General features: G+C 57.4%; 7 protein-coding genes across 13 annotated transcripts; 4 read left to right on the top strand and 3 right to left on the bottom strand.

Moving 5' to 3' along the window:
- Positions 1-2,461: 2,461 nt before the first annotated feature.
- On the bottom strand, positions 2,462-4,074 carry LOC131671196 (alpha-tocopherol transfer protein-like). The gene is made up of 7 exons (XM_058947448.1): positions 3,925-4,074; positions 3,683-3,848; positions 3,514-3,618; positions 3,052-3,196; positions 2,873-2,983; positions 2,692-2,797; positions 2,462-2,618 (listed from the first exon to the last, which is right to left on the bottom strand). Exons 1-7 carry the CDS (start codon positions 4,055-4,057, stop codon positions 2,467-2,469), a joined length of 918 nt encoding a protein of 305 aa, XP_058803431.1. The 5' UTR covers positions 4,058-4,074; the 3' UTR covers positions 2,462-2,466.
- Positions 4,075-7,360: 3,286 nt separating this feature from the next.
- Positions 7,361-100,103, top strand: LOC131671161 (TWiK family of potassium channels protein 9-like). Of its 6 annotated transcripts, none has more exons than XM_058947390.1 (8): positions 7,361-7,715; positions 38,070-38,123; positions 55,306-55,402; positions 77,065-78,519; positions 78,603-78,879; positions 99,078-99,289; positions 99,359-99,656; positions 99,734-100,103. In XM_058947390.1, the coding sequence occupies exons 4-8, from the start codon at positions 78,052-78,054 to the stop codon at positions 100,096-100,098; spliced, it is 1,620 nt and encodes a 539-aa protein (XP_058803373.1). In that variant the 5' UTR covers positions 7,361-7,715; positions 38,070-38,123; positions 55,306-55,402; positions 77,065-78,051; the 3' UTR covers positions 100,099-100,103. The 6 variants fall into 6 exon arrangements, with proteins under 6 accessions (XP_058803373.1, XP_058803370.1, XP_058803372.1 ...); XM_058947387.1 differs by having other exon boundaries at positions 55,306-55,423; XM_058947392.1 differs by having other exon boundaries at positions 7,366-7,715; positions 55,306-55,423; positions 99,078-99,283.
- On the top strand, positions 38,136-39,165 carry LOC131671162 (serine/threonine-protein phosphatase PGAM5, mitochondrial-like). Its single transcript, XM_058947393.1, has one exon. The coding sequence runs from the start codon at positions 38,214-38,216 to the stop codon at positions 39,033-39,035; it is 822 nt and encodes a 273-aa protein (XP_058803376.1). The 5' UTR covers positions 38,136-38,213; the 3' UTR covers positions 39,036-39,165.
- On the top strand, positions 100,099-102,186 carry LOC131671199 (uncharacterized; the record flags this gene model as incomplete). Its single annotated transcript, XM_058947450.1, has 1 exon — positions 100,099-102,186. A coding segment is annotated over one exon (261 nt), but the record flags the coding sequence as incomplete, so codon positions are not given.
- A 6,047-nt stretch (positions 102,187-108,233) lies between these two features.
- On the top strand, positions 108,234-112,266 carry LOC131671174 (ubiquitin-conjugating enzyme E2 G1). The gene is made up of 6 exons (XM_058947417.1): positions 108,234-108,591; positions 110,121-110,223; positions 110,300-110,397; positions 110,478-110,656; positions 110,737-110,853; positions 111,180-112,266. The coding sequence occupies exons 1-5, from the start codon at positions 108,546-108,548 to the stop codon at positions 110,815-110,817; spliced, it is 507 nt and encodes a 168-aa protein (XP_058803400.1). The 5' UTR covers positions 108,234-108,545; the 3' UTR covers positions 110,818-110,853; positions 111,180-112,266.
- Positions 112,267-116,364: 4,098 nt separating this feature from the next.
- Positions 116,365-194,350, bottom strand: LOC131671153 (homeobox protein cut). The gene is given in 10 exon segments (XM_058947365.1): positions 116,365-118,376; positions 118,526-118,799; positions 118,873-119,605; positions 119,804-120,191; positions 123,573-124,185; positions 124,187-124,731; positions 126,822-127,140; positions 155,455-155,652; positions 188,786-189,773; positions 194,001-194,350. Coding segments are annotated over 9 exon segments (5,040 nt in total). The 5' UTR covers positions 188,894-189,773; positions 194,001-194,350; the 3' UTR covers positions 116,365-116,514.
- Positions 194,351-203,300: 8,950 nt separating this feature from the next.
- Positions 203,301-204,918, bottom strand: LOC131671197 (uncharacterized). 2 transcript variants are annotated; one of them, XR_009302519.1, is made up of 6 exons: positions 204,802-204,918; positions 204,626-204,722; positions 204,461-204,543; positions 204,261-204,381; positions 204,017-204,203; positions 203,301-203,634 (listed from the first exon to the last, which is right to left on the bottom strand). XR_009302519.1 is itself a non-coding variant. In XM_058947449.1 (5 exons), exons 1-5 carry the CDS (start codon positions 204,844-204,846, stop codon positions 204,121-204,123), a joined length of 429 nt encoding a protein of 142 aa, XP_058803432.1. In that variant the 5' UTR covers positions 204,847-204,918; the 3' UTR covers positions 203,658-204,120. The 2 variants fall into 2 exon arrangements, 1 of the variants encoding a protein (XP_058803432.1); XM_058947449.1 differs by lacking the exon at positions 203,301-203,634 and having other exon boundaries at positions 203,658-204,203.
- Between the last annotated feature and the right edge of the window lie 34,246 nt (positions 204,919-239,164).

Genomic DNA, 239,164 nt, shown 5'->3' with positions numbered 1-239,164 from the left:
CGTCGAGCCGCCGGGGAGTCGTTAATGTATACGGCGGCGTTAATCCGCGAAGCTTTTCCGCGGCGGTGCGGAGCAGTCAGGCCTGTCGATCGGTCGGTGCGCTTGCGAAAAGCAGCGGGAATAATTCCTTTTGCGCGCGAGGCGCCACTGGCTGGTGAGCTCTCGAGCGTTTACTCGGCCATTACACGCGGCCAATTTGCATATTGCAGCGCTCGGCGAGGGCCGTTTGTTCGGTTATCGGCGTGTAACTTGCTCGGCCGCTCCTCCTTTTACTCTTGATATTAGACGCGAAACTTGCCCATAATCCCGCGGCCCCGCAACCTGCGAGAGAGCCAGCGGATCTCTCGCTCTCTCGGTCGCTTGTTTTCGTTCGAGAACAGAGAGAGAGAGAGAGAGAGCGAGAGAGACTATAGATATACGGCGTCGTACATACATTATCCGATTAGTCTTGCGCGCCGAGCTCCCTTTATGTATGCCAAGGTGGCGGGGCTGAACGTGGGGGCCAGCCGAGCATCCGAATAAATTGCACGGCCAAAGGCTTTTCAGGCACAAAGCGGCTGGAGCGCCCCATCCAACAATTAATCTCGTAATGAGCGTGTTCTTCGCGCTCGTTTACACTGCCATTCAATTTGGCTGCCGAGGCTTGTTTCCTCCCCCGCCGCTCTTTGCGCCCTCGCGCGCGCGCGCCCCCGCGGCTTTTTATCTCGAGTAGGGGCCCCCCGCGCCGCCGCGTCGACGACGATCCCCGAGCGCCGCACGCACTCGCGTCGAGGCGTGCTCGCGCCCGCTTCTCGCGACTTGGCAGCTGCTGACTCGAGAGGCTGTCACGTCCCCGCGCGATCGCTCGTTGTCGACGTCGACGACGTCGCCGCCGCCGCAAGTATTCAGCCCGCGCTGCTCGAGTAGTCGTCAAGAGCGCGGGGCTGCCAGCCTCGGCTGCGGCGTGCGCCAAGCGTAATCGAGTGGCTCGTGCTCGATTTTTAATAGGCCGCGCGCGACTCGACGTCTCGCTGCGCGGTGGGGCCGAGAGCGGCCGAGAGGGGGCGGCAACCTTCGTTGCCGCCGGCGCCGGCGCTGCATCCGCAGGCCGGGACGAACGTAGACACTTATCAGCGAGAACGAGCTGCGCTCGGCAGATCGAATGGCCCATATCCGAGGAAATTAGAGGATTGAGGCGCGGAGGCGCGGCCCTCGTAACGAGCGCGCATGAATGCAGGCGGCTCCCGGGCCGCAATTAATTTCGATAAGGCTGCGTGCAGCTGAGTGGCAAAAAAGAGGATCGCGCGAGCTGCCTCCGCGACCCGCGCGCATCAATTACGAGGCCGGTCTGCCCGACTTGGCGAGGCGGATCGATGACCGAGGCGAGCGTCCCCGTGCAGTCGACCGGCGCGAGCCGAGAAGCCGCGACGAGCTGCCGGCGCGACTGACAAAAACGAGCGCGCGGCGCGGAAAGTTGGGTCGCGGCCGACGGAGGCCAAGAGCCGGCGATCGGCAGCGGCCCGAGTTACGCGCCAACTTGAGCGATAAATATGGGAAGCGAGTGCACGTATAACGGACGCGAGCAGCGTGTGCCTTGGAGGGGGCGGAAAAACAAGAAGAGAGTGAAAAAACGACGACGCGGCAACAAGCGGAGGACGCGCGCGGTAACGAATGGCGATTGGACTTGTTGCGAGCAGCACAGTGGCGCGCGCGAATAAATAACTCGGGCCGTGGAGCCGCGCACTGGCAGCCGGGCGTGCGCGCGCCCGCGCGCGCGACACAATCGTAAAGCTGAATTATGTTTTATCACCGAGCGCCGCAGACACGGCCTGCCGCGTCTCCGTCGCCCCCGCGGCTGCGTGTCGAGCGGCGCCAATTGACCGTCGGCGCCTTTTTGCGCCCGCGCGCGGGCCCCGCGGGAGAAGCCCGCGGAGCTGACGCGCCGTCCAGGCATTAACGCGGGCGCGGAAGGGGCGATCCATTAGCCGCGCGCCGGCAGCCGGGCCAATCAGCGAGTTGAAAAGTGCTCTTTATCCATGGGCTCGCCGGCAGGACGAAAGTTATAACGAAGCCCTTTGTCGGTTATGGGCTTTGGCGGGAGCGCGCGGCCAAGTTGCGATTGTCGGCGGCGTCGTCGCGCGAGCAAATTGAATTATTGTCGCGGCGCGCTCGTTTCTCGGCCAATTTGCATGCAAAGTCGTGGCTCGCGGCGCAAGGAGTCGCCCGCGCCGACTTGCCCGCCGGATTAAAACTTTGGATTGCCGCGCGGACTCGCCGCGGCCGACGGAGGTGCGCGCGCCGCCGCGCCTCGCATTTCCATTTAGACGGACTCGCCGCGCCGCGGCTGATCAAGGAAAGGCGCACCACCAGCTCGTCTCTCAGAAACAGCACTTTATTTGAACAGCGCTCGAGCCGCACATAAGACATCCGCAGAGCCTGGACGCCCGACGCTCCCGCTGCCGCTGGAGGTGTGCGGCGCGGCCCGGCTCAGTCGACCTCGAGCTTGCGGAACGAGCCGGCGAACCCGAAGAGGTCGTCGGCGTTGACGGTCGGCCCGGGGCGCAGCTCCTCGTCGACCAGCAGCCGCTCCTGCTCGAGGAACCAGTCCCTCCACTCGGCCAGCTTCTCCTGCCACCGGCCTGCAAGCGCAGCAGAGAGGCGCAGCGTTAGGTGGGGCGGCGCGCGAGGCACTGGACTCGCGAGCCAACTGACCGTCGAGCTCGTCCATCGAGGGCTGCTCGCCGCCGTAGTCGGCCGGTAGCACGGCCCTGGGCACCGACTCGTACAAGGATTGCAGACCCGAGGAGTGCACGTGTACCTGCGCGCGTCACAACGGACAATGAGTGCTGCGGAAAGGGCGGAAAGGTCCGAGCGCGGACGATAGGCGAATTACCCTGGCGGCCAGCTTGGGCTTGATGGCCGACTTGACGAGCGCGACGATGCGGTCGATGAAGCCGGGTGCGTTGACGAAGTGGATGCCCTTGATGCGCGCGCCGTAGGCCTTCTGCAACAGCAACAACGGCGCAGGCGGTGAGAGACGGCGAGCACGGCCGCGAGAGCGCGCCGACCTACCGTGGCGGCGACCTCGCACTTCTTCAGGACGGCCGGAGTGAGCTTGGCGAGGTGGCCGAGGCGCATGGCCTGCAGGTCGTAAATGTAAATGTCGCCGAGGCTGCGGCACTCGGAGATGCGGACGTCGCCCACCATGAAGCTGTACCTGTGCCCGCGAAAAGCGATTTAGTCCCCGGCGCTGCCCAAATTGACCACTAGCCGTAAAGCTTTATCGCCGTCTCCCCGTGCCGTCGCGACTATCCGATCGACGCTCGCTGCGCGCCGGCTTTCTCCCGATCTCGCTCTCGATATCGCCCCGGCGCTCGAGGTAATTAACGCTTTCTTCGTTGCCCGAACGATGCCCATCGCCGTTAGCTCGGCGCTATCGCTGCTCCGCTCCGCTCTTATTGACGACTGCCGACTGCCGCTGCCGAGGGGCCGGAAAACCCCGGACGGAGGACGACGCGTCCGCGCGGGGCTTACTTGAAAAAGTCCCAGGGCTGGAACTTGGAGGCGTCCTCGTTGATGGAGCGCAGGATCGAGACCCTGTAGCGTTCCGGCGTGAGCTTCGGCAGACACACCCACTGGCTGCGAATCAGAGCGGCATTAGTGCGGCGCGGGCGAAGGCGGGAGCCGAGCGGCGCGTACGTACAGGGTGTCGGGGAGGCGCGCCAGCGCCTGGCCCAGGGGATCGCGCTCGGCGAACAGCTCGGGCACGAGGCGCCTCACCGTGTAGTACGCGTCGAGCTTCTGCTTGGCCAGCTCCAGACTGTGCTTCGTGCTGATGACGAAGTACTCCAATCTGCGCTCCGGCATGTCTGCGGCAGCGAGCGGCGCGGCCTTAGCCTCGGTGAACGGCCGACGCGGCGGCGCCAGAAGGACGCGCTGGCTTACCTTGCGGCAGGTGCGGCTGCTGCCGTAGCCAGTCCCGCAGCTTGGCGCACTGCTCGGCCAGCAGCTCGACGCTCCCGGCCGTGTGCGCGCACAGCTCCTCGGTGCTGCACGACTCCAACAGCTGAGCGTCCATGGTGCTCTCGCTCTCGATCTGCCGCCTCTCCACGGCTGCGTGACTGCGGGTCAGCGGCGCGAGCGGCGCGAGCGGACTGAGCGCCAGCTCCTCGGCGATCTCGGCCCGCGGCGCCAATCACCGCCACTCCGTCGCGCTCGGCACTGCTCACGCCGACGTCACGCGCCGCGCCGGACTCGGTACTGGGGACGTGCTCGCCATGCCGAGTAGACGATCTATCGGCCTGCTCGACTTTGTCAATCTTGCGCATTGTAATTGTTGCCCGCGCTCCGCCGTTCGCGTCTCCGTTTTTGCGCCGGCATGCCGCGGAGACATCGGGACTTTATCGGGATGTCGAGCACGCGCCAGCAGCCCCGGCTCGTTGCCTCATTTGCATATCAAGGCTTTTGACCGCGCTCCTCCCAGCCAACCTCGAGGAATCACGCTCCGAAGTGCTCGCGTGAGCGCTTTTACAAGTTGGCCGCTCGCTCGCGCTTCTTGTCGTCGTCGTCGTCGTCGTCGTCGTCGTCGTCGTCGTCGTTTTAGCTCCGCGGAGCCGGGCCTAGGCATTCCGATAGCTCGCGTCGTGCTCTCTGCGACTGCTTATGATCCGGGGCGCGCTTCCTCAAACAGACCGAGAAGCGCGACGGCGAAGCGGAGCGTAAAAATGCCGCGAGCGGCAGGTTCGCGAAGCATTTGCCCGACGCGCTTCGACGGCTCGCCGACGCTTCTCTCCGTTCGCGCGTTGGCCGCTGTCGCATTGTCTTGCGCCGCTCACGCAGCGACCTTGCCGCTCTCTACCTCGGCGAGAATTTATCGTCCGCTCGCAGCGAACAGCCAGATTTTACGCGGCTCCCGCGGAAGGTCGTCTCGTCCATTCGTCGAGTCGCCTCGTCCCGGGGACGGCAGCACTTTTCGTCGGCCCTCGCAAACGAACAAACGTCAGCGGCGAGAAGTCGAGGGGCGCGGCACTGCCAGTCGTTCGGCGCGGAAAAATCCATTACGGCGAGCGGAACGCCGAGCGGGAGGTGAAAGTATGGACGTCTGCCGCTGGTCGCGAGAAACGACGAAGAATTATGCAAACGCGAGGAGGCACGCGGGCGAGCGCGGGCCGAGGCGCGTCCAGCCAGAATGAGGGGGTGGCTGGCCGCGCGGCGCCGACCTGCTTATTCGGAAGTCGGCGATCTTCGCAGCGGGACTGCGAGCGCGAGGCCGGACTTTCGCTCGGCGTGCGCGCGGAGCGTGCCGCGCGAGACCGCCGGCGCGGAGCCGAGCGTGAAAGCGTATCGAGGCCCCGCGCGCGGATGCGCCGCTCCGTTTTCTCTCCGCGCTGAGTTTTGCGGGCTTTTTGCCGCGGCTGCGCAAACAAACGGCAGGCGCTTTCACCGGCCGATCCGCTCGCAAAGCAAATCGAGAAAGTTATTATCGCCGGCGCGCTCGACTTTTCAATTAAAGCGTTCGACTGTCGAGCGATAATGCGCGGGCCTGGCCGAGAGCGAACGGCTGAGCCAGCAGCCTCGCAGCGAAGCGCTGTTTAATTCGCTTAATTAACAGATTTGGTTTTAGTAGATAAAAGGTCCGAGGGCGGGCCGCGAACAGAAGGTCTTGCGAAAGTCTTGCATACCTTTGCAAGTTTTTTGCTCCCTCGCTCCTCCGCTTTCTCGCGGCAGACTGCAGCTGATGGAATTTCAAAGCTTCGGTTAGCGGAGCTAGCCGCCCGTTTCTTACTTTCAAGGGGCAAAAATTCTTTTGGAATTTGCTTGCTCCGCCTTGCGCCTTGTTATCCCCCGTTGCTTTTTTTCTCGGCCTCTTCGTCAGCTATCCGATGCCGCGCGTGAATGCCTCTGTAAATTTATTATTGGAATTTTAAGGGTTTTCGCCAAAGTTTTCCGCGCTCGGCTCCGCCGCCATCCGAAGATTCGCGGCATGTCGACTGCGAAAAATCGCGAGCTTCGTCGTGCCCTCGTCGGCTCGCAGCGCTGCCTCGTCGCCGGGGCGTACATTGTCGAGACGAAAGCCAACGAGGGTGTGTCATTGCTCGAACGAGACGGCAGATCGTCGAGCACACTTTGCTCGGATTACCAAAGAGAATACAGCCCTGTCCCTTGTCGTGCGCCGCCGCTCTCCTCCTCTTCTCCTCTCCGCCTCGTCGCTGCGCGGCGGACGTCCTGCGGCTTTTTCCGAGCCCTCGGACTGCGCACTTGCCCAAATCGTCCGACACATTATCGCTCTGCTCTCCGCTTTTCCGTCGCCAGAAAAACTCGGCTCGCTCTCCGATTTCTCAAGTCATTTTCGCTCTGTTCGGAGAGCAGGGACACAACGCTCCGCGGGCTCCACTGGCAGGGCTGACAAAGAGGAGCGCAGGCAGCCCGACACCAAGCAGTCGGACGACGACTTCCGGGCGACCACGCACCGGCGTTCGGAGCAGTGGCGGCTAGGGCAGCAGCGAAACGCGCGGTAAATCGATCCTCGGTGAGGCAACGGTCGCGGCACAGCGGCCGGGCCGCGGATCGCGATTTTTGAACGCGCACGAGCAGCGGAGTAACGAGATGAGGGCTCGTGAAATTTCATAGCTAATCAGCGCGTGCGCGGCAGTACACGCATGCGGCAGGGCCGCGGAATTAGTTTGGTTTTCGGCCGGTCGGCGCGGCCATAATCCCATCTAGCCTCTCTCGGCTCGCGCGCTCCAGCGCTCCAGCGCTCAGCGCGCTTAATTTCCCTAACGGGCTTCGGAGACTGCCGAGAGAGAGAGAGAGGGAGCCCCATCGATCAATTATTGGCCGTTTCAGATTTCCTTGGGAAACGTTGATTTAAGCCAGGCGTCGCGGAATCATTGGCCGCGCCCGTAACGCTCAGTGCGCGCTCGTAAATATGGCATTGGCCACCCGATTCTCTACGAGAGCTGCAGCACTCTTCGGTAGAAGCCACTCTCTCTCTCTCTCTCCCTCTCTCTCGCGCGCGCGTGTTCTCGTTTGGCACGCTTCCACGCCTCATTTGGCCAAACTTACTGCGACACCCATTACCAAGTACATCGCGCCCGCGCCGCTCTTATTTACGCGTATAACGAGCTGCAGCCGCCAGCCCAGTTTCTCGCGGCTATCGTCCTCGACGAAGCCTCGGGCCGTTGACGTTGCACGCGTACGTGGCGCGCTTCGCCGCGCGCCGCCGAGCAACGCGGATATGTTTCGTTCGATCGAGCCGAATCGCAGATGTCGGACACACAAAGAAAAGGAGCTTCGGCGAGCTTGACGACGTCTATTTGCGAGAGCTTATTATTCGGCCGGAGTGTGCGCGCGCATCCTCGGCCGGCCTCGGCGAGCGTCGGGCGCGCTCGGCCGCGCGGGGGTGGTGGTGGCGGCGCCGAGCGCAGCCCTTTCGCTCCATTCGTGCTACGGCGCCCCGAGCGAGCGAGCGACCGAGTCGGCGAGCGCGCGCTGACTTCCGGAGCAGAGTCGCGAGACGGCCTCATCGACGAGTGCGATTCGTCGACGATTGCGCTACTTGCGCTGGCTGTCGTGCAGCTCGATAGCGAGCAGTCGCGGTGCAGTGCGCGCGGGGCAATGTGACAGGTGCCGAGTGAGCTAGCCGACCGCCACCGTCTACAAGCCGGAGCGTGTCAGCGCGCCGGAGAGTCGCTGCGCTGCTGCTGCTGCTACTGCTGCTGCTGTCGCCGCCGCCGGTGAGTCGGATCGTTTGTGCTTGCTCGGCCCAGTCATGTGGCAAGATTGCGGATGTGCCGTCGGATCCGGCTGCTGGCGTCGGCCGTCGGGTTCCGAGGACGCCGATGGCATTGCCGTTGACGTATGAGCGGCGCCGCTCGCGTAGCGCCTGCTCGCGAGCCCGCGGGCGGACGCCAGCCGCGAGATGGATGGCAATTCGGAGCGGCGCAACAGAGCGATTCCCTGCCGTCCACCTCCGCTGCAGCGAGTCCACGCTCTCTCGCTAAAGTTCCGCTTCGGCTGGCTGGCACGCGTTGCTCGACGAAAAATTGGCCGAGCGATCAGCCGTCGACGTTCGGCGGCCGAGCAGACGAAATTGCGTGGCGATCGGCCGGCACAAGCGCGAATAATCATCGTCGTGCTTTGTACTCGTCTGACCGTGGGCACGGCGAGCTATGCGCGGCCACGACCGAGACACGAGAATGAAAACTTAATTAAGTTTGTTCGCGACAGCAATGATCAGCGTTAATTGCTCGCATATGGTTGCGAATTATTTGGACCGGAGGCGGCATCACAGAAGCGCCGGCGGCTAATGCAGCGGCATTATTCAAATTCGCGAGAGACCATCGTTCGATGAGATTGCAATTACGCTCGCTGGAATTACTGAAATCACCGTCATTATGTATATACTCTCCGGGAGCAGCCGCAGCGGCGGCGGCGGCGGCGGCGGCGGCGGCGACGGCAGGGCGCGGAAGCGCTCGCAAAAATGTCTTCCCACGCAAAAATGCGGCCCCTTAATTATCAGCGCGCCAGCAGCCGGCGAAAAAGCGCTTCATTGTACGCGTAACTGGAAAATTGCCGGCCGACGAAAACGGACAAAAGAATTTTCGCGCTCCAAATGCGTTGTTATTAATTAAAGTGGCTCTCCCAAGAATAAAGAACGAGCGCTTTTATGAGCGAGGAGGGAGGCGGGAAGGGAGGTGCTGGGCTCTTTGTTATTCGGCACAAGACGCTGAATAAACATGAGGCGAGGAGAGATTGCATCGGGGATTTGGCCAGAACTGGCAGCTCGAACGGCGTGTCGTTGGCCTACGAGCAATCGAGCGCGCGCTATCAGCGAGGCAGAGCCAGAAGAGCTGCCGGCAGGGAAGAGCGCGGCTCATCTGACTGGAAGGCCGAGGCGTGCGAAATGCCGGGATCGCGCGGCCGGGGCTGGGAGTGGACGACAAACATCGGGCGTTGCTGCAGCGCGCCGCCACCGTCTCCGACGGCAAAGCTGCTCTCGGCCTCCTTCTCTCGCTGCAGTCCCGTCGGCTCGGCTCTTCTCCGCGGACACTGCGTCTCGAGTCCGCGGCTCGCAGCGAGTCAGCGTCCATCGTCGTCCGAATTGCTCGGCCCGCGGCCCTCGCGTCCAATGTTTATCCGCAGTCCTGAGCTTTTTCATTAGAAGCGCCCTGTCGCGCTTTCGTCGCGGCTGCAATGTTTCATTCGGTGCGCTGACCGTCGACGGGCTCGCGGCCCCCGTATTTTTTCATCCCACCGCCTGGTGAAAATTGACATTTTTAATCAGGGAATGCAGCGAGACGGCGAGAGGGATGTCGGCTTATTTGCGCGCCTCCTCGCAGGGTAAATAAAGCGGGCGCGCAGCCGCGAGTATTTTCAATATTATGAGAGAGGCGCTCTGCTTCGCCGCGGCTTCGACGAACGCTGCCGATGATATTTTCATTAATAATTTGAAAGTCTTTTCCCCGGGGACGAGGATTTCTCGATTTTCATCCGACAGCCGCTCGGCACGTAGGCGTGCCATCGGGGAAAACAAGGCTTTGCCGGCGCATAATGCGAAATGGGACGAGGCATTAGCTTGCCCCCCGCCTCCCACTCCCGTCGTCGTCGTCGTCGTCTCTCTCTCTCTCTCTCTCTCTCTCTCTCTCTCTCTCTCTCTCTCTCTCTCTCTCTCTCTCTCTCTCTCTCTTTGTACGCGTGTGTGCATCTCCGTGAAAGGATTTTAATATCAAATTCCAGGCGTTCCCGACTCGCTCTCTCGCTCTGTCTTTTCTTTCTCGCGAGGCGACAAGCAAAGCTTGCGAGCGCAGCCAGGCAGCTTTCGCACATATTACGCCGAGTCGCGATCTCCAGGTTTCCCATTCTTCGACGTCACACGCTCGATTAGTCCTCGATATAACCCAAATCCTCGACCACGTACACCGAGGACACTGCTCGTAGATCGACGGCGAACTGTCGTTTGGCGCACACCCGGCTATCTCTTACGCAAGCCGACCGCCGAGTATTTATCGGTCGCTTACTGGAATCGACCGCAACACGTGCTGCACATTTCCGTTGCGCGCGCGCGCCGAACGAGGAACAAAGATTATCTTCGGGAAGGTCGGGAAGCCTGGTGCTGCTCGTTTGGAAGGGAACGGCCGAGGCAGCGCTTGCTCAGCAGGATGCTGCCGAAGCCGCGATCCTCCTCGCCACAGACTGCACTAGTGATGCAGGCACTCGCCCCATCCGTAGCCTGCTTATCTTACGGGACAAGGACGAGAACTCGCGGTCGGGTATCGATGGACAGGATGATCCGCGATCCCACAAAGAGCCAAGAGGCGAGTTTGACTGTTTGCGCAGCTGGAAAAAGCGAGAGGTTGGGGACAGCTCTGGAATCCGAGCTAATTATTCAACGCGCGGCCTTTGAGCGAGACGTTAAATAGCGCAGAGACGAGGTCATAATCCCAGCTATAACAATTCTTGCGAGCTCGTTAACAGGTGGTTAGAGCTGCGTATTTCCCCGGGGCGCCGTCGTCTTCGTCGTCACCGCCTTCCTTTGAGGATCGGAAGCTAGGCACGCCACGGTTACGCGTTTACTCGGGCAGCGTTATTTGCAGAGCGAAACTCCTCGCGTGCCGGCCAATTATATCATCGAGTGATCGTCGGCGCGCACGTTTGCTGCTCTGTCAGCCCGCCGAGCTGCGCCCTTTGCATTCTCATGTTTTCGCTGGAGCCGCGGCGTTGTTGAGCACGAACAGCAGAAAAACAACGAGGGCACTAGTGCGAAGTCGCGTACGAGCGGCCGTTGTATATTCGTGTTATCGTCGTTCTTTTTGGCGCTCGTTAGCCGGCGACAGGCGCTGCTTTTTTTGTCGAGCGCCGCGGTCGAGCGCCGATGCTTTGCGGGCCGCGGCCAAACAACGAGGTCTCGTGGTCACACGCAAAGTAGGTTTCTGTGTTGGGGCTCGCGGGTATTAGGGCTCGACGGATGCAGCTGCGAGGTGCGAGCTTACGACCCCCGCCGATAAAAATCGCGGACCGGCGGGAGGGGCGGGGGCGCTCGAGGAGGCCGCAGGCACGCCTGAAAGCCGCGAGGCGCGTTTTGACTTTGATCGCGCCAGGCAATTCCGAATCCAGGCCAAATTCACTTATCCGCGGTGGCTTTGTCGCCGCCGCCCGGCGTCGAGCCACGTCGCCGAGTGCGTCTCGATCGCGCGCTTTTACGCCGGACGAAGCTTTTATCCTTGGAGCGATACACTTTGCTCCCGTTCGGCGGCTTTCAAAAGAAATGGTCCCTCGCTCCGTGCCTAGCGACGGCGGATTTCTGCCGATGAACTTACTATTAGGAGTGGCTCGGCGATATAACGCGATAAAAGTCTCTCCGCGCACCAGAGGCGCCGCTACTCGGAGTGCAGGGATGAAAGGCCGCGCCGAGGCCTAACTTGGGTGTTATTTATTTGTTTATTTATCCGCGGCGCGGCTCGACCGGCGCTGGAACTCCCCATCCGCTTACAGCTCGGCCGTCTGCCGAGGCACCGCCTAGGACGTCGCACGTTTTTCGGGTTCGAGCTCGCCGCGCGTCTCACTTGACTGGGAGAAGTTGATTCGCGCCCCGCGGAATATAGTTTCGCTCGACTGCGGCCTCGGACTTTCCTTCGCGGGTCGCCGCCTCGTACCATTGTCGCTGCGTCTCGGGCTTCGGCGACCGACGTCTCGCAAATCTCGCCACTCCGTCAGCCTCGGCTTGGCGAGATTGGGCTTTGACTTTAGCGGACGTCCGGCAAAATTGGCCCGTCCTTGCTCTCGTCTTGGTCTGTTGCCACATGCCACACGCAGCGGAGACGGCGGCGGCGGCGGCGGCGGCAGCGATGCCGACTAGGGGCGTCCCAGAGAGCTTGAATCTACACGTCTGAGCAAATTCCAGATTACTGTACGGCTCGGATAACATTTACATATGGCATACATTTGCCGCCGTGGCATTCTGCCCCATATAGCGCTAGCCGCGTAACTTGCCACTTGAGTCTCTACCGACTCGACCCTCCTCCTCGCACGCCATTCTCGATTCTTGTTTATCGCGTTTGCCAAGCAAACGCAGCTGTCTCGTCCTGGAGGAGTGAGTTGCTCACTGACAGCTGGTTGTCGCGCAAATGGCCTGCAAAATTTGCCCCTGAAGCGCGAGAGAAAGAGCGCGCCGCCCGACTGCTGTATTTGCATTTGAAATTGGAATGAACCCTTGGATAAAAGACCACTCGTCGGCGAAAACGCATTTCCCTTCCCCGACGCTCTCGCTTTTTCCTCGCCTACTGCTCTCTTTACTCGCAGCTCTGACCTGAATTTAGATTTTATGTACATATTCAGCTGCATACCTACTGCCCGATCGTTATTTGCATAACAACGAATTTCCGCTCGAATTAATGATCCGCCCCCCTCCTCGCCTCTCTCACTCTCTCTCTCTCTCTCTCTCTCTCTCTCTCTCTCTCTCTCTCTCTCTCTCTCTCTCTCTCTCTCTCTCTCTCTCTCTCTCTCTCTCTCTCTCTCTCTCTCTTTCGCTCGCTCCTTCACTCGGTGACGCTTCTTTTTGGCCCGATTCCGCGCGCGTTTTCCCATTGAATATCAATGAATTACGAATAAAGTCGACGCGCCCATTCACGTATCTGTCGCTGGCCGCGCGGAACAGTTGTACTTTGAACAAACGGCCCGCAGCGGAGCAGGTTGCCGCGCAGTAGCGCAAAGTTGCCTCGGTGGTGCATTGACTTTTCGTAAAAAACCGGCGAGGCTCTGAAAAATTCATAAAAAGTTGCTGGAGCAGCCGGCATTAAAGTCACGAGGCCGGCGGAAATGTGCCGAAATAACAGAAATATCGAATGGCCGGCCGAGCGGAGGGGCACGGAATATCATAAAAGTCTGGCGCGAGCCGCGCGGCGGAGCGCGAGCGAGGAAAAAAAGCGGGAACCGCGCGCGGCGCCGAGTGTATAAAGAGTTTTCGGCGGGGGCGTGCACATTTTAAAACTTGGAAATCCGGGCTCTAATGGCGCCGCCAAGTTCCGCCGTCGAGTCGAAAGTTGGGCGCAGGTGGGCGTGCGCGCGTGCATTGGCCGCTCGCTCCGATTTTTTTCTCTTCGCGGCGCGCGCGACTTTGCGGACTCCATAATCCCTCGGCCAAGGTCCGCGGACGAAGAAATGAAGACGGATCAGGGCTCTCCGGCGATTTGCTCTTCTTAACGTGCTTCATCTCGCATGGGCGGCAGATAAAGTTTTTTAATTAAATCCGAGCTTCCGATTTCAATTTATCTTTGCGCGCGCGCGCGCTGGCTCAGCGAGGCTGCTGCTTGGCCGGGGAGCGCCGGCAGTGCCGAGAGCACTTGGCCGCGAAAGCCGATTCATTATCATCCGCCAGCCAAGGGCTTGATCCCCTTCTTCGCGCGCCTCCTCGTTCGCCTGCTGCTAATTAATATCTCGCCGCGAGAGCCCGGCTGCGCTGGTCAGTGGCCACGGCGCAAGTCGGCCGTTTAATTGGCTCCCTTGGGCCGCGTGGATTTTTCAATTTGCGAGCATTAGCCGGGGCTACTCGAACCAGCCGCGAGCACTCGATTGGCATTAGCATGCCGAAATTGAGGCGAACCGAGCGCAGTCGCGCTGCCGAGGCGTCAGCTGCACAAAGAAGAGCCTCTTGGTCCGCGGGCCGCGCGGCGTTTTACCGAGCGGCGACATTACCGGTCGCAGCCAAAGTAAATCCAATTACGCAGGCGGCCGAGACTGCCATTTCCTTGGCGCCCTCGCGCGTCGAACCGCCACCACAATCGCGCGGCCGTCATCGCTCACAAGCAGGCGCCGCTAATGCTGCCCCCCCCCCCCCCCCTGGCGGCAATTAATCCTCGCGGCCGCGCTGTCTGCTAGCTCGTCCGCGAGGGGCTCTGTTCGCACTTTTTCCGGCGCTAATGAAAAGCTAGGCTAACGAGCGGCCCTCAGCTACAGGCTGCCGCGTTAGCTGCCGACACTCCACGTCGCGGAGCTCGCTTTCTATTCCCAATTTGAAGCCTTTCCGCGGCTTCCGTCCGGAAAATACACTTTGTTGTGCTACTTTTTCAAACGCACGGCCATTGTGCCGCTCTTGGTTTTTATCGCGAGCGGCTCTCGACCAGCCCGCCCGCGCGCAATTTTGTCAAAGAGCCGGAGAGCCGCAGCTGGGGAAAAAGTTTGTCGAATAGCATCGGCCGCGACGCCCGCGCCAAGTTGTCGAGCGCCGGAACTTTGAGGGACCGGCCGACTCTGCTGGCGCTCGGCTGGTGCGACAATGATTTTTCTCGTTAGCAGCGGCCAAATGGGCTTAGCTGCAGCTCCGCCAGCGAGGATGAGCGGCGAAAGGTTGACGCCCAGCAGCACCTTGGCTTGATTAAGCGAGACGCGAAGGCGAGGCATCTGTCAGGGGAGGCTTTATTCGGATGCCGGAAAAACAGCGGCGAGGCGTCGGTGGAGGAGCAGCCGTTGTCTTCTCCGGCGCTGATCCTCGCGACGCGAGCACCTTATTCCGACTGGCGCTGGATTTCCAGCGGACGACGAGTCAGTCGACAAAAGATAAATACACCTGGGAAAATAGGAGGCTCGTTCGTTCGCTCGCGCTCCAGTTGGTTAAAAGGCTAAGTGAGTTTTACGAGTACAATAAGGAAGTCGGCCGTGTTCTCCCTTCCTCTCTCTCTCTCTCTCTCTCTGTCTCTCTCTCTCTCTCTCTCTGCGCCTTTCTAATTATCCCGAGTGGCTCTACACAGCAGCCACCGAGCACACGCTTTATCGTAAGTTAAATGGATTAGGCGGCTGCTTTTTGTCCGAGCGCACCAGCGTCTCGTGTGTCGTGTATTTGAAATCCGCGCCTGCAAATTGATTGGCTGCGCGAACGGTAAAAAGCTGCGGCCGAAGATTAGGGACGCGAACTGGGACGGCAGAACAGAGGGCTGTTAACGGTAAGCCGATGAGAATTATTAAGAGCTGCAAGTCAATCAAGGCCTGCGTGAATAGTTGAGCGAGGCATAGCGCGGCTGGAGGGCTTGGCTCGGGCTAATGGAAGTGCGCCGGCTCGGCGTTTGCTTAACCCACATAGGCACAGAGACGAATAGCCAGAAGGACTCGGGCGGTGCACCGAGCGCGCCACTGGTCGCGACGGAAGGCGCTGCCCCGATAAGATCCAGCAGCCACCTGGCCCCGCGCCTACCCGTCGTCGGATCTCCGTGCTCGTCCAAGCCGCCGCGACTTGGCCTCTCCTTCCGCGGCGTATCGCGGGCACTGCACACTCCGATTTATATGGCGGGCACGATCTCGAGCACGAATATACCTATGAAGCGCAGTGACTCATTTGGATAACGAGGCAGGCAGCAAGGGCGGCAGCCCCGAGTGTTATTGGAAATCCAGCAGCGGCAAAAGCAATTGTAATGGAAAGTAAACAGCAGCCCATCAAGAAAGTGCAAGCGCCGCCGCCGCCGCCGCCGGGGCAGTGAAAAAACCTGCAGGCATTCATGTGCGCCCCACTGCCTGCCCCGCTCGCGCGCCGAAGTGGGTCGCGCGGCGCGAAAAAAGAAAAGCTCCTGACGTGTGCTCCACTCGATGTCACGCAAGTTTTCGCGGCTAATTGCGACGCCGTTGAATACGCGGCCGCGAGAGCGACTCTCTTGTTCGGCCCTGTCGCGAGCCAGTGCGCTCGCGCGTTCGGGCAAGACGTCGTCGCGCAAACAGTCGGACCATCGATTATCCCCGATAAGCCGTGTCGTCGGGACCCCGATACACTGTCGTCGTTCGATCGACGCGCTCCCATCCGGCATCCACACCGAACGACGTGTCCAGACACTTGCCTGTCGCACACGCGGCGCCGTAATTTTTTTGTTCGCCCGGCGCTCCCCGACAATCGGCCGCGTTGGCTCGTCGCGTTTTGCAAAGCTGACATTCGCGAGGGCGCAATTTTTAAAGGCCTCGGCCCGGAAAGCTTTACGGCCTCGTAAAGCAACCTCGCGTCCGGCTATCCGGCGCTTTTTGCCCTGACTCGGGTGGCATCGCGGAGCGGCCTTCCGTTCATTGCGCACACACGCCGCCGCTGAAATACATTATATAAAGCGCGAGTTTATTGTTTATCGCGCGAGCGTCGACGCCTGCGAGCAGTGGGCGAAAGCGCTGGCACGTGAGCGCGCGACCGGACAGGCCGCTAGCTGAATTTTTCAATAAAAATAAGATGATAAAACGCATCGTTTTTCTGGCGGCTCGACGCGCGATTCGTGCGATTCATCTGGGCCGCTGTAATCGCTCCATGCAAATTCGGCCGGACAAACAGCGGCCCGTGCAAATGTTTAAAGTGCGCTTACCGCTCTCTTTCTCCTCATCGGCGTCCGGCATCCAAGCGTCAACGAGGCAGCCGCGTGGGCCAATAATTTCACATTGGCCGTGTCGCGAAAATGCCGTTGTCGCGGGCGCGGCTGGCCACCGCGCGCTAGGCCAGGTGGGCTTTCAGCGCCCACGCAAAAATACGTGGCGCTGCAGCTCATAACCCAATTCGCAGGGGGGCTCCGACTGCACCACAGCTGACTGGCCTCGCGGCGACCAAACAGTGCGTAGCCTTGGACGCTCGCTGCCTATCGAAGGCCCGTGACGGCCGTGGCTTTTTATTAGCCCCGTTCAGTGCCCCTCGTCATTGTTGCGGCCAGCTCGAAACGCTCGAGGCCCTCGACGTGACGTCAATTGAAAATATTTAATCCGCCGCCGCCACCGCCGCCGCCGCCGCAGCTCTACGGGGCTTTTTACGCCGAGCCGCACGGCGCTTTGATCACGAGCACCATTACCCAGGCCAAATTACAAAGCAGCGAGTCTGCAAGTGCGCTCGCGGGTCGTAATGCGGATCTGGCGCGATGCTCCGCGGCTCTCTTCGAATTCCCGCGGATTGTCGAACCGACAAAGGCCACTGTGCAATCATGGCTGCCAGGCCGCTTCCGCGGCCAATTACAGTTTCACGCGCGACGCACCACCCACGCCCGCGGCAGCCCAGCAAAGTTGCCGACCGAGCCGGCAGCTCGCAGGCCGCGCGTGGAGCGACAATCGCCGTGTGCCGCGAGCGACGTGGCCCGCCGTACTTTCGTCGTCGGGCCGGGCGAAATCGAGGATGCAAATGACGCGGACGAGCGCGAGGACGCCGGCCGCGGCGCAGTGGAGCGCGAACAGCGTCGATGGGAGGGCAGCGAGCGACGAGTAGGTGTAGCGCAGGAGCGTGACGCTGGCGGGCACGGCGCGGCGCGCGCTCGGGTAATTGAGATAATTGACGAGAGAGGGTCATTGAAGTCGTCACTGCCGCGTGTTATCGCGCTCTCGTGACAGCGGCGAGGGCCATCATCGATCCACGAAATGGCACCCGCGCAAATAAAGCTAATCGCATAGCTCGAAAGATTATCGCGGCGGCCTCCGATATTAGTCCTCGCCCGGTGCCCCCTGCTCTCGATCCGCACTAATTGCAAGCTCCCAATATTTCCGGCGCCACGCGCAGCGATTGCAGCGATATCCGTGCGCGGCTATTGTGGCGTCTGCTCGTTCAACCCCCGATCTCGCAGCTGCCGTGCCCCGATGACGTCTCATTCGATACCAGCAAACTTCCGATGCTCAAGGACTTTCATTACGGCGCCCAGCAGCGACGTCAGACTGCTCGTTTGCAAGAACAATGTCTTCTCTATACCTCTACCTCTACTTTTCTACCTCTACTTTTATACCTCTACATTTTTCTACCTCTACTTTTGCTACCTCCAACATTTTTCTACCTCTGCATTTTTATAACTCTAAAATTTTCAAACTCTACAATTTTATACCTCTAGTTTTTCTACCTGTACATATTGCTACCACTACATTTTTCTGCCTCTACTTTTTCTACCTCAACATTTTTCTACCTCTACTTTTTCTACCTCTACATTTTGCTACCTCTACATTTTTCTACCTCTGCATTTTTATAACTCTACAATTTTCAAACTCTACAATTTTATACCTCTAGTTTTTTAACCTGTACATTTTTCTACCTCTACTTTTTCTACCTCTACAATTTTCGAACTTTACACTTTTCTACCGCTACAATTTTCTACCTCTACATTTTTCTATTTCTATAATTTTCAAACTCTACAATTTTATACCTCTAGTTTTTCAACCTGTAAATATTGCTACCTCCAACATTTTTCTACCTCTACAATTTTATACCTCTAGTTTTTCTACCTGTACATATTGCTACCTCTACATTTTTCAAACTCTACAATTTTATACCTCTACAATTTTCAAAATCTACAATTTTATACCTCTACATTTTTCTACCTCTACATTTTTGTACCTGTACATTTTTCTACCGCTACAATTTTCTACCTCTACATTTTTCTATTTCTAGAATTTTCAAACTCTACAATTTTATACCTCTAGTTTTTCTACCTGTAAATATTGCTACCTCCAACATTTTTCTATCTCTACAATTTTCAAACTCTACAATTTTATACCTCTAGTTTTTCTACTTGTACATATTGCTACCACTACATTTTTCTGCCTCTACTTTTTCTACCTCAACATTTTTCTACCTCTACATTTTTACAACTCTACAATTTTCAAACTCTACAATTTTATACCTCTACTTTTTCCTATCTCTACAATTTTCTACCTCTACATTTATCTTCAGGTATAAAACAAGTAGAGGTAGAAAATTTTAGAGGTAGAAAGATGTAGAGGTCGAAAAAGTAGAGGGAGAAAAATGTAGAGTACCTTTCTACCTCTACCCCTCTCGCTCTGCCAGTGCGAGTCAAGTCGAGATCCCGCGCTCGCGCACGCGGTAATGAGGCCGTCGGGGTTGCGCGCACGGAGAAAAGCTGCGCGCAGAGAGGCGTTGGATTTAATTTGGTCCCGGACCCTGCAGCAGTCGCGGCGCGCTCTTTCAATCGGCTGCCGGCGGCCCCCCACGGCTTTGTCGTCCAGCAAAAGCTCTCTTCGTCAGATAAATTGCTGGACCTCTCTCCATCCTGCCTGGCGCGTCCTCGCCTTTATTTATCTCTCATCTGACGCGCTGCTGCCGCTCGATTGGCAAGCGATTGTCCCCGCTCCCGCCTGCGAATGCTCTTTGCCCCGGTTCCGCCGCCGACAGCCCGATCAATTAACCTCCAGCCCCGCGCGACTCCCGTCAACGATCCATCGATTCGTGACTTACGCCCGAGCGGCACTTGTAGGATTCCACTCGCGAGCCGAGCTCGCAGCAGCCAACTTTTCGCTATCGCCCCTCTGCTCGGCTATGCCGCCTTCATCTCAGCCGAGCGGTCAGAACGAGACTCGAGGGAGTGCGAGCGCCTGCTAGCTACGTGCGATATCGCGTGCGCGCGCGAGCACTACGCGGAGGGTTCGGAAGAGCCGAGAGGGTGGCGCCCCCGCCCCCGCCACTCTTATCGACAAACTTCGGCGGAGCGCTGCCTAAAAATTTGTCGTCGAGCGTGACGAGTCCGGCAAACGAGGAAACTTTTGACGCGAGCCTCTCCGGTGCTTTTCACTTTGCGCGAAATGGCGCTTATTGCAGCGCCGATGACTCGCATTGAGGGACAGAGAATAGAGAATCCGCGGCGGATCGATTTCGGAATTCCCCGAGGCCTCGCGCCCGCGGCGTGCTTTCCTTGCCTTCCGCGCTCGCGGCTCCGTGGGGCTCCGGCACAATTGGCTAGGGTCGAGTTAACGTGTGCCCCGCCGGCCGATAATTCTGGCGCGGCCGCCAAGTCGGATGGCCGCTGGCTGTTTGCTCGGGTCGCGCGATCGCTTGCTCGCACTTGCGAATGCGCTCGGGACCTGCACCGGTACCGGCGAAAGCCCTGACTCGACCGCGAACCCAGCGAACGACGAAACAAATGCGGTCCCCGATGAAGACTCGGAGGGGGTTCTGTTGTTCCTCGGATATTCGCGAGCTACAATGCAGCTCGCGCGCGGTTACATCCTGGCATACGTTCAAGCTGAATGGACGTTTAGAGGTGGCAGCTCGCTCGCGAGAGCTTGCGTACAAGGAAAGAGGCTTCCGCGCGTGACGGCGCCAGAGCTGGCAGCGGCCCAAACGACCAAAGCCCCGAGACAAAAGATCCACTTGGTGTCGGAATCCGCTCGCGGCCGCGACTCCGTTGGCTGACTCGAGGAAAACATTCGGCCACTTAATCCTTCCTTCCTGCTTCCCGCCACGCTGTTCTGCGCGGCTTCGCCGGGCTCGCGTAGCGTCGCCGACGCCTTACAGCCGTGGCTCGCGCACCGGCTCTCCCGACGGTCGAGCGACACGGAGAAAAAGCGCGAGCAGCGAGGGCAATCGGCAAAGTCACGCAATCGGAACGGAGGGTCGGGGGTCCTTTTGTTGGCTCGGGGGCGGCGCGCGGCGGCACTCAGCGAGCGCCACGCGAGTTATCTGCAACTTTGCACTCTAACTGGCAACAATTCGTAGGCAAACAATCATGGCGGCGCTGGCGAAACTTTGGCCGGATTCGCCGAGGGCCTCGCTTAATGGCGTCCGCACGCAGCGCGCCGCCGCCGCCAGCAGCAGCGCTTCTTTCAGCCGGGCAATCAGCAGCGGTGCGCGTCGCCATACGGACCGCGACGGCGTTAAACTCGCGGGCCGAGTTTCGTCGTCGAGCGGACGGCAGCTCGACTATCGGCGACACGGCCGCTGGACTTTCGTGGGCGGACACAGCAGCTCCGGCAATAACCAACTGCCAGGCTGCTTTATCTCACGGCTCTCTGGGCGTCCAATAACGTGCCGTCGATGGGCAGCGCCAGTCTTGGTGCGTGCAGGCGCAGAGAGGCATCGCAGCGCCGCTCGGCCGCTGCAGTCCTGCGATTTGACGCATTCGAGCGACTTTACGGGGCAGCGCTGGCTGCTTTGATCAGTCGGGCGCCGCGCGATCGATAGAGCTGCGCGCAATGATTGTGGCGCGTGCGATTTGCGCGAACGAGATCGCGCGGCTCGGAATAATAGTGGCGGCCTCTCGGCCACGACGGACGGTCGAGAAATAGCGACGCGGCGTCCACGTTCGCTCGACCGCGGCGCCGACCGCGAGGCGCAACAGCCCGGGGCACGGCGCTGAAATTGCAGGCTCGGGGTCGTTGTTTGCGCCGAGCTTTCCAGCGACGACGGCTGCAGCTCCATCAATGCTGGCTTTATCAGAGGCGATATTTCCGCGTAATACTCGGCGCGAGCGCTGCGGCCGAGGCGGCGGCGAGTAATGGGACTATTACGCGCCATGAATTATGAATTTTTCGCTGATTTGCGCGGAAAGGTGCGGCGGAACCCGGCATCCATCTCGGGCTTTCCTCTACTTGCAGGGCCGCAGCGCGCAGATAAGTCCGGCAGACTCGGAGATTCAACGATTCGCGTGATCGATCGGCCGCGGAACAACGAGCGACTTTGCCCGCGGCGAGCGCTGTCGAGGAGCCGCCGCCGCCGCAGTGCCCGCGCGCCCGCTCCTCGTCCCGATCGATCGCGCGCTAATTTGCTGGCCTGCGCAAACACCGCGATCGGGCGTGCGGGGCGCGAGGGCTCGGCACCGCGCACGCACGCCACTCGAATGAGTAATGAGCTCGCGAAAAATATCGGGCGTCCGCCGGCCGCGGCGGGACTGACGAAAGAGCGACGCGCGCGAGGCTCGGGTGGTCGGGCGGCGAGGGGGCGAGCGTGACGAATGGCGCGAGATCGGCAGCGCGGGCACGCGTCATCGGCGATGGAATGCCGCTGGCTCGAGAGGTCGGGCGCTCGAACGCCGATGTGCACGAGCGATCGCCGGCCGGCCGGCCTCCCTCGAAAGGGCACGGCCCAGATCGATGGGCTATGTGGCGCCGACGGCCGCCGGGATGCCCTCGTCGGATGACGCGCTCGCAGAGGCCGTCGCCGGCAGCGTCGTCTCAATTACGCGGGCTGCTCCTGGCGGAACGCGGCACTCGTTGCTGTCGGCGCGGACGCTCGCGATCGGCCGCGCGCGCGCGCGCGCTCGCTGCGTCGCCCTCGGCGGCCGTTTTCTTCTTCTTTTTTTTAATGAGCGCGCGCCGCACGCGCCCGGGCGAAAAGTGCTCGCAATTAAAGCGAGAGCACAGTGCAATTAAGCCGACGTCCGCCTTGTTCTCTCATTTTTTTCGCCGCGTCTCGAGCCAGATAATTGGAAAGCTCGGCCGGCCGAGGATATTTGGCTTTGTTGCACCTTGCCGCGGTGTAGTTCGAGCAGGATTCGATTGTGACGAGTCGGCGTGGCGCGCGCGACTCGCTCGTCCGTCCACTGGGAAATTAATTGACCTTCTTTCCACTTGCGCCCGTCTTAGCTTTTTCCGGCGGCTCGCGAGGAGGTGGATGGGGAGTCTGCCCTCGCGTGCCCGGAAAAACTACTCCGATGGTCTTGCCGACTACGTGCTCGTCCGTCTCTCTGGCGCTGCGCGAGTCAGTTGTTTGTCTCCTTACTTTGCTCGGCCCCGGCCGGATCTCTCCTCGGTGAACAACTCTCTCTCTTTCTCTCTCTCTCTTTGCGCGAGTGCACGCACAGCTAATTATTCCGTTGCTACGTCGGATCGCTCACGCAACGGCAATTAAGCCGCTGCGCGCGGCACTCGACTCTTTTGCTAACCGCGTGGCTGGCAGGCGGCAGTAAAGTTTCGGCGAGTCGCCGCGGCGAAATCCGGGCTGGCGTTTGCCTCGTGCATAATGCATGCGGCTAGGGATCGCGTGTCGTCGGCCGTAATATCGCGGCTCGCGTAATTGGTCGCCGTGACTTAGACGAACGACCGAGAAGTGCGCGCACATATGCTTAGGCTCTCGCGCACATCCGTCTTCCGGCGGACGAGGCTTTGCGGGCGATTGGCGCCACCACTCGTCGGCGTACGAAACGCCTCTGTCACGACCTTGCCGCTGCTCCTCTCTCAGCTCGGCGTCCCGGCGCCAGCCTTTCGCCCGACAAACGTCGCGTCTTTTATCTTTGCTGCGTTCGCAGGTAATTACGACGATTCGCGCGCCCGCGTTCTCTCGGGCCGGCTGTCGGTCGCGCGACGCAGCGGCATCGTTCGATGGACGCCGACTTATCGAGAAACTCGTCGGAGCCGTTCGCAGTGCGGAATATTGCATAATTAAAAACCGCAGCCACTCTGGCTGCAGTCGTGTTTTTCACCGTGATTAGGTGCGCGCCCGGGTCGCGAGCTTTTATTATTAAAATCAAATGGCCGCGCGAACTTAATAAAGCGCGATGGCATTTGAGCGGCGCCCAGGAGCGGAGCGGACAAGCGCGAAGGAACGAAAGAACGAAGGAAAGAGGGCGCGAGCGTTCGCTGGAAAATTGAACAAACGATATCCGGCGAAAGTGCGCAGCCGAAAATTGACGTGGCGAGGGAGAGAGACGGCGGCAAAGGGCCCTCGGGCTCGGCTCGCTCTCTCTCCCGCCCCCCTCGTTCCGCCTCGAGAGTACACACGACGCCTTATCGCGATCTCGCCACTTGAAGTAGATACACAAGATAGGGGCAGCGCGGTGGGCAGAGAGGAGCCGAGTCGGATAACGCTCTCTTCGTTTGTGTGGAGATGGCCGTATCGCGGAGCGCCCGTCGCAGCCGCGAGGGCACTTATTCAGCAGCTGCGTCGTGAAAGCGCGCCCGGATTGATCCGCGGGCCCCGCCTTCACCGGCACCGTCTGGCGACCTCCGCTTCGATCAGCTGCTACGTGCACTGTCGCGCCAATTTCATTTATTGCTGCTTCCGAGAGCAATAACTTCTCATTAGGAGGACCGCATCGGAATGGGCATCGCCGAGCGGGCGCGCGACCCTGGCGACCGCGCGCGCGTCGCGCGTGTCGCGCGTGTCGCGCGACGACCTCTCGTCGGTCGCAGCCTGGCGTGGGCGGAACAGCGCGGCAATTTATAAAAGTTGCCGAGCGAGCTGCCTGATGCCGCGAGGCGTTTAGTGGGCCGCTCGAATTTACGGAGCCTGCAGAGAATACAGCCATGGCTAATGTCACATTATCCGCAGCCTCCATTACTCCCGCCGTAAAAATGGATTATATCTGCGTATATCCCGATATATTTGCCTCGTCGAATCCATTATTCTGGAAATATCTCTCTCGGATCGTCCGCGCGCACGGAGACGAAGCGAAGGAAGGGCGCGAGATACGAACTCGAAGGGAGCTCGCGGGGCCCGTTGCCTCGGTTAATGGGCACTTATTTCGTAATTATTGGAGCTTTGCTCGCTCAGCCAGCTAAATTGGCACTCGCGATATTCGGACTTTCATCCAGCGCAGGAAAGGAGAGAGAGAGAGAGAGAGAGAGAGAGCGAGAGAGAGACCCGTTCGAGGATTCCGTCCTTTGAGCGTCGAGAAGCTTGTTTCGTCGGATTCCTCGAGTGTCGTCGAGAGAAGGAGGGGCGAGCGTATGAAGTCGCGATACCGTCAAGCAAGAGTGAGCCGGCATCGAGGCGCTAACGAGCGAGTAGGCCGCGCGAGTCTTTGATCAGGGATTCCTCGATGCTCGCTCGCTCGTCGATTCGGCAAGCGAGTTTGCGAAAGAAGGCGCGCCCGAGCGGCGAAGGGGAATAGCTAATTACGAAATGAGTTTGGAAGCAAGTACGCCGCCAGCAGAAGCGTCTGTTAATGTTAATGGAGCTCCCGGAATTCGCGACAATTATTCCGTTGGCCGCGCCCCACTCCCCGGGCTGCCCTGCGTGCAACGCCGAATTCCTGCCGCGCCGCCGCCGTCGCGGGTATAGCTATACGCGCGCCGGCTGTCTTTCCGAGAAGCCAGGCACTTGTCGCGAGTATTCTGCTTGCCGGCTATTCTTTTGCCGGCGTGCCGTCGTCGCTCGCGACGCTCGTGGCGCGAGCATTGGATTTTGCCTAATTAGCATTCTTCTCCGTTGTTCGCGTTGTCCTGGCGAGGAACTCGGCCGTAGCGGCGCGTGCTTCGCGCCTATATCGCGCCCGGTCGCGCTTTACGGCGGCGCAACGCCCGCCGCGAGCTTTGGCGCGGCGATGATAAAAATTTTATTAGATTTGTTATACGGCACGGCCCCCGAGTTGGATGTTCGTAGCGCAGCTTCGCCCGCGGAAATCCCCCTCGCGAGAATAAAAGTTGTACACGGAGCGGCCCGACAGCGGCGAAAATCAATAGTGGCGTGTCGGGTAATCGTCGTTTTTACCCGGGCTGCGCAAAGCGGAACAACCACGAGCTCCCTGGAATATTTGGGCGACGGGCGCGCCAACGCAGCGGCCGTATTCTTCTCGGGGCGCGGACTAATCAGCTGCGCAGATCCTCCCCGGGACGAGCTCGCCACCGTTCGCCCATTATCGTCTAAGCGATCGACGCTAACGAAAACTCGATACGAACTGGCGAGCCCGGCGCGCCGACAGTTCGCTGGGTCGGCCGTGCTCGCGTCTGCGTTATTACGGAGCGGCGCTAACGCGCCCGTTGCACTTTTGTTGCGATGACCTCGAGCGCGCCGAACAAGCAACTGTTTCGCTCGCGATTGATTTACGTTTTCCATTTGGCCGTCCATAAACGAGCCGAGCCGCCGCGAGGCAGCGTATACGCGCGCGCCGCCAGCTTTTGTTCGGGCGCCACCCCCAGCCCGCCGCGTCTCTTCAAATCCGCTCGTCGATAAAATGTTTTTGCTGGAGCGTTAATTCGGCCCGAATCTAGCGGAAGTAATTTGCATTAGGCGCCAAACGTTTTTCCGCGCATTGATTTTCACTTCTATTGCCGCTCGAATAATCGCGCCGGGGCGGACGCTCTCGAACAATCCATCGCCAGGTACCGCTCGAGCCATCTCTCTTGCTTTTTTTACTGGATTTCGACGCTCCCGCTCGTTCGCTCTCTCTCTGTCGGACATTTTTCGCACCGCTGAAAAAATCGCGTTCATTTCCGAGTCCCACGTACACTCGTACGCTCGCTCGCCCAGGCGTGTTATCTCAATGAAATTGGCGCTCTCGCAGCCGAAAGCCCCTGCTCTGACAGTATTATTGTGGATTTACGTGCGAATCGAAAATTGTGTAATTCTATATGAGGCCGCGCGCGCTCGCTACTAAATACGAGCGTCAAGCATATTACTCATGAATAAATCGGAACGGTTACATGGGTCTCGTTGGAAGCTCCGCAGCGCACCAGTGAACCGAGGAGTAGGATCACTGCGGCTCATAAATGAATGCAGCGCTCGATCAAGTGGGTGCAAACACGAGCGTCACGACAACGGGCATTAACGGGCGGCCGCGAGCGAATTCGATGCGAACGCCGGAACTCTGCGGAGCGGAGATGGAGCGGGGGGGGGGGGGGCGGCGGCGAGAACAATGCCTCGACCCGATGATCCTTCGCAGGAGGGATTCGGGCCTCGCGTCTGGTTGCGAGTTCAGCGACAATGCGCCCGCATGCCTGGTCGTCGTCGTCGTTGTCGTCGTCGTCGTCGTCGTCGTCGCAGCCACGGGCTTCCGTCTTTTGTCCGCGGGCCGCAGAGACGAGCCGCGCGACACGAAGGACTGCGCCCAGCCGCCGACTGCATCGAGTGCATTGGAAATCGCGACTATATTTTTATCCGAGCCAGCCCTCGCGCCCTCGCCATTGTTTGCGCGACGGCGCGGCCTTTGTCTCGAGACTGCTAGCTTCAATCTCATTGTACGCGCGCCCCTTATTTTGCAACGATATTTCATCAAGTTTTTCCCGACTGCAGCCACCGCGAGTAGCTTAGCTGCTGCTACTGTAGGCATTGTTCCGCCGGGTCTTTGTTGATTTTTCAAATGCGAGTGCGCCGCCGCCTCCCCCGGGAAATGCTTTCTACTTGGCCCTCCCCAAATGGGCCGCGAATTCTACGCAATTCATAGCGAATCTCGTTGACTCGGTAAGCGACAACAAGGCGCTGCAGCGGGGGCGAGCGGAGAGGGGCAAAGGGTTATTTCTCTTTACGGTTTTTCAGTTATGCGAGCCGCTCGTCCGGAATACGGAACTCGAGTTTTGGGGCGAACGCCGCGCACAGAGGGACCGCACGCGCACAACTATTTCGTAATAATACCTGAAAACGGGCGGCCGACAAAGGGAGCAAGGTGACTCGTGAAATAGACCAGAGCCCCGTATAGGTAGAGCCGATGCAATTAACGAAGCAGCTCGCGTGGAACGACCGTGGGCCAGAAAATTGCAGGTTCCCGAGGAGCTTGCAAGCTCGCGCCTGTGCAGGTCCGACGTGACGGGAGAGCGAGACGCCGCCGAGGTAACGCGGCCTCGGGCAAAACACCGACGGCACTGAGGTGAGCGCACCGCGCGCTCTTTGGCGCCGTCATCAGCTATGCAAATGCACTCTTTCCCGCTCGAGTGAAAATCCGTGCGCGGAAATAAGCAGGCCTGCGCGGCAGGAAAGAGCGCGGGGTCGTACGAGCCGCGAAACAGCAGCGATAATTAGCGTAACCGCCTGGCGTAAGCGGAGCCGGTCCGCAGAGTCGCGGCAGCGGAGCGTGGGCCGGTCGTCGAGGCTCCTGCGGCGCCGACGGGAGAAGTAGGGTCAGGGCGGAGCCGCAGCCTCTGCCCCGGCTGCCTGGCCGACGCCGCTCGCGCGCAAACCCGGCCGTTAATTACACAAACGAGCCCGGGCGCCACTGGAGCGTGGCCCACAAAGCGAGCCCCCGCCACTCGGCGGCGCGCTCGTAAAGAGCTCGCTTAATTGAAGAATGCAATAAAGAACTGCCGGCGGAATCCACTCCGGGCGGGCCGCCTCTTCTCCTCGCGCTGCTCGCAACAACTTGGCGAGACGGAGGCTCGCGCCCCGTTTTTGCGAGCCGGCGCGCCAACTAACGACTCGCCAAGTGTGACCGATGGGCCGAGTCGCGCGCGGCTTTCGGGAGCGACGAGCGCCGATCGATCAGCCGGCGCGGCAGCAAGCTGCTCGCAATTACCATCGCGCTCGCTCGCGCGATTAATAGCCAAAGCAATTTGTAGCTGGCTGCGAACAGGACCCGGCGCGCTTTCGCGGAGCGCTCGACTTCGATCGCCGGCTGAAAAGTCCGCTGGGGGCGGCTGATCGGCCTCGCCGAGAAGCGCCGAGTCCTCGGAGTCGGGCGCGCCGCGAGCGTCCGCGCGGAAAACACCGCCGCGTAACGCGCTTAGCGTGATTGCGACGCGTAATTTAGCCGGCGCGCGCGACGCCCTATTTGCTCGAATTTTCTCCGTCAGCGGCTACGAGCGGGATGAAAAGTGGGCTCGCGCGTTGGCCCGCATTAGCCGGAGTGCAGTCGCGGCAAAACAAACGACGACGATAAAGCCAGCTGGCTTTCCGAGCGAGCGGCTCGCGGCATAAGTCGATCCGACCGCTCGCAGTGACGCGAGTCGGCGTGCGCGGCGCCGGCTGCGCGGGCTTCTGCCCCATTGACTGCTCGCCGGGCTCGTTGCGCTTTCACCTCGGCGCGCAACTTGAGAATCGGCCGGTGCATCGACCCGCGAGCCGAAGACGACGCCGACGACCTCGCCAAAGAGCTTTGGCGGCCGGCCGGCTCGCATGCGAGCGGCCTGGTCAGGCGAGAACTACCTGCAGCAAGTGCCGCGTAACTTCGTTTGGGGACTTGCTGCCTCGCGAAGAGCGTGCTCTCTAATCGAGTTTCCGCGTTCGCTGCGTCCACACAGAGATGCATCAATGGCCCGTTCGTTTGGAGCTCCGCTCGCGTTTGCCGCGCCTCGATTAATAAGCGGCCTCTCCGCCGAGCGGCCACGCTCGCCCCAGACGCTCGCTCGATTGTCCCCCCGAATCCTCGCGCTTTCCGGTCTGCCGCTGGAGCGGACTGCGACTCGAGGCCTCCTCCCCGCCGACAATGTAACTACTTTTTAGGCGCGCGAGACGCCAGATTGAAAATTGTCGAGCCAACTTTTTAGCGAGCTTTTTCCGCGCTTCGGCTCTACTCGTCCCTTCACGGGGAGTTGTAAATCGCTTTTTTCGTTCATCGCTCGAATTCTATTCTTTGAATGCGCGCCCCGACAGCCAGCCAGCCTCGCCCCACTCGAAAAAGTACCGCGCGACAAAACTGCTCGCTCGCTCTGGCTGGTGGCAAAATAAAAAGAGAAAAAAGGACAAAAGCCGCGTGCGTACAAGTGCGAGAGCATCGAGTTTGAAAGAGTCACGGCTGCGCTGAAAAATGATGCACCACTACGGCTCGATGTACACCGAGACGTACTCTCCGCGTAGATTAATTATTTCGCGGCAATCTCTCTCGCTCTCCCTGCTTCTTATCGCCGAAGCACTAGCCCTTCGGCTGTCGCCTGACACTGCGGCTGAATGATCGTCACTTAAAAAACCAGACTTTGTTGTTGTATTACGCTCGCTGCGTTCGCGAAAAACCTCCCTAATTCGTCGAGCTTTTTGCCGTCGGTAATGACCTGTCATTCTCGCGAGGTCATAATACTCCTTACACGTGGATCGCCGCTTTTTCGACGACGAGATTGGATTCGCCGAGAGCCAAAGAGGGGAGAGGGATACTCGCTGAGATATTGCTGCATAGTCATTAGCGCCAGAGTCCGCGAGGAAATGAAAATTAAAAATATGGTCGCCTTATTGGTATGAAATGGGCTCTTAAAGCGTGCTTAGCGGAGGGATTCGTCGCTAGGGGGGGGGGGGGGGCGTGTCGGGCCAAGTTACTGTTATTATAACGAGCGGCATGCGCGTGCGAGGCGCGCTCGCGCGAAAAAGGGAGAAGAAGCGATCGCTGTTATCAGGCGGCATGGCTCGTGCGTCAAGGGGTTACCCTCGAGCATTTTTGCGCCGCGGCGTCGACTCGTCGGATTGAGTGAGCCGATCGAAAAATCGATCGTAAGGTGCCGATGAATATTCGATGAGGTAGTGCGGAGCAAAACGACAGCGCAACTCCGGGGCACCCGTGGGCATACGTGGGCGCGGCGGTGGACAGTGTGTCGGCTAATTGGCTCGACGTCTCGCGAGCCGCTGTATACACGCGCAAACAGGCCGGCGCGGCGCCCTAATTCTATGCTCCGACATGGCCGGGCGCAGGATCTGGCGGTGAGCGAGCGGGCGACGGATTGCGTCGGCCCCTCGCCACAAAGGGGCTGCACAGTCAGCTCGTTCGGGCCACGACCGCCACGGATACTTATTCGAGTTATTAACAAGTATATCGGGCGACCCTCTGCCGATCCTTTGAGTCGGCGTCTCTGCGCTCCGAAGTTATTAGCGCTGGCTTCGCAGTCGAGTCCTTTGCGACGACTTTGCGGCATTGTCAAAGCTGCTACGGGCGAGCGAGTGCGTACTCGGTGGCGGAGAAAAACGAGGTGGCGGAGGAGTGCCGCGATCGCCTAGTCGCGCGAAGGACGCGCGCTCGTTCGTCATCGGGCTGAAATTCAATTGGCGACGCTCGCTCCGAGCTCCTCGGCCGCGCTCCCCGCGCAGCTTTTCGCAACCGGCAATTTATGGCGCGTCAAGCAGTTGACGCGAGAGCGAGGCGACGCCGCGCCACCGAGCGGCTAATCGATCCAGCGACCGAGCGAGGAAGCCGAACGCGGCACTCGCGGGGAGCACGAGACGCGCGGCCGCGGCGACCGATCGAAATTCAAGGGCTTCGCTGGCGGCACGCGTTGCCGAGGACGTGCGAGCGGAGGCCGAGTCGTGGGCCGAAAGAGGAGGGCAGGCGTCGCCATCGGAGGCTCGACATCGCGTGCAATTAGATATGGAGATGTAGGCAGCGAGCTGCCGAGGCGGCGGCGACGACGACACGAGTTCGAGTGATTTGCACGCGAACGATCCCGCATGCGCGAGCGGCCAAGACGCGAGTAATCACGCCGTGATGGCTGTGAGTAATTGAGCGGAGCACTTGCTCGGCTGTCGGCGGCCCTCTCGCCGAAGCCTCTCGATAAATCCAATTTTTTTCCCCGGCCCCTTTTTTTCGTTTTGCCAGCCGGCCGCGCCACTCGTTCGAGGCGGATCACCGGCTGGGCGCTACGAGGCATCAATCGACTCGACGCTCGACGACGAGCCGCTCGTTTATATTTGGCGATGCTTTGCTCTTCGCCCGGCGTAATTATATGTTATTGGTCCGCAGCCGAGCATCGACCAAAAACAGCGCGAGCGTATGGGCATGCGTACGGGACAAATAAGCCGAGCGAGAGCGCTGGAACAAAAGAACGTGGCGCAGCGAGTGCTTTGAAAAAGGGGCCAAACGCAAGTACGACTATTTAAATAGCTGCTGCTGCAGCCGCCGCCGCCGTTGTCGAGCAAATAACTCTCGCGAACAATAGCCTTCATAACTTCCGCCAATTTGTTGACTCGAGGCGGCCCAAAGCGTTTTCCAATTTCGCCCTGGTATCAAATTATCATGGCGCGCGCTTGATACCTAATCCCTAATCATTTTCCGATATGCACTCCCGTTCGCTACTTCGCTCGCACACGCCTTCGCACTCAAAGGAACTCGACGCGCTAGGCCGGGCCTGCTCTTGATTGCCTGTCGATTGATCCGCCGCGCAGTTAATTGCAAGCCGGCGCGGCCGCGACCGTCCTCGCCCGTCGCGAGCGGCCGGGCCGACCAGGGCGCGCCGAGTAGGTGCCGTAAAGAAGCGCAGCAGCAGCGACGGCAGCCGAGCTGTCGGTCGAATTATCGATGAAAAATGCCGGCCGCGCGAGTGCGAGCCAGCTGCGCGGAATGCGGTGCGAGGACGCAGCTGGCAGCCAGGGAAGCGCGAGATGCGAGCCCGAGGAAGAAGCGCAGCCAGCCACTGCGCGCCGGCCTCGGCTATCTCGGCCAAGTTAAGGTATTATCCCTCGTCGTAATTCCGCGAGCTTATAGCTCGGCGGCTGCTGCTGCGCACGTGGCACTGGCGGCCCTTTCATAAACTGCCTGGGCTTTTTGCGCGCCTCCACTCGCTGCCGCGCGCCGCCGACGAGCTGTTATCTGCCGAGATTACATGCCTCCCTCCCCCGGCTCGCCGCGCCGCGAATATTTTCCTTTGGCCAACTCCGCGACCAGCCCCCCCCCCCCCCCGCCGTTCGGACCGATCTCGCTTCTCCCCGCGGTCCACCGAATTTGCTTTCGATTGTCTGCTTCTCCCCGTCGGCCGTATTTGCGAACGACAAACATTTGCGAGCCGTTGATAAGTAGCGAGTCGGCTTGTTGGCGTGTTGGCTGTTGGAGCACGCCAATGAAAGTACGATATCCACTTGCGGAAATTGCTTCTTCTCTTGCCAACCAGTCAAAGGACAACTTTCAGTTAGACTTCATACGCGCCAACTTGCTCCTCAAAAGTTCGCTGCGAACTTGCTCATTTTGCGAAGGGAGTGCGTAGCGCGATGGCCGTGGCCCTCGACAGCCATCGAGAAATCGATAATATTTCGAGAGGCTGCAGAGAGCCGGGCGACAAGTCGCAAGGAGAGCGTCGAAAGAAAGGGTGAAAGAGGGCGTGAAAAACAGCGTGCTGGAAAGTCGGTTATTCGCCATTGCCCGGGCAGTTTCTAAGTGACCGCGATAGACCAACTTTTTTCGTGCTCTACTTTAACGGTCTCTCTTTCTCTCTCTCTCTCTCTCTCTCTCTCTCTCTCTCTCTCTCTCTCTCTCCCTGTCTATCCATCCTGGCAGCACTCTCAGTTCGTGGCTGTTTTCTTTTTTGGCCCCGCAAACAGAGAGAGGGGGTGGGCGGTCGGATGCCTCCACCCAGCTCGTCTTTCGCGCGAGGCTTTTTGCAAGCAGCAAATAAAGTAGCGAGCAGCAAGTGAGAGCAGCTCCCTTCTGGCCTTCCGGCGCGAAAAACATCGCAATTTCGTCGCTGGGAGGAGGCAACACGCCATACGTCTTGCTCTCGGCCTCGCCTCGTTATTTCTCTCGCGCTCTCCCGAGCTCATGGTTTATTCGTCACGGCGACGGCTGCGGCGACGAGCGCGCGGATGCCTCCTCGCGTCGAGATGCATCCGCAGACAGGCGAGCCGACGAAGACGAAGGACCGGGAGCCAGCTGAAATATGATCGGCGCGGCTCGTCGACAGCCGCGCGGCCGCGCGCCCAGACAGCTATACGTGTAGGCTCGGCGCGAGTGCTCCGATGCCCGACAGACACGCTTTTCCACTCTGCCAAACTTGCTCGCTGGCGCTGAGCTTTTACCCTGGGCCGGCCCCGCAAGACTTGGCGCAACTCCTGCCTGAGCGGATTTGCCCCCGGAACTAACTCGCGCGCGTTAATGCACTTTTACGGATTTTCTGGCCGAACTTGCCTCTACCTGCGCCCCGCCCGCCGCAGCACTTCGAGCTAAAGATTTTTCCGAGCCCCGCGTACGTGGCCGCCGATTGCGCGCAATCGACCGACCGATGCCCTCCTCCGCCCCATTCCCCCCGCGCCGTTCCTGCCGGCCAAAGTCCGCTCGGCTGTCGAAAAAAGCCCCGCGTCACCGCCGCGCGACCCCTCGGATCAGCTTTCCCCACCCCGAACACCAAAGCAAACGGCTCTCGGCCACTTGGTAACTCCCTTTTCCTCAAACGTGTATTTTCTCGTTCTGCCTTTCTTTGTCCTCTTAGCTCGCTGAATTTCCTCGTCTGCGCGCGCGTCGTCGGGGCTTGCCTGATCGCCCCACTCGTGAAATGCAGCAAGGTGCCGGGGTACCCAATACGCGGTTGACTGTTCGCGCGCGGAAAAATCAAAGACAAACATCGGCTGGGCGGACAGCTCCGACGAGAAAGTGCAATTAGATGAAAACAAAGCGAGATACATCGGCCGACTTGCTATTAGTATCCATTAGCGGGTATATCCCGCCGCCTCGCTTTTCCCACTTCTATATCTGGCTGCTCGAGCAAATCCTGTGCGCCGGCAAATCGACCACGTATATACTTTCTCGACGAGTCTCCGACGCAAACAGTCGGCTATCCGCTGAAATAATAGAGCCAACTTTCGCGAACGCGCACCTGAGGCGCAACATTCTCATTTGCAAGCCAAACAAAATCCCAAATGCTCGGCGCTCGTTCGTCGCCGCAGCCAACTTTGCTGTATCCGCTCGATAATCAGCAATTGCCACGGGGACCTGGATCTGCTCGCGTGCCTTATTATTCATCAGCCGTTGTCGTATAGTTGCGCAAACAAGATAGCCGCATGGCTGATGTAAATAAGACCCGTTGAGCAGGCAAATGTTGCAGCTAAAATGTTTACGATGCCGACAAAACAGCGCTCGGGCGCGTCGCGTCGCACGGGCGATTTCCCTCCAAGATAAATCTTGTTCTGTTTCTTGTAGCTGTCGTGTTCCTCGGGCGCAGCGGTGTATCTTTAGAAACGGGAAATATTGCCGAGGCAGCAGCGTCGACTACGCCAGCAAACTTCCGCGTATACATTTCAAATATCAACACATATCCCCTAATAATATTCTATAGAGAATCATAGTTTGCAGAAACGCGATTGCAAAACTCCGCTCTTGCAGTATTCCGTCGGCTTGCTTTGCCTACTTTTCAGCAAAACTAATTTTATGCACTTTTCATGAATTTCCATAAAGTCACATTTTTACCTCATTCGAAAACGAATAGAAACTTGTCCATGAAAATTCACTTGCATTTTTCAGAAAACATTTTCCATTCGACATACTCTTAAATTTGAATCGACGCGATGTAGAGTTGTAGATGGCGCTTACGGTCATTTAGAACGCACAAACACTGTATAGCGTCGACGTATGTTCTATATATCTTATGTCCGCTCGGGCTCCGAGATGTTAAGTGCCTCCTGAAACGTGCGCTATACGTGCCGTGCAGGTTAGGTTTATCTACAGTTTTATTCCTCCTTTCGTCTGAAAATTGTTTTCAAGCGATAAAATATACTGGTTCCAAAAGAACGTTGCAACAACATATCGTATTCATTACTTAGAGATTATTTCGATGAAGAATCACTAACCAAACCATCTAGTCATTATCTAGCCACAGTGATTTGTTGATAATAGTTAAACGTTTATAAGTGAAGGAAAAATATTTACATTAGTCGATACAGGTAATTTCAATTGTACTTATAACATTTCTGGAAATTAAAATTTAGTTTGTTTTTCTATTCGATCACTAAAATCCACTGTTTGTCGATCCAAACGTTTTGAATTTTCCGTTATATGCGAACTCACCGTATAGAGGGAATAATGTATTGTATGGTGTAGGTTAGTTTTTATAATCATAATAAGAACGTGCGTCTACTTTGATTTATATACTTATCTGTAAATACATAGTCATGTGTCGCGTATTGAATAAGATACAGGTTACGGTGGATGTTATTGTTTTCGTTGTAACTTTTAATTTTTTTTAAGAAAATCTAATATTTTCTTTTTAAAAGGAATTTAATGAGAGTGGAATTTCAAATTTTTGGGTAGAAAAATGTATTTCACCTTTTTTAAAACTTGCTTTGAAATAAAATTTTTCTAACGAAGTTTACTTCGTATTTCGTACTTATTTACCAAAAATAGATACACATTATACCGGTTGCAATATGTAAAAACTGCAGAGGTAAACTCGTTACCTGTAGACAAACTTGAAGTACATTAAGAATAATAAAATGCATTTAAAACTAAAAAATCTTGTTTATGTTATTTATTCGCGAATAAAAAATAACGAACGGCGACTTATTCAAAAAGAGTATAGATGACTGGCGGAATAGTACTATAGGATTATATTGAAAATTGGCAGGAGGCATAAAAGTTGGGTAAAGAACTGGTATTATGCTGTTACGTAAAATTAGCTCGACTAAAGTAAGCAACGATTATTCGAAGATTCTTTTGAAATATAAAAATAGCCGAGTTTTTTTTCGTATAAATAGTGAGTTATGAAAAGGAGCGGAGCGGAGCTGGCGCGAGGTTGAGCGTGTAGCTGCTGAATGGGAGAGCAGAGAAAAGCTGCAGCGCGCAAAAGGGATGCAGGCGGCGGAGAAGTGGGTCAATAGCCTCGAGTCGTCCTCGTTAAGAGAAGCGATTGCGCGAGAGAAATTGTTGACTGTAATCCGGCGAATTTTTCAGCGTTGAATAATTCGACGATACAGTGGGACTTAACAAGTGCGCCTTGCTCGCCCTCCCAGTGTTTTTGCTTTGTCTTGCTGCTTCTTTTTATTTGGATTTGTGAAACGTCGAGCGGCAAGCGGCGCGAAAAAACGGAAAGAGTGGAAACACGGAATCAGGGCGGATCGATGCGCAAACGTAACGTTCATTAGCGTCCAATTATTGTCTGCACTCGAAGCAGCAGCAGAACTGGCGCAGTAGCAAAAAGGGCCACGCATCCTTTTGAGTGGTCGCGGTTGTCGTCGTGGGCGCGCGAGGCGAGCACTAGCCCCGAAGTAAGTGGCCGCCAGTCGGAGATTCGACGCGGACGATCAATGCGACTACGACCTGGGTCCACGGGGGCGAGACGGCGGCAGATCGCGCCGACCGCGGGAGGACAACGAGCGGCCGGCGGTCGGATGAGCAAGCTAAGGAAAACAGGGCTCGGCTAGCGTCTGCAATTAGAGCCGTAGAGAGCAAGTTTTATTTACCTAGCTGGCGGGCAGCTCGTGCATCGATCGCCTCTAACGAAGTCGCGCCGCCGACGCCGGCGTGGCTGTACAGGCCGCGCCAAAGTGCAATCGGTCCTGCGTGGACTTTGGACTTTGGCGGGTTCGCTCGGGCTGGCTCCACTTTCAATCTCGGGCCATTCGCAAGTTGCTCGCGTGCTTCGCGCTCGACTGATCCGCACGGACCTGAGCGCGCCTCCTCCAATCATGCTAAATGCCGCTCGCACCCGGACATTTTCGCGCAGCCCCAAGATGTTGACCTTCGAGTGCTCCGAAGTTGACCAAGTTGACGCTCGGAGCTGCCGTTTCTGGTCAAACTCCCTCCTCGCTTTTCTCTTGCCTCTCCTCGGCTCTCGGCCCTTGGCCCTCGGCCCTCGCTCCTCGCCTCTCCTTCCCGCTGCTGTGAGCCAAGGCAAACAGCGCCGAAACTGATACTGCCGGCGGCGCTGCTCGAGTCAATCGCCGCTCGTGCACAATGAAACAGCGATTAGTGCGCGAGTCGCGAGTCGTGAGTCGCGCGAGACTGATGAGCTTGCCGATGCGATTGCGATCGGCGATCGAGTGAGTTGCGGCAAGAGCGAAAGCGAACAGGGACGACGAGGTTATTCGCGGAGAGCGGGACGGCGAGGGAGTTGGCAAGACAAGCGAATAACGGAGCTCGCGCGCTGCGGAAACAGCTCGCAATCGACTCGACCCAGTTGGTCGGGTATCGCGCGCACAGCTAGCGCTAAGGTGTCAAGTTAGGAGCTGGCTGCGGCCAAGGCGAGCAAACGCAGGGCTTATAATTCAGCGGGGCGAGCCGAGGCAATTGCTGGCGCTCGTCCGGGCAAGCGAGCCGGCAAAGCGGAGCAAAGAGGGCTTTGCGGCTGGAAAAAGCCCCTGTAATGCGTATCAAGCCAGTGGCGCGCTGCACTCCATGCCGCCCAGCTTGCTCGCGGCGGCTGCCTCGGATTAGCGCCGACTCTGCGACTCTGCGACTCTGCGCGCCTACTTTTCGAGCGTCTGCGTCGTCTAATCTCCCCGGTAGACGGCGCCTCGGCTGCCGCCTCATTGACTCTCGAACGCGCAATTAACGTCAGACCGGCGCTTTTTACGCGCGCGCGTCGCCGTTAAAAGCTCTTCCCTAAACTCCCGACAATATTGCGCCCGATGTGCTCGCGATTGCGCTCGCTAATTAATGAGTCGAGCTGCATAATGCAGGCGAGCGGCGCTGCGTTGATTATGCAGCCGGAGCTTCATTTTAGATTTAATCTTCGGCGCGCATTGAAGCGCGCAACTTTGGCGCGATTGCAGCTCGTCAAAAATATAGCTCGCTCGATGATCTTGTGCATAATTAGTCGTGCACCGTCGAGGCTGGCAAGTGTTGCGTGGCCTCGCTAATCTTGCTCTCGGGCGCCGCCACTCGAGCGTCATTGTTCGAGGTTTCGCCGTTTTCTGGGCGCTTTATGGTAATGCAATCAAGCTCCGTTGCTCGGAGCCCCCTGCCCCGCGTCTCCATTACTCGCTGCAATTGCACGTAATTAATCCGCGCTCGCGTTGCGGCGCCAAGACCGAGCAAGAAACGCAATTGACTTCTTGTCCCCGTTGTCCGCTGTGTCGCTCGCTGCGCCTGACTCTCCTCTCTCTCTCTTTCTGTTCGCAGGAGCTGCTGACTGGCCGCGCGGCCATGGACGCGGCCCGCAGGACGCACTGAAAGGTCTGTGTAAGCGACGCGCGCATTACCCACCACAGGCCCCCTTTTCCACCTCGTTCCTCGTCGTCGCTCCTCTCCGCTCGTTCGGTCGACATGCCTCCCTTCGCCAAATACCGCAGTCTGATGGCCGCTGGCGGAGGATTCCTGGGCGGGTTCGGCATCGGTAGCCTAGTGCCGGACAACTTGCGAGTACTGGTGGGCGCCGGCGAGCGGCAGTCGGAGAGCGCGCCCAGCTGGCAGTGGGAGCGCAACTGGGACAAGCTCGAGCCGGCGGCGCAGGCCCCGTCGGCCGAGAGCGGCGCCGCCAAGGGCGACCGGAAGAAAGCGCGGGCGGTCAACCACGTAATACTGGTGAGGCACGGCCAGTACAACACCCGCGGCAAGAGCGACGCGGACAAGTCGCTGACGGACCTGGGCCGGCTGCAGGCCGAGGTCACGGGCATGCGGCTGGCCGAGCTCGACCTGCCCTACACGAGCATCGTCAAGTCGACGATGACCAGAGCCCAGCAGACCTCGGCGCTGATCGAGGCGCAGCTGCCGGGCGTGCCGGTGTCCAGCGACCCGTTGCTGGTGGAGGGCTTCCCTGTGGCGCCCGACCCGCCGCTCGGCCACGTGAACAAGCCCGACCGAGTGGCCCACCAGGACGGGCCGCGCATCGAGGCGGCCTTCCGCAAGTACGTGCACCGCGCCGAGCCGCACGAGCACGAGGACCGCTACTCGGTGCTCGTCTGCCACGCCAACGTCATCCGCTACTTCGTCTGCCGGGCGCTGCAGTTCCCGCCGCAGGCTTGGCTGCGGCTGTCGCTCAACCACGCCAGCATCACCTGGATATCCGTGACGCCCAGCGGCCGCGTGATCTTGCGCTGCTACGGCGAGACCGGCCACATGCTGCCCCAGTGGATATCGTCCAAATGAGGCCTCGTCCCTCGTCCGCGGCCGCCTTCCGCCGGCGCCCGCCGCCGCCCGCCGCCCGCCGCCGCCACCACCCTCGGTTGCGCCGGCCGCTTCCACTCGCTGTAATGTTCTCAGCAATAAATGCCACTGATCAAGCGCAGCTTGCACGCCTCCTCAGCCTTTATTCTCCAGTGTCCGGCCGGGGCTCTCTCTCTCAGCGGGCCGCGCCTCGAGTGTTTCGACTTGACCGGCCTCGAGTGCACTGCAAGTATTAGCGCTGATAGCGCCGATAAGAATCTCCTCGAGATGCGCTCGGCGCTTGACCCTGAGTGCGCGCGACCCCCTTGACACAGAGCCGAGCCCTTTGCGTCGAGTCCACACTTTTTTTCGGCGACTCGGCTCTGGGTCGAGTGGCATCTTGGCGCGCACTCCCGAATCGCCGTTAATTGTGCTCTCGATCCGCGCGTATCGCCTCGGTCGCCGATCCCCGATTCGTGGGGCCACGCCACGGCCGAACAAAGCCTCGGCAACGTTCAGCGGCGGCGCTAAACACTTGCAAACGAGCGCGAGAGGCGAGGCGAACTAGCGGTGAGATAGCGCGCGCAGAGTGGGCGAATGGGGTTGCCAGTGCGGAGAACGAAATCGAGGGAACAACGGGAGAAAAGAGGCGATAGCGAGCGCGCGCGGGAGACAGAGCTATTGTCGCGATATATGGGTCAGTCGCGCTTTCTCTTTGCCGGCACTTCCGTCGCTACATCGCTCGCTCTCTCGTAGCGCCAACTTATTCAATATTAAATGCAAGCAGCAGCAACAGCAGCAGCAGCAACAGCAGCAGCAGCAGCAGCAGCAGCAGCAGCAGCAGCAGCAGCAGCAGCAGCCCTGATAGCGGCCGTTCAACTTTACTCTCGGGCGGCTTTGTGCATGCGTGTCAAGCGGGAATTTCACGAGCAGCCGAGTCGCGGCACAGCGAGTTTCTCTGCACTGTCAGCCGCGACTCTCGCTGCCCGCGTCGTTTCAATGGCCTGCGCCGCTCGCAGAGCACGCCTATTGAAATTTTAATGGGCTGCCGAGATGGATGCCGGTGGGCCGATCGCGAAGGAGCCGCGAGCTCTGCTCTCGCTTCGTGGCCCGCTTCTCGCGAGAACGTCCGTTGCGCTTACCGTGCGTTAATTTACGTACGTTGGTCCGCGAGCGCACGGATGCTTGGGCGATCGATTGGCAACGAGTCCATGGCAACTCCACGTTCTCGCTAATCAACGGCCCATCATTTGCTCGCAGGCGTGTTTTCTCTCGTTGATATCGCGCGCGCTCCGGGCGCGAGAGACGTTCGATGCACGCTTGTGGGTGGCGCGCGGCGAGCTGCAGACAATGTCATCGATGTCTGTCTCCGGCGTGCGCCGCGCTCGCGTTCCGTTCGTTATTGGACGTTTCGCGGCCGAGCGCCGTTCACCGTAAGCGCGGAAGAGCGTCGAGACGTGACTCGAGCCTCGAAATGCCACTAGACTTTCAATGGCTGCCAGACGCGAAGCGATCCCCGACGCGCCGAGTGGCTGGTCCTTTTGGCACAATTATCCTCTCCGCGGCGCCCTCTTGTCTCGTCGCACGTGCTCGCGCGCACCTGCCAAACATCCGCGGCCCCCGACGGCGCTGCGCCGATCGAGCTTACATCTGCCTTCTCGTTACCTCGATCGCTGTCTCCGCGCGTCCGACTAAAACTAATCGACCGGAGGCTGCGACTTCTTGCGTGGCTGCGGCCTCGGACCCTACGCCTCTCGACTCTCGTCTGGCATATCGCAGCGCTTTTCGCGCGCGGCCTCGGCAGATCGATCGCGCCCGTCCCCCTCCCGACGCCGCCGCCGGCTGCCTGCTATCGCGTCTCCTCGGGAAATGAGGATCGAAGGAGGAAATGAAGCAGCAGAGGGCCGTCGCGAGACTACGCAGTCAAGCAGCAATTCCGCCGCTAAGTCAACGATAACTGCATTCCTTTTCTGCCTCGCTTTGCGCCTCGCTCGTTGCTGGCAAAGTGCTCTCCGCTCTTTCCGCGCGACCCGCTTGGCCTCTGCCAAGTCGAGTCTGTTTCAAAAGAATATCCTCGGCTTTGATTTGGCGGGGCGCGCGAGGGCAAATTGACTTTTAATTTGTGGTTTGTCGCGCAAAGTGCTCCCCCCTGTCGCGCGATCTCTCTCTCTCTCTCTCTCTCTCTCTCTCTCTCTCTCTCTCTCTGCCTCTCCGCGCGCGAGATCAAAGCGATAATGCCTTAATTCCAGCGATGAAAGCCACGAGCTCTTACGTTGGAGCCTTCCATCGACTGTGCCACTCGATAACCCTCTGCTACTGGCTGCAGGCGATAACTTTATTGTCCAAGACTGGCCGCTGGGCTACGCTATAGTCGATCCAGACCTGACTCCCCTCGATGAAATGAAAAAGACAAGCGCAGTCGGCGCGAGGGAACGAACCAGCTCTTGGTAAAGCGCCGGCGTGTTTGGGGAGGGGGAGCGGTGCAATCAGTGATTTTGACGTGGCTTTGTGCACGCTACGAGGCATCGCATCCTCCGCGAGCTCCGAGCACTTCCGAATGCGGCTCTTTGAGCGGCGCGCAAAAAGCGCTCGGCGTCTCCGGGTGGCGGGGGTGGCGGCGGGCGGCGCTTTACGCCACGCTTGTCCCGGAATTACAGTGCTCGGAGTAGCTCGGCTAATCCAATTGAGTCGGCCGGGCCACTTTTCAAAGCATACCTGCCAAGCAAACAGCCAGCCAGACACGCCCTGGCGGCGAGTCGCCGCTTTACGGGCAAGCGCGCGACCCCATATCAAATAATCATAATGATAATAATAATAATAATAATAATGCGAGGTCGAAGGAGCGGCCAAAGTGTTATTCCTCTTGAGCGTGTCCAGCTGGGCAAACGCGATTTCCGTGGCGCGAAAAGAAAAGCTGTATAACCGCAAAGTTGCAGTCATGAGGCTGAGCGAGTGGCAGCGGTACGGGGAGTAAGGGAGCCCGCTCGGCACGTAGCAAATATATAAGTCGAAAGTGGCTCCTATTAATACGAGACCCAGTCATTCTTCACAAAGTTTGCGCGGTTCACCGTAATATCTGGAAACGCGCCGTGTCGGCCGTAAAATAAATCGTTCTGCTATTGTCGGCTCCGAATCCACGGCGGCCAAACGAGAAAGAGAGGAAATCAGCCGAACGCAAGCTCGCCTCGGCCGCTTTATCCGCTCCGGACCTTTTCACTGTCATTTTGCAGCTGAAGAATGCCCAACTTGCTGAATGCTTTATCGAGCGAACTTTCGTGCGTGTTAACCGCGAGCCCGCATCCAAGTTGTCGTTGCGCGCGCGCGCGACCGTCCCCGCTCATTGTTTTTTGGTCCGTGCAATATTCCGGTCGCCAGGTCTGACGCGAGGCGCGCGATCGGCGCCCGATTGCCTCTAATAAAGCGTCCAACGGAAGCCTTGGCGGCGACGCATCAATCGGCCGCGTGGCAGTCCAATCGGAGCGATTCTTTTGAAAGCCATGCCCGCGAGCGTGGAGCCCCGAGCCCCTCCGAGCGCCAGCGGTACGCGAGGGAGCAGATAGCGAACGAGCGCAGCGGATGTTCAAATGAACCGGCGATTTTTCTCGTAGATATCCGCCGATGCGAGGCGGAAGCTCGCGCGGTCTGGCATCGCTATACATAATACAGAAAAGCGCCGAGATTGTTGTTGTTGGATCCTTGCTCCTCTCTATCGCTCCGTCTATAGGTTTTTCCACGCTGAAATATCGATTCGCGCTCGCCGCGAGTAATGGAATTCCGGAGTCAAATTTATGAGCGTTGCACCACTAGCCAGCCTGCCGATATCTCGTTCTTTTTGTCCTGGCTCTCCCGCCCAGCCGGTACATGCCCTCTTGCCTACCAGTCGACTCGTGCGCAGAGCGAAAAAAGGAAGCAGAAAACACTTAACGACTTTGCCTAATGAATGTACTCTGCGGGAAATGACGAGCAACGCACGCGCCGACGCGACCGCTCTTAGCGCCGGCAAACTCATTTTCGACGAATTTCCATTTTAAATATTGAATTAGAGCGCGAGTTTTTCCAGGCGGGCCAAAGTGCCGCTGAAAAGCCCGATGAAAACGAGATTCGGCCGGGCGACCACGTCTCCGGCGCGCAGCCAGCTGATCCAAGGGGGAGCATTGCGCTCGACGGCCCGACAGTCGCCTCGCCACGGCGCGAAAGAGGCCGATGGCAGGCGCGTGGGCAAAAAGAAGAAACAATCTGTCGGGCGGTCGACCATCGGTCATCGGCGCACCGAACGACAGCTGCGCGCAAAAAAGCCGCGCCGCAGCTGCATTCTGGTCGCGGCATCAGCCGAGGCTCTCGTTCGCACGCACGTACGACTATAATTCAGTCTCGGGGCTCGCGGTGACACCTCAAATATTTGTCGCCGCCGAGCGCTCGTTTCGCCGTATCGGCAGCGAGCGTGGCCGCCATGGACTCGCGACAGCAGCGAGCTGCAGTCGTCTTTCGCGTTCGTCCCCCGCAAAATCAATTTGTCATTGAAATTGCGCGTCTATTCCGTCAGTGCCTGCGCCAGCGTCACCGCCACCGCCGTCGCTCGTTCGCTCAATTAATTCCCAAAGTGCGCCCGCGACGTCGGCTTTGTTTTGTCTTTTTGCGCCGTCGCGACTGTTTCCACGACTCCAAGCCACATGCCGGGGGCGTCGCGATCGCAAGTCGCGCCCGCCGAGCAAGCTGCCAAGCGCACAATGAATCCGGCCCCGAGTGAATTTGCAAAAGCAACGTGGAACGCGGCACTCGAATGAAAGTCTAATTGAAAAGCGAACGATTAAATGCGCAGCGTACGGGAGCGGAGCTCGGGTGGCAACGCGACCGGGGAAGGGGCGTCGCGTGGGCCTCCTCGCGGCCCAGTTGCGTGCGCCCGGGCAAATCGCGAGCGGACACGCGTTACGGGCGAGCGATCATCCTTTGCCGCCCATTTGAATTAATCGCGCCCGATCAATCGAGCACTCGAGCTCACTTGGTTACCTGCGCCTCGACCGCCTTTCCTCGCGAGCGCATTCGAGCTGCAGATTACTAGTCGTTTGCAGCGCGACCGCGCGCTCGTCGGCCGCCGCCCCGCGATCCTCCGTCGGTCAGCTGCCAGCGCGGAGGGCGAGCGTTGCCGTCGTTAATCTTTCGGCGGCTCGGCCCGGGAATCCATTAACTGGCGCTCGCCTTATAACACGCAGCCAAGCCATACGTGCGTATCCGATGGGCCGCGCTCTGCTCCCCCGCCGCGGCCCTTGTCAAGCTGGAGCGAGGCGCCGGCGTGCGTCCAGCGCGACGCATCTTCTTTTCAATCGACTCGCCTTTTCCCCGCTCGCTCGTTAATGAGCTGCCACGATAGCATATTTCCTTCGTTAGCTTTTTAATTGCGCACAGCTCCCCGCTCACCGTCGGCTATTCAGCGGGCCGACTTCCTTTCACTCGCGCTCAACCAACTCGAGCCGCGACCGCGCGTCACGCCGACTTTTGTCACAGCCGAGAGATAAATTTACGCGTCTGGGCGAACTCGCGGGGTCATTCGTCACGCTGCCGAGTAGCGTATGGCAGCTTCGTCAGCAACAGTCACGATCGAGTCTTTGGCCGTGGAGCGCTGGGCCGCGCTTGGTCCATGCAACGCGATGGCCTTCCTTTATTTACGAATAAATTTCTTTGCTCGCGCAAATATACGAGCACGCTGGGTCCAGCAGCTCGTCGAGCGCTACTGGGAGTAATAAAGTTCGAAGCGAGCCGTGGAAGCGCCCACCTCCTCTGCCCGAGCTCTCCTTTGCTGCTCCCGCGCTCTCTCTTTCTCTCTCTCTCTCTCCCTCGTTTTCTTTCCCTCTGCCCTGTCTGCCGCGCTCTCCTTTTTTCATCCGCCCAGGCATCGCGCTTGTCTTTTCCCGGCACGTCGCCCGTTTTGTTTGCTTTTTCCGACGGCAGCCTTGCCGACCTCCTTTCCTCCCGCCCGATGTACTTTTCATATTCCTTTGCATCTCTACCATTACTCTCGTCGATTTGGTCGTCTGTTTTTTTTTTTTTTTTTTTTTTTTTTCACTTCAATTAATTAGCTCGGCGCGTACGCTTACGATGGCAGCTGAGGTCCAGCTTGCGCAAGCAACTTTTTACGCCGACACGTTCGGCGCCTTCGGCACACTCGTCTACGACTACGTCGACCAACAGCCAATTTGATCGCCAATGAAACGATCGGGAGGAAAAATGACGAGTCAGTCGTGTCGCTCGGAGAGCTGCTGCGGTCTACGTCGTTTCGGCAATTTTAACGAGCCGACGGAAATTGTTAAACCGTATCCGACATTACAAACTTTCCAGGCTCAGTCTCTCGTATCTCGCGGGCCACTGACGCTACACTGCCACCGTCGCCGTCGCCGCCGCCGCCGCCGCCATCGTCGTCGTCGTCGGCGGGTTAAACGAGTTAGACTTTGCACAGGCTACGCTAACTTTAAGCAGTAAATGAATTGAGTAGACCAGAGAGAGAGAGAGAGAGAGCGAGAGAGTCGCGAGAGTGGGAGGAGGAGAGCCAGCAGAGATGAGCGCCTCTCCTCTCGTCTCGTTCTGCCTCTCCAAATCATTTTAACGCGTTCCAGAATAACTACATTTTCTCTAATTTCTGAGACTCGTTAAGTTTTTAGGCTACGGCGCCAGGCCGAATGAAATAACGGAATAGTCCAGCAAAAAAACCTCTCTCGCTCATTACGAGCTCGTGCACACAAAGAGAGCGAGAGAGAGCGAGAGAGAGCGAGAGAGAGAGAGAGAGAGAGAGAGAGAGAGAGAGAGAGAGGAGAGAGATAGAGATAGAGATAGAGATAACATTTTCCGTCGAAACTGCTTTATGCATAGCTCGCTTTACAGTGCCAGCACTCGAGTGCTGCGAAGCTTTCGAACGGGCGTTTTGCATGACACTTAACCTCGCTCCTTCCGTCTAAAACTTTCTCGGTGTTTCTAGAAAAAAAGGGGGAGGGGGGAGGGGGAAAGAGCCGTTTCAACTTGGTTGCAGTCGAGAGTTGAAAAGCCGAAAAACGATTACCTAGAATTGTATGCAGAGTTGAATGTCGAAACTGCAAGGATACAAAGCTTTCAATTAAAATGAGGAATGGAAAATCTGAAATGGTATTTCCTTTGAACCTTTGGTGGGCGAATCAGCAGCATGCGTCGGACGTTTGTAAGGGTGCCGCTTATGAAATGCAGCATTCGTAATATTGGATTCGCAAGTGCTCTCTCGGCCTGCTTCTCGCGCTCTCTATTTGCCTGGAGCGTCGAGCACTCGGCCTGGACATTTTTGCACAATAGCCGGGTGGGGGAGGGGATCTGGCTCGAGAGCAGCTGCCAGCAGCGGAACAGCGCGATAAGCAGGGAATGGAACGCGATTAACGTTGAGAATTTGGGCCAAGCCGGCCTCGCCGCCGCCACCGCCGCCTCGACGACTGGCTCTCAAGCCGGGGCCAGCAGCGGCTATCTTTTTGAGTCGATTAGCCTTCCCGCTGGCAACTCTCCGCGCGATCTTTTCGAAGCGTTCGCCGCTTCGGCTCGGCGCGAGGCCGCTTGCTGCCGGTTAATCGACGGCAACGGCCTTGGGCAGGCGGCGCTTATCGCGCGCCACGCGAGTCACCAACAAGTTTGCAAGAGCTTGGCGCTGCCGGAGTTTAGAGCGCTTTTACGGTCACTTCATCAATATTGAACTTGGGCCAGCGTTCGCGCGTTTGCGAGTGCTGCATTCGCACTTCAACTTGAGCGAATCGGTCTGTCGGGCTCTCCAAGTGATACGAATCGCGTTCGGTCAGCCGTCAAGGGCCGTGCGAGAACGACTGGCGAGGCCGCGCTCTCCCGATCATTCGCGAGGAAGATGGAGCGAGACTGCGGAGGCGAGCTTCATTTGTCGGCCGTGGCGCGCTCCGAGGCACGAGTCCTATTTGTAGCCGTCTCGTACGTGTGCCGCCGCCACGCTGCTGGTCATTACAATACGTCGGGCGCATTCGCTCGCAGCCGAATAAATCGAGTCCGCCCGCCTGCTCGTATTTTAACCGGCGCCGGTATTAATGTCGCGCGTTCCGCAACGACTCGATCAGTAAAAATCGGCCTTACGGAACGACACGCCAAGCCGGCAAGCGCCGGCTCCACCCACACAATGCTGCCGGCGAAATCGATGTCGCGCGCGCCCGCTCGCCTGCACATTTCTGCCGCTGGTCCTTTTTTTGCCGCAGTTTACGCGCCAGTGGCGCGCTCCTCGCCGCCCGTTGAAAATAGGCCCCGTAAATTCGGTCATCTCGCGCGCCCCGCCTCCCGCCGCGGCCACCCGCAGCAAATCAAATAAGCAGAGCTGCGCTCGATTGCGCAGTTCGTGAACGTTGAACGAGATCGGTCGCGGGCCAGCCGCGCTCTTTCAAGAGGTCAAGCGCCGCGCCGGAGTTTCGCTGTGCCGCCGCTGCTCAAGGAGAACAGCGAAGCGGACGCGCATTAGCTGCGTGCAACTGCAAAAATCGCAACCTCGCCGTCCGATCCGAGCGCACGGCTCGGACAACTGGGCTCGAATAGTTATCCGACTAATTTCAGCGCTGTCGCGGCTGCACGCTTGGCTGGCGCGCTCGCCGCGTCCCCGGCCGTTATTACGCATTTCGCGCTGCTGCATCGGCAATTGTACGCTTCGAGTGAGCCAGCGCCGCGAAACTTCGCAGCGGGCACAAAGGAGGCAAAAAATTGCCGGGTAACGCACTGGCCGACCAGCTCCACGAACGAAAGTATAGTGCGAGTAAACTCGCACCAACCTCGGCTAATTTTCTTGTGACGCGCGACGTCTTTCTTGCTCACCCACTCGTACGTCCGTTCAAATGATCTCGTTACTGGCGTTGCTACCCTCGGTTCGCGGCGTCGCCCAGTGAATTATTCTCAAAGATTCAAAGTGACTTTTGGCCCACGACAGTGGCTGGCTTTGAAAACTGAAAATGAAAGAAAAAAAAAAAGAAGATATTGGTTAAAAGCCGCGCCCGAGCGAGCAAGAGAAAAAAGTGGAGAGAGTGTAAAAGGAAGCGAGGCACGGAAGGGCACACAGGGCAAAGGAGCTCAAACGATTCAAATCGGGCTCATCTGCAGCTTTTCCCCTCGCGGCTACTGCAGAGAGGATGAAAATAAAACTCGATTCCTCTTCGTCCCTCCCACTCCCCCCCTCGGCCCTCGCCCCGCGCTCTTTCTCGCTCTCTCCCTCTATGGGATTCGGACTGGGAAAAAATCAAACACGAGAGGTGCGGCGTTGGCGGATTTTAGCGACTGATCGTACACGTGCGCGCGCGTTCGTGTCCGCGTATGCGGCTGGCCGCGTGACCGTCCGAGCCTCGAGGGAAATGTGCCAAACGAAGAGCTGCCGAGCGCAAGTGAAACGTGCGCCAAACGATTCGGACGACCAGCTAGGCGGCCGGACGGATAGAAAGAGCCGAGGGCGCTCGCGACATTCCAGACTGATTCGCCGAATCAAAGGCCTGTGTCGCGCCGCGGCCGAGTACCCGTGTGCGCCGCTGACGGCGGCGCGGCTGCCACTCGCCATGGACTATACGTGCATCTCCGCGATACTCAGTCGAATCGACGGGTGCTCTGTCCGCGCAGTCAACTGGCTCTGAGCCGCGGATATACAGATCGCGGGCCCTTCGTGGGTAGGTTCATACGACTGGTCGATTACGGGCATTTGCCGGCCCAGTCCGTGCCAAAGAATAGCCCGCGGGCCATTCAAGAGCCAGGTTAATTAGATCTGCCAGTGAGCGCGAGGCCGCGCGAATCACCAGAGCAGCTGCGGGCCACTCGCCGGCGATAACGCGGAGCGAGCATCTCGGAGGTTCCGCGGCGAGAAGCCGCGACCACGTGTGCGCCGAACCAGCTCTATTTAGCGGTGCTACTCTGGCAGTAATTGCGCCGAGGTGCGCTCGGATTTTCGGGCGCCATTATCCTCGCCGCGTAGCCCGCTCACTTCCGCTATAATGCTGATTGCACTTCGACTCGGCCGTCCTGCGCAATTGCTGCAGCTCCCTTCTCGGCCTTGGCCCGCGCAATGCATTGTGCGGTGTCCTCGCTCTCCTGACTCGCTCTGCACTTTGGCCGTCGCGTTCTATCAATCGGTCGCTCGATCCTCGGACGCATGTGCCAGCTTCGCTATCGGAGAAACGAGAAAGCGGAGCAGCCGTAGTTGCGCGTCGCTCCTTCGCTTTGAGGCCAATCCTGCTGTAGGCAAGCGCAAATCGTGCACCTGGAGATAAGTTTCGCGGGCCAAGCGGCTGGCGGCTGAAAGGCGATTCGCGGAAGGTCCGCGGAGGTCGACACGTGGGCTACCGATTCCCTTTGGCCATGGCGTCGCCGTGACGTACGTCGGCGATGAATAATGAATAGACGTATCGAGGGATCAGCAGCGCGCTTGATCCGCATTGCCGCTCGTATTATTATACGCTCTCCTGCTCGCCTTTTGTTCCCCATATCGTTGCTGTATTCTTCTCCCCCGAGGAGCGACAGCAAGCGAGTCTCCATTGTTTGCGCGTGGCTAAGGCGGGTAGTAGCCTACGCTCTCCTACCGCTCCTTTCCTCGGCGCGTCATCAGTCGTAGGCCAGTCTCTCTCTCTCTCTCTCTCTCTCTCTCTCTCTCTCTCTCTCTCTCTCTCTCTCTCTCTCTCTCTCTCTCTCTCTCTGGCCGGCTTTGCGTTCGGTTGATATTGCGAGGAGACCGGCTGTTTTGCTGGCGTGACATTGTCATTTGCCGGCGCCAGTGTCCGTGACAGTAGTCAGCCAGCCGGCTCTGGCCTGTCGCAAATCCCATCAAAAGCCAGACATCAAGTTGCCTTAACGCGCCTAAGCTGCTGTCGTCCACTGTTCCGCGCGAGAGGCGCGTGCTGGCGGACGCAGCAGCCGAACTGCGAGCGCTGAACTTTGCCGGGCAACTTGTCCCCGGCGCTGCGCAGGCAACTGCCGGCATCCGTAAGAATTTCAGGGCTGCTCGCCGGCCCAGCCGTGTCTCGATTCGTCAGCGCGGATTGCTCGAAAGGCCGTCTACGTCGCCGCTGATCATCGGCATTATGCGCTCGCCTGCTCGACCTACATGCACGCGCTCGCGCACCGATGGAACAGCGCGAGCGCGGACAATGACAAGCATTGTTTTCTTGGTGGAAAAGCTTCTGGTCGGCCGTTCGGAGGCCAATTGGAACGAGTGGCCATTAGTCCGAATAATTCCGAGAGGACGCATCTGGCGCGAGCGGCTTTAATCAAGAAAAGAACAAATGAATTATCGGCCGGCGACGGGAACCGAACGACTGAGGAGCAAAGTGGTCGCCCTGAAAACTCGAGAGTGACTTTGACCGGCAGCACTTGGCCCGGAGCAATGGCCCATCCGAGGCAGCTGTAATTAGTCGATCGAAGCACCTTTCAGCGAGGCTAATTACGGAGGCTGATTGCAATAATGCCGGGCTTCAAAAAGACGGCTCGGGAAAGAGAGAAGCCAATTACGAGCGAGCGGCACGACTGCTGCACGCGGGCCTTTTCTCTGGGCGACAGCTGCATTAGACCGCGCCGCCGGAAAAAAACGAAGCGCAGCGCCGGCGCGAGGGATCGACACTGCCGAGCGCCGCGCGAAAGAAAAAGCAGCTTTGCCGAGATGATTAACGCTGGTTGCGGCGAGTTTAATGAGAAAGTTCCTCGGTCAATAGTTTGACTGGCGAGCGCAGGCCGTGGAGCTGCGGCGTTTCCGTCTGCGCCGGCTACGCGAGGCAAAGTCCATGGTAATATCGCGGCACGCCGACGCAACGAAGCCGCCGCGCCGGTAATCGCTCCGCGGGCTTATCGCGCCCGCGCAACCCCTCCGCGGCTCGATCAACGATATTTTGCCGCTGCAAGCGGTCAGCCACGGCAATGCGCTCGTCGTCGGCGAGCTTCCGGCTTGGATCGGGCAAACGAATGACGGTCGCACCGCGCGCCGACGTTTAATGCATTGATTAGCGTCGCGCGAGCGGCGTGGCGAGTTATGACACTGACGAGGCCGACGGAAAATTCGATGGCAGCGACGCAAATGAATGCCCGAAACTCGTCGCTCGATTGTCCTCTACGAGCGCTAATGCTCGTAATCATCGCGAGTCGGCGATTGCCGCGCGCCTCTCCGGAATATTAGCCGACGTATCGCCGGCGGCGCGCGCGTCCGACCAAAAGCGGCTATGACTACTGATTCGGTGGCGCTGCTGCTAATCATTTAATTTGTACGAGTAATCAGCGCAAGTGTATACCCGGCCGAAAGCAGCCAGCGTCGAGTGATCAGAGCTGTAGACAGTGCAGTTGGTCGAGCAAGGTCGGAGGGCTGGCCGATCGCCGTCCCTTTGTGGAGTACGCGAGGTGAACCTGAGGCAAATCGAGAGCTGTGTCGTCGCTGGGCTAGTGCGCTCGCGGGGGAAGAACGTCGGGCACCGGCGTCGCGCTGCTTGTAACGGCGCGCCGCGCGTCGGTCCGGTTTCCGATCGGTCGCCAGCCGAATGGCCTCTTATCAGGCGGCAATCAGGGTAAGAACTGTAATCTCGCTGGAGCTAGTTAAAAGAGGAGCTCTCGACGGCTCTATCCAGAGTCCGGCTCGGGCGCGGAACTTGATAAATGATGAAATTCATTATCGATCCGGGGGCGCGCGCAAATTGCCTGCACGGGGCCGGGAAAGGCTGCCGCGGCGCTGCGAACCAGGCAGCGAGGTCAAGCTGATCCTCCTTTCACCGAAGCTTGCTCAGCCAGTCTCTTGCTCGAGCAAATGAGTGAAAAGGGATCTGTCGCGCGAGCAAGAAATTAATCGAGAGCTTTGACAAACGGTGCGTGCGAACGGCTCTGGAAGCCGACTGCTGAGTCGGATTAGCCCTCGATCTTATTAGAGAACGGGAGATAGAGGCGCGCGACTTTGTCTTGCAGGTCAGGCGCGAAACTGGAGCCCCGAGCTCGCGACCGTTAATTAAGAAGCCGCATGATTTAATAACGAGGCAATTAGCCGCGAGAGTGCGCGCGCCTCGGGGCCTCTTTACAGCTTGCCGGCCGCCAATCTCGGCGCGGATCGCGGCCCGGTAGCACCGGCTCGGCGCCTAATCAAATAAATACTGCAGCCAGCCGTCTAGCACATTTTTCAGCGACTCGCACCTCGGATTTCATCGGGCCCCGGGGTGCCTGCGACGACGCGCGTCGATCCGATTGCACGTATCCAATTGATGAAAGCACGTCTCTGTAATTGAAATTGGAATGGCAATGGGAAGAGGACACCGGCGCGATATGTTTGTCTTTCAGTGTCGAGTCTCTGTAGCGCTTTTTATTCGCTACTCGGATTATCGATCGAACAATTGCAGGCCATCGGAGCGTCGGCCAAGACAAAGCAGCCCAAGTTTCGCTCATTTGCCTGCGCAGTAAGTGCGCCGCGGTTGCGCGTCGAGATCATATTTGCAAAGTTGGATAGTTAGCGCGGTCCTCGTCTAGCGCGAGTCGCGAGCCGCGAGAGCAAGACAAACTTGAGCCTGTACGTACTGTCACAATGGCGCCGGATCGGATGGCAATCTCGGGGCATCGCCTGCGCGCGAGCGCGCGAAAGACGCCCGCTCTTCCGAGCGCGTCGGCGTACCTACGCCGACGGACCCTGCGGTCAACTCGGCGGCGTGCTAATATTGGTGGAGCAAACTGTTTGCCCTCCGCGCGCGCGCCCGCGCGCAGCTGCTCGTCTCCAATCCACTCGACCCGAGTCGACTCGGCTCCTGCGCCCCGCAGGATTTCCGCTCGGCAACTTGCTTGCTGAGTGAAATTCGCAGGCAGCCCGCTGACAAGGAGCCAGGCCTCGCTTCGCGCTGGTGGCACTCCGCGGTCGGCGCGCTCGTGGCTCCGCTCAGCTTCCTCCGCGACATCCACTCGTCGTCCTCCGAGATTGCGTTCGGCTACTGCTACGCCGGCTGCCCGGGCGTTCACTCGACGACAGCTTCTACTCCATGCCACTCTCTTTCTCTCTTCTTGTTTCGCGACGGCTTTCGCCGTAAGGAGAGCCGCAGGCGAACGATCTGCGAAGCATCGCAACCTGGCTGCCGAGGGAAAACGCGACGACGGTCCACATCTGCACATTCGCCAGCTTTTCGCTCGTCCATCCGTTTGGAAGAGCCGAATGAATGTGATAAAGAACGAGAAGGGCGCCCTGCCTCTTCGCCCCCGCAGATCCGCAAACGTGGCGCGGGGCAGGGGCCGCGTCCCGCAGAGATATATGTGTGGAGCTGGTCCGGTTAATTGGCGCGGCAGCGCCGCTGGCGATGCGTTTCTCTGCGGCAAGCTGCAACGCGGCGCTCGCGCGCCGAGCCGCGGCGGTCGGCTATCCGGATGATCGAGGCGGCGGCGGCGGCGGCGGCGGCGGTGGCTAGCTCCGTGCCCTCAGCTTGGACTGATGGACGAGAAGGTAGAGCTCCGCGAAGAAACCACTCTGGCTGGGCCTTTAATGCTCCGCTTGCAGTCCGCGGACTCGAGCCCCGGATAAAGCCCGTGCCGCTCGTTGCAGCCTTCCCATTTCATTACTCCGAAGCCGCGCGGATAACCTCCCTTTATTGTTATTCGCGCTAACCGCCAGCTGGCTACGTTACTCCTCTGCGCTCGGAGCTGGGCTTTGTTGAACGACGTGTTATTACGTTTGCTTTGCGCGCGGCCTTTTATTTCATCGATGTCGTGTTGCACCTACGAACAACATTCACGGTTTGGATGCTCTCTCGTGGAAAGTAACCGCATTGACCGAGCGTTGGCTTACCGTGATGTGTTTCCGTCTCTGTCGACGTACGAAACTGCCCCCGTTCGATATCAGTATTCACCCGATGCCCTTCGGCAATGGATAAATACTGAAAAGTTGAACTGAAATTTAAACGCGCGTGCTCTAGATTGCATATTGCGGTCGCGCATACACATGGGTAGCGCGCGGCCAGGTAAGATTGCCGAGCCAAGCGCGGCGGCCTCGAGCAATCGGAATTTTCCAATTTAATCCAATGCGCTGCATGCCAATCGCTCGCTAGCGGAAAAGTGCCGGGCAGCCCCCGGGATATCCAGCGCCGCTGTTTCGCCGGCTGCGCATACAGCTCCTCCGACTCGTCCGTGGAATAAGCTCTTACGCGAACCGGGCTCTGGCGCGGCACTCTCTGCGCGACCGCGCGCGTCCACGGACAAAGGCCCGAAAAAAAGCAGACAAAAGCAGCGGCGATATCGCACGAATGCGCCCACTCCGTGCTCGTCGTTGCGCAACGAATTGCTCAGCTTGTGTCGAGCCGTGAGCCGCGAGCCGCGGCGCCTGCATCTAGCGCGAGCGCGTTGGCCGCGCGCTCCTCGGCTCCTACTCGCTTATTCTCGTGGCTGGCGCGGCTAATCGCGGCCTCGCGCGCATAAAGCCAGAGGCCGATGGAATTCCGGGAGACGATGAAAAATGACTTTTACTCTTTGCGGCAGGTTCGAGGGCGGCAGCCGGGGAGTAAGGGGGGCGAGTGGCCTCAATTTCTCATCCGTTTGCCAAGCGCAAAGCCAAGCGAGCACACGCTCCGCAGCGCCAAAGAGCCGGGTCCAAGTGGTAATATCGGGCGCGCGAGCAAACCGACGCGAGTGAAAAGCGCCCGAGATGGCAGATCGAGCCGTCACGCGTCGCGCGCCTTCTCCGGGCGGACGAGGCAGCGGCGCGAGCTCGCGCGGGAAAAGCGCAGAGGGCAGAGATTTATTAGCCGAATCCCCGGGACACGAGAGACGGCGCCGAGCGCGCGCTTCATTTTCAAGGCGCCCGAGTGCACTGCTCGCCTCCTCCGCTGCTTACCTCGCTCGCGATGTGCTCGAAAAAGCTAGCGCACCGCCGCCGCTCGAGTGTAAATACTCGTCGGGCTTGTTTATCAGCCCCTCGACGTGCAGTGATTAAGCTGGGCGCAGCGGCTCCGGGCGCGCGAGTGCTGCGCCGAAAAATCGCACTCGGCCGGCGCTGAGCTTGCAAGAGCAGGCGGCGGCCAAAGACCATAAAGATATGCTTTGGCCGGGGTGCGAAGCTGCGCCGGAAAAATCGATGTAACGGCACGGCGTCGAAAGCCGTGCCGCGTGTGTGCGTGCAGTCGTGAGCTCTCTTCGGTGGGATTGTCGGCATCGCGCGGAGCGCGCGCGTATCGAGTATAGGCGCGCGGCCCGTGCAGCCCGAGCGGCTGACGCCGCCAAAGATGTTTTACGAGGCGACGAACGGTTGCCGAGGATCAACTAACGAGGCTTCGCGTGTGCTGTGTGCTTTCAGATGGCGTAGACGAGTGTGGCCGAGCAAGTCTGGTTAGCCGTCTGCCCGGAGGGGCCTGCGTGCGAAGCGCGCCGGAAGCTGCGGAGACAGCCTGTCGGTGAGCGGTGATGTGGAGGGGGTAAGCAGAATAAAAGCCAAGCAAACGGGACAAGACGGGGCGCGCCACTGCAAGTCTGGAAATTGCGAGGAGAAGTTTGATAAAAAATAAACAGCTCGAGGAGAGCTGGCTCGGCGGAAAAGCGGCCGTAAAGAATGGAGTTGGGGCCCGGGCTCGCTGCAGCTCGTAAAAGCTCGCCTCGTAAATGCCTGACGTGATTCGGTGCGCGAGCGAGCTTTTCAATTTTTCCGAAGCTCGCGCCGCCGAGCAAGTGCAACTGCAATTGCGTGCAATCCGTACCCTTTCAGCGGCGCTGGCAGCAATTACTCGGAAGCTCGCGAGAGACGTGCGAAGGGTACGAAGAGATTAGGGCGCGAGCGAGTCGAGCCGCCGCCGGTAGCCAGCTAACACGTCCGCTAGCACCCACCTCGGCAAAGCGGCACTCGGTGCAGCCGCCTGCCCCTCCGTTGACCCGACTGTTTTTACTGCCAGTCGGCGCTCTCGGCCGAATGTCCTTGTCGAGTCGCGGCGCCATTGTCGACGCTCGACGCGACCCGGAGCGTCGTCGCTGCTCGCGCGTCACGGCCGGCCGACGAAGGCGCGCGGCGGCAGCAGGTCACCGCGGCGCGCAGGGGAGTGCGCGAAATGGAACGACAACAGTCAGGCGGCAAGCGACGCGCGCCGCAATCGTCCGCTTCTAGGCGGGCGATCGCGCGCAGCCGGCCGCCGCCTCGGCGCTGTCGATTCGATTCCAAATCGAAAGTCAACAGGCTCACTCGAGCGCGCTCGCGTCCGCACCGCTGCGATTCGGATGCGCCCCGTCGCGCATGAATATGATAATGCGCCAACCTTTTCGTCAGCGCCGCCGGCTCGCGCAATAAGTTTAGCCCGCTGGCGCCGCAACGGTCAACTTTCCTCTCGCCAGCTCCCTTTGCGCTCGCCTCGCGCGCCGTGAATGCCGATCAGGCGGCTTGGCGGGAGTGCGTCGCTCGCAGTCGCGGGCCTCTCGGCGACAAACTCGCAGCCGCCGGCGAAACAAAATCGATACTCGCAGCCTCTCTGTGGCAGCTTGTCTCGCGGCGGCAGCCCCTCGTCCCCTGAGCCTCCGCGCTCGCCATCCGCTCCGACGACTGCTCGGCGAAGCCGTTCGTCGCCCACCGACCGACCGCACCGGAGTCGACGACTTCGCGGATATCCGTGCGAGCGGGCTGGATCGCGACGAGTCGCTTATCGTCGGTAAACGGGATGCTCCTCGGGCGGCGCTTCGCGCGGAATGCACAAGCGAGGCTTTTTATTTGGCGAGGGTGTAAGCTGACGGGAATAAATGGCCGGATCGCCACTGCTCAAAACGGCCACATGCGAGGTAGGCGGCACTCGTCATCCGATGCCTGTCACCTACGATCTGCCACGCCCTCGCCAGGTGTGCACTCGATATCACACAATTGAGCCAGCCGCGCGACGATAGCACGGCATTGAATGGAGCGCCGTTAATGAAGCTCGAGTGGCGCTGCGGGTTGCGAGCTACTTGCGAGCTTACCTACCGATCAAGACGGATGAAGTGTAGCTAGTGGCTGGAAGCTGCTGCAGGCAGAGAGAGAGAGAGAGAGAGAGAGAACGGGAGCAAGGCGTCGCGCGCCGCCGGAAGCCACGATGACAAATGGACTGTCGTGCGCGGCCAGAAATAGAACGTTCCTTCCGGCTCGATGTCCTCCCCCTTCAGCTCGGCTTCTTCCTCTCCCCGCGGGGCTGCGCTGCCAAATGATGGACTCTTATTGCTCCTCGCCGCCTAACCCTTTTTCCATTGGCATTCGACGACGCAGCAACCGGCCAAACAACGACGAGATCTATTGCACGCGAACTACGGCCTGCTTTGCATTCCGAGCTCGTCAAGCGCAACCGCCAAGGAAGAAATGCCAGTCGATTCGCCGTTTCAATTGAAATCTCATAACGAATGTCGGGAACTTGAGCTTATTGATGGGTACCCTGGCAATAAACGCGCACTCGATTATTCGGCGGCACAAGCACGTTTAGCTGTTGCGGTTTAAAAATGATCCTCGTTTTCTGCCCCCCCCCCCCCCGCCCACCTCATCACTCTGATGTAGATCCTTTGTTTGGAATCACATTGCCTTTTCGCCCTCTCTTTCGCTCTCTATCTCACTCTCCAGAGAGCCAGAGAGCTACGGCCAAAAAATCGTCGTGGCGGTCGCGGCCACAATAGCGCGCCCTTTATCGCCTTCTACGAGCTCACGTAGCTGCTACGCTCTCGTCTATAGACTGGGTCGTTTTTCACGTTCGCCGCCCAAGAAGCTCTCGAGCCGAGGGCCACAACTCGACTGGCGGGCCGGGGCCGAGCGAAGAAGCCGATAATAAGCCTCGCTCGACAATGATCCCGCGCTTGCGACTGCGCTCGCAGCGCTTTCGGACGAAGCAAATTAATTTGGCATTCGGCGCACGGCGCGCGTGTTTCCGCACATTAGCTCGAGAATCGAGAGGAGCGCTGATATGCCAGCTCGACGAGAAAATTGGCATCTCTCTCGGAATACTTTGGCGGAAGCTCCCGCGGCTCTCAAATCCGAGCGGAGCGCGCGCGCACTAACAATTTTCTGTTAGCCGGGGCTGCAACGCGCTCCCTGCAGCCGAAATCATTTTCGTTTATATATGCCGCGCGCCGCCATCTCCGCTGCTTGCCCTGCGCTGCACGTTGCCGCGCTCGCGGAATGAAATTCCTCGAGCAAGCGAGAGCCCGGCGCAGCTCGCGAAACCTCGAATTCATATGAAATTTATCCGGCGCGGCGTCTGCTCGTTCGGCCCTCGCCGCACCTTACGCACGTCGTCGATGATCGATGACGGACCGAGTTCGTTCCCGATGCCGTCGACGTATCAGGCTGGCGCGCGAGTAGGCGACGCATCAACGGCGGGCATCAGTCCAATGACATTACGAGAAAAGTTTTCGAAGCTCGCACAGATGGCCCGCAATCCAGCGGCATCTTAATACGGCTTGGATTGGACACGCGGACCGGCGCGAAACTTTCACTTATCCGCCGACATGCCGCGGCTTAGGGTACGAGGCTCGGCCAGTTATATAAAGTGCCAACTGGTCCTAATTCATCGGTGAAATCGCCAGGCGAGAACTATAAGCTGGAGCCTTATTTATCGGGCAAAGTTGGCGAGCTTGGAGAGCAGGCCGAGCGGCACGGAGAGGCTCGGAGCAGCTAATGGAGACAAACGGGGGCGCCGCCTAATGGAAAAACAAATAGGGAGCTCTCTTTTCGAGAATTCTTGGGCCGGGCATCGGAAATTATTGGCGCGCGCGTCCGCGGACAGTGGCAGGGCGCGCGAGCACCCGCGGGAACAGTCGGATCGTCGCGCGCGCGGAATCTTGAAGAGGGCAGCCGCAGGATTATAAAGCGGCTTTAAGGGGTCAAGTGGAGCGCGCCCGGCTGAAATACGAAAATAGAGAGTGCGCGCGAGCAGAGGAGTAACGAGCGCTCTCCGGAGGAAAATTTCCGACGCGGAGAGAGAGCGCGACTCTTGACGCCACCGCCGCCGCCGCCGCGATTACGCGCTCCCAACTCGTCCCGAACTTCATTGCCCTGGGCTCTCCGTCCGCGAGTAAAAAGATTCATTGCTCGCTCAAACAATTACGCGCTCCTCGGCTAGGTTTTTCTTTGTCCGCGGGATTAACTTTCGCTCGGCGCCGCCGCGCTTGGCCCGCGGCCCGCCTTCTAATTGCTTCGAACTCGCTTTTTGCCGATGCCACCCTCGTCGCCGATTGCGCTCTCGACGCCCGCAGCCGGATGAGGCCGCCCAAAGTGCCGAGTTGCAGATGTATCGTTAGCGCCTGTGCCCGCTTCTTGCCCGTTTCTTGTCCGCTTTGCCGTGGCTTTACCGTAGGACGGCGCGCCCGCGATCGCCTCGAACACGGCGCCGATTATTAATGTGCTTCTCGTGACTGGCGCCCCCGCGGCACGACGGAGGCCGTGCCGAGCTCGGTTTTGCCCAGCTCTCTCTCTCTCTCTCTCTCTCTCTCTCGATGAAAGATCGATCAGCTCGATTTTATTGCCCGACAACGGGAGGCCGCGACGTCAGCTGGTTACGCGGCCTACGTCTGGCGATGCCGATGGGCTGCAGCTCGACCATTTATCAAGCGATCTGGTCGCAGCCTCGTATTCCGCTGGGAAGGTCAGCACGGAGAGCTTGGCGATGACGCCTAGCCTTGACCACTCGCAGACCGGCGGCGCTGTAATTTTCCGCGTCTCGCCACGGGGTAAGCGTAGCCGTAGCCCGCCAGCGGCACCGCGAATCGATCTTCAGTTCGAGCGGCAGCCTGGAGCGTCGCGCCGCGACCTCGGATAATTAAGGAACTTTCGCCGGGACAATCAGAGCGTCGGTCTCTCTGCGGCGCGGGCGGTCTGGATTTCGCGATGCTCGGGCCGCTGAGGAATGTCAATAGCAGCGCCAACTTTGCCATTCGCAACGAGCGCCCAACCAAAATGCGAGCGTCTCGACGCGCGCGCCTCTCCATCGCTCTCTGTTTACCAAGTTGGCCGCCTCCTCCCCGCCTCCACCGGCTCTCCGCGAGCTCGTTCATTTTTACTCCGCGCCCTCTTACTTTTGCCCGGCAATTCCGGCCGTTAATAACGAACATTAAGCCAAGTCGGGCCAACTTCATTGAATAATTATCAGCCGCGATAAGTTTTGCGGGCGCGCCACTTTCTCGGTTTTCTGGCTTGTTCTCGGCACTGCCTCGGAGCTGCCTCGGCGGAACTCGGAGGATCGTCGCACGAGCACGTACAGAGCGGCGCCCAGGTGAGGGTTCGCGTTGCACGGCGCACGTACGGATAGGAGATAGGGGAAGTGGCGATCGATCGCCTATCCATCCGGGCTCTCTTCCGCCGAGCGAGGAACTTGATGCGCCATCGAGCTACGGCAGTCCGAGTTATTGCCCGGCTTTTTATTGCGCGTCTCGCTCGCTGCGCTGCCGCGCGTTCGCCGCTCTCCTCGGCTGCCTCGGTCGCTGCAGCTGGCGGACCCCTCGAGCTTTTATATTCCGCCGCGCTCTGCCCCTCTCGCAGCTTGCACTTCGTTCTTTATCCGCGCCATAACGCTTATCCCTTTCCGGCGGCACTGCTGGCGCGCCGAATTCTCCACTCTCCGTTCCGAGAAGAGGAGGAGGCGCGCGGCTCCGAGCGCGGCTCCGAGCGCGTCTCTTCGGCATTCGACGGCGGCCAGGCAGGGCGCATTGTCGGGCGCATTAGTCACAGGTCAGCGGGGACGTGTCGAGTGAGAGGCCTCTCGCGCTCACCACTTACCTGGCCGCACCTCTGATCTCCTTCGCCAGTCGGCGCACAAAGGGACGTAGCGCGCCCGCCGCTTTGTCCGCTCGAAAATAGCCGGGCCGCCCGGCTCGGCCGTTTCAGCCGCAAAATCGCCGAAAGAAGCGGCCGCGCCGCGAGCGTTTCGCGCCCCAAACTAGGCCTCTCGCTTCAACTGGCCCGCGTCATTGTTGCCGTGCCTCGGAGCGTCTTTCGAACGGTCCGAACGAGCCTCGTCGACCGATCGATCTTCATCGCAGGTATGCTCGTTCGCTGCCAGAGCCGCTGCCACGCAACGTCGGTGCGCTCGGCGTCCTCTCGCTCGAGCGTTTTGTCGCGGGGTCAATATCGAACGCGCCGTCTGTGCGTCGTTGTTCGTGCATCGGGCAGTTGCAACTGCGTGGCAGCGCGAATAAATATTTCTACAACGAATGATCTAATTAGAGCGGCATTTATGCGCATATCAATTCATAGCACGTGATTATCTTTGCGATGGGCGGGGGGGGGGGGGGGGGTGGGCTGCAGCGATCGATGTTATTTCAGAGCGCGACGCAGCTTACAGGCCAGCGAGATGCCATTAGCGATGGCCAGTCGAAGCTTTTGCAGCTGCGGCGCGCGGGCCGCGTTTTAGTTCGATTAACGTTATATTCGTCGGACGCGAGCTTTCAGCGGCCGTGGCATTCGCAGATAGCGCTCGTCGTGCGCGCATAATGGACTGGCGCTCCGGCGTGGCGAATTCGCGAATCGCGGCGCCCGCCACGGCCGAGATCCAGTCGCGGCTGGACGTGTTCGCGTTGGGGCGAGCAGCGGCGAAGTTGGCGCGAGCGAGAGACGCCCCCGGCGAATATGAATTTCGCGTATCGCGCGGCTTGGCCCGTTGAATGAAACGCATTTGCTGTCACGTCGAGCGGGACACATCGATAAAATAGACGCGTCGCTCCGGTATTCACGGGACGGAGAGTAGCAGCCGGTGAAGAAGTGCCTTTTCATTGAGAATCGATTACTCGGCACTCGCAGCCCGTGCGCGCCTCGCGCCGACCGAGTGGCGTGCACGCGTATACGTCCTCTTTCGAAAAAAGGTATAAACGGACCACTCGATATCGCTAGCTGTCGTCCCCTTTCCGATTCTCCCTTTCTCTCCCGAGCTCGAGGCTGTAATGCGCCCTGGTCGCCTAGTCTCGCCTCGCCTCGCCTCGTCTCGGATAATAAATAACCGCTTCTCGACTCGCTTCTCCAGCGCAACCTCCCGCGTCGCGCATTTTTTCCCGTCGAGCCACCGCTCGCCGCATCTCTTTTGTGCTCCGTGTTTGTCTTGGCCCGGCCGAGCCAAAGCCAACTTTCCGTGTTAGCCCGTTTATGAAAAGAGTTTGAAAAGTATTTACCAAAGCGACTGGAGCGCACGGCTTTGAGTGTCAACTTGGATTCGCAGAGCTATCGGCTCGAGCAATATGGAGCGTCGCCTTTTTTCGAGTCGCGCCCTCGGCAGCGCCTGCAACAGCCTGCGTGTTTGTTGATTCGACAACTGCGCCGGGAGGGTCAGAGGTCAACAAGCGCAGCCGAACGAGCGACAGCGATCTCCAATAAGTTGCTCGCAGCTGCTGGCCGCGAATGAAAGAGCCACGGAGGCGATGCGGCTCAGCTGCGGAATAAATTAGAGCCGGTCGCGTCGGCGAGGCGACCGGACGTGCCGGGCCCAGCTCAAAAGATTACTCGGCACGTTAATACCGGCAGCTTTGTGTGTTTCGCGAGCCACATACGCCGCGTTATTATAAAAATAATCCGCCTGCCGATGTCGCTGCATGCGTAGCCCCGCCGCTTACGATTTGCAAGTCAAATTCGCGCCAGCTGAGGGCTGCTTCGTCAAAGTGTCCGTCCCTCGCCGCCCGCGCGGCAAATGTGCGACTTCGCTTTCCCTCCAATTGCAGTCGCGAGCGTCCGAGGACAGGTTCGCCAACGGCTCGCGTGCTCTTTGCCGAGGAAATCGGATTGCGCTCGGACGCACATCGAGTCTCGCCGGGGCACTCGCTGAGATTTACGCGGACAGCGGAGAGCGATTTATGCCGAACGATTTGTCCGGGCGAGAGCCGGCAACGCTCAAAGCGGAGGGCGAGACTGTTGGCCCTCCCGTTGGCTCCCGAGCTCCGAGCGACGCAAGAACCCCGGCTCGCGCGATCACGAACGACCGTCGAGCCTTCCAAGTGCGACCGATCGACCGGGCTGCTGAAGTATGGCGGGCGCTCGGCACGCGGCGCGCGGACGGCATTTCCCGAATGCTAACGAGCAGCTAGCAACGGTCGGCTCGCTTCGCGTTGCAGGTCACCGCAGCGCCGTTTCTCCGGCTTCGGCGTCTTTGCGCGCCGGCAGCGCGACGCCCGACGCTCCGCTGCACGCCGCACGGCAACGACGCGGCTGGCCCGCTCGTCCGCTCCTGGCGCGATAAGTCGAGTGCCCGTTGCCGCGGCCGCAGGCCCTGTAGCGAGGCGCGCTCGCTGCCCTGGCCTGCGCACCGCGCCCGCCCGTAATTACGCGCAGCGCGACGCGGCCCCGGCATGATTTACCAGCGACCTCTGCTCCCTGGTGGCCATCGGGAACTTAATTAACTATCGCAGCCGGTAATCCCGCGGCCTGCGCCCGCTCGGTCCGCTCGCCAGCGAGCTGGCGTTCGTTGACCGCGCGCTCGCTGTTCGACTGGCAGGCAGTGGTGCTACTCGACGTTCGGTCGGACCGGCGCACTCGCGAGGCGACGACCTCGGGCGGCCCGAGTAGATCGAGAGTCGCGGCAGGAATCGCGATGAGCGGCGCTGGCCCGGCCGCCGCTCAAGTCCATTATCGCGCGGAGCGCAAGGCAAATGCGCCGAGTGGCTGAGCCTCTCGCCTCGAGCAGCCGAGAGGGCGAGCTCCATCTGGATTATCTTCTCTGATTTAATTTATTACCGGGATATTACCGGCTGATATAGTCGCTCGTCTGAGTTATGGCTGCTTAGGCCGGGCGCACAAAGCCGAGAGCTGCGGCAGAAGTGGCGGCGGCGCACCCCATCTGCAAACTCCTGACTAAGTGCAACATGTGAGGCACACGGCCGCGCCAACTTGATCAGTCGATAATTATATGCCGGGAGCGGCTTGCGGGCGCGCCGCTGCCGTCTGTCGCGACGCGAGGCCGCGACCGAGCTGCGAGCGTCGAGGCTGGCTGCTCTGATAAACGCCGACGGGTCTGGCGTTCAGCGCCGGATCCCCCGGGAGCCGGCAATTCTTAACCCTAAGAAAGGTAAAAAGAAGTTAGCCGGTGAATAAATTTGGGAGCCAGCTGTACTGATCTTCGCTCGCTCCTTCGAGGAGTAATCCCAGCCGGTATCTCCGGCTGCAGCTCTCGCGCCGCGCATACGTCTTCCCGGCCGAACAAAGTAGGCCGCCGTTTCGAGCAGCGCGACGCTGCCTGACCTCTCCGCTCGTCCGTCCGTCCGTCCTTCCCTCCTTACTTCCTTCCTTCCTTCCTTCCTTCCTTCCTTCCTTCCTTTCTTCCTTCCTGCCCGCTACCTGGCTGCCTGCATGCCTGCCGGCCACCCTGCCACCCCCCGTTGTCCAATAAAAACTTCCTTCCGCGCGGCGCACGCGAGTAAGAGATATTCGAACGTGCTGCCGGTCCAGAGCGGCGCGTACCAGCGAGAAACTTTTCTCTTTCTCGCTCTGCACTCCTTTCTTCTTAGTACTAGCTCAAACAGCCAGCGTAATTTTTACTTGAAGCCGAATCAGGCTTTATTCTGCCCTATCGTTTTGATGCTGCGCCGGCTGCAACTACTGCTCCCGACTGCTAAAACGCCAGCACTATTAATTTACACTGAAGCTCTTTCGCTGCCTTCGAAAGTTGAACCAACGGGAACTTTACACTCAACGCAATTCATCGCTCGACAGTTGTGTTCGTTTCATTCGAGGAAAGATAATCCCGCCTTGGTTCTCTCCTTTGGATTGCAGGTCCCAAGTTTCGTTGCATTTTCTCACGTACTTATCTGTTATTCCACAGAGCGCCGCGCTATATGTCATCTCCGGGATTCTCGCCCTCAGCAGCAGCGCGCTTTCGAGCGCGCCTTCGATATCTCTGCTAAATTACAATTGATAACGAAACTTGGTCCGCGCCAGTCGCCCGGAGAATATAATTACGGGAGTTCTCGCCCGGCGCCGAACAAACAGGCGACGCTGTGCAGCCTTCCTTTCCAACGCAGACGGACTCGTGGCAAAAACCGTGTACTCCCGTTTTCTATGCAGTCGCGACTCGACGTCGCTGCTGCCGAGAGGCTTGTTACGTAGGCGCGCTGGCCGGCGGAGGCTGCTTTGATTCGGCTAGACGAGGCACTGCAGTCGCGATAACGATGTCCACTGCGGTGCAGGCAGCTCGTTATCGGGGATCCGCGCTGCGACTGGAGTCGCCTCAAGGACGCGGACGCGTCAGCGTCTGTCCTCCTCGACGGAACCCGCCAAATCTATTAAATTATTTACTGAACTTTAACGTTGGCGTGCTCCGCTCGATCTTACCGTAACGGGGCAGCCCCTCGCTCCTCTCTCTCTCTCTCTCTCTCTCTCTCTCTCTCTCTCTCTCTCTCTCTCTCTCTCTCTCTCTCTCTCTCTCTCTCTCCTCGCTAAGCCGAAGACTCGGCTGGCCGTTCGATGGCGCTCAGCGTTGTATTCTATTGGCCGCCGACGACAGAGCCAAGCTGCCATTGTCGCGCTCTTTGTCGCTCTTTTCTGCTCGGTGAGGCGCAGCCGCGGGTCCTGACGTTTCTCCTCCCTTTTTTTTCCCCTTTCGCCGACAACTCGGCACTCTTGATTCATTAGAGCAACAAGCTACCCCGCATCTCCCTCTCTCTCGCTCCGTTGGCCCGAGCTTTTACCCACCGATGGCCGATTAGATATGCCCCGAACGAAAATTTTCGTCCCGGCGACAAGTCGCAAAGTGGACTCGGCAAGTTGCTCCGAATGCGCCGATCTATTATCGACGACGATCGCATTTGGAGGGTCAGCCGTGATTCCTTTTTCCTTCTCGGTAAGCTCGACGAATATTTTGCTACTTGGAGTCGCGCGAGACCCTACCTCTGCGATCCGATCGAGCATGCTCGCGCGAAGCGGGCTTGAAATAGCGCGATCGTAAATTTTTGAGTGCGATTTCGCAATGGAACTGTAGGCGGTCGCCATTTGCCAGGAGTCGAGTTCAGTTTGCGATGCAGCGCCGGGGTAATCAAAAATAAGTGCGGCGCTGCAGCTGCGCTGTCGAAAGCTCGGCAAGCCGGCAGGAAAGCACTCGGAGAATGGTTGTTTACGAGGAAGGGCGCTGCTCTGGCTGCAGGTGGCAAGGATTTTTCGCGAATTTCTAATTTTGCCGAGGCGTAAAGATGCGGAAATACGAGTGAGCCAAGTTATGCGCTGGGCGAAATGAGCTCTGAAAATTCGCTAGTCATGGTGGTAGTAGCAGTAGTGTGTGCACGGGGTGGGTCCCGGGGACGGGCGCGCAGTAGGCAACGAAGAGTCGGGCGGGCGCGGACAGAGGGGCATGGAGGCATGTAAGACACGCCGGTAATATAAGGTCGCACTGGCCCGGTAACAAGCACGCCTCGCCTCGCGCAGCCGTTACTTCTAATATCACCGTCAGCCAGTCGTCGCTCGCGCGGGGCTTAGCGGACCGATGCATCCCGAGCGAGATCGAGCGTCGCCCGACGGCGGCGCCGTGAGAAGCGAGGACAAACGGCGCGCGACAAAGCCGTTCGCGCCAACGAGGCTGGCTCACAAGGGATAACGAGATCCGGCGGAATCGCGGAATAAAAACCAGCAGTCTTCCACCCGGTCGTCCCGGGCTTTCTACTCTCTCGCGGGCAGTCGCTCGCCACCGGTGCCTTGCAATTTCGCGCCCGCCGGTGAGAGACAACGGCTCGGTCGAGCCTTGTTGGCCGGGCTTCCGCGAAAAAACCTGCGGCGTCCATGCTCTAATCAAGTACTTTTATCCGCTCGTCAGCAGCTGTCGAGCGAACCAAGGCAGCCGCGTTGTCGCGGCTTCCAACTTTTTCGTGTTGCGCCGCCGGGCCGCGTGGGCTGGCATCGAGTTTCGCCGAAAAAGTGTCGCGCGACCGGCGCTAAATTAACGAAAAACGGAAACAAGCCCTCGTAAATTGACGAAGCCCGCTGAGAGGGGGGAGTGACTGTCGGGCCGACGTCATACGCCCGAGGCCGTGGGTCTCTCAACAGGCGGGAGCCAGCCTGACAGTGAGATATGCTCGTCGATTGCACGAGTCCTAATATATACCGGGATGTCCACTCGATTCCGCTGCAGCTCGAATTGAGTCGAGTCGAGAGCAAGCAGACATTTCCCGGTAGAGCTGCTGCCGCGAAGCCGGACGACTGGCGATAAGAAAGGCCGGACAACGACTCGCGGACAATGGCGCCCCGGGCCGAGCAGAGGGGCGAGAAGGGCCGCTCGTCCGGCGGACAGCCGGCGTTTTCGGCGCGATGTTCGCCAGCGTCGGAGCGGCCGAGGCGAGGCGTCGACCGTTCCCGAACAAAGCCGGCCGCGACTCGAGGCTCCGGGGCCGGGCAGCCGCGCGAAACGACCGGACCGGCGATCGATGCCCCCCCCCCCCCCCCCCCCCCCGACCGGGTCGTCTCTCGAGCTCGATTAATCGCTAGCTCCCACGCTCGGGAAATTAAACGGCTGCCTTTGGCGCGCGACCTAAGCCGATTACTGGCCGACTTATGCGTGCGCGCGGCTCTCACTTGCACTGGTAACGTGGCGGGTCCGCCCCGATAGCCTCCAAGCGCCACGCTGCTGCCAAGGAGTCGCAGACGCGTGAAATGAAAGAAAAGCCGTGGCAAAAGAGGCAGCGCATTCCGCCACCAGGCCACTACGATGACCCCGGCTCTATTGAAATATCCAAGTAGGCAATTGCATTAGGCGAACGGCGTCGCGAGCCGCGTCCGTTCCAGCCCGTGCAAACTTTTTTTGCAGCCCGCCCGAACGGCCATTATCTAGTTCGCTGGCTGCTCGTGGGCTTCTTTTGTCCGCGTTTGCTCACGTCGAGTCGCCGCGGTGACCACGGCGGCTTCCCTTCTTCCCGGCGAGTTTCATCGCCAGATTCTTCGCGTTGGGAGGCTCGTCGCAAATTGAGATTCGCGCGCGCGCCTCGTGAATCCGCCGTCAACGGTCGCGCTCGGGAGCTCGCAGCTCGCAATTCGCGAGACCGCCGAACGCGCTCTCTGGCTGCCGATACGACGGAAGGCCGCCTCGCTTGGCTGCGCCCGCTGCCAACTGCGTGGCCGGTTCGCGGGCTCGCGAGCCGAGTTGGCGCCTCGAATAAATTCAAGACGCCTTCGACTGGCCAAGACAAATAGAGAAGTAGCTGTCGGCGCTGTTGCCGAGCGTACTTGCGCAACTTTGCGCGATAAATAATACAAGGAGCCGCCCGCGCTCGCTCTCTCCGAGCGCGGCCCTCCTGCCGTGGCACACCTCTTCCCGCTTGATTAATCGCGCTGATTCCGCATTGCCAATGAGCCGCAACTTTCTATTATTCACCGCGAGGCCAGCGCCGCTATTTTTCAACGGGGCCCAACTGCTCGTCTCGCGTGCACTTGCCCAGCCAGTGTTATTATTCCCCTTGCAGCGAGTGCCACTGCCAGGCCTAATGATTCGCTGATTGAGCAAACGGAGGGAAAAACAAAATGGAAGAAAAGAGCGAGCGAGGAGGAAAGTGGCGGATGGAACAAAGAGATAAGAAATCTAGTCGATTAGGGAGCCGCGAGCAGGCTGAAGTGCTTTTATTCTGATAATTAATTGAGCCAGTTGGCCGGGCGAGGCCGTGCGCAGTGTGTTTTATCCCGAGTAAAACAGCGTCGGACGAGGCAAGAGCGCCGGCGTCCGCTCCCGCGCAGGCCCGCTCGTTTATAAAAGTCCAAGCCGAATGCCGATAAATAAAGCGATTCATCAGTCCGAATGGCCAGTTCGCGCGAGTTCGCGCGGGCAGTAATTGAGCGCTGCACTTAATTAGCAGTCGGGAGCTCGCCGCGGCGGGGCGCGCCCGACACTCGCCCCGCGAGCCGCCTGCTCGCCGCTGTCCGGCGACTCGCGAGCGCCAACGTTTCACGGGATCTCGCGTCTCGGAGGCGGGTCGAATGCTCGCCGATCGCGGACACAGGCCCGGCGACGCGCGGGCGGCGCGGTTATCCGACTTGTGGCCCTGCCCCACGGCTCGTGTGATTTTGATGCGCGTCGCACAGCCGGGAAGCCCGAAGAGTGTGCAGCTGCAATTATTTATTCAAATTCGAATCGACGTGCATTTTCAGCGGAAGGGATTATGACAGATTTCGAGTGTTTGACGTATACGCACGTAAACATTGACTACAGGAACTGCCGGTCCAATCCAATCGCTTCCGATCGAATATTTAGTTTAATCCATCGCGTCAATTGAACGCCACCCGCGCGCGGACCATTTGAGCCTCTTCAGCGGAATAAGCCAGTGTCGGGTTCATTGCGCGCCAACGCGTCCGACGGAGAGCAAAAATGGTGGCGCGCGGGCCGCGAATCGGCAGGTCCGGAAAAACAGGGGGCGCGCTTAATTTTAATGCTCGCAATATTCATAGGACGTTTGGCGCCGGCGAGGTCGCGAAAATTGCGCGACTTTTTCCCAGCGGTCGGCGCGGCCAAATTTAACGGGCTTCGAGAATTATCGGAAATGTTTGGCGCGCCGGCAATATCAGCCGGCGGACGCTGATAAAGCCAGGCCAGGGCCGTTGCACTCTCGGATATTAAACAAGCCCCTGTACCCCCCTCGCGCCCGGCTCAGCTGCTCCGACTGCCAGCTCGGACTTTTCAACTCCGAAGACTGTATCCACAGCTATCGGCGCTCGCGAGCGCGCCGCCGTTGATCGATTTCGACTTATCCGACGCGCCCTTTCGCCGGGTACACTTGTAATTTACGAGGCTTGTCAGCCGGAAAAATCATAAGGCTCGATTGACTGGCGCGGCTTTTTTCCAGCGGAGCTGCAAAGTGCCAAGGAAAGCTGATCGCGACGATATCTGCAATGGAATAGGGCCGAGCTATATAGCTATACGCTCGCTCGATCCGCTCGACAGACAGAGAGAAACCGAGCGAGGCAATCTTATTTATTTCTGCAGCCGGTCGAAACTCTCGGCGTCGGCTCTTTTTAAGTCGCGGTTACGAGAATTTTTTTATTAAGCTCTTCCAAACGACTGTCATCGGGTATGAATGTGTCTTCAAATCCTTGGCGCGATATCATCGGCTGCGAGGCAGCGCGTCGCCCCTCGGCATTCGAATCTCGCTTCTATTAGGCAGCTCGCGAATCATCGAACGTGGATCGCGAGCCGCGAGTCTGCGATTCCTGCGACTTTCGATTTGGCCGGAAGCTCGACTGGCTCAATCGCGCCGGCGGCGAGCCTCGAAAAGGCGATGGTTATCGGCGACGGACCGCAGCGACCTTGACTGCGGATGGCCGGCGTGGGCGCGAATCGTCGCAATTCCGTTGGGCGCTAGAACAGCCGAGGCCACTTCTGCTGGCTCCGCTGGCTCCGGCCGATCGATTCATCGGAGCAGCTGTGCCGCGAGCGATCGGTTCCGGGCTCCGACGCCGCAACGGCGCGCCTGCGGAGGTTGCGGTCCTCGCGACGCTCCACGGCCGCACGGCTAACGAGCTGCCGCGTGCGCCGGCTGTTCGGCCAAGATACGCGCACCTAACGAGCTTCTCATCGACGACTCGGCTTCGGCAAAGTCGAGACCGCCGTGCGTAACTTTGCCGCAGGCAGCTGGATCGCGACCGCGCGACCGAGTATCGACGGCGACAGCCGTCCGTCCGCCGGGTCGTGGCAGACGAGGCGAGGCGGGACTGACGCTTTAAACAGCTGCCGGGGAGCTCGCGGATCTCGCACAATCCGCGTCGGCACTCGCTTCGGGCTTAGCCTTGCTCTACCTCGACAAATGACGGACAAGCCGCAGCGACGGCACTCGAGGCTGCCCCTCCGCACGCCCGTGCGCGCTTGCACCCTGCCTGCTCTCTCTCTCTCTCTCTCTCTCTCTCTACGCAAATTTGCAATCAGAAAGCAATTAATCAGCGCCAGATCGTCGCGTTCCATTTGTCATGAGACCTCCTCGCTTAACTTGATCAGTCGGCAACGGGAGTACGATGCGAGGGCTGCGCGCGAATCGCTTTCAGCGAGAGCAGCTCGATGAAAGTTGTCTACGGCGAGCCGTGAGTGGCTCACGTGGCGCCGTGGCGCGGGCACAGCTACGCGTAACTTCGTTGGGTTGCCGAAAGCGTGCGGCGTTCGATGAAAATGCGCTGCGCGCGCGCGGCCCCGGCGAAAATAAGAGAAACTTGCAGCAAGCCGGCTTATACTTATCTCGCGAGCAGCCAATGATAGCGGAGTCGAGCGGGAGCCGGCGACGGACCAGAAACGCGATATCGCGCGACAAAGCTGGCACGAGTCGCCGGTACGCCAGCTCGAATGAAAGATTTAACAGCGCGCCTTTCAGCGCCAAAGCAGCCTTGCCGCTCCCGCCGACAGCGGCAGTTTGCATCTCGCGACCCGACTGGCAAAGTCGAACGAAACTTTCGCCCCAGCTCGCAGCTTCAAACTTTGGATAGGTCGACCCGCGGCCGGAGCTGCAGGTAGCGAGCGAACGGAAAAATGCCGCCTGCTGCTGGTGGCGAGTCTGCAGCCTCGCCTGTCGCTCGGTGGGTGTGCGTGTCGAGCGCTCGCAAGATAGCGAGGGAGGCAGAGAGAGAGAGAGAGAGAGAGAGAGAGAGAGAGAGAGAGAGCGAAGCTCAAGATCCGAGTGACACAGCCGTGCTGCCTGACGCTATCTTCGGCCATCTCCGCTGCTTCGACATCGTTATATCTGTTTCGCCATCTTCATTTTCAGCGCGCGAGTCGGCCAGCCTGCGCCCTCCCCTCCGGCGAACTTGTCCGTGCGACATTCCGCCGCTCGCGGCGAAAGTTGGTGGATTTGTAGCATTTATCCGCGGCTCGGTCGAGCACCTCTGAATTAAAACGTTCTCGCGACAGGCGAATGAATTCCGAGAAACGAGTGCTCTCCGCCGCCTCGCCGGAAACTCTAGAAATTGTTCAACGATCATTTTGCAAGTCCGCGCGCCCAGCTATCTTCATAATTGCGAGTCGGGCGCGAGGTGGACTACCCCCTCCTCGCCGCGTCGGCCGTTCGATGAAGACTTCCGTTGGCCTCGCCCGAGAAGGAGTCGAGACCGAGCAGGCACACAGATGTAAAGACGAGTGGTCGCGCGGATCGAGCACTAATGGTAATCTGCTCGTTGCGCACCATACCCGAGCATCAGTCAAGGTGCTGCGGAGTTTGTTCGGCCAAATTAGTGTAGCAATCAGTGTAAGCTACAGTGCCGCCAATAGGCGTGGGGCTGCGTCGGCAACGAGGGCGACGGCCCGCGGGCCGCCGACAAAGAGGCAGACCTGCGCGTTACGCCCGCCCGTAATTGGCGCGTCTGCAGCGAGCAAAAGCAATCGCGTTCGCGGCCGCTCAATTATTGCTTCGATCGCCGCGCGGCGCTCGCGCGCGCACAAATGAAGCGGCGCTCGCGCGGCCGCTGGCTCGATATTATTAACGATCGCTGATTGATAACCCGATTATTGAAATGCGGGAGACGCAGGCCGCGCACAGCAATCGGCCAACAATAGCTGGCTCAGTCGCTTTCCAGTGGCGCAGCAGCAGCGCTGCACGGCGCGAGCCGACGCGGCACTACGCCAGAGGCGCTGGCGCGGAAAGCCCCGAGCCCCGAACCCCGGGCCGAAAAAGCGGGCAGAGAGAGGGAGAGAGAGAGATCTCCGATTGCGCGACGCCGCTTCGATCAGCTCGTCCCGACCAGTCCGCGTTGCTGAAAATTTGATTAGGCCACATAATGCTCCTCGTAGCCGTGTCTGACAAGTCTCGGGGCTATCGAATCCGGCGGAATCTAGCGCTTTGCCGGCTCGCTTCCGACCCCGGGGGTCTCCGGCGTAGTCGAGAGAGCGAGAGCTGATCCCCAGCGATATGTCAGCCGGCACTGCCGCGCTTGCTCCTTTTTCCCTCTTTTCGTCGGTTATATCGATCAGGCAGCGTGAAATGCGATTACACCCCGAGTCTCTCGGCGCCTCGTTACCGCGCTGCGCCGTTCGAGCGAGGGCGCGCGCGAAATGTCGACGGCCAAAGGCAAATGCGACGCCCGAGTTCGGAGGACGAGAACCGAGCACTGACGGACGCGTCGGAAGGTTGACCGGGCCGTCGGCGAATGTGGATCGGGCTTTGCGAAAGCCAATAGGTGCCCGTGGCACGAGGAAAAACAACGAGCGCACAGTCGATAGACAAACACGGCTCGGGTATATAATGGCAAGTGCAGAGAGCGGGCGACGAGAGTAAACATGGAAACAGGAGGTATCCGAGGCAGGCTACACCGGTTATCGAGCGATACACCGCGGCAGTTTGAGTTTCAAAATACCTGAAGCGTGTAACGCCGGAGAATTTCATAGCGGCGGCTCGAATTCAAGTCGTGTAGCAAAAAGGGCGGCCAGCCGCACGGCTCTCCATTTCACTTGGAGCCCGCGCTCGCTACACGGAATATACTTCGGCTGCAGCGCCGGCAGCCGTCATTGTGTTTGTGCTGCGCGGGGCTCGAGAGAGCGAGAGTAGGGCGCGCGAGCGGGCACGTAGCGAGTCGAGAGTTGGGCACAGCGCGCGCTACATACGTGACGTATCGCCGAAGCCCCCAGCGCTGCGGCTCGTGGCTTCGCGGCGCGCCAAATGGAAAATGCATTCTCGCCGTTCGGCCCCGAGATCCCCGTCGGCGGCAGCGCGCGACGCGCGAGCCGTCGGTGCGTTTTTGCGCGCCGGGTGCATTCTCGGCGGCCTTCGGCGGGCAGCTCGCTCGCGTTGGGCCCGCACCAAGCCGAGATTAATTAGCCAGGGGTCGCGGTGCCTCGGCGTAGTCCCACGGGCGGGTAAGATGAATCGGCGCGGGCTTCTCATTAGGCGGGCAGCCGGGCGGGCAGGCAGGCGGGCAGGCAGGCAGGCAGGCAGGCACGCGCGCGATGAATAATACCCGGTGATTTTCAATCGCGCGAGAGTAGGCCGAGAGAGCGAGAGAGCGAGAGAGCGAGAGAGCGAGAGAGATAGGGCTAGGCGTCGGCTGCAGCCGCTGCGCGCAGAATCGATATGCGAGTCGGCGACGCCCGGGGCGCGCACAGAAGCCGACACGCTCGTGTCGACAGAGACGAAGCGCCGCAACTTTGACGGGATGATGAAATTTTTGACGGCCGGCTCTCGAGCTCGCCCAAGCCCCGAAGCCCCGAAGTACCGAAAGCTTCGAATCTGGTGGCTGCACGCTCCGTCTTCCGCACATGCATCCATTATTCCGGCCTGCAGCCGCTCGGCGCTCGTTAATCTGGCCAACTGCCGGCGCCGCCGCCGCTGGCTGCCCCAATAACAGCCCTGTCGCGGATTCGTCGAGCACTGATCACCGAGCAGCTAAGAGTTACGATTACGAGTTGCGCCGGACGCGACGAGGCGACGATCGATGCCGCAAGGCTGACCAGCTTGCAGCGGTTAAGGTACGCGCTAAATATTTGCAGCTCCGGAGCGAGCGCTAGGCTTCGCGGCGCATTACGCATTCACGGCAACTCGCTCTTCTTCCTTCATCTTCTGCCGAGGGCACTTGAAGCTCAAAGTGTCGCACTTGCGGATCCGGCAGCCGCGCGCACACGCCGACTGCATCCCCAACGATCATTGGGATTTCGCGAGATATATTCTTTTGACTTGCTTCTCTCTATCTCGCGTATGCGCTCACCACGGGACATTTTGCGAGCAATCGCGCAATGTCAACAGCAGCGCGCACCCCGGCCACACTCTACAAGTTCCGGACTTTTCCAGCTCATTTCGCGCCCCGCTTTTTCCGTCTCTGCATCTTTGCTGCTTGGTCGACGACGGCTGGCGGTTTAGAGGCTATCCCGCGGCTCTCGCGACGCGCCGCCGACTCCCGAGAGGCGAAGAGCGAGAAAGAGAGTGGGCCGCTAGGTCGCAGCTCGAGTAAATATCTTGCAGCCAGACGTTCAGCCGAATTGAATAAATATTTTTCCGCAAATACGAACGACAATGGGCCGCGAATTCAAAAGTTGCTGACGACGCCGCCGACGACGACTGCGCGAGCACGAGGATAACGTAGGCAGCCCGACAATTGAATATTCGCTCTCGCGCAGCGCGCAGCACACGGCAGCTACAGCTAGCCTTCAATTTCGGCTCCGACGACAGTTATCGAAGAGAAGTGCGCTCCGGTTATCTTCTACCTGCCCTCTCTCTCCTCTCTCCTCTCTCCTCTCTCCTCTCTCCTCTCTCCTCTCTCCTCTCTCCTCTCTCCTCTCTCCTCTTGCCTTCTCTCGCGCTCGATTCTTGCTGAGCCTCGGTTATAAATGCTAATACACCAGATCAGTTGGCGTATAACTGTTGGGCGAAAAGCTATAATACTTTCTCGAGGGGCGCAACGGCGCGCTGCCTGCAAGATGCCGACTTGGCCCTCTCAACTTCCGCTCTCTGGCTGGCTCTCTGCTTCCCGCGAGAAATTCGTTGCGAGCAAAACTACTTCGCAGACTTTGCAGCTGACAACGCCAATTTCTCAAAAGAAAACGAAACGCTATTTCCACCTCCCTCTCAGCCCGAATCTCGCGGCCAAAAGATTATTCGCCGCATCGGGTGTGCCTTTTTCTCCGGGATCGCGCACATTCGAAGCAGGCGCTTGGCCCATGGATAGACCGAACGGCGCATTGTTGGTCGGCGAGTTTCCGCGCGCGCGCGAGAGAGATAAGCGGCGCCGGATTGAGCTGCAGCGGCCAAACAACCGCTCGAGCGAAACAGGCAGGTTGGCAGGCAGGCAGCAGGCAGGCAGGCGTGGCGTGGCGTGGCGTGCAAGTTCATTCACGTCCGATGTCGTCGGCATACCTATACGTCTGGGATCTGTCCCCTCTTCGCGATGGCAAACTTATCTGGCGGCGCCAGCGGCTGCCGCGAGGCCGCAAGCAGTTTAACCGATAGTTTGCCGTTCGATTGGCTGACTCCCGCACCGCAAACTGTCCGTCTGTTTCGCCGCCGCTGACTCGCGAGACGCGCGCGCACGCGTGCAACCGCACTTCGCGTGGCCCATTCGTACGGCCAGCCAGGCCCGCGCATTCACGCATACGTATCGACTCCTCGCCCTGCAGCTCGAGACTGACGGCGGATCTCGCACCGATAAATTGCCGGGGCTCCGTCGAATCTGGAGAAGCGCGCTCGGGCTATCAATTCGCAATGTCACTGGATGTACGAGCTCGCGGCCGCTCGAGCGTGACTTGCTCCGGCGCGATAGCTGCGGCCTCTTCTCGCGAAGCCGCACCGCGGGGCGCGTTCGCTCGGCTGGCTGCCCCGGAGGGGTCCGGCCGGCGCTCGGCTGGGCCCGCTCGCGAGCGCGCGACTGCGACTCTTCCGGCCCTGCTTATCGCGCCAGACCGAGCGGAGGAGACCGCCTTTGCTGGCTGCGCCCTCCCCAGAGACGCCAGGCGTACGCGCTCGGCTGCAGGGATCTCCGCCGGGTTTCCGGCTTCTCCCGGTTTCCGGTGCGCGCGCGGCCGTGATTTAAATATCACTCCTGGGAGATGCGCACCAAAGGCAAAGGCGAAGTCAAAGGCGGGGGCGGGGGCGGGGGCGCGGGCGACAGCCGATCCTGCGCCAGTCGGTCCGGTCGCCGCGATCCGTCTCCGGGCTGATCGTCGTTCCGCGGGTTCGCCGTAGCGTGCATACATTTATGGATGCGGCCGCGAGTCGCATCTCCGGCCGCACGGCGCATCGATCCGTCTCCGTGCCGGGCTCGCGCGCTCATCTCGATCGCACCGCTCGTCGCGGCCCAGCAGCACGCCCGAGTAGTCGTCCGAGCCGCGCAGCGCGGCTGCCACTTAATTTTTCAGTCGGCGAGCAGCGATGCATAATGGATTCGGAGTAGGGCCGCCCGAGGCATCCTCGCGATTTTCCGCGCAATTTGCCGAAACTCTCGGCGCTCGGGATGATTCAAGGTTACGCGCGCGCGCGCCAAGCCAAGCCAGTCTTTCTGCTTAGCTCTCGCCAAGATTAAGGAGTCTTAGGACTTTGCTACGGTTGCTTAGGGAGCTTTATGGCCGCTCCAGCTCGGCGCTCGCGATTCGACTCGACTCGCATTATCACGCCTCGGCGCGGCGCGGCTGCAATGGCTGCTCCAAGCCACCCGGCGACTGCAGCCACTGCAGTGGCAGCTGCTTCGGCTGCCCCACTTACTCTTCGCTCTTGCTCCGCGTTACAGATAGACCAGGAGCGGAGTCGGCGACAGGCGGCTGGAGGCCTGGCCGGGAGCGCGGCATCGCACTAGTCATGGCATCGACGCCGCGGGACGCGTCTCTCGGGCGCCGTCGGCTTGGCCAAGACGCATCCAACAACGAGCCGCCACGACGAGCAGCCCAAGGCGTCGCGGAGGAGTATTCGTAAGCGCTTCGCCGAGAGCTGCCACGGGAAGTCGCGGCGGGCGCTGCAACTGGGCGCCTCTTCGATCTCCAGCCGGCGGCGCCGTCGCTCCTTCGGAAGTTCGCCGGGCACAGACGTCGAGGGCGTCGGTTCGAGGCCGAGCGCCGAGAAGGCGCGACCGGCGCGGCGCGGCCGCGAGCCCCATGAGCGACCCGGCGCGTGCCGGCGACGGCTCGCGCTGACGGGGTTGCGGCCGTCCACGCGGCCGGGCAGCGCCATGCACGCGAGGCCAGCGGCGCGCCCACGGCGGCAGCAGCAGCGGCGCCAGCCGAGCGAGCCCAAGGATGTCTCGGAGCAGCTAGAGCAGCGAGCAGCGTGAGCGCGAGTAGCCAAGGGAAACCTTGGGCGGGGCAAAGCAGCGAGACTGGAGCAGCCGGGCAGCGAGGTCAGCCCCTTGACCTTGGCGCCGGCGGGCCACGCGGGCACCATTAGCAGGCAGACCGAGAAGCGGGTCACCTTCCTCGAGCAGCCGGTCGTCCAGGCGTGCCAGCAGCAACAGCAGCAGCAGCAGCAGCAGCAGCAGCAGCAGCAAAAGCCGCAGCTGGAGGCCCCGCTAGCCGCGGTCTGCGACGTCTGCTACGCGAGCTTCTGCGCGGTCGAGCCGCACGAGCAGCGGCCACTGTGCGCCCGACACCAGCAGCCGCCGGCGCACTACCGCCAGGCCGCGGAGGACCAGGAGGAGGAGGAGGAGGAGGAGGAGGGCGACGACGAGGAGGCACTGCCGCCGCCGCCGCCCATTCTCCACGACGAGGACTGCGAGGTCGCCAGGATGGAGAAGGACGCGCTCGGGGCGCCGCGGCCGGCCGCTTGCTACCGCGCCTACGAGGGCCTCAAGTCCGCCAACAACGGCAACACCTCGTCGCTCAAGCGGCCGCCCGCGCACTCGATCGCGGCCGCCGGCATGGCGGGCATGGAGCACGGCGGAAGCGGTGGCACCGGTCCCGGTCAGCCCGACGGCCACCTCAAGTCCGACGGCAAAGGCTCGTCGCAGGCACGCTGTCTCTGCTTCGGCGGCGTGCCCGACAAGTCCAGTCGGCATTCCTTTCTCAAGGGCTTCCTCATCAACTTGGCCATCTGCGCGGTCCTCGTCCTTTACACCCTGCTGGGCAGCTTTATCTTCCTCTACATCGAGGGCTCGGCCGCCGAGCCGCCGCTGCAGCAGCGTAGCCTGGCCACCACCATACCCGCCGGCCCGGCCTACTCCAGCGCCAGGCGCAACGCCAGTTGGATCAACCAGGTGATTCGTCGATCGCGCGCTCCCCTCGCCTACGCGGTTCTCTCTCGCTCTCTCTAACGCCACCAACTGCGATATCCTTGCAGATCAACGAGGCGCGTGTGCGCACGGTCGAGAGCCTGTGGCTGACCACGGAGAGGCTCAACATATTGTACCGCGATAACTGGACGAGGCTGGCCACCGAGGAGATCATCCGTTTCCAGGAACAGGTGGTGCGCACCCTCACCGATAACCTCGGCGCGGCGGCGCACAGCTCCGTCACGCACAGCCTCAACGACGACGTCACCGGTCGCAAGATCGTCAATTACGAGTGGAACTTTGCGAGGGCCTTCCTCTACTCGCTCACCGTGCTCACCACCATAGGTCAGTGTCTTGGGCTCCTCCGCTCCGATCAACAGGCCGACTGCTCGCGATAACACGCTCATTTGCAGCGCCCGAGGATTCCGCGAAGAAATACGATCGAGTGCCGAACGAAACTCGCTATTTGTACGTATTTAGTGGTTCCGGCTATGGCGGACGTTACGGGCACATTGGCTAGCCAGCGCGCACTCGGATAATTACTCCAAGCAAATACTGTACAATCCAACTCCGAGCGTATACCCCCCGCCCCCCTTCCCGCCGACTTTGGCTCGCGCTAACACCGATGTTTCAGCCACAGCTTTCCTATTTACCTAAATGGCATTCCGCTACTTTGGCGGTACCTCTTTCTCTTGCGCTTGTCCATTCGGCCCGTGGTAAGCGACCGCGCTGCGGCCCGCGGCGCCGTCGTTCCAATTTTCCGTCGGTCCGCCTTGCTCACTGGATTCGGGGTGACGAGCTGATCGGGTAATGGTCGCTTGCAATGACGAGACTCGAACAGTTGGCCGGAGATTGAGCCAATAAAGTCAAAAGCTGATGCCACTTGTGCGCGAGCGATTAGCCTCCGGGTCAAGAATCTCGACTCGAGCGAGGCGCTTCGCGACATGCCAGTCAGAGGTGCGGTTAGCGCACGAAACTCGAGGCCAAAGGCTGACTGCGCTCAAGTGGAGATTCAGCATCCATCGGACGTCAAACGGGAAATGAGTTTCTGGCGCGAAGGCAAACATTCGCAGCCGAGTGAACTTGCCTGAAGTTCCTTTCGTCTCTCGAGCCGTGATCCCTCATCCGTGGCTCTGCGGCTCAACCTCCTCTCATCTTTCTCCTTGACTCGCTTCTTTTCGCCCGCGACGAAAGACGCCGCAGCCGCCGCCGACGGCGACACCCGAGAAACGTCGCCGCCTTCGCCCTGCCTCGTTCGCTTAGTAATTACGATTTAATTGCTTAATTAGCAAGTGCCGCTGGGCCGGGACTCGGGCAACGAGTCTGCCGGCGAGAAGTCAAAGACTCGTGCTCGTAGGCTAGCCTCGTTGGCTGTCCGCGAGGTTGGCTCTCGCAGCCGTCGCGCAGCCGTCGCGCAGACCTTTGCGAATCGCTTCTTTCCGCGATAGTCCCTGAAATTACACGCGTACGCGCGACGCGCGACCACCACTTATTCCGCCGAGCGACATTATTTCAAAGCGGACTAAATTGAATTTTTCGAGCGACAGTTATTTCATGATTATGTCTCTCGAGAGGCGAGATTTGCTGCTACTACTACCGGCGCGCGCCTTCATCTCTGGATTTGCAAGACACTTTAGGAGTGCGCATTATGGAGGGCGGAGCTCGATCCAACCACTCGCGGGAGTATCTGAGTGGGATCCGATATTGCATTCTGTTTTTCTTCTCCGCATCGACGTATAATTGGATTCCGTATTATTGCACGCACAAGATCTTTCACGTTCAAAGTAGATATGCTGATAAGTTGCCGTGGAAAAAGATTGGTTTTCTCCGGGCTAATGCGAACTCGTGGCAGAGCAGTAATTTGAAAAATAAAATAAGAAAAAAAAATGCACTCCTAGAGAAGCAGAAGGAACGCGAAGAGAAGATGGCCAGAGGAAAGTGGCGAGGAGATAAATTTGATGCTAGCCATGCATGGCGAAGCAACCTTGTTGAAGGACGAAAATAACACCGCAGCGCTTTATTGCCAAGTCAACTTTCTAGATGAGTTTGCTCTTTTATCGCTTCGTCGCGGAGATCTTGCAACATAATCGGCCGAGCTTTCGCGAGCTTCACCAGTGGAAATCGAGATTTTCAACAATTAATTAGCCGGCAGCCGAAGCAAAACTTTCTTTATCGGTTTATTCGAGCACAAAAGTTATTGTGCGTACTCGGGGACAGAAGTGGGCAAGTTAGAGGAGCGGCGGGCGCGTTCACAAGTTGGGAGCCGCGCGCGAGACCGAGCGAGCGACGCTCGAGGCGCGGCTTTTACGTACGCGCTGCTTAGCTCAAAGTTTTTCACCGCGGAGACGCCGGTAAAGGGCGTCGATAAATAGCAGCAGCAGCGCCGACGGCGGCGGCAGCGCGTTGGCAGCCTCGTCGTTGAGTGCTATCTCGGCGACGAATAAATTTCGATGATTCCGCTTGGCTACTTTGCCAAGCAACCGTGGGCTATTTATTTAGCGCTTTTACAGGGATTGCGCGGCCCAGCGCCGCCACACTGGCTAATTAAAACGAGGCTGCATCAATTAGCTACGAGGATTTCTTATCGGGCGAGCAGCCACTTTTCACTGGCGCTCGCCCTCCTTCTCGCCTCGCTTCTTACGCGAAAGCCGATTTGTTTGCTTGTCGCACGCGGTGCTGGTCATTTTCCACTTGGGCTGGCAGTCGTCCGGCCGAGGAGATTTCTAGCGCTATTTTATCGTCGTCTCGCGAGAATACGCAGGCATTGAAATTAAATCGATGCGGCGCGCTGCAATCGTGGCCTAAAAGCCCCGGCGTTTCGCGAGCGTGCGCCGATCTTGCAAATCTAATAGAGTCCGAATCGCGCGCTCGCAGATGCGATTAAAACTCGGCCGTTGGGGCGAAAAACGGGAAAAAAGCGGGGACAAGCTTCGGCCTCGGCTACTGCACTGCCGACTGGTTCGCGGTGGCGTCCGTAAAATTCGAATGCAAAGCAACGCGGACAAAGGGGGCCAGACAGAGGAATGAAAGAGAGAAGAGACGCGATGCCGGGAACAAGCGTAGGTTCAGCGCGACTGCGAATAGTTGGCGAATGACCGTTGCTGCTACATTTCCCGGATGGGCTGTAAATGAATAAAAGCCGGGCGCATAAGCCGGCAGCGACAAACGTACTTAGGCTCGCACGATTGTTGTAAAAATAGGATTCGAGCGCTGCAACGAAGACACCTATTGTCGCTAGATTATTATATTGCGCGAGTCGCAGGCCGCTCTTGTCCTGCCGTTGTTTATTTTCCAACTAAACTATTAAAGCTATTTGCTTGATATGAATAAAGCAAACTTTGCTTTTCTGAAGTCGCCTCGGAACGAAAAAAAAATTATTCACAATGCTGAAAAAGCTCTCGTTAAAGTTGTGAAAGTTCTTCGTAAAGCCGGAATAAAAAGTTATTTATTCAAAAGTATGTCGAGTCTTGCTTTAATATTTTCTGGTGTATTTCAATTCCCAGCTGGATTTCCATACTCTGGCTGTTCTCAAACAAGGCTTACAATGGCAAATCCTCGATGACCTTCATGGCGTATAAAATAAAAATAAATGAATGCATAAAAGGGACGCTGTTATTTTTGCTGTGTGCTCTTGATTCGTGCTGAAAGGGACGACAAGAAGGGACGCGGCAATGATGAGGAAGCTAGCAGCTTGATTGAAAAAGCTCGAGAAATCACGAATTTGAAGAAAGCAAAGAAGAGGGCGAGCGAGTGGAAGGGAAAGAGAGGCAGGGTAAGAAAGTAAATGGGGGCAAAGACGAGCAAGACTAAGGTACGCAAACAGCCTGCGGCTCGTCGATGTAGCTGCTTTGACACCAGTTGTCTTTTGCAAACAGCTATCGCTCGTTCCTTTCGCTCTGGCTCGCTGTGAACGTGAATTTTCGCCTCGGACTTGAATCGGATGTTTTACTTCGCCCTCGTGCGATCCCACTTGCGCCGGTTCAACTTGATAAATTTGGACTTTTCACAACTTGCTCTCGCTCTCTCTCTCTCTCTCTCTCTCTCTCTCTCTCTCTCTCTCTCTCTCTCCCTCTCTCTCTCTCTCTCTCTCTCTCTCTCTCTTGTTCAGGAGCAGTTTCTTATCAGGTGCGTCACAATTAGAAATTAGCCGTTGACGTAGTCATCTCTATTTCTTTTCGAGTAAATATCAAAGTCGAAAGAGAGAGAGAGAGAGAGAGCGAGGGAAGAAAGCATCTTGGTTTCTTGGCTGGAATCTCAATAATGCATCTTGGGGGCAATCGTTCGAAAATGCGCCTTGCGTATTCGATTCGCTGGATAAAGTCGAGACGGGATGAAGAAAAAAACATGGAAGAAAAACAAGGCGAGGTGTCGCGGCCGGCTGATGCATTTTTCCAAGAGGGCCGCGCGAATATTTGGCCAATTGCCGAGAGCTCCACGCTGCCGCCCCCGTCTCTGGACGCACACCAAGAAAGTGAAATAACTCGCAGCCGGCGGACTCTGTCGTTTTTGCCGTCCGCAAATATTGCTACTGCAGCTTCTTCGTAAAGAACGCGCGGGCTGTTAGATTTTTTCCTCTCGCGCCGGAAGACTCGCATTTCGCGCAAATTTTCCTCCTCGGCCCTTTATCGCCCGCTCTTTTCCTCTCCGCTTCGAGTTGCTCGCTCTCGCACAGTTTTTTCTAGACTAGCGCCTGGCATTACGCGCGTTTACGGGGCAAAGAGCCTCCGCCTCTCGGCTACGTTTCTTCGCGAATTACCCGGATGGTCCTCAGTGTGTCCTCGCGGATATTACAAGCGGATCGAAAGGTTTGCGCTTTTGGCGGCTCTTCTCCTCCGCCGCTCGAATTGCTATTCATTTGGCGGTTGACATAACAATGTTGCGATCCCACCGGCATCGCAGCGGAGGGCTATGTGTGCGCATCGTCGAATGACACATTAGCAGTTCGTCGATGTTGTCCTTGGTGGGTAGAGCAACCAGCTGGCTTCCGATTGATAAACAGTCGAGTGCTCGCGGCGCTGTAGCGTGCTCTCGCGCTCGTCCTAATGGACTGCCGAGCGCCGAGCTTGGCTTTGCTCGCGCCGCTCGTGCTGTTGCGTAGCCACGGCGAAGCACGCTTTTGCAGGCTTTCGCAGCGGCTCCGCAACGATCGCAGCGCCCTATTAGTTTCGTATCGAGCTTCAATCCTCTTGACAGGCGCAATTTGCTCGACTCGGGCTACGGAGTAGGTCTGGACGACCGCAATAACAATTCCAGTCGGCTGCTTTGCATTTATCATCGTCAGCTCGCTCTCTCGCTCCCCGTCCTCCCTTTGTCGTTTGTCGAGTCGCTTGTCGCTTGTACCGCGAGCAAAATAAATGCAGCCTTGGCGTTTAAAGTTGCGGTAAGTTGGTACTCGCGGCTCGTCCGTCCTCTTCAATCATTGGCAAAAGAGACGAAAGGGGCGGGGGCGCCGAGAGCCGATCGAGCTGCGCTTGCATCCACAATGCCGCGGAGCAAGGCTGATCACTCCGACGAGCTTCGATCGCTCGAGTGGAGCGGCGATCCGGGCGAGGCGCGCGCGAAATAACGAAGGCGGCGAGCGCTGCGAGGCGACAAGACAAAGTGAGAAAAATAAAAGCGAGCAGGTGCCAAAAGCAAACACTGCGTCTTCGCCTGCCCCCGGCGGCCCCGTGCTCTCCTTCTTTCGCACGCGCTTGAATATAAATTCCGAGAAAATGCCAATGCTAGTGTCTAAAGTCGCAGGTCTTTCAGTAATACGGATGCCTCGTGCGCGAGCGCTCATTGAAAAAGTTTTCTCATTCCTCAAATAAAACAACTGATCGAAATAACTTTGCTCCCTATTGAGCTTTTATAAAACGGAAATGTTATTAAACTTCCAAGACCTCACTTTCATCTATTCTCTCTTTTTCTCTCCTCTTCCGTTTTTCTTCTATTTCACTTTATTATTTTCACGGCTGATAGCTCTGCTTTTTTTCTTGCTCTCTCTCTCTCTCTCACACGCACTCTCTCTCACTCTGTCTCTCTCTCTCTCTCTTTTATGACAACGTATCCATAAAACTTTTATGGGTTTCGAAAATATCGTTCTCGTGTTCGCCACGTGCTCGATAAAATATGAACCACGCGTAGCAGAGCTCATTCCTTGGCGTTAGTTGCATTTTCCGAAAGCAGAAGCAGCTGTTCGTTGAGCAATTGCCGAGTGCAGCCGGCTCTCCTTCGTCAATCGTAGCCCCGCGCGCACGTTTACATTCGACTGATTTTACAGTCTATATTGTGGCCGCTAAGGTGTGTGGCGTTTGGAATAGTGGTCGTTAAGTGTTGTTCCGCTCGCGCTATACTATCGAATCACTCGCGTTTCCTTTTTCGCTTATAGCTTTGATAAGCCGTTCAATAAAGCTTTTATGGCGAGAGGAAAAAAAAGTATCGGGTGTCGACGACGCGGTAAGTCGGCCAGCATCGGAAACAACGATCTGCGCTCTTCAGAGAGCACTGATCCCAAGAGGAGCGACAGTTCGGAGGGCGAGCGAGGCGGCATCGAAAGGTGGCAGTAGCGCGAGGCAGGTTGTCGCGCCGCGCAGCACATTAAAGTAGCACGCGTGTCGAGGCTGCGAGAGCAGGCGAGCCGCGGCTACGACTTGCATGAAAATTCCCGCATCCCCCGAGATTTCGGCCTAGGAGACTCTTTTCTATCGCGCTTGTAGGTTGCGGGGCCCCGCCGCGCGTCAAGCCTTCCGTTCCAGAAGATGGATCTTTCATCGTCGAGCAATAGCACCAGCCAACCTTTGCCCCTCTGCACTCTGGCTTCGCGCATGTAACTGCACATGCGAGATATCATATCAAGATCGATCGCTGTACTCCGGGCGCTGTGCGCGCTTATCCGTTACGCAGTGCCCTCCCTCTGCCCCTCCGCCGTCTTTCTTGGCGCTCGCGCTGTCTCTTAGTTGTGCCTTGGTCCTCTTGATCGCGAATGCGGAACAAAAAGCTCGATGATGGACTATCCACAAAAGCTGCAGCCGAGTAAATGCAATTTGTTTGCGTCGCTCCGGCGGAGCTGGCTAACGAAGAAGCGGGCGCGACCACGTAATTTTAATGTTAAACCACTCGCGCGCCGGCTCGAAGATGCAGCCGTGGCCTCGGGCGTAATTAAAAATGTTTAATAATAATGACGAGTCGGCTCGGAGTCGGCAAAGTTTTTCCATTATTGTTTGAATGCAGTTTGAAAGTTGCGGCGATAGTGCGCTCGCCACCAGGGAAGGCGGTCGCTTTGTCGCTTTGTTCTGGCAGCGCGTCGACGGACATTTTCGCCGGTGCGTGGAGCCGATGGCCAAGCCCGCCGATACGCGCACATGGCCAACTTTTCTTTCGGTACGCCGCCAATTTCATTCATACTTTCAACTTGTCGCTTGAATAAGTTAGGGCTGTCTAATGGCTTGGAGAAGAGAGCGCGAGCGAGGCCGGAGACTCCAAGTGGCGCCATGCCCCGGAATGATTTGAGAAGAGGTTTCGTTGAAATTGCTCTGCTCGCTTCTACGGCGCTCCACCTGAAATAACGGCAGAGTTAATTAAAGTTGCAGATGCAAATGCCGGAGATGGCAAAAAGAGATGGAGAGGGAGAAAAAGAAAAGGGCCGCGGAAGTCGATGGGGGGCAAATGGAAGCCGAGTGGCTGGCGAGCGGGCGAGAGGTGTGGGAGCGGCCGGCCGTAGACTGGTGACCGAAAATATCGTCGAAATATGCTAAGAGCCGCGCTAGTCTCGGCGGCGATCTTAGCATAACAATGTCCTTGGCGTTTCGCGCAAAGGTCCTTGAATATGCAGCACCTCGCCGAGACGAACGGCTGCGAGAGCCGCGCCGCGGCCGCTCGATTTCGCCGTTCCGGCGACTCTCTCTCTCTCTCTCTCTCTCTCTCTCTCTCTCTCTCTCTCTCTCTCTCTCTCTCTCTCTCTCTCTCTATTTGTCGTAATGAGCGCCACGCACGCGGACGTACATTCCGCGCCCCGAAAGCGAGCTTGCAAATCTGCTGTCGCGGCACGTCCGAGAGATATCGTCGCCGCTGGCGCTGGCAAGTGGGGGGGAATCGATGCCGCGTTGTCGCAGACCGAACGACAGCGACAGCCACAATGAAGCGTCGCTGGCGTTAATTGGGACAGAGTACACAGAGAGCGCGCGCAGTCGGCGCTGCAGCGCGATAAAGCCATCATCAAGTTTACTCAATTTTCGCCGGGCGCCGCGGCGAGCGAGGACGACAACGTGCGGCGGCGCCGCATTATAAATTCGCGCGGCGCGCCGCTCGCTCGCGCTCAAAAGTCACGCGTGGCGCGGTCGCGGCGAATCAGGCGGCAAAGTTGTATTTCGCCCGTTCCCCGAAATAATTTAGTCGCGGGCGCGCCTACGCATACGAACGGGCGGCGCGGCGCTGCGCGGGACATCGGAATGGGCGAAAAGTTGGCTATCGCTGGCAGACGCGCCGACGCGCACTCGCAGCTTTTCTGGCCGGGCGTCAATTGGCGCGCTCCCCTCGGTTTTGCATTCGACGACCGCAAAGGTGCATGCCCTGCAGCGTGCTGACCCCGCTAACTCGCTCGCCAATCTCGCTCGAAGCGCTGTTCGTCATTCGCCTCGCCTCGGATCCTAAATCGTCGACCGATCGGCTTAGCCGAGGCAGCCAGCCTCGGGCCTCTGCAGCGGCTGCCGGGTGATCGGTGTGGTCGCCGCGCGCTGAATCCGGATGTCGCGCGGCCCGAGTGCGCTGTGCAAAGTCGTCGCCCGAGACTCATAAACACGCGTGCGCGATAAAGAATTGCGCGCATAACGGCCTCAACCAGGTCGCCTCGCCGACACCGGTTTTGCCACGGCAACAATCGACTCGACTGGGATATTTCAAGTTTCGAATGGCCCTCGTAAATTGCGCCTTCTTATACGACTGCGATCATTAACTGTCTGCAATCCGGCCGGTAAATCAAAGTATCCGGGCAGCGCCAAGGCGTCAAAAGTACGCGCGTAAATAGCCTGTCTGCAGTGCACTTTCTCAAAGCTCCCTTTTCGCGGGATTTGCGGATTTGCCGATATGTGCCCCCGCGCGAGTTGCGGCTGCCGCAGTAGAGTAAAAAATTGAACATGCGCGCACGTTCCTCCGTGGACTCGGCTTCGCCGGAAATAAAACCGAGTTGCGCTACTTACTCACGAGTCCGCGCGAGCATGAAAGAGCCGAGATGCGATTCCGCTGCGCGATCTCTCCGCTCCCCTGCGCCCCGCGGCTGCGGAGATAAAGCGAAACGAATTCCCATAGCCATGCGCGAGCTACAATGTAGAGACACGTAACGTGCGCCTGCGTTCGGATAAAAAGGGGAGAAAAAGAGGAGACGCAGAGATAGGAGCGGCGCTCGATAATTCTGGGCACGTCGCGCATCGAGGACCACGCGCAAGTGTTCAATGGCGATCTGGCTCGAGTCTTTCTGTAATTACCTGTCCAGGGCGAAATCAATGTCGCCGCTGCGAGTCGCGCCATATACGCGGCAGCCCTCTGAAAACTCGATTCCGTTGAGCCGAGGCAAGGCGCGCAGTTGCCGCTTCCGTGAGCGCGTATATCAAGCCAAGGCGAAATTCTGGCGACACCGACAGCGGAAGAGCGGCTTCTCTGGCTCTGCAATCCGGCGATAAATGCGAGACATGACTCGCACTTAATGAAGCTGCCTTGTTTTAATAAAATACATGTCAAGCGTTAATTAATTTCAAGTGGCGGCCCGCCGAGTCACTTGTTACATCTAGACGGCGTTATTCCAGTGCCGCGAGAGCTTTAATTACTGCCGAGGCATCGCCTGCCTCCTTCGGCTTGCTCGACGCTCGCCTAGCTGCCTGCCGACTATCTCCAAGTAAGCGCTCCTCCAATCAGCCAAGGCAGGGAGGCAAGATTATCGGCGGATCAGCGTCGCGAGCGCCGCGTCCTCGTCCAGCTGGCAAGTCCTTCGGAGCCGGCTCGCGCGAGCTCTCGCCGTCGCCGATTTGGACGGGCCCGGCCGATCGACCGAAAACAAGACGGCGGGCCATCGATCGGCTTCAGCGAGTCCGAGACTTGCACCACCGGCCGCTCGTACCAGTTGATTACACTCTGCAGCAATAAGCTAGCGATCCGGCCCAGCGGCTTTAATTAGCGTCCAATTAATTGACGAGTGCGCATCGGCGTGCCGCTTCTGCGGCCGGAGTATCGGCGCACGGCGTTTCTTTGACAATCAACGCTGTGTCTTTGTGGCGCTCGGGATCGCAGCTGCGGTGGCGCGTCTGGCAGAGATGAAAGCGAAGCTTCCATATCGCTGGCAAGTCCTTGCGTACTCTTTCGCCGCTGCCGGCGTCTAGTCGGAGTCGGGGAGGGCTCGCGCCGTTATTAAACGCCGAGAAGGCACGGCGGCGAAATAATCCCGTCGGCTGCGCCGGAGCGCCGGGGCGACGGGCGAGCCTCAAAGAGAGCCGCCGAAATTCGCCGAGCGCGCCCGCCCGCGTCGCACCAAATCGCCGCTGCACTCGGCAATATTCGTCCGACGGCTTCTGCTTTTCCACAGTCCGATCGTCGAGGGAGTGGGTCAGTGAGCCACTACCGCTACTCAACTATCACTAGCAGGCTCGACAGTCGATAGCGAGACGACAGCACGCGACGACCGCGAAAGGTCGACCGTCGAGTGATGCAACTCGTGGCGAGGCTCATCGATCGCGGCAGCGGCGGTGGCGGCGGCGGCGGCGAAAAACCGATCGCCGCGTCGTCTTGCGAGCCTTTATCGGGCGCGCTGCAGGCCTGCTGCGGCCAGCTCGCTCTCGTGCGCTCGCGGGGCGCGCTGCATGTCGAGTAATCGGCTTATCCCATTGCTCTCCACTCTTCATCTCGTCTCGCGCGCCGCCGCAATCCTCCGTAGGCTTGGTGAAATATGTTGGCGCGCGCGAACAAGCCGTAAAAGGGCGGAAACGCCGAGCACGAGGATAAGCCAGGACTGCGCCGGAGGATGCGATATGAATTCTCACTGGAGAGCGCGCGTGCCGCGGAGAATTTACTGGCGGATTAGGCGCTCCATTTTTCTGCCACTCGCTTAATAGTTTCTTGCGGCGCTGTTTTGCCGACGGCAGCCTGGCTTTGTATATTTTAGCGACAGCACTCGGCTAATGGATTGGACTCCGCGTGCGCGCCGCCGCGGCGGTTTCAGTAGTGCGGCGCGAGCGCAGTCGGGCGCAGCCGGCAGTTGCCGTGGAGGACACGGACGTCGAGCGGGCGGCGGCGACTCGTTCGGCGTCGTGATTTGCGAATAATTTCCCGTAGGTGGTGGCTCGCCTATATACAGCCGGGCTCTATTTATGCGACGAGCAAGACTGGCTTGGCGGCTACAATGAAGTTAGCTCGGGGGAAATGAAGAATGCAGCGAAATGACGGGGAAGGCTTCCTTGGGCTCTGGCAGTTATATGTAACCGGAAGCAATTTAATACCTCAGCCGTGGCTTGGTGTTGGCGGGGCAGGAGCGCGGGGATGGCGGGACGGCCGGGATAAATGCGTTATCCCGCTGCCGGAGTTGTTTCCTCGCTTCGAACGAGCTTCCCGTCGCGCCGACGATTTTCCTAACAACGTTCGCCTAATCTGATTTGCAAACGGCCTGCTGCCTGCCAACGATCGATAGCCGCTTTTAACCTTCCTAAAACCGTTAAACTCCCGTGCTATTGCTGCCCTTTTTCGCAATCTCTCTCTCTCTCTCTCTCTCTCTCTCTGGCAATTCTTTGCCAAGAATATCAGTCGATTTGTCGAACGAGCGCGAGGCGAAGGCGCCTGATTGCCAGGCGGCCGGCACCGCGCGCGGCTCCCGGATCGCGCCGCCCGAATCAGCGTGAAAACGAGGCCGACTCGGCGCGACGATGCCTACGCGCTGTCCGGAACTCGATTATTGCTCGGCATTGTCCGCAAATCCGTAGCCGGAACGCTCTCACGGCCGTACGTGACTGCGGCTCCAGCCTCCTATCCTTGAGGCTTCGATAACCGAATCTCCAGCTGCCACCGTTCGCGCCTATACTCTCGTTTCGTCGCGCTACTCTCTTCTCGCCTCTCTTTCGCATTCCGCCTCGCGCGCGTCGTCAGGCATTCCGATGCGTCCTCGCGTCGAGCCCAAGCGCGGCGTCCCAATTTCACCCGATTCCGTGAATCTCGAGGCGCGTTCGCTTCGCTAGATGGGCATCGTCGCCGCGGAGTAGCGGACCGCAAGAACGACTCGACTTTTGAAAAGTTGGCCGGCTTTGCTTCCGCCAGGCTTCGGCCGACCTAATTATCCGACAGAATGAAAATTGACGTCCGATCACCAAGGCGATCCAACGTCGGGTCGGCACAAATTTGCCGCAGAGGACCTTCCGTCATTCATCACGAACCTTCTTCGAAATTTCGCTCGCAAGAAGGTCCTCGATTCCGCCAGTCATCTGCTTCCTCGTCGACTTTATTACCGAATTGTCGAGCGACACGACAAGCGACGGAGTGACGGGTCAGTTTCCGTTGGCGTCCCTCGATGAGTAATGATCGATCGAATTGAACGCAAAGAAAGGAACGGCGCGGAAAAACTGCAGTCGAGCAAAGCCTAGAGACGTGAAAGCGCCAATCAAAACATTGCGACGCAGCGCGAACGGATCGGCAAACATTGATTGAGTCGAGAGCTTATTCGTAATTTGCATGTATTTACGCTCGCTCGAATAAAACTCTATCAAATCTGATATTGACAGCGGGTAAATAGAGGGATTAAGTAGGAAAAATCAGCAAGGGCTGGAGAGCATGAGGCTCGACGCGAGCGACGATCGGGCAAGCAAACGGAAAAGCTGATGAGCAGCGTGGCATCGGGCGAAAGGCGAAAAACGCGTCAAAGCGAAAAGTTGAAAGTCGGCAGCCGAGTAGTTGGTATTTAATTCAGTAGGGATGCATATATAGACGCGCGCAGTCGGAGAGCAAGCAGAGGAGGAGCGGGCGGCTGATTGGTGGGGCCAGAGCGCAAATTGATCATTAACCTGTGAAGCAAACATTCGGCGGCTGGATGGCGGGGAGCGCGATGGCGCACGTGTGCAAGTGCAATCGACCCCGCGGCCCCCCGCGATGGCCAAATGAAAACGCTGCAGCGACGGAGGGGCCGAGTCGCGCAAACACTTGGCTTCATCTCCGGGCCGCGTGGCCCGAGGCGTCCGCGGACGCGCGGCCTGCTGGTATTTGAGCAGGACGACAAACGCCAGCGAGAAGCGGGCGCCGTTGACGAGACACCGGCCCTCTCTCTTTATTGACTCGCGCGATTCGCACACGCGCTCGCCGGCCCGAAATGAGGCTCCGCGACGTATTGGCTGCGCCTCTGCTGCGGCTCACGCCTGCAAATTACACGCGTCTACGCGCGCCCGGGCACACAGCGACGCCGCGACGCTGCCGGCTGCTTTTTCCGCCTCGGCGGAGCCCGCCAAGTTTATTTGATGGCCGGTATGCGACCGACGCGCCAGGTCCATCGGCGCACTTCCGTTTGCGTTCGCTCCATTTTTCGCATTCGCGGCGTTCCTTCCCAAACGTCGATCGGCATGCACATTATGATTTTGTCGTTTCAGCTGATCTGCCCGATGTTGCCGTACTGGCATTCCGGATAGGCATTCTTCGCAGCATAGCAGGCGACGTCGCTGGAATCTCAAAACATTTCATTTCCATCCAGAGAGATTCGAGGCGGCCTGATTTTCCGCGCGGCGGCAGAGGGTTGGTGGCGAGGGCGGGGGGGGGGGGGCGACGAGGCGCTCGTCGGCGAGAGGACGAGAGGCGTCTCCCTTCTCCGCGGGATCTTATCGAGCACTCGGCGAGCTTTTTTTCTCGCCGGCGCGCCACTTGCTTGCAGTGGCTCTCTGCCGCTCGGCTTTATCTCGCGAGCAGACTGTATACGAGCCGAGTGGTGCCGAGGCGAGGAGAGACGCGGAGAGAGGCCGCTTACCGACTCTCGCCTTTGTTACGGACCTCGCGAAACAATGAGATCCGCGTGGCGGCATCGTCGCACCGTGCGACCAAGCAAACTCGCCGATGGCTTGGCCGAATGCTCTAATTAGGTCGTCGTATTTACTCTCCCTATCTCTCGGCGGTGCACTGCCTCCCTTTCTCGGCTCTGCCACCTCGCCGCCCCGAACGATTAATCGAGCCTGCAGTCTCTTTCTTGGCCGAAGTTTTTTCTCACGACTGCCGCTTATCGCGTTAATGCTCGCTTAATTAGACTTTAAAATCGTCTCGGGCCTGCGCGAAATGCCAATGAATGCGCTGCCAGTTCATTGTTCGCTTGGCGCCGCTGATTTATTCCGGCGATTATCTGGACCTGCGAATCTTCGCGCCGAGCAGCACTCGCCAGCTCCGGCGTTAAACCTCTCTCCTTATCTCGCTCATTGTACTTGGCCAAGTTTTACTATTTCCGCTAATTAAGCTTTCGCCCGCTTGTGCGGACACAATCGAGCGGCGTGTACAGGCGCCAACGACTGCGTTGGACGCACGAGCTGCGCCGATGGCGACCCGGCCACTTGGGGAAAATCAGGAGGAGCCGCGGGGCCGTGCTGGAATGCGGCCGGACGTCGTCGGGCGCACCGCTGGTGAAAAAACTGGCTCTCCGCGGCATCGACGGCGGCCGGCCGAATCGCGGGACGCCTCGCCAAGGCCGAAACCCGACCAGGATCGCTCGACGGCGGCGGTGACGGCGGCATTCTCCGGCGTTCGGCCGCTCGCATTCCGAGTTGCTCGCGACGCGTCGCCACCGTGCCGCCATTTCGTTGCCCGGAATGGCTTGTAATGGCGAGAGACGGCGAGCTAAAAACAGCTAGCCGAGCGAGTGGCTGCGATGAAATTGGACGCGGCCGGGCAGTATGGTGTATATTGCCAGCCATATCGCCAATACATATCCAATGGTAAATTTATCGTGGCGTCGTCGTCGCCGTCGTCGTCCTCGTGCGCGCAGTCGAGGGCAATGAGGTAACGGCGTTAGGCGAGTGTGCGCGGCAGCGTATATGCGCGCCCGGATCGCAAATTGAATGGTGTTCTTAATTAAATTGAAATCCCTACTGCGCGTGACCTAGAACGGGAAGCAGCGCGCTCGCCACCTCACCCTCGACGGTGTACAGCGCTCGCTCGCCTGCTCGCTTGCTCCGACGAATTGCACGACGCCCAGATGAATTTCAATCGAGCAAGACGACAAATCGGGAGGGCGCGCGGCGCGCCCACGGAAAAACCGAGCGCCGGGGCCGCGGCGCCGGGAAATTAAAGCGCCGCCGCTGGGGATAACAAGCGGCCTAATGGTCGAGGTTTTATGCCCTCGGCAGAGGTATCAGCGCGAGCTTGCAGCTCGCTTGTTGCTCGAACACCGTAACGCGATAAAACTTTACGCTCTTTCGAACTACCCGCTCGACTCTTTGTTTCCGCGAGTGAGCCCCTCCTGGCAGTCCCTCCGCTCGAAGCTCGACTTGCCGTCCCTCCTTCCCCCTTCGCTCGGCAGCGCCGCGCACGGCGATAAGGCGCCCGACGGCCGCCTCCCACTCCGGCGCTCCGGCCTTAACAAGTGGCAATAAGTTAGCGTTCGTTTGGCCTCTGCTCATTTCAGCGCTGGCCAGATAAGCCGCGCCTTCGCCTGGGACTCGCGCGCATCGATCACGCCGGCCGCGGCCGCCCGGGCAGCGCTTTATCTGGCGGGCTGCACTGCCAGCGCGCCGGTGCAGGATCAGGCCAAGTGAAACGAAATGGGCTCGGCTTTACACGCCGATCTTATTTTACGATGTCGATGCCCGGATATGGCCTTCGCCTCTTTACGCGGCGAAACTCGCGCCGCTGCCGCCTTTCGCGTCGTAAAATTGCGCGGCACCGAGCCCCGTGCGCGCCCGGGGCACTTTTGAGAGCGACGCCCCGTCTACGCGCGCGCCGCGAGCTATCATTTCCTGCTCAGCGATTCAATCTCCTTGCGCCGGGCGGCCTTCGTCTCCGGCCGCGTCCTCGTCCTCGCGGTTCGCCCGCGACTAACGAGCGCTCGATCGAACGCCTTGCTGGCCGAGTCGCACGCGCGCGCGATCGAAAGCGCCCGCAGCTCCGGTCGCCGTCCATTCGACTCCATTACCGGCGTAGCAGCTGCACGGCCTCGCGGACTCGCGCCAACTTGTTCCGGCTAATGAATTCCGCGCGCGGCTTTCGTTGCGACGCGGCCAGACTCCACGGTCGAACGTTACAACGAACCAGGCGCACGCGACAGACCGCGGCACCGACAACGAGGGCCGGCCGCGAGCAGGCTCTTCGAACGCGCGAGCTTGCCCGCCTGACGCGCCACGCCTCGACCTTGCCAACGACGGAGAGGCGATGTCGGCGGTGACTGGGCGCGCGCGCTCCGTGAAAAATGGACAGCCCTCGAATTGGCCGGCATTCCACGGACGGCGAGCCCTCTCGGACTCGCCCTCGCGTTCCGCGTGCATGCTTCGGCGGACGTCGCATCTCGCGCCGACGGCCGCTCGCGACGGGTAATCGCGCTCGGGAGTCGGCTATCAACGGTGCTTCGGCCTGACGAACGAGTCCCCGTTTGTCGGAGCGCGGCCGGGGCTTCTTATCTCGCGGGTGCACGCAGATAGAGCTTGCCCGGAGCCTGTGAATTTATCCGCGCGGCCTCGCTCTTTATGAATCCTCGGATAGGCTGGCTGCTTAATCGGGCGTCGCTATTAAACTCGCGCCGCGCGCGCCAGAGCGGCTCGCTTGTTCGCCGATGACGCGGAAAACAAACGAGCTCGTTAACTAATCTTTGGCGCGCTCCTCAAGATCAACTTATATATAGCGCCGCCTTACTCCGGAGACCATTTGGCGCTCTCGCAGCGGCTCCCGGCTGCGAGCCAGTTACGGCCGAGCTCTGATAAACGACCCCGTAAACAGCCTCGCAACTCTTTGTTCCGATCATTACTTCGCTTAATTGCGTCTGCGCTTCCAGCCGAGCCGCTGCGCCGCACGCTCGCGACGCTGACGTCGCGTCAACGTTGGCCGCGCGGCCGCGGTGATCAGTGTCGCGCGCCGGACTGGGCGGCCGAACGACCGGACGCGCAGCCCGGAGAAGCGTCGTCGGGCGCGTCGCTCGGCTCTTCCGCTCGTTTGGCTTCTCCGCGGGCGGGGGACGCGCGGCCGGATAAAAGGCCGAGCTTATCCCTTGTTGGGCGTATCACTGCCGCTCGATGGACTCGGTGCACGGGTTGCTCAGCTGCACGGACCCCAAGGAACAACCGGCGCCGAGTCGCTGCTGGCCGCGCGCGACATATCGCTCGCGAAATTGCATTAACCGGGTGGCCGTCGCTGGCTCCGTTTTTCCCTCGCGCGAGCGCGCGGGGCTCGCGGCCGATTCGGGCGCGCACGAGCGAGCATCGTCGCAGTCTGTGCACGGTCCAATACGCGATGGGCAATCGATGGATCATCTACAGATATACGTGGATCGCCCCCCCCCCCCCTCTTGCTCCTCCTGCCGTTCGCTCCTCGCTCGTGCGTGCGTGCGGAGCGTCGCTCGACTGCGCGCTCACTCGCCCGTCAGCTCGACTACGATTGGCCTGTGCGATCTTTTCTGCCCGACGCGAGCAGCCGTACTCGCGTTCCGACATTTCAGATTGCACCGAGATAGGCCGAGCACCCCGGCGCACCATTTTCGCTCGGCGTACAGCCGGAGCTTTGCCTCGAATTAGCCAAGTCGAGCAACGTATCGCGCGATAAGACATCGATATCTCTTCGGCTCTCGCGCTGATGACTTCCGCCAGATAAACGAGCTAGATCCGGGGCCGGGACGAGCGAGCGGCGAGAGAACTGCTGGGAATTAAGAAAAAGCGCGCTCGTTTTTTAGCATCGCGCTCGGGGCCTTCGAACCGCCGTTCCGGCAACGAGCAGCTCGCGCGAATTGAATTTAGCGGTGGAGCAACGGGCGCGCGCTCTCGCGTCAATTCTGGCCGGCAGCCGAGCTCTCGGTCGGCCGTCTCGGGCGCAACCCCGAGGAAGCGAGGGGAGCAGCAAGAGATCGGCGCGACCGCCGCCCGGCCAATGCAGTGCCTCGGCCTCGTTTCGCTCGCCGATCCGCTGGCAGGGTCTCGTCGGGAGCGGCTGCAGCCAAGACCGGGCGCCGGCCAAGTTTGCCGGGCCGCGCGGTTCAGCGGCTCGAGAGGAGAGCGCCCGCGGACGCGGAACGGCGGACGGCCGAGCGAGACCGCGGCGCCCCTGGGGCGCCCCCGATCGCCGCCTGTTTGCGTGCGCTCTCGTTACGCGCCGGTTAGCTGGTTGTCGAAAAGATTACGCTGAGTCGGCGAGTCCATTAGCGCGGCCCGCGCAATCTCGCTGCGAGTCTTTATTATTCCGGGCAGAATGTTGGAGAGGGAAAGGGAGAGAGGGAGAGAGAAAAAAAGTAACGCGAACGAAAATCCGGAAAAGTTAATTAGGAAAATGAACGCCTGTAATTGCTCGCTCTTTAGCCGTTGTACCTCGTTAAGCTCGGCTGGCGCGCGTTGCGCTCTGTTAGCTTGTCCCATAAACTTATAATCAACTCCTTGCTGGCGCCCGCTCAACTGCTCTCCGGCTTCTTCTCAGTGCGCGAGTGTGCCAGGCCGACGAGTGAAGCGTCCGCAGTGGAGCGCTCGGGCCGAGCGTCTCGTCCGCATTGTCCGTGGCGTGGGCCTCGCTCCGGACTGCGACTGCCGTGACGCCAGCGACGCGAGCCTTCGACGCTTGGCCGAAGAGCCGAGCAATGCTCGCTGTCGTCTGCTGACACGGCCGTTTGCCCGCGAAGCGAGAAGTCGGCGGCAGGGGACGCCCGGAGATGCAAGGCGAGGCACGTACGGGACACGGCATCACGCGCGGCTCGGAAAAATGGTGGTCGCAGGTTCGAAGAAAGCGAAACAAGTGGAATCGAATGAGGACTGTCAGTCGACTCTTTGCCAGAGAGCTACCGGGACAGGCTTTGAGCGAACGCGCCACGCCGGCTTTCGACCGCGTCGGTTCTGCATAAACAAACAAAGAGCTAGGTGCCGCGCCAGCGCGTACGTGCTTTTGTAGATCGAGTGCTAGGCGCTTTCTCGAGTAGTGGCGTTTGATGGCACTCGAGAGTGAGAGAGAGAGAGAGAGAGAGAGAGAGTACGTGCATCGCCACACGCTACGCGGTAGCATCAAGTCGAGTTTGCCGAGTTGACTATGAAGCTGCCGAGACAATATGGTGGCTGTCTCGGATCTTAATATCGGCTTAATTATACCACGCACGCCTAGCGGGCGCCAGAGCTGCTCGAGCTCTCTGCGTCTCCTCACCTCGATCCGGCCGAGCGCGAGTGCGCGACTTGGGTGTGCGCGTGCATCGATAGGCGCCCAGGCGCGGTTGGCTGAGGCGCGGCGCGCTCGCGGAAAAAGCATTTGTCGGCGCACTGGCGAGCGCAATATCCGCGAGCAAATAAGGCGGCCCAGGCTGCCGCATTATGCGCACCGTGATTTATAGCCGCGCTCCAGCCGCTGCACTCGAAAGAGACGCACGCGGCTCATCTTCGAGATGTTATTGCGAGATTCCGCGCTCCGAGCCTGCCTCCATGCAAATTATTTGAGGGCTTAATTAAATGCTGCAGCCGACGAGCGGCGACGGCGGCGGCGTCGTCCTCCTCCTCCGCCTCGTCGCCGTCGAGCGAGCACCGAATATACACATCGCGGCGCTCGCGCGCCCGCACTAATCGTCCTCGGCTCTCTCGTCTTTCTTCCCTCGCGCGCAAATGAAAATCCCGCCCAGCCGGCAGACTCGAGGACGCCCGAGCGCCGGCGAAGGCGGCTGCGTCGAATGGACGGCGATCGAGCGACTTTCGCCCACTCGTCCCGTTGCTTTGCGAGCGAACGTTCGTTAATCCGCCGTCCGGCGGCATTTCCGTCAATTCTTCATTCACGGTACTCGTGTCCTTCGACGTCGAGAACCGTTGTGGTTCGTCCGTCGTTGGCTCCATCCACGTAGGTACCTGTTGATGGCGCGGTGCTCAGGTCCCCGGACTGGCTCCACTAGGTTCAGCTACGCGTCGGTTGACGGTGCCGGTTTCCGCGCGCCAGCGGTGAAAAACGGCAAGCTGCCCGGCCGCGGCGTCGCGTCGTTTGGCCCGAGCAGTATTTTCTGGCTCGCTGGGCCGACCGGCAGCGCGAGCGCGCGGATTGCGGTTTCGACGAGATAAATAATCCAGGACGCGCGAACCATTCGTTGCCCGCGTTCTCGGCGTGCCGGCTTTTTTCGTCTGGCCGCTCGCCGCGCTTGTCTTCCCCTCTTACCTGCCATTCGTTTTTTCCGCGACGCCGGCCGTCGCGCGGCGCTTTTCGCGACGGCGCCCCCTCTCCCTCCAGCCCGCGGCCGCGCTCGACTCGGCGGGCAAGCGACCGGGTGTCCGCGCGCGTGCCCGCCGCTCGACGAGCCAGCGACGCGTTCGTCAATGCGAACGCCGGAGGCGCGCCCTCGCAACGGAGCCGCAGTGCCGCCGTGAGTTATCGCCGCCACCCGGAGGCAAGCACCAACGGGGCGCCGCTTCTGGTTGCAGGTTACGGGAGCATAGCGCCGCGCTCGGCGCTGGGCAAGCTGGTGACGATGGGCTACGCCTTCGTGGGCATCCCGCTGACGCTGGTCTACCTGTCGAGCGCGGGCGGGCTGCTGTCGAGGTGCGCCCGCGGCGTGTTCACGCGGGCGCTCTGCTGCTGCCTCTGCTCCAATTGCGGCTACTGCTGCTACGACGAGCGCCGGATGCAGGTGAGCGTACGTGTTGCACTCCGCCGGCGCCGCGCCGAGCACGCCTCGCCCTGACCGGCCTTGGCTGCGGAGCAGGAGAAGGAGCGCCGGATGCGCAAGCGGCGCCAGCAGGAGGAGCTGGCCCAGCAGCAGCAGCAGCAGCAGCAGCAGATGCAGCTGCAGGAGCCGTTCTACGTGCGGGCCAACGCCTCCGCCTACCCGGGCGCGCTCGAGGCCAAGTGCAGCCCCAAGGACGAGGTGTCGAGTCTGGGCTCGGGCGACCGGACGAGCGTCACCATCTTGGCGCCGATCAGCATCTGCTTGGGCGCGATGCTCTGCTACATCGTGGCCGGCGCCTTCGCGCTGCACAAGCTCGAGGGCTGGGACTTGACAGGTGAGCTCGCGCCGGCTCCCGCCGGCTCCCGCCGACCGCCGCCCACCGCCGCTCACCGCCGCTTTCGCCGTCCGCAGACGCGAGCTACTTCTGCTTCATGAGCCTGAGCACCATCGGCTTTGGCGACATCGTGCCGGGCTCCTACCCGGGCCTCGGCGCCCACGAGGCGCGCGACGCCACCGTCTGGTTCTGCTCGTGCTACATCATGTCGGGCATGGCGCTCACCGCCATGTGCTTCAACATCCTGCACGACGAGATCGTGCACCGGCTGGCCCACCAGGCGGACGGCCAGCGCGCGGCCCAGCAGGCGGCCGAGCTCGGCCTCGGCCGCGGCCCGCAGCAGCGCCACCACCACCAACACGGCCAGCTGCTCAAGCCGAGCGCGAGCCTCGACGAGCTGGCGGCGCCCGCCTGCCGCGAGCCCTTCGCCGTGGCCTCGTGACGCTTCCCCGGCAGCGCGCTCTGCCAGCGCAGCCTCGCCGAGGACGGCCTCTGCGGCGTCGCGGGCGAGCCGCCCGTCGGCCTCTTCGCCCACGACAACGAGATCAACATCCTCAAGGACTCGTACAACCAGGTGGACGTGACGCGCGACTGCAAGCCCATCCTCAAGCTCGAGGACCACCTGCGCCCGGTGCACCCGCCCAACGTCTACACCCTGCCCGAGCTCGACGAGGACGTCGACGAGGACAACGCCGATCTGTAGGCGGCGCGCCCCCTGGGAAACGCGAGGAGCCGGCCGCCTCGTCTGTCCAAGCTACCGACGCACTCGGTCCTGCTCCTCGAAAACTTTACCTGCCAATTTTACCAGCGACATCCCAATCAAAGTCCGACACCTTGGGACTCGCTTTTCTCGCTGCACGCGAACCTACTTACTATCCCATTCTCTTTCTCCACTTCTCCGAGCTCGCCGAGCCCTCGTTTGCTCAGCCGGCCACCCCTTGCCCCACAACGCCACCACGCAAAAATAAACGGTACGGCGTCGAGGCTGCACAGCCTGCCGAGCCTGCCGAGTCCGCTCCCAGCGCCAACCTCCCTTGTTCCTTTGCATTTGTCCATAATCAATGTTTTTGCCGTATTTTATCATACATTTACGCGCATAAGCAAGCAAATCAACGCGTACCTTTACGTTAAATGTTATACGTTCGTGATATTACATCATAAATTATCACAAGAAATTCTCTGAATCATCCTCATTCGATCATGCTTAGTCAGATATACGAAACATAAGTAAACAATTTTACAAACTTTCGAAAGAATCATAATGTACATAAAAACTGTCTCATTCTTATCAGCTTATCGATGGTATTCAATACTGTGTTTCAAAATAAAACGATTGCCGTAAATCTCTTAAATAACTACAAATTCATGTAAATAATCAAGAAAAGGGAAACGGCCATTCGCTGTCCATTACTTTGGATTCATCAATTGCAGCGATACTGTAATAAACATAGAGAATGTTTCTTGTTTTTAGTCTTTTTCATTTGTCAACTTCTTTTACCAGTAAGAAAATCCAAATTCATATGAATAGCGCAACAGTTTAAAAACACTTTTTAACTTCTCTTGGTAAGCCTATCGTCTAAATTTACCACGTAAGATTAACGAAGCAGCTAATAAAAAGAGTTGTATAAAACGTTAAAGATAATACAGATTTTACTTAAATTTATAAAACTTCTTGTTACAGCAGGTTTGGATTTTTTGTAATCTTTTATACTGTTTGTATAAAACGCGATATCCGTGTAACAGATTTAAAACAGTTTCCAAAATAGGAAAATTATTACGTTGGTGAATAAAATATTATATAATTATAATATAAAAACAAAAGAAAAAAAAGAAAATATTTGTCGTTCAAAAGTGAATAATTTCGAGATTTTACATTATTTTTCTAGGGGTGCATTTAAAATAAAGCCCGCACTAAATATGGAAGCAAACGTTACTGATCATTTGAAAAGTGAACTCGACACTCGTCGTGACGAAAAAGGACAAAATCAAATCTCAACGTTTTGTGTAAGGATCGAAGTCGAAGAGAGAATCTGGTAGATAAGTATTAAAAACGTAAAATGTTATGCAAACTAAATGTAACAGATGGATAAACGAGAGTGATAAAGGAACATTCTACTGTCGAGAAGCCTTCGGTCGCACGCTTGAAGACGATAATCGATATTTTATACACACGTGTCACACTCTGATGCGCGCATCGGTGTGTGTGTGTATATGTGTGCGTGTGTGTGTGTGTGTGTGTTTGTATATGCGCTTGGAGCCATGACGAGTGGTCTGAACAATATATCCACGCAACAATGTCGGGTGAACATCAGCCTGCGACTCGTTTCACGCATGACGTTTATTTCTCGACGTCGCATGTATGTCCTATATATGCAAAGATTCTAATGTACGTGGAGTAAAACTGAAGAGGCAACTCTTTTCGTATTGTACATACACTTTATTCAAAAATCGACGTCCCGATGTAAAATACAATATTGTATACACGTCTGTATAATCCTTTGTCGAGCAATGTATATCTTAAAGTATTAATAAAAAGCATTGGTAAAATTAAATCGTTAACGTCTAAACTTCCGTCATCACATAGTTATATATTTATATTAAGTTGCCAAATTTTATTTTGCTTCGTTTCAAAATCAAAGCTTCGTGTACTTCTTTATATATTATTAGCTTGTTGCCGTTACGGACTTGTTTATAATTTAACCAATAGCTTAATTATATGTAAATAATGCAATCTTCGATTTAAAAGACGTCAAAGCATTTGTAAATTTGTTATTTAATATGTTGTAGTCAAGAATTTGTTTCACGTCTATTTCCTATTATGATAATCGATCTTAATTGTACGATCTTTTTCATTCTGAATTTTCGTTTGAATTGTCTTATATTCATATGGTTTTCAATGTAAAGAAGCTAAAAAAAATCAAACATAAGAGTTTTATTTTACACATGCTTTCCGTGTACTGAAAAAAGTATAAATGTATGCATAAACTGACAGGCTGTGGAGATGAAATTTTGCCGAAGTCGAGAAAAACGCAAAGATCTACAGCGAATCGGAGGTCTGACAGAGTGACAGGTGTGAATCAAATGTGCGCATGTAGCTGGAGGACGATGCCACGCGACTTGTTTTGTGTTGAAAATAAAGTAACGACACCCTCGTCGCTTGCATAACATAATCCTCAAAATTTACGGCCTGGATTATTATACGCGCCAAACGATCGCCAGGATTAATCGGCTCAGAGGCGTTATGCGTCCGCGCGGCGCTCAATTCTCGCTGCTGCCGTGCCGGCCGTCGTCGGCTAATCGTTAATCTTTAGACACAAACTTTTCCATCAGGCTGCAGCCCCGCAGTTATGACCATACTAAATGCCAACTTGCAGCTCGACCGCCGATGAAAACTCTAACGCAATAACAATTGTTAACGCCAATTGTTAAAAAGTATCAATAATATTACTATTATTATTATTATTATTATTATTATTATCATTATTATTATTATTATTGTTGTTGTTGTTGTTGTTGTTTTTGATATTATTATTATTAGTACGCCACGAAACCATACTGTAATCTCTAACCTCATAGAATTTGCAATAAAACAGAGTATTTGCTAATCGTAACTATGTAGTATATAGAAATGAAAAGCCCGAAGGGATAAATAAATTGAGCCTCGACAAATGAATTTAAAGAGAAATGAATGTTTCACCTAGACTATGTAGATTACAAAGATCAAATCGTCAATGAGTAAACAAAATAAGAATGGAATTAGTAGCAAGTGATTAACAGCTAAATTCAATTTCGGATGTGAATATATGAGCGATTCTACAAAAGATGTTTTTATACGACAAAGTTTTTTTAAATATTTTTTCTCAATTTTACGACTTTAATGTTATACCTCGTTTTAAAAACTTTAAAATATTTGGATCTATCAGATGTTATTTTGTAAGCTTTTTTGTTGCCTACACTGGTGTTAATGTGACACGAAAAAAGATATTTTTATTTTTTATTTATTTATTTTTGAAAATAATATAAAACGAAAAATATTACGTCAATAATTTCAAATCTAAAATTCATCGATCAAACTACGCTAAAACCCACCTATATTGTCTTTGTATTCTGATTGTCATTTTGACCCTCGCTCTGAAAACACTTAATTTCACTCAAACGTGCCAGCTTCGCAATTTCATTAGTTTCTAATTTTCGTGCATTATTATAGTTTTCAAGACTTCGTAACGGTCAACATTTAGATTACAAAATAAAGCTAAATATAGTTCCAACGTATTTGAATTCACAGAATTATAATATTTTGAAATCAAATTGACGCTGTCATTTTTTGTTTCTAAATAAATTCTTGAAAACTAATGAAAATCATGTACGTTGTTTTGATCGATTTTAAAACTTTTACGAGCAAACAAAGGATGTTACAAAAATTTGCAGAAGTAGGCTCGAGTATTCTTACGATCTAATAGAATAGAAATATGGTAAAATTGACGTCAGCAAAAAGTTTTATTAAATTTTTCTGTTGAATCAAGATAAATCTCCTTCAAATCATCTAGTAATACGCAATTCGATTTATGTTAGTATTGTTCATAGCCTCTCAATATAAAGATGGGTTTACACACAGTTTACATACACTACTTTTATTATCTTTTATATTATGTTATATTATATTATAATAAAAACTAATCGATTCTATTATTTTATTAATAATGAGCAATATAGCACCACAATTTCTACAGAATTAAATTAGGTACTAAGGATTATTATATAACAATATATAACAGTGACAAAAGAAGTAATAATAATACTAATAATAATAACAGTAATACTATCAATAATAACAATAAGTTATAGACGTTTGAAAGTTTAATAATTTTTCGTTTTCAAAGATGAAAACTTCTGGATACTTAGTAATGTTAATAAAAAACAAGAATCTACTCATAAATTGAATTCTTATACCTTTTTTTATTTGATCCAGTTAGAACCAGAATTAAGTGCCTTTACTGTTCTAGATTCATTTTTTCTTATAAAATTTATCTATTTCAAAAGTAGATAAGTATATTCTTTAAGAGAACTAGTAGTCAATATGCACGTTGAACGCTTGTTAAATTATACAAATTATATAAATAATTTTAAAATCTCGCGCCAAAACATTACATCATATCAGCAAACCAATCACATGCCATAACCTCTTCGCCCAACTAACCAATCACGATTAATAGAGGTTTCGTCATTCTCCTTTTTAGTAAGAAAAAAAAGAGGAAGAGAATCAGAGCGGAGAGAAGCTTAACCCAAATAACATTGTGATGGCACATTACCGTCAGAATGCAAGCACGGCGTGACTTTCATGACGGCACATTGACGGCCAAGTACATACATCCGCATCGGGGCAGCATTATGCGAGCACACCGTGGAAGTCACGGCGGGCGTCTATAATACCAGCATTGTACCAGCGTAGATGAATAATATAATTTTTCGCGGCATGCACGAATTGTGCCGACATTATGCTTACCTGTCCTGCTGCACGCCGAGCATCAATTATGCAAACATTATATGATGGCATTTTGGGAAAATTTGTGCGTTGAATTTTTGAGATTAGGTGTAATATTGCGATTATTATTTTGATTATGTAATTAAGAATACAATTTTTTATGTATACATAAATTCTTTTATTAAAATTAAAAATATACATTTAATTAAAATTTATCTAAATTATTGTTATAAATTAATGAGCTATGTGTAATTAATACAAACAATTATATCTGTAATGTATTTATATATTATACCTGCATCCATATATATGTACGCCGCAACAATTCCGTGATAGATTTTACATTTCCACTGCTTCTTCCATAGGTAAATATAAGGTTATAATTTGATTCCTAAAAAACAATTATTATTAATTATTATAAATTATTAATTATTATTAAATAAAAAACAATTATTATTAATCGTTTTCAGTGAATAACATTAATTTTTATTAAATGAATTATAAATTAATACCTGTCAGAGATACGGATACTAAGCAGAACTGACACCAGTAGATATAGTTGTTGATTCAACAGGAATATTTTAATTTTTCCAGTGGATCTGTAAAGTAAAAATAATACAGCCAGCAAAATTCTTTACACGCAACAAAATAGTATATGTGCTAATAAAATATAATGAAAAAAGATTTTTTTTAATTTAAAATTATTATAAAATTACAATGGCTAAAAATGAATCCAACAAACAAACTGATAGTATAGTATCATAATATAACAAATAAATATTCATAAAATATATGAACATATTGTTTATACAATTTTGGTTTCTAATAAATTTTATACTAAATATCTAATTTCATTTTTATTGTGAAAGGCCCCGACCTCGCCTTTGCACGTGAGGCTCAGCCACTTTTATAGACCCTCCAAATTTTTCAGCATTTTAATATGCGCCAAAACTGATGCTGAGAAGGTCAGTTTATCAAAATTATACAAATACGAAAATTACCAAAGCAGTCTAGAACTGGAACTTCGTTGTGCTATTAGTAGGCGAGCAGGCCGAAAGTACCAAGAAGAATTATCTATATAAATCAACAATTTATATAGATGATTATAAAAAACTTATATCAAAAATAGTGTCACACCCAAAGGTACACAGTGGCTTGCAGCATATTGTTGATTCAATACAAGGCAGTATCTAAGCGTTAAGTGAAAGAAGATACCACCATAGCTTATTGCTATAACTATTAAACTAAGATAACTTCATCAGCATTGTAAGTCGCTTTTTTGTCATGAATTATGGTTTGTTTTTGAGACTTACATCAACATCTGCTGATTTGTTGTCATAGTCAAAACTAAAATTGCTACTGTTATTTACAATATTGTCATTGTAAATAACAGTATTTAATGCGCTAGTATTGAATGCACCAGTGTGCAAAACCATATTTACTTTCTTATCGTGATTATAGAATTTCAACAGATGCTACAGAATACTTTGGACCAGTTGCACATACCATTGATGATTTATTATTGCAACGAGCAGCAAAACTATATATAAATAGTAAACATGGTTTTACAAACTTGTGCCTTAAATATTAACACATTCAATACTGACATTGCAAATAACAGTAGTAATATTGGTTGTGATTATAAAAATGAATTACCAGATTTTGTTACTATTATGAAAACGAAACTACAATCCATGATAAAAAAGTAACTTACAATAATATTACTTATGAGATCGTGTTGCTTATAGAGTAATACCATAATATATGATTGCTATAATAATTAAGCTATGATAATTTTATCAACATTGTAAATCACTTTATTCTCGTGGATTGTGTTTTGTTTTTGATACAAACACTAACATCTCGTAATTCGTTGTTTGTAATCACAAATAAAATTTCTACTTTTATTTACAATAACAGTATTGAATGTACTAGTCTTCGCAATGCACAAGTTTACAAAACCATATGTACTTTTTCACCATGATTGTAGCAAAACTATATCAAACTTTGATTAGCCTGAGTATGCACTTAATTATGAAAAATCTAAACTATAGAAAAACAATTTCATTTTTTACCTTATTTTACTTACTTATTTTATAAACTATTTTGTACTATTTAATTATTCGATACAAATACTAATATTTCATATATCACAGTTGTCACAACTTAAATAATTATTTTATCCTCTGGTAGAATTTTTAAGAAAATTGTTAATAATTTTTATATTTACTCACTTTTATTTCCACTGCGACTCCACTACACAAGGAACACTCTCACAATAATTTAACGGTTTAATAGCAGTCACAATTAGTATTTTTAATTACTTTAAAAGCAATCACAATTACTGGTAAAAAACGTTAAACGTTTTAAGAGAACGATTTTCAAACAAATCGTTATTAATCGATGACGATTGAACGTATATGTATGGATATTCAAATTTGTATTTTGTATACAATAAAAGAAATTATTACATAGAAATAAAGACAGAGATATATATTTAATATATTTTTATTGTCAAATAAATTATTTATTTTATTAAAAATACATAAATATGGAAAAATAATCAACCCACGTCGTAATGCCTATTCGAATTTTATTTTTTTGCGTGACCGCAAAATGACAGCATTCTAACGGCACGGCGTGCGGCGCTTTTCGTGCTGCTACTGTACCTGCATTATGATGGCACGCCGTGACGAGCACACGCGTGCCAGACCGTGCCGGCACGCTGTATTATCTGGGATTCAACCCTGAGGGTATGCCGGTATGACAATAATTATAGAGAATCATTTTACCGACATATCCATGTTACAAGTTTTCATAGGAATTCAGCAGATGTCGCGGATAATAATCAAAAAGCAAAAATATGAAAAAACCATATAATCAAATTATTACTATCCAATTTAAATCCTTTCAAAATAATTGTTTTAAATCAGCTTGTTCAGTAAAATATATTAACATATTTACATTTTCTTTTAAATGTCTGCGAACGTATAAGTATGACAAGCCTGGCGCCTGCAAAACTGTTGTTGGCATCACTGGCGTTTGCTCCCATCTCATGATAAATAACTATTTTCACTGCTTTACTGTTTGTAATAATAGATACATGTAGCGTGACGATTAAAAGTCAAAGTTATCTATTTATTTTTACTCTATTAAATTGAATAAATTAAAGATCAAATCGTGAGAGAGGAATACGTTAAAAAGAAAAGTCAGAAGGATAAAGTGTAATATAAAAAAAAGAGATAGTCGCGGGTTTGCTCAGTGCTGCCGACGGAAGAACATATGTTTTAAAAGCAGGTGGCGCAAGCGCAGTGAACGCTTCCGCGCGACGTTACCTAGCCATCTTTCCAGTCAAGCCAAAAGTGATTGTTTTTCAACTATAGTCTTATTTAAAGGAACTTTTATTAATGTCAGAACCACAGTCCGCACTTCTACTCAGAAAACAATTAGCAGGTATAGTCAGTGATTTGATCAAAGTGTCTTGTGCGTGTATTTCGTTGATTTCCATAGGCCAAAAATTGCGATAATCTCCGAGCATATAGCCAAGCGCTTTTCATGCCGAGTCAACACGCGCAAGGTAGCTTTGTGTAATTGTGCCTTCAACGCTTTCGATCTCGGGCGTTCTTTTTTTATCATTACAGGTCACTTCGGGCACTTATGTGTTCTGGTTAACGTTCTTACCAAACGAGCTCGTGCTCCGATTACCCCTTGAAAATCAATACGAGTCGCCACGACGGAGCATTCATCGGCCATAAATTTCCGACGATTTTGCTTTTGTAACCTCTAACTTTCATAATTTTCAACGCATTCTTTTCTCTTATGGGCCTTTGTAAACTTTGCTCTGCATTTACGAAAAAATGTCCGGACAGCGCTTTCACGCTCGTGCTGGTGCCTTGTATGTTTAGCTCGCTCGCTGTCTTTCTCCACCACTCTCCTCATTCTCGCTGCTTACAAATAAAGTTATTTCTTTTTTTATACATGGTTCCCAATCTGCTCATCTCGGCGGATGATTCAACGAGTGAATATTATTCGAGTCATAGCCAACGAACAATTCAAACATGTCTCCCCAGAAAAATCGAAAATATTAGTTAGCTTCGTCTCTTTTATGCAATGCATAGCCATAAATGCGTATTTATTTATAGTTAAATTCGGCGCGAATCTATCGTTTTTGAAGTTACATGTGCATTGCTTTCTCCGTTGTTTGTGATTATTTTGTTATTATCCCGCTGCTTTATATTGTTGCTTCTCTATTAACGCACGAAGGTCAACCTCTTGCGTCCAACCTCCGTCTTGCATGTTCTCCTGTTAGTCAGGGACGAGAGTTCATCGACTTTCGGCCCTGACTCGGCTTGACTCTACAATTTTTGTCTCATGGAACAAGACAAAAGTGAGGAGATAGCGAAACAGAGTCGTCGCTGAGAGCCGGCTTGCGCCCGGGATTCGCACGAGACGTGCACACTGCACACTAGGAGCACAACGCCGACATGAACATAACCTCTAAATTAAACGTTAACGGGAAAAAAAGAGTCGACGAACGAGTGAGCGAATCGTTTAACCAGGGGCGGTAGAGACTGTCGTTCATCTTTAAAAAATTTATGACATTTTTTTTCATTACGCGTTACGCTCATCTTTCTTCGTAAAATGTTCTGCACATCTTTACTGAATTTCTTACATCTTAACTGAATTTCTCTAATGAAATCTGTAGCAATACAGTTCATCATTCAATCGGTTCCAAAGTATGTACACATACGCACATATGCACGCATGCATGCACGCTCGCACGTATGCACACGTACAAACAGAGGCACATTTACACAACAATTTTAGTTCATATTTATTTGGCAGACACTGAACAGATTATATTCTTGTTATATTTTTAGTCAATATCATTCATGATTATATTTAATCTAGTATTACTGATGGTTAATGTTACGTTATATGTCAACTCATCAAAAATTAATCCACATATTTCTATCTTTCAGAATTAAATAAAAACCCAGTTGAAGGGTTTTCCGCTGGTCTCATTGACGACAATGATATTTATAGATGGGAGGTGCTTATTATTGGACCTCCGGATACATTGTAGTAAGTGATTTTAATGCTATTGAAGTTATTACCAATCAAATAGTTTGCCATTATTTAGAATAATACATTTTTTCAGTGAGGGTGGCTTTTTCAAAGCACATCTGCAATTTCCCAAGGAATATCCACTAAGGCCACCAAGAATGAAATTCATAACAGAAATTTGGCATCCAAACAGTCAGTATATAATAAGTTATATAAGAGTTATATCTATAACAAATAGATATTTATTACTGTTTTTATTTTGTGTATTTCAGTTGAAAAAAATGGTGATGTTTGTATATCTATTTTACACGAGCCTGGTGATGACAAGTGGGGTTACGAGAAAGCTTCAGAAAGATGGCTGCCAGTTCACACTGTTGAGACGATTCTTATCAGTGTAATTAGTATGCTTGCAGATCCCAATGATGAAAGTCCAGCAAATGTCGATGCTGCCGTAAGTTATTGTATTGTTATGGCTAGAATTACATCTCAATCATATTTCAAAAGCTTTAAGCCATTTGATTTTAATTACAGAAAGAATGGAGGGAAAGTTATACAGAATTCAAAAGAAAAGTGGCAAGATGTGTTAGAAAAAGCCAAGAAGAGTGTATGTAGGGTATGAAAAAATATTTACGTGGTTATTTAATTCTGGTAAGTAGAATTGTCAATCCACAATAGAAATATTTGTTATTAACATGCTCTCAAATAATAATTAAGTAATTTCAATCGCAATCATCTATGTTATATACATTCTTTTACATGAACATGAATTATTTTTTTATATATTCGTTTTATATGAAATGAATTTCGTAAATTTATTTATTAAAGTAAATTCAATAAACGGTCGTGAGTAAATTCTTTGCATATATTTTTTTTAATAACAAAAAATAATGAGCATGTTGAAAGTTTATCAAATAATTACGTTAATAAATAATACGAATGAATATCAAATGATTTTCAAAATTTGCTATTTATAGGAGAGCCATAAGCACTGTGAAAACTGACCGAAGTTATGCATAAAGCTAACGAAAAACGGTGCCACAAAACATGGATAACAGCCTGAAACTCATCCTATTGATATGAAAAGTTGTAAGCTCATACCCGATTCTGTGAAATCTTTGGGCTGATACTAAAGCAATGATATCCCCTTAACTGGAAAACAGAAATATGGAAGGTCATATGCAACTCACTTTAAATTGCTACACCAGTTAAGAAAAGTAATTTACAACTATTCATAATATAAAAAATCGTCTGTATGAATGCTACCTTAATATTAACAGTTATCGTAAGCTTAACGTCATAAAATTTACCTACTACCTTGCTATTTTCCACGAAATTTTATCAACATTTTTTCTAACATTCAACACCCTTGTCGCGCAATTAAAAAAAAATTGATTGTTTACCTTCATTACTATATGATTCTGTAGCGTTGTTTCATATTTTCTTACTTTCGTATAATATAAATAAATTTTTGTAAAGTCGAATGAAGTGAAAATAACGATCGTTGAATGTAATGCCAATGATGAAAATATACATATGAATTACTACTTTACAATGTAATATTCATAAATATCACACTGATTCCGATCATATATTCATGTCACTATTTCACGAGTGTAAACATGATTCTCTATGAGAAGTCAACGCTCAATTACTTAACAATTTTACATGAGTGAAAGAGAAACGCAAGCAAATATTTTTTGTTTTTGTTGCGGAAACCTACTAAATAAATTTAGTTTTCTGCAGAAAAATATAAAAGTACGATATTTAGCGTTATCTACTTTTATACTTTTCTGAAGAATTTATCATAAAAAACTATTATCATGCTACGTTTGTTTGTACTATAATTCTTTCAATATTAAATTTTATCCACAAGTTGCCAAACAAATACTTTTACAAGCATCAGAATCAACGCAAATTCATTTTATTTTCGAACGAGCAACATTAGAATTCAAATTTGAACAATTTTATCGTAAATGTAACTTGGAATTTTTGTAATTTATTCAAATTTGTGTATTTTTTGCATTGTATTATTTTTTAATCTAATAGAAATATTTTACAGTACTTGGTCTACCTAATTATTTCCATAACAATATATTAAGTAAATTTATAAACCTTGCTTTGTATTTTTCAAGTACATATTTTTAAAAGCATTCTTAAACGTCATATTTTATGTGTATATTGCCATTTACTTATCTGAACTAATTCTCATTAAAAAAAAAATGTTTTTAAACTGTAATTAATAATCAAAATATATAACAGTTTTACCTGTAGATAATATTAATGTAGTTACCAACTGATGTTACTGTATCAACAGAATTGGAGTAACCGTCTGTCGTATCTGTACTGTACGGTGTCCGAGCATTGATTTGTGACCCACGTATTGTAATTCAAAATCTAGATTATTTTCGACGATTGAGTATCAATATTATCAAATGAATTTTTTGGGCAAGTTGCGAGGGCACAACATGCCAAAATAAGCCCTTGACCTGTTCTCGTTTGGTATCGTCGAAGCTCAGTTGTCAAAGACAATTCAAATGTTGAATGACCGCGAATTAATTATAAAACTATTAGGGCAGAGTATTTGCTAATGCAATCATCAAATTCATTTCATTATCGACTAGTGTATGTAGAACAGGCATATACATACCCTGAATAATGTTTCGTGTCCGATACAAATTTGAAATTTATCGTTTTTTATTAGTTTTTTCTACTAGTTGAAATAATTTTGATAAATTTTATAGTATTAATCATAAAAACGAAAAACGTCATAATTGCTTTAGAAATACTTTATTTTTCAAATTAAAGATCTAACGAACTCTTGAAATTATAGTTAACAGGTCATAGGGTTTTGGAATAAAAAAGTTTCATAATTTTGTAATACACTTTTTTTTTAATTTAGAAACTTTCAATGAGACAATGATATGAATAATATAATCTTATATTTGTGAGTATGTATATGTATATACAATGAATGGATCTGATACGTGACTTTCTAAGTCTTAACTACAGATAAAAGTGAAAATGTAATTAAATCTCTCTTCACGATTAATTTTAATTTGCAGAGAAGAAAAGAAATTTCAGTTTTGAAAATTGAAAGTTTTCATTTGTTTAATAAAGCTGGAGACAATAAATTTCTCAGATGTTTTAATATTTTGTTTTACCTTATTTATTTTTCTTTTAATCTTCATATAATAATCATAAACGTACAATTTTAAACAATAGTGCGGTAGTGATTTATGCAATGTACAGGATATTTTTAAGCTATATCATACAGTTTTTCAAATGAAAAAACAAATCCTTGAACTATGTGTTACTGCGGGTAAATCGCTTTCGTATTTCGTTTGGTAAGTCTTAATTGAAAAGACAACGACGAGTTCATAAGCAAAGCAACTTTGATACTTTGGCAATGCCTTTCCGTCACATATCTGCATCTGTACGTTTAGTTTGCTTTTTCGCTGATAGCTTGATCGTCGATCTTGGAAAGAGAGAAATGAATTACACAAAGGCCGGAAAATAAGGGATTTTGATAAATCATATCTTTTCAAATATTCTATCTACATTTTTTATACTGTAAAATATTTGTTAATTTTACGATATGATTATTTCATGCCGCTCTCGTCAACTGCAGCGAATCGCTGACGAGCGTTACATTATTTTTTTTTGTATTATGATACGAATGTTTGACTATTGCGCATCGCAAATTTCGCAGCATTTACTCTCAACAAATCATTCATTTTCTTTTATATTACAAATCATTATCATGAAAAATCTTCATTGTTCTCCAGTAGTTTTCTCTTCGTTTGTCGCCTCAAACGTTTGAAGCTATTGGCTATTAGTATTCGACTACTGCGATATCTACAAAGAACGTAGTTATACTGATTGAATGAGTGTGAAATGATAGGCCATCGTCCGCTTCTAATCAAACACTTCCGGAGCTAATTATCAGTCAAGGCTCTCTATCGACAGCTATGCCAGTCTGCGTTTTCGACGGAATTCTTTTGAAATGTGAATCGAAAGTAAACTCGGAGATCGAGAAAGTAGCTATAGTGAGTTTCGATTTGTAATTGGTCCAAATCTGACTTGTACGAAAAGAAGAATATTGAATAAGCATCGCTCCGTTGCGCCTACATGAACTTTTTGACTGCGGACTAGAAATATTGATTGGAGATAAAAGTTCGTTGAATCAGATAGTTGCTAATTCGATCGATAGTGTCTCGAAGTTAACGATTTAGTCGCATGCCTATCAGCCACGCCACACATATTTTCGCGAGCCCATTCATTCGATCCCGGTATCGTACGGCCAGACATCGGACATCATTCACCGCAATACGTAAGAGGATTCAATTTTGAATTGTTTTGACAAAGAGGTTCCACGAAATACCTGTCAGGTTGCTTGTTATTAATCGTGCGCACATATACGATATTACGGATTTAACTGCAATAAGAAAGAGAGAGAGAGAGAGAGAGAGAGAGAAAGAGAGAGAGAGAGAGTAATATTTATACAAGTTCAGTTATTGTGTATTTGTGTCTGTATTCTCATAATCAGCTATATGTACAAAGTTATTTACAATATAGACGTTTTCGCAGGGAAAACAGCTTGCGCGTTTCGAGATATCTTGATCATCATCGCTCCACTATACACTGCCAGCAAATCGGCTAGATGCGCCCTCGTAAACTTGAAAACGTGATACAGCTGACGATCATTACACGGATGCTTGTTTTTGCTTCTCGTAGCGCGTAAGCTCTATCACATCGGCTTCAGAAGCCGTTTCGTTTATATTTTGTGTGCTTAGCTTATTCATCTTACGATAATGATAATTAATAATAATTTATAATGCGTCATATAATTATAATATGCTCGAATGACAATGAATAATGAAAATTCAAAAATTTTCTTTTCCACTTGCTACAATATCATTTTACTCTATACAACATTTCGATTGCTCGGGCTTGCAGTATATTTGCATGTTCTCCGTATCGACTACGCTTGCATTCGCACATCCTCCTCATTGGGCAATACAAAAGAAAGAAACGAAAAATATTTATATTTATATAATAAAAATTAAAACGGAACGCTGCGTCGACGTTCGACTTGCTTGTTTCGGCTAGGCCTTTTTGCTAATCACAACTAAAATTTATTTAATAAAATATTAATCATTACTATACACAATTTTCATTCGTTTTACCATCAAATAGTAATCGTGGCAAAGATAATCATCAAAACGTAATAATAATAGTAATAGTAATAATAATAATAATGTTGATAATAATAATAATAATAGTAATAATAATGATAATAATATAATAATAGTAATAATAATGATAATAATATAATGACAGTAATAATAATGATAGCGATAATGATAATGATAGTAATAATTAACATTGGTAACAGTAACTATGCGATCGACGTGATTGGCCACGTTTGTCGTATCTCTCTCGCAAAATACAAACAGGAGGCAGGCAAAAAGGAAAAAGATTAGACATGAAAGTGTAGTTGCGAATAAAAGAAGGTCTGCTTGCTTCCTTTGAGCATCTTCCAACAACTGAAAAGAAATCGACGACTGTTTCATATATATTTATTCATATTTACGCAACTCGAGATTGAAATATATGCAACAACGTCAACAGCTTAACGGCTAAAATGGAGCTTTCGCCGGAATGGGGGAATCGGGAGCGATGATTTAAACGATATAACATTAATCACAATTATGCAATTTGTCGGGTTCGCTGGACAGGCGGACGCCTGCACGATTTTTAACTCATTCTCTCTCGTCATTCATTAAAAAATCAATCTAACAATTGGTTACGTAGAGATTGCACAGTATGCGGAGAGAGTCGCGCCGGCGGCCGGCGGTCGGCGGCCGGCTCACACCATTGCTAAACGGGGCCCGCGCCCAGGCCGCGCGGCCACTCTCCCACTTTCGATAGCTTAAGACTAAACGACGGCGGTCGCCCTGCGACAAGTCGGCGCAGACACCCGTCGAGTCGATCGGCCCAGCGCCGCTGCCGCCGCCGCCGCCGCAGCCGCCGCCGCCGCCGCCGCCGCCGCCGCGCGCGCGGATTCGTTGCTCGTTCGGCGAGGCCCGGGCCCGCTGCACGCGCTCGCCGAGGGGCCCGGCGCCCGATTTTGATTGTGCTCGGTGGTGTCCCGCCCCGGCCGGCCGCAATCTCCGCGCTCTCCTAATGCCCTAAGCGTAGGCAGGACTCGGCTCGCGGCGCCGAATCCTATTGCTGGCTTCGTCTCCCCCCGCTGGCGTCGACGAGTAGAAAACAACGTAACAAAGCGGACGCGCGGCCCGGCGCCGCCTAGTAGTCCCAGGCCTCGTCGGGCTCGTGCTTCACGGGGTCCTTGGGGCTGTCGCCGGGGGCCGGCGCCGCGGGCGAGGCCGCGCCCGGCGCCGCGGCCGCGCCCGGGGGGCTGAGCCGCGCGGCCGACTTGGCCGAGCCCGCGGGCGAGGGGCTCTCGCGCTCGCGGCCCGACGAGGCGTCGCTCTGCGCGTCCTCCTCGAAGCGGTCCTGCACGGGGATCGGCTCGACGCGCACCGTCTCCTCGGGCGCCTCGCGCTTCACGCCGTAGTCCTCGGTCTGCATCACGCACACGCCGTTGATGATGACCTCGTCGGCGGCGGCGCCGGCGGCCGCCGCGGCCGCGGGCTCCTGCCACTCGGGGTTCACCCACTGCGGCGCGGCGGGCTTGCGCCGGCTGGAGCGCGCCTGCGCCGCCTGGGCGCTCGGCAGCGCGGGCGCCTCCGCGGCGCAGGGGTGCTCGCGCTTGAGGCTCGCCACCGAGCCGTCCGAGTCGTCGCTGCCGAGGTGGCTCAGCGCGTCGTCGGCGTCGGCCTCGGCCTCGGCGTCGGCCTCGCCCTCGGCCTCGCCCTCGGCCTCGCCGTCCGCGTCGTCGTCCTCGAACTCGGGGTTGGGCTCGCGCTTCAGCGAGCCCATCGAGAGGTCGAGGCCGGAGCACTGCTCCTTGAGGGCGCTGCCCACGAGGGCCGCCAGGTTGGGCGCGAAGTAGGGCGGGTAGCCGAGGGGCACGCCGCCCAGGCCGAGGCGCTCCTTCTGGATGTCGAGCAGTCTTTGGTTGAGCAGCAGCCGGAACTGCACGGGGTCGAAGGGCTGGCCGGGCTCGCGCGGCGACTGCGCCTCGGGCTGCCCGTGGGGCGGCTGCTGCTTCAGTCTCATGCGGTGGTTGTGGAACCAGTTGGTGATGGTGCGCGACGACAGCCCGAGCTCGCTCGCCAGGAACTCGATGGTGGCCACGTTGGGGTAGGGGTCCAGGGCGAAGGCCAGCCGCAGCGCCTCCTTCTGCTCCTCGCTGAAGAGCACGCGCTGCTTCTTGGCGGAGGTGGGCCCGGGCCCGGGCGAGGCCGCGTGGTAGAACTCGGCCGTGTCGTTGCTCGAGGTGTCGCTGCTGTTGTCGTGGCCGGGGCCGCTGCTGCGCCGCTTCTTGTTGGCCTCGCGGCGCTCGTTCTTCAGCGCCTGCAGCTTGTCCACGTTGTGCGTGTCCGAGAGCCACAGCTGCATGCGGATGAACGGCTCGCGGCCCTTGATGCTCAGCATGTGCCAGGGCTTGGGCTTGCTCAGCAGCTCGCTCACCGAGCCCTGCGACAGCCCCAGCACCGCCTCGCCGAAGATCTTCTGGCCGATGTTGTTGGCCAGCAGCGCCTCCTTGATCTTCGTCGTGATGGTCTGCGTGTCGAGGTCCTGCGTGAGCGCGGCCATCTCGTAGACGCTCGGCGAGATGTGCGGGTGGAGGACGCGCAGGGCCGACGGGGCCATCTGATGGTGCGGCGAGTGGACGCTCAGCTGTTGCTGCTGCTGCTGCTGCTGCTGCTGCTGCTGCTGCTGTTGTTGCTGCTGCTGCTGCTGCTGTTGCTGCTGCTGCTGCTTCTTCTGGAGCTCCTGTATGCTGAGCTGCTGGCCGTGCGACAGCAGATTGCCCGGCGGCGTGAGCATCATCGCCGTCTGCTGCGCGTGAGACGGATGCTGCGGGCTCTGCTGCGGCGGGCCCAGTTGCAGGGTGCCGTCCTGCTGGTGTTGCGCCGCCGCCGCCGCGGCCGCGGCCGCCTGCGCGGCTGCCTGCGCGGCCGCCTGCGCCTTCGCCGCGTTCTGAAGCTGCTCCTGAACGAGCTTCGTCGGCGGCATCGGCTTCATCGGCGTCCCGCACGCTGCAATCCCGAAGAAGCGCGTTGAACGCTCGCCGATCTCGCCGGGGAGACGGGGCACCAGTCGTGGCTCGGAAGCTCGCGCGCGGCGCCCGCGCGGAGCTGGCGAGCCACGGCTTCGGTAAATAAAGTAACAAAACATCTATATTGACCTGAGTTAAACTTACGAGGCAGGCCGCCATAGCCGCCGGTCCTCATTAGCTTTTCCGGGGCAATTTTGTACTGACTGGCGACCAGCTTGTGCACCGCGTTGTCGTCCTCGAGGAACATCTTCATGCGGATGAACGGCTCGCGGCCCTTCTGCGTGAGCATGTGCCAGGGCTTCGGCCTGGCCAGCAAGTCGGACACCGAGCCCTGCGACAGGCCCAGCACCGACTCGCCGAAGAGGCGCTGCGAGATGGAGTACTGCGAGAGCTGCTCCTTGACCTGCGACACGCCAGCAGGGCCGATGCATTGCTTGGGCCTAGCGGGAAGGCGAGTGGTCTCGACGGCGACATACAATAGCGCTTACCCTCTTGACGATGTCCTCGGTGTTGAGGTTGTTGTAGATGTCGAACTGCTGCTGCGTGATGGGCGGCAGCACGGCCTTGAGCGGGCGCTGGCTGCCCGAGTGGTGGGTGGGCGCGGGCGGCTGGCTGATCAGGCTGTTGGTGATGGAGGCCATGCGCTGCAGCGGACTGGCCGCCGCGGCCCCGGCGAACTCCTCGCTGGGCGTCATCGCCGGCGGCAGGATGGAGTTGCCGAGGGGCGAGCTGGCGCTGGAGCCGCCGGGCGTCGACTGGCTGCCCGGCTGCGCCGGCTCCAGCTTGGGCTTCACCAGCGAGAAGGCGCTGCCCGCGTGGCGCATCGCCTCCTCCATCTTCTCCTTGTCCTCCTCCGACACGCCGTTGATCATCTTGCTGCGCAGGATGTTGCCGAGGCTAAGGTCCTGCGCGGCGGCGGCGGCGGCGGCCGCGGCCGCGGCGGCGGCGGCTGCGGCGGCCGCGGACCCGGCCCCGCCCGCGGCCCCGCCCGCCGCCGCGGCCCCGCCGTTGGTCACCAGGTGGTGCTGCTGGATGGCGTGCTGCTGCAGCGCCAGCAGGCCCGAGATCTGCGGCGGGTAGGGCAGGCCCTGGCCCACGTTCAGCTTCTGCAGCTCGCGGTGGTAGGCGTCCAGGGCCAGCCGGATCTCGTCCTGCGTGCGCTCGATGCCCTGCAGGTTCTGCCCGCTGAAAAAGTGCGGGAACATCGCGCTACGATCAATCCAGATTTCGAGCTGTCCTCGTCCACTGTGGTTGCCTCTGCCGGCCGCGGCGCCGGCCCCGCCGCGAATAGCGCGCGCGCCCGCGGAAAATCGTTATCGGCGCCGAGTCATCCGATGATTAATTCACGCGGCTGAATAATTGACCGATGACGCCGAGCGACGGAGTCGGGCTGGGCGGAGGGCTCACCTGGCGGCAAAGTCGCGGGGCCCGCGCAGCTCGTCGTTCCGCCGGCCCATGATCTTGGCCAGCTCCTCCTGGTAGATCTTGGCCACCTTCTCCTGGGGAATGTCGTCGTTCTCGTATTTCTTCAGGCGGCGGTTCTGGCTGTCCTTGCCGCCGAAGGGGCTCGGGCAGTTCAGCCGACTGGGGCTCTTGCTGTCGGCGTCGTTCGAGCCCTCGAGGCCCTCGAGCTGCTGCCTGGCGCAGTCGCCGAGCATGTGGGCCTCGTTCGACTCTTGGTTGGCGCCGGGGTTGGCGCTGCTGTTGCTGCTGCTGTTCATGGCCCCGGGCGCGCTACTTTCCTGCGGACCCCGCGCGAACGCAGGCATTCCCGGCTCCTTGCCTGAAACATACTCTACGGGTGAGGCACAACTTGTGGTGCGTTCTCAAATTGACTGTTTCGTTTTCTTAATGCTACGCTAGCCTCGCCACTTGGACGGGCCCGCGCACCGCGAATGCAGGAGTGTCCCCCTTTCCGGCGGTCGCGCCCGAGCCTCGCGGCTAACGGACCGATCGGCCGTCGATCGGCGGACCGCGGTCAGGCGCGCGCGGCCGAAATCGAACCGAAAGCGGCCGGCTGATTTGGCGGATACGCGGACGTCCGATATCGGACCAGAACCGCCGCCAGAAGCGCGAGCGCTCGGCCGCGTCCGCTCGGAGCGTGGCCCGCGCGATGGCATTGTCGCGACGCTTGAAACGCTGCCAGCTCGTCGGGGCGATGCACGTCGGCGCGTCCGCGCCGCACAATTGCGAATCGGACGGCATCGACGCCTTCCCCCGTCGCGTCGCTGTTAGCTGCGCGCGGCAACTTTCTCGTCTCGCGGCGCCTCGTGCATCGCGCCGTGTATCGTGCTATTTTCGCCGGCGACTGATCCCGAAATTGCTATTCATACGCCGGCTGATTTATTGATAAAGTGCTGCGCGCGGAATTTCACCGACGAGTTCTTATCAATGTTGATCGGGGTATAAGTTTAACGTCATTGGAATTGCGAGCGGCGCGTTTGAATTTTTCACACGTTGAATATTCGAGCAGCTCCACGAAACGTCTGGAGAAGAGCATTATTGAAACGCAATCGAAGTGGATGGTCGCCGTTCTCGCGCGTTTCTGGCGTTGCGACGGCGCGCCGCTCGGAGAAAGGTGCACTTGCGCCCGAGCCGCCGGGGATTTATTTGCCTTGCGCGACGGGCGGCGCGGCGCCGAGGATCACGCTCGGCTGATCGCGGCCGCTCCGATGATTCAGGGCCCCGATTTTCGTTTCCGCAGGATGACGAAACTTTTATTAATATATAGCGCAATTATTTGCGCGAGCTCGCGAGAGTCACGGTTCGCTGGGCGCTTTGCTCAACGAAAATCGCCGGGAATCGGGAATTTCAGCCCGCGAAAGCGCCGCGCGCACGCAGCGCACGGCGATCATTACGCGATGATTGCAACGCGTGCGCTCAACAATGATGAGTCGCGTAAAGAATGCGCGCCGCGGCCCGATAGATTTTTTCCCGTGAGAGCGGCGCTCGCGCAACTCGCGCGGCTCGCGCTTGCGCGGCCATTGTCAGCCGAACCGCTCGAGCGAGGCAGTCTCCTTTCGAAATTTCGAGCGCGAGAAATAAAATTTGAAACCTGTTGCGAGCCGGGTAACGAGCCGCTAGCGACAGGCGGAAAGAAAGAAAGAAAGAGGTAATCGGCGGTCCGATCGGCCGGCGAAACAATGGCGTCGGCTGCATTTTTTGGCGGCGACGCGCGGCGGCGTGCGAGAAAACCGCGGCGGAAAGCGCGTTTCGCGGCTCGCAATTACATTGTCGTAAAATGGTCGCCGCCGTCGTCGCGCTCGCGTAGTAGGCGGCTCGTTCCTTCGGCGTTACAAAACGCGCGCGCGCGCCATAATTCCGTGGGAATGCGATCGCGATTGTTGCCGATGTGCCGCAGCCAGATGCTTGCGCGCGAGCGCGAGATATATATCTGGCTGCTTGGCGCGGCTAATGAACGCCAGACCAAACTCGTTCGCGCTCCGCTAGCAGCCGGCAGCCAGCGGTAATTGACGCGCGGACGCGCGCTCACCTCTCTTGTCGCGGAGCGCGCGCAACGAAGGCGATCGGCCGCCGACTGGCGCGTCGCGCGCTCCCGGCAAAAACCAGCCGCCTCGATATTCCTCCTCGACGCTCCGATCGGGGCTCGCGCCGAGGCCGAGTCGTCGATTGGGCAGCGCCGTTCGTTCCGCGCCGCGAAGGTCTTCCTTCCCGGCCGCCCTCCTCGGTCGAGCTTCGCCCGCTACCCGCTATCCGCTATCCGCGCGTACGTGTACTCGATCCGGCGCGTACGCCCCGCACAATACTACGTGATTCTCCGCTCGGATTTCGACGCATGCGAGCCTCGTTAGCTCTAACGATTTTCAATCTCCGACTATTCAAACTTTGCTCGCAGCGTTTACGCCTCTCACACATCGATGAGCGGCGCCAGGCGTCGTTACGCAAATTGTTTCGAGGCTTGTGCCGAATAGAGGTCCGCCTCCGCCGTCTCCATCGCGCGCCCGCGGCCTCGCTCTCTCTCTCTCTCTCTCTCTCTCTCTCTCTCTCTCTCTCTCTCTCTCGCGAGTTGCCAAAAAGTTGGATCGCGCTCGTGCGCTCGCGCGCGACAAACGGGGCGAAGACGGAACCGAGTCGTCGGCGCGCGGCACATCCGGCTGCGGCAGGGCAATCGTCCCGCGACGCGCGCGCAATCAGGCAAAAGTGTAAATTACTCGTAGCGCATGACTATTACGGAGAGACTAGGGACGGCTCTTTGTCCTTGCGCCAGGACGGAGCGAGCGAGAGCACAGCAATCTCCAAGGAATCCGGCCTGACGCTCTTCGGCATCGCGTCGCCTCGCGAGAGATTCACCCTTCTGCGATAATAAACTCCCCCAGCCATCGGTGCTAGTGCCGCTATTGCCGCTTTCGCTGCTTTTGCCGCCGCGACGACTATTTCCCAGGAGCTATTAGACTAAACTATATGCCTGACAAATGCGCCGCGGGGCAATCAATGGGTAGACAGCTGCCCGATAGCTGCTGATTGGATTGAGCTAGCTGTGGCTTTTCGAACCTGCGTTTCTCGAGTTTCATTGCTTTCCATATGACGCGCGCCGCTTCTGCCCCCGGTTATCGATTGCAAGCCTGACCCAATTTTCAGCCTTGAACAATTGTTTGCTTTCTCGCTTTTTTCACACGAGACACACGCGTCTCCTTTTCAGCTAACACTCCTCGCTCAGGCAGGGAGACAGAGAGACAGAGACAGAGAGACACCGACGGACACTCATGGTCGTCGGTTCTTAGCAGTTCAACTTTCGACCAAAAAAAGCCAATGTGTTTGCGGTTAATTAAGAGCTCGGCAGTTTGGTTAGTATACAAGTAGTCGCTGGCAGTGCTGAGGCGATAGTCTTAGGAGAGAGTTGGCATCGATGCTACGCGGCGAGTGTGGTGTGTGGGCATGGGTGGGTCGGTGATCGACATCGGAGGTCGTCGATGGGGGTGGAGAACAAAGAGACAATCGACACAGACCGAGTAGAGACACTGAGACAGACACAGAGACACAGAGAGACGGAGCCGTTCGAGTCGAGAGCGAGAAAGAGAGAGAGAGAGACAGATAGAGACAGAGAGAGAGAGAGAGAGAGAGAGAGAGAGGCAGAGAGAGAGAGAGAGAGACAGACAGACAGACAGACAGACAGACAGACAGACAGAGAGAGTGAGAGAGCTGCGAATGAACTCACCTTTCTTGGGTATGAGGGATTTGAGCAGCAGGACCGCGTTGTCGTCGCAAGCCCAGCTGTGCATTTTTCGATAGCTATCCCGGCCCTTCTCGGTGAGCTTGTCCCAGGGCTTGGGCTTGCTGAGCAGCTCGCTGACGGTGCCCTGCGACAGGCCGAGCACGTACTTGGCGAAGAGCCGCTGGCCGATGTTGTGCACGGAGAGCAGCTCGCGCACGCGGCGCGCGATGTGCAGCGTGTCGAGGTTCTGCGAGGCGTACTTGTCCATGTTATAGCGCAGCATCTCCTGCAGGCGCGCCTCCATGGGGTCGCCCTTGGGTATGAGGGACTCGCCGAGACGTCCGACCATGCCGGCCGCGCCGAACTCGTCGCCGAATCTGAACGGGTGCGTGCGCTCGTCGAAGCGGAAGGGGCTCTTGAGGCTGTCGAGCATGCTGAGGCCGGCGCCGATATTGTTGTTGGCCAGGTGCTGACTGTTGTTGTTGTTGTGGCAGACGACCGCCTCCTCGGCGGGGCTCTTGGCCGGGCCGAGCGGCCCGTTCATCGCCACGGCGACCGCGTCGCCGGGCTGCAGCAGCGGCGGCGAGGTGAGCGTGGCCGTGGACGAGGGGGGTGGCCGGCGCCGGCGTCTCCTGGCCGCTCAGCGGCGTGGTCGCCTTCTCCGCGGGCTCCGAGTTGGCGGGCGTGCCCGGCTGATCTGTCGGCGAGGGCAGACGGTTGAGCGCGTGGTTGGCCTGACCGACCAGCGGCGGCAGCAGTCCGGCCGCGGGCGCTTGCGAGCTCGGCGCTTGCTGTTGCTGTTGCTGTTGCTGATGCTGATGCTGCTGCTGCTGCTGCTGTTGCTGCTGCTGCTGCTGCTGCTGACTCATGATCGATCTCTCCAGGGAGCGCCTCCAGTTGGCCACGATCTCCTCGCCGAGGAACGAGCCGAAGGTCTCGACGTTTTGGAGGCCCGGTGGGAATAGGAGCGAGCTCGGTACCGAGCCGACGGGGGCGACGCCCGGCCCGCCCGACGAGGCCTGTAACGAGGGCGTGGGGGTGGAGCGGCTCGGTAGCGCGGACTGCGAGGACATGGACATGGATAGGGACGACGATGGAGGCGCGATCACCGCGCCGTGCGGCGAGGCCGTCGCGGCTCGTTGCAGGGGCGACGATAGTCCACCTGCAAGCCCAAGAACAGAAGCCCGTCACTGCGCGTCTCATCTTTCCTCGGAGCCCGGCGCTTTTCTACTCCCGTGTTGCCGCGCTGACCTTCGCTACTACCCGCCCGACACTCTCTTTCGATGCATCCATCGAGCGATTGTAGCTTCGATCGGTCGATTCGAACGAAAGGAAGCGGGAACATCGACGAAAGAAAAACGAAAACGAAGGTACCCAGGAAAACGAAAACAACGAATACAACGAAAACAACGAAAAAAAACGAAAAAAAACGAAAAAATGGGAAAAAATGAGGAATAGATGATGTACGTGGCAATAAAAGCAAATAACGTGAAGCGAGTCTTTGTGTATGACAATCAATTTGGTAATTGCGGTGTCGCTACTGAATCAGTCCCTCGCAAGTGGCGTATACACAATAAAAGTAAAAGTTTTTATTCTGGAGAGCAAATCACATAAACTCGCGGGAGTAAAACTTGAACAATAACAGTTGAGGGGGATGGGGAGGAGCTCTTGACATTTGGAGATTTGGCTTTGGGAAAGTCTGTGTGCGGAGCTGGGGTGTGCGAGGAGAGGAGGAGACATCGAATTCGGCAGGGCCAGACTCGCGAGGGACACGCGCACTCGCCAAAAGAGGAAGCGAGGATGGGACAAATCGCGAAGCTGGAGCGCACAAGAGACAGAGAAACAGAGAGACAGAGAGAGAGAGAGAGAGAGAGAGAGATAGACAGAGTCCTTAGTAGCTTGGATTCAGGCAACGGGCTGGTGACGTTGCAGTATCTCCCCTGCAACTACTTGTTCCGCTCTGTCTGTCTGTCTGTCTCGGTCTCTCTCTCTCTCTCTCTCTCTTGCTCGCTCTGGCTGTGGCTGTTCTGCGATCGATTCATAATAGACTGGCTACGCCCGAACAATAGCCCGCTACTCGGGGCAAATATTGCGAATATCGTCCACAAATTTGCGTGCTCGAATGTTGGCCTTATGTGCGCGGGACGAGCTCGGTATTGCTGGTGATTCGGATTCGCCGCCCGGGCGGTTGGCAGGTTTTGGGGCTTTCATAAACGGAGGGAAGCGTCCTGGAAAGATTTGGAAAGTGAAAGAGAAAGAGACAGATATAGAGTGAGAAAGAGAGAAACGAGAGGGGGGTGGGGGTCGAGCGCGTGTTTGGTTGCGTAGGCTCATAGGTGGGCGGTAAAAATGTCGAAAAAAATGCGCGAAAAGCAAATGAAAAAAGGAGAGCTCGCGCATGAGAGAGAGAGAGAGAGAGAGAGAATGGGGAGGAGTGGAAAAGGGAGTGGGAGGGCGAAAGAGCTTTCCGAGGAGCTAATATACGAGAGAGAAAAAGTGCAGCCTAAGCAAGGCGCGCAGACAGGCAGATGGACAGACAGATGAAAGAGAGAAAGAGGAGAAGCAAAGAAAATTTTTGCGATTAAGCCAGCGGAAGAGACCGCTGCGAGGAAGAGAGAATAGGGAATAATGAGTGAACGAGAAGATTATCAAATGTTAAAAAGAGGATTAATACGAAAGTATACATGACGTTAACAGAAAAGAGAGATGCCGCGCGAGTAAGCGGGTTGGAGGGAGAAGGAGCGAGAGAGAGAGAGAGAGAGAGAGAGAGAGAGAGAGAGAGGAGAGAGAGAGAGAGAGAGAGAGAGAGAGAGAGAGAGAGAGAGAGAGAGAGAGAGAGGAACCGCAAGCGGGGCTGTCACACTGGTCTCTTCGATGAAAGCTCGCATAGGCAGATTGAGTAGAGGAATACAAAAGAAAAGAGCGAAGCAGCAGCAGTAAGTCATAATGGCAAAATAATATAATTGTAATAATCGGTGTCGAGACTGGACGTCTGGACTGTAAAGTTCGGAGCCTCGGAGAGAGTCAGGACCGACACGGCAATGAGCCGAATACGAGCATGTAGCTGCACACGCCTGTATGCGACATACGAGAGCAGCGCAGGAGCATTAGCAAAGCTTTCTTACTCGCTTCCACAATGGTCGTCTGCGATACGTGACGCGACAAGCGCTAGCTGCGCCTCGGCGCAGGCTCGGCCGCGAGCGCGAGCACGAGCACGAGTGTGTGTCGCGGAGTGCAGTGGGCGCAACTTACCGAGGGCATCGGGCGTGCTGGGCGGCTTCAGGCTCTCGGCCTGCTGCAGCGCCTTGGAGCGCTCGAGGAGCACCTGCTCGAGGCTCTTGCCGGGCTCGCCGGTCGGGATCTGCGACAGGTCGACCGAGCGCAGCACGCTGACCTCGCGCCTCAGCTCGTCGTAGTCCTTCTGGCGCTCGAGCTTGGCCTCCAGCCGGCCGACCTGCTGCCGGCGCGCCTCCAGCTCCTCCTCCAGCCGCGCGCTCGCCTGCGCGCTCGTCTCCTGCAGCCGCTGCAGGCTCAGCTGCAGCCTCGTCACCTCCTCGCGCAGCTGGCCGATCTGCGGACACAAGCGCGGCGCAACGCCGCCGGTCAGTCTCTCTGGCGGCCTCGGGCCGAGGTGGCCCGCGCCACCTCGGCCCCGCCGATCGATCGGCCCGACGCATCCGCGCGCGTGCCCCCGCCCCGACGCGACTCTTAACGCGCCGTATCGACGGCTCATTTGGCGCGCCGGGCGTTCTTCCACTTTCCGCGCTCGATCGGATCGCCGACTGCTGTCGATACCCCGGCCCCGTCTCGACTATCGCGCGTGCCCCCGCCCCGACGCGACTCTTAACGCGCCGTATCGACGGCTCATTTGGCGCGCCGGGCGTTCTTCCACTTTCCGCGCTCGATCGGATCGCCGACTGCTGTCGATACCCCGGCCCCGTCTCGACTATCGCGCGCGCCCGGCCGAGCGCCGTTCTATAAGCGCCCGCGCCGGTTATAGCGCTGCTACGGCGTAGGCCGCGAGCGCGCCTCGCGCTCCGCGTGATCAGTCGGAATCGACCACTGGAGAGCCATCCACGTGTACTTCGCGCTCTCCCTTTCCTTTCCGCGCGCTCCCGCGTTCTCCTCGGCGTTTCGTCGGCGGTGCGCGCACGCGGGGGCGCGCCGCCTGCATGTGCAGCCGAGGGCCGATTTTCCGAGCACGCCGGCTGCCCGTTGGCCTTTTTTCGGCCAAAGCGGCTCTTCCCCCGACGCGTCCGAGCAAACGGGTTAATCGCCGAGCCCGGCTTTTTGCGTGCCCTCTCGGCGCTTTATTTTTAATTTGGCGCACGCGAGCAGGTGTCGACACGCGTCGGCCGGTCAATCAATGCGCCGGCAATTACGACGCTCCGTGTCGGCACGTGCGATCCGCTGTTTTTGCGCGCGCTCGCTTCCGACTGGCTGGCTCGCGCCTTCTTGCCGCGGCCGGCGCCGTAATCGAAGCGCCTCGACGAGCCGCAGACAACCGGAGTGGCGAGGGCTTGATAGCCGCAGCTCGACTTTCCAAAGTTGCCCGACTATCGCCCGTAATCGCGTCCGCCATTAGTGTCGCTAAGCGGCCGAGCGACGGCGGCGGCGACGACGCCGGCGCAACTACTGAGTATCGTTAAGGGATCCCCGATCCCCCGATCCCCCGAGCCCCCGAGCCCCCGGCAACGGCGACGAGCAGAGGACAGCCGAGGCGAACGCTCTCCGTCTCGGTCGATAGCGCCGCCGCCGCCGCCGCCGCCGCCGCCGCCGAAGTTGTCGATCACCTGCGCTCGCTCGCTGCCAATTTTTCTCGGATCGACGCAACGAGCGCGATGAGAATATCCTTGACGCGGGACAAAGGCCGGCCGCTGAATTGTCGCGACGCGCGACCACTTTGTGCGCGCTTCGGCCGGCGGGACGCACTCGAGTGCTATCAGCGTTCATCGGCTGGCTGCTTCCAGCGCAAACGCACAAAGCCTTTCAAGTTCGGGTGCTGCCACGGCATTCATCGAATCTAAGGCCGGCCGAGCCGAGAAGTAGCGGCAGCACACTTTGAATTATTCGTCATTAGTGGACGCGGACCATTGTGCCGGCTGGCCGGGGACAAAGCCCCGAGGAATGCGCAGCTACGCGCTCAATGCGAGGCTGCGAGTGTTTGGCTGAGAAACATTCATTTTTTCTGAGCGCGATGTTAATTCGATTAGGGGAGCGGGCGCGCGAAGACGGGCACGCGCGAAACCGAACAAGAGAAAAAAGCAGCGGCAACAGCGACAACACAGAGGAGCTGCCGGCCAAGCCAGCGAGGCCGCGCCGAATTGAATGGTAATTGTGCGAGTTGCGAGGGTGAAAAAGCTCGCGGACAATCGATTCGCGCAAACAAAGCGAGTGCGAGCTGACCGAGAAGCGGAAGTCGCGATTGATCGCGTCCGCTGAGCGACGTAGATTTCGGCGGGCCGCGCGCTAGCCCATTGTTCCGCGAGGCCCGGCTCGCTGAAAAATAGGCAGTCGCGTGTGAGAGGCGGCGAAAAGACGCTCCGATCCGGCGCCGCTCAGGCCTGATTTTGCGCTAATGCCGCGGAGCAGCGCACCAAAGTCCGCTCGCTCGAGGAGCGGCCTTTGTTTGGCCGGGCTATTGATCAAATTTTCTCCCGCGGCATATAATCAATCTTCGGCCGCGCACAGCAACACCAGCGGTAGCGGCATATGCAAAACCCTCTCCCTCTCTTTTTCCAGCCGTTCGCCTCGGACACGCACGTTAGGATCTCGCCTCTGGGTCCCGCGGTCCCCCGGCCTCGATCCTCGATCGCGCCGCCGCCGGCACTCTTCGCAATCGGTTGCTCGTTTAGCGACGGGCCTCGGTCTGGGCTTCTGCCTCTCGGCCGTCAAAGGCGCGACGCGCATCGGCAGTCGCGAGCTCGCCAAACGCCCGAATTCCGAAGCGCTCGGCAAGTCAGCTCGCCAGCCCTCAAAGGCAGGCGCGCACAAAGCGCGTGCAACGACATTCGGCCGAAAGCGAGTAAAAAGAAGCGGCCAGAGATAAAGTGTGCGGCTCGTATAATACATATCTGTGCGCGAGCTGTGCTCTCGGCTTTATCCGGACTGGTCAGCGACAAGGGCGTGTAATAAGGGTTACGAGGGGCTGGATAATGGAAGTAAAAAAATGTAAGCGAAGATAAAAGAAGAATTAGCGGAAAAAAGGCCGCTCAGGGAAAAAGAAAATCGCCAGATACCTGAAACCATGAGGCATGGCTAGGCGGCGGCGGCGGCGGCGGCGGCGGCGGCAGCGGCGGCGGCGGCAGTGGAGGCGGCAACCCTTTGCGTCCCCATAGGCAGATCAGCCGCCCACCCAGCCACCCTCTTTTCTCTCTTAATCTCATTTCTCTCGTTCTCTCCTCCCACCGCCTCGCTACCTTTCCCACTCCTCTGCTCTTTCTCTTTCTCATTCTCATTCTCTTTCTCTTTCTATCCGGCAGGCGCGCGGCTTCTCCGCCGCTTCGCTTCTCTTCGCTTCTCTTCTCTTCTCTTCTCTTCTCTGCTCGACTCTACTCTATCCTCTGCTCTTCTCTTCTCGCCGCAGGAGAATGCCAATTAAAAGCCGGCCTCTCGCCGCTCGACAGCAGCGGCTCCAAAAGCGAAAGAAAGCTCAATCGATAGCTCGGCCACTCGCCCCCTTATATTCCGCTGAGCGAAGGGTTGCCCAAACTGGAAGTGGGAATTATGGGTAGGATTAATATGCAAGGACTGGATACGTTCAGCCGAGCCGTTGCCGCTGCCGCTGCCGCCGCCGCCGCCGCCGCCGCCGCCGCCAGCGCCATGAGGATGCCTACGGACGCGAAAGGAGCGAAAGAGAGAGAGAGAGAGAGAGAGAGAGAGACTAGAGAGAAAAGCGCTCGGGTGGTTTGACGGCTGGCCCGATGCTTGGGTGGCGGTGCGGGGGGTGGGGCTGGGTGGCTGGTCGAAGCAACAAAGGGGGTCGACGGGGAAACATATACACACGGAGAAAGGGGTTCCGCGCGGTGATGCGCGGCGCGGCTGTTGCTACTGTGCCGCCGCGAGGAGGTGGCGTGATGCCCTCCGCTCCATCGCATCCCCACCCCTCGGCACTTCCTTACAGGAGCCAACGGACACCCCTATCGATTTTACAATTCCCGATATATGCGAATACCCACTTGTCTAATGACTGATCGGGCTTCGAGCGCAACCCTTTTCGTGCTCAACCCTCGAGCCCCCTCAGGTCTCTGCCACGGCCCCCGCCGCCCCGACGCGCTCGCTCTTTCTTATTCCAAAGCCACGCAGGCCGCGAGTCTGCGGGAGCGTGGCATGCGAGGCTGAATGTGCGGCCGGGCTATCGACGGACGAACATCCACAGCCGAGTGCAGGTGCGCAGGTGGCGGGCGGCGCGCGAGCGCACGCGTTGGGTAACCTACATCGAGGGTTTCCTTCTGGCCGCGAGGCGCCGAGGGAGAAAAAAGGTTTGCTTTCACTGCGACAAGTCGGAAATTCCTGGAGGCCCTCCAAGTGCCGAGGCGCCGGGGAAGGAGACCGAGCTACAAGGCTATTGAGGTGAAACGGCGAAACAGCGAGAGGAGCGCGGAGAAAGAAAAGGCGCGCTCCGCTTCAAACGAGTCGTCGCGGCGGTTCGCGTTTGTTTGCTTTCTCGGCTCGTGGCTGAAGGGCCACAATAGATCGGCGCGCTTCGATCGGCAGCTGAAGCACTTGTAGTCGGGCGCCAGGTAAGCCTGCAACAATGCAGCGATCGCTCGGCGTTGAAGCAGGCGCCGGGCCGGCACGCGCGCCCCTGTACGACGCCAGAAAGGGGTGCAAGCAGCGCATTAATGTATGATATTTTATTCGAGCGCTCTTCTGCTGGCCGACTCGCAGATAAGCTCGCCGTCCGAGGATTTATGCTTATTACGCGCGAGAAGGGCTCTGCGCGTTGTTTCTTTTGCCGCAACGCGAGAGACAGAGAGAGAGAGAGAGAGAGAGAGAGAGAGCGCTCACTCGTATAATAATACACGTCGCAGATTACAAGAGCGAGAGCCGCCGCACTCGTAAGCGGCCGAGGGTGGAAGAAAGAGACAGCTAGGCGCCAGCCAGGTTATTGCCTTTATAATGGAAACGGCGCCCGCTGAATTATTTCTCGCTGATCCGAAATATTTTTCGTTAATTACGAGTTCTCTCGCCCCTCCTGCCTTTGAGCACAAAGCTTACACGAAGCCGCCGCTGCTGCCGCCGTCGCCGCCGTTGCCGCCTCTGCTTTTTCGACTCGATCAATGCGGGGGAGAGCCGAGAGCGGGCACAGCGGCCCAATAATTCCTCCTAATCATTTTACTCGCGCTCCAGTGACGAGCGCCGCCGATAATAACAAGTCTAATGGAGGGCGACGCGAGGTATTGCGGAATCGAAGAAGCCGATTGCCGCCCGATGTGCAAGCCTGGCAGATTACGCCGAATCGATCGGACTCGCGCGTGCTCGCGGCGACTTGACTCGCGATAAATATAGCGGCCGCGAGGCGAGAATGAAAAGAGAGAGAGAGCGCGAGAGGGGTTATAGAGAGGGGGGGGGGGTGAGATGATGTTAATTGTTTGAAAAATAGGGTGGACAGCGCGGCCACTCAATTCCAAGGAAAGAGTATAAAATGCAAATGCAACACGTTGGGGCGCGCTCATAAAAGTCCCGGGCAAAGTACGTACTCGAGCGAATATAAGCGCGCGAGCAAAGGGGGAAATGCATTTGTTTTAAAATACGGGCGGCGCGGGGCGGCGAGGCGAGATGAGGCGAGATGAGGCGAGGCAGTCTGATCGACGTCGGAAAATTGGGCGTGATGGAGGGCAAGCGAACGCCGGCGATCGCATCCGACTTGAGAGGCGCGCTGGCGCGTGTGCGGCCGCGGCCGCGAGCCGGAGGGGGAGGGGGAAAGTCGATCAGGCATGTGAGAGCCCGAGAATTAATATTGACCGCGCATATACCTATAGTCGGCTGATTTGCATTACGACTGTATGCGGATACTGGTCAGCGTGTGTCTGGCGCGCGGCTCGGCACTCGGCGCCGTGCTTCGGCCGAAGCCATATATTAGTCGAGGCATTCGCCCGGAGAAATATTAAAACGAGAGGAGCGCTATGGCGGAAGGAAGAGCGGCCAAGCTGCAGCGGCGCGGGGACACCGAGACATTCATCCGGGCGTGCGCGATATTGGCTGAAATTCGCGGCGGCCTCGGCGCTCGGTTTTTTCCTTTTGGGGCATCGCCGCCGCCACCGCCCGATTCACCCATATTACTTTTTGCCCGCTCGCGGCTCCGCCCGAACCAAGGAGAGCAAAAAATTACGGTGGTAATTTTCCGGCCAAGAGAAACAATGGCCGGCCGTCGCATTCGCGCCAAGAGCCTAAAAAATATCCTTTGTCGGATTAACCGGGCCCTCGCGCTTCGGTCGGCCGTCACTCGCTCGCTTGATTAGTCGGCCAGGCGCGGCGTCGCGAAATCGGATTGGCGTTATCCGCACCGGGCCCAAACTTGCCGACTGATCGGCTGTCGAAAGTTCGGGTCAACGAGGCGGCGGCCTTTATTCCGTAATCAGCGCGCCAGCCGCGGCCGAGGCGGCCGAGGCGGCCGAGGCGCGATCCCCATTGTTACGATTATTGGCAGCAGTCGGCAATTGTCGCCGCGGCGCTCGATAATCTGACAATATAACGCGCCGTCGGCTTTGTTCGGCCTGCGGCTGATCAGTTTTTCGCGGGCGCGAGCTTAGCTGGCGCGCGATATTGCCGTATTTCGCGCTTCCGTATCCAGCGCTCGCGGGAAGAATAGACCGAGCGCTCGCTGGTTATAGCTGCGATGCGGCTTTATAGCTGGGGCGCCAGCCACTGCCTGCGACAATCGCCGATCGTCGTCTGAAGCCGCACGCGTTATTATACTCGGCTGCAGATATAGCCACTGCTAACGCTGTTGCATTGTCGGCCGACTAATGAGAAAGTTGGCTGAGTCGCGTCGCGTCGCGGTAGAACGGCTCCGTCTGCCGCCGCCACCGCCACCGCTGCCGCCGCCGCCGCTGCCGCTGCTGCGAGAGGGAGAGAAAAGTACGCTCGAATAGATGGCGAATTTCCAGATTTCACGATACCCACGCTAATTATCCGCTGATCGAATGCCACTCCCCATTGTCTCGTTACGATATTATTTTCCGCAACACCCTTCCAACTTTCCTCCTGGTTTATTTGCCATTTCTTTCAGCTCGATTCCGCGTCTACTCATTAAAACTTGGCTTCGTTACGCGCACACGACTGGCGCTCGCCGCGATTATCGCAGCGCTGAGGCTCGACTCGAGACTCGCTGCCAGGTCGCGAACGACAATCGAATCGCTCGGCGAAGCGTCTTGGTGCTGGGCGAGTCACTTGGTTTGCCGGAAGCGGCCGTCGAAGCGCGCGGCCCAGGGCGAGGGAAAAGGCTGAATACGTCAGCGACGCTGCTTGCGCAAGGCGGCAACAAATCGGCAGGCTGAGCGCGGCGAGCAGTTGAGCGACACTTAGGCTCTCCCCCATGCCAGCGCGCCGCCGTCGCCGCCGACCGTTTTTTGCCCGAGCGCGCGCGCGGCCGCGGCGATACATCTGCGCGACGACGAGCGCGCAGCCAACGGCGCTGGCGGTGGCAACGCCAGGGGCAAAGGGAAAGCAGTCCGAAGCGCAAATGTAAACGCGAGCGCGGGGAAAGGGGGAGGGGGCCGCGTCGGAGAGTGCGGGCGCCGAGAGATATTGGAGACAAATGACAGCGCAAAAAACGTATTCGTGAGAATGCCGCGCGACGGCCGAGGGAATAACTAATGTGACGGAAGCCCCCCTCGGCAGACTCGAGCCGCACCCATACTGCCCACCGCCCGACCACGCTAATTTTCCCCAAGAGGTCGCCCCATTATTGTTTATGCGGAATCCTCGTCCGTCGAATCTAGCGCCGGAGCCTGCAGCGCGGAGGTCCATCTAGCTCGGCGGCGCGCAGGCGCCAAACTTTTATCGGCGTTCCGGCGAACGAGCATGGATAATTTTGCAAAAGTTAAAACGAATGAGGGTAATAATTTGCGCGAGCCCGCGCGGCGTGCGAGCGCCGTCGAGTAAATATCTGACAAGGCAGAATGTTCGGCCGAGCGAGGAGCTTAAAAGCGTTTATCGAGCAGAAAAATCGCGGGTCGGCGGGCCGGCGGGTCGGCGGGGAGGCCGGGAGACAGGAATAAAAAAAAGTTTGGCAGCTCCGCGCCGGCGAGTGGATGCTTGCGTAGCCGGCTGAGCTATCGCGGCCCCGCGATCCACCCTGTGCCGCCAAGACCGCGCGCTTGGCCGTGGGGCTGGCTAATGAACCTGCCATCGACTGCTTCGAGTTTCGCCGATTGCCGGCGGCGCTCCTTCCGCGATCGCGACGCGCCGGACCCGATCGCCGGCGTCGCGCGTCACGCATCGTCCAGCTTGGCACTTTTGCGGGGACTCGTTCGTACCCTTCGCCAGCGAAATTTGCCTATCGCCGCGATCAGTTCTCTCAGCGTCGATCTCCCCTCGCGAGAGAGCGCTTTTCAACCCTTTCGGCATTGATCTGCCGGCGTCTCAGAGCTATGCCTTATCGCGGAGCCAGTGCCACCCTCGCCGCTCGGCAGACCGAGAGACCGAGAGAGCGTAACGGCCCGCCGAATTGGACTCTCCCTCTCTGGAAATATCGCCACCGTACATCCATCTCGGCGTACATGTAGCGCTCGCCCGTAAAGGTCCTCCTCGTGTATTCGCTCTCCTCTAATTTTAATATCGCCCCAGTTCGGCTTTCGGGCTTCGAGTGGACTCGTTAAGGGGCCGACGACGCGGAGCCTGCGACTGCCGCGCAACTCTTTGAGGAATAGCCGGCGGAGGTGGGGGCCCTGCGTAATCTCGGGTTATACTCTGCCGATTTTTCGGGGCTCCCCATCCGCTCTTCGATCCGCTGACGAGGCACGACGCGCGCCCAGGCTGCGCCCCCGGCTTTTATCATTTTTAATCACGCTCAACAATGCCGCCGGAAAAGTGCTCGCTCGCGCGCGCGGAGGCGAGTAGGCGAGGCCGCCGATAGGTCAATTGAATCGCGCGCCACGACGAACAGCGCCGAGAGCGAATTTTCGACGGGTCGTCGATGTTCGATCGGGTCGACGACGATGGGCGCGCAATCGATCAATCGTTGGCGGGGGGGCTCGTCGCGCGATAAGAAAGTTGGCACGCGCTAAAAGGCCAAGACTCGGCTCGCTGGCAGCCGGCACTTGAAAACTATGGACACGTTGCAGTTTCACGTGACTGGCAAATCGATACGCAAACGCGCGTTGCGTTTGTTCGCTCGCTCACGGCAGTTTGCCGCCGGGGATAATGTATCGAGCGGCCATCGATCGACTTTCGAGTGGCCATCACACAGATGTGCTTGCTTCCTTGCCGTGCGGTGGGCGGCGGGAGGCAACCACTCGCCTGCGCCCCTCGCTGCTTGCCTCCCTCCCTCCCTCCCTCCCTCCCTCCCGCCCTCCGACGCTCGATTGAATCAATTGCCTGGCTCTCTCTCTCTCTCTCTCGCTCTCTCGTAGTGGCCGTCACGTGCTCGCCCCGTTTATAACGCAACCTATGTACAATGCAAATCTCCGCAAGCCGACTGTCAATATATCATTCGAGCTCGTGCCGGCTTGTGTTCCGCGACACCTACTCGCCGGAGCCGTTGGTTTTTTGCACTCGTCGCTCGCGTCGGCCAATTAGCATAGCGGCCGCGAGGCGGGAGTGAAGCGCGCGCGGATTAGGCGACGCCGGTAAGGCAGCGGCCAGTGCGAAAGTTGATATGGCGGGCGGCGCGGGCGGCGAGAGAAAGCGGCGAGCTGTGAATGATGGAAGGGGCCGTCGATAGGCTCGAGCGGCGGAGAGCAATCGGGAGCATCGGTAATCGCTAAATTACTCCTGAATGCCGTGGCAGTCGCGGCAGGCTGAATTTCGTGCGCTGTTGCACCGGGGAGCGTGCACACGTCGCTCGTTAAGATCGACCAGCGCCTCCACCTTTTGACAGCAGATTGATTTCTCCGGCTGTCGCGCGCACGCGAACCGAAGATCAATCAGGCCGATATCGCGAGTCTGCATAATTATCCTCGGGCAAGGCGCGCGCGCGCGCCCGCGACACACTGATCCGCATCGAGCCGGCGCTAATGCCGGGCGCAGGTCCCTGACCTCGGCCGGCCGCCCAAGGAAGGAAGGAAGGAAGGGTCGAAAGAAGTTTCTGACCCGCTTACGCGCGAGAGCCCGGAATTCCTGCCACTCGAGCGCCGAGTCGGGGCGCAAGTGGCCAAAGTCGGACAGCGTGCCCATTGCGGACCGGTGTCTTTGACGCACCGCGCCGCCCGCCGCAGGGAGAGGAAAAAGCCGTGCGCGCCCGGCGAGAGGCAGAAGCAGGAGAAGAAGAGGAAGAAGCAGAAGAAGAAGAGTCGAGATAGCGGAAGAGCGGGGGATCGATCGGGCTCGTTGTTCAACGTCGCGTCGGGCGCTGATTTAGATAGCGCGATTTATTTTGCCGGAGTATAGATATAAGGGGGTGGGGGGGGGGGGGGGGGGGGCAAGGAAACGTGTCGTGTCGGGAGACCGACCAAGGGACCTGGCCATATTGGATACCAGGGTGATTAATTAGGCGGGGAGGACGGCGCGACACGCGACTTTCAGCGGCTTTTGCATCGATCAACCCCACCTTAGCCGCCAGTTGCGCGAGCTTTTGCCACCGGCAAGCCGCCCGTAAGTCCGACTCGCGCTATTACTTAGCACTCTTTTGTTTACCTGTATGCCGCCCGCGCCGATGATTTATAAGCTCCGGCGCTGGCCGCCCGCCCACCTCGCGGAATTTCCGCGCGTTCGCTAAAACTCGCGCGAGCGCTAATTACGGGGATTAATTAAAGGAATACGCCCGAATCACGCAGCCGACGCGGCGGCCCCGGGTAGTCTGAAAAATTAATTATTCCCGTTCTCTTGCGTAGCCGTGCCGAGACAGAGCGAGCGAGCAAGCGAGCGAGAGAGAACGAGCTGCTCGACGGGATCGCTGCGCAGTTGTGCGAGCGGCCAGATTCCAAACTCGATACTCCAGGCCAAGTTGCTCCAACTTGCGGCTCCGATAGAAACCTTATCAAAGATGCATGGGGACTTGGGCCGGCGCGCGCGCTCCTCCAAAACTTTGCATTTGCTAAGCGCTCGGCAAACAGCTGCGATAATCGACCGAGTCGGAGATTGAGCAAGCCAACGTGTCCGCGCGGCGCCGAGTTTGACCCATTGCGAGTGCCGGGCGATGTTGCGGGCGAAACGGGGCCGCTCGCGGCAGCGACAAATCGACGCGGTCGGGCGCGCGGCTCGTTATCTTAGCAGGCAGCCAATCCTTTCACGGCCGGCTCCTCCGAGGCTCAGCCGGCCGCCCGTCTCTGTCCGTCTTTATTTGAGTATAATTATTGATTATCGGAGTGTACGGAGGGCCGAGCGAGTGGCCGCCGAGTATTCGGCAGGCGAGCAGCGCCGTTAGCCGGCGAGTGTGGCGGAGTGCGGTGGCAAGCGAGCGAGCGAGCGAGCAAGCAAGCAAGCCAAGGGGTGGCAGCTTGAAGAACGCGAGTGCGCGGCCGCGGGAGGGTGATTAAGCTGTGTGCCCCGGGCACCTCCTTCCACAGCGCCACCTCTCCTACCCCGGCCCCGACGCTTCTGCTTTCCTCCGCGCGGCTGCTTGCTCTTGCTCTCCTACTTCCCGCACCCCGCCCGGCCCCGCGCCGCCGCCCGCGGCCGCGCACTGACAATTGCACTGATAGATATATCTTAGCTCGGCTATCGATTTGATTCGCCGCCCGCAGCCCGCCGCCCGCCGCCCGACGACTCACGTGCTCTCAATATGCGCCGGCGACTGGCGAAATTTACATGCTGCAGCTCAGCAACACACAATGCCACTCACTCGGTATCGGCAGCTCCCCCGCGACTTGTGCAAGCTCCGATTCGAAAGGCCCTTGATTAGTACATCGCCGCTCTGCCGGCGCTCTGCCAAATTATTCTGCCTAGCCTGCAGCTACTTTCCTTCTGTCTGCTTGCCTGCCTGCCTGCCTGCCTGCCTGCCTGCCTGCCTGCCTGCCTGCCTGCCTGCTGCCTGCTGCCTGCCCGCCTGCCTGCTCGCCTGCCTATCTTCTGCCCCGGCTTCGGCAGCCACCAGTCTCTCGCGACCGCCGCGTGCGCGCGCGTGTATTCGATTACACACCGCTTCAGCCGCTTCATTTCAGCCGCGGCTAATTATCGCGCTTAATTATTTGCTAATCCGGTGTTTTATTGTGCCGCCGCAGCCGAACTGACGTACCTACGGGCAATCGATTCTAATTCGTTCTTCGCTAATCAATTTCATGGCTTCCATGTCAGATTGCACGTCAATTAACGGCTGGCAACGTTGGATTTTCATATTTCTGTTGTCGAGCCTCGCGCAAATCAACTGGCAATCGCGCTATCGAATTACCTTACCGCAACACCTATCGCGCATCTTTAATTAGCGTCGCCCGGCTATTGATCCCGCGGCGCCGAACCCAGCCAGTCAACCAACCACCAATCGCAAAATTTTTCCGTTGTCGCCTCTTGGCTTCCTTCGCGCATCGCTTTTTTCAACGCGCATCGTTTGCATGTTCGCGCGGCTTAATGTTTAACGAGGCACCCTTAAACTTGGCTCCCCGGCCAACGACGTTCGCCGATAGATAATTGAGATATTAATTATTATCGAACCCCCCGACTCGAGAGCTCCAGAAGATCCGCTTCCTGCGATAAATTTTTGATTCCGAAAAGCATCTTACTCACGGTGTATACAGTTCGGTGCGTTTAGCCTCTATTAACGAGTGCAAAGTACTTGTCGGCGGAGCTGAACTCACCTGAAAACAAAAAAAGCAGAAGGCACAATTAGTCTGGTTATGGTATTATCGCTCATATGTTATTGATTTATCGACTAGATGTAACGGGCCGCGGCTTCATAAATTATGCTACATTTTTACTCCATTGTCCAGACTTTTTATTTTAATAAACAATCGAATCGATCTATTTTTACAGAAATCATAAAGCTTGCAGAGGATCGATCTCCAGTTGCAATGTGCATTTGATTTTGAAAATGTCTGTCGCGAGTAGTTAAATTATCAGGTTGCGAGCGAAAAACGCGAAGAGAGTGGGCCACGCAGGACAGATAGAGGCGAAAGGTAGCCAGGAGCCGAGTTTGAGCGGGGCAGCCAAAGAGAGATAGAGATAGAGAGAGAGAGAGAGGGAGAGAGGGAGAGAGGGAGCCCAACGATTATTAAAAGCCGATTGAAAATGGCGCCTCGCGCATATAGAAAGTGGCGTGGGACGATTGTCAGCTATAGCCGCGAGTGAGGGCAATGTCGAATAATTAACGAAGTTAATCGACAGCTCGAGCGAGTGTCGACGAGGTGTGCCGCGCGCGCGCGCGCGCGCGAGCGCGAGCCACCCTCATTCGTCCTGGGCGACATTGCCTTTATATCATTATGACGCCGATAATGAAATTTTCATAGCATCGAATATCGATAGTGCGCGGCCCGGCCGCCGACACAACTCGACCATATATCGGTCTATCAATCACTTTTTCAAACGTATTGCTGCTAGAGGCAGAGCGAGAGAGCGCGCGGCTCGGCGCACCACGGCGGAGGGGGCAGCCAATGAATATGTAGGCGCTGCTTCGACACGAGTTTGCTCGCTCTTTCTTGCGCTCGGGACGCACGCTCCCGTTAATTGACATCTGTCCTCTCGCTCTCTATCGAGCGTGTCAGCCGCGTGTTGTCGTATACCCGCGACTCGCAAACTTATGCATTTTAATGAGGAAAAAGTGGATAAGTGTTTTTCAAAGCCGCTTAATTAGCATGCGCCGGGGGCATCGAACATCGAGTCCCGAACTGCATCGACGCGGGCCACTCGAGCTCGCGTTCGCTTTGATTAGCGCTGCGAGTCGTCGGGCCGCCTGGCAGCGCTTAATCCCCGCGGGCTGCGGCGAAATAAACGAGGCTGCGCGCCACCGAGCGCCACGTCGTCGGGCGCGAATCGATGCCCGTTCGACGCTTCGACGCGCGTCTCGCGATCGGCGCACGGGCAACACGGGCGCGAGCGCCGATCGAGCGACTCCTGGGTTTCGTCGCCCGATGCTCCTCGCCAGCGCGGCTGGACCCGCGTCCGCAGTTTTCAGTTTTTTCATCGCCGCTTCGGCAGCTCGTAAAAAAGGTCGCGGCGTCCGAGGCGGGCGCGCGCGCGCGTTGGCCCAAATGAACGGACCGAGGCAGAATTGTACGGCTGTAAAGCGGAGCTCTGCAAGATTGAACGCGCGGCCGTGGGCGGCGGACGATTGGAAAATGTTACGAGGCGCAGCAGCGCGCACCGAGCGGCCGCTGACGGCCTTGTAAAGCCATAAAGAAATTTGATAATAAATAGGGAGAGAGTGGCTTTTTCCTTTAGCCTTTCTTTTTTATCCGTCCCAGCCCCCGCGCTCCTCCTTTTTTATCAGCGGTGAGGCTTGCGCGCGCGGCACGAGCGCCAGACACGGGAGGAGCATGCGAGTATCGCTTGAATTTATAATGCCACACACGGGCCGTAAAAAGGGAATACAAAGAAGCGACTTGCCGCGCGGCTCCATCGCGCTTTCTTTCCCGGCTGGCGTTCCGTGTGTGCACAGGCCAGACTGATGAGCAGAGAGAAAGAGAGGGTTATATGTCGGAAGAATGCAAACGAGAAAACTAAACAGAAGTGCGCGCGGAGCTTTTTACGAGCGGGCCCGCGGCCGCGGCGCGGCCGTTCGCCCGTTTGATCCGCTCAGGCGTCAATTGGGAAAATCGAGTGCGCCGATCTTCTCCGTTTTATTAGGCGCTAATCGAACGCGAGCCGGTTTTGTCGCCGCGCGCGCGCGCGACCGAGCGGAATGCGCCGCCCGAATTTTATGCCTCTCACAAATTTCACGGCAATCTCGGGCTTGAATGCGCTTTCGCGCGCGCGCGCGTCGACACAGCTATCGGGATTGCTTGCCGCTAATGAACGGGCCAGCAGCTGGTCGACCAGTGTGTAATGCAATAACAAAAGGGGGAAAAATAGAGCGGTGCAAATGGAAAAATGATTAGGTCTATTAGCGACTTCCGCCGGACGAGGAATGAACGATAACGAAGAAGCAGTGCTGACACGGCACATGTTGGCGTAGCCGAGCGCTACTTACGCGCAAGTGTGCCGGCTTGCGCAGCGGGCTAACGAGTCGGCGGCGCGCGCCGTCGAAGTGATTGATCGCGGGGCTCGCGCGGCTCTCGCGGCTTTCGCGGCTCGCTGACATAATGCTCCGGTGCGCCGAAGCGGCGGCGTCCCGTATCGATAGTGACCCGCGCGCGGATTCACTAGCCGGCGGGCCATGCGGGTGCTGCCGCGCGCCGCCGGCGGATCGGTTACAATGACCCCGCAGCCAGTGGCTTTCGAGGGCCAGCTACTTGCCAGTTAGCGCGCGCAGCAGCGAGCGTCCAACAAAGACTCAAGGCTCAAGAGATACGCGCCGGCGAAATTACCAATATCCTCATAGACGCTCATTGGCCGATCGACCGTCGCTCGCCTCGCCTCGCCTCGCCTCGCCGCGCTTTGTGTGTGCTCTTGAATTAAGAGGCCGCGCGAAGCCCGGTGCCAATAGCCGCTCGCAACGAGCCGCCGGACCTCTGCCGACGCGGCTGATCGGCCCATTAGAGGGAGAGAGAGAGAGAGAGCGAGAGCCGCGTGGAAATGATCGCGCGGCGGTGCCGCGATCGCGAAAGCGACTGCGAGCCGCGTCGGGGACAGATCGCGGCTCCCTCTTTCCGCGCTTTTTATCGGCCTCGCGCGAACCGTGGGAAGATAAAGGAAGGCGATTAGTGTCATTTGGAGAATGCGTCCGAGGAGTTTTTGCGCAGCGGCCCCTTGTTCGGCCCGCCTCGCCTCGCGACGAGCCGCGCGCGTGTGACGAGCGCACTCGGAATCCCAGGATCGTCCTGGCGACGCCGCCGCTCGGCAGCGCTTTATCGACGTCATCAGGCCAGCGACAGCTGACGCGCTGCGATCTTCGAACTTTGCCGCGCTTCCCAAGCCACCGCTGGGAGCAGAATGCTATCCTTTCGTCGAGTTATCTTAATGATTAACGGGACTGGATTCGCGGCCGCGCGCCCAAAATTGCTCGCTCGGCTGTCGCCGGAGCGGAAAAGGCGGCCGACCGCCGCGCTCATAATTGCAGCGGCCAATTTGCATAGTCGATTCGGAAGAATCGAATTTCCGGCGGCGGCGATAGCTTACGCTGGCTGCGCCGATTGGCCAAGCGGGAATACACATTTTTACGGCGGACGGGAGTTTTGCAGGCGCGCGCGGCATTAGTTTCCGCTAAGATACAAGGGGCCGATACAAGCCTGACGGCACCCCGGGGGCCTACTCTCCTCCTCGCCCATTAGAATATCTCAGTTTAATCCGACTAACCAATGTTTACCTGAACTTTATCAAGCTCCGCGAGCTTTCCTTTTTTCCTCTCCTGCGCATCGTCCTGCTCGCGGGCGCGCTCCGCGCTCGCTGCGCGCTCCTGCGAATCTCATCAGTTTTTGTGCCCCCGGCGGCTCCGCTCCGTTCTCTCCCGTCGCCTGTTAGTTACAAGTCAGTTCGTTTCCGCAATTAGACGAACCGCGAGAGCGGCCGATGGCGGCCCGCCGTCCCGATATCGAGTGGTCGCGCGCAGCCTAATCTCGAGCAAATCTCGACGACCCCACTCCATCGGCTCGGCTGGTTAAATAAGTCATTCCACTGGAATTTTATCGGCGAGCTGCCCCGTTGATCCGCGATGGATTCGGGGTGCCGCGTCCCTAGGGCTGAGTTGGCGGCTAAAAGAAGCGCTAAAAAGCGTCGCTACGCTCGCAGCAGCAGCAGCAGCAGACTCGGCAGACTCGAAAGACGGAAGGAATCACTTAGCTGGCTTGATATTGATACCCGGCTATTAAACTAATGAATTTAATCAGACCGAATGAAAATGAGGCCGAGTCGTATATTTGCCCAAGATCTCCCGGCTGCTCGCCGGCTCTGCAAGGGGACACTGCGCAAACGATTATTGAAGATTGGATTTTTAAATTGAAGTCGAACGAGCGAACGCCTTAGCTGCCGGCACCCCCCGGCTGCGCGACCTGTAACTCGTAGTTAGTGCCGGCAGCTCTCGCGCTCTCGCTCTCGAGTGCCTCCTTCTTTCTCTTTTTCCGCGCGGCGAATTAGCATATCCCGGATAGAACTGATCCCCGGGCCCTAATTGAATTATTCTTAAATTCCTATAAAATCAGGCGAAAATGAGCGCAGCTGCGCCGCCCCCGGGCGAATCGGATGCGCGGCCCCCGCTCGCGCTATATATTGCGCGCGATTAATTTTCCGCAAGGTTACACCGAGCGCCCGATGTTTTGCGGGCGCCCGGCTGGCTCAATCCAATCTTTAATTGGCCAAGATCGACGATCGGCTCTCGAATTTCGACTCGCCTTCGACTCGCCGCGGGTCTCAATTTTAACGAACGATGGCATGGCCGATAGGCGCCGTAACGCGAAGCCCGCGCGATGCGTCAAACTCCGGACGGCCACCCGCAACTCGTTTGTCTCCGCGCGCAGGCGATCGACCGAAATCCACGCCGTGTGTACCCGCTGTTTTTTAATGGGCGCGCCATGCCCGACTGGCGGCTTAATTATTCAGACGCCTCGTTGACGGGCGCCGCGTGTCACGGGCTGCTCCAAGTCGACTCGACGTGCCTTGCCGCGCGCGAGCGATGATTTTCAACGTCGATGCCCACCCCCAGCGATCGGCCAGGCGGCGCGACTCGAGGCTCGATGCTCTGCGCCGATGGAATATTCATGGCCAGTAAAAATTGATGCGTCTCGGCGCGATTGACAGCCGCTCCGGGGCTCCGGGGCTCCGATCGCGCTCGCGTCGCGCTCGCGTCGCCCTCGCGCCGCGAGTCTTTGCCGAGGAAGGAGGGTAGCAGCAATCAGCGCGACCGACCTATAAACTCGGTGAACTCGGCACGAGCGCGTCGTCGGCTGCCGGTCATCGGCGTGCGCCGCAGCGCCCGAGCCAGCCAATCCGTTATTATAGCGCTCGATAGACTATAACGCGGGCGCCAGCATGCGGCCGCTAGACGGAGGCCTCCTCCTCTACACAGCCACGCCGATGCCGCCAGCTCGAGCGCGCTTACACGGTGACGTGGCGATCGGCCGCCGCGCGCGATTCGCCTCATGCTTATTTCAATGGCGCATGCACACCGGCCCCTCGCTCGCCTACATTGTCGCGTCGCGCGCGGCGCGCTTCCAGCGAGGCCTCCGGAGCCGCCGGACGCCGGACCGCGTGCGCGCGCGCGCACGCGCGACCTCGCGGGTTCGGCGGGCGGGCGCGCGCGCGGCCAGTCGGCGCGACTCGCGTCAGCGGCTGATTTATGCATCGGCCGAGATTCCACGCAGATTTGAATTCGATTGCGAGTCGAGCCGCAAGGCAGACGTGTCTCATTCGCATTCGCCTGCGGGCATATGCACGTGAGCCACGTACGTAAGAGCCGCCGCGGCGACTTGTTCTCCGAGCGGCTATAGAAACGCTACACGTGTTCGCGTCTCGTCCATCGACGGAGCCCCCTGCTCCCGCCCCCTCCCCAGCGCGCCTCTCTGCGCGGCAGACCAGCTAAATCAATCAAACATAGCGACTTGGAATAAATACGCTCCGCGTACGTGCTTATACGCAACTCGCTGTCCGCCGCTCGGCTCGGCCGCGCGGCTCCTTCCCCGAATCGAGCTGCGCCCGAGTGCCAAAGTTTTTCCTACGCGTCGCTCGGGAAACTCCGAGCCGCGTGTATTAAATCGAGCCATGAATCATTGAGCGAGCACAACTGAAAAGTGGACTTAGCCGCGAATGATTTATTCAGATGAAAAACAGGCGCGCGCCGGCCGCTCAAAGAGTCGGTCCGCGGAGGTGGCGGCGGGCGGAGGCTCGCGATCGAAAAGTTGGCCTGTCAATCAGTGCCGGCGGGAGGACTAATGTCCCCGCGGGCCTGCCGCGGCTGATCGACTGCAGCCATCCGCCCGGAGAAGGAAACTTTTCCACTCTAATTGCCATAATTAAATTCGAGAACTTACTCGTCGCAGGCAAAATCCGATGGGGCGCGCGTGATTGCAAACCACTTGGAGCTGCGATTTCTCGCCCGATCGGCACTCCCAAGGCAGTCCGCTCAAGGTCAGTCTCGATCCCCTGTCCATCGATCGGCCCGGCTCTCGATCGCCGCCGAGCTCGCCACTCGCGACTTTTCCGTGGGCGCAATTGACGCGTGCCGGCAGCGCTGCTCAAGCGGGATCCCGATTTCCCACGTTGCTCGACGCTCCGTGGCCGCGGACTAAATGAGGCGGGTCCACATCGCCAAATCATTTATCTCCGATGGCTTCGACGAGACAGACCAGTCATCTGACGAATTCGAGCGCCACTCGACGAGTTGAAGCGAGCGAGATAGCGCCGACAGTGCGATTAGCCGAAAATGCCGCTGAAACTTATTTATTACGCGATAGATAAACCCGCGCCCGCTTTTCACTTGGTTTCGGTTCCTCGCCAATTCGTCTCCGGCGCTCGCTCTCTCCATCGCAGCACCTTGGCAATAGCGCGCCGAGCAAAAGTCACGGCGCCCACTCGGCGGCGGCCAGCCTAGGACGACCGGGGTCGACAACTGATCGACCAATGGGTCAAAAGTCATGCAGTGCTATTTGTCGAAGCACAAACAGCACAACAGCATCGACGCAATCGCCTCTCTAAACGGTTCTATATCGCATCGCCGAGATAAAGATTGGTGGTCGTACCATAGCAATACGTTGGACTCGAGCGTCCACATGTGAGAGAGCTCGTCTAGCGGCCGAGGCTCGGACGAAATATACATAACAGTTTATCGGATCTTTCGGAATCTGACGTAAGAGCATTCGATACACTGATGAACGCGGCCCATTCATTAGCTCTCGCCTGCTCGATAACGACGATTTCCAAATCCGCTCTGTGGCGCGCGCTCCGGCCGCTTGTCTAGCGTCGGCGAGCGCCGAGCGTCGACTCGAGGCGAAAAAACAGACTGGCTGCGGCTGCGTCGTTGGGGGCTGCCCGGCCGGCTAAGCGTATGCGTGGACAGCGGGACTGCTCGCGAGCGACCCTCGACTTCGTATGCAGGGATTGTCTTGGACTCGATGACAAAACAACAAGGAATGCCCGACGAGGATCGCAGGATTGCGGGGACGGGGACGGGGACGGGGACGGGGGCGCCGACGCCACGGGGACAGCCGCAATCTATGTCCGTCCGAGCGTCTGTCCGGCGTCGAAGAGCAAGAATCCCGGCCCGGTCCTTTCGAGTTTACTCGAGCCGCGGCGATACGACGAGGACGCCGCTCCCCTTGTACGTACACATTATCGGCTAGTACGCAGCGAGCGGCCCGGAGCGCTGCCCGGAAATCAACTCCAATCCTATCTATCGGGCGCCGCTGCCGGCAGCGGCTCTCAATTTCAGCCGAGCTGCGCCCTTCGCGGTGCACGCGCCGACTCGAGTCAGGCGGCGTCCGAGAGGCGCTGGCGTGCGGAGGGACGAGCCGACGAGCTCCGGCCAAGTGGGCTCACCTCTCAACGACACCGCGGCTGCACGTCGCGGGGCCGCTGCGGCTTCGAGGGGGGCCTCGCTTATCTTGGCGACGCGCGCGACGAGCAGCGCGTCAAATTGAGCGGCCGATCGGGCGCGCCTAACGAGCGGCTCGGGAGGACGCGCGAAATATCGAGAGCCTGACGAGCGCGACAAGGCCAAGGGAGCGTGGGTGGCAAAAGTTGGCCGCAACCAATAGCAGCGCTCTCGAGGGCAGACGTTTAATTAAATTAATTATACGCGCTCGCAGTCCGTCCATAATATAAATTGTAAGCTTTGCGAGCTTTGCGAGCTTTGCGAGAGCGAGCGAGTAGAAGGAAATGAGAGGGCGGGAGGGAGAGAGGGAGGGAGGGAGGCAGGCAGGCAGGCAGGCAAAGAAAGAGGGGCAAAGGAGAATGCGCGATTCTCCGCCTGGCCACGCGATTGCCAACTTTGATAGTTACATTTCATCCATCTATCCCAGATACGCTCGGCTACAATGCGCTCGCCGCCAGAGTTCGGATCGCCTAACGACGCCACCATGAATCATAGCTTCACCTCTCGCCTCACCTCGCCTCCTTTCCATAGATTAATATTTTCGTTAATGGCCTCTGCTTTCGAATACTCTAACGAGTTTGCCCAATATCTATACAAACTTGCTGAGCGCTCATCTACACACACACACACACACACACACACACACACACACCTATCCTTTTATCCGCGGAGCATCTTCCTCTCCCGCGCGCTCTCTTTCGCAACTAATTAATTAAAAGCCGGCGTGATTCGTGAAAATGTTTAGCCGGCGAGGAGAAGCGAGAAACAAGAAAAACGCGGAGGCGGGCCGAAGTTTTCATAGGTGTTGAGTATCGGCGACTTTGGGGAAAAAAGCGGCACGGGCGGAGCAGGGCGCGGCTGACCGCACGATCCGCGAGACCGTGGTCGAGCCGAAACAAAAAACGGCCGCGCGCCCCGGGGCAAAAAGTCCTCGCCTCCCGCTGCAGGCTTACGCACAGCCGCCGCGCCCGTAGATAAAGTTCGGTATTATCGCGTCTCGCCGTTCGTAAATCGACATCGCCGCTGCACCGGCGCGCCCCAGCCAGTCGGACTACACGCGGCTACAGCTGCGCATCGCCGAGCAAACTTTGCCTTAATTATTACCACTCCGCGTTCCAGCAGGCCGCGTCGTCCCCGCTGGATTTTGCGCGCGCGCGAGTCCTCGGAGAGCGGGAGCAGATTTACCGGCGTACACGCCGTGCGCCGCGCGACAAGCTCCGATAATTGATTAAACGCCCGCACAAAAGACTGCACCGACCGCGCCGCCAGCTGCACCTTCGAGGGGCTGGTCGCGGCGAAGACGCCAGTCGAGGTGATTCGGCGCCGCGGCGCTGGCAGCGAACGCGCGGAGGCCGAGTGCGCGTGCGGCCTCGGCGCGCTCTATTTCGCCTGCTGTCCCTCCGCAGCCCCCGTGCAGGCGTCGCCGAGTCATATCTTGCTCTCGGCGCGACTCGTTCGCCTCCTTTTTTAGTCGGGTTCAATTGTGATTGATCACCGCCGGTGATTGAGGATTCCAAATGAAAGGCTCGTCTGTGCGCGCGGCTCGAAGCCGCAGAGAGACAAAAACCGAGAGAGGAAGCGCGCGCCAAAGCACGGCAGACGAGAGAGGCGCAGCTTGCGGAACCCCTGCGCATCTCGCGCTCGCGACCCTTCTCCCGTTCTCTCGCTCTCGTCGGTGAATATAATGGAGTAAAATTTATACGACTCCATATCGCCACGATAAAAAGACAGACAGACGAGCCGGGCGAAAGCTCAAAGGAAGGATTAATTTTAAATATCGTCCGTGTACAGCCGGCAGCGGCGGCGCGCCGGCTCGCCGGCAGCTAACGAAATGTCGCTTAAGCAGTCCGCGCCTATGGCCGCGAGCCCATTGTCTAAGGAGATGCTCGCGGACAGTACTTTTTCGAGCGGCCGTCGGCGTCGATACGCGCTTCGCCGACCGCTCGGCTCCCATTGGGATTTCGCGTGTCCGCTCGCTCTGTCTTCTTTATTCCTGCATTGGCCGCCCCCGCGATGAATGATGTCCAATTAGGACATTAAAAGTTCTAGTCCGAAAGAAGCAGCAAACGGCGCGCTCGCGCCTGAATAGGCGACATTTCGATAATTAGCTGGCATCGATCTCCGGCCATTGTTCGGCCGGGGTCCGGCGACCCGCAGGCCCTTAATCGCGTTTGCAGCGGCGCCTCGAGGAGCGCGCGCAAAATCAGGCGCGGCGGACCGAGCGAGGACAGCGAGGACAGCGAGGACAGCGAGGGCGGCGCGCGGAATTTTTAACAAGCAGTTAGCGTCGGCGGCGGCCGCGACTCTGGGCTTTTATCCGGGCGCCGGGCGCGCACAAAAGTTACGAATCTAATTTGGCATCCGGCGCTGGCTCGGCGCTCTCGCCTCGTCGATACGTCTCGCGCCGGCCCGCCTTGCCCCGACGCTTCGTTAGGCCTGCCCGCGCCCGGCCAACTGCAACCGGATTAATTTTCCGGCGCGGCCTTCTTGCACCGACACAATCAGTGCCGGGCGCCGATTAATAATTAAGCGACGGCCGCGCAACTTTTTCGCGGCAGCTCCTCGTCCGGCGCGAGCCAGCGCTGTTCGCCGAATGGACTGGGCCGCTGAGTCAGTGGCTGTGCCGATAATTAAGCACGCGAGTATCGAAGAAACGACCAACTGCTATAAAGACTCGCGCTCTTTAATCTTTACGAGCGCGATCTTTACTTTCGTGCGCATAAAAAAGAATTAGCAAAGTAATATAAGACGGCCTCGTTTCCACTTATCGACCGGCGAGCGCGCCGCTCGCTCAAACGTCGTGTTGTTATTATCGTGATTATCGACGATACAGCCCCACCACGCCGCCGGCGGGCGAGCGCCGCCGTTGCCGCTACACGCCGCTACACGCCGCTACACGCCGCTCCACGTCGCCTATACATCTACGCGCGCAAATAAAAGTCGCGAGCGCTATCGGGCTTCGGCGATCGCGCGCCCTCCCCGTCGCTTCCGATTCCGATTCCGCGACGCGATGACGAATGTGCTCTTTGTTCCCCGCGCGGGCATCAATTATGCCGGCGCGAATTCGATTGCGCGCGCCCATCGCCGATCGCCAATTGCGCGATCAGCGCGATCATTTCGTCGGCACGCGCCAGCCAGTCTGTCGATCGGTCGTGGGCGCCCGCTTCGAGACGCCGGCGACGAGGTCGCGCGGACGGCTGGCTTTTTAAAAGCGCCGCGCGACGTGATTTATCGGGTCGGGGCACTATCATTTGACGGCGCGCCGGCCAAATCGCGGCGGCCCCCTTTTCCTTCTGACGTCTTTGCAGATATTACCTGCGATTGCCAAGCACTGTAGCCGCTATCGCAATAAACTGCAATATGCACGACTTTCGACTGCGACCGCAGCCACTACACACACACTCACACACACGACGGCCGACCCGCGGAAAAGTCAATTATCAGATTTTTATCGCCGCGGCCGCGGCGCCGCTCTGGATTTCGGCACGCAATGTTTATATTCATAAACTGATTTTAAAGTCCGATCGCGCAGCTAGTGCATCGGAAAGTGGTACAATCGATACAGCGCATAAGTATACTCATGCATATGCATGTGCGGGTGGGTGCGGGTGCGCGCGAGCTTGCTCTAAAAGACAACGAACGAAGAGAGAGAGAGAGAGAGAGAGAGAGAGAGAGAGAGAGAGAGTCGAAGGGCAAGTTTTTATCGCTCGCGTGCTTAACGAAATATATTTAAAGCTGCCGCCGATACAATCGCGCCGCGCTAGACGGCCGCGCAGATACGCATCTGCCATGCTCGCTCGCTGCGCGCCGATCGATTCGTTTCGCCGGCGAACTCGAGAGCTTTTAAAGTTCGCGAATCGCGCCAGCTTACGAAAGTACACCCCAGCCCAGCCCGCGGTAACGAGCAACCCCTTCGACTGCCTACGTACGTGTACGTATGCACAAAACTCTGCGGGCTGGTCTTCCCTGCCGCCTGCCCCACCCCCGCCCCTCGCGCGCCGCCCGCGCTCCTCGTTTTTTCTTCCAGCAGCGGCTGCTCGCGGCCGACGCGATTAAAAAAAAAAAACACAGTCGAAAGCCCCTGGCCAGGATATGTGCGCGGAATCCGTGAAAGTTACTTTCTAATTATTCAGATTTTCTAATTAACGCTTCGGCCGCCGACGATGATGGAGTGCGAGCCCCTTTTCCGTCTTTCTGGCGCGCCGCGGCTCGAGGACTTTTCGAGCTTCGGGAAAACGAATCGCCCGGAAAAAATAGCGCGAGTCCGGCCTGCCCTGTCTGGCCTTCGAGTTATCGACGAATCGAACGGCTAACGAGGCTCGAACCGTTCGCAGAAAAACTTCCTTCGGTCGTTCTCCGAATACGTCTTATCTGGCTGCGCTCGATCCGATGCTGGTAAAATAGATAAGAAGCTTCCAAATCGAATTCGGCGAGAGCATGGCAGGCAGAGTTGTCGTCAGTGCCGACAGGTACTAGATTCGGCGCCCATAAAATGAAGCATCACGAAAATAAGTTTGACCTATTTGGCCTCGTCAAAAGAGGAAGGCATTCCAGAAAGATGTGATTGCGGCATACGCGTGTACGAAATCTCGATTTTTCGACTGCGTGAATCAGTGATAAGCGCAAGTGTGACGAGAGAGGATTGACTAAATGTTGAAAAAATGATAAGGACGACGAGAGATTGTAGGATTTCAGCGCTTACAGAATAGTATACATAATAAAAGCCAAGTCTCTAGTTCACGTGCTCGTCACGAGCTCGTCTCGCGGGTAGTGCCTGGCGATCGGCGGCCGAGGCGCGCGATCACCAGGACAAGGACAAATTGGCATCGCATTGCCCGCGGACAGGCCAGGCCAGGCCAGGCCAGGCACAGCCGGCCAGCCGAGGCGGAGGAGGCCCTACAAAAGCCCCGCTCGGACGCTGGCTGTCATCGCAACAGACGCAATTTCGACTGAGACGCAGATAAAAAGAGAGCAGCGGGAAAAAAGCCGCCGAGCTCTGGCGCCGGAGGAAGCCCGTGGAGCCAGAGAGAAAAAGTGCGCGGCTGAGAGCCGCCCAATGGGGTAGCGATGTCTGCAAACGAAAGGGGGTTGCAGCCGGCGCGCGCCGGAGTTAGCCTGCCGACCTGCGAGTTTCTATATTTTGTTCTACTTCAAACTTACGAAATGAATATCTGACGATATTGGCTCGGCCGGTGCGCGCGCGCCAACCGCCCAGTCTCCGCGCCCATATGTGCGAGCAATTTTGCCCTCGGAGCGCGCCGCCCGGCGCAAAAAAAGATCTCGCGAGCGCAAATACTCCTCGTTATTTTCGAGCATCTCCGCGCCTCCCTCTGCCCCGCCAGTGCGCGCGCTTTTCCGCGAACGACCGGCGGACCCGCTTTGGCCGTTTAATCGCCGGCTAACCGTCCGACTTTGGCGCACTCGGAGGCGCTTTTATAGGTCTGGCGTCGTCGACGACGGTCGGGGCGATCGAGGGAATCGGCGCGGCCAGCGGCGGCGAACAAGACGAACGCTCGGTCCAATGTTCGACACAATGGGCCGAGAGGCGAGCGGCGCGCTTCCACAAATAGATCGGCGGCGACGCGCTCGCACGCGCGCGCCTCGCGGTTCCATCGATCGATCGTTCCCAAAAATCGTCGAACGGGCCGGAGTATCTGGGTCGGCGCGCGCCGAGTCTCCGAGCGAACGGGGGAGAGCGGCCGCTTCTCTAGCTTGCCGCCAAATTGTTTATCGACGTCGATGGCAAACGCCAACTGCGCATTTATTGCCGCGAGCTGTGACGGATAGCCCGTTGGCCGCGCAGCTAGCCGAGCGATCCGCGTTCCGAGTGTATCGCTGAACGAGCCATTTATTTCGTCTCGCTTTACACAATCGAGTGGCTCGAAAATAGTCGAACCTTTTGTTCATCGGCCAAATGTTTGCGCGGCGACACCGCGGCGCGCGGAAAATCGCGCGGAGAGGAGCTGGCCGAGGAGCGGACGAATCGCGCGACAAATAGCCTCGCGGCCGATCGTCGCGAGCGATATAGGTGCGCGTACTGGAGTCTCCGCAGGCGGCCTGCGCGCACTTTCCGCCAGCGGCAATATTTGCCAAATCGAGCGGCAATAAATAGCTCGCTTATTTGTTTCTCGGTTCGGCGGCTGCTTATCGCTCTATTTACGATCGTCTCCGCGAGCGAGTCGTCTTATCGGCGCTCGAATTATCAGTTGGAATCTGGCTGCGCTATCGCGGACCGAGAGCGCGGGAGCAGAGGATACGGCGATGCAGGCGATACGCCAGCATGGCCGACGATCGAGCTGCCGCCGTGCGCGCTGATATACGGCCGAATCCGCGATCCGAGCAGCGAGCCGCGAGTCAATATTATTTTTCCTCGTGATATTTCGCGTAAGAAAATAGAGGCGAGAGCGGAGCGCGCGGCGGGAGCAGCGGCAGGAGGAGGAGGAGGAGGCGGCAGGAGAGGCGCGCTCGTCGTCGACGATCGTTTGAGAATGTTTGTGTAATGCGATCGAGGAGGGGCCGCGGCGGAGCAACGAGCGAAAGATCAGCTCATTTGCGCGCGGAGAATACAAAGCGCAAGGCTGCCGGCGAGTTATTTCTTGATCCGGCGGCACATTAGCCAGCGTGTTTTCAAACACTCGGGCTGCGTATTTGCCTTGGCAGCGACGCGCGTCTCTCTTTCATCCGCTCGCTTTCTCCGGCGGCCGAAAAAGCTCGCCTCTTCCTGCGGCCCGCCGTCGCGGCTAATTTCGCTACAATAGCCGAGCGGCGCGGGGGAGGCTCTTCGCAGCTTCGCAGCTTCGCAGCGCCTCTTTGAACAATGCTCGGCTAACGACTGGCGGCGCGCGCCCCCGCACTTTCCAATAAAGCCATCAACGAGGCTACATCGAACGCCGCTTATCGGGCCTCGGAGCGCGAGGGCTCGACAGCGATTGTCGGCTGGCAAACGATTTCTCGCTGATCGAAAAGGAGCGCGCTGGCCTATTGGCTGCTCGGCGCGCGACCCCCCCTATTATCGCGCGCGCTCGCTCCAAGTGTTTTCGGCTTTGTTCGAGCTGCTCTCCAGTCGTCGCGGCGACGCTCCATTCGAGCGGCGGCGCTATCGCGCGTCGATTTCGTTTTCACGCCCGGCGAGTCGCTGGCACCCGAGAGCCGTTCGAGCGCTCGTTAAGCGGCCGGCCTCGCCGCGCCGGCTCGATCGCGGATGAATCGCCGCAATTTAAATTGGCAGAGACGACGTCGTTAGACCGCCCTCCTCGTGTGTCGACTCGCGCTATTTGGTCGTTTGCGCGCTATTTCTGCACTCCGCTCCGGCTTGGTTGGTCTCCGGCTCCGCTCGGCCGCCGCGGCGGAGAACGAGCCTGCCGTGCGCTGCGCCGGTCGTGCGGCCCCACCGATCGGCTCCGCGCGGAGCCTGCACCTGCGAGCCCGAGCTTTCGTGGTTTTCGGCGTCGGACGGGCCGAGTCTCGGCGCGCTAAATATAAAGAGCCAGAAGCGCGCTCCGCGGTCCAAAGATTAATGAACGCGCGGCGCGTTCGGCGAAAAAGCCTCGTTCCGCGAGGCCTCCGCTGTTTTTCTTATTATTCCGCTCCGCGGCGGAGCTAACGATTGCCGCGCTTATATTTAGCGATCATCGATTCGGCTGCGGCGAAGCGACGCTCGCTCGCGGGGAAGGAGCGACGAGGCAGAGGCAGGCAGAGGCAGGCAGAGGCAGGCAGAGGCGGCCAAGGAGACGACAGCCGGGCTCGCCGGCACGATCGGCGCTCGACAACGCCATCATTGATTTTTCGCCGAGGCGGGCATCTCGCGCGGCCGCTTTAGCGCGCCTGTCATTCGCGGAACAAACTTGCCTATCTATCCGAATAGCAGCCGGTCAGAATAGTTTTATAATCTAATAACCGTGCTTCAATAAATGTGACAGACTGACGGAGTCTTTAAAACATTCACGAGGGCTTCATTGAGAAATTTTAAAGAGCTTCGCCGCATTTATCCGCGCGCAGCTCCATATTAATGTTTGAGTGGCGAACCGGAAAAGCAAATAATGAGTCGGAAAGGGAAGAGGCTTGGGAGGCGCGGTGGAAGCTGCACCGAGGCGCCGATAAGCTCGGCAGCGTGGCGAACCGGCGCACGCTGGAAATAGACAGCGGGCCATCGGTGGGCCGGCAAAAACTGACCTCTCTGTCCTTGGCTTGCAGCTCCTGCTCGTGATTGCTGTTGGGCGTCCGCCTGGGATTGCTGGGGTCTTGTTGACTCGGCTCCTGGCTCTGGGCGTTTTGGGACATCTGCTGTCCCTCAGTCTTGCAATTGCCATCGCTGGCCGCGACGAGCTGCTCCTTCAGATCGGTATTCTCCTTCTCCGCCAAAATAGCCCTCTGAAACAAGCGGGTGGCGCCATCAGTCTCCGGCGCACGATTTGCATGGACGCGATCGATTCGGCGGCCGGGATCAAACGGGCGGCGATTCGCGCCGATAGCCGGGCTAATTCGGAGCGCATCGCGCGTCGCGCGTCTCGGCCGCCCGAAATAGCCCAAGTGGCCGGCTGCCTCGCGGGCGCGGCGCCGCTCCCTGACGAGGCATCGACAAGGCCCGTCGAAAACGTGGCGAGCAGGTGCGCGGGGTGTCCGGGGTGTCCGGGGTGTCCGGGGTGTCCGGGGTGTCCGGGGTGTCCGGGGTGTCCGCGGTGTCCGCGGTGTCCGCGGTGTACGCGGTGTACGCGGTGTACGCGGGGCCGTATCGATAGCGCTTTATTTACGAAGCACTCTGCAATGGAAATGGCCAATAAAGCCTGCGGGCAAGTACCGCGAAAATCAAACAATGGAATAAATCGGCGCGGTCGGCCGAATGAATAAAACAATGGCGATGTAGGGAGCATCGCGGAGGAAAGAGCTGACAAACCGCCCTGGCGGGCCCGGCCCGGCGGCTGCAAGTATCGCAATTTCGCCGCCAAAGAAGAGACATGAAAGGGAGCGCTGAAAATCTACGCGCGGCCATAATTATGCAAGCTTTTTTTCCCGGCCCGGCCTGCCCGCGCCGCGCCGCCCCGCCCCGCCCCGCGCGCCCGTCCACCGAATCCCGAGATAGCTTTGTCTACGTTGCAAAGGCGAGGATCACCTTTTTAAACTTTCCCCATAAAGTATCTAATAAATATTGCTCGAGCCTGACCCTCTCGCTCTCGCTCTCGCTCTCGCTCTCGCTCTCGCTCTCGCCGTTCCGCCCGGCCGCGGATATTAATTATAGATGCTTTTACATTCAAAGTAGCTCCCTCGCGCTTTTTTTGCCAGGCCACCCCCCGCTCGCGGCCTCTTACGCGCGCTCATCGGCGCTCGTCCGCGTCGCGCCTTCGCCGCGCTCGATGTGGCTCGCCGGCACGCGACAATGCGCGATAAACCGACCATCGATCCTCGCCCACGCGGTCCGTGCGCTGCTCCGCACTTGACGCCCAGCTCGCCGACGCTCCGATGCGCCCGTCCGCATTCATAAATGCTAATTCCCTCATCGGCTGCGATTCTCGCCTTCCTCGTTCGCCTCTTTTCTCTTCCTTTTATTTTTCCTTCTCTTTCCGCGCCGCCAATCCGCACGCGATAAACCGCGACAATTTGCCGCGAGCCGCAAGACTCGCTGGCCGCGGCTATCTTATCGGGATTGCCAATCGGTGCATGATAATTGAGAGCGGCGTAACCATAAGTCGCTCGGACACTACACACTTTGTATTAATCACTTTGGCAGCCATTCGCATGCTAATTTATTCCTCGTTTTTATTTCAGACCATTTCGGAGAATTGCTTTTACGGCCGGAATAAAAACGCAGAGCCTTTCCTTTCTTTTTTCCTTTTAATAAAGGCAATCGATTGCTGTGCCGGACTAATCGCGAAATTGATTTACACGCGGCCACTTATCAGCCTTTGGAAATCTCGCCTGAGAGAGGCGAAGGGGGCGAAAAGGGCGAGGGCAAACTGATAAAACGCTGAATAATTCAAGAATAAATTAATGCCGCATAATTCAAGTTGCGACAGCGACTCGCGTGCCGTGGCTGCGTATATAAAGTTTGATTCGATCGAGGGCTTTCCATGGCGTTCGCACATCGATCCGCCGAGGACGCACAGTTGGCGCCGTGAATCATAGGAGCACGATTGGATCGGTTTGAAAGTGGAAAAAAACAGAACAGAACGGAGCAGAAAAGACAGTGTCCGCGAGCGAACGATAAACGCCGACGAGTGAGAGAGAGAGAGAGACAATGATCGTACCAATGCGGCTAGTAATGACCCATTGTTTCCTGCAAAAAACCTTGACGATGTTATCGATAATTACGAAATGATACGGGAAGCGCAAATACATATCCGCGCGCTAATGCAAGACTCCGGCGCTCTATACCTAATGCCGGACTCGCTAGTCGTTCGCTATCGATAGACGTTGCGCGCTGCTGGCATCCGGCGAATATTTGTCACGTGCAGCGCCGGCAACGCGAGTCGATTGACGGCTGCTGTTCGCCGCTATTGCTCTGCGCGCCCGTCCACCGATTTTTCATGTTTCCATGTTTCGCCTACTGCTTTTCATTCCCGCAAAGACGTCCGCCGGAAGTCGATGTCACACGGCAGCGTGAATTACCGACGGCTCGCGCTCGTATTATTTTTCGCCTCGCGTTTTTTTTCCTTCTCTCTCTCTTGCTCTCTCTCTCTCTCTCTCTCTCTCTCTCTCTCTCTCTCTCTCTCTCTCTCTCGCTCGAAAGCTGACGATGATATCTGGCAAATGGCCGGGGCCGATTGACGCGTTACGTAGTCGCGACGGCGCAGCGGCAGCAGCTTGCTGACTGATGGCACAATTATTCGCCGTCGTAACGAATAAAAAGCGACAGTTTGCCGTGACGATCGGCTATTTGGCTGAAATTTCGAAAATGAATCGAACAATGGGATCGGTAAGTGCGAGAAGGGTTGTAAATGCGCATGGGATGCAAGATTAACGAGGAGAGCGGCTCGCCGGTGTCGTTCGCCCGGCGATATTTTACTGCCGAATTCGTAATTACTTTAATTGGTTCCAGATGCTAATTAATGACCTAAACATATGCCGCTGGCTCTGTATAGATCAACAGCCGATACAGCGCGCAGCAGAGCCGGCGAGAGTGAGTGAGCGTTGTTGCGCGCATGTGCTTGTCATTAGCAACTCAACGATGATGTTATCGGGCTGCATGCGCGAACGCAACGTCCAGCAGCGCTCGAATAAAGTACGCCAGATTGAGCGATTGCGAGGCTACCTGAGGGCAACCGCTCGGCCGATTAATCACTCGGGTCCGCTCCGATGGATCATTGTTTTCGGGAAATTTCCGTCGCCGTCGCGTGAAAACGGCACCGCAGAAAAACGCTCCTAACTCGCGCGATTCCGTTCGATTGCCTCGGCAAAAGTGCAGTAATGGGCCGATCGAGAGATGCCGTGACGCGGCTCATTACGCGCCAGCCTTTCGTGGTAACGACCAGAGCGAAGGTCGCTTCTCGCGGCCATCATTAGAGCCGCGATGCGCGACTCGAGCTCCTGACTCGCCGAGCACTCGTCATTTATTCCGAATCCGCTCGAGCTGCTCTCCCTTTCGCGTGGCCGCGTTGCCGCCTCTGCGCCCGCCTCTGCGCCCGCCGGGTCAATTGATCAGCGCCGCGAACAAAGCCGACAGCGAAGGAAACGCGGCCAAAACACTAAATCTCGGGCATAAAGAATTCGCTGAATGTCGCCGCGGACTCTCCGACGAGAGATGCAAAGCGTATCACGGCAACGCCAGCTCTCACTGGCATATTAAGCAGCGCGAAGAGGCTGCTGCGCAGACCGACGCGCTCGCAGATAGCATCGAGGCTCGAGGGCAGGCTTCGGCGAATATCAATTATGGCCGTGATTGCGCGCGCTCTTAGCCTATCGCCGTGGCTGCTCCCGCGAGACGGTTATTTTTCTTGCCAAGCGTTCGCCCAGCCAGCTTCGGGCGATCGCTCCCAGTCGATCAAACATACCCAAAATAAACAGTGCAAAAATCCGCAGAGATGACATTCTATTTCGGCCGCAATGATTATTTGGGGCGACGCGCCACGTGGGCGCTACAAAGAATCGTAAGAGGATGCAGCGGACCGCGTTGGAAATAGCCCGCTCGTGCCTTTTGCTCGCCGACTCTGCGAAAAATTCGGAGATCTTCGAAACCTATCCAGGATTCCTCGGGCTAACCTAAGCGTTTTCGGCCACCCAATGCAAATTTTAGACATTTTAAAGAGCTGCAGTTTGAGTCGTTACGCGATTATTTTAGTTACTGAGTTACTAATTAGTAACTAGAATATGCGAGCGCATCAGTTTGAACGCGCGTGATGCCCCACCGCTGCAGTCGCCCTTCGGCTTTTTCAATCCTCCACTTTGAGTTTCGTTATTCATAAAACAAAAACCATACTTTTTAAAACGTAGCAAAGTATTTCAAAATTATAATTTTTGTAATATCGAATGCTGTTAAATTTGTTTCTTCATTATTATAATTATAAGGACTGCGATTTAACAACAAAACATCTAACTCAACTTCGATTAATTAAAAGTACATTTTTTTCGCAAACTTCCTTGCAAATGAAACTATAAGAAGTTTTACATTAGACATCAATGCATCGTAAAAGAAACTTCAAACTTGTTTGCTAATGACGAAAAAGAACTGCTTTGTTTAAGGCTGAACATAAGTGGCTGAACATTAATTTTCCATCCGGCCCCAATAAATTAATAAATCATTCTACATAAGGCATACTGCTTTTTCTTATAATCATAAGTTTTCTTTAAATACGAATAAAAATATAAAAAAGTTCATTTTGCAATAAATATTCGATATATTAAAAATGACTGTGTTCAGAGTCATTGATACCTATGACAATAACTAATGAAAGAAAATAGTCGCCCAACGGCACGAAACGTGGCTTTCTGAACTGTCAACTACCTGAATCTTACTGTTTGTTATTTAAAATTGCACAGCGTGACTGATCAAATGAAAAAACGTACTTTCGCAAGATTGAGTCGTGAATAAAAAAAACAAGATTGAAAATATAGTTGTCCGAGGAACCCGGCACCCCTTAATTTTCGCACCAAATTTTTCCCTCTTGATTGGCCTAGAGGAATGAGAAAAGGAGGCCGGGTATATCTATACAGCCAGCTGCTGACAAACGCTCAACCTTGACTCTATGGGTTTGTGGCGCTGCTGCTGCCGCTGACTATAAGCAGTGGCTTCTTTACACGGTCATTACGATCGATCGAAGTTGATTGATCAACAGCTTGCAAATTAGCGCCGCTCTCGCAGTTTTGCAGCGTTTGCTCAAGCTTTGATTGCTCGAGCCAACGGCGAGGCTAACTAGGCAGCCGAGAGCTGCAGGCTGCGAGAGCAGGGATAATCCGCACACCCTCGTGGCAGCGAGCAGCTCGCCAAGATATGCAAAAGTATCGTTGGCGGTTCGCCACCAGCAGGAGAGAGACAGTCAGACAAATGCCTTATATAGAGCACCCTCTTATAATCTGCGCCCTGGTCGGGGAAGAACGGATCAGCCGGTTATGACTGCGCGCGGTGGAGGCGGCGGCGGCGGCGGCGGCGGCGGTACTAGCGGGGTTTTTTGTTAGGCGCGATATTTCAAATTTTCTCATTACACTGCTCGCGCGGGCGCGAGGTGCGAATGATCCCTTGTTCGCTCTCTCGCACGCGACGCCACCAATCACACCACCCCCCCGTTCAATCTCACACCAAGCAGCCATCAGACTCTCTCTCTCTCTCTCTCTCTCTCTCTCTCTCGGCCGTATTTATTATTAAGATATCGACCGGCCCACGCTAAGCCCCGCGCTTTCTTTGCATCCAACACACCGCGCCTATTCTCTCAAGCTCTACTTGTCGCGCACACACAGCGCGCTGCTCCCTCGTTTTTTGCCAATTTCAATCGACTTGTTTTTATTATTCGACCGCGCAGGCGCAAAAAAACCAGAGCCGTGGCAGTAGCATCAAAGCCGCGATTATTTATGGCACCCAGAGCCGAGACATTCGGAATTCTCGAAAGACGTTGGAGAGTTGGTTTCCCAGAAAGCGAGCATCAGCCAGCAGATGTAAATTACGATAATCAATTAAAGCGGCGAGCGAGGGGGTGGGGGGGGGGGTGACGGGTGGGACAGAGAGCAGGGCAATTGATGCTGCTGCTCGAGAGCTCGCAACGACACGTGTTACTCAATTTTAACGAGCGGGGGCAAGAAAATCTGTTGGAGCAGGGTTCATCGACCGAGCAAAGTTTACGCTAGCAAGCGACACGTGTTGTTCCCACGTGTGAGAGAGCTCGAGAGCTGGAGAGCCGTGGAGGACGAGAGAGCCGAGCCCGAGTGCTCTTGGCGCAGGATGAAAGGGAACAAGGGCTCCGCGCGGCAATATTTAAGAAATGTCAATAGATCGAACGGAAGCATTGGCGGGGGCGCGCCAGAGAAATGAAAAAAGCCCTTTGATCTGCCTCGGCCCGGCTAATGAAAAATTAAAGCCCCTTCTTAAACATCATTAGACACGAACGCTTTCTCCTCCGTCAAAGGCTCGGCTGCTGCGCGTCCTCCTCGGGCTGGTTGCGGCGCGCCTGGCCGCGTCTTATCCGACCCTCTGTTTGCTCGCTCGGCGGCGCCGGACGACACTCGCGAATCGGCGGCGGTGCCCTCCCGCGAGCCGCGGGCCGCGACTTCCGCCTCGGCGGCGCGCGTCGATAAATCAGTTGGGACGGGCCGAGCCAGACGGAAATAAGCGACGAACGAGAGGCCGCGCGCGCGCGCGCGCCGCTCTCTTCCGCGCCCGGCGATCGCGCGCAAAAACTGATCGGCGCGGTTACGCCTCTTGTTACGCGCCGAGCCAACTTGACGGATCGCCGCTCGGCCGAGAGAGCAGCGCGCGGTCGTTTGATCTCGGGGATAAGTGGACGAGCGCGCGCGGCACAACGGGCCAGCACAGGCGGAAGGCAAAAGCGCCGGGAGAAAAAAGGGCAGCCGAGGGACCAATTGCCAAGTGCAATTGGCCAAATTTGCACGAATCGATCACGATTGTTTGCTTGTCGCGCGGCATAGAGCAAATAATTCGCGATTCGCACGGGCTGCTGCCGGACAATCGCGTTACCATTTTATACCGCTCTGCCATTGCGATTCCGCTCGCTCCGCTGGGCCACAATACGCCATCTCATCCCTCCCGCAAAGGACAATCATGCAGCAGCGCTGACCGTCGATTTTCACTCTTCTGCCTCTCTATCCATCTGCCTACCCGGCTACTTGAATTATGGCCAAACAAAGAATTCTCGCGTGATCTCCTCTCAGCGTGCAAATTGAAAAGTTAATGATCGAACCGTCATCGCCGGGCTTTCATCTCGCTGAACCTATTGATATCTGCTCTCCGCGCGCGTATCGGGCGCATTGTTCGCCGCGCTCTTGATGCCGGCAGACCAATTGCGCTCTAAACCGCATTGGGAGGCAGGCGACATTGTGCGGATTAATTAACGGCCAAATCGGAAAAATTGAAACGCCGAAAGAACATCGGCGCCGCGAGCGAGTCGCAGGCAGCGCTGCAAGACACGCCGGGCCACGATGGAGCGCCGCTATATTTTAGCGGGACGAGTCTAATGGCACCCCCGCGGCCGCGAAGAAAAAGAGATGTAACAACAACAAGAAGCAATAGGACAGGGATCGCGCGTAGACGTCATTGTTCGGCGCGGCGCGTTCGACACCCTTCAGCGCTGTCGGTGCTCCCTTGCAGCTTCATAGCCGCCCTTCCGAGCCACTTTTTCATCGGCGCTCTCTCTCTCTCTCTCTCTCTCTCTCTCTCTCTCTTTCTCCTTGGCGTCTCCGTCCTTGCACACATAGATTACAATATTACGCGCGCAGGCAGGCTCGTCGTTATCGAGCAACGAGCGAACGCCCCGTCGCGCGCGCGTAGGCACTTCTGATCGTAACATAAATTTTAATATGATGGGCCGGTGATGAAAATATAAGATCGGCCCGATATTTATGGCGCCTCTCACTCTTGCTCTCTTAACCCCTTGTTTTTCCGGCGACGCGACCGCCACTATAAAGCCGCCCAGGTATTTTCGATACACAAGTAGTGCGCACGGAGCGGCGCGCTCGCGTTCCTCGATATTTCATTTCGGAACATCAGCCCTTCGTTAGGGAAACAAGCCTCGCCTCGCCCCCCCCCCCCCCCCCCCCCCCCCATCGCCACCCGCTCCGAGCCCGGCTACGCGCTCCTCAGCCTCGGCGCAGCGCTCGTTCGCCGCCCTCCCGGCCTGCCCCCGCGGCTGCTGAAATATACGCTTATCTTTGTCTTCGTTTGGCCCGCGAGCTGTCACGGCTAGCTGTTTACACAACGCTCGAGTCTTCGGCTGGCGGCATTGTTCGTCGAGCCGCGCGCGCGCGGGCGCTGCAGAGGAAGAGGCGCCAAGAGCGCAAGCGACGAATCAAATGTTTGATTGAGCAAACAGCCGGAAAAAGAGGGAGCTTTTCTCCTTTGCGTAATTACGTGCAAGTGCTGAAAAGAATAACGATCCTTGTTAGTCGGCTGAATTGGCGTTAATTACCTTGGACTCGGCTTCGTCACGATCGTGGTCGCGAAAAAAGACGAGGTCGCAAGGGGAGGGGGGCCTACAGGATGATCCGTGCGCGCACGCTCAAAGATTCGACAGTCGAGTGCACACTGCAGAATGGAAGTGGATTCGAGGCAATCGGTATTGCCGCGCTGCATGCGCGCAGCTTATTGAGTAGCGTCGTCGAACTCTCGGAAGCTTTTTAAAGGACGCTCCAGCCTGCAGTCGCAGCGGCGATGGGGATGGCTGCGCCGGTGGGATGGGTGCCCGCAGCGCCGGTTACTGCCACGCGACGGCCCCTCGTCACGTTTCGACGTCTTCGTTTTGCCCGGAACCCCCTCGCACTTTTGACGCTTTGCCCCTTTCCTCGCTCTCCGTCTCTCTCTCTCGCTCTCTCTCTCTCTCTCTCTTTCTCTCTCTTTGCGAAATCCTTTGATTCTCCATCTTTCGATGGGGGTGGGCTTGGAAACGTCGATGTGCGGCCCCGCAGTGAAAGGGTTCCTTCCGAATGAGAGCCGACGAACGAGTAGGCCACCCTAGCTGTCCTTCTTTTTGGCTTGATCCCCTCGCCAGCAGACGGCTGCTGCCGGCGTCGCCGCTACTCCTCGAGGCCCCGATTGCAGCGATAAAAGAGCCCGCGGGGGAGGTGGGGAGGCAGCAGGCAAAACACTAATTAGTTATCAAAGAGCGGAGAAGGGGTTTGGTGACAAAATAGTCGGGCTGCGCAGTAGCTTAAATTTTCTTGGCCCCCTTTCACTGGCAAGGAGAAGAAGCTCCCTGCTTCCGCCCCGAGCCTTGTCTTCGCCTTCGTCATTTATCCTCGGATTACGCCCTTCAGTGGCGTGCACTTTGGAAGAAATCGGCGCCAGAGTAAACACTCGGCGAGCGACTATTGATACAAGTAGGCTGCTGTCGCTGCTGCCGCTACGCAGCAAGCTAATTGAATCTCGTCGAGATTATTCGGAAGTGGCTGATCGAAGGAGATAGAGCGGCAAGACGTCAGTTTTAATGAAATATCAGTTATTGTCAGTGTCGCGCTCGGCGGCTGTATCTCGGAGAGCAGCCGATATCGAGAGAGACTCTCTCTCTCTCTCTCTCTAGCTTGCAGTGCAGCTGTACACAGGCGAGAGAAATAGAACGCAGGGAGGAGACCATTCTCGGTCTGATTGGGCGAGAGCGAGCCTCGAGTGTCTTAATACCCGAGGGAGTCGAGTGGAAGCTGCTACCTCCGCGGCGGTGGCGGCGGCGACGGCGGCGACGGCGGCGACGGCGGCGGCGGCGATGCTGGCGCTCTGTATTGATTTTCAAATCATTAATTCCACGTCTAATCAGAACTTGTGTGATATCGAGGGGGAATGCTGAATGTTGAATGAGGATGCGGAGTGTAGGTGGCGAGTGAGCGAGGCGCAGATCTATACTTGCCGCCACCGCCACTAAAACGTCAAACTCGCTTACTCGCTTTCGCGGCGCGCACGCCCCGCCAATACTAATGCAAGCACGTGCTCAGACCTCGCAATCCGCGCGAGCAATCCGTTCCGCCTCATTGCGCGCCCGCCGCAAAAAACTCACTCTCGCTCGCTCTCTCGATAAATCCGCTAATCGGGCCCGCGGCTTTTCTTTTTACGCCGCGCGCGACTACGCGGCGCCGATACGACCGGCTAAAAGCTCCCCGATGAATAAGTGAACGCGCGAGCAAGCCGATACGACAGCCGACGCCAAACAAAGCCGCTATTACTTTGAAATGGCCGTCGAGCCATCAATTCCTCACGGCGCCGCACACTCCGCTGGCTTGCTTTCTTCCCTTCCCCTTCCCCTTCCCTGCCATTTTCTCCGTCTCTCTTTCCGCGAGATCGACTCGTCGACTCGCGGCTCTCGTCGCGTTTCATCGCCCGCGCCGTCGATTAATCGGGGAGCGTCGATGGGCGGCCGCGACGCATCGGCGATGCCCTATCGGAGACGGCGCGGCCGATCGATGGGCCCTAAATTAGCGTTAAGTGGACCGACCGCAGAAAAAGCCCCGAGCAATTTCACAACTTCATCAACGAGGCCAAATAAAAGATAACGACGATATATATGGGCGGCGGGGCAGGCCGGTGCAGTCGCATTGTCCGGCAATTAGCGCGCGAATTCTTGGCCGGGTAATAAAAATTAATTGTCGTCGGCGTGCCGCAGGGCCGCGCTCGCGGCCTCGCGGGCTCGGGCCGCCCCGCAGCCGCGCCACCACGGCCCACTTCAAAGGAATTGTCCGCGCGCCGATGCCCACTTACTTCCTCTCGATAGCCGTTCGATCTCGGCGCTGCAGCCGGCCGAGCCCGTCCCTGCCTGCAGTCCCTCGACGCTAATTAACCGGTCAACGCGCCACTACGTCTTTTTGCCACTGCTCTTCCGCGCGCCCGCCTCTTCCACGATCAGCGAGCGTAAAATCGTGTAATCCGAGCGATTAACTCCGGCGAGCCGGCCTATCTCGCCCCCGAGCGCGCTCTGCCTCGTCGAGTCGCGCTGCGCTTCCGCCGAAACGCGCCCCCGTCTCCCGGATCGGTCGCCCCGATCAGCCTCGAGCAGCCGGCGGCTCGTCGCGTCAGCTGGCAATTCGCCTCTGCGGGCACTCGCCGAGGCGCCTATCAACCGACCACCTCTCGTACGCAAGGACGACAAAGAAGCGGCGGTGGCGACGGCAGAAGCGACCTCGCGCCTGTGGCGCTGGAAGCGGCGGCGGCGGCGGTGGCGGCGGCAGCGACGGCAGCTGCTCGCGAGAGAGCGATGATTTACGAGCGAGGACCGATAAGAAATCTCGCGATGACGCTAAAGGAAGCCTTCGACACGACATAAATTACTGGAGCACGGGCGCGCATTTGGCGAGGAAAAACGACGAGACAATAACGGCTGACTCAGTGGCATGCAGCACACGCGGGCAATCGGGAGCAGCTCGTCAGAGCGTGATTTTATCGCGAGAGCGATGACTGAAGCAGAACCCATCAGCTCCAGATCGTCACTCGGCGGCGGCGGTGGCAGCGGCGGAATCGGTGCAGACGTGCGGCCGCATCGGAGGAGACAAAGCGGCCGAGGGAATCAATGAGTGCGTGGGAGAGTGGCACGTGATTGCCGCGCGCCGGAGTCGACGGCTCCGGCGTTGCACCGGCGGCAGCGCCAGAAAGGGCAACGCGAAGGGCTGGCTGGCGGTCGTCGCAAGGAAGGGAGCATCTCGGCGCGAGTGCAAGTGGCGACGACAGCACCGGGTTGTGCAGCGCCCGGCGCGGCGAGGCGGCGAGGCGGCGAGGCGGCGAGGCGGCGAGGCGGCGAGGCGGCGAGGCGGCGAGGCGTGCGACGAGTGGGGAGCGAAAGGGCTCATACGCGCGTACATATCGATTTTATTCGTGTTTTAAATTATTACCCGGCTCTCATTGTTCGTGGGCACTGCAACGCGTCGCGAGGGTCGTCGAGCGCGACAAAGGCGAAGGGCGAGCGCGACGAGCCAAGATATTCAACCGTGGATGCCCGCCGCGCGGCGGTGGAGTGCCGCCAAGGAAAACACCGCAGCTATTAGTTTTGCCCGTGGCTTCGACCAGGCAGTATCTCTATTAATTTTTCAGGTTCACTCCGCGAGCCGAGGCAACGTTGGCTGCTCAATGCCGCGCCAAAGATCGCCAGCGAGACGGAGGATGCATATTTATCGGCAATATAATGGCTTCGCCATTGCGATTTATTTGACCCATTGTTGCTGCCAGCCATATAGCTTGTGTAATCAGCATAATGGGCTTGGGGGCTAATTGACGCGCCACTCATTAGAAGTCTTATTAATGAAAGCAATTGGAATATCGAGAGAAAGAGCTGGCAGAGAAGAGGGGAACGAGAGCCAAGAGAGAGAGGGAGAGAGAGAGAAAAAAGTAACAGAAATTGGAAATCCGATGATGAAGGCCTAAGGTAGGATTGAGAGGAATCGTCGCTGCGAATCAAAGGGTCGCGCGCGCTCGTCAGACGAGATAGGGGTAGAGGAGCGGCTCGATGCGAGGAGAACTCGGTTAATTATCTCTATAAATTATTAGAAATCCATTCGTCAAAGAGCTCGGCTCCGGCTCAAATGCGATTTTATTGCTCCCGCTCCCGGATTTCAACCTTCATTCAGCCGAGGAAAACTCCTGCTCGATGGACTCAAGCCGGTTTTTTCTGTTTATCTTTTCTTGTTCTCTTCTTTTTTCGATTCCACCCTTTTAATCCAAATTACAGATTTTTTTCTGAAAAACAAAACCACCAGCAACTTCAAAGCCACGGTTCGATAACGTTTTTACAAAATTACGTACACGCCCGGAGCATCCTTTCAGTTTCGCGCCTCTCCACCTGCTATTTATCCTCCGCTCGCGTTCGTTTTTCTTGTTGAAGCTGGCGGCGCGTCTCTCGCTCTGTTTATCAGCTGCGCATCGTTCTCGAGCTGGTTTTTTTATCCAGCGCGCCTCTCAGGCTTGCAGCGCCGGTAAAGCGCGGAAAAAGTGGATTTCAATGCGTCCGCCGATAATCCGGCAGTCGCACGTGCTCACTTTCAACTTTTTGTGGCAGCCCCGTGCTCGAGCATCGGTTACAAGCCTATCGTACTCGATCTGCGCGAATGCGGAGGTGGCAAAGGCACGACAGCGCGCGAGATTTTCCAATTGGAGTGCGACGAATGCGAGCGCATTGAATAGAGGCGCGTGCAAAGTTGACGAGCGCGACGCAGCGGCCATGCACGAGCTGATACACTTATATAGCCGATTATGACGGGGAGGACGGGACGCACAGATGCCACGTAAAAGAGTGAGCACGATCTCTGGCGGAGCGGAGGGCTGTGACGGGAGGAGGGACGGAGCGACGAGATAAGCGATCGAATGGGCTTTACTTAGCTAATTAGCTATAGCTCGCAGTGCAAGCTCAACTGCAAGCTATTATAAGGCGTAGCTGCCGATATCGCTGCGCCCCTCGCTCGAGAGCCCGCGGCACTTTTCAGCCACGTCGTATTAATTCAGTTGACATCGACATTCCTCAGTCGGATTAATTAAATTATTCCTGAAAGAGCCGGCTGAGAGAGAGAGAGAGAGAGAGAGAGAGAGAGAGAGAGAGAGAGAGAGAGAGAGAGGAGAGAGGCTTGGCCATTGACTCTAACGAACAGAGAAAAGCCGGAATCTGAATGCCAATGCTAATAAATAGTAATTGAAAGCGAGTCAGCGCGGGCCAGTGAAAAAAAAATGGCGCACCTGCGCAGGCCGGGGCCCGCGCTCGAGGCTGTAGCCCCGGGGGAGTCGGCGGCGGACCTGGCGCGCATCCGCGGAAGCGCGCCAGGGCGAAAGGCGCAGGAGGCTCCCCGTCCGCGGTAATTACCCACATGCCCGGCAATGCCTATTTCGCTTTGATCAAGTCCGTGTTTTTCTTGGAGCCGAGCGCTCCCGCGATTTTTATCTCTCGTCTGCTCCTCTTTCAGCCCTTACGACGAGACGACGAGATAGATAAACCGGACGGCTTTTGTCTTTTATCCCGGGGACGTTTTAATTATTTTAGCCCCGGCCGCCTCGGCTGCGAGCGTCTAATTTCCAGCGCGTTATAAAGCTCTCTCTCTCCACAAAGGAATCTCTCTCTCTCTCTCTCTCTCTCTTTCTCTCCCTCCCTCTCTCTCGTTCGATTACCGGTCGAATCTCGGACGCGCTTCTTTTTTAAACAGCCGTGCCCTTACGCGGGCTTTATTATTTATGTACGACCGACGTATCGGCGCACAAAGGCGGAACGCTCGCCCTGGATACGTTGGCGCTGGGGCTGAAGAGCTTAATTACCGATGACGTGGACGCCGCGGCAAACGCGGCAAACGCGGCAAATAAGAGGCACGGCGCTGGCGCAAATCTAATGAAAAGAGCGCATCGATAGCTGCGAGGGCGAGGGCGAAAAAAAGAGGGCCTAAACAGCGATAATGGGGCATAGGTAAGAGGAGTCGCGTCGTAGAACGAAAGTAATTAGGGCCGGGGGCAGGCGGGAATGGCGTAAGTAACGAAAATAACGAAGGCTCGGGGCTAATCAAGAGCTGCGAGCTGCGCTGAAACGGGAGGCGCGATAATTAATGAGCTGGGCTGCGGTAAATATCGAAGACTTCGGCGTCTCAGCCCGGCTAAAAACCTCGACGCCGGAGAGAAAACTTCCGCCGCCGCGAGACTCTCGGTATCAGCAGCAGCCGCTCCTCTCGTTACCTCCTCATTGAAAATCTGCATAAAGTGCGTGGCGGCCCGGCAATAGAAAAAGGAGTAAAGGCAAAAGGGGAAAAAAGACGCCGCGCGCCAGCGCGTCTCAATTACGAAACAGCTGTCGGATCGTTTGCAAAGAGCTTGTCGATACGTTCGCGCGAAGGAGGCTGACCGACCGCTAGCGCTGGGCCCGCCGTACGATTGGCTTCGCAATTAAGCTCTGGTCGGCCGGTGCCGATGCGAGAGCGACGTCTCGTCGCGCGCAGCCCCGCATTCAAATCCGGAATATCTCGACAAAGGCGCTGGCGGCAGAGAGCAAGCGCTCCGGCATACAAGTGTCGTTCAAAGTCTCCCGAATATAATGCCAGGCAATCATTGTTCTTACGCGCGCACGGCGATTGACGTGCCGCCCGCGCTCGCTCGCTGCGGTGCCAAACGCGCGCGATTCCGAGCGGCCCTCCCCTCCCCCTCTAGCGCACTGCCAGTCGCGTCGCAGTGCACCTATACACGCGCGACGCTCGTCAACGCATGCACACGCGGCGCGGAGCCGGAGCGAGTGTTTATTTAGCTGGCGGCGAAAGTGTGTGCGATCGGAATTCGCGTGCGTCGAGCGTAAACCTAGACGCATTAGATGTCGAGGGGGTCGGGGTCGTGGGGCCGGGGCCAAACTCCCACAGGCCGCTGCTGCGCGACGTCTGTCTCGGGCGCGCGCGCGTATGCAGATCGATGTACAAAGCGTGTCAAACGGCTAACAATGCCCGCCATCTGACGCTCAATTAACGAGTTAATGCGTTACCGTTGATAATTAAACAAATGCCCTCCCCCCTGCCTGTCCCCCCTTCCGTTCTTCCCGTTCTTCCCGTTCTCCGCCGTTTCTCTCGTTCCGTCGTCCTTTGGCATTCAGCATTTCTGCAGCGCATTCGTTGATTCGATTCCTTGCCGCGTATCGGCTTCATTGTTGCGGCGATTATTATATTATGCCCGGCAACGGAAGCGGATGTGTGAAGCGAATGTTGGCACACACGCACGTAGGTATGCGCGGGGTAATGAACGTCGCCGTGGTCGTCGTCGTGGTCGTCGTCGTCGTCGTCGTCATCGTCGTAGTCGTCGTCGCGGTCGTCGCGCAAAGCAGCACTCGATCGCATTGTTTTCTTTCTCGCGCTCGCGGCTTTGTCGCGCGAGCCAGCGAATTCTTAACTGTTTTTGCGCGAATGAGGAGGGAGCAGGGGCAGCGGGCTGAAAAAACGAGCAAGCAAGGCGCGCGGAATTCGTTTTTTCCGCTAGCGATCTCACGCGGCGCTCGTTGCTCGATGGATCCCGTTTCAGCAATGTTAATTGGTTGATCGGAAGCGGGGTCCCTTTTTGCAGGCCACATTCCCCCTCTAATCGTGTCGTCGATTTCATTCGACTGGCAATCTCTCTATGAGAATATGTGCGTCAACTCACGTACACGGCGAGCGATTGTTCCGCGTGCATGCCTCTCGCAGCTTCTCACTCACCTGCGAACAGAAAAAACAAATGCTCAGTTGTTGCGTACTCGCCACTTTAGACAAGCGTCAATATTTACGCACGGCAATTGTATATCGCTTTCCGAAGCATCAGCCATTAAAGCAGGCGCACGCGTCCCGTTATAAGTGTATAACGCGAGTAGAGCAAGGTATGTTGTGCTCGTGGACCGTGAACAATCCTATCGCTATCGGCAAGATAAGCCGGGCAGCGATAGCGATAAGTCGCCGCGGAGCGATGGCTGTCGAGCGATGTGTTGTTCGGTCGCGTTTGGTCGCGCGGACGAGCGATAATTCGAGGAGCGCGGACTCGAAAGGGAGCCAATGGAGCCTCGGCTATTGCCGGCTTGACACCGCAACGCACATCCGATCGGCAGGCCGAGCGGCGCGCGCCAACCGATCTGCCTCCGCTCCCTCTTTCGCGGAGCGCTGTTTCGCCTGGTCGCCGCTGCGTACGCGCAGCGATCGCCGAACGCGGCTTATCTCCGGCACGCCGGCAGCTCTGCTGAAAAACGATCCTCGCCGGAGAGGCAGGGGGAGCAGCCGTCGATAATTAAACAAAGGCTGCGCCTCGACGCGCCACGGATGTACCTCCGATCGCAAAACAAACACCGATTTCGTTTCTTACCAGCCCGGCGAGGCCCAGGCCCAGTTATACGTCTTTTCGTATCTCGCTTGCTTTTCCCGCGTGTGTGGCCAGCGCGAGAGACTCTCGAACGAGCGCCAAACTCGTCAAACAGCCGAGCCCGATTCGGCTCGTGCTAATGATTTTTAGCCGCATTGATTCGGTTTTCCTTGCCGCCGCCGCCGCCGCCGCCGACTCGCGTCAGATGCAAAGCGCGCCGATGTGTCGCCTGTCAGCCAGCGAAATAAGCAGAGCCTGCAGGCACGGCGGTCCGCGGCCAATCACGCGCACTGACAGATCTCTCTCTCTCTCTCTCTCTCTCTCTCTCTCTCTCTCTCTCTCTCTCTCTCTCTCTCTCTGTCTGCTTTCTTTTTCCACGCCACGCCCGCACCTGCACGATCGGATATTGACGCGGTTGTGTTGTGCCGCTCGTCGACGCTGCTTTTCGCGCAATCCACAAATTGAGCGAAACCTCCTATTTGTCAGCCGGACTCAGCAAACAGATCGACAAGAAAAAAAAGGCGAGAGCTCGGGCTCGGGAAATCAATTTGAAAAATTAACGTCAGTCAAAGCAAACGGCAGATACGAAATGGCTGCACGATAAAAGCGACATTAAATATCTTGTTTTAATTCACAAGATAAAGATCATTAGAGAGCGAGCGAGCGCGAAGAATCAGAAGGGGAGAGGAAAAAAGACAAGATATCTCCGAGGACATCTCTCGACTACTGTTCGAAGAGCCGTAGCTGTGTAGAGATAATGAGAGTTGGACTGCAGTGCCAGCAGCAGTAGCGCAGCGACTCCTCTCTCTCTCTCTCTCTTTCTCCCTCTCTCTCTCTCTCTCGATCTCTCGAGAGCGAGACATCTGTTTGACATCCCTGTTTGCCAAGGCGTGACTCGGCACTTGCGTCCCCGGCAGCCCAGCCGCCAGCGTGTCTTTTTCTATTCTCCTAGCCGAGAATCCAATGATCGATCTATCAACCGAAGCCCATTGGAAGCCAATTGCGCGTGCAAATTGTAAACAATCGAAGCCGCGAGGCCGTGCCGCGGAAAGCCGAGCCGAGCAGCGGAGCAGATGCCGAACAAAGTTCTCGGGAGGCAGGCTTTTTTGCCGGCATTCGGCTCCTTGCCGAACATCTGCGAGAGCGGCGAGGCGGCGACGTACTGCTGCTCGCGAAAACGTTGACGAGCGCCACTTCTCCAATTACACTTTCGATTCGTTCGCCTTTGCTTTTCATATTTATTGAGTTATGCGCATCTGCGTGTCGCTGGCCCGATAAAAATAAAGAGGCAGCAGCGCCTATAGGCTCTTAAACCCAACGCCAACGACAGGCTATTAATACAACGACGACATATCGACAAGAGTCTTTTTATTTCAGTGATCCTCGCTCGCGAGCGCGCTGCTACTATAAATACGTGTGAGAATCGTCAATCCGTGAGACCGAGTAGGCTTGAAAGAGAGAGGGAGAAGGAGGGGGGGGGGGGAGATCGGAATCCGAAGAGAAAATAAAAGGAGAGAAACGAGCGGAAATAGTGTGACTCGTTATACGCGTATAAATATATGGATATCACGTGTATTGAAATGTGGATTTTGGAGGGACGATATGGGATGAAAAGCAAAAATATCGTTAGAGACTGGAAATAGGTGCACGCGGACGGGCATCGCGGTCGAGGAGGGGAGATGCTCGCATTGCATCGCACATGGATCCAATCAACGCGCCAATGGAGAGCAAAGAGAAAACACATTCCGGATCGCGATCGCGCCTCGACTTTTATTTTCATTTGACTGCCGTTACGTGGGAGATCGAAGCAGATTGAGAAGTAAGCGCGCGGGACAAAGCTCGAGACAGCGACTGGTTGTGTTGCACGACGAGAGAGAGAGAGAGCCTGCCGGCTAAAACGAGTCAGAAGCAAAACAAAGCTGCGCCAGCGACGAGCCGAGGGCGAGTGAAAATAAATCCAGGAGGACCGCGCGAGGGTGCAGCTGAGGCGTATCGCTTGCACGTGGCCCTGCTCCACCGAGCATCGGTTCGACCTTCCGATCAGCCATTTGCTCTCCACCCTCTCGCTATCTCTCCTTGGCTTTCTCGTTTTTCCTTTTTTTTTCCTTCCTCCGTTTGTCTGTTTTCTCTCCGCGCAACTGGCTTTTTCTCCTGCCCCGAGCACCACAACAGCTCAAAGAGGTTTTCGGTCTATCTAAAAATATTTTTATGGCGCCCCCGCTGCGATACACGTTGTGCGACTTGGTGCCACTGCACTCCATCTCCGTTTCCGAGCTTTCAATGCATCCGTCCTCCGGGCTCTTGATTTCTCATGCCATTTGATGACCAAATGTATAGTATTTCCGGTCTTGGTCTCTTTCTCTCTCTCATTACTCGCTACCGACAGGCCTACGTAAACAAGTGCGCCGCGTTTGACGAACCAACCGAATGACTCCTCCGCGCACTCTACTCTTCTTCCGATTTGATATAGTCTCTGTATATGCACGCAACTTTTTATCTCCACGTTGCGTTAACGACGTCGTGAAGCTGCATACACAACTATTTCCCCCTTTCAAGTAGAAAACCAGAAATTCTTTAGTTTTCACTTGGATAAAATGTCAGCGATCGACAAAAATAAATACGTCGAGTCTTAAATGACAACGTGCCAAGAAGGTCATTGCAGGCAGTTGTGACCTTATTTAGAAGTCTTACGTTGGTTTTTACGTGTCGACGGCAAAACAATATCGCACAAGATGTATAAGGCGCGAGTTGCTCTTTTTACGATTGATGCGCGAGCGGCTCTTTTGTTTTGAAAGTTGGGAATCGGTCGAGTCGTTCGGAATGGCTTTGGGACAAGGCGCGAACAGACGAGCCGAAGGAGAGACGCGGAGTGGCGAGGAGTCGAAAATGTTCAAGGGCCTCACCATGACTGGCGCCGGGGAGAATTGGGTGAACTCGGCGGCGGCGGCGGCGGCGGCGGCGGCAGCATCTTTCGGGTCCGTTGGCTGAGGCGAGGGTAACGGTCGGCGACGTGGCAGGGGGGAGGGGGGGCGACCACCGGCGCGCCGCGGCTCGACCGCCCAGCTCCGCTCGCGGTCAATACTTTCGCTGGCGGCGATAGTGCTGGCGAGTATCATTGGTCGCCGGCACTAGGCCGAGCGTTATCCGCCGCGATGCTCTCCCTCCACGCGAGGCCGCTCTGACCTCTCGTCGCCACGGCGAGCGCCAGCTAAAGCAACAGGAGAGCCGGCGCACCGCGCAAGATATCACTGCTTGACTGAAGGATCGGGGGCCAGAGCGAGCGGCGGCGGTGACGGCGGCGACGGCGGCGACGGCCAAGCTGGATGCCTACGGTGCTCGCCTCGTCTCGGCCGCCGAGAGCGAGAGCCTGACGGGCCGTCTGGTGGGGTGAGAAAGACAGAGAGTCAGCCGAGCCCGCCTCCCTTTTATAAACCACGCCTCCCCGATCTCTCTCTCGCTCTCTTGTTCTCTTGTACATTTCTTAGCCGAGCTGCTTGTATATTTTATACGCAACTGCACTCCGCTACCTCGGCTGCACAAGCAGCTGCCCCACCATCGAGCACATGTTGTTGCCAGAAGATAGACACCCGCGACGACATTGGTCATTGTCCGTGTATTTATTTTGTTTATTTAACTGTCGCTTGATGCTCGACTATTAATAACAGCGCACGCCAGGTCGCATTCGAAATTACATCTGATGTACACAGAACACAAGAGGTCGAAGCAGTGCCGTTGACTTAATGCAGCACAGGTTCATTTCTTTTATCTACACACAGGCTTGCGAGAAGACATGTGCGCGGCCGTGTGTATAAGCTTGTTTGAAGAGAGCGAGCGTCTCTGGCTCTCTCTCTCTCTCTCTCTCTCTCTCTCTCTCTCTCTCTGACGAATGAGTGTGTTACTCGTGAAATTCGGTAAGATTTGTTTGAACGCTGATAAAGCTTGGGTAAGCGAATCCGACGAGCGTCGACGGTGTGGAGCGCTGATCGCGTACGCAGCCTTATCGGCCTCGAGATTCGGAGGCAGGGAGAGCGAGCGGGGGCCGGCGGCTCGTTATAATGTAAGGCGAGCCTCGCCGGCGCGCATAAGTGTAGCGCGTAGGCGTAGAGCTGCGCGCTGCAGGCCGGGCAGATTGAAGCGGCGACGAGGCGAGAAGCGAGAAGCGAGCGGCGCGCGTTACGTAAAACCGTGCCACGAGCAGATGACACCGCGCGCTAAGAACGTAAAATTAGCCGTTTCCCGCGAGTCAGCGCTTTAAAATGATGATACCACGCCGTCCAGCGCGGCCCACTGTTTTATTACTCACTTGCAGCGTGTGCTTCTCCGGGCGAGATCGCGCGCTCGCGACACTGTCGGCGCGACGACGTGGCGAAGAAACGCGCGACGTCAGAGCGCGACTCGTTAATCGCGCCGAGACAGTGGCGGCGGCGGCGGCGGCGGCGGCAGCGGCCGGGAGAATGGAAGGAAAGCGAGGCGGCGAGCAGCGCCCGAGTGCGCGTGAGTCATGTATTCAGCACACTCGGCGGAGCGAGAGCGCATTTGAATTTCGAGCCCGCGCGCCGACTGTGTCAGTGCGGGCAGCGAAGCGGCCGAGCCACAACGAAGTGGCGCGCGAGGGTTGCCGCCGGCTCGCGCGCGAGCGGCCAACGGCCCTCGCCGCGCGCGGCCAGCGTCAGCTGATGCGCCTTGGCAGCCGGGCCGCGAGCGGAAGTTGCCAGGCTGCGAGAAGGGGTGAGAAGCCGCGGCGGAAGCGGCTCCGCGCGACTTTCGCTCGCCAAGTCGCGCGCCTGCCGCTGCCGCTTCCAGTCGCCGCGATCGCGATCACTCCGGCCGCTCGCCGCGTTGGCACACGGCTCTGCTTTTCTTTCTCTTATCCTCGCGGCGCCGGCGAACAATGAGCCCGGGGCCCGCGCAATCGCGCCTCATGCAAATCTCGAGCTTGCCAAATGCAGCGGCTCGCGCGCTCTCGCGTGGTGCAAGGCGAATTAGCGGCCGGGCCAACGGTGCACACGCGCGAAGGGGCGGCAGGGCAGACACGTGGCCGGTGCAGGCCGCCCCAGTCGCGTCGGCTCTCCACGCTCTCCATCCCCCGACGCAGCCTCTCTCTCTCTCTCTCTCTCTCTCTCTCTCTCTTGCTCTCTGCTTCTCCGTTCTGCGGATATGCCGGGCGCTACTCATCCCCCGCCACTCATCGGCGCGCCGCTATCGGATGAAAAACAGAGTGCAGCTCTCCTCGCGGCTTACGGCGTGCAGCGCCAGCAACTGGTGTTCGCTGCAGCAGCTCTCCGATCGCGCGTAATTCGAGGCGAGCGCTGCCGGCTAATAACTTTGACGCGTTCTCGCCCTCGATAACGATATGCACGCACTTCAATAACCGATATTGCGTCTCGCGCTGATTGCCCTCTCGCTCGCAGGTGCGACCCGAGCGGCTGGCGGCTCGCGCGAGATAAGCGCGCAATTGATGCCTGAGAATTTCGATAAAGCCTGTCGCGGCCGTGCTATTTTTCGTTATTGTTCGCGCGCAAGAGGAAACAGAAATATTGCTCGACGCTACACGACGCGGAGCGCTTATCAAACTTTTCAGTTTCGCGATCTGTCGGACAGATACATCGCTAATGACGTCGCGGCAGTCAGGCGTAGATCCTTTCTGACCTCCGCTCTTACGTGCGCTGGTGTGCGTGCGTGGCATAATCACGCGTTGAATGCACTGCTGCCGCTGCCGCCGGCTCTCTCCCCCTTCGCTCTCTGCCCCGCTACTCTTGGCCTCTTCGCCCGCACATGCTGCCTTAAGCACCAGCGGCTTCGAGCTTCAGAGAGAGAGAGAGAGAGAGAAACTCGCTCTCTCGCGCTGTCTTTCTCCCCGCGCAATTCCGAGCGTAATTCGTCGGTCGATTTGGCTGTCAGTGCCGGACGTGTGCACGCACGCACGCACGCACGCTTGTGCACCTGCTTGGCTCGCGCCAGTCGATTCGCAGTCGAACGTCGACTCTGCGTGATCGAGCGAGCGTCCCGACTGCCTGCCAGGCGTGAACGAGCAGCACCGCTCTCGCAGGCCCGCGGATAGGCAGTGGCAGTCGCAATGATTTCAAAGCGGATCGGAGGTAACGAGCGTGACCGCGGAGCGCGAGAGGAGAGCGGAGAAAAGAAATTCATTGGCTTCGCGCCGTTGGCCTGCAAGTATCAATTTGAGGATGCCGAGGGATTATCGGTTTTACATAGACTTAGTGCCCCTTGGCGGAGTAGCGGCAGCGGCGGTGGCGGCGGCGACGGTGGCGGCTACGACGGCGGCTCGGCGTCTCGCCTCAACTTGGTCCATCAATATTCACCCTTGGGGCTGCTTTCCCTCGGCAGTATCTGGCTCGGCAGCGAGAAGACCCTCGCGGAGGAAACCGACCTGTTAAGCGGGCGCGTTCACGCGAGTGAATCGTCAGGAAGGAAGGAAGGCAGGAAGGAAGAAAAAAATCCGCGTCGCTTAATCGCCGAGGCGGCTGCTCTTTGTTTGCGATTCGCTCTCTTTCTAAGACGAGCCGCGAGCGCGACTCATTGCAAATCCAATTAGCGCGCGGCTGCTTTGAAGTGGCGGCAGCCCAGTCCCGCTAACCTCCTTGGGAGCTGCGCTGCGCGCCCGCGCGGGCCAGGGTCAAGGGGAGGTGGTCGAGAGGTGGTTTTCATTCTGCATAACTTGGCGAGGCTACGAGCAAAAGGAAGGGACCGATCGACAAATGCCGTCGCAGGCGCTCTCGTTGGATTAATCGAGCCGTGCTGCGAGGAAAATCCAGAAAACAGGTTTCGCGCCCAGCGAGTTCGCACGCGGATTTCAGGCGCGATCCGTCATGCGGCTAAACGACCTACTCGGCACATGTCCGTGCTCGCGCTTGTGCATCGGACGGGCGCAGCCAGGCCGGCCATGCTGCAGCTACGGAGAAGCAGGCGCGCAGGCAAGGAGCGAGAGCCAGCCGATATATATTATCGAGACGTGTACAAATGGCTGGCTTTCCGCGCGATAGAGAGCTGCAGCGGGAAAAAGGAAGGAAGGAAGGAAGGAAGGAAGCCGAGCTCGCGCGTATAACGTGTTTTCTGCGCCGCGCGTACGTGTGAAAGTTCGTCTATCTGGCTGCTTCTCTCGCGCGCCCGAAGAACCAGTTTTTCAGGGGGCCAATTCCCTCCGGCTCTCTCTCTCTCTCTGTCGCTCGAGTGTTTCTCGTTCTTTTTGCTCCCTCCCTCTCGTCTTTCACCCTGTCGCTTTCTCTCTCTCCCGGTCGCCGTTGCGAATTTGCATAGATTCGGGCGCGCTCCGATCTGCATATCGGGTGTCGTTAAAATTAGACGTGTACGCGCGCTACAGGCCCCTTGCTGCGCCGCAGTAGCGGTCCGGGGGATTGGCCGCGGCCCGACGACCGAGAAAAAGGATCCTCCCTAGCGCGCCTGGCTTTGATGTATCGCTGCGCGAGCAGCCGATTGGTCGAGCAGCCGCGAGCGCCACCGGCAGACCCAATTTTTCCAGCAGCCATAGGTTAATTGTTGAACCGTGCGACGCGACTAGCTGCCATTGATAGCTGCGGTCGAATCCCCTTCTGGCATCGGCTCCGCGAGCGCGCGCGCGCGCAGGGAGCAGCCGCCAGATTTATCGCCGACTTGGCTCATTTGAATCAGAATCATCGACAATGAAATCGGGCGCGGTTCGAGCGAGCTTCGGCATGGCGGACACTCGCTCATTGAAATAGAATCAACAGACGAGAGTAATAAATTTGTTAATTCCAAACTCGTAAAGCACTTTACGGCCAACGAAAGACATGATTTTTATTTCCCCTCCAGCGCGCCAAGTATAAATCAGTGAGTCGCTGCGTCTAAATGTGCGCGCCCCTATGCTCGCTCTCGCTCTCTCGCTCTCTCGCTCGCCGTTTTTTTCTAATAAGCGTCGCTCTACATGCCGCTCTGCCGCTCGTGGCGTGGGGAGCCTGCAGTATCCTCGTCGCGCTTTATGTCTTTCGGAAGCTGAAAAACGCCCGCACTCGGCTGGGGCTGGCTTTTCGGGGGCAGCGGTCATTAACAGATCGCAGAGCCGTCAGTGGCAGCTCGTTAAGTGCGCGTCTAGCGGATGCGCCGAATTGCCGAATCTTTGATCTGCGCGAGGCGCGCGTGCGAACGGAGAGGCAGCCCGCTGCTCCTTGGAGCGTGTCAAAAACAAAGCCAGCTGCTGGCGGCGCAGAAATCAATAAATCGTGGCCGCGCAAGGCGTCCGATTGCGCGTCCGGGACCAAGCGGAAGCACGCTCCGAGTGCCGCCGTCGCCGTCGCCGTCGCCGCGTTCCTTATCAGCGCTCGACCGGCTGCTCGGCGTCCTCGTCGTCCGAAGCCCGTCGAGCTCGCGGCGCGCGTCTCGGCGCGATCTCGACGCTGCCGGTCGTTCGCTCGTGCAGTTCATCGATTGCGATTGCGAGCGCGAGGCGCACTGCAAATAGAAAGTGCGTTCTAATTGGGCATCCATTTCGCAAAGCCGAGCCGGCGCGTGGAAGAAGCGGGCCCGCGCTTGCGCAAAGCCGGGGCACGAGCGAACGAGGCGCACCTGCTGCACCCGCGCCGTCCGTCGTACGCAACGCGCGTGGGACTTGTCCTGGCGCTCGGCCGCGCTGCCGAGTTATTATTAGAAAATCGGGCGCAGCGCGGCTGCGAACAATCGTCGCGCGCGCGCGCGCGCGATGCGTCCGGGTCGATAAGGAGCCGCGCTGCTGCCTTTTTTCTTCTCACAAGTCGCTGCTTTGTCTGAAAACACGCCAATTTCCGCGCTCCACTTGTAATTGCGATTGGAAAAATATTGTCTCATTATAGGCGCGCGCACACGGAACGGCAGACCGAGCGTCGAACGCTTTTCTATTTTCGAACGTTGGAAGAATTATCGCGCATCGCGGCCGGCGAGCCCAACGACCGGCAGGGGCACGAAGCGACCGTTTGCGGCCAAGGAAGGAAAGCGACAGCGCCGGACAACGAGGTAAAACAAGCAGGCGAGTAGCAGCGGTCGAAGTAAGTCGCCCGGACGCGCTGCGGATGGCTGATATTCGGCGTAGCAGTTTGGCGGTCAGGCCGAGAGTGCACCTGTTTTGCCATCTGCATTCCGCGTTTGCGCGACGAGCGTTCGAGGAGGGTCAGCCGCGGCGCCCATTGTCTCGCGAGTGCCGGCCCGTTAAAGAATCTTTGGCGCCCGTCGGCGCAGCCCTACGCGCGTATTTATCAGCTAGGCGTAATGGCTAGAAGTTGTGGTCATTAATGTGCAGACGTGCTATCGAACACACTCGGATACTCACGGCCCGATGGGCAGATAAGCCCGGAGCGCGAGCGCGACGAGCCAAGTTACAGGGTCGAAGCTCGTCCGCGAAATCGCTTGGCTTCGGAGCGCAACCGTTGGGACGCCAACAGTGGCAAAGCAGTCGCGGCGCGCACGTACCCGGCAGCTCCTTCGATTGGGCGGGCGGCAGTATCGTCGCTTTTTCGCGCGCTAATTGCTCGGAGGTGAAGTTGGCACGCGTCGCGAGCCGAGACAGCCCGGAATCCAAAGCGCATTTGCGCGATGCCGCGGACGGCTGCGTCGCGCGGGGACGTTAATGGCCAAGAGTCTGCCGATCCCATTTGGCGCTCGGCGCTCGCCGACTTTAAGCTCGTTTGACGTGTGCAGCGCGCGCAGCTTGGGCGCGATAAACTTCTCGCGAGCGACATTGGCCGAGAGAGAGAGAGAGAGAGAGAGAGAGAGAGAGGCGCAATGGTAAACCGATTTCGCGGACGCCGGCCCCAGTTAGCCGGACACGAGATGGCCATAGGCGGTGTGCCTCCGTAGCGAGGTCGTCGCAGTTGTGTGCGCGTTATCCGGTTTGGATGCCAATTAAGCTTGTTTTGCCAATTCCACGTATGGCCAGGCAGCCTAACTTTTCCGGGGGCTGTGCAGCTTAGCTGCTCGGCTGGCGCCCGGCTGCACTCGAAACGCCCGGGCGGCAACTTCGGCGCGGCAAAAATCCGGCCGAATCGTGCTGCTTCACGACTGATCCAATTGCCGGGCGAAAACCGTGGGGCTGAGCGGGCGACCAATCGCATTAATTCAGACAGCCGTTCTAGGACGCATAGGTGCGTAGGTACGAACTGACGGAGAGCGCGAGCTGCAGACGGCCGGCGCGGGCGATCTGCGAGAGCTTTAAACTGCGAGCGCTGACGTAACCGCAAGCGTGAGCGCGTCGAACGCGCGGGACCCCAATAGCTCCAGATGAGAGCCATTGTATGGCAATCTTATAATTTAGACAATCACCGATCAATTGAATGGGCCTTTGCTAGAGAGAGATAGAGAGAGAGAGAGAGCGAGAGAGAGCGAGAGAGAGAGAGAGAGAGAGAGAGAGCGAGCGAGAGAGCGAGCGAGAGAGAGAGAGAGCGAGAGAGCGGACCACGCGCTCGCGATGCGACGCCAAGCTGCGAGCGAAGCAGCCACTGAATGATGAATGCATGAAGGGACAGACGAATGAATGGGCAGATAGTTGCTCGCCTTGCGGCTTAAACGTTCGTAAATAACCGGCCGCCGCTTCATTCAATTACTTTCAATCGCTAGCAGCCAATAGATACAATTTAAGAATGCCGAATAGCCGCGCGCAACTGCCACCCGGAGCTCACCGGCCAAGATCCACGGTCCGCGGCCGCGTCCATCGGCGGCTCTCTCGCTCGCCTTCTGCCGCGCGACGCCACGTCACATCCGCATGAATTTACACATGTAAACCGAGCCAGCCGAGCACGGCAACGCTCTCGTCGGGCCGCGATAGCGAGTTCCTTTTCCGCCGCCAGCGCCGATTCCATGCGGAACGATCCGACCGCGCTGCAATCGTTCGACACCGATCATTGCTTCGCGGCTCTGCCTCCGGGCCGCTCTCCGCGGCGGCCGAGTGCCTCGCCTCAGCGCCGGAGTGCCTTGGCGCTAGCTCGCGGGACGACGGTGTATCTTGGAAGCCGAGCGGCGGCCAGCCCGCCGCTTATCGTTCCAACGAGGATAGTCGGCCCGTGACTTCCGCCCGGCTACTTATCAATTTCCGTTCGCGTTTGTTTCGGCGCTCGGCGAGTCCAATTATCTGAGGCGCTGCGCAGCGAGGCCCCGACCGCGCGCGACTGCAATCGCGTCGAAAGCGAGCGGAGGCGGCCGAACAAGGCCACAGCCGCGAGGAACAGCAGGTGCGGGATCCGCCACGGAGAGCGCGGACTGACCTTCCGCGCGGGCGATCGATGTGCGCGCCGCCGCCGCCGCCGCCGCCGCCGACGTCGAGGCGCTGCCTGGCAGCGGAGTCGCGGGCGATCGCGTGGGAGTCGGCCGGCTGCGCGAGCGCGGCTCGGCGACGTTTTTATTCCGCTCTTTCTTTTTTAATGGGATGATTGATAAGGCCGAATGAAATTTATTGGGCTGCTTGGGAGCGGGCCGAATCGATTGCCGGAATCTCCAGCTCGGAGAATTCATTCCGAGTCGCTATTACTCATTGTCGCCTTGATAAGTCCTGAAATAAAAATCGATCCACAGCAGGCACCTTATGACGCGCTCGCGCTCTCGCACGCAATGACTCACGCTGGATACACTCAATCATCGGCACTATTCATTTTTGTCAAACCACAATTTTCGTAATTGTACGCTCAGACGCTGGCGGTTCCACGACGGCAATACACACCACTCACCAATAACAAACTGTACCGCCTGTCTAACTCGGCTTTCAGCGTTTATTTTATTTTATTTTTCTTCGGCTTCGAGCGATCGATAACTGCGACGATTACAAAAATAACGCCGTCACGAAAGCTGCTGCGACGCAACGCGGAGTGGGCCGCGTCGCGTGCCGCTCCCGGACCGAAAGGAGCTTGCATGCGCGCGCGCGCGAGCCAGGCAGCAGCAGGGCAGCAGGGCGGCTCCGTGGCGCGCGCTCGGACCTGCCGAATATATATTCGGGGCTGCCCCGAGTTGGCGGCGGCTCGCGTGCCTGGCGCATCTGTTGCTCGCGCCACGCGTGCGACACGGCGACGACCTCTGCCGCTGGCACTGGCCACTGGGGCACCTAGCGGCTCTCTCGGACGCGGAAGAGCGCCTGGACTTTTCGGAGGAGGCCAACAATGGAGGGAAGCGCGGTGGACGCTCGGCGTTGGCAGCGGCGCGGCTAACGGGAGCGAGCGGCGAGCGACGCGCGGCGAGCGCGCGTACGGAGTTTACGTAACGAGAAAACGGGCATTGTGCTGCGATTAATTCGATGCACCGATCAATCTACATCTGGTCTCTTGCCGCCTCGCCGCTGCCACAGTCTCCTCTCCGATTCTCCTTCGCTCGGGCGTATTATGCAATAAAGAAGCGATTCGTCGAGTTAAAGTCGAGCGACGGTGGCAGCGCTCGCGCTGGCTGGCGGTGTCGGCCGGCCAAAATAAACAAAGAGCGCGGAGCTGGCTCGCGGCGCGCGTCGGGCCTGCGACGATGACGCCCAGCGGGCGCGCTCGGCGGCTCCAGGAATAAAGCCAGGCGCGAGGCTTCGCTCGCGGCCGAGCGTCGCGCAGGCCATTTTCGCCGCGCGCCTCGACGCGCGCGCGCGCGCTAAATGGACTCTTGAGTAGCGAGACGCCGCTCGCTCTGTTTCGAGAGCGAGTCGCGAGGCGCGCGCTCGCGCTCGCGTTCGGCTATTTTCGGTGTGTGGGTGAATCACGGGCGGGGGAGCCGCGCGGCCAGGCGGAGTCTGCGACGAGAGCGAGGGCACGAGGAGAAAAAGGCCGCGGCCGCTGCGAGCGTCTGCCTTCGGCTGCGAGCTAAATCACTTATTTCAGAAATAACGCCGCGACGCGGAATTAATAATCGCGCCTCGCTTACGCCTCGGTATATCAGCCGAATGTGCGCGCGGCGATCGGGGCCTCGGCGCGCGCCGCGAGAGCGACGAGCGGGAACATGGCAAATAGCAGCGCCGTAATATCCCACTTGCCAGCAGCGCTCTTGAGACGCTCGCTCTGGCTGCCGGCGGTGCGCACGCACGCAGGCGCTGCGCGCGTGCCAGCGCGACAGCGCGCTGCCGCGGCTATTAATAGGTGTATCTCTCTGTGTCGCGACTCTGCCATTAGAGCGTATAAGCATAAGCAGCCGCGGCGACGCGAGCGCGCTTCTTTGTGCGCCCTTCCTCGCGGGCAGCGATCCTCCTTTTCGGGCCGAGCGCGCGATTTCCGCCAACTACCAGCGTCATCGGACCGATCGACTTGCCTCGCATGCATATTCGTGCGCAGCGCTGTTTACAGTATTTTTTGCTTTGTTGGGACGCTCGCCTACTGGCTATTATGACGATCGGGTTTGCGCGGACAAAGGCGCAAGTAAAAAGAGCAAGCGCGAAAGATGGAGAGAGGGAGAGAGCGAGAGAGCGCGAGAGAGAGCGCAGAGTCAGCGAGCCGCGAGCGGCGTCGCGGGAATTTATCCTACGTGCACGGCGGTGCACGTGATCGGCAACAGTCGCAGCGCGCGACTCGACTCCGACTGGCAGCTGACGCGCGCATTTGTAGTATTTCCACTTGTTGATGGGAGCCGCTCGACTGGATTGGCAGCCAGCGCCGATGGATATTTGGCGCGAGTCAATAATCGGCACGTATTTATCAAACAAACAGCGAACTGGATACTAGGGGTCTTCTCCTCGCTCGGCTTTTTTCCTCGTCGACGGTCGCGGCTGTTTGTTTTCGTAATTGGGCCGAATGCGCTTGGCCGCGAGCTTCTCCTCGACGGCGCAGCGGCCAGCGGTCCGCGTGACTCGACTCGGCCGCTGGTCTGGCCGCGCGCGCTCGCCTCGGGAAGTGCCGCCGCCACACGGGGATTTCGGCAAGTTCGCAGTCGCGTCGATGTTCCCCTACCGCTCTGCCGCGATCCCGCGGACATCGCGTCTCGAGGAGTGGGAGTGTGCCCCCGCTCCCTGCCGCGCTCTCGAGGGGAACGCCGAGCCGGCAAAACTTTTGTCCTCTCTCCTCCGAGGACCCACACATGCCGAATCATCTTCGGTAGATGTGTATGTGCACCAACAATGACGACGACACCGCCGGAAGCATTAATATTTTTTTATTGATGGGATCGGCGTTCGCTCGCTCCTCCGTTCATCCGCCCATTCGTTATAGTTGTTACACGTATTTTCGACGCCCAGACGCGAAGCTCTATTCATTCGGCGACTGACGGCCAGCACCAATTTTTCCTCCTTACATCTTCATTATTCAATTATCGATAGCATTGGCAGTTTGTCTCGCCTCGGACGGCACTTGTCGGCTCGCCTGAAATACCGCGTTAATGCTCGCTCCTCCGATCTTGGCTCATCCAAAAATACTCGGTATTTTTATTTGGCGCGTAATGGCCTGCTATCGTGTCGATTCGGGAAAGGCGATGGCTGTGCCCGGCCCGGAAACCCGGCGAAAACCGACGGCGAGCCAGCGCGCGGTCCGCTCGCCTCCGATCGTCGTGCCTGGCAGCCGAGGCACGGGGGTGCCGAGTTGGAATAATCCAGCTGACTGCTGGCGAATGACGCGGAGATCGGGTGATTGGCGGCAGCTCCCGCGCGCGTTAGCAGATCGAGAGAGAGAGAGAGAGAGAGAGAGAGAGAGAGAGCAATGACACTGTCGCGCGCATCTGCGCGTCGCGTTATTTTGTCTGCGGGCGCCTTCCGAGCGGCGAGCTCTCTCTCGCTCTCTCTCTCTCTCTCTCTCTAGCCGCGAAATCCGCGAGTCGCGACAGATCTCTCTTTCTTTTCTGCCGCGCGGAATGCGCGCGCTCCCGCAATATTTATAGAAAGCAATAGGTCGTCCGCATGTTGGGGCTGAGGCCATCGACTCGCCCGCAGCCGCGCGAGCGCCGATGACTTTTCTTTATCTGCTTCTGTATTTCCGAGGTGAATCATCTTCGCCTGGCTCTCGACAAATTTTTCATTGTCACGAGCCGCGCGGCCAGACGGCTTTACATATTGAAGAATGATTCTCATCGCCTTCGCCCGCCACGGCATTTGTCCCCGACATATGTAAGGTCTTTAATTGGCATTAGAGTCGCAGAGAGAAAGATCGTCAGGACAGATATCGGAGGAAGATTTAGTGAGAGGCAAGGCCGTCGCGCTAATAAATCCAAGAGTCGAATTTCACTGGGCTACACGCATAGCCGGCGTGCGTGTGTGCGGCACTGGCGTGCACAACTACGCGGACGCGTCAATGCGAGAACGAGAGAGAGAGAGCGTGCGCAGATAGGTGATGGACGCGTGAACGGGGATAATCGTGAAGCTATGCGGGGCGACACATGCATTGTGCGCGCGGTGTGCGTGCAGTCATTTAGCGCACAAGCTCTGCTGCTAGCACTCGGCTGTGGCGGCAGAGGCCGGCCGGACTAGTTTGCGCGCGGCGCGTTATTAAGCGGGCTTACTTTATTGGAAACAGGTAGTCAGCCAATATAGCGCTCCGCTCCCTCGCTCGCCCGCCCGCTGCCTGCGTACGCGCACGTGCACTTAGCAGCCTCTGCCCGAGCGATCGCTTAATTTGGTCGGGCGCACGCGGTACGCGGCGTTGCGAGCGTCGACGACGGAGCGTTGGCGCTTAATCGCTCGGCACTCGCGCAAATTGTCGCTCGATTGGTTTTTCGGGCCCGGCGCGCCCGCGGCTCCGAGGCCGAGCGTCTCGGCGGCGCGTGCCGCCCGGCCGAACCCCAAATCGTCCCAACTATGCTCGCGCGCGCGCCGGCACCGCCAAGTAGTCCGAGTTGTTGCCAGTGCGAAACTTCCGAGCCGGATTCCCGAGTTGGCCTTCCCTCGGCCTCACCCCACGGCCGCGACCCCCGCAGAATCGCTCGACTGACCGACAATCCGACCGACCAGCAATTACCCCTGACGCGCGAGCGGAGCCGCGATATGCGTCACCTGCTTTCGCTCGTTCGCGCCCCATCGCCTCGTTCTCGCCAGCTCCATTAACAATCGACGCCTGCCTCTCGCCGATTCGGCGCGCACTTGGTTAACCGACTCGCGACTCTCGACCATCCTGCGCGACATCGGCGGGCTCGGCGTGTCTGTGGCGGCGGCGGCGGCGGCGGCGGCGGCGCCGCGTCTATTAATATTTGAGCGGCGTAAATCGTAATCGATGGAGGCGCTCGCGCTCCCGAAGACGTAAAGGCAGCGCGCGAGCGACGTCAAAACGTCAATCATTAAATGAAATGATAATTGTCGCGAGCGCGTCAATTAGGAGGATCGAAAAGAGCTCGCAGAAGCTGAGGCTGCCGCTGCCGCTGTGCTAGCGCGGCTCCTCGCGCCAATTATTCAAATCATCTCGAATAAGGGGATTTATTTGTGAAATCGAGTTATCGAGGCGGTTAAGAATTAAGTGTATTCCGACTCGATTTGTCACTTCGGCTCGCCGACTGCTCAGCCTTAATCTCATTGAGCCCTTATATATCGAATTGGCGCTCGCAAGGCGCGTCGCCGCGATAGATGGACGGATAAGTTAAGGAGGCTTAGTGAATTTATAGCGCGGCGGAGCCGAGTTTGACCCAAAATCGGAATCGAGCGGCCGGGCGCCGGATGCCGCGCGGAATCGAGCGAGCGGACACGGCGGGCGCCGCCGACAGGACCGCCTGGGCACTGACCTGTTGCCAGAACTGGGCGAGCAGGTAGATGCGCTCCTTCTTGAAGAGGTACTCCATGGACTGCATGGCCTGCAGGTCGAGGCTGCTGGGCTCGGCGCTGGCCTGCATGCTGGCGGCGGCGGCGAGGGCCGCGGCGGTCGCCGAGGGGCTGAGGCCCGCCAGGAGGGCTTGCGGCTGCTGCAGCTGCAGGGCCGCCTGCACGTTGCCGCTCGAGCCGGCTAGCAAGTTGGCGTGGTAGACGGTCGCGCCGCTCGCATGGTCCTCGGGGGAGCTGGCGCCGCCGGCGGCGGCCGCGGCCTGCAGGAGTTGGGCCCCGATCGGCGCAGCAGGCCCCTGCAGGCCCAGTGACGAAGCCACTTTGACGGCTGCCTGCGAACTGGCGGTGCCCGAAACGACGCCCCGCGCCTGCGGCTGGGCCTTCCTGGCGCGCGGGCCGCCGCTGCTGCTGCTGCTGCTGCTGCCTGCCTGGTCGCCACCACCTCCGCGCTCGCCAACGCCCGATCGCGCCTCCACGGTCTCTGTCTCTATTGTGTCTGTCTGTTGACGCACGACCAGCACTGCTTTCACACTATCACCAGGCGTTGGTACCGGTAGCGCCAACGTCTCGTCATATCAGTCCCTGCGTCCGTGTGCACGCGCGCCAGCCCTCAGCCAGTAGCGATCACTCGCGACGCGCACTCGGCTGCCGAGCCAGTATCACTCGCAGCTGGCCGCATGGGAGCCGCAGTCGGAGCTGGCGCCGATGACCGCCGGGGACCGCGCGGGGCTCATCCGCTCGGCTGGCCGCCGGCTGCGGGCCGCGGCCCGCTGCTGCCTCGTGCTCGTCGGCGCCGGTTCGACAGTCGGGCGGCCGGTCGCCGGCGCTGTCATTGGCCACCAGGATGCGTGGCGCGAGCGGAGTGTCGCCGTAGAGCGCAGCGCGCGCCTCAGCGGTGCAGCGGCAGAGAGAGAGACCCGCGCTAGCAGGCTCCTAACCTGAAACTAAAAGCTACCGGAGGACCGATGCAGTGACTGGAGGAGGGCGATGCTCGGGCGGTGGGGGTGGGCGGGGCCGGGCGCGCCGTGGGGAGAGCCTGCCCATCGCGGCGCCAATCGTGGCGGCCGCCGCGCTCCCCTCCCGCCGGCGCGATACGCCCGAACGGCGCCGCGGCGCCGCGGAGAGAGTGGCGGCCGCGGCTCGGCGCGGCTAGGCGCGGCGGTGGGGGCCGCGCCGCCGCGCCGCGCGCCGCGCGGTGGGGCGCGGAGGAGCGCCGGCGGCGGCCGCCGCGCGTCCGCGCTCAGTGCCGATCCGCCGGCGGAGGCCGGCTAGGTGGTGGTGCGCGCGCGGCCGCGCGAGCCCTCGTCCGCGGCGGCCTGCCTCCAGCCCCGGCCTGCCAATCGCCGGTTTTTCCGAGCGTCCGTCGCGGCCGCCTGGTGCGCGCGGCCGCCCGAGCGCATCGGTCGCCCTTCGACGCCCGAGTTATGTCGCCCGAGCCAACTCCTTCGCCCCCGTACGCGCCGCCGGCGCTTCGCGTGTTCGTACGCGCTCTCCCTTTGTGCCCCTACTTCGCACCCCCGCTCTCCTTCCGCCGTCCGGCCGGCCGTCCGTCCGTCCCGCCTGCCTGCCTGCCTGCCTGCCTGCTGCCTTCCTTCCTTCCTTCCGCTTTTTTCTTGCGCCGACCGAGCCGCGGAATTTCTTTATATGGACGCTCCTCGCCGCCCGCGACATTGCCGCCCGGACATGCGCCGCATTCTCAACCAATAAGCAGCTTCGGCGCGGCGCATGCAATATCGCCAATTACGCCTTTTATTAAACTCGTCGCATTCTCTTGCGCGACTTGCGACTGGGACCGCCGCGCTCCGCGCGCCGCGGCCGCGTGCCTCGCCGTCCCGGCAGCGCGCCAGTCGACTTTCCCCCTTTCGCCTTATTATTCATTCGGGTTCGCGCGGCGGACGGCGCAGCGAGCTTTCGAGTCAATTGCATTGATAATTGCAGTACTCGACTGCGCAATGAAAAGAATGATAAGTGCACGAAAACGTTGCTCGGGGCCGGACGAGTGCGCGATGCAAATGAGCCGCGCGAGCTTGACAGTTTGCATTGCGCCAGTTGCGCATTGTATTTCCATTAAATAAAACATCGGCCGAGAGCGAGCGCGTGCAGCTAATGACTGGCGCGAAAGGGTTATTTATCGACGGCTCGAGCGCTTTCGGCGTGCTCCAGCTCCAGTTGACACCGCGCCGCTCGCAGATGTTGCGGACGTTGCACGCGACTTCCGATAATGGACCGACACCTGTGCCCGGGCCGTGCGGACCGCACCGGGAGGCCGCGTTCGGACCCGTCGAACATTCCAAGACGCAGCGCCCTCGAGACGAAGGGGAGTCGAGTGGAGTGGATGGCGCGCGGCGCGGAGCAGAGAGCAGGTCTCTCTGTGTGTACAATGAGAGGCGATCATCAATGGGGCCTGGTCCGCGTCAACAAAGGGCGTCAGGGCTCATTGTTTGTGGATCGGAAAGATAAGCTCGAGCAGCCGAGCCAGCCCGAGCCGAGGCTCGCACGTGTACGCGAGACGTATAATGGCCGGAGAGCGGAGAGCGAAATAAGAAGTAGTTATCGATTCCCGGCACGTCGCGCGCAGCCTGCAGGCCCATAACGAACGAAGGACTGCAGGCAGGCAGGCAGGCAGGCAGGCAGGCGGGCAGGCGGGCAGGCGGGCAGGCTGCTCGCCGAGAGCGCAGCATCGACGGACGCCGAGGCGACTGCACATGAGTAATATCGGCACGCGCGCGCGGGCAGATCCGCCCGGGCGAGTGTATAAGGTAGGTGCAGTGAGCGAGTTATGAATATACGCGTCGCGACCGATATTTATCGCCGGGCAGGCGACGCCCACCGAAGTAGGCATCCGCGCGCTGCCTGCCGGCGCGGCTGCTTTACGATCGGCTCTCGCGAGGATTAGTTTGTCAACGCCTCGACCACGACTCCGCGCAGTTGGCAACTCGGCGCCGCAGTTGCTCGAGACTCGCGCGCGGAGGTTGCGAGATGAGCCGCGGCGGCGGCGGCGGCGGCGGCGGGGGGCGCGGCGCGGCGGGCCGCTCGCCTCGGCGAAAGGGGAGAACGACGCGCCGATTCCGGGAAGGAGGCTTCGCGCGGGCAAATAACAATTAGAGCGCGCGCGCTCGCATCAGGACATTCCGCTGTCCGCAGCAGCGCGGCGGTCGCACGCTACTCAATAGCCGCGGCGCGATAGCGATAAGGGACGACAGGCGGTAACAATATCTGCGCGCGCGGCCGCGCGCGATGACGGCGATGCTGCGGCGCGTGTTGCTTGTTCCAAGTTCAAGAGCCGCGCTCAGGGCCGCGCGCTCCTTTCGCCGCTGTCAGCGAATTTTTCCGCGAGCCGCCGCGATGAGGATGGATAAGATAGAGCGCGCGACGGACGCGAGAAGAGGGAAGGCCATCAGCGCGATGATCGCCGGCCAGCTCTCATTAGAGTCGCTGCCGAGCGGAGCGCGGCGCGCGGCGCGTCTCCCTGCGCGCGCTCGCGACTTTCTTGCCGAGTCCGCGCGCGGCTTTTTCTCGCTCTCGCTCTCGGCCACGCTTTAATTGTTTCAAAGATAAAGCGCCGCCGGTGTAACAAGCAGAAATTATTGTGTCGTTTTAAACAACGGCTTAATTGTTTTCGACTTGTTACCGGCTCTACCGGCTCGCGGCTGTCAAAATTTCCGCCCAAATTACGAGCAATTATTTCTTATTTATCGCGCTCGCTCGCAGTCGCGCGGCCCGACACTCGGGAGCCGAACGCGCCTAACGGATCATTTGCGCTCGCGCTCGCGAGGTAAAGCGAGAAAACTCCTGCGCTCGCGCTCGGCTCGTTATCAAAGCCATACTTGCTCTTATCGGCACAAAGGTTCTTGCCTCCTAATGCAGCCCGGCTGCGCAGCGCGCATGCAGACAACGAGAGAAGTTGGTTGACCGCGCGCTACCGACACCAGATAAACCTTACGAGTATCCGTCTCTCCCTCTCTCCCGCTCTCCCGCCCGCCGCCCGCCGCCCGCCGCCCGCCGCTCGCCGCTCGCCGCGCGCCGCTCGACGCTCGACGCTCGCCCGCTCTCTCGTAGTAATAGCGGGCATATATAGCAGAAGCTTACCGAGAACAATCAAGAATCCGAGCTATGGTCACGTACTCCTCGACCGTGTTTCGACTTTGAATCTCGCGGCGAGCAACCTTCCTACATCCACAGCTATCACAAATCAAATCTCGCAGAAAAATGTTCAAGACTCGCGCGGTAATTTCGAGAAATGATAATGAGTTGATGTGCGCGCCGAGCTCGGCGGCGACTCATTAGGCAAAACTGTCACAGACGAGTCGCGCGGGCAGCGCCGAGGGATTAGCATGGGAACGGCGAGCGCGCCTACCCACGGGCGACTCTGGCTGCGAATTCGAACTGGATTCGAACGAAGCGATACTGCGGAGGCGCGCGAAAGCGTGGCGGGCCTTTGATGCGCCAACGGCGCGCCCGCGTGGCTCGGCTACCGGCTTGCCAGTTCATTCATCCACATTCGGCCTTCCAGTCACGAAAGCCGATACAATCATCGAGCCGCCCGGGCGATCGCCTCCTCGCGGTAACGCGCGCGCCCGAGTCAAAGTGCCCGCCGCTGGCCTCCAGCGTCCCGAGCGTTTCCTCGCCACCGGCCTCCAATCAAGCCCAGCCTTACCTTCGATCTATTTCCAGTGAGCTCGGCGACCGCTCGACAGAACAATGCAGCGTCATTCGAGATTTGCGATTCAGACAACGCAGGCATTTTTCAACTCTCAACATTTGCACAATAATTTTGTCTTCGCTCGAGATGATTCACACTTGAAAAATGTACGCATATACGTTCTCGTTGTCGCGGCCACGGTAGAATTACCACAAAAATCCCATTTTAGCGGAACAAACACGAAATAAATCATATCAAAAACCTTCGCGAGTTGTGAGAAAGACGGCTTGCGAGGCACTGTACTATGGGAACACGGCGACGCGGACGGAGACAGAGACGACACGGGGGGAGACAGCGAGTTGACACAACACATTCACTGCGCCGAGAGATACGAAGTCGCTCGCGGTGCCCCGGGACCTTCGACGAGCGGCGTTTTCAAGGTTTCTGCGGCGACGAGCTCGCACGGCGATGCACTGCTCGAGTCGCTTGGCGATTGGCGCGCGACCGCGTGAAAATCGTAATTCTGAGAGACGTACTGTGAGTGGTTGCGGGACTCAGCTGTAGCTGCGCCAGGCCGCCTCGGATCCACTGCGAGCACTCGACTGGTCCATAACGAGCAGCGCAGCGCGATCATCGACTGCACGTGAGCGCGCGCCTATCACTGGCCGAACACTAGCCGCCTGCGCCCCGCCAGCGGACAGGCCGACGGCAGCGCGTGCTCGTCGCTCGTCGCTCGTCGCTCGTCGCTCGTCGCTCGTCGCTCGTCGCTCGTCGCTCGTCGCTCGTCGCTCGCGTAGGGGCAGCTTCGTCAGCAGGGGGAGCCGCGCGGTTCGCGCCACTGGCTGCTGCTGCTGCTTCCGCTGCTGCTGCTACTGCTGCTGCTAGGCCTGCGCTCTGACCGAGACTAAACTTCGACTAAGCGCTCGCGCGGCCGCAGCCCTCGGCGCCAGTCATCCCTCGCGCGCTCCGCTCCGCGCTGCTCCACGCACTGTCGCGCGCCCGCGGCACAACTATTGTCCAGACCCGGCTCGGCGCGCGGCCCGGCCCGCCGCGGGGCTGCCCGGGCGCCGCCGGCGCGGCCCCCCGTCGCGGGCCCGCCTCGGGGCTCGGCTCCCGCGGCCGCCCGGACCGCCGGCCTCGCGCCGGGCCGCGGCGCGGCCGCGCGGCCTAGACATCGCCCGACGAAACTTGGCCGGCCCGCGAAGGGAGGCGCGCGCGCGGCCGTAGGGTGGCGCCGCCGCCCGGCGGGCGCCGTAAGCTCGCGGCCGCGCGGGCGGCGGGGGTGGCGACCCCCACCGCGGCGCGCCCCCTCCGCCGCCGGTGCCCCCCGGCCGCGCCACCCCGGGGAGCCGCTACCGACTGATCGGGGATGCCGCGCTCTATTGGAAGTATCGGTGACTTCAACGGGATCTGATCGGAAAAGAGGGTGCACGCACGCGCCGGGCCGCCGCCGTCGCCGCCGCCGTCGCCGCCGCCGATCACGCTCTCGCTCGCTCGGCCTGTAGGTGCGCACCCATGCGGCCGCCCGTCCGTGTACAATGCTCTCGCGGCAGCCTGCTCGCTAGTTACGGGGGGCGACATGTATAGCCCGCAATGTATACTTGGAGGGGCTGAATTAAGACTCTGTCATTAGGATGATCCAGCCGGGCTGACGTGCGAGCATTCGACAGCCCCTGTTGGCGACCGAATTTATGAGCCGCCGCAGACTCTATCTTCCAGCTCTCGGCTCGCATCGATCCCTCGCACTCGCACGCGGCTGGCTTGCCGCTTTATTCGCCTGCACTCATTTATCCAGATGGACCGGCGAGACGCCCATCGCCGAACTAACTCCGAAACAATTCTCGCGCCCGATCAATAATGCACTCGCCTCCCCGTGCTCGCGCGCACTATTCCACTTGGCCGTGCTCGCCTGCGCCTGTACGTAAGTAGGCATCGCCGTCGCGCACTCTCACTTTCTTTTTCGCCTCCGCGATTGTGCGCGCAATCGATTCAAACCGGGGCTTTATTCGCGCTACCGCTCCATCTCTATATCCACAATGCCGTAATACTTTAAATAATGAATTCCCACAATAAATTAAATCTATTTGATATTCACCCCTTTGATTTGCCGTGGGAATAATAATCCGCACTATAATCGGGCTGCGACACTGGCCCGTGCTTTATTAATGCGATGTTCCTTTCCTCGTCTATTTGCCGGTGCCAATAGTGCGCTGCCAATAGTGCGCCAGTCGCCCGAGTGTACCTGACGCTATCTCGTCGAGCAATCGAGACCGTGCCTTTTTCCCAAGTTCGTCGAGTTTTCCAACGAGTCAACCTCGACGATATTGCGCGACGATAGTGTAGGTGCATTTGGTCGGGTATCGAAACTTGTTGAATGGTTACCGTTGAGGAGTGGGCTAAACAAACAAGCGTAAGCATACGTAATTGGCAGGCGTCGCGACGCGGTAGGAAAATAAAACATTGGGCAACAAGTGGATAATAAATGATGTTTGTTTGCGTATCGAAATGAAATCAAGAGTGAAAGCCGGAGGATAGCAACGGCGGCGAAGGGGGCGGCGGGGGGCCAATTGTCGTCGGTGGAAGGGGCGATTATGTCGGGCATGCGTCCAGTGCTCGACAAGTCAAGCGCAGGCCTTGCCAGCAGGCTCTGCTCCCCTCCATCCCCGCCGCTCCGTTCGTCTCGCGACTCGCGGTCCGATTATCGCACTCTTTCGCGCGCGTCTCATCTCCCCCAGCTGCCGGCCGTTCAGCCGCAGCTCGCGGCTCGCAGCTCAGGCACGCGGCGATAGAGAAAACTCGGATGTGCGAGCGAGCAGCCCCCTGACGTCCACCCACCTCGACGTATTCGTTAGTGCATAACGAATCGGACGCTGCTGGCTACGTTGCTCGCAAACTCGTTTCTCCGCTTTAACGCGGAGACGTGCGTTGGCTCGATATCCTCGATGAGGATTGCGCGCTCGCATAGGACTGAACGTACACTTGTGACTGTAGCAGCATCGATGCGTGCTAGGGGGCAGAGGAGGAAATGGGAAGAAGAGCGCATTGTGATGCGAACGAGGCTCGGCGATTGTTGGGCAGACGTTAGACCGGAGCGGATGGTCGATTCGAGGTGTCTCGGTAATGAATCGATGCGTATTTTCGTAGCTTTATTATTATTGAAATGCGGCCCTGAATGGCTGATTGCTCGCTCGCTCGCTCGCTTTCTGTCTGTCTGTCTGTCTGTCTCTCTCTCTCTCTCTCTCTCTCTCTCTCTCTCTCTCTCTCTCTCTCTCTCTCTCTCTCTCTCGAAGGAGAACGAACGAGGCGTAGGGGCATTTAAAATCGAAAGGGTGCATGAAAGCCCGATATACGCACACACAACCGCATGTAAGCACTTCCTGCTCTCTCGAGTCCCGCAGGAGATGGGCGCGGGGGCGCGTCGCGTGGGAGGCGGCGCGGCAGGGGGAGGGGGGTTGGTCTATATCGCGCGACGATTAAATCGAGATTGAGGCTCTTAGATGCAGGCGGCGCGGCTGAGTTGCAGCCAGCGTCTCGGGCGCGCGCAAAAGCTCCGCGTCGCGGCAGAGCGTTCACGGTCGCAACGCGCGCCACTGACATTGCCCCCCACCCCCCGGCGCCCGAGTCCGCGCGTCCCCCGCGAATATTATGCGAGCATGTGTCGCCGCCGCTCCCAGAATTAGCGTTACTCGGGATTTCGCGGCAGTCGAGGTCGTCGAGCTCGTGACCCTCTTCGACTCGTCTCTCTCTCTCGCGCGCGCCAGGCGATTATTATACACAGGTTGCGCTTCCCTCGTACGACTGCGCTCGATTTTCCGAGAAGCGCGCTCAATGAGTTTGTAAACTGGCGGCGCGAATAAACATCGCAATTGCATCGGGCGTTTGTTATTGTTTACAAACAACGGGAGCGGCGATCAGTCGGCGCGCTCGGCGTGCGCTCGGCGAAGGTTTTGCATCGACGGAATGCGAAAATATAAGGAGAGACCGACGCGAACACGAGCTTATAAGTTATTTCGAACGGCCGTGCCTGCAGCCGTCAGATCGGCATCAGCGAAATGCTACTACTGCAGTAGTCACTGCTCGCCGGCTACTATATATGCAGTCTGCGATCATAACGCGACTGGCGATGTAGGCCAGGATGTCCATGGAATCATATTTCGCATTATACGCGCGACACTTAACACCGCTCGTCGCTCCGCTCCGCGCGCACGTCTACGTCTGTGCGCACCGACACAGGCGGAATAGACGACTGCGATCCCGACAGCGCTTCGCCGAATCCGAGCTAGCCGCGCTCATTGACTCGGCTTCGATGCCACGCAGCCGCCACGACGCTTCCTAGCTCTCTTCCTTTTTCCTTTTTTTATTTGCATCCTGCCCTTGCGCAGCGCCCGTTACCAATTGACTCGCATTCCGCTCGTCAACTTTATTTCATGTATTTCTTTGAAACGCTCACGCAACGCCGAATCAAGCATTATGCCAGATAACATCACTCATATATTTCAAGTAGGTCACTGAATTTCCGATTCCAAGCCAAAGCATCCGACTAACAATGGAGCGCGCTGATTGCATCGCTGAATATTGCCCTAATAAAGAGAAAGAGAGCGAGAGAGAAAATGGCGCTTCCGGCATGGATCAGGAATCGACGAGTACGCGCGCGCGTGCGGTGCGCTCGCGAGTAATTGAATTGGACGACGCGCGAGCGAGGCCTGCCGAGCGTGCTCGAATTTGCTTTGCAACGCGCCGAGCGTCATCGCGAAAAAGTGCGTACGGTCCGCGCGCCGGTTTCCGTAAACACATCGCGGTTCGGCGATCGGTCCGATCGCATGCGCGACCGCAAGGCGAGCTCGCGCGCGCCGCCGCTGATGAAAGTTGCCCGAAGCGGAAACTCCAGCGGCGTTTTTACGAGCCGCACGCAATCATCTTCATTTTATTGTGCACGATGCATCGAGCGACGATTCCGCCGGGCCTGATCGCTTCGGCGACTGATCGACAGTCATGCGATATTCAAATGAACTGCACTTGGGCAATTTATGCCTCGTTAATGTCATTCGTAAAATGCGCAAACGAATAGCAGCTACGGCCGCGCGTACGCGTGCACATCCGCGCGGCACACAATGCTGCCCCGCGCAATTAATTTTTGCGCGCGCGCGCGCGCGGCCAATCCGGTTTTTTCTTCTCTCGAGAGCGCGGCAGCTACGTGCCGAGCGCTGGGAACGCCGAGATAGCGACTGTAATGGCATATTAATGAATGCGACAGCGCGCGTCGCCTGGATATTGCTCCGACAGGATCGACGAGGCTGCTGGCATCCGGTTTACGACGCTCCTATAAATAATTCGCGAGAGACGCGAGCGATCGAGTGCCGGCGGAGCGCTGCCCCGGCGGTCGCGCGCGCCCGAGCCGGCTGCCGCAGGTGGCAGCCCTCGCGCGCGACCCCTCGGCCCGCGCGGGCCATCGGGATCGGTGCGCGGTGGCAGCTCGATGGCGCGTCGCGCGCTTTCGACCGGTCGCGATTGCGGCGCCTTGCGAAACAATCGGCGCGCCGCTGCGGTTAAACAAATTGTTCCGGCTGACGAAACGCAGACTCGCGCGACGGTCCGCTGGGTCGCGGCTCCGCGAGCAAATAAGCGCTCTCGCCAGCGCTAAACGGTCCTTGTGCAACGGCTCTCTCGCCGCCGCTCTCTCCCATCGCTAATTGTGGCCCGGCGACGTGGCACCGCCGCGACCTCGGATCGGTGGATTCGGATGGCGCTCGGATGGCGCTCGGATGCTGCTCGGATCGGGAGCGCGCAGGCATACGTGAGATCGCGAGAGGGAGAGCAGCGGGTATGCTAAAAGGAGCGGCGCTCGCGCGCGAACTGGTTCGCCGAGGACAATACGCCCCGGCAGGCAGTTGGCTCGTCTATACGCGGTACTGGTTTGATTGTCCGCGGCCAGTTATCCGTTCGGACGGGCACTTCGATTCGCGCTCGATTATTTCGTAATTTCGATATGCTAATCAGCCGGAGGGAGAAAGAGAGCCGACAAACTGAAAGAGAGAACGAGCGCTCGCGCGCACGGAGCTGTTTGCTTCCTTCCTTCCTTCGCTTCGGGATTAGGGTTGTGTTTCAGGCGCTTTCTCACGTTCCTCCTCCCCTGTCTCCCTCAGTCTCTTTCGCTCTCTCCCATCCGTACTTTTCTCGCTGTGCTCTGCTTACTCGCCTTTCCTTTCCGGCCAAAGCTTCATTAAGTCGCGCACAGTTCGTTAACTCGATTCGATACTTCTCTTTCTCTCTCTCTCTGCCTTTTTACGCCTTGATCTTTCTTCGTCATCGGGTCAAACACGTTTCTCTTCGGTTTGTCGCGTTATCTCGCTCGCGCTTTCCCTCTCGTTCCGACTCGTCTTCTTCATTCGCGCCATCGGCACTCGCGATGGACTGCGCCACGCATCCGTCGAGCACATCGGGCGACCGTTGGCACGTAAAAAAGTACAAGTATAAAAAACTGTTGACGACCGGGAGACAGGCTTTGTCCTGGCTGCACGATAGATCCCCCCCCCCCCCCCCCTGTCCGAGAAAAATCAAAGCGCTCTTTTTTCACCGGGAGATCGCAGTCGATCGATGAACGCGGGAAGGTAGAGAGAAGTGAGAGGGAGGGAGCATCTGGCGGAATAGGCCCGAAGGCAGCAGTTCCGCGGCGAGGTGATCGTGCTGGGAACAGTCTGCGAGCTATCTGTCAATCCACTTGGCGGCTATAAAGGAGATTCGGATTAATGGTTTGCATCGAGTGTCGCGTCCACGTGAGCGGGACTGACAATGGCTCCGATACAATGAGAGGAAATATCCAAGATATGCAAACTAGCTGTTGCGTGAAGTTGCGATCGTCTTGGGAAGGGCGCGGCGAGCGAGTCTAGGGGGGAGCGCGAGAAGGGCTCGAATATCGCCCCGCAGAAGAAGGGTTCGGGGTTCGAAGACGAACACATGTTCGACCCATTTGCATAGCTCCCGGGCAATTTGCATAGGAAGAAATTTGCATGGTGCGTGCATCGGAGGCCGCAAGCCGTTCTCTCGGCAGCGAGATGCGCGTGCGTCGAACGTAGCTGCAGCCAATTATAATGACAATCCAGGGAGACGGGCTCTCACCTGTCGATCGCCGGGCGCCGGCACAATCGAGCCAGCTCGATAATCGGCCTCCGCGAGCATAATGCCGCGGCGCTGCAAAAAGCCAATATCGGATCGCAAGCACTCGAGCCGTGCGTTTAACTGCGCGCCAGCTCGCTGGCAACGGCGCGTAATGGAAGGTGCTGTAATTAATAGCGAATGGACTGTCGCGAGGACAGCGGACAAAGAGCTGGAAAAACTAGCGAGCCTGCGCGAGGGCGCGGGGGCGCGGGGGCGCGGGCGCCCGGAGCGGTGTCGTGTGCGAAGCTATAAGTTGAGTAATGATATATCTGCCGAGCTGAACTGGCGCTCGCTCGGTAAGACTATAGCAGCTGCGGAGCAGCGGCGACGGACACGCGGCCTGGACGCGCGGTTGATCTTGGCGCTGGACTCGCAGAAGTGTTTCTACCTGTGCGCCTCTCGCTGGCGTCTTTGTTAGACGAGCGGCGACAGCTCGCGTTTCCAATTCCACGAGAGCGAGCTCGGCCGGCCGCGCGCTGAATGGATATCGCTTTTCGCCGGCCGAACGCGGGGCGCGTCTCCTCCGCGTATCTGCGCCCGATCCGCGAGCGCGGCCCGGCTCTGCGTCACGCGCGCGGCCGCGCCACAATGGAAACTCGAACTCGAACGCCTACCCGCAGCCGCCGCCCCGACTTTTCCGCTCTCGATTTCTGTCCTACACAATGTAGCGGCGTGCGCCGAGCTCTCGCGCGACGACACAATAACGAGCCCCTTTCATCGCAACCCATTGACTTTTCTTTCTTCCCTTTTCTCTCTCCCTCGCACCGACGACGGCGACGACGACGACGACGCCGCGCAGCCACGTTTTCACCTTCGCCCAAGCATGTGGAACTGGCCGAGCGCCTGCCTGCAGCTAAAGCACCGTGCCTCTCACGAGGCCACTGAACCCCGTCCGAGCGCCAGGCTGCATTGTGGCCCGCGAGCGCGAGTCAATCAATTTTCCTTCGGCGCGCTCCTTGTCCTTATCAACGTTATCTGCCGGCTTCCCGGCTCATAACTCGAGGCTCGCGCCGACAGTCGGGTAATCGTTCGCGGCGCTCGGCGTGTGCAAATCCACCATTCCCATACGAATAAATCTGCCCGGCATCTGCAATGCCCTCGCGCGTATCATCGGCTCTCGGCTCTTTGGCACGTTCTCACATATTGGAAGTGCTGCTGAATTTCGTTAAATATGCAAGCATTACGAGGCGGAGAAGCAAGCTAGTAATGCTAATCCGGCACTCGATCGATCCACAACCCTTTTCTTCTGCGCGGCCCGATCGAAAGACATTACACGGAGAGCGAGAGCGAGAGAAGAAGCGACCTTGGCCTGTCCCTCCACCTGGTTCAATAAAAGAACCCCCTGCCTCTGCCCCTGCCCCCTGCCCCCCGCCGCCCCTGTCTCGTTTGCGTGCAGCTTCTCCGCCTCTGCAGCCTAGCTACACACACGCGCGCGCGCGCTCACAAACAAACGCACCAATTTATGTAGCGGCCTACTAGTCTTTCTCTATAGGCTAAATCATTCTCCTCGAGAATCCCTGTGACGAATGCCCATTACGCCAATGATCGTATTCGTATTCCTGTTTTTTTTTTCTTCGCGATATCCAATTTTTTTTCTTCGTTCTCTGCTCGGATTAAATAAAGGCCCGAGGGACAATGCCGAGCGCGGCGCATGAATTAAAGGGGCTCCTCGATAGGAAAATGAAATAGGCGTGTTTGATGATGAAAAGTGTGCGCGGAGAGCAGCAAATACGTGACTATATATACGCGTATCGACGAGGCGGAAGAGTCAGTCTCGCCCCCCTCTTTTCTCTCTCGGTTTTTTTTTTTTTTTTTTGAACAAGCTTGCTTCGTTTCAGTAGATCTTCATCCCTCACTCTGCTTCTCCGTGGAGTGCGCGCTCGTAGCTTCGCATATATACATACAGTGTATTTGCCTCGCATGCGTTGGCACGTATATCCAGGAGCGAACGCGCGCGCGCGTTATAGCTGCGTGGAATATGCTAATACTAGCGGAGCGCCACCATTGCCAGATATGTAAATAAGTTAGATTTGAGTTTTGTTGCGACGGCAACTTCGATGGGAACCTATACGCACGGAACGTACACAAACTCTCGACTGAGAGGGAAAAAAGATGGAAAGGGTTCGGAGAAATCGGTGGCTGACTGACGAAAATATCTACATATTATTCGGTGATCGAGCGATCGAGTGATCGAGCGATCGAGCGAGCGAGAGGGAGTAAAAAGCGGCTCGTGTAAGCGTCTTAATAGCCACGAATCACTCGTACGTGATGCAGCTCCATCCAGATTTATTACTTTCTTCGAGCAACCGACCAGGTATTGTGTGAACGGAAGCTACGGATTTTACGATCCAGATCAATACCACCCTCAGATTCTCCGTGTACTTAATCTTACTTCCGGCTGCTTCTTTCACACTTTTTCTTCTCTGCTTTGCCATTCTGGTCTTTTCTAAAATGCTCCTTATTTTTATCTACAAGCTGCTGTACGAATGCGTCCTAATCTGCCTCATCCAAAAATCTACTTTTTTTCATCAAATTTACAACATCTAAAAGTCTTACTGTTTGGAATGTTCGTGAATAAAATAGATGATGAAATGCCGTTGTCGAAAAATTGGCTCGTTATTTAATAACACTTCTTTCTATCGACAGTATTTGATCTCAGCTTTCATTTGGCATCAGTTTAAAAGCTCCTTATTGCTTTTGTTCACAAAAACGCAGTCATTAAAGAAAATCGAGTATTAAATCTATATGATCAACACTTATTGAATTCTCACTATTTTTTGGTATTCCTACTTTTCGCATTCAATGCTATTGGATTTTTACTATTTACATAAGATATATAATTTTCTAATAATTACAATATTAATATTAGTTCGAAATATAAAATTTATATAAAATGTGACATATTATCAATATTTTTATTGATTAAATATTGCAATGCGATAATGCGTTAATAACGTAGTTGCTGTGAAACGCATTGCATATTTGCATATCTTACACCGGAAAGGGCTTATGACTCTAAAACAAACAAATAAATATATTTTGGTAAATATGGCTTATAATAGTAAGATCGACAATTTATTTATAAAAATACGACGCTAGTAGCCATATCGGATTATGTACACAAAATTGACATTAGCTGAGCGAGAGAGAGAGAGAGAGTGCGTTTGTGAACTCATAGTTATACTCCGTATCAAAGTCACGCGTGCATCATCAGCGCTATTCACGTAGGTAGATAAATTAGCATAAGGGTTGTTAACGCGTGAGAACAAACTCGACTTCAAAAGGAAAAAGAGATGCCCCAACAGACGATTTGAAATTCTAAGCCGCAAAACTGAATTTAATGCGGACCACACTGAATCACAATCCTCGAGTGCGCATAATCACTAATTTTACGCACCTTTCAGAAACCATGCTGGATATATTATATATATATATATATATATATGTATAAAATTTCTAACTGCGACACACGGGTTGTCTGCGCATAGACCTTAACTCCATCTATGTGTTGTGAATGAATAAATCCTTGATTAAACATTTGAAATACTCGGAGACCACTGTGCAAGGATCGTTGAATCGATTTGCTAGAGCAAAAGTATCAATTATCAATGCGAGAAATTGAAGCTTGCATAAAATATTACCTTCGTCGACGCACTGGTAAAAGTCCTCCTCGGTGACTCTAGTGATGTTTGGTATTAGTTGCAAAGTAGGTCGAATGCTCGCGATCATTTCTTCTTTGATGATTTTTCCATCGATATCCATCTGCGGTTGGATTAAAAAGTAGTATTTTGAATTATTCCAAATAGAAAAGCGCTCGACAATTTCGTAAGACATTAATTACCAATCCTATTTTATCCCAGACGCATGCCATCACACAATTCCCAGGGGCTTCTATAGGCATCGTAAAACTTCTTCTCGTTTCCTCTAGACAGCGCAGAAAAAAATGATCCTCTCGGCAGCAGCCTTGTCCTTACGGATTATCAACTGACAATCGCAATGAACTTACCAACGAGTAATCCAATTCGAGAGGCGCATTGGTCGATGCTGTCGTTTAAATCCACATCGTCCACTCTTTCGTGACTCGGCGCGCACCTGCCGATTTGCTATACATGGATCACATGATTGCCACTCGTGTTCAATGGAGTGAAGGCCTGTCCGAGTATAGAACGGCGAGATAGTTACCGTGAGAATGGCGAAATAACTCGAAAGAAGTAGCAAAAGCTGCATCGTCTTGGAAAATAGGACGATATGCGACGTGCATGCGAGCGTCGAGCTTGTACCGTTGAATGGCCAATTAAGGCTGTAACGACGCGATATTTATACCTCGGCATGTTTTGCAAATCGTCATACGTGATATATCAGCAGATTGCACTATCCATTGTTGATCAATGATAGGCTGATTCGTCGGTCCGCGCGAGAATGCTATCCTCGGCATGATGCAGCATTTTCAGCGGTCCGTCAATGCCGGCAACGTATCGACATAATGACACGCTCGGCCGAGCTACGACTAATGATATGGCTCTTAATCTCCAATAAATTCGTTAAAGAAGGTCCAATTGGAAAATTGCAAAGCGAAAGGGTGTCTCGAGAACTCGCAACTGATCCGAAATCATTGAAGCGCGACCTTGAGCCTCGACTGTGCGTCCGGAGGAACGGCGGTCATGTGGTAATAATTATAAACAAAGAGAGGCAGGAGGGGCACGGGGAGCGCTCGGCGGAAGTGGCCGGGCAAATAAAGCGTTGCCCACGGGAGATATGGCTGGTATATTCGATCGGCAAGCAAGGTGTATCGATCTGGAGCGGTGCGCGCGCGCGCGTGCAAATGCAAATGAGCGGCGGCGGTCGTGTGCCTGTACGCACTTAGGCCGTTGATGAGGGCGCCGGGCGTAAGGCGGAAGAGTTGCTCGATAGAGATCGGCCGCGCCGCAACGTCTGCCAGGCAGCTAACGAACCCGTTTCGATCCAGTGACCATCAGCCTCGCCGATCGGCCGATTCTCGTTCGATTGCACGTATCGCGAAACACGCGCCGGCGGACCACTCGCGCTCACGCGACAAACTCGCGCCTGGCCGCTGCAGTTATCGATTGCCATTGGCCGCAGCGCTCGGCCAACTGCCAATGCGATATCGTGCATCGGCTCCCCTCGGAGCTTCCGTCGGCCTGATTAATAGTCGGCCGCGCAGCCAGATAATCGAAAGGAAGTGGCCAAATGAACGTGAAAATAAGCCGAGATGCGATCGTCGGCGCGCAGCGACTCGCTGCCGCTGTGGAGCTGCGCTTCAAACTCGCCTCCGCCACGGGAAATTAGCGGCATACTTGCGTTCGATGCGAGCGCGATAATTTCTGTTTTCTCGGCTCGTCACGCCTAGCTTGCGTCGTCGAATGCGCGTCTACGGCCGCACGAAAGGACAGAGAGGCACGCACGGCGCAGACTTTGCGCGACAAGGGAAAAGTGCCAACACAGGAAATTATTAAAACGCCTGGGAGACTTTTATTCCTATGGACAATCAGTGTGACGCTGGCGTTCACACAGTGACGCCCGCCTGGAATGCTCCGATACTTACGCGTATTCGTTGCATCATATCCGACGGGCTTTTTGCTCTTCCCCGCCTGATTTCTGACCAATTCAATTGGTCTTTTTCTTTTTCGTTGTATTATTCGGGCTTTTGGACTCCCCGCGCGCGCACAGCGGAAACCTGATATTCGTCAGCGATGAGTGAATCACTTCCTATTTAATGCCGATGTACGATTGACGCGCCGCGTTCGCAGCACTCTGCCAAGTTTAACGAGCGACTGGTGTGTGCGTGCGTGCGCGCGCGCGCGCGTGGCTGCGTGGCGCTCCTCACTGGAACGAGTCCGCGCTTCGGAAGAAGCCGCGGCGCTGATTAGACGAAAGAGAATCGGCGAATTGGCCGGTGATTAAGGAGCGCGCCAGTTGACGGAACGAAAGAGGCAAAGGAAGCGCGTGAGCGCGTGCGGGCCCGTCTGGGGGATTAAGTACGCAGCTTGCCGAGCGAGTAAGTGAATAAGTGAGCGACCGAGTGCCCCTGAGAGCCGTGCATTGTAATGGCAGCCTGCAGACAGCTGAACCTGCCTAAGCTCGTTCCGCGCGCGCATTACCTGCATTCGGCAATAACCCAATTTTCCGACGCCGAAGCGCAAAGAGGCTACCAGCCCGCGATTACTCCGCGCTCGATCTCAATAGCCGGCAGCAAGAGTGCAAAAGTCCGCTAATACGGCGCTCGAGTGAGGTTTCAGCGAAAAGCAGCCGGCTCGAGCAGATGACAGTGCTATTTCGCTTTTAAAGTTCGACTCGTCTAGTGCGTGCTCTCGTATAGGTTTTTTGCCGCGTCCCGGTAAAAGCTCGAGCGCGGGCACGATATTCCGATCGAGCCGACGACAGTCGAGAGAGAGAGAGAGTCGCTCGCAAAGGAGAGCTTTGAGAGCTTAAAACGCTAGGGTTTGACACATGCACAGAGCGCGGCAAAAGCACAAGCAGGCAGCTGGGGCTCTGTCTCGCGCGTTCTCTCAGTCGTTGTTTCTGTGCGCCGCGCATGCCTCGCAAGTGCAGTCAGTCACAAAGCGAAAGATCAGCGCCAAACGGGCGGCGGGGGTGGGGATCGCAGCCAGTGTATCTGTTCGACTTGTGCCATCGCTGCCGTCATTACTGCATTGTCCGTGTCCCCTAAAGCGTGCACCAAATACACATCGCGACTGCTCTTTTGCGCGCAGGCCCGATTCGACTCGCTGATACGTGTGAACACGCCGCTCCCTCCTCGCCACCTTTTTCCTCTCCTCGCGCCTAACGACGTGGCTCCTTCGGCCGCCTGGCTGTGCCGCCGCTCCCTTCTCACCACGGCGTATAAAATTATCGGTTATGGCCGCGGCCTTTTTCCAAAGTCTGTGAATTTTTCATTAACGAGCCCCACGCGGCCCGCTAGGCGGGACGCGCGCGCAATTTCCTTTCGGCAATCCAATAATAAAACCTGACGACGGCCATTGAGGAGCGTTGGCAGTTCGCGCTCAAGGCCCCGGCGTCCCTCGTTAAGACGGACGCGCGGCCGCGCCGCCGCGCCGCCGCGCCGACCGATCGCAAATTAATTCCGCGCCGCGGCCTGCGTGCGAAGCGCGCGAGAGGCTGCCCTGCCCGCGCCGCGGCTCGGCCCGCACTCCACGTACAATTTGGAGTTATGTAGCGTTTCGTTATCGTTTCCACGAAAATGTGTCTCTGGGCGACAAAGCGAAACGCGACGTCGCTTCCGCCCGTTCATTTATCCTCGCTGCTGCTCGTTCTTTCGGCTCTGAAACAATGGACGTTAATGCCCGCGGGTTGTTGACTCGTGCGCTTCTTTCTGCTTTTCCCCTTTCTGCTCGTTTTTTCTTTCTCGTTTTCTCTTCGGGTTTTTCCTTTTTTTCGTTCGGCTCGCCGCGGAATACACGCGACACGGAGCGCCAAGCGGCCCGTCGTCCGCTCCGAAAATTCGAGCTTGGCCAAGCGACGAGCGTCCGCGCTCTTATCGAGCCGCGACAATGGAGCGCCCGTAGCCTCGGGAGCGCGGCCCGAGGGGCGATCGACACGTGCATCCACGCAGCTGCACCTGTCGCGGGGCTCGGCCGCTGCCAGCGGGAAGCGAGCCTGGGCGACGATGTAGCGGAAGCAGATATCGCTCGAGCGAGTTGGCTCTAGCCGATGCGTGCGGGCACTGGCTGGCGTCGAACCGGCGACAAGGCCAGCGTGCGATAGTCGGCTACTCGGCCGTCCGAGCGCCAATGCCAAGCGCTGGCTTGCCGCCTCTTCGCGACGCGCAGCGATGCGCCAACTTATGGAGCCGCTTTGCGAGAGGTCGCGCGGCTGGCTTGGCGATATTGCGTGCACGTGCGCTGGCTGGCTGGCTGCAGAGGCCGCAGAGGCTGAACGAGCACTTTTCTCTCTCTCTCTCTCTCTCTCTCTCTCTCTCTCGCTCGCTTGGCGCGTCTGTGTGAGAGTGGCTTCGCAATGAAAAAGGGCGGCCAATCGCGCAGCTCGCTGGCGAAACCAATATCGCAATGTTCCGCCGCGAAAAGTTCGCCGGTAATGCCATACAATATCTACTTCAGCTTCCATTACTCCGGCGCTCTCGCGTAATACTCCCCCCCCCCCCACCCACCCCTCCCTGCCCCCTATCTCTCTCGCTCGCCGGCGAGGCAGCAGTCGATAGAGCAGCGAGCCCATATACTTTCTCTCTATCTCGGTCTCTACTCGCTCATTCTCCCGTTTCGCGTTTCGTGAGCACTCTCGCGGCTCTCCGCGGCTCCACGATCTGCGGGCTTTCTCGGGCAGCGCCGAGAGATTGTGTCACTGGCGCAGACAGCTAATGCCCAAATTGAATATTATCTTGTAGATGTGCCAGCTAGAAAAACCGCAGCGAGAGCCCGAAATAAACCGAATAGCGCGAGCGGAGAGCCTCAACCGAATATCAGCTAATAGGATATCGGCTGTGCTATATAAAACGAACCCGTCACCGACACACAAACAGGGAAAAACAACTCGGCTGCGCGCGCTTTCTATTTCGGGTTTTCCAATTACCGATAAAGCCGGGGAGCACGACGCACTAGTCGAGATAACCAGGGCTTATTATTACAAGCCGCGATACTGATTTTTTATCGTGCCGCCTTTCGTTTCTCGCTCGCTGCCAGCGTTCGCGCGGAGATGACAAGGAGAAAAAAGGCGAAAGAGAAGCGGCCCCGCACGCGCGATTATCGCCAGCTTTCAGCGGGACAAGCAAATAAAACGGGAGGGCGAATGATCGGGCAGGGCAGTGGAGAGGAGGCTGGGAAACGATTTAACACGATTGGCCGCTGGGGGTAAAGTGGCCGTCCACGCGCATTGGTTCAATCGGTTCCATTGGCTCGCTCACCTTCCGTCCGTTCGTCCTTGTCTGGCTATAGCTCTCGGCTATCGCTCCGCTCTCTCTCTCTCTTTCTCTCTCTCTCTCGCTCGCTCTCTCGCTCGCTCTCTCGCTCGTTCGCGCGATTGCGCACCACTGGCCTCGATATCGGAGCACTTTGCCCGCGGAAACTCGTTAAAGCGTTCGTTCTTTCTTTCTTTCTTTCTTTCTTTCGTTCGTTCGTTCGTTCGTACGTTCGTTCGTTCGTTCGTTCGTTGGTTCGTTCGTTCGTTCGCTCGCTCGCTCGGTGCTCCAGCTGCGGGCTTGTATACATGTATATATACACACATAGTGAGCCGTTGGCAGCTCACAGCAGTAGCAGTAGCAACAACAGCAGTAGCAGCAGCAGCAGCAGCAGCAGCAGCAACGTCTAGTAAACGACGACTGGGAGCACGGCGATTGAACGACGCCTGGGAAATTGGATGCGTTTGGCTTCGAGCGAACTTTACGAGCGGCCCCGACGTAATGAAGATTTCCAGCGGACCGAGCTATTTTTCTGCCGCTCGCCCCGTCAGTTCATCGTCTTCTCGTTTCCTCGGCTGTTCTTTTTTCATTAGAGCCACGCTCTGGCTGTTCGGCGAGAATCGATCGCGCTCGAGACGAGTCCAGGCGCGCAGGACAAGGTGGCGAGGGCGAGGCGCCAGTGACAACCCGGGCGACGGCGAAATGTGATTGCGGTGGCGCAGTCGGCCGACCGATCATCGCTCGGGCCGTCACCGGGGGCTGATGATTTACAGGCAGGCTATCGCCGTGCTCTCTCTGTCTCTCGACTTTATTGCTCGCTCTGGCGGGCCTCGCTCGCTGGCTACTCAAACAAGATCGCACGGGTAAGCAGACGGCGCTGGAGGTGCGAGAAATAGCTGGGCCGCCATAAACTCTGCCGCGAGAGAGGAAGCGAATCGATGAAGGCAAATAGGGCCGCGAGTTTGAGAAGCGCGCGGCCCGATTGTGCTCTCCGGCGAGCGAGCGAGCGAGCGGGGCCGAGGCAAAAGAGCAAAAGGCTGCTCTTGATAGCGGAGCCGAAGGCGCAGCCAGGCCACGCGAGCTTCGTAGCAGAGGCATTGGAATTGAATATTATGCCGGCTTGAGTAAACAGCGGCGGGCCGAGCGCGAGAGCGACTAGCGAGACGAAGGAACGGCGGCGCCCACCTGCTTCAGCCACTCGCTCTCGCCGACGAAATTGTAATTACAACATCGGTAAGTAAATTATAACACAATGCCAGGCACTGCGCACTGGCCAGCTTTGCTATTCGCAAGATAAACACGCCAAGCGGCAACGCGCTAACGGCTCTCGCTGGCGAAAGAACAATTACGAGCAATCGCTGGCGCAGCTAGAGTTTGTTGTTTAAATGACCGGCCCTTAGCCCCCCCTCCCCCACTCCATCCCTCTTCGCTCTCCGAATCCAGCTTCTCCGCAATTCTTTTCTCCGCTCTCGCTCCCTGAATAAATGCGCGCCGAATGTGAAAATTAATTTCTAATCTGGGCTCGTAAATTTCGCGACGACTTCTTTCCAGTTGCAGTCAGTCGTTGAATATTAAAATGCGCGCGCGCGCGCGCTCGCGCCACGAGCACTATTACGTTTTAATCAGCGGCTCGTCGTTGAAATTGAAAAGTCAAGCCGGAAACCGTTTACGCGCCGCGTACAACTTTCTCAGGAGTAAGCTCGGCGCGCTGCGCCGGCTCCAGATAGGAATCTTTATGGCCGAGTTGTGTTGGCAGATGCGGATAGCAGATATCGCGCGCTCGTATGATGCATGGGGATCGGCAATCGCATCAACACCATGTAGCTGAACGATTGGTATCGAACCCGGCAGTCGTGCATCTGCGGCGCACCTGACGCCCCGTAGCACGGCTCCAGCCTTTTCGGGCCCCCTTTCCTTCCACTTTTTTCGCCGTCGCTCCGAGGTGCCCGCGCGCCCGGCCTAACGTCCGCTCCTTAATGACCATTATTGAAATTTTACTGGCTCTTCATTGGAAAGTAACGTTGGCTTGCGGCCGCGCCGTGCTCGCCGCTCTCGTTAGCGAGGCACCGCGCACTACACCTTGGCGCCGAGGGCCAATCAGTGGCTCGCGCGATAACGCTCTCGGCCACCTCTCGAGCTTTTCCTCCGGTCGATTGGTATTCGGGCCGGCGCCTCGGAAGAGCAGCGACAAACGCCAATAAAAGCAACATGCCCGCAAGTGGATAGGCTTGTCCACTTATGCGCGCGGCTCCGCTCCACTGACTCGCCTTCAGCGGCATCTACGGCCCTCGGCGTTTCCTTTGCACGGCCGCCGCAGACGCGTATACCTATCAGGTGTGCGCGCGTACGTGCGTGAAGCGGCCTCGCGACGTTGTACGTGCGCACGACGGACGGGGACGCCCGCTCGGTCCTCCTCGCCACTTCCACGGCAATACACCTAGAGTGCCCCCAAGCTGCTCGTCTCGATTGCAATTATTCTCGGTTCTGCTTGAGCAACCTTTATTTTCGGGGGCGAGCTCATCGTTGCTTCATAATACATTATGGAATGCCAATTAAATCCATTTCGCGTTTTCAACACTTTCGAGGAGACAACGCGTTTAGAGACAATTACACTTTTATTACTCAAAGCCATTCCGACTGTTTGTATTCGGTACGACATACCTATTTTAACAATGTTGTAACGTTCGAGGGTTCCAACTTATTTCAGAGTGTTGTGAAAGATTTGATTTTTGAATAATCGATATATCGGTATATCGATTCAACAGGACCAACCGGATAAAACAAATTGTTGTGACGTAGTCAATTTACGCCCTAGTGTATTGCGTTGTGATAGTTTTCTTTAATATCTAAATTGCCAGACTTCTACCCATCGATCAAAATACATATTCGTTCGAGATATTTTTTCTATAAATGATCAACGTCAAGAATGAAAAGTGCACAAAGGTATTGAAATGGCCAGGAATGACTGGGATCTTGGTAAAATTCCGATAATACATTTCAATAAAGTAGTTGCCAAATAAGCTTGTATTCCGGAATGTTTTGACGTGCCTCTCCAGTTCGAAAGTCAATTTTCGAAAAATCAAAGAAATATCGTTTTGTTTGGATAACTTCTTTTGATGACTGTCAAAGCGGCCAGCGGACGACCAGGCGAAAACGGGAAATATCTATGAAAAGCTAAATTTAAGAGGCGAGTATTTCGCCTTGACTTCCCAAGTGCCGTTTCGTTCCAGGCGGCATTTACAAGTGACGCTTGGATACTTGAAAGAAATATTTGGAAGGCGGGATCCCGAATTTAAAGAATCGAGTGGATGAGAAGAGATAAACAAACGAGTAATGCTCTGTAGGTCCTCGATAACTTGGTAAATAAAGCGCACGAGAGCTGTTTTGCCTGCGGGTACTTTTGGCTCAGCCTCCCTTTTAAACAAAACCTCGGAAGTTTGGTTGGTCTTGGACAAAATATTCCGCCTCGACATTTGTTTCAACTTGCCATTGGCATTTGTCGCTTCTGGAAGTTGGATCGATCGAACGGACGATACGCGCGTCTCGTAATTTATAGCCGAACGGTTTAACGGAACAAACGGGTGTCGATGAGAAAAAGTTGGAAGTTGACGGAGGGCAGGGAGAGACGAAATCGCTGAAAGGCTGAATTAGTGGATTCAACTGTTATCGCGGTTAGATGTAAGATACTCAATATCCATTAGAGGTATCTATTAGCTGGGGCAGCCAGCAAGTACTCGGGCAGGTGGCAATGACGGTTATCCGCTGAAAATCAAATTCAAATGTCTTTGGTAAAAGTTGCGGCTCGGGCGCGAGCGAGCGAAGGGCGGCAAGGAGGAAGGGAGCAACGGCGGATATAGGCAGCGAGGCGGGCTCAACGGCCGGCAGGTCTGCAGGCAAGGCTCGTCGCGGCCGAAAGGAGCCGGCGTAGATACATATCCGGAGCAGGTAGCAGGCATCGATAATTAATACTTGGACTCGTTTCGGCCGGTGCCTCCTAATTGACAATCGCCATTAGTTCCGGACGATGGACTGTCGGCTCAATTGGCCGGCACGTCGAGCCGCGACTGTTGTTGCCTGCGCCGGCTACCGGCACGCACGCGCGACCGCTCGCGGAGCGCTGTGGCGTCGGTCAACGTGATCTACGATCCGATTTAAATCTAATTAAAAGTCGATTTGGTCGACGAGGCGCGGCTGGCCGGCCGGCTCTGCGGACGATCGGTCTGCGAAGGCGCCCGTGGAAGTCGTACGTCAGGCAGGCCGCGGACAGGTGCGGCGGGGCGCGGCGCGCCGCGATGGGAATCGATGGGGCTGCGATCGCGGGTGCAGCGAGCAATCGAGAGCCCCGGCTGCTGCGCCGGCAATAACTCGCGACGGCGAGAGCGGGAGCGGCCTCGGCTCGGGGCTCTTGGCTGAAAATTCGTCGCGTCGCGTTCCCGCAGGGCCATTAACTTCTGGTAACGTGCGAAAACGGCACTAAATTTCGACGGAAGTAATGGATGCCGGGCTTTAAGGATGTACAGCGTGCGCGCTGCAGCCTAGTCGGCTATACACTCGTCCCTTCTTCCTTATTCGCCGTCGGCGGCGCGGCCTCCTCGCGAAGAATGTGTAGTAATACACTCGGCTCGGCGGCGCGCGCGGCTGCCTCTGGTGGCGGAGTCTCGGGCACAGAGCGAGCGAAAGGGGTAAGCTGCCTGCTGGCCGCATAAACATAAATTATCAGCTGGTAATTACAAGATACGCCGCTCTCTCTCTCCCTCTCTCTCTCTCTCTCTCTCTCTCTCTCTCTCTCTCATTCGCTGCTTCCGTCCTTACAAGCCGACGCCTATAATGAGGAGCGTAAGAGGGTAAGTAAGCCCAGGGCCTGGCAGCCCTTGCCTGCCGCCTCCTTCCAGGCCACCTTCTTCTCCCTCTTTTCTCTTTTACAGCTCAGCTGCTACGCCGCGCTATGCCGCCACTATCGCGCTACTTATAATACTGCGACGAGCGCGGCGTTTGCACGCGCTGCACGAACGGCACCGTCGCGCCTCCGCGTCTAATTGTTATACGCATTCCATTAGGCTAATTGCCGAATTAAGACTCCGCCGAGAAGAGAGAAGAGAGGAGAGAGAAGAGAGAAGAGAGAAGAGAGAAGAGAGAAGAGAGAAGAGAGAAGAGAGACGAGAGAAAGTTCGAACGGCTAGGACGCCTATTGGACGGGGAACCAGTCGCGGCAAACATGTCCCGATAATTCTGGCTCACTTAGCCGAATCATTGCTGCTTGGTGCCATTCTTATCAATTAGCCTTCCAGCTCGTCTGGTTCGATTATTGGGCGCACTCTTCGCCGTGAACGAGGCGTCGCGACCGCGCCCTGGCTCGCTGTAAGCGCGGGCAATTGTGCTCGCTATCGCGAAAACAATTAATGCCTGTTAAAAGAAACCCGTGATTTACGAACGGATTCTTGCTCTCTCGGCGAGATAACGCTCGAGAACCCCTTCTTAGCCCCGACTTAACAGGCGAGCTTACCGGCGCTGGCGTTTCACCCTCGCCGCCGCTGCCGCCGCCGCCGCCGCCGCCGCCGCCGCCCGTCCGCAAGCTGCGATCTCGAGCTTGCACTTAACGACTGCCAAAGCTGACCCATTCATCTTTTGCGCCCCACTACCTCCTTGAAAGCCACGGCCACGGACGCGCCAGACGTTCGCTTCGTCGCGCTGGCTGCACAGGCGCAAGGTCCGATGTTTGGCTTTTCTCGCAGCTGTTTGTCCGCGCGGCGAGTGAGCGATGGCCCATCGAGCGTCCGAGGAGCGAAGGAAAGAAATTAAGCAGGCTGCGCGGGGGCAGCGTAAAATATCGAGGCCGATGCGCCGGAGCGCGCGGCTGAAAAAAAGCAAGGCTGATGAATGATCGGGCGAGGAGTTTTGACGCCGAGAGAAATATAGAGCGCGGCAGCGGGGAGGGGAGCAGGGAGGGGAGCGCGGAGAAGAGGTAATGGTAACGAATGTCTCACGGGCGTGCGCGGCGCTATAGCCATTAGCGGGTAATTAGAAACAGATGCCGAGCGCGAATCTTTTAAGGTGAGGCATAACTTTAATTTACAAAGCGCGATTATTCAAGGTGGCGCGGCGCGCATCGGCGCCACCTTCGGAACAAAAGTTTTAATTATTTATTAGCAGTACAAGGTGGCACGTTACGCCAGGCGGCGCAGCGCGCGGCACACTGCGGCACACGAGGCGCGCGCCCATTGTCTCTTCTCCGGCCAAAGTGCTCTTTAAAACTTTTATGTGGCCGCTTAAATCTCCGAAAAAACATTTTTAACCCGGTATAGAGGCTCCCGCAGCGACAAACAAACAATACCTGGCGCCCCCTTTATTAATCGTAAACAATGGGCAGGCGCAGCCGACGAGCGCCACGGGCCGCAGCCAGCGCGCAGACGACACTTCCATTAGCGGAATCGAACTCGGATCGCAATCCGAAGCGGAGAGAAGAAGGGCAAGAAAATGAAAAAGAAATCGCTCAGGCAGATTGACGCGCAGCGCCAGCTCCGCGGGGCCCCTACGGCCTGCGGAACGAGAGCGCCCGATTATGCCTGGCCGCACCCTCGTCGCGTGGGTCGCCGGATGCGACCGAGCCGCTCGCTTTAATTACTCGCACGCCCGCTGGCTGGCCGGCCTCCCCCGCAGCCCTCCCCCGCAGCCCTCCCCCGCAGCCCCCGGGACGAGGCGCAAGACGCCCGCCCGGCCGATCGCGGCGATCGCGGCCATCGGTCGCTCGGCCGTTTGTCCCCGCTAGTCGCGGATGCCTGCGACGATTAGCTCACCTCGAGATAAACAAAGCTGGCGTGACAACGCATAAATCGTCGACTGGGAATCCGGCAGCGAGCTCGCCGAGGGGTGAGAGCCGCAGCCGCGAGGGCTGCCGCGCCAACGCGAGACTCGCGAGCTCGCAGGCCCATAGATCAATGGCTGGCAATTATTGTAAGTTCATTAGGCTTGACTTTCTCCCTACGCAGGCCGAGCCCTTCGTTCCCGCAGCGCGCGTTGCCGCTTTCTTGCCGGCAGTCTTGCTTACTCGCATATCCGAACTATCCGGGTGCTCCGGGCGCTCCGGGTGCGCGCGACGCCCCGAAATTGCGACATTCCGCCGGCAGCGGCCGAAACTATTCCAGCTGGTAATTTGCGATCGTAGTTTATTGCAGCGCGGCGCATGGACTTTGGCGCCGTGTGCGCGACTACGCAATAAGTTGAAGACGAGATTTTCGCGAGCCCTCGGACTCGCGCGACGCTCCGCAGCGCTCGCATTCCTCAGCGGCACGCGAAACTCGACGCGCCAAGATATAACGTAGCCGGCAACTTGAAATTGTTGCGAGCAGCGCCTCGCCGCCGCGGGCTCGGATTGCCTTTCGACAGATTATTTTATTAGCGATTTAGCGCGAAATCCAGCTAGAGCCGGGTCTATCTGCGGGCGCAACCCGAGGAAACCCGAGACGCCGCGGCGTCGAGACGAGCGAACGTATAAATAATGAGACGCGCGCGCGCTCGACAACGAGCAGGCAAGCCAACGAAAATTTCAATCGGCAAAAGGTCTTACATATTCATACGCCGTTGGCGCGGCCGCGCTCTCGCGCGCGAAATGCTCTCGTAAATAAAACAAGCCAGAGCCCGCCGAACCGCGCCGACGGCCTATCTCCTTCGTCGAGGCAGTCGCGGGAAGAGTTGCGCGGTAGGCAGCGATCGCATTATTCACGTGGCGCCTGCTCGCGCAGTTTCGCCTCCGTCGGCGCTCCCGATCGCAATTAACCGGGGCCGCGCGGCGAGCGCCATTACAATCGCCGCAATTGTCCCTTAATCGCCGCCGCGCCATCGGCTGCCAGCCCGCGGCCCCGCGGGCTGCGCTTCCGCGCGCCATTAGGCGACTGCCAGACAAGTACGCAGCGGCTGTCGTCGCGCTGCACCCAAACACCGCCAAAGACTGCTGATGCGCTTGCCGACGCTCGGGTATAATTAAGCCGAGCTATCCAGAAGAAATGTGCTCCGCGCGAGAGCTAAGCTGTCTGAATAATAATGACCAAATTAGTTATTACAAAAGGCGTATTAATGCACCCGTAGCCGCGCCGGTAAGACTCGCGCCCATTACAATTTTCTCGCCGGGCGAGATCTGCACCTTTTTCCTTGCTTAAGCTTCATCCATGAAAATCTTCTTTTCCAGGCCGTTTATTTGCAAACGGGCGCCGCCGCCGCCTTGCTTCTGGGACTTTGCCCGCTCCTTCGTCGCTTCGTCGCTTCGTCGCTTCGTCGCTATAAATAATAAATAATTCTTAAAGCAGTCGCCTATGCATCATCGTGTCATTCCGCGGGCGAGATGCCGCTGCCGCTGGCTCTGCCGACGCGACGGGAAATTTATCGATGCTAATTTTCCGACGCGTTCGCTCGCGCCTCTCCCTCCCTCGACTCGCGCGGGCTCTGCCGGCGCGTCCCAAGATATTGCATACTCGGGGCAAGGAGGCCGGCCAGGCCAGACTGCGGCGCGTCGAAGGAAACCGAGCGCGAGCCCGATCGGGAGGCCAGAGGGTTGCGCGCGTTGCGCAAAGCGGCCGCGGCGAAAAACTGCCGGCTGGCCTCTTGCGATTTGATTACCAGTGGCGCGAGCCGGCGAGTCGGGTCGCTTTGCGGTGGCGCGCGAAAACGCCATTACTGTCATTAGCGCTGCACTTTTGCCGGCCGCAAATCTGCCGCAGCGGCTTAGCTCGCGTAATTAAATACCGGATTGTACGTTTGCAGGCGGGCGCAATTGTCCCGAATTTGGCAATGTTTAATTTCGATGTTCGCGCGCTCGACGAAACGGAGGCGCCGGGGCCGCCGAAGCCGTCGAAGCCGCCGGAGCCGCGGCCGAGAGGCCGAGTGACTGCGAACGCTAGTCACCGCGGAAAGAGTCCGCTGGCCAATGGACGCGCGAGCCCGGGCGTCCGATCGGCCGGCCGGGGCGAGGCGATTAAACGGAACGCTCGCCGCGGCCTGGCATGACCAACTCGCGCGCCCGGCTAATAATTAATCCGCAACGGGCGCTCTCGGCTTGCCCTCTTTCGACAGCGGCCAATCGGGCCGAACGGCCCCAAGGTGCTCGCTCCTCGTCGCGCCGATTCGCAATATCGCGCGGGTCGCATTTGCCTGCCTACTTCCATTTCGCTCGCGCAATCAGAAATTAGCGACGCGGGGCTTGGACGCCGCGCAACCGCGGTAATTGCACGCGAGCCGTCGCGGCTGCATCGCAGCGGATCCGATCGGATTGGCGGAGCTCGCGCGCAATTAGCGGTGCGACTGGTCGAGCGGGGAGCCTGGCTGCTCGGCAGTCGACGGCCCCGTGCGCAAAAACCAGACTGACGGCCCGCTTAAAAGCTATTAGCGTCGCCAGTCAATAAACAAAGGAGCGTTTTGGGCGATATAATATTGATTAATGGGAGGTTAAGGAAGCGTGCAGGCGTTTAGTCAAAGTTCTCTCTAAGGCTCGCTCAGCCTCGCTCTCACACTTTGGTGTGTGCCGAGCGATTATCGAATTTCCTCCCCGTAACAATGAGGTCCTATTAACTCCCACCCTCCTTGCGCCCTCAGCTCTTCGCTCCGCAGCCGTAGCCCGCACCGCCTCTTGCCCTCTTGCCGCCTCCCTCCTCGAGCCGCTCCGCGCACTAGCTCTGGCTGCCTTTGTGTATTGTTAAGTCTATCCGCATTGAGCGATCCATAATGCGCAGCTACTCCTCGCCCGATAAATCGCTTCAAATTGCTTTTCGCTCCGAGACAATGAATTAATGATGCACGGCGTCGATCGTCGTCGCCAATTGCTGCCGCAGACGAGGCGCCGTCGCGGACAACTGAAGCTCGCGATGAACGAGGCGCACGGGTGCGGGGGCGGGGGCGGGGAGGGGAGGGCCAGCGTGGAGGGACGCAGGCGAACAAGCAAAGGAAAAGCTCGAGAAGCGCACGTGCAGCCGCTCGCGTGTATAGCCCTTCGCGACATGCTCCAATTTCTTCGTTTGCATTCTCTAAAAAAAGAAACTTGTCCTTTTATCTCCGCAGTGCTCCAACTATCTCTTGCCGAGCAGCTCGCGCACACGGGCGCACGGGCGCACGGGCGCACGGACGCACGGACGGCCGCGCTCGAGATAGGCTCGCGCTGCACGACGCGGCAGCGGCCCGCTCCAGAATTCTAGATACTGCGAGATTCTTCTCTCGTCTTGGTTTTTGCCGGCTGCGCGCTTAGCCCGCCGGTAGGCTTGTTTGCCGCTGCGCGAAACGGCCGTCTTCCGGGCAGCCAATTAGTTGCTTTTCCCTGCGAGAAAATCTACCGACTTGACTTGTTCCCGAACTTACTTTCCGCCTGTGCGGAGCCGCAGCTCTCGAGTATTTTTGCAAAGAGAAAACATGCCTCAATAATAAGCCCGGCGACAAGGGCTTCCTGCCAATCTGCAAACTTAAGCGAACTTGCTCTTAGCGTGTTGCGCGTATCGGAGGCGAGCCGCCGCGCGGAGGGATCATCGGCGGAGGAGGCGACAGGCCCGCGAACAGTTACGTGCCTTAGTGCTGATCCAAAAACCGAGCGGCATTTGAAGATTCGCGGATAGAGCGCCGCGCAGCCGAGGCGACTGCCGCGCCGCCGACTCGGGGAGCGCTGCAAAATTTTGAGCACACACTCGGTGCACGTATTGAAGAGTCTCATTAGTACTGTTTGTTATTGTTCGTGCGACACTCGGCGCTAAGAAACAGAGAGCGAAAGAGGCATCTCTGGCTGGCTGGCTGGCGCGATACAAGAGGCTGCTGCCCGCGAGGTATCACGTTGATTCCGCTGATTCTCGCACCTCGGCCCCCCTCGGCCCCCTCGCCCGCCGCGCCTTGCTCGTCCTCCCGGCTGCGCGCCCGCGCCCCTCGCCTCTTCAAGCCTCGTTCAGCAGTGCAGCTAGCGCCTCTCGGCCACTTGTCCCCATTTTTCGATTCCTTTTAAGCAGACTCCCCCCATACAATACGCGAAAGCTTGTTAAATAGAAGAACACTCGGCCGGTGCTGATATACACCGCGGCGCAGTCCTCTAGCCTCCCCGATTCGTCGACTCTCACTAGCTGCGCGACCTCGATCGATATTCGGTTCTCGCCGACTCGTCGCTGGACTCGTCTGGCAGCGAGCTCTCGAGATGTCGCGCCGCCACTTGGATACTCGGACTCTGGCGATCGTTAGGCGCCCGATGACGGAAGTCGCGTGCGACCGAGATGTGCCTTAGATTCGTCGGTGCGCCGATGCTACCATCGACGGATCGAACGCGATTTAGCGCAACTGGTTCTCCCCTCGCGGCTGAGTAATCAAATGGAGGCTCGAGGTGGCGGGCTCTAATGCAGCCGCGAGCGGAAAGAAAGCGGAAAAAGCGCACCAGGAGAGATCGACCGCTCGCGAGTAGCCGAAGAGGAGGTGAATTAGCATCGAAGATGTACTTGGAGTGCGGCGATGTTTGCGCGCAGAGACAAACACTTGGCGCTCGTCGACGGTGCGCGCCTTGCTCCGCCGGCGAGCTCCTGCAGTTATCTCGAGATTTGCTCCTCATTAGGCGGATGCTAGCCAGCGCGCTACCGCCCTACCAGCGGCTAATGCGGCCTGAATGGAAAACTAAAATTCACCTCCGCCGCACTCTCTCTCTCTCTCTCTCTCTCTCTCTCTCGCTCGGCACAGAAGCAATCGCGAGCGCGGCTTTTTTCCGCACACATTGCTTGGCTCGGATTTGCTCCGCGGGCATGATGATGGGATGATGAAGCGCCGGCAATCCGAGGAAAGGGCGCAGGAGAAAAAGTAAAGCGCGCCTAGCCGCGGGAAGAAGGAGACGCCAGTCGTTACTCCTTTGCCTCCCTCGGCCCTCGGCCCGCGCTCTTATACCTCGGCAGCCTGCTTCATTTGCCGGAGCTAATGGCTTGGAGTCGGCCTGGGAGGTTATTATGCGGAAGTACAAAAGCGATACCTTTGCAATTATGAAATACGGCCGCAGTCACTAAACTGTCCCAGTACTTGCGCTTTGTTCCAGCAAACTCCCCCCGACTCGCGTCGCCTTTTTCTTTCTCCTTCGCTTTTTTATGGTCTTTCCCTTTTCCTTGCTATTCCTCGTGCGTCTTGACCTTTGCCCTATTGTTGGCCTCGGTCGCTTTCAAGCTGTCAACTCGCGCACGCCGCCGGGACAAAGCGCTGCTTTGCCGTGTATTGGATGGCCGCTGGAAGCGATGCTTTTCGGCGCTTCTCGGCGCTCCTCGGCGCTTCTCGGCGCTTCTCGGCGCTTCTCGGCGCTTCTCGGCACATGTCGCGCCTCGAATCGCGCTCGCAGCGCGACGAGCGATACCAAACAATCGCTTCATTGGAAAGTCAAGATCTCTCGAGGCCGTCGGCGTTTGACTTGCCATTAGCAACGTCAGTTTTAATTGTGCAGTCTTCTTCTCGGCGCGGCGCTTCGTTCTACGTTCGCTGCTGCAACGACGCGGCGGCAGTCCCGTCTCCAGTGGGCTCTCGTCGGCGCCGACGACTCGTCGAGTAGGCGTATCGCGGAGGCGCGTGTATGCCCTGGCAGCTGTGCCCTTTAGCGATGTCTCATTAGTTGCACACTACAGTGCAGCTCGCCGGATGAGTAGGCCTACCCCTCATCCCCACTCCACCCCCAACCCCCCCTCCCCCGCGCTTTCTCTGACGCTCTCTTTTTCTCGCTCTCCTCTTGCAGCCACGGCAAACTTCGCGACTTCGCAGCTTCCTCGCTTTCTATTCTCTCTTGTTCTCTGTCACTCGACAGCCGCCTTCTTATTCGCGCGCATGACCACTTGCACCCTGTAACCCTTCCTCGTATCCCATCTCTTGTGTAGCCTCCCTGCTGCCAATTTTTTTCTTTTCCCACTCGCGCTCGCTTTCGCCCCATCGGAACATTCGCTTTTTTTCGCTTTTTTTTTCGCTTTTTTTCGCTTTTTTTTCGCTTTTTTTTCGCTTTTTTTTCGCTTTTTTTTCGCTTTTTTTTCGCTTTTTTCTTTCCTGCTAGGCAATCAGCTTAGTCGCTGATTCTACGCTTTCCAGGAAGAATGGGCCAACGTGTACTTTGTCATTTCCGCTTGAAATGACAAATAAAACGAGAAATGTCAAGTGCCGCCGCTAAACGATACTTTTCTCCGACATATTCCTCAGCTTTAATCAAAAGTCAATCACGCCATCGATTGGCTTTGCATTGTACAGTGACATATAATCCGAGTTTAAGTGACTATCTTAAAGCGTGGGCAAGTATTTTTGATACCGTTTATTCGATGTATTAAGATGAAACCGAAATCGTAGAAAATGTATGATTTGTTCAAATATACGTACATAGCAACCGTCGATATTTTTATCTATGAAAAAGAGAAGCCATCGAAATGTATAAGAGTGGTCATTAGGATGATGTCGTCAAAGGTCATTCTGACTAATTGAATTGCTAAGTATTTGAGTATAAATAAAGACAAGTTTATAAAGAGTGGTCGTATATCGCGTGATTATTCAAGTGAAGAAAAGGCAAAAAAGCCAGCAGGAAAGAAGAAGCGACGACGGTCGAGCTGCGGAAAGAAACTGCGTGTGAGCGCAGCGCCGATAGCTAGAGGATGACTCGTTTGTTCATTTGTTGTGCTGGTTGCCGGAGACATGCAGAAGAGAAAGGGCGGGGGGAGAGGGAGGGAGGGAGGGAGAGGTAGAGAGAACGATAGAACTGGGAGCCGGAGGATAGTTGCTCCGGGCGCAGCTTGATTATTTTCCGCTAGCTCGTTCATTCAGGTGAAGCGCGCGTTTCGCGAGCATGGCGGAGGTTCAATTGGAAACAGCAATCACTGCTCGCCTCTATTTTGTTCTGCCTCTCTCGCTGCACCGAGCAGTGGCGAACTCCAATAATAAGCTTTCTCCTATATTGCCTCTTCAGCCCCAGCCGCCTTCCAGCTTTTCCACTTGCCAGCCCCCGCTTCTATAAACATCCGCAGCAGCCAGTCTTTCTCAATTCTCAGCTGCTGGCCTCCTCCGTTCTTTCCGCGCTCGCGCTCGCGACTCGCTCGCTCAACGTCTTACCGCGAGGAGCTGCTGATTTCTGCCAACCTCGAGCATGCGCTCACGTTCGACCACTGGCCATTGTCTCCCGGGCTACTTTGCCGCGGGCCAACAAAGAGGACGAGAAAAGCTGCTTGTCGACGTCACCTTTGCAGCGGAGCGCGAACGGAAGGGCGGAGAGGGCACAAACAGCCGCGGCGGCAGCAGCACGAACCATAAAAATCAAAGCTCGCTGTTTGTCAAACACAGGGTGTAAGCGGCCGGCCGCGCGCGTCACAGCAGTGCCGTGAATGGAAAAAAAGGAGAAAAACAGCGAGAACAGCGGCAGACGCGCGCGATAAAAATGGGGGAGCGATCGGGCGCGCGGAGTGCAAGTCCGATGCAGCGGCCAGGCGGCGAACGTCAACGGCAGTGCGATTACCGCGCGCCGAGTCCTAACCCTTCCGGCGAGCGTAAACGGCACATAAATACATCGATTCAATTCCGTTTGGCCGCTGGAACGCGCGCGCGCCTCCCCCGGCCCGGCGCCAGCTTTGCTCTCTCGGCCGGCGCTCGCCCTTCTATAAAAATTTATCGACTGGCAAATTGTTTAGCCCGCGCCTCTCGTCCCTCCCGCGCGTATACGCGTACACGCAAATGGCGAGTGCGACGCTCTCTCACTCCAGCCCGTGTCCTCCGCGCGGACTCTGCTGACCGTTCCAGCGTTAAGCCCCACAAGCGCGCACGGTCAGCCTTTAATTAACAAAAAGTCATTAAACTTTTCGCGGCACAATGGCATCGAATGTCCCTGCTCTTTCTCTCTCTCTCTCTCTCTCTCTCTCTCTCCGCGCTGCTTGTTTTCACGATTGCCCCCGTTTTAGGAGCCTTTTATGAGCGACTTGTTCGCGAATTTCTTCAAATGCCTCGCTTTAATCGCCCATGCAAACTCCAGGACTGCGCTTCAAACGCTTTTTTCCTTCTCGAAATTCGCTCGTTAAAGCGAACGAGACCTGATAAATGTACATCAGCGCGCGCCGCCTCGGAATCGCGATGGCAAGTAGTGGGCCAAATGGCCGAGGTCGCATCAGATATGGTTCGGCTAGGGGTCCGCAGCGCGGCAAATTCGGCGTAACGTTAGTGCGATCGCCGCCGCGTAAACGATACGCATCGCTGGTAGCGCGCTCGCCTATTTTATTTTGCGCGCTCGCTGGCGCGCCGGCGACTGCATTAATTGCCCGCAGCGAGCGCCGTAATGCGAGCTTAGCGCGACAAGGCGATAATGACGAGCATAACCATTAGAGCCAGGCCAAGCGGCGTTGCGCGCTTTTCGGCCGGAGCGCGCCAGCAGGCCAGCAGCTAAAAACTAGCCGAGCGGATAATGAAATTGTGAATCGCGCGGCGATGGCCGGCGATTGCGACGGCGGCGTCCGGCGCTCTTGCAAAAATCCGCCGAGTGCAGCGAGCGGCGATCGAGGAGCGCGCCCCGGCTTTTCAGCTCGATTAATTTGGAAATCGGCGGCGACGCGGAGAGCGTTTACGTCGGCATTCCGGGCGTTCCACGGAGGGCAAAAGTCGGCGGGGGCGCAGGGATGGCTCGAACACCGCAAACCCGAAACGTTCACTAATTTTCTGTTTAGTCGTAAAATAAATTCGCCGGGGCATCCGGCTCGAAGAGCCGGGGAAAATGGTCGTCGCTGGCGGCTGCCCCCTTAGCCCTCAGCCGGCGCGGCCGTCGCTTCTCCGTTTGCGTCTCGGCGATAGCGCGGCCTTTATATGCTCGCGCGCCCGAATTTGCAAGCAGAAGTAATCGAATTCGCCGGGCTGTCTTAATGAGCGCGCCGCACGATAGTTGTCCGGATAATTGGTGGCAGCGGGCCTGCAACTATTTGGCCGGGAGAGATCAGCTCGAATGACAAAAACCCGGAGGCGAGCTGATTTAATGAAAACGCGCGCCGCGAGCTCTCCGCGCGGACTTATTCGACGAGGGCCCTCGTGTGGCAAGCAAAGGTTGTGATTAAATGCTGCATGAAATCACGAGTTCCATGTCATAAGATTTTAAGTGCGCGGGCGCGCGAGCGGGCCATCGAGTGACGAGTTAATACTTGTGGCGCAGCGCGGGGGTCAAGTGTGTGCGCGACGGCGCCAGCCGCCGCCGTCGCTGCCGCCGTCGCTGCCGCCGCCGCCGCCGCCGCTGCCTGGGAATTATTCGCGAGTGACGACTTTGTCGGATAGGCTTAAATCGTCGGCGGCGGGGGCAGGGGGAGGCCCTCGACAGCAGCGAAACTCTCCTTCAGCTAGCGTTTAATTACAGCATACTTAGCAGCGCGACTCTCGTCTCTTTATTTGTGCCGCGCCTTTGCTCCGGCTCGAGTGCGCGCTCGGCGTTCTCCTTTTTTTCCGCCGCGGCGCACTCGACACAGCCGCACGCGCCAGGGGAGTGAAGAAAGCCCAGGCGGCGATGAAAATCGAGAGGCGCGCGGAGCGGCGCGGCGAAGGAGCGCTGCCGGTGCCTCGCGATTGTCCACTGCTCGCGGCACACTGCTATCGATTTTTAAACGAGCGCACACCACTGGCGACGGCTCGATAAGCCGCGCAGCGCCAGCTTTATAGGCGATGCGAGGCGCCGAGCACTGGTTTATCGAGGCTCTTTCTTCGAGCACAATAAGCGTAGTCGAAAATATCAGAGCCGCCGACTTCCTCTCTATCTCGGCCGACAATGCCGCTCCTTATTTATTAATATGGCTCCTCGTTACGCGGGCCTGCGCGTTTCTACTACGCTACTCCTAAGAGTGACCCAAAGCGCCCGCATAACGTTTCGAGTGGCCTCGGGCCTCGCGAGGATCGATGGCCGAAAAAGATAAGAGTCGAAGGACAGCCTCGACTATATACTGACGGATCTTCCAAATGATTTTGTCCTCCCACGTGATGGCGCTTTATATAAAAATGCTTTCCCTTCCCCTCGCCATTTTTCTGCCGGCCATTTCTCGATCTCCACCTCTCTCTCTCTCTCTCTCTCTCTCTCTCTCTCTCTCTCTCTCTCTCTCTCTCTCTCTCTCTCTCTCTCTCTCTTTATATCCGAGACGTGCTTTATGAACAAATGTCGCACTCTGCATATTGAAGAGAAACCGGAACGGAGTCGCTTTTTCTCTCCGCGCCAAATTTATAAACAAAATATTGCGGCTGCTCCTCGAGATTGCTCAACGGCGATACGGAGAATTTCAATAAAAGTTTAACGAAACCAAGAGATCGGACGAGCCGATAGCGGGCCGCACGTACGAGTTGGCGCTCGATGGCAAACGGAAAATCAGCGTCGCGGCAGAGTCGGAGATCGGGCTCTAGCTGGCAAATTTTTGATAATGATGTTGCGAAAACAGGACACCGCGAGAGACTTGATCGATGCACTCGAGGACGCCGGTGGCGGCGGCGGTAGCGGAGGCGGCACGCAGCCGAGGAGAAATTTCATCGGAAGTTTCGCCATTGCAATATCCAAGTTTTCGGCTGGGAAGACTGGAGTTGCGTGTGGCGCCCTGCTCGAAAGCCCACTGGCTGCGGAGGCGAGGCGGCCAGGGCAAAGCTGCGCGACGGTGGAAATATCGTTAGATTATACTTAAGATGTCTATTGGAATGGAGCCAATGTTCGGCTCAACGGTAGCTAAGAGATTCGCCGCAGCGGCTTGCCAGAATGCGCGCGGCCCAACAACGAGCGAAGCGAAGAGTCGCGCGATGTCCTTTTTCCAGGCGCGAGGAGCGGCGAGCGGCCCGGGCGCGCGCGCCGATCGCGCGCATCCGTGAGTAATTAATGCAGGCGCGCACTCGTTCGTTTGTCGCTGGCGTTCAAGGGCTCACTTGTTAATGAACATACATGCTAGGGGCCATTGAAAGCGAGAGAGAGAGGCAGCGTAATTAAAATTATGGAAAGTAAACAGGCGTGAAATGATTCGGAGAAAGTGCGCGGAGCGCGAGCCAAGGGGCGAAAAATTCTCATTAATGTAAATCGCTTTCCTTTAGCTTGCCGCGGCTCTGTCGAAATCCAGTATATCGCCGGGACTTCAATTAATTAACGACATTAGTTAATAACTGGCGTCTGGGCGCCAAACGTAATCTGGCAGGCAGGCAGCGCAGCTCGACGAAAATTCATTATAATTATATGCGCAGCGCAGTTGTACGCGCGTAGCCGGCGTGTTCTTTGCGCGCGCCAGCGCCAACTTTCTCGTTACTTTGCACTCGCGCAAACAGGCCGCGCGGCTGCCGGCGCTGCTCGTACGTATTTGCTCTTGCACGCGTACGCGCGCTTGCGGTCTCGTCCGCAGAGGAGGGCGCGCGCCTCCCGGCCGCCCTTATCGCGGCCCGAGATGAAAGCGAGCGGCCGAGCCGAGCCAGCCAAGACGAGCGGGCCGCCACCGCCACTCTCCCTTTCCGCGGGCGCAACTGTTGAGCCGCCGGCTGCCGATCGGCGACGCCAGCGGCCCGCTGATTTACGGAAGGAGGCCTGCGAGCCAGTCCGTACGCGGCGCGGCTCGCCGCGCGCAGCCCGCTTCCGAAATAGCCGCGGCCTGCCAGCGCGCTGCCGCCCGCTATATTAGCCGCGGCCGCGCTCGATGTCGCGCAAATCGAAACGATGCCCGCCACCTTCGCCGAGGCCGCTCCATCGGGCGCTCCGCTGCAAATAGAGCCTGCGTCCCGCGGGTCGCGCGCGGACGACCGCTCGGCAGTTTGCAAGTAAATATACGCGCGCGAGCGACCCTCGGCAAATTCGATTATAAATATAGCCCCGGCCCGCGACGAATGTCGCCGAAGCAAAGTCTTTAATGGGACCTCTCGCGCTTCGCGAAAAGTTGATTGCCTCGCCAGTGGCGGACGCGTTCCGCTTGCGCGCGCCCGCGGTCGGGGCCCCGACCGCCTATTTTGGATCGAACCGCGTCCGCCGGCGATCGGGCGCGGCGCGACCGGCGATCGCGGGGCGGACTGCGCCGGACTGCGGCGGACGTGGCGGCCGGAGGTGCAGGTCGCGCGCCAACAGCCTGCGGCGGCCAAAGCTCCCGATTGCCGACCGATGCGGCTGCCAGCCGGCGACGGCGCGACGAGAGCTGCTCGTCGTCACGCCATTAGCGCCGAGTTAGTCGGGGCCGGAAATGAACTGAGGGATAGAAGGGAATATTAATAACTGAATCTAATCAATTCCGTGAAACGAGCCTGGCCACCCTGGCCAAGCTCAGCGCTCGCTGCAGCCCAAGCGGATCGCCCATCACGCCCGATCTAATCAAACAGCGCCGCCGCTGCCGCCGCTGCCGCCGCTGCCGCCGCTGCCGCCGCTGCCGCCGCTGCCGCCGCCGCCGCCGCTACGTCGCTCGCACTCGACTAATTTTGCCTCGAATTTCGCCTCGAGCCAGTCCGCCGCCCGTCGTGCCCGTCGTGCCCGTCGCGCGCAGCCGCCCGATCGCCGGCTACTCCGACTGGATCCGGCGGCTTATCGATCTCGCGCCCGATATCCGCCGACGGCGCGCGCCGAGCCCCAAGCTCCGCATCGACACGATGATTCACGAGGTCGTTAATCTATTTCTACGTGTGCCGCGCGCGAGCAGTAGCGGATGCCGCTCGCGAAAGAGGCAGAGCCGCCAGCGGCAGCGGCAGCGGCAGCGGCAGCGGCAGCGGCAGCAGCGCAGTTCCGAGAAGCGGCTTTTGATCTGCGAAGATGAATCGGCGTGGCGGCTAGCGGCAACTGCTCGCTGCCATAAGTCGTACTTCGACTGCGGCGCGCTCGACGCCAATCGATGCGCCCGGAAAGAGCGCGAGGGCCGCCTCGTCGCCGCGGCGAGCGGCCGGGCGCGGGCGCGGCTGCGGAGTGCCACTGGTGCTCGTTTCGGCGTTGTCCAGACGCGGCTCTGTCGCGATAAATCATAAATAACGTCGCGCTCCGGCGGACGACGCGTCGCGCAAAATAGAGCAGCGCCGATCTTGGAGCGACGCGCGCGGCGTACAATAGCGGCGCGGGTGCGCGCGTGTTGTCGTTCTGTCTGCGCGGCCGGCAATGTCAGCCGCGCCGCTGTAGACAAGCGCGCGCGCGTTGCCGCCGAATATTTTCCTCGTGTAAATACCATCTATATTTACGGCCGCGTATATTTAGCCGGCCGAGCGACACTTACGCCGCTCGCCGTGCTTGCTCCTGCATGTGCGCGCGCTCTTCTTCCTCCTGGCGCGAATCTGCGAGCGAAGCCGCGCCGCGCTTTCTCCGGCCTGCCACTGCTCCCGGCCGAGTGGCTCGTTCGCCGCAGGATCCTCCCGAGTAATGATGCGCGCGTTAATGGGTGAGCGGCCGACGCGCGGACAGGTGGCCGGGGCTCCTCCGGCAGGGACGACGGCGCTCGCGCGAGCCGCGCGTAGGTGTGACGGGCGGGCGAGCGCGCGGGCGGCGATTAGTTCTCCGGGCCGGGCGAAAACTGGGCGAAAACGAGAGCAAGAGGAAAAGGCCGGGAGGAAGAATCGTGCGAGGGCTCCTCTCGTTCTTTTTTCGGCGGCAAACGACAATGGCTAATGAGTATCGCGCGCACAAAGAGGAATTCAAAGTGACCCTACTTTGCTCGCGCGGTAATTATTTCTGCGGGTGTTGAGGCCTCTTATATCTTTTTTCATCATTATTTCTAGAGCAGGCGCGCGAGGAGAGCGCGCACAAAGTTTGCGTAGCCCGAAGGCGTCGCGTCAACCAAATTCCGCGGCGCGAAGACCGATCGAGCGTGACGGCCGAGCGACTCTTTCTGTGTGCGCGCGCGCGCGCGCCGCGCAAACAATGCACCCGAGGCGAATGAGCGCTTGCATAAAAGAGTAGCAGCAGCTTCTTTTATTCGTCGCTGCTGCCGCTGCTGCCGTGCCTCTACTCGGCGGCTCGCGCCCACAGCCGCGGCTGCGCGGCCTTCGGACGCTTACAAATAATCCGATGAATAACCGAGTCATTTTATTTAGAGAAGCGATTCGTCTTTTCCCCGGGGGTCGTTAGTAGCTATCTCGTCTTTTCTTTCGCTCGGTCGGCCCCTCCGCGCGCCGCTGCATTCTCCGCTCCGTCTCTCGATGCCGATCTCTCTTTCTCGCGCCAGTGCAACGCTCCACGAATAGCTCGCTGCTCTGCCGCGACGCCGCTGCTGAAGGGGCATCGCGAGCGGCAATTAGCGCCGCGCGCCCCTTGGCTCCGCGCTCGCGCGTCGCGATCCGGAGGCGTCCGCGCCGATTAATGGCCGACGACAAGCTTGCAGGCGCTGATTGGCGCTCATTACTGCGACTGGCGACGATCGCTTGCCGCGTGCCGAATCGATGTCACTCACGGCCTGCCGCGGCTCCGCTGCAATCGGCACGCCATCGGCCGGCCCGCGGCCCGCGGACCACTATTTCTGGCCATTAGGTTCGCGCTGCTTATTAGTGGCCGCGAGTGAAAGTGGCGCGCCCGTTACGAGCCGACGCAGTTACGAGCTTTATATAAAATCGGGCGCGATAAAGTTCTATTTGGGGCGCGAGCGCGAATGGGCTACGAAGCAGTCGAGAGGCGGATGCCAGCGAGGCTCGCAACGAGGATCGAAGCCCGCGGCTACGAGCGAGTCGTCGATCCGCGACTTCATTACCGCGGCGTCGTAAACGTCGGCGGCTCGTCGCCTGCCCCCCCCTCGACGGATCGTTAAATCGCTGAACCGTTAAATATCGCATCCGGGGGAGTGCAGGCGACGCGGACGTCGTCGCGATCGCGAGCACTAAACGTCGCGCGCCGCATAAACAAGCCCGGCGCATCGCCTCGACGAAAGATCCGCCGGCAGCCGTCGGCCGCTCGGTCGCGCTCGCGGACCGGCCGCCCGAGGACGCGCCGCTCGCGGGGGCAGCTGATGGATGGGCGGCAGCCGCGCACCGAACAACACCGGCCGCGACAACGAGAGAGTCGGGCTTGTCGCCTCGCACCCGGGTCCTGTTCGCCAAACGCGGAGAGGCGCGCGCCCGATGCGTGTTTCTGGCGTAGACATAATAGCGAGCGGCCGACGTCGGGGCTTGTAGCAATCTGGGCGTGCTCGCCGCGCGGCCATTGTCGAGGATGCCAGCTCGGCGGCGCGCGCGCTTGTAAACAATCCGTTAGGCAGGAATCCGTCGAAAATAGCCGGGCCGCTTCCTCGCGCTCGTCTCGGGGCGCGCCCCGAATGCAGCACGGCGGTGGCGGCGGCGTGGGCAGCGCGCGGTCAAGCTGCCAGCCAATTGTCGATGCGACTTTCGGCCGCGGGCGGCGGCTGTCAGCGGCAGCCGAGCGGCTAATCCGCCGACTTCTCTGATCCGCGGGCCAGACGGCCGGAGGGCGAGCCTCTCGCCGCGCGAAACTAAGGCGCGCATTAATTCGCGCGCGAAGACACTTAATCGTCTAGATCGAATCGCTGAATGGGCCGCGCGTTATGAACTCGGCCGCGGCCGCGCGACGCGCGGATATTATTGGATCGAATGCATCACGTCAAACGACACGTGAAATAAGTTATGGGTTGGTGGCTGCATTGGCACCGCTTCGTGACAGCCTATTCCTGGAATATGCCGGCCGCCCCCCCCGTCCCGCCGCCGCGCGAGCTCCACTCCCGATGACGCGGATGGACGTTGCCGCGCGCTGCCCCTTTCGATCCGTCTCCGCGCGCCGCCGGCTTTCGTCAGCCATGCTATTTTCCGTCTTATTGGATTTCGCGCGACGCAGCTCCGGAGCCCGCGATCCCCGGCCGATTCGCCGCAAACTCCACTTGGCCCGCTGATCCGCGGGCGCGTTTAATCTCGCGCTCTTCACCGGCCTGTTTAGCGTCGCGGATAAATTAGGCCCTCTTGAATGCCTTCGCCCCCGCGGCCCGCGCCAGCCTGCACTTTGATGTCTATGCTCGCTGCAGCCTCGCTGCGGCTCCGGTCTGAAAGTAAATAAGAGCAGCCAGCCTCCCGCGCGCAATCAGCAGCCTCCGCGAGAGCGGCTCTTCCCGCGTTCCAGCCGGCTGCTCGGCGAGCGCGTTCGATGGACCGCGCGCTCATCCGCGGCGACGGCTCTCGCTCGCCCTCGTGGCCCTCGCGGCGCTCTCGGCCGAAACGAGGCGTCGCGTCGTCGGCGCTGGACGAGAGGACACCTCCGCCCGCCTCGCTGCGCGCCGGCCGAACGACGCCCCTGCCAAGGACAGCTCCGGTCGATAAGGCTCTCGCGTTTCGCGGGTGGCAGGTACTCGGTTCGTGCCGTCGGCTGAGACGTAACGCCGCGAGCTGTCTTACTTGTTGCCTTCGACGTGGGCTGGCTCGCGGCATCGGCGCAGGAAAGGCGGCAAAATCGATTTCCATAATGAGTAATTGTGGCGGCACAGGGCGAGAAAGAACGGGGAGTGAAGCGAAGATGAAGAACAAAGAGACGGCGGCGGCGGCGGCGGCGAGACGACGGCTGTGGCGACGATAGCGGCGACGCTGTTGCGGGCGCCGCTCTGAATGAAAATTACGCGCGCGCGGTTACGAGTCGCAGTTTGGCTGCGCGTGAAAATATTGCGCAAGTATTAAAAGGCCTGCGGAGAAGCGCAGACAGCGCGAGAGAGAGGGAGAGAGAGAGAGCGAGTGCTGTAAGCGTCTACGTAGCTGCGCGGGAACGCGGGTGGAGCGGTGCCGGGGTGGGGGGCGAGGTGGGAGGGGGGGGGGGAGGCTTTAGACACGTATAATCCGCGACTGCGGCGAACAAATGCGGCGTGTTAGCATAAATCTCGAAATCCATTTGGAGGCGCGAGAGAGTCTATTAGGCCGTCCTGAACCGAGGCGAAGAGTCAGCAGCGCGACTCGCTGACGGACCGAGCAATCTGCTCGGCCTAGCTAATTAAAGCAAGTGTGCCCGGCGCGACGTCGACGACAACAACAAGAACGGCAACAATGGCAACGATAGGCGCGCCGATGGCCGCGGCATCGACCGAAGGGAAAGCGAACGGCAAAAACGCCGTGGTCCGAATCGAGAAGCGGCAGCGAGTACGGAACCGCGACGGGTCCTTTAATTAAAATAAAGCTGGCTTTTACAATGGCTCGGCGGATACGCGTGTGCGTGTGCTGTCGGGCGTCTAGCTAGCGCTATGCACGTCTCTTTCTCTGGCTCCGTCTCTCTCTCTCTCTCTCTCTCTCTCTCTCTCTCTCTCTCTCGCTCTCTCTGTCTTTTAATAATATCACGGTGGGAGGTTAATCTCGTAAGTATTCGTCTCTCCCTCGGCCTATCCCATCCCGTCATTACTCTCTTTCTCTTCTAAGCACATATGCGTGCGCGCTCTCGCTCGCGTACACGTCAGCATTCGTAAATCCGCATATTCGCTCTTGCTCTGCCTGCCTGCTTGCCTGCCTGCTGCCTGCCTGCCTGCCTGCCTGCCGATGTGTTTTTCTTTATTTCGTTCTCTCTTTCGAGCGGCTCTTCTTTGCTCGCTCGCGTGCGCTGTCTGCAGACTGATCGAACAAAGCGCACTCAAACGAGTTTCTATATTTAAGTCAAAGCTCATCTCGGCCTCCCCCTCCTCGCCACCTCCGTCGCCTCGCCGCGTCTTTTTGCGCCTTCGATCTGGCTTTTCCGTTCATAAATCTTTCGCGCTCGGCGCGCTCATATTTCCCCGGATAAACGCGCGGGATTTCGTCGAATGCTCTTGTCGAGGCGCTAATTAATGCTTTTATTGCGCGCTTGTCAGCGTCTCGCGCCCGCGCCTCTCTCGGTCGCGGCTGACCGAGGAAGTGGAAGCTCGTCGCGGCGATTCGCAGCCGTAATTGTATCGGCTCTCGCTCGCGCTGCAGCTGCTGGCTTCTTTCGCTCGCGGGGGCGCCGCCACCGCCGCCTCCGCCGCCTCTGCCGCCACCGCCGCTCTGTGTACATAAGTTATACTTGAAGTTGGCGCGATTTATTTGGCGCTTATCGCTCTCGTCGGCGCGTCGAGCCGGGCCGGGCCGGGCCGGGCCGCGCTGGCTGCGAGATATACGTCTGCGGGCTTTACTTATCACTTAGCAGATGCAAATAGCGATCGAGCCCCGCAGTAGCACGCAGCTTTAAATTAAACTGTCCCGTTGATTGGATGGCTTCGGATATCGCGCCCGAGTCCGCCAACTTTGCTCCGAGAATCTCTCGAGCGCCCCAGCGACAGCGACTCGATCTAATCTTTAAAATTGCCTTTTATTACTACGAATCGTTATATCGCCTCCCGCCCCGTTCGCCCGTTCGCCCGTTCGCCCGTTCGCCCGTTCGCCCGCTCGCTCGCTCCTCGTCATCCGCCTCGTCCTCGTTCTCCGATTCCATTTCTATAATTTGACATTATGACTTTACGAGCCCATCAAGCTTCATCAATCAAATGGTCCGCTTCTGGCAACACCAGCAGCATCATCTCAAGCTTCTTAGCTGGAGAGTCGCAAGTAGCTTTTTAATAACCAGCCGCTCGCACTTGACGAAGTGGATCCACGGCCAGAGCAGCAAATAAATAAGCCGCTTGTTGAATACAGCTCCCTGCTTTTGAGCAAGAGACCGAGCAACAGCTACAGGATATTGCAATAATATGCAAAGTATATGAGGGAATATATTAATTCCGAGAGAGAGAGAGAGAGAGAGAGAGAGAGATTGAGCGCCGCTGCACATCGCTGCTAGCGAAAAGACTTGGCAGCTGACTATACTATATACTCGCCCAAGTGAAGGAAGCTCCGCGAGAAAGTGGTGGAAGAAGAAGACGAGGACCCGTAGATTCGTCGCCGACAAATAAATACTCGATATCTCCGAGAGTCGAATAGAAAATGAGAGAGAGAGAGAGAGAGAGAGAGCTTGCAAGCGACAGCCGAGCACAAGCTTAAATCCGTGCGCGATCCTACTCAACTAAATTTTAATTTTCCGTCCTAGCTGAGCGCGTCGCGCGCCCGCGCTCGCTGCTTCCGTTGTACTGCGAGCTTCTGATGAAAAAGGAACAAGCTGGAAAAAGCAGCGCCCGCGTCGAGCGCGCAACTAAGTCGTGGCACTTCTTTGGCCCGCTAATCAAATCTCCGAGCGAATCACCGAGGCTCGCACGCCAACGTGCGGCTGATTTTTCGACTCGACGACATTTCGCCACCGGCAACGGAATAAGCTGCGCGGCCAAGTTTCCGCTCGGGCGACAATTAAAATACGCAGTCGATTATATGCAGATGAGACGGAATAAAAGTGACGAAGAGCGACGAAGAATGGAGTTGGCCGTGGCTGCGTTGATTGGCTCGAGTTGTTCGCAAGTTCCGCCGTCGCCGTCGCCGCCGCTGCCGCCGCGGAGAATCTGCCAAGGAATCAGAGGGAACGAAGATTGGAAGTAAAGTCGCAAGTCGAATACTTGAATGTTGAGCGCTGGAATGGTGGTAGTTGGCGCTCTCGGCAGCAGCGCGCTCGGTTGATTCTGCCACGGATAAAAAGTTGAGAAAAGCAAGAGTCGAGAGATCAATACGAACGAGCGACCACCCACTCGGGTTCGCCGCCGCCACCCGCGCCGCCGACCTCCGCGTCCTCCGAGAGTAAGAAGGTGGCATCCCCGCCAGCCGCTTCCCTCCGACTCGCCTCCTCTTCTCTTCTCTCTGCCCGAGTCTTTGCGACTTTCGATTGACTCTGCTCTCCGCTCTCGGCTCTCTCTCGCTCTTCTTTCTCGCAGGTATTCGTTTTTTGCTGGCTCCGAGCTTATGACAATTTACCCTCGACTCTCGCTCCGACATTTTTGTCGTTCGACTAGCTTCTTCTCTGCGCCGCGTATCGGCCGTTAATCGTGCGCTCGGCCAGTGCCAGTCGAAAGTCGGATCCATCGTTAAAACGTATAATATCATATGTTGTCGGCAGCGAGATGATACTATTTTGGATACGCGAAGGAGCGTGTACATTCATCCGGCCTGGCGTACAGCTGGGGAAAGCCAATCCACGGGTGTACGTATTTCAGCAGCGGCTTTTTTTTCCTTGAAATTCAATTAAAAGTTTGCTGAAAAAAGAGAACGCTAGCGCGGAATGAAAAACAAATCTCGGCTCGAAAGTAGCGCAGCTTTGGAAATCAAAGCTCGGCGAGTGGGGCTGCTGCGAAGGAAGTGAAAACAACAACAGGAGCAGCAGCAGCAAGCGCGGCAAAAACAAGTTTGTTCGATTGTTCGTTGCATCGATCGCGGCGCAATCGAGAATCTCGCTGCTCTCGGCGCGGCAGAAGAAGCGACGACGGCGGTGGCTTCCTCGTGGCGAGGTTATAACTCACGGCTAATCTAATCCAGGAGAGCTCGCCCGTATCGGGATATTCTCCGTCCGACTCAGCCGGGCGATTTATACGAATGGGTATTTGCACGCGTCGGCACTGCGGAAAAAAGCACAATGGCCGCCGTCGCCGCCACCGCCGCCGCCTCCGCCACGGCTGCCAGACCACGAGGGCATGTACGCGTGTGGACTTTGTTCCATTCGCTCCTATTCCTGTGCGCCAACCCGGCTGTTGTTTGCGCGGGAGGGGCGCTGTACCTGGCCGCGCGCGGCAGGTCCGGCGCGCGCCTTGCCGCGTCGTAAATCCGCGCGCATAATTCGGCATATCGTCGGCAACAAACTGGCGTCGTCGGCGACGGCGTAACGAGAATTGAGAGAGCCGCAAAGCTCGGGCACGGTCGTCCCGCCGAGACGCGTGCTCGCTGCAAATCCGGCGACGCAGCAGCTCACGATTAGCCAAACGTAAGAAGACGAGGCCGGAGCGGTCGTCATCGCTCGCGAGGCCGCTTGCGCGCGCTAACTTAGTTTGCGAACTGGAAAATCCCGCGGCGGCGGTGGCGGCGGTGGCGGCGGGCCATTGCAGCGGTAATTCTTTGTTTCGCGACGGGCTGCGAGTCGGCAGTCGGGGAGTCGGGCCGGACGTGTAAATACTGGCGGGTGCGAGCGCGGCTAAGAACTTTGAAAGCAGGAGGAAAAAGGCCCGCAGACGCCGCGGCGAGGAGGCGAGAAAGCAGCCGAAGCAGCCATTCCGGCTCTCGCCTAAATCGCCCCAACAACTCATACGCGCTGAAAGTTGCCGCGAGCCCCGGTGATGTACGAGCCGCGGCGCCGCAGCCGCGCCTCTGCTGTGGGAGCCGTGGCACTGTAAGAGCTCCTGGCCAAAGATGCCTTTATTTATTTGCCTCTTACAGCCCCGAGGATCGATCTGTTGTTGCCGCGCGGGCCGCGCTCCGCGGGCTAATGCCGAGGGGCGACGCCGAGCGCGGCAAAGCGGAGCCGGGGCTGCGCTGGTAGCCGTGGCCATCGAAATGGAGGCTGCTGGTAGCAATAATGGCGAACGCGGCTGGCGCGAGGACGAGGGCGCGCGCGGAAGGGAAGGGGCACGGCTGCGGGCGCGAGAGCTTCGGTTTATCCGGCTTCGATTTTTCCGCGAGCGCGGCGACAATTCGCAGGCGCGGCGGCCTTCCTCTCTCCGCTGGCGCTGCGGCTCCCTCCCCGGCGGCCGCGCGCTTCTTTCGCCGCGCGCTGACACGAAGACAGCGCGCGACGAGCGACGAGCAACGAGCGACGAGCGACGAGCGAGCGAACAAACGGGCGACCGAACGGCCGAATGGGTTACGCCCAGATGCGCGCATCGAAGCCTGGTCAATAGAGTCGCGGTGCTCGATCTCGCTCCCTCTCGCGGCGGCGCCGCTCGCCTCCTCTCGCTCGGTGCTCCTCGCTCCCTTCCAGCGCCGGCGGCCGCAGTAGCAGCAGTGGCAGCGGCACGAGCGATGCGCGCCTCGCCGGCGCTCCTATCAAACCAAACGGGTGGGAGAGCGAATACTCTTCGATATGGAGGTGCGTGAAATGCGTCGCTCGGTCCACCTACGAGAGAGCGAGAGAGAGAGAGAGAGAGAGAGGGCGCCCGATCGCCGAACGCCCCGAGCGAGCGCGCACTCCGCATGCACTCCCCTCATCGGAGGACCACCCTCGCCCGATTGGAAATCTATTCCCTCCCCTCGAAGTCGAACGCCGACCTATCGGAGGGTTCGGTTCGGCGATATTGAGTCTGCGCGCTGCGGCCCTGTCGCGTGCGCTGCCGCTGCCGCTGCCTGCCTGCCTGCCTGCCTGCCTGCCTGCACCAGCGACTCGCTGCCGCCTGCTACCACTCTCTCCCTCTCCCCTATTTTATCTCTGTACTCCGATTTCTCCACGCCTCTCTTACCTTTCTCGCCTCATCTCTCTCTCTCTCTCTCTCTCTCCTTCCCATTCTTTCTCCTATTCCCGCATTGTTCAAGCTGCCACCGCGCTCCGCCATTGCCGCCAATGCTCGCCGCGAAAATCAATTGTTCCGCGGCGGCTCCGCAATAAAGCCGGCCGTCCTCCAATCATCGGCGCTCTTCCGCGAGGCGCGCCGAGCCGCCGAGTCGCTCTCGCGCGTCGACCGCTGTCCAGCAGTCCGATAATTATAAGCGCTAGGCCGCGCCGCGGACACGCTGCGGACAATGGTGCCTTGGTCTGGCCGCGACAGAGTCGTTGGCGCGGATGCGGCGGTTCTCCAGCGGCGAGAGCGGGGCCAATCGAGGGCCGCGCGCGCACAGCCTGCAGAAGCCGTCATAGCTCATTGCTCGGCCGTGGCACAATGGAGGAGGCCAGCAGCGCGAAGCGGCAAAGTTGTTGTGTGTCAGGAGAGCCGCTGGCGGCGGAGTTCGGGGCCAGGCGCT

This window comes from Phymastichus coffea, unplaced genomic scaffold (genome assembly GCF_024137745.1).
Source record: "Phymastichus coffea isolate CEN01 unplaced genomic scaffold, Cenicafe_Pcof_1.1 PCOF00120, whole genome shotgun sequence".
NCBI lineage: Eukaryota > Metazoa > Arthropoda > Insecta > Hymenoptera > Eulophidae > Phymastichus > Phymastichus coffea.
The sequence above is the reverse complement of the archived record's forward strand: the minus strand, read 5'-3'. Positions and strand labels throughout refer to the sequence as shown.

Excerpts from the sequence above, each read along its gene's own strand:
- LOC131671196 (XM_058947448.1), bottom strand. The coding sequence starts at position 4,057 with ATGGACGCTCAGCTGTTGGAGTCGTGCAGCACCGAGGAGCTGTGCGCG. Across the intron at positions 3,619-3,682 it reads GCGCGCCTCCCCGACACCCT|CCAGTGGGTGTGTCTGCCGA; the intron begins GTACGTACGCGC and ends TCTGATTCGCAG. Across the intron at positions 2,619-2,691 it reads CTCGATGGACGAGCTCGACG|GCCGGTGGCAGGAGAAGCTG; the intron begins GTCAGTTGGCTC and ends CTGCGCTTGCAG.
- LOC131671162 (XM_058947393.1), top strand. The coding sequence starts at position 38,214 with ATGCCTCCCTTCGCCAAATACCGCAGTCTGATGGCCGCTGGCGGAGGA.
- LOC131671161 (XM_058947389.1), top strand. The coding sequence starts at position 78,052 with ATGGAGAAGGACGCGCTCGGGGCGCCGCGGCCGGCCGCTTGCTACCGC. Across the intron at positions 78,520-78,602 it reads ACGCCAGTTGGATCAACCAG|ATCAACGAGGCGCGTGTGCG; the intron begins GTGATTCGTCGA and ends ATATCCTTGCAG. Across the intron at positions 99,290-99,358 it reads AGCGCCGGATGCAGGTGAGC|GAGAAGGAGCGCCGGATGCG; the intron begins GTACGTGTTGCA and ends GCTGCGGAGCAG.
- LOC131671174 (XM_058947417.1), top strand. The coding sequence starts at position 108,546 with ATGTCAGAACCACAGTCCGCACTTCTACTCAGAAAACAATTAGCAG. Across the intron at positions 108,592-110,120 it reads ACTCAGAAAACAATTAGCAG|AATTAAATAAAAACCCAGTT; the intron begins GTATAGTCAGTG and ends TCTATCTTTCAG. Across the intron at positions 110,224-110,299 it reads GGACCTCCGGATACATTGTA|TGAGGGTGGCTTTTTCAAAG; the intron begins GTAAGTGATTTT and ends ACATTTTTTCAG.
- LOC131671197 (XM_058947449.1), bottom strand. The coding sequence starts at position 204,846 with ATGCAGCTTTTGCTACTTCTTTCGAGTTATTTCGCCATTCTCACG. Across the intron at positions 204,544-204,625 it reads TCGAATTGGATTACTCGTTG|AGGAAACGAGAAGAAGTTTT; the intron begins GTAAGTTCATTG and ends TGCGCTGTCTAG. Across the intron at positions 204,382-204,460 it reads TCTGGGATAAAATAGGATTG|ATGGATATCGATGGAAAAAT; the intron begins GTAATTAATGTC and ends ATCCAACCGCAG.